Here is a 288,358-nt window from a genome sequence, read left to right on the forward strand (position 1 = left end):
CTTTGATTAAACACCTAACATTGTACATTCAAGGCACTATGGTAGATGTGTAAGGGAACACACAAGCTGGGCAGAGTCTTTGCCTTCAAAGACCTAATTGCCTGAGTATATCTCTTGTGGGAAAATGCATAATGTTTGAGCTAGGTCTTGGTTATAGGTCCAATAGCTCTTGTTTTTCTAAGTGAGAAAGATTTCATTTAAGCTTGCTTCAGCAAGCATTTATTCAGAGCTCTAGTAACTGTTTGGGACATACAGATAAAGTTGTAGTAATGGTGGTAGTGGAAAAGGGAGGGCCAGGGGTTTCTTAGGGACTCCAACCTGGAGTTGAAGGACACACTACAAGTTTGGCATTGGCAATAGGAGACAGTGATTGTTCTTGGTAAATATATGTCCAGGAAAGGAGGAGGCTGAATGTGGGGGCTGGTGACCAGCAGAGGACATGCAGAAATTAGTATTAGAAGGTGAGAGGTGAGTAAAGAAAATTAGGACTGATAAAGGCTTCGAATGTTTAGATTAGGTATTGGATTTTGAGGTAACCCGTGGAAAATTTTGTAGTTCGGACTGAAGCCAATCAAAATATTAGGTAATTAGCTTCATACTTAAAGAGTAACTCAAAGACCTGAGTTGTCTTCTATTACTTGACATATCATCTCCCATCCCACCACAACCCACACACACATTCGATTCTTAGCATAAAGTAGTTACAAAAAGTATTCAAATTACTTATTTTGTGATTACCTAAGCTGATTTCGTATTGGTTAAAATACACAATCCTAGGTGGAAGATGTTTTTAAATTCCAGATAAGAAGCAGGGTTAGAAAGGCAATGGAAATAAGAATGAGAAAAATGGATACGACAGCTGAGAGACACTATAAGGAAACTGCAATTTCCTGTAGTGAATCATAGACTTGTAATGAACCAGAATTTAGCAACCAATTGAGCACATAAGGTAAACTACTAGGAAGGAATTCAAAATAACACTGAGGTTTTTAAGCTTGCCGAGATAAGGAGAAAGAGCTCCGAGAGAAAAAATACTTTTCGGTCACATCAAGTTTGAGATAATAAATGCTTATTGAATGAATGATAAGCCATCCTACTACTCTGGGAATAAAATAAAAAACCCTAGTTATATAGATATAAAAAAATCAATTCATGCTCCTCCCTTCCCATCCGAATCTGTACAACCTTAGGCCGCCAAAGAGGTGATGAGACTCCTAGAGCCACTTCTAGCCTTTTCAAATTCCAGTGTCTTGCTGCAGGTCTCCTATATCAGCTCAAGGATGTCACCAAGGAATAAAGTCACTTGAAATATGAGAAAAATAAGAATAAGCCAGTGTAAGAGTCTCTCCATCAGGGAGTGTCCAAGATTTATCTAAGCAAGTCACATTTGTCATGGCAGCGGCAGCAAGAGGGGAGGAAGTCATGGACTTTCAGCACTAGAAGACTTTTAGCACTAGACTAATCTCAAAGGTTGGTCCTGTCATTAGAAGAATTGAATATTACACACTAAGGAATTTCAGACGTCATCTAAACTAGTATTTCCCAACATTTTCAAATGTGAGGATCTCTTTTATTTTGCTCTGGTGTCAAAATTTAAATCTTTATTTTTGTCAATTATAAAATACTGTATGTGCACTTTAAAAATTCAAACACTACCAAAGAGTATAAGTGAAAATACAACTTTCCCCCACCTCCAATGTCAGCCAAAAAAAGATCACTCTGCAGAGATAGCTTCAGTTAACATTTTGGTGAATATCATTACAAGATTTTAATGTTACATAGAAAATATTTACATAAACAAAATCATATTTCACACTGTGTTATATAAGCTGCTATTTTCACTTGAAAAAAAAAATCTTGACCTCATCCTTTTCAACAGCTGTCAATGTTCCAACATGTAAATGTACCACAATTTTGTTAACTAATCCTTCCTTTAGATGAATGATTATTATTATTTTTTGAGATGGAGTTTCCCTCATTTTCCAGTCTGGAGTGCAATGGTGCGATCTTGGCTCACTGCAACGTCCGTCCCCCAGGTTCAAGCGATTCTCCTGCCTCAGCCTCCCAAGTAGCTAGGATTATAGGCACTTGCCACCACACACGGCTAAGTTTTTGTATTTTTAGTAGAGATAGGGTTTCACCATGTTGGCCAGGCTGGTCTTAAACTCCAGACCTCAGGTGATCCACCCGCTTTGGCTTCCCAAAGTGCTGGGATTACAGGCCACCGCACCCAGCCAAGATGGACAAATTTTTTAATGGTATAAACTGTGTGGTTGTGATTGTCATATTCAAACATTCACTACTATAAACTTCCATATTATTTCGGCAAGAAAAAATTCTAAGTGGACCTACTGGATCAAAAGATATGTACCACTAACATTTTGTAGTATTTGCCAAGTTGCCGTCCATAAAGGGTGTAAAATTGTTTCTTTCCTCAGTTTATGATAGTATGACAATGCTCATCTCCCATATTCTCATCAACCCTGAGCATTACAGTTTTCATATTTGTCAATAAGATAGGTGAAACTGGTTTCGTTTAAACATTTTTTAGTTAAAAAATATGGGTTTTAAAAATGTTTATCATTGCAATTTCTCCTTGAATTGCCTGTTTCTGGCTTTTACTCACTCTTCAGCTGAAGTGTTCTTGAAGATCTTTTTTTTTTTTCTTTTTGAGGCAAGGTCTTGCTCTGTCACCCAGGCTAGAGTGCAGTGGCACAATCATAGCTCACTGCAACCTTGAATTCTTGGGCTCAAGGGAGCCTCCTGCCTCAGCCTCCCGAGAAGCTAGGACTACAGGCATGTACCACCACACCTGGCTTTTTTTTAAATTATTATTTTTAGTAGAGATGAGGTCTCACCATATTGCCCAAGCTGGCCTTGAACTTCTGGCCTCAAGTGATCCTCCCAACTCGGACTCCCAAAGTGCTGGGATTGCAGGCATGAACCACTGCGCCCAGCCTGAGGACACTTTTTAATATCAGAGAATTCCTAGACCCTTCTTAAAAAAATAGTAGAAATGCATATATCAAATGCATATAAATATATATCAATGCATATAATACAGATCAAGAAATACATAATGCAAATTCATTAATGGAGGGACTTCGACTTCTGATCAAAATGGAATAACAGTGACCAGATTTATGTTCCCTCCTGAAATAGCCAAAACAGAACAAATGCTACTCAAAATATTGGATATTAGGCAAAGAAGAATGGTCATCCCTTGGAGACAAATGAGGTGAACTCTATGCTTTCCCTAACTTAGCACCTGGAAAAAGTTTCCAGGCCATGCTAGAAAAAGTGGGAACCCAGGAAGAGCTTGGCAGTCTCCATGAGTTAAGAGATGGAGCTCAAAATATAGCCAAGATGGACTGGGTTTGCAAGGCAAGGTACCAGAACGGAGACAGTTGTACAGAGAGAAAATTCCAGAGATCTAGAGTTTTCCCCTCCAGTATTCAGTTGAGTATTAATCAGCCCATGCACATGAGGAAAGTCCTAGAGACCAGGGAAAGAACCATCAGAATCATCAGAAAGGATGATAAAGAACAGTGCCCCCAAGTGTCACACCAATCTGAGAGCAGTGCCTGTTTTCAACAGCCAAGGGGGAATTCCTCACATATCGGGGGCATCAGTCTGTTAAAATATAAATAATTCTATTGCCTCAGTAGTAGAGAAATATAACCCCTGACTAAACACAGCTCTGGTCTCACCTAAAAAAAGCTTGAAAGCAAAACCAAAAAGTTTCAATCTGTTTTCATGCAGAACAAGGCTCAAAAATATTTTAGAAATACAAAAGTATGTACTATGCAATAACATAAAATTTACCGTGTCTGGGATCCCAACAAAAATTATAGGAAATGGAAAGAAGCAGAAAGATACAAACATAATGAAAGTAAAATCAATCAATTGAAACTGACTCATAAATGATAAATTATAAAATAAGTAGACACAGATTTTAAAAGTTATCATGGGGAAGTGAGGAGCGCATCTGCCCGGCCTCCCTGTCTGGGAAGTGAGGAGCGTCTCTGCCCGGCTGCCCCGTCTGGGAAGTGAGGAGCGCCTCTGCCTGGCACCCCCCCCTCCGCATCTGGGATGTGGGGAGCGCCTCTGCCCGGCCGCCCCTTCTGGGAGGTCTACCACGGAGGCCAGACGCAATGTGGAGGCTGGACGTGGTGGCTCACGCCTGTAGTCCCAGCACTCTGGGAGGCCGAGGGGGGTTGATCACTTGAGGCTAGGAGTTTGAGACCAGCCTGGCCAACATGGCGAAACATATGAAAAATACAACAGACAAACCAACCAACCAACCCAGCAACAACAAAACAGGTCTACCCTGGAGTCATACTCTAATTTTTTCTATTTTCCTCCCTTTCTGATCCTTTATCCCACTTTCTTTTTCTTCCTCTTCCTTCTCCTTCTTCTTTGTCAAAGACATAGAGGATTGAGTTATTATCATTGATCCATACAAAGTCCCTCTCTCATTTATTTTCTTTAATTCCCACCCCCCATTTCTATTCCCCGTCTTCCCATGTGCAACCTTCCTAATATGTTTGATATGCATCTTTTTGTTTGTATGTATTTTTAGAAAATGTTTATTGTTTTGTGTGCAAAAAAATTAATAAAGGAAAGGAGGCATCAAAGGGAATGCTGCTATGTCCTTTCTAAAGGGAGCAATATGTTTTCTTGTAATGAAGTATATCGATAGATTTATTTCTATGGTCCACGAAGATAATTAGGACTCAATAAATATTAAATCAATCAAAAAGTTATTATGATTGCATTCATATGTTCAAGAAACTAGAGGAAAGACTGAACACAGTAAGTACAGACATGGAAAATATCTAAAAGACCCAAGTTGAACATCTACAGATAAAAACTACAACTGATGAGATAAAAAAAATCACTGGATAAAATTAATAGCAGAACGGACTTTGCTAAAGAAAGGGTCAGTAATACTGAAGACATAGCAATAAAAACTATGAAACATAAAAAAGACCAAAAAAAACCGGAACATCAGTGAATTACAGGACAACTTCGAACAGTTAAATATATGTGTAGCTGGTCTCCAAAGGAGAAGAGAGAAAAGGAGGAGCCAAACACATTTTCGGAAGGAGGAGCCAAAAACATTTTCGAAGACATAAAAACAGAAGAATTTTAGATAATAAAGTCTTTTTAGAACAGTTTTAGCTTTACAGACAAATTAAGCAAAAAATAGAGAGAATTCCCATACATCCTTAAACACACACTCATATTTTTGGCAATTATAAATACAACTGCTACAAACATTCCTGTACAGGTTTTTGTGTGGACAAAAATGAGTTGAAAACGTCAGCTCATTTGAGTATATACCAAAGAGTGCAATTGCTAGCTCATATGGCAAGAGCATGTTTAATTTTATAAGAAACTACAAGACTGTTTTCCAAAGTGGCTATACCACTTTGCATTCCCACCAGCAATGGAGAGTTCCTTCATCAGCATTTGGCATTGTTGGTGTTTTGGATGTGGGCCATTTTAATAGGTGTGTAGTGTTATTTCATTCTTTTAATTTGCAGTTCCCTAGTTATATATGATGCTGTGCATTTTATATATTTGTCATCTGTGTATCATCTTTGGTGAGGCATCTGTTCAGATCTGTTGCCACTTATTTTTGAGAAAGGATCTCACTCTGTCATCCAGGCTTGAGTGCAGTGGCGTGATCCCAGCTCACTATAGCCTTGACCTCTCCAGGCCCAAGAGATCTCCCATCTCAGCCTCCCAAGTAGCTGGAACTACAGGCATGCCACCACCACGCCTGTTTTTTTTTTTTTTTTTTTTTTGAGAGACAGGGTTTCACCATGTTGCCCATGCTGGTGTTGAACTCCTGGGCTCCAGTGATCCGCCCTCCTCAGCCTCCCAAAGTGCTAGGTTTACAAGCATGAGCCATGAGCCACCACGCCCAGCCCTTTTGTCTATTTTTAAAATTGGATTATGAATTTTCTAATTGTTGATTTTAAGAGTTCTTTGTCTATTTTGAATAATAGTCCTTTATCAGATATATTTTTGAAAATATTATCTCCTAGTATATTGCCTTTTCATTCTCTTGATGGTGCCTTTTGCAGAACAGAAGTTTTTAATTTTAATAAAGTCCAATTTATCCATTTTTTGTGTGTGAATTATGCCTTTGGTATTGTACCGAAGAAGTTATCACCAAACCCAAGGTCATCTAGATTTTCTTCTATATTTATCTTCTAGGGGTTTTATACTTTTGTGGTTTATACTTAGATCTATGATTTATTTTGAGTTAATTTTTCTGCAAAGTGTAGGAGATGTGTCTAGATTCATGTTTTTGTGTGTGGATGCCATTTGTTGAAAAGACTTTTTTTCCATTGACTTGCCTTTGTCCCTTTGTCCAAGATCGGGTGACTATATTTGTATCTATTTTTGAACTGTCTATTCTGTTCCATTGGTCTATTTGTCTATTATTTTGCTGGTACCACATTCTTGATTACTGCATATTTATAGCAAGTCTTAAAGTCAGGTAGTGTCAGTCCCTCATCTTTTGATATTGTGTTGGCTATTCTGGGTATGGATAGAGTTTTTCAAAGTTTAATTTTAACTATAAGCCCACAGCTCCAAGAAGCTCAACAAAGCCAAAAATGTAAGAATAAACAACACTAAGGACATCACAATCAAACTGCTTAAAACCAATGATGGGGAAAAAAATTCTTTAAAGCAACCATTGAAAAAAAAAAAGAGGGCCAAAAATAAGGATAATAGAAGATTTCTCATTGAAAACAATGCAAGCCAGGAAACAATGAAGCAAAATCTTTAAAAGTACTGAAAGAAAAAAAGTCAATATAGATTTCCTTACTAGTAAAAAAATTTTCAAAAACAAAAGCGAAATAGAATTTTTCAGATGTACAAAGCTAAGAGACTCATCAATAACATACCTTCATTTCAATAAATACATTAATGGTTTTAAATAAATTTTATTTTGTATTCCAAAAAGTGCTGTTTCTGTTTGTTAAGCAAGTGGTTCTGTTTGTGGGCATTACTTGTTAGGGATTTGAATCCCAGGATGCTTTGTGTCACCACCACAGACCCTCATGGTCCTGGGACCCCACAGATTGAGAATCATTGTTTCTTTTCTCTTTTTTTTTTTTTGAGATGGAGTCTCGCTCTGTTGCCCAGGCTGGAGTGCAGTGGTGCAATCTCGGCTCACTGAAAGCTCCGCCTCCCAGGTTCACGCCATTCTCCTGCCTCAGCCTCTCCGAGTAGCTGGGACTACAGGCGCCCGCCACCACGCCCGGCTAATTTTTTGTATTTTTTTTTTAGTAGAGATGGGGTTTCACCGTGGTCTTGATCTCCTGACCTTGTGATCCGCCCGCTTCAGCCTCCCAAAGTGCTGGGATTACAAGCGTGAGCCACCGCGCCCGGCTTTCAGAATACAAACCTCATGAGAAATGAAGGTCCAATCCAAAGTCATGGGGCAGAAAAATGGATTAATGAGGATAAAGGCTGAGCTGCACTAATATTTTTAAAATATAGTGACTTAAAAATATTGAACTTCCTTTCCTTCTCATAAAACAATCCAGGCAGAAGGGCCAAGGCAATATGGCAGCTCAGGGAGTCAGAGGCCCAGGTTCCCTACCATTCCCAAGGTATTGCCCTCACCTGCATGGCCAAAGGTGATTTAACCAGTGGGAAAGGGAGAAAGTAAAGATTAGGATGTGTTTCTTTCAAGGGGAGGACACAAAAGTTATATGCACGTTTTTCCATCACATCCTATTCACTACAACCTAGTCATATGACCACACCTTGCAACAAGGGAAGCTAAAATCAATGTAACTTAGCAATAATGTGCTCACCTGAAACATATTACTGTAGAAAAGGGGAAGAATAAATATTGGGGAAATGATTAACAGTATCTGCCAAACCAAGTTAGTGACTGAGTTAAAACTAGAAGAGGAAAAGCTCATCAGATTGACAGTTAAGAAACAGGGATTCTAGTTATAATTCAGCCTCTTATTCCATGATTAAACCAAATGTTTGCCCATGTTTCACCTGAACTACCTTAATTATCTGCACCTGAATTTTGAGTGATTCTTCCCAACTGTCCCTGTGTAGGGGGAGCGAGTAATACCAAGAAGCAAGAGAGTTTCATCCTAATTTTTTAGTTAAATCCTGTTCTTTATTGAACAGTGTGACCCTTTGAGGAGTCATTAGCTCTACATCTATGAAGACCAGGGAACAGCTGTGAACTCTGGGCTGATGCTAGCCCAAACTCCAGCACAGTTCCTAGTTGGAAGCAGGATTCTACTCTATGGCACATGACAAAATTCTCCACCTGCAGTGAATTTAAAAAAAAAAAAAAAAGGTCCCATTTTGATGCCATCACCAGAATTTTCTTGCAGAAGTTCCAATGGATGATACTAGGGGTGGTGAGATGGAAAGCAGCATTATTTATGCAGAAATCTAAGCTGATGTGGTAATGAAAATAATTACCTTTCTTTTAGTGTAAAGCAAGGCTCCTCTCTTCATTGTAGCCTTAATTTTGAAAGGAAAGGAAGTTAATTTTAATTAATAAAAGTTAATGCTACTAATTAAACATTTGTTCTATTTTCACATGCACACACAAATCTGCCTAAAGATATAACTAGCTCCGCTGAGGGTATAACAAAAGCTTTGTTTTGCTACATAGAGGGTACAAATGTCACAGGAATTAAACTCAGATTGGCCAAGATACCTAGTCCATATTCTTGAGTAAATCCAAATTTGTTTTTAAGGATTACACAATCCAGGAATAAAATTTATTTTTATTAATAAAATTTGATGTAATATTTCTTTAAATTTGTAACACCCTTTACATTTATAACACCTACAGAAATTGCGGAGTCTCGCTCTTCCGCCCAGGCCGGACTGGAGTGGCTGTATCTCGGCTCACTGCAAGCTCCGCCTCCCGGGTTCACGCCATTCTCCCACCTTAGCCTCCTCCCGAGTAGCTGGGACTACAGGCGCCCGCCACCGCACCTGGCTAATTTTTTGTATTTTTAGTAGAGACGGGTTTTCACCGTGTTAGCCAGGATGATCTCCATCTCCTGACCTCGTGATCGGCCCGCCTCAGCCTCCCAAAGTGCTGGGATTACTGGCGTGAGCCACCGCGCCCGGCCTATTTTAATAATTTTTAAACATCATTTTTTCTAAGTTTATTCTTCTAGATTATCTAATTTTAATCTCCCAGCAACTCTAAAGAGAAAGTGATTTTTTTTCTTATTAATGAGCTGAGTTCTGGAAAGATTTATATGCATGGCTCTTATTAAACACATTGATAATGATAATAGCTTAAGCTCTGTCTCTACATCCCCTACTATAGAACAGGTACAATGAGTACTTATGATGCTGCCAAACGTGAGTCAGGAAATAAAAAGATTGCAGAGCTGTAGGGGCTTATAAATATCTGTCTAGAAGGAATGGTAGAGCGTTCATTTGCCTTACAGTATCCACACACCAAGAGAAAGGGGCATTCTGCCTCACTTGCTCACGTTGGCTGAGATCTAAGACCATAAGGAACATTTAGAACATCAAAAATATGTATCAACAATCCAATAAAATAGATCAGATCATATGTAAATGAGTAGTTTGTATTTGTATGTCCACATATAATTTATATAAATACATATACATGCAAGAGAGATATCATTGAATTCAGTCTACATGATAATCAATGTCAAATCAGAGATGGCCTATGGATTAAGTTCCACGTGAAACAAATAAATATATATTCCTATGTATTAGGAATATGACACTGTTTCAGTCACATGAGGTGAAATACATTGCTAATTTAATTCATTTTAGATTACCTCAGAGGGAGAAGAGGGAAAGTAACTCGGCAAACACTAAGGAGCCTTGGAATTTTTCAGCTAAAAGGATCCCTTAAGACATAAGACCATTAAACAGCTCCTGAAAAACTTATTTCCTGTATGAATATTCCTATAATTTGCTCATTCAAAATAACTGGCATTAATTTGAAAATATCTCTGAAATGAGTGTTTTTTTTGGAGCATTAAGATAGAAGTTTGGGGCTTTAGTGTCATAATTCTTAGTTTGTTTTTTTGGGTGGGGGTTTTACTGCAAGTGCAGATTTGGGGCAGGTAGAGTGGGGACCTGGTTTTGTTTTACCTTCAGTGGCATCCTCCATTAATATTAACTTTTCAGGACAAAGTTATCACTTTACCCCCTTGTTATTATGAAGTTCATTTCCATAAAATTCACTATTATCTGTGTTTGCACTTATCCAAAAGGATTGTTTTAGTAGGTAGTCTGCTTCTTCCTTCATTTAAACAGGGATAGCTAAGAAGGCTGAGATGTTATAAAACTAGAGCACACTTGCAAAATATTTGTGCAGCAGGAACTTTTCTTTATATTATCACGAGGTATCCAATGGATGGACCTGAAATATTTCTTTCATTAACAGATTTTTCCGTCCTGTTTCCTCATAATTAGCTTCTTAGTGCCAATAGAATTTCAATACTATCCAGAAATCTGAAAATAAGTCACATATTTGGGGGTTTGTTCTATGGTTCTTACCTTGTAACTATTCCTGAGGAAGATACTGGATTTACTGTGTACATGTGTGCACACATGTATGTGTGCGTGCCAATAAAACTATGAACACCTTTTTTTCTTTTTAAACAGCTTTACTGAGACATAATTCCCATACCACTAATTCACAATGAATTGTAAAATGCACAACTCAATGTTTTTTAGCATATTGCAGATATTTGTAAACATCACCAGTCAATTTTAAAATATTTTCATCACATGAAAAAGAAACTCCTAATCCTACTACTTTGGGAGGCCAAGGCGAGTGGATCACTTGAGGTCAGGAGTTCAAGACCAGCCTGGCCAACATGGCAAAACCCTGTCTCTACTAAAAATACAAAAATTAGCTGGGCATGGTGGCACACGCCTGTAGTCCCAGCTACTCGGGAGACTGAGGCAGGAGAATCCCTTGAACCCAGGAGATGGGGGCTGCAGTGAGCTGAGATCCTGCCACTGCACTCCAGTCTATGCAACAGAGTGTGACTCCGTCTCAGAAAAAACAAAAACCGAACAAACAAAAAATACCAAAATTAGCTGGGCATGGTGGTGCATGCCTGTAATCCCAGTTACTCAGGAGGCTGAGGCAGGAGAATCACTTGAACCTGGGAGGTGAAGGTTGCAGTGAGCCGAGATCGTGTCACTGCACTCCACGCTGCAGGACAGAGCAAGACTCTGTCTCAAAAAAAAAAAAAAAGAAGAAAAAGAAACTCCATACTCTTTAGATCTCACTCCCTATCCACCCATACTCTCTCCAGCCCTAAATGATCACTAATGTACTTTCTGCCTGTACAGATTTCTCTATTCTGGACTTTCATATGAATGGAATAATATATTTGTGACTGGCTTCTTTCACGCAGCACAATGTTTCAAGTTTTGTCTAAGTTGTAGCATATATCAGTATTTCATTCATTTGCATGGCTGAATATTCCATTACAAGAATATACTACATTTTGTTTATTCATTTGTCTACAGCAGGACAGTTTTGACCTTTTGACTATTTTGAATAATGCTGCTACAGACATTTGTGTACAAGTTTTTGTGTAGACATAGGTTTTTATTTCTCTTGGATATAGACCTAGCAGTGGAATTGTTGGGTCATATGGTAGCTCTATGTTTAATCGTTTAAGGAACTTTCAGACTGTTTTCCAAAGTGGTTGCACCATTTTACATTCCCACCAGCAGTTTCCACCACCAATTTACATCCTCACCTGGGTTTACCTTTGGGCAATATTGCTTTGCCTAGGATGACAGAATAGAATGACAGAAGGGTAATAGCCCAGTGACACAGTGGAGATCACACCAGCCCTAGACTGCCTACCTTCCAATTTCAGTGAGAAAAAATAAAGCCCTATTTCATTTAATCCACCTTTATTCCAAGTCTCTGTTAGTAGCTTAACACAAATCCAACTCTTGTGGTCCTATTAGCATATCTTGAAAAAATTATTGAATTGAATATGTAAAGATTTTTTTCATAGAAAATTTTGTCATCCTGTTGTACACTGGAAAACGCACCTTATTTCTCTCCTAATTTCTGATCCCATCATTCAATAGCCATTCTCCTTAGAAACTGTTTCGGGTTCTCACTAGCACCTTACTGGTGTTCAGCAAGATGGAAACAACTGGTTATTCAGAAACAAATGCAAGTGTTATTGATGGAGCCATTTTATTTAAGGGGAAGGAAAAGTACTCATTGTGGTAACGGAGAACGAGCAGGAGTTGTCTATTATTTCCTTTCTCAAATATTATCCTAAGTGTTAGGACAATAATTAGAATGAAGAAAAATCATTTAAGGTTTTCTCCTAAACTCTCCAGGAGCCCAAAGAATTTCAGTGCCATGTTGACTACATAATGCTTTTATCATGTATTTGTTCTCTTTTAGATACTGCTTTTGAAGCCACTTTTAGCCTTTGTAACAGGTTAGACTCACAGTCACAGTTTTCACCTTGGAATTCAGAAAGCATAAAAGAAAACTGTGTAATCAGTTGCAGCTCAGCTGTCCCCGTTTTTTCCCTTCATGCTTTTGTTCCAATCATCTGCATTTTGAGGGGATACTTTGAACACACACAACCTCCCATTCTACTGGCTGTTTTGTAACAGATTTAAATATTTGCCCCAGAGCCAGCCTTTAACCAACGGGGCTTCTGATTAAGTTTTCATGTAACTGGTAAATCACTAGTGGTAGAAAGGAGAACATTATAGAGTCAGGAAAAACTTTTTTCAAGTGATTTAGTCCTTTCTCAATGCTTCAATTAACTGATGATACACTCAGTCAACATTTATTGAGCACCTACGATGTTCATTACGGCACTTCATTCTGTTAAAGAATAATAATCTCTTTATCCTTTTAACTCCCGATAATAGATTTTTACACATAAATTTACTGTTCTTGGAATCAATGTATCTTAAAATATCTTAATCTTTCTTTTGTAAGGAAGACTTTCTCATTTTAAAGGCTTTGGGTTTTTTTCTTACATAGAGCAAAATCACTTGGCTTGCGCTGTTAACAGGTTAGTTTGAATGTTTTTTATAAAAGCCAAATATATATAAGCAATGCTTTTCTCTCTGAAAACTTCTCCTGAATCTTAGCTTTTCAACAATTTACTATTTTGTAGACCATATTCATGATTTGTTTACTCATACACACTTACTAAAGAGCTGTTTACTCAGCTCCAAAATTTGTGTTAAGACTAGGACAGGCTCAAATCTATGACAAACAGAATCCCCAAAGAATAACTTTAAAGGTTACGTAAATTTCTGGAGCTATGCTATCTTATTATCTTTCTATTAAAATGTCAACATATTCTATAGTTTTTCTCCATCCATTCTGGCAAGACACCATGCTATCTTGAGATTAAGCTAAGTCTCCTGGTTCAGATTCAAATCCCTGCTCAATAATCTCTTTATGGCACTCTAGGCAGTGTCTTCATCTGTGAAATCGGGATAATGATTTTATCTACAGTATTGGGTTGCTGTAAGGATTAAATATAAAGCATACAGCATGTGCCGGACACAGAGCTAGCACTCCATCCATGTTAGCGCAGGATTTCAGATTTGTCTGCATCATTACTCAATAACTATCATTCAGCCCTTTTAAATTGTTTCAGCGACGACTGAATGAACTTATTTATAAATATATAACATAACCAGGGATGAAGTCATACTACATTGAGGTTTCATTTCCACATAGATAATATTAGGAAGCAGCTATGCCAACACTTTTTCTTCCTGTGATCTGTATACTGCAGGGTCTCTAGAAACAATGGTTTGGTTCTTTCCTGGTGACAAAGGATAAGAGAAGATGAAACTGCTATAAATGGCAATAACTTAAAAATAAAAGATACATTAATATATGGAAATGAAAAATATATACCTATACATACACAGCTGTTTTTAAAACATGGCCTTTATTCTTGAAGCTCATACTTGATTTCCAGGTACAGCAGGCCTCTGTAACTTTTCTTGGCATTGAAGTCATGAAGTCTCCTGTCCTCTAAAGCTACAGAAATTTAACCTGGAAGCAAGCAGCAGGCACTACGCACAGCAGAGAGGGAACCCTGGGGTGTACGCTGTGGCTCCCACCTGTCCGCCAGGTCATTGTGACGCAAACGCTATGGCCACGTGGAACACCTGCCGGAGAGCAGGGGCGGGGTCACTCTGGGCGGCGGATCCGAGCGGGGGATACCCCAGGAGATGGGGGTCGAGGAGAGACCCCGGGGAGTAGAGAGAGAGAAACTCACTCCCCGAGTCCCCGACCCGCCCCAAGCAAGGTGAGGTCAACGCCACCCACCTCCCCCTGGTCACTCTGGGAGGGGTCGCCCCGGCGGGCGTCTGCTGGAGGGTAGAAGCGGGGAAGGGAGGCAGCGGCGGCGCCCAGGCGGCGGTAGTAGCCGGGTGGCGAGGGCGCCCGCACCCCCCCCCCGCCGCTGCGCTGCGCTGCGCTGCGGTGCGCACGGGCTCCGCCGGTTGCTATTCCGGCTGGTGGCGGCCGCCGCAGGAAGGGCCGGTTCCTGCGCTCCCCCCGCCCCTTTCCCTCGCCTTCGGCTGACGCTGACGTCGGATGAGTGATCCGGAGGGACGCTCCGACCGCGGCCGGGAGGCTCCTGGGGGCCGGGGCTCCGAGGTACCTGCCCTCCGGGGTCGGGGCGGGGGCGCGCCGGGCGGGCTGCAGGAGGCAGCAGGAGACGCCCGGCAGCCGGGACGGTCGGAGACGCCTGGTAGGAGCTGCCTTCTCTGCTCTCCGCGGGCGGCGCGTGATAGGCGGGTCGCCTCCTCGGGTCCCGGATCCCGGTGCGGGAACTGCATCAGCCCCTTCTCCTCCCCTCCTCCCTCCGGCCTGGGAAGGTCTGGAGGATGCGCGCGCCATGAGAGCGTGCGTCAGCCCCGGGGGAGCGGTAGGGAAGCGTTCCGCGCTCCGGCCCCAGCGCTGGGAGCACCGGCACCCACGCCAGCCCACCCCACCCACTCCGCGCCTCGCCTTCCCGGCAGCTCCGGCCCCAGGACCCCGAGCTCCCTGGTGGGCAGGGACTTGCGTCCAGGGTTGACTTGTTGACAAGTTCACCTGCCGCGGCGCCTAGTGTGTGCTTTTTCTCTTCCCCCCGTGGCCCGTTTTTTGGCAGGGGCGGCAGAGAGCATATGGGTACCTCTTTATACCACTAGTGCCAGGAGGCCTGAGCTTGGTCCCCCGGGGGCGAGGTGCTCAGCAGTCTCGGACTAGACGGGGCGAGAACCCCTAAGCAACCCCGGTTCCAGCAAACCCTGGCGCGCCCGTTTCCTTTGGGTGCTGCTGACTCCGCCTTTCCTGCTCCGGGGCTATTGCAGCTCCTGCTTCCTCTAGAAACGAACATATCCTGTTGTTATGTCTGCCTTTCCCCCAGAGCGGCTCTCCATGAACCTTTCCCACTGTCTTTTTACTTGTAGTGCCCCCAAAGCACCTGAGCTTCTCTTTGGGGTCTTAAAAGTATCGCGCCCTTATTCTGGCGAAGGGCATTAACTGCCTGGTTGGGGAGAGTTAGTTTGGAAAGAATCGCGTTCTCTTCATTTAGATGGCATTTAAAAAATTAGCGCAAGAAAGGGTTTTGTTCATGAATCTTAGTAACTGAGATCTGGTAACTGTATAAAAATTATCAAGGCCTGGAAAATATGTCACCAGCTTGCTTGGGAGTGATACTGAATGTAGGAAGAAAGACACATAAGGCATTCATTGGCCATTAAGGTCCTATAAAATATGACTCATCGCAAACATGTTTTTGTCCATACATTTCAGTGAAGTCTCTTCAGAAAATCTCAAATTGGTTTCTGTGGCCCTCTGGTTTGCATCTGAGATCTGAACTGTTCTGGGGTTAGGGAGTGAAATAAGAAATGCTTAGTTTGAAATCTAGGCTCCCGATGCAATTTCATACCCCCTATTTAAAACACACTCTCTAAAAATGCTTTTAAGTAAGTTTTCAAACCAAAGATATCTTTTTAGATTTCAGTCTTTATTTTTGAAACACCTTTTGTAGAGAATACCACAGGGACAAAATCCATTTATAATCCCGAATAGCTCAAATATCACTCTTTGGTTTTATACTAATACTGTGCATACATCTTAATTGTAAGAGATGTTGCTTTCTAATTGTTTCTGTTTGTGTTACAAAGGGAAATAATTGTACTGTTTATAAAGATGAATCTTTAGAAAACGTAACAGTTAAGCTACAGAGAGCTGTTTGTGGAGAGACCTGATGTTAAAAAACGTTAACCCTGTATCCTCCACCCGTGGATCATTGAGTGCTAAAGACACTGGATGGTAATTGCCTGGGTGGTTTATTTTGTAACTATTTTCTCCCATTTGGAACACCTGAGTAACTATCTGATTGATTTCTCTACGCATCTTTACCGCAGTGCGTCTCTCCACATCAACCTCATGAAAAGTATAGAAAATTTTATTATTCAGAGCCTTCAAAATAACTACATTTTCAAGGTATTTGACTAAATAGTACATTTTTTTCAGGTGCAAGCAGCATTAGCGGTATGGAGGTCTGGCAACTATGCCATAACATAGAAGGATAAACCTGTGTTTGGTATGAACTTTTAAGATTACAGAAACCTCATACGAGAGAGGGAGAAAGTTAACAGGCCACAAGGGTCAGGATGAATTTTTCCTCTTGGTTGAGCCTGAGGGTAGGTGGCAGTGTTTATAATCAGCACGGTGGTCACTAGTGTCCTTTTTTCCCATCTGCATTACTAGATTTATGGGAACCATTAATAAGGATGCTATCTGCATGTTTTTGTCAATGAGGCAACATAGATCACTAATGAACCTTATCCCCCAACCCCACCACCATTCACAATCTGCCTCAGCAGAACTTTAAACTCAAAAAACAGTTTTCCACCGCTTTTTTCTTGATTCCCAAGCTGATGCATTTCGTATCACAATCATATCTAACACTCTGAAGGAGTACGGAGGACTCATGGGCTTTGGATCCTGATGGAGCAAATTCAGAATCCCTGCGGTAACACCTAACTAGCCGTGTGACCTTGACCAAGTTACTTAAGTCACCATTTCCTTATCTACAGAACAGGAATATCCACCTTTTTAGGGGCAGGGTGGAGATTAGAGATAATGTATATAAAATGCTTTGCATGCTTTTGAATAGGACTCAGTAGTAATAAATTATTCTTTCACATGCTAAACATATGCTATCCATATCTAAAAAGAATGCTGCTGCTTCACCTGTGATAGGAAGTGTATTTCAATTTGGTTTTGAGTAGTTCAAGTAATTTTGTACCAATACTAAGACCCTGGGCTTTATGGAAAACACTCTCTGAAGTTGGGGGGTGCAATGAGAAACAAAACAAATCTAATTTGTTCCAGTGGGGATAGAGCTTCCAAGCCCCTGTCACTCAAACGTGGTCCATGGACCGGTAGCATGTGGCCTCCCCTGGGAGCTTATTAGAAATGCAAAATCTTAGCCTGCCTGCTGCTCTCTTCCAGACCCACTGAATTCAAATCACCATTTTAAGAAGATCCCCCATGTGTATGTTAACATTTGAGAAGCACTGCTGTAACCTGTTATTTCTCAAACTTTAGTGTCCCAGAGAATCATTTGGGGGCTTGTTATAATAAGTGTGGATTCCCAGTCAAGCTTCCTTCATCTGCTGTTAAGCAACATTTCAGGTAGCTCTGATCCCTAGGGTCTCCCACAGACTGTCCGGCACACTGCTCTAAAATGAGCCTCTGTCCTCTTCCTTCACAAAGCACTTTGGCAAGTATGATCTTATGTGATATTCAACCCCCTTTGAGGTAAGTAGATATCATAATCTCCATCTGTCTGATAAGGACTGCAGGCATGATTTGCCCTGGTTAGATGCATATGGTAGAACTGCCTTGGAGCCTCTCAAAATCCTAGCTGACCACGCTTTCACTATTCTAGCAATTTACTATTTGGCATTCTAGCATCAAATTAACATAGTTTTTGTTTTTTGACCTGTAAGTAATTTTCACAAATAACTAACGAATCTCTCCAGGACAGGGAAGACTATGTGTGATAGGGCATTTTATACCTGTTTTTATAACAAAGCCTGCCTACTATGTGACTGTAGGCCAGTTGCTTAAGATAACTGATCTTAAGCTTCTTCGTGAAATGAATATAAATCCTTATGTCAACTTGGCAGTATTGTGAGGATACTCAGTGATATGGGTGAAGCATACACCCCAGTGTCTGAGAAGTGGCAGTTTCTCAATTAGTGGTAACTGCTTGTCCCAGTGTAAACCTAGTGAGCTAGAATGAGTTCATGAAAAGGTGGGGAAATGATGGCCTGCATCACTCATGATGGGAATCATCTGTCTCTCTTGCTAAGTCAGATGACATCATCAGGCCATTGACCAAATCAGAGAAGTGGGATGACTTAGTATTGAACCAGCATTGATTGTATATGTGCCATGAGCTACACACTGTGCTAAATGCTCAGAATCCCAAGACTCAGACCCCACCATGCTCTGGAGGAGCCTACAGCTGAGTAAAAGAGGGAAAGAGAGGAGCCAACTAACCAATTGCCTTTCAGGGAAAGCAGGGAGGAGATAGAGACACATGTGGTAATGCAGCCCAGGGTGGGGGCCATCCCACCCCAGCAGGAGAGAGGGCAGAGAAAACCTGAGATGCTTCATGGAGGAGATTGCCCTTGAGTTGAGCGTTAAACAACCAGTAGGAATTCGGCAGGTAAATAAGAGTTGGGAGTGGGGAGAAAGAGCGTTCCCTACTCCCAGCCATGTGTATGTGTGTACAAAAGTCAACAAGTAAGGGAGAGAATACTAATACAAATAGTCCTCATGTCTGGAGCCCAGTGTCTATGTGTGTCCCTTACTAGCTGAGTGGCCTTGGACAAGTTTGGTCATCTGTGATTCAGGAGGATTAGATGCACTAATTAGTGTAAGCACAGGACTGATTCCAAATATTTGTTGCATGGTTGTGGAGGTGGTGGAGGTATTAGTAGAAAATAGGGGACTAATATTAAAAAGTCATTAGAATCAGAGAACATTGCAGAGTTCAATTTTAGAATACATTTAGGAGAAAATACATGAATTAAGAGAGGGTAACTGAATGCAGTATAGTTCTGTGGAGTGGAAAATATGAGGTATATGTGTTCAGTGATGGACCACTGAATATATAGATAGTAGTCATTGTTAATTTTAAGAGTCTAGATTGGAGACTAGAAAGGTCCTCTGGTTCTAGGTAGTGAAAGTATTTGTACAAGAAGTGACTCTTAAGTATTGCAACAATGTTCCAAGAGTATACATATTGAAATCCATCTCTTACCATCATCATGATCACACTCACTCCCACATCTCTGTTCTCAGAACAGGGCATAGACATCAATGTCTGAAACCTAATAGTACCTAGGAAAAAATCCAGCCTTCTCTGTGATGTTTCCAGGGTAGAGCATTCTAAGCCAGAGACCAAGAAGCTGATTTTTATAAATAATGCCTCTCTCCTTAGTCATAGGAACCCTGACAACCATCAAGGAAGAAGTCAGTCAGCAATTGCAGGTTTTGTTGTGCACAGTAGCACTATATTGGCAGTGGATTTGGGACTAACCCAGCACCTAAGCCTGTGAATGGGGGAGATTGTTTTTATTGAAACATAGCCCATTAATCAACTTCCTTTCATCCAAGAGTAGAGCAGAGTAGTTAAAAACAAGAGCTCAGAAATCAAAAGTAAACTTGTGTTTACCAGTTGTTGACTTTGGGTAAATTACTTCATCCTTCTAAACTTTGTTTCTCACTTGCAAAATGGGTTGATATCCCCTTCATAATGTGTGGCGATGACATAATGATGTTAATTGCTTCACACATGTAAAGTGCTTGGTAAGTGGTAGCACATAATTATTGCCCCTTGCCCAGCACATATTTACTGAATGCCTACTGTGCTCCAGGGGCCATGCTTGGTGCTAAGGAGGCAAAGATGAACTTGAGGGTCCCTGTACTCATGGGACCTACAGTCTAGTGCAGGAGATACAGATGTAATTAGCTCCTTGAAGGAGAGTACAGGAGTGCAGTGGCACCACCAGTATGGAGCAGTTAATTCTTCAGCGGGGAGAACTGGAGTGCAAGACCCCTGGGGAGAGGGATAGAGAAGAGATGTTGAGTTGGGAAGACTTCACTGAAGAGGCAACATTTGAGGAGAGTCTTGATGTAAGTTCTAAGTTAGTCAATCAGACAAAGGAGGGGAGGGCATTCCAAGTGGAAAGAATCATCTCAAGGCCTTGAAGTGCATAGTATATTCAGGGAAGCTCAAGCGTTCTGACATGTGCAGAGGCAATAGTTCTTTTGGAGGGTGGGGAGGGGAGTAAGATTTGCGGGGAAGGGAGCCAGGATGTGAAGGGGCCTGTGTTTTTTCCAAAAATGTTTGGAATTTCTCTAGTGGCAAGAGAAAGCAATTAAAACATTTTCAGTAGGAGAGTGGAATAATTAGATTTGCATCATATAGTGATAGGTTGGGCAGTGTTACAAAGATTGGAATGGACAGGGACACGGATAGTGTTGCCTCTTAAGCCTAAACTGTCATAGCTATGAAGATAGAAAAGATAAGATGCATTCAATCGCTTTTTAAGAGGTAGAATGGAGAGAAAGTGGAGACTGGCTGCAAAAGATGAAAGAGGCTGGGTGTGGTGGCTCATGTCTGTAATCCTAGCACTTTGGGAGGCCAAGACAAGAAGATTGCTTGAACTCAAGTGTTTGAGACCAGCCTGGGCAATATAGTGAGATCTCATCTCTACCAAAAATTTAAAAAGTTAGTTGGGTATGGTGGTATGTACCTGCAGTCCCAGCTACTTGGTAGGGTAAGTAACAGGATCGCTTGAGCCCAGCAGGTCAAGGCTGCAGTGAGGCATGATTGTGCCACTGCCCTCCAGCCTGGGCAACAGAGCAAGACCCTGTCAAAAAAAAAAAAAAAAAAAAGAGAAAGAAGTGAGGTTTTCAACTTAGGCCATTCAGTAGATTTAGTGCTGATAATTAACATAGGGACCACAGGAAGAAGAATAATTTGGGAGTGCAGATGGAAAGAGGAGTTTAGTTTTAGATGTACTAAATTTGGAGTGCCTGTGGAACAATCCAGGTGAAGATTACCATCTGGAGGTGGAAATGTGGATCTGGTGCCCTGGAGAGGTGTGTGATTTTGGAAGTTGTTGGCATACAGCTGGCAGTGGAAGCCATGGAAGTGGCCTCACCTAATGAGAAATCACCTAATGAGAGCAAGTAAAGTTCCAAGCTTGGAACGTTACAGGTACTGATATTTGAGATGCAGGTACAGAGGAAAAGAAGCCAGCAAAGAAAATTGAAAAGATAGAAAAGTGTGGAGAATGTTTCCTGAAAAGTAGAGGAAGAGGAGCATTTCAAGAAAGGAAGATAACATGGTCAAAGGTCACGAGAAATGAGGACTTGAGTGGGGCCCATAGTGAAAGATATTCTCTGGGCTGGTGGAGAAGGGAACCAGAGAGCATGGGCTTAGAACTCTTGACTGTGAAGAGAAGGAAGAGGATGGGAACTGAGAAAGAGGTTGAAAAATGAGGCCTGAGGGTAGAAGCCAAGGGAGGTTGATTAACGTGAAAGAGAAGAGACAATAGATGGACTAAGGTGGGCAGGGGTAAGAGTGTAGGAGCTGTCCTTCCTAGGTAGAAGGAAGCGAACAGCAGGTTGTGGTCATGGTTCTGGATAGCTCCAAAGAAGTGAGCAGGGGTGCACAGAGAGTGGAAACTGTGACAGAAGGTGCCCAGCGCAGTGCCAAGGCCATGGTTCCCCGGGAGTGCATGAAGAGGGAGACTGCCTATCACCACCCTGCAGGGTTTTCTTCCACCCACTGCTCCCTGAAGGCCAGGAGCTAAGTGTCCTGGTGCCTAATGCTGTTGACTCAGTGTTGCCATATGCAGCTTTGGCATCATTGTGAAGTATGTAAACATTGTGTTGTGTTTGTGCTAAGCCACTCCCCACTTTCTGCTTCCTGTTTCTCTCTTCTCTGCACTCCTAACCTGGAGCTCAGTGCCTTCATGCAACTTTCTGGGTTTTCTACCTGGGTCTGCCCTAGAGGGTACATGCCCAATATCCCTGTCTTTCCTGACCCCCATCAAAATAACCAGTCTTGCGCTTTATAAGCTCTGGGCTTTGCTGCTGTTTATTTCCTGAGAAAGTAGAGAGAACCTGAAAAAGGGATCTTTATTAGTTCTCAAATAACACCAACTGGATGACCCAGCAGAGGCAAGCATGGTGCTGTTAGTTGGGTGTATATGAACATATAGTGCTTTCTTCTGCTGCCTGCTTCCCTTTGCTGCTGACCTCTGAGATCCTTTTTACCTCCTCCCTTCCACCGCCTGGACTGCCTGCATTCCCTGCTCCTAAGCCAGCCCAAACTCAAACATGATTTACCTGCCACAGCTTAACCAAGGAAAGTTCTGGAATATGTGCCATTTCCAGGGAAAGGAGCTGTGGTGGTTTGTTTACAGGACCCGTGCACAGCATACACATTTTATAAACCACATATTGATGTCTGCATATTTCAGTCATTTAAGACTAATGAGACAAGGTTTACTCTGTGACTTGGGAAATTTCCCCAAATTTCCCTCAGTTCCTTCAATGAAAAGAGGAGGGTGGACTAAATGATCTGTAAATTCTCTCCTCACTGTTAGCCAGGAGGTTCTGTGGAGTCATAACAAATTGCTTGATCACACCTTTTGGAGGCTTCAAATTATGTCTTAATCTTAAGAGAACCTTATAAACATTAGCATCTCCCTAATTATTCTGATGGCTGACATTATGCTTATGTGCAATTCCATGTAATTATAGTCCCCACATTCATACTCTTGTTCTTCCTTCATACTGTTATTAACCATTGATACCTTTCTATGTACATGGGAATTAAAGTCATCCCTCCATATACACAGGGGATTGGTTCTAGGACCACCCTCAGCTACCAAAATCCACACATACTCAAGTCCTGCAGAGCCCTGCAGAACCCATGTATGTATATGAAAAGTTGACTCTCCATATACACAGGTTTCTCATGCCAGGTTTCTCTCTTTATATTTAATTATAAGCAAAAAATATAATTAAATATAAAAATATGATTATAAAAAATATAGAAGATATATTTTCTATTTGCCTTTGGTTGAAAAAAATTGGTGTATAGGTGGACCCATGCAGTCCAAACCCATTTTCTTTAAGGGTCAGCTATATATATTTCTGATTTAGAAATATATGTATACATTTTACATTTGTGGATACATATTGTATGTATTACATCATATTGTCCTTATATTTTTACTTCTGATGGTCTTATAGTAGCCCACCACTTCACTTACTATTCACATAAATCCGATTTGAAACAAATAGTACGTTGTGCACACAGATTTGGACCTTTTTAAACTTGTAAAAATATGGAGTACAATCATTTTGTAGCTTATTTCAAAAGAAGATATATATGATTTTATTTTCGTAATGACATCTCTGACAGAATGTCCGAGATTCTGGGCAGAAGTAACTGTTTAAGGGTATTTGTAACTAGTACAGAATATTGGTGACCTAAGTTATGGAATTAATTTCTAGCTCTTTTTTGATTTGTTTGATGCCTTAGACTGAGGCTCTCCAACAAAAATATAACAGCAGCCTCATATATAATTTAAAACATTCTAGTAGTAAAATATTTTTAGCTTAAAAACTAAAAAGAAATAAGGTAGGGGCTGTGGTGTGTGCCATGCTTATAATTCCAGCTACTCAGGAGGCTGAGGTGGGAGGATTGTTTGAGCCTAGGAGTTCAAGACCAGCCTGGGCAACACGGTAAGACCCTGTCTCAAAACAAACGAAAACTAAAAAGAAACAGCTTAAATTAAATTGATAATTTATTTGATCTAACCCAAAATATTCAAAATATTGTTCCAACATAAAATATTAAAAAGTAATATATAAATAAGCAAAAAATATAATTAAATATAAAGCAGAATATATAATATACATATATAAATATGTAATATATAAATGTAGTTATATAAAATTTAGATATATACAATATATCAACATGAAATAATTGTTATAACTATATAGATTTATTAATGAGACATTTTAATTTTTTGTCACTAAGTCTTCAAAATCCAGTGTGAATTTTACATTTAGAGCACATCTGAATTCATACCAGCCATATCTCAAGTGCTCATATTACATGTGGCTAGTGTCTGCTATATTGGACTGCATAGTCTTAGATGATAAAGTTAATTTATCTGAGGTTATTCTTCCATAAAAAGAAAATTTAAGTTGGTGCAATTAAAGTAATATTTGTAAGAGCCTTCCAAGTTTTATAATTTGATCCCAGTAAAATATAAGGATAACATTTAGACCTATCATTTAATAATGTTCTTTGCTGACATCGAAGGGTGTAGTATTCCTTTACAGAACTTGATCGAGACTTTTGTCTGATTAGGGTGTTCCTTCATTCTTCACCTTTTGAAGTTAAGCTTTTAGAGAAAACGCCACTATAAATACAGAGTAAAATCTGTATGTGAAATTTGATTTGATATTTGAAAGTTATATAAACCAAACTAAATAAAATCAAAGGTGAATATAATTTATACTGCAAACTTTTAAAATTACGTTTTTCTTTAGCAGAGGCAACCCATTTGTTCTGTTTCTAGTGTTGTTTTACATTATATATTTTTATCTTTCTAGATTTCATTTAGATTCGTTGTTTGCAAATACCTACCTCTTTGTTATTACTGCCATGATTTTTGGTGTAGCACAAAATTCACCATTGATTATCCTTTGAAAGGAGGGCTTTAAGCAGAAGAAAGAGGAGCAAGACCTAGACCACACCTTTTGTGAGCAGTTTGAGTTTTCCGGTTTGTTTTTAATTTGTTTAACATGGATGTAATATTTAAAAATTTTACAATAATATTAATGCTGAAGATGATGACATTTTAGAAAGTAGCTTGGCAATTTTATTTTGGTTTCTGTTATATTTGATATTTTCCTTTCAGAAACATCTCTTGGAATAGATGAAGAGACAGAGGAGAGCACCAAATTGTTAATTGGCTGATGAATGTTTTATTCCCAGCATTCCTCTATGTGAACTTGACCTTTAACCAGATCTTGGACAAGTCATCTCTATTTTTAGAACCCCAATTTTTTAATCATTGAAAAGGATGTTGTGTTCATTATCTCTAAGCTTTATCTTAGATATAAATGTCTCTGAAAATAATTTAAATTAGTTTTATTATTTTTGTGACTGGGGGCATCCTAGATGGTCACTCGCCTAGTCTACTGTTTTACAGATGAGCAAAGTGAAGCCAGATCGCTGAAGTGATGACTAAGTGTGTGACATAGTCATGGATTTACCAGCTTTTATTTATATCAAGGAGCATATTGGCAAACCTTCAAAATACGTACTTTAGGAATGTGATTTTAATAGTTTTAGGGAGTCATTAAACTTAATCATTGTATATAACACCTGAGTTCTTTTGAAACGTAAATAAAACAATCATTTAAAAATATCTGGCTGGGCACAGTGGCTCATGCTTGTAATCCTGGCACTTTGGGAGTCCAAAGCTGGTGGATCGCTTGAGCTCAGGAGTTTGAGACTAGCCTTGGCTGGTATTTTACTAAAAATAAAAAAATTGGCTGGGCGTATTGGTGAGTGCCTGTAGTCCCAGCTACTGAAGAGGCTGAGGTGGGGGGGATCACTTGAGCCAAGGAGGTCAAGGCTACAGTGAGCTGTAATGTCACAATTGCACTCCAGCCTGGGCAACTGAGCAAGATCCTGTCTCAAAAAAAAAATTTCTTTAATAAAAGAAAATATCCTAAGACTTTAGTTCATTAACAGAAAATACAGATTTTAACAGTGGCTTGCATCTGTAGTGTTAAAATAAAAACTCACCTTTTAGCTACCTTGAATAAGATCACAATTCTGTTTTCCTCTTGGTAATATTTGCTGACTCACAAAATTAAAACATGATCCCATTTCACATTTACTTGTGAATTTATGAAATATCAAAAATCATTGCAGGAGGCACAAAACTGGAAACAGGATGCATTTAAAGTTGTGTAGTCACTCAGTCACCCAGGCTGGAGTGCAGTGAGGGGATCAGAGCTCACTGCAGCCTTGTGTGCAGTTGTGTGGAATGCTCAGGTAATCGTGTCCACATCAAAATCCGAAAGGACAAGCTGTATGGTAACTGAGAGGTAGGAAAAACGCCCATAAAAACTCATCAAAATCATGTTACTTTAATTAATACTTAGCTTTTGAAAAGATGGAAGGCTAATTCAACTTCCCATCCTCCATGGGAGTGCCCATTTCTCAACCACTTGAGGACGGGATTTGATGAATCAAGATTTTAAAAATAATAATTAATATGGTTAATTATGCCTGGAGGAATTGTTCCAGTTTTTTTACTGCTTCTACTGAAACTGTTTTAATATTTATACTCAAATACACTTCTCTCCATAAGAAATTGTAAAAATCATTATTGACATAAGAGGAAGTGACTAGAGACAAACATCTAGGGAAAATGATGAAAACATACTTTGCCCAAAAGAAATTCACAGACATCCAATTATTTTTTTACCTTAGTAGCTAAAACCTCTGACAAATCAGTATTTCCCCTGTTCATCAGGCAAGTGTAGGACCCCATGTGGGAGCCCTGGCTCTGAAGACGATCGGCTTTGTGCTCTCAGGCCCTGTTCCTCCCTGGATCACGAGTCCCATTTCAGAAGGAAGGGGTTTTATTCAGTTCTTCCTCATCTCTTTCTAGGCTCTAAATTGTATGACTTCTGTTTTTTCTGAAGTTACACACCAGAGAAATAAACCCAAATACCTGCATCACTTCAGATCATTTGAAAAGAAATAGTCTAATAAACTGAGTAGGAGACACACATTTCCACTTCTCTGAAGAAAAGTTCGCTACAATTGAGTTTTGTAAAATTATTGCATGATGTGTAAGTTTTAGTGTATGGAAGAACAAAATATTGAAACTGGTCATATTTCCAGATGAAACTGATCTCTGAAATAACAGGAAAATGGAATGAGGAAGAAGTTACGTAAATTAGTACCATGCAATTGGAAGCTAAATCTGAGAGACATGTCACCAGCTTCCAATATTTGGGATGGATAGTCCAAAAACTAACTCCCTAACAAAGGCAGGACAGAACATGGTGCCCACCGAGTGTGAAATAAACAGCATTGAATGTCCACCCTCCAGTGGCTAGAGTATATCTAAATGCTGAAGGTGGCACATGGTGCTTCAGAGGCTGGTCCCTCTGTTTCCCCTGTTGCATGTCTTTAACATATAACGCACAACTGCTTACGGTTAGTTACACACACCACTGGCAGTTCTGCTGTGGAAGAATTTGTTCACTGCATTTCCTCTGCCTAGAATAATACCGCTTCCCTCCCCACCACACTTCCAGCCTTTGCCTCTCCAGCAATGACTTAGAGACAGCCCAGAGGCTGTGTGGGAAGCCAGCATTGTGCCTCTATTCTGTGCCCCTCAAACCCTGGCCCTTTCCTCTGCCATGGCATTTGGGCCCCATCACAGGCAGCATGTAGCATCTTCTGATGGCAGATTCTTTTTTTCAGTTATATACAAATAGCCACAAAAGTCTGTGGCACATAGTGATTTATAATTTTACTGACGTTTGATTTTAAAGAATTACTCTGCATTTTACAAATGTAAAAAAATCTATTGGTCAGGAGGTCTTACCATTTATATTCCATGAAGAAAGAAAAATGACTGACAGTTGACAAGGTAGTGACTCTAACACAGTAATGATAGAATGTGAACAGATTTGTACCTTAGATTCTATCGCATGTGGTGCTATGAAGCTGGTGTTTAGGAATGAGTGATTTCACTATGGGATGTTTCTAATGTACCACTTTGCACCCACATCATTGCAAGACTCTGTTCTGTTCTGAAAAGTATGTGTATTTTCATTTCTTTTGAGAGGTTGAGGGAGTGGTGGGCATCTTACTCTGTCGCCCAGGCTGGAGTGCAGTGGCACGATCTCAGCTCAATGCAACTTCCACCTCCCTCGCTCAAGTGATCCTCCCACCTCAGCCTCCTGAATAGCTGGGACCACAAGTGTGCGCCACCACGCCCAGCTACTTTTTTGTATTTTTGGTAGAGATAGGGTTTCATCGTCTTGCCCAGGCTGGTCTTGAACTTCTGAGCTCAAGCAATCTACCCTGCTTGCCTCTCAAAGTGCTGGAATTCTAAGCGTGAGCCACTTCCTGGTCTGAAAAAAGCGTTATTTCTTATGGGGGAAAAAATGGCCCCCTACTTCCCAAAGAACTGAAGAGCTCTAAGGTAATGACAATTTTTATCTAGAAAATAGAAATGTTGAATAAACTAAAGAGGAAAATGACAAATTTGGCATTGGCTCAGATATGCAACTCAAGAGATCCCACCATCTGCTCAGTACAGACACAAGAAAAAGCGATTCTGGACTCAGTTTCAGCTGGTACTCCAACCAACAGAAAAGCTACCCACTGAATGGAAGAGAAAAATTCTACCACTAAAGTTGTAAAGTTAATTAATTGGAGACATGAATCTTTGTGTAGGTAAAATGACGTGCTTAGGAAACATGATTCAAGAGGAAGCCAGTTCCATATTAAAAAGAAATAGTTGACCTAATAAACTGATTAGGAGGCACACATTTCTGCTTCTCTGAAGAAAAGTTAACTACATTTGAGTTTTACCAAGTTACTGCCTGGTATGCTTTAGTGTATGAAAGAACAAGATATTGAAAACTGGTCAAATTTTGTGGGTAGAGAATACCAATACAGTGGAATGACTACTGATCTTAGCTTTACTCTCAACAAGGATTGGCTCAAGAATTTTAGATTCTTTGCATAATTCAAAAGTAATCAGAAGTGCCATCAGCTAACTTCACTGCCTTGAAGAAATGCATAGAAAAAAAGTTCTGGGTCAGAACAAGCGTTCATTGCAGCTGAAGGCAGCTTATATGGAATGAAAATGCCTTCCTAGATTATATTTCCAAGAAGAAGAATCTGGTATCTGGGTTCAAGGCAGCTAGGGAAAAACTGACTCCTGTCCACTTTGTGGCAATGGACAAACTCTGTACTTAAAACCTGGCTTGTTTTAGCATTCTGTGTACCTTTGGGTGTTAGGAAAAAACTACTATGCATATCTTATTCATGGCCAAGCTGTCCAGTTCAAAATGGCTTGTTTTGTTTTTTTCTTTTCTCTTTTTTGATACAGAATCTCACTCTGTCACCCAGGCTGGAGTGCAGTAGCTCCGTCATGGCTCTCTGCAGCCTTGACCTCCCGGGCTCGATTGATCCTCCCATGTCAGCCTCCTGAGTAGTTGGGACTACAGGCGTGTGCCACTGTGTCTAGCTAATTTCTTCTTCTTATTATTTTTTTGTAGAGACAGAGTTCACCGTGTTCACAAGGCTGGTCTCAAACTCCTGGGCTCAAGCAATGCACTTGCCTTGGCCTCCCACAGTGCTGGGATTACAGGCATGAGGCATCACATCCAGCCTAAAATGGTTTTTAAACGGCTCTAGCAAGTAATGACAAGTGGGACAATTGCTGTAATCTTTTACCCATCTACATGGGGGAATAAAATTGAGGACCCAGCACAGCAAGCATATATAAAAAGGAAAGGCCGGGCACGGTGGCTCACGCGTGTAATCCCAACACTTTGGGAGGCCAAAGCGGGTGGATCATGAGGTCAGGAGACTGAGACCATCCTGGCTAACACGGTGAAACCCCATCTCTACTAAAAATACAAAAACTTAGCCAGGCGTTGTGGCACACGCCTGTAGTTCCAGCTACTCGGGAGGCTGAGGCAGGAGAATCGCTTGAACCCAGGAGGCAGAGGTTGTGGTGAGCCAAGATCGTGCCACTGCACTCCAGCCTGGGTGACAGAGTGAGACTCTGTCTCAAAAAATAAAAAGAAAGGAAAAATGAGCATAGTTATTGCATAGGAGCACAGGATCCCAACATAAAACCTGAACAAAGTATCCTTCCCCCCTGTTCTCTCAATTCTTCCCACAGAGCAAGGTGGTTTCTCAGTCAAATGGATGTGGCTGAGAACAACTATGGTTTTAATGCCTGGCTTTGGACCACGAGGTGAGTATATTGTAACCCCATGAAGGTGCAGTCTAGGAAAGTCTAAAGGGATTAGATTGGTAGCCTTAGTGTCACCTAAGAAGAAGGTGCTGACCTCAGCAGCAGTTCCACCTCTGAGCAGAAAGATGCCTTTCCTTCCCCTTTATTTCTGCCTTAGACACAGAGCCTACTCCTCACCAACTCATTCCCACACTTCCCGGGTTGTTATATCAAAATCAGAAACTTGCTTTCCATTGATCTGTTAATCCTTGGGCCTCTGCTTCTTTGAGCAGATCTTAATTATTGGTGCAACTGCTTTGTCTTCTTTGAGGAAACAGTTTAACTGTGAAACACAAACATTCATGCGATCAAGTTGTGCTGACTATGACAATATCTTGGCACTCACCGTCCATAAGCATCTTCTTACTTGCCCTTCTTTGCTTATCTCCCAAGGTAAGATGACCACAAGCAGATCTTTAGGACATCTTTTCTGTGTCATTAAAAAGCTGGAGATGTGACACCATTCATTCTGGGCTTGTTTCATAAGTGCCTTGTGGCAGAAGTGGAGAAATAGCTTCCATTGCAGAATCATGAAGTATTAGCTAATCATAGACTTTATTCCATTTTACAGGGAAAATATTTTTACAGCAGAATTTACAAATTTGGAGATTCATTAAGGGGACATTGTTATATGTCCCTTGCAAATGTCAAGGCTCTCCTGATTCTGGAAATTATATATCTGTCTTTACTGCTAAACTTGTACTGTTCAATATGGTATCCACTAACCCCGTGTGGCTCTTGAGTACTTAATATGGCTAGTGTGAATTGAGATTTGCTGAAAGTATAAGATACTATATTTTAAACTTGGTATGAAAATATTAGTGCAAAATGTGTAACTCATTTTTATATTGGTTATATGTTGAAATAGCAATTTAGATATATTGGGTTAAAATATATAAACATTAATTTCACTTTTTAAATTTTTAACATGGCTATTAGAACATTTAAACTCATAGTATATTTCTTTTTAAATTATTTTTATACTTTAAGTTCTAGGGTACATGAGCACAACGTGCAGGCAGGCTCATTATATAAGTATACATGTGCCATGCTGGCCCGCTGTACCCATCAACCCATCATTTACATTAGGTATTTCTCCCAATGTTATCCCTGCCCCCGCCCCCCACCCCACAACAGGCCCCAGTGTGTGATGTTTCTACCCAGTGATCAAGTGTTCTCATTGTTCAATTCCCACCTGTGAGTGAGAACATGTGGTGTTTGGTTTTCTGTCCTTGTGATAGTTTGCTCAGAATGATGGTTTCCAGCTTCATCCATGTCCTTGCAAAGGACATGAACTCATCCTTTTTTATGGCTGCATAGTATTCCATGGTGTGTATGTGCCACATTTTCTTAATCCACTCTATCATTGATGGACATTTGTGTTGGTTCCAAGTTTTTGCTATTGTGAATAGTGCCTCTATAAACATATGTGTGCATGTGTCTTTATAGTAGCATGATTTATAATCCTTTGGGTATATACCTAGTAATGGAATCGCTGGGTCAAATGGTATTTCTAGTTGTAGATCCTTGAGGAATCGTCACACTGTCTTCCACAATGGTTGAACTAGTTTACACTTCCACCAACAGTGTAAAAGCATTCCTGTTTCTCCACATCCTCTTCACCATCTGTTGTTTCCTGACTTTTTAATGATCACCGTTCTAACAGGTGTGAGATGGTATCTCATTGAAGTTTTGATTTGCGTTTCTCTGATGACCAATGATGATGAGCATTTTTTCATGTGTCTGTTGGCTGCATAAATGTCTTCTTTTGAGAAGTGTCTGTTCATATCCTTTGCCCACTTTTTGATGGGGTTGTTTGCTTTTTTCTTGTAAATTTGTTTATGTTCTCGATTCTGGATATTAGCCCTTTGTCAGATGGGTAGATTGCAAAAGTTTTCTCCCATTGTGTAGATTGCCTGTTCACTCTGATGGTAGTTTCTTTTGCTGTGCAGAAGCTGTTTAGTTTAATTAGATCCCATTTGTCTATTTTGGCTTTTGTTGCCATTGCTTTTGGTGTTTTAGTCATGAAGTCCTTGCCCATGCCTATGTCCTGAATGGTATTGCCTAGGTTTTCTTCTAGGGTTTTTATGGTTTTAGGTCTAACATGTAAGTCTTTAATCCATCTTGAATTAATGTTTGTGTAAGGTGTAAGGAAGGGATCCAGTTTCAGCTTTCTATATATGGCTAGCCAGTTTTCCCAGCACCATTTATTAAGTAGGGAATCCTTTCCCCATTTCTTGTTTTTGTCAGATTTGTCAAAGATCAGATAGCTGTAGATGTGTGGTGTATTTCTGAGTTCTGTGTTCTGTTCCATTGGTCTATATATCTGTTTTGGTATCAGTACCATGCTGTTTTGGTTACTGTAGCCTTGTAGTATAGTTTGAAGTCAGGTAGCATGATGCCACCAGCTTTGTTCTTTTTGCTTAGGATTGACGTGGCGATGTGGGGTCTTTTTTGGTTCCATATGAACTTTAAAGTAGTTTTTTCTAATTCTGTGAAGAAAGTCATTGGTAGCTTGATGGGGATGGCATTGAATCTATAAATTGCCTTGGGCAGTATGGCCATTTTCACGATATTGATTCTTCCTGTCCATGAGCATGGAATCTTCTTACATTTGTTTGTGTCCTCTTTTATTTCGTTGAGCAGTGGTTTGTAGTTCTCCTTGAAGAGGTCCTTCACATCCCTTGTAAGTTGGATTCCTGGGTATTTTATTCTCTTTGTAGCAATTGTGAATGGGAGTTCACTCATGATTTGGCTCTCTGTTTGTCTGTTATTGGTGTATAGGAATGCTTGTGATTTTTGCACATTGATTTTGTATCCTGAGACTTTGCTGAAGTTGCTTGTCTGCTTAAGGAGATTTGGGGCTGAGACAATGGGGTTTTCTAAATATACAATCATGTCATCTGCAAACAGGGACAATTTGACTTCCTCTTTTCCTAACTGAATAAAAGCCAAAATTGAATACAGGATCTCAGAGAGATACATTAAGACCTCACTTAATGTCATTGATAAGTTCTTGGAAACTGCACCTTTAGGCAATGAGATGAACCAGGTACCTCAGCTGGAAATGCAGAAATCACCCATCTTCTGCGTCAGTCACGCTGGGAGCTGCAGACTGGAGCTATTCCTATTCGGTCATCTTGGAATGTGCTCATAGTATATTTCTATTGGACTGAGCTGATCTATATTTGAGGCGAGGAAGAGTGACTGGCACATACTCATTTGATGCTCAGTTTATGTCTGATAAACCAAACTGTTGAACTGAAATGAATGGATAACAATTATAATGATTTTTAAAGTAGCAATTTTAATGCTGTGGATTTGGAAAGTGATAGAGCAAAACAAGACAGATTATGTCAGGAAATCTTAAGATGTTTATTAATTGTCTCTGGTATATAGAGTTAGAACATATATAAAAAGAGATGTTAGCACTGGCTCCAGCTGCCTTCTCATGAGGCGTTCAGATGTACCCTGCAGAGCTGACCTTATTTTGACCACTTATGATTCCTTTGCTCCTGTACCTATAATCCAGTAGTTTGTTCAAGAAAGACCAATTTCTGAAAGTATTTTCCCTGTGTGCCATTTACCTGTGATTCTCATATTTTAATGTGCTTAAGAATCAATTGCAAAGCCTATTATAAAACTAGATTCCCAGAATCATTCTCAGAGATTCTATTTCACTAGGAAAGGAGTGGGGTCTAGGATTCTGTATATTAGTACCCCCGGAAGATTTCAATGCAAATGGCTGGTAAACAATACCTTGAGGAACACTGCCATATGGTATCATAATCTGGGAATAGCCTGGAAATCTAGGTAGAAGGGGCAATTTGCTCAGCAATTTTTGTTAACTGTAACTATAAATAACACATATTATACTATAAGAACTTACACTATGAAGGATTTAAATTAAAAGGCATTTTAATAAGCAAAAATTAATTAAAAAGTCATAGTAAAGGAAATAGTCAACAGAGTGAAAAGCTAACCTACAGAATATGAGAAAATATTTACAAACCATATATTGGATAAGGGATCAATATCTGGAATATATAGAGAACTCCTGCAACTCAATAACAAAATGACCCAATTTAAAAATGAGCAAAAGACCTGCATAGACATTTCTCCAAAGAAAATATACAAATGGCAAAAAAATTTGAAAAGATGCACAACATCACTAATCAGAGAACTGTAAACCAAAACCATGAGATAGCACCTCACAATGCTTAGGATGGCTATTATTTTTAAAAATGGAAACAAGCATTAACAAGGATGTGGAGAAAGTGGAACCCTTGCCTACTGTCAGTGGGCTTGAAATGGTGCAGCTGCTGTGGAAAACAATATGCAAGTTCCTCAAAAAATTAGGTAGAGAACTGTATAATCCAGTGGTCCAAATTCTGAGTATTTGTGCAAAAGAATTGAATACAGGATCTCAGAGAGATACATTAAGACCTCACTTAATGTCATTGATAAGTTCTTGGAAACTGCACCTTTAGGCAAAATGACATAAACCATTTTTTTCTTATCAACATTATTATGAAACAGTGTTATCCAGGACCTGGTGTATATCATTTTGCCTATAGTTGCAGCTTCCAAGAACCTGTCAATGACTTTGAGTGAGAACTTAACTGTACACTGTGTTTATTGCAGCATTATTCCCAATAGCCAAGATGTGAAAGCAACCTAAATATCCATTGACACATGAATGGTTAAAGAAAATGGTATGTATGTGTGTGTCTTCAACATTGCATATGTACAATGCAATATTATTCAGCCTTAAAAAGGAAGTCCTGTCATATACTACAACACAGATGAACCTTGAATGCATTATGCTAAGTGAAATAAGCCAATCACAAGAACACAAATACTGAGTGTTTGCATTTTTAGGAGGTATCTAAAGTAGTCAAATTCATGGAATCAGAAACTAGAATAGTGGTTGCTGGGGGCTGCGGGAGGGGAAAATGGGGAGTTGTTCAATGGGTGTAGAACTTCCATCATGCAAGATGAAAAAGTTCCAGAGATCTGTTTTACAACAATGTGTATGTTGTTGGCACTGCTATACTGTAAACTTTTAAATTGTTAAAAGAATAAACTTTTTTACCATAACAAAAATATTAATCAAAAAGTACCAACTATCCTGATAGTTCAAGGTGACGTTAAACTCAAGAGAAGAATATGATAATTCCATTTCCTGTGAACACTCTCTTTTTATGAAACATTTTTTTGGAAATTTCAAGCTAACTGAAGCAAATGTGTACTTACAGTGAAGCTGTGTGGGTGGTGAGAGGACTGGGTGTCGGTAGCCTCTCCCTGATGCACTGAGTGGAGGGCAGAGCTTACTTACTTACCCTGAATGTCATTCCCAATAGCAGCTTGTCCAGATACTTGGATGCTCTCCACAAGGAAGAGAGATGTTCACTACAGGATGCTGTCATTTCAGAGGCATCTGACACTCTGAAAATTCTCTTCTTCCTCTCCCTTGTCCGCATACCTGAAGAGTGGGATTTGTACACCTTGATTTTGTTCCCTTGAAATGTTTTTAAATAGCCTAGGAAATCTTTAATCATTTTAGGAGTACTGGTTGCCAGGATCCTTTCTGAGACCAAAGGAGAATGATTGGATTGATTTTGTGAAGCAGTCTGGGCATTCATATGCTGTGAGCACTCACTCTGGCAGCCAGAGGTTTTGTCTCTGGCCAGTGACCATTCCTTTGAGTAGTGAGCTTTCTGTTCTTTCCAGTAACTGCTAGGCAAGTGGGCTAATGTGGCTGGGCTGGTGGGCCCTGCCCCTGGGGTGGGCTAGCTTCCATGAGTGGAGCAAATGGAGTAAGGGCAGAGACATTGACTCCAGTATTTACTAACAAGATAAATATACAAGGCTAGGCTGGTAGATACATATTTTCCTCCTTTGTACCCTTCTTGCTATCTTATTCAAGCATATCAACTCTTTTTTGGTTTTTATTTGGGGTTTTAAAAGTTTTGTTCTATTTTTGTTTTTGTTTTTGCAATGTGCTGGTTTGTTTCTTTAAAAACGTTGATTATAAAATATTTCAAATCTATAAGGAGGCATACAGATGCAATATACTCACCATCTAGCTTAACAAAGAGAACATTATGTGTGCACTTGAAGCTGCTGTATATCTCTCTCAAATCACATCCCACACCATCTCCTGCCATGGTCTGCTGTCTGGAAGTTAGTGTTCATCATTCCTAAGCGATTCTTTATACCTTCACCATATAATATTATATACCTCAACAACATATAGTATTGTTTTACATATTTTTAAGCTTTATATAAATGGTATTATATTTTATGTAGTCTTCTGCAACCTGCTTTTTCATTCAACCTGCCTGTTCACTTTTTAAACTTTATTTGGGATATTTCTTCCAGTGTTACTTAGCTATATTGTTGTCATCACCAGTGTGCAGCATTACTGTGTAATAGTGTTAGACCATAAAATACAGCTAGAAATGGCTTAGATTGAAGCCTTTTATGTGTGTCACATTAATATGTGACTATAATATAGTGTGTAACTGTTAAACATATTTGTTTTATTTCAGGTTATAATATAACTTATCCTCTCATGCTTTTTTCCTGCCCCTTCTCCCCAAATCATCAACAATAGAAGAAGAAAACATGTCAGGACACAAATGGTAAGTAATTTGTCATCTTTTCTAAATTGGGAAAGTAGAAAGCATATAGCATATGCTCAATAAACATCTATTGAATGGAAAAACAGGAGATACATTGGCAGTAAGTATGTTAGCCCTCACCAATGCTGAGCCAAATTCAATATCTCTGTTAAATATGGTGTGAAAACCAAGTAACAAAAATATTATAAGTTCTTATCTAATGTGCATTCTCTAAGAAATTCATTTATGTGTAACTTTTCTCTTGGGAATCTAATGATAGTTTTTCTTACCACCATTTTGTCTAATGTAATGAGTTGATGCATTTTTATTACTATCTTATTTATAACTTCTAACATTAGAGTTACAAGGGAATTTTATGTTAGGGTAGCTATAAAATAAAGAATGATTCTACAACCACACACTACTCAATTAATTTATAGTCATGACTTCAACCTTCCTGAACATTCAGGAGCCAATCATTGTCAAAAGTAAATGATGCTGAATAAAGTAGATGTGGTAACCATTTGGCAATGTTAGCACTGATATTTATGTGCCTATAACATATCTAAGCAGCATGTTAAACCTCTTATAAGGTCCAGAGCTCTTCAAGCAGTGTTTCCAAATTCTTTTGAACCCATGACCCACCAAGCAAGCAGATCTTTGTGAACTTTTATTTTCTTTAATTTGTATCATGAAAAAAATGTGTTATATATTTTTCAAATGCACAATTATAATAAATACACTTTTTTTTTTTTTTTGAGATGGAGTTTCACTCTGTCACCCCAGCTGGAGTGCAGTGGTGCAATCATGGCTCACTTCAACCTCCGCCTCCCAGGTTCAAGCAATTCTCCCGCTTTAGCCTCCAGAGTAGCTGGGATTACAGGTGTATGCCACCATGCCTGGCTAATTTTTGTATTTTTAGTAGAAACAGGGTTTCACCATGTTGGCCAGGATGGTCTCGATCTCTTGACCTCGTGATCTGCCCACCTCAGCCTCCCAAAGTGCTGGGATTACAGGCATGAGCCACTGCGCCCGGCCAAAGAAGTACATTCTATGTCCCACTCTGAGAATCCCATTCCCCTGAAATAATCAATCTTTGGAGTGTATCCTTCCAACCTTTTAATGTGCGTATTCTGTAGAGTGATTATTTTTTACATAAGTGTTATACATATTTTATCTTATTTTCTCTGATATGAGCTCATAATATGACTTTTAAATAATGCAGAAAGATACAAAGTAGACCATAAAAGTCTCCCATAATCCTATTTCTCTCTCCAAAGATAACCATTGTTAAGGAAGTCATCAGAAATGCCTTCTGACTTTTTAAGAATAAATGTGTAAACTGAAAATTGTAAATTTAATGAAATCGTAAATGAAGGAAAGTAGGTTTTGAGATACTGGTATTTTGGTATAGTCATATAAACAAACTCACGTTTCAGCACAAGCCTGGCACATTTTGGGTGGTGATGGCATGGGGTAGAGGAAGGTACATCTCCACAGAGGAGAGTTGCCTGGGGGGTCAGGGGAGCCTTTGGGGCAGGGACTCTAGGTCAAAGAGGATGTGGACGAAGCAAGGGGAGGGATGGAACTCCCTCAGCAAACTTTCCAGCCATATCTGAGGTACTCCAATCACTTTTACACAATTCCATTTCATTTTCAATTACTTTTGTTTCTTTTCTCTTTTTTCTTTTTTGAGGGACAGGGTCTCACCCTGTATCCCAGGCTGAAATGCAGTGGTATGATCATGGCTCCCTGCAGCCTCAAACTCCTGGGCTTGAACAATCCACCCACTTCAGTCTGCTGAGTAGCTTTGTGTCATAGGCCTGTGCCACCACACCTGGCTAATTTTTTGTAGAGATGGGGTTTTACTATGTTGCCCAAGCTGGTCTCAAACTCCTGGCCTCAAGCAATCCTCCTGCCTGGGCCTCCCAAAGTGCTAAAATTAAAGGCATGAGCCACCACGCCCGGCCAGTTTCTAATTTTTTCTCCGCATACTTTTTGATGTGCTCTTCACTGTGATCCTCCTGAAAAATGGCTTTTCATCTATATTTTAAGCATTTATATTGAAGAGTTTAAAGTTTTGAACATCAGAAGCCTGCAACCAATTTTAAATTTATTTTATTTTTATTTTATTGTGGTAAGAACAGTTAACATGAAGTCAACCCTCTTAAATTTTAGGTGCACAATACAATATTGTTAACAATAGGCACCATGGGGCTGGGCGCGGTGGCTCATGTCTGTAATCCCAGCAGTTTGGCAGGCTGACGAGGGTAGATCATCTGAGGTCAGGAGTTAGAGACCAGCCTGGCCAACATAGTGAAACCCTATCTCTACTAAAAACATACAAAAAGTAGCTGGATGTGGTGGCATGTGCCTGTAATCCCAGCTACTCAGGAGGCTGAGGCAGGAGAATCTCTTGAACCTGGAAGGCAGAGGTTGCAGTGAGCCAAGATCACGCCACTGCACTCCAGCCTGGGCAACAAGAGTGAAACTCCGCCTCAAAAAAACAAACAAACAAACAAACAAACAAAAAAACCCAACAATAGGCACCATGTCGCACAGCAGATCTCTAGAACTTATTCATCTTGCATATCTGAAACCTTATGCCCCTTGAATAGTAATTTCTCATTTCTTCCTACCTTCTCGCCACTCGTAACTGCCATTCTACTCTCTGCTTCTGTGAGTTTGACTATTTTAGATTTCTGTGTAACAGATCTTAGGCATGCTGTTCTTCAGCCTCTTATCTCTGCTTTCCTGCCATCACCTCAGTGTTGGCTGTAGTGTTAGAGTGGAGAGAGTGTGTTGGTGTCTGGCTTTATCTCTGACTCACTAAGGTGACTTGGGCCAGTCACCCTGCCTGGCTTGACCTCACTGTCTCCACCTCTAAAAAGGGTGTGCCCAATGTGTTATATCTACATTCTTTTCAAGGGTTAGTTTCTTTATTTCCTGCACAAGATTCTAAATTTCTCCACTCTGACTTTTAAGGTTTTTGAGTCAGAAAGAGTTGATTAACTTTCTTGGTGTAACACCCATATAAGAAAGTGCTCATACGTTTATCAATGTTGTAAATGTAAATGCATATTGAAAAGTCATGTTTAAAGAAATCATTTCACACTAAAATATCTTAATCTTTATGAAAGTTGTGAATAAAATAGTTCCTTAAATGTTTTTAGCAGTTATCCCTGGGACTTACAGGATCGATATGCTCAAGATAAGTCAGTTGTAAACAAGATGCAACAGAAGTATTGGGAGACGAAGCAGGCCTTTATTAAAGCCACAGGGAAGAAGGAAGATGAACATGTTGTTGCCTCTGACGCAGACCTGGATGCCAAGCTAGAGGTGAGCTCTTTATTGCTGTCAGCCCCAACACAGCCGCCTTGCTAGGATCAAGGTCCTAGAGTATACTCACCGAGGCAAAGCTAATTGTGCTTTGTATTTGAAAATGAGAAAAATCTAGGATTAGGTAAACTCAATCCTAGCATATTTATTAAAACCTACAAATTCTCACATAACCACCATGCTTCAGTTGCTTTGTATTTCAAGAACATAGTTGCAATGCATTGCCTGTGGTAAATTCTCAATAACTGTTTGTTGGGAAAAGGAATGCAATCAAAGAGCTGCTGCTAGTCATAGTTGAGGAGTCAGATTTAGAACACTAGAATCTGGCAAATGTTAATTTTTTTTAAAAAAAGAACTCAGGTAAAATGTCGTGGAAAGTAGAGTCTAATAAGTTTTGTATTGGACCCTGGGAAATTCTGAAATGAATAAGGAGATATTTAGTTAGACTAGTTAACAGTATAGTAAGCTGGATTTAGATATGGTTGATCTAGCATATTAATATAAGAAAGCCCACTAACTAACTCCCTGTCTTGCTGGACATTTCTGCCAATAGTTTAGATTAAAATTTTGAAAGCATACCTATCATTCCTATAAATAACAGGGCACTGAAAGGAATAATATCTTAGATGGTCTGATAAGGATTCAAAATGAACTCAAATTTTAATATATACACAAAGGTTAATGAACTGAACATTTAATGGGACTAAAAAAGCCCAAGATTTCAAAAAGCTTTCCAAGAAGAGTGTCCAGGATGGTGGAAACCATAGTTATTCTACCTCAGAGAGGGTTAAGGGGAAATGTTAGTTGTCAATTACTTGGGAAGCTCTGTCATGTGAAAAGGGATGAGATTCATTCTAAGCATGTGAGGGTAGACTAGACCCAGGAAGAACTTTGTAATGTTAAGGCTGTCCCTTGAGAACTGGGCTGCCTTTGAGGTTAGGACTATCCTGTGAGATGGATCTGAGCTACTATTCTACCTACTATCTGCTGTAACTTTAGGAGAACTATATCCAATTTCTTATATCCTCGTTTCCTTAATGTATGAAATAGAGATATTAGTACCTACTTATTACAGCTATTATCAAGATTAAAGTAGGTAACAGAGTGATGGCTAAGGTTTATTAGTGTTTATGAATATTACACTAACATGTTTATAAACATAACTAATGTTTATTAGTAATTAATGTTTATGAGTGTGTTTTATGTCCCAGGAACCATTTAGACTGTGTTCCATATGGTATCTCTAGTACATAGCAAGGCTCCTGACCCACTGGCCCTGCCTCCCCATCCTGCATTTCCTCTCTCCCACATGCTTACTTTGCCCTCACCACGATCCAGCCATGATGGCATTGTCTCAGTTCTCAGTCCACAACCAGCCAAGTTCACACCCAACAGAGCATTTGCTGGCTTCCACCTGGACACTATCTCCCCACATCTTCCCTTCTCATAATTCAGGTTTCAGCCTAAAGGTCACGCTGTTTCAAGTCACTGGCTGTCCACCCCTGCTCCCCACCTACCTCACCCCTGCTCACTGTCTAACACGTGACCATGTTTTATTTTATTCATAGTACTCATCTCTCATTGAATTATCTTGGGTGTTCATCTGTTTGCCCACCTTCCCTCCACTATGAGATCAAATTCCATGTTAGCCTATTCACGACGTATCCCCAGCCACACACAGAATACACATTCAGTAAGTACTAACTGAATAAGGTTATGTGTTAGTGCAATTAATGTCAATTCTCAGCCCTTTCCTTTTGCAATTGGAAATTTTGAAATAGAAACTGGGTTTGACAAGGATGTTCTAATGGAGATTTCTGCAATGGAGGAAAGTAGAACCAGGAAGCATCTGTTTTGATTTTTATATTCTAAGTACAGTGTAAATTATTATAAGCATATATGCTTTTTATATCTCATAGTTTTCTTTTCTTAAGAACCTAGTAAATACATGCATTATTCAAAAGGCAATTTAATATGTTAATTAAAAATATATTAAACATTATATGTAGGCTCTTGCAGCAGTAGTTTGGCTGAACCAAATGTACCTTAATCAAAATAGCTGCTGTCCTAGGTATGTAGCATCCAGAGTACTTAGCTGTGACAAATAATTTAGCACATGATAGAGGTTTCTGTTGCAGAAATGTTAATACTGATGTTGATGTTTACAGAAAGGATGGAGTCCATCCATGAAATATACGAAAATGATGTGAAAACCTCTTTGATGTGTTCATACCTTGAGTTATCCATAGAAGGCTAACTTATAAACCAAGAAGTTTTATTCTTCTGGTACAGAAAACTTGTGTGCCAAGCTATAATAATGGTCAGATTCTATTGCAATCTGTTGGAAAGTTAATATAAAAATGTTGCGCTGAGTTTTAATATTTGTCCACATTGCTTGCTAATGAAATCCTTTTCTGAAAAACAGCTCTTTAGTACAGTAACAGACAAAAGTAATCTCTGCTGACAGAAGTCTTCTTGCCAGAGTCACTCTGCCACAGCAGAGTGGACGGATTAAATGATGGAAATGTTTCTTATCTTGCCTTGGGCATGATTATGTTAGTATATATAATTGTCATAACTCACAGAACTGAACACTCCAGAGCTGTGCACTTTAGTGCTTTTAATTTATACCTCAATTTTTAAAAAGTGAACAGTAACAACAGAACAACTCCTAAACATACTTTTCGAACGTCCTTGCTCCTATATTCAGGAAATATTATGTGTTAGTGGGTTTTGATGCAGAATACTGATATAAAACACTTGCTAAGGGACAGATTCAGATTGCTGATTTTCTGTTTTGTTTTATGGCGCTCTACTAAACAGGTGGAAGATGCAATTTACTGAAATGAGAATTAGCAAATTTATATTCCTTATAACCAAGTTTTATATTAAGCATTCCTAGAAATGTTTTAATCTTTTAAGTATATATGCATGCATCTGTTTTTATTAATTTAGTCATATTTATAATGAAACAGATCATCTGTGTTCACTCAAATGTAGAAGTGCTTTATGGTACTAGTATATAATTTCTGCACCACTGTGGCCAGTGAACTAGAAGAGAGAAAGAGGGAAGACCTTGCCCTGCCTTACTGAGTGGCTCTACAGACGCAGGATGTTTATCTGCCAGGTTTTCTCGTTGATACTATATCTGGTCCCTAAGTTAGTGGGCAAAGGGTGGAGAAAGTGTGAAGTCTGTTCTGTCTTTTCTTGAGCTCTCAGTTTCTGAAACAAAGGCTGGAACCACCATGCATTGAAATCAAGTTAGATTCTTCTCAGCACAGCCCCATCTGCCTTTCCCCCAGTTTCCTCTAGTATGGCCACAGCATGGCATTATATTTTCTCTCTGTATGTTTTATGAAATTGTTGGGAAAATAAGGAGTGATGGGGACTGCTTGCCCAACATCATTTTATCAGATGTTTTCTAAATAGACAGGACATCCAGCTGATTGATTTTGTTTGCTTTATCCAGTTGTTTAAGCATGCCATAAAATACATTAGGATCACAAAATAAGTTAACGTCATCTTTTAAATATGCTTAATTGACAGATCCCCCATTAAAAAAAAAACACAGCAAGTGGTGAAAGGAATAAATTTGATTATGAATGAATATTGGGTCTCTGGTTTACCAAGTCCTCTAACTGGGCCGTTCACTTAGGATTTCTGTTTTTTGTTTTTCAGCTATTATTTCAGTAGACTGGAAGAAATAACTGTTCTGCAGATCTTAATTTAGGCCACAGAGATGATGAATTCCAATAAATATAGAATAATAGGAGATATTTAAAGGCTTTGGTCACAGTTTCTGTATAGTGCACCACATAACACTAAGCATACTTAGACATGTGGTCTTGTTTTTGGCAAATTGAACACTCTGGTTGTGTTCAATGTAATTATTTTTTATCTCACCACTGTCTGTTTTATTTTGCATTTTGTTTGTATTTTTATTACAGCTGTTTCATTCAATTCAGAGAACCTGTCTGGACTTATCGAAAGCGATTGTACTCTATCAAAAGAGGATATGTTGTAAGTATGACATCAGTATGAATAGTGATCAAATAGTAAGAAATAGCAGGGTATTTTGTCTTGATACATCATTTCACATGCTTAGGAAACTAAGAGTATTTGTCTGTGTCTTTAGGCGCTGGGAGGAGAATCTCTAATAATTTTACCAATAATATACATAGCTTATTTATCTTTCAAAGCAAGTATCATATTAGGAGAATTCTGTTTGGATCTCCCATGGATATGGACATGCCATTTATTTTCCCAATTATAAAAGAGTTTCTCAGTTTGTATCTCGGGCTTTTTACCTTCAGGTTTTTTTATGTGATTATCTTCACTCTCTGATATCCAGTTTTGTTCCTTTTAAGATAACAGACAGAAGGCACATACAGTTAATTTGTTGATGACATTTTGTTGACAACATTTCTTCATGAATGTTTTTTGCATTGGATATTAGGTTCCTACAGAACGATATTTTCATATAGTCACACTGTCTTAAAAGCATTAACAACAAAGTTATCTCTGAAATACTAAATATCAATTATGTGTTAGTACATTTTTAAGGTTCCATTTGTAGGTCATTTTAATAATATAATTTCTATATTTTTGAGACTAGACTATGGGAAGTCTTTCTGTTGCTGACTGCTGCCAAACCCCTTTTCAGTAATCACAAATTAATAATTGGTCATTTTTCTACATCAGTAATATTTTATTAAGACAATCATTTTGGTAGGCTGGGTGCATTGTCTGACATCTGTAATCCCAGCATTTTAGGAGGCCAAGGCAGGAGGATCACTTGAAGCCAGGAGTTTGAGACCAGCCTGGGCAACAAAGTGAGACCCCCATCTCTATAAAAAAGAAATACCTAAAAATTATCTGGGTACCGTGCATGTGCAGTCCCAGCTGCTCAGGAGGCTGAGACAGGAGGATCACAGTGACATAACGAGCCATTGTGCTCCAGCCTGAGCGACAGAAGGTGACTATCTCTTAGAAAAAAAAAGACAACTACTTCAGGAAAGTCCAAAATCATTATATGTAGAGGCAGTATTTTATAAATTATCTATGTTAATATTTCCTAAGTGTTTGAGGTAAGACTTCTCCAGGGTTCCACCTCCAGGTCTTGATCTGTGAGGAAATTAAGACACATGACCGCCGCTCCCCCATTTATCATCCCCACATCCAGTCAGTCTCAAATGCTGGTGTTTTGCCTCCTAAATAGCTCGCAGATTCTCCTTCCTCTCTCCGTCTTCTCTGCCACTACCTTGGTTCAGGCCACCACCATTAGTCTCTCACTTGGTTTACTAACCATTTTTCCTCAGTGATCTTGCCTCCACCTCTGCTTTCTCTAGCCTATTGTCTGCACTGCTGTCAATCAAAGTACACTTTTAAACCTGATCAGATTCTTCCTTGGCTTAAACCTTGTATTCTGGAAACTATTGGTCAAACTCCTTCTTACTATACCCACCATCCCCCTAGTACTCACCATGAAATGAATCATTTTCATTTTTATGGTAGAAAACAAAATAATTTAGAAAATTGTAACTTTATTTTTTTAAGTAAGTCACATGAAGTTGGTGTGTCCACTTTTCATTAAACAATATATATTGTAACAAGGGAAGAAAAGAAGGATGCTTGCATATTTCCTGTAAACAGTGATTCTCTAAACAGAAATTATGCTTTCCACCTATATTAGTTTCTAAAAGAATATAGAGGAAAAACTTCCCCCAAACCGCCTCAGATTAGTTAATAGAATTATAACTGAACACCATCAAGGCTCATAATTATCTTGTAATATAAAGGGTTAGAATAATGTCCCCACCCTTGAAGTAGTCACCTGGTTGTGCCAGCAGAGCTGGCTGTGGATGGTGGGTAAGCCCTTTTATGTCTACCTGCTAAGCTCATATGAGCCATGCCATCTCAGTAGAGACAGGAAGGAGGAGTTCTGCCCTGCGTGGACTTGAAAGAGATCCCAACTTTGATAGAAGACTAAAAATAGTGTGGTTAATTTGAGGATGTTGCTATGTAGCTGTCAAAGAAACAAAAATGAGGAAAATCTGTGAACTAATATGGAGTGATTTTGAGGATATGCTTTTAAGTGAAAGAAGCAAAACATAAAAGCGTTATCTATAGTATGCTATCCTTCATGCAAGCAAGAAGGTGATATAAAATATAAATGTAAAAAAAGGTAATATACATAGAGTGTGTGTATTACCATTTTTCTATATTACATCACATTTTACCATCTATATCTATATCTATATCTAGAGAGCAGGCCTGCTCATTGTGCAAAGGAAATTTAGGAAGGATAAACCAGAAACGAAAGAGACTGGATACCAGTGGTGGATGAGGATGGGGGAAGGGTTGGAGAGGAGGAGCAAAGGTGAAGAGGGAGCTATGAGATACCTTCCCATAGCTCTGATTCATAAAACCATAGTAACATTTCATAGACTCAAAAAATACTTAAACCCAGGCAGATGTGGGAAAATCTAAAATGGAATACAAACAGTAACAAATGAACCTGATTGCATTATAAATGAATAACATTGTCACAGTGATCAGAATCGAGTAAAAAAAGAACTAACCTCAGTAGTTTTGGAATATAATTATTTTTAACTAGATACTGAGGCTAAACACAAAAAGAATTACACATGGAAGCCGTACTCTCATTGGTAAATTTGTTTCTTATAGGAATATGGGTTAGCAATGCTGAAACTACATTATGCAAATATTGAAGTTGAATAGATAAGATATTGTAGATGATGAGAGCCAGATTTCTCACTTTCTACGTTAGAAAGAAGTTACAGATAAAGAAAAGGAGAAGCTAGAAGGAACACTGTGGTGTTGCACTGGCATCAAAGGTGCCACTATGAAGCCATTTTTTTAATATCTATACAGATAGATACATACAGAAATAAATGCAGATGAGGGTGTATGCATGGGTTAGTGTACATTCATATATTTCCTGCTTCTGTGAGCTGACATGACCTAGAAGCACTAACACCCCATAGCAGTGAGTACATCTGGCACCCAGATCTTGCTTTCTAAATACCTTTCCCCAGTAAAAGAAATGCTCCTTGGAGAAGTGGTTGATTCTAGGATTGGGGCAGGGAAAATTCAAGATGCATCTGTATTATTTGTAGCACTAGAACATAAGGAAGTGCTTGAAAAAGGATATGTTGAAAGGACACAGGAGCAAACCTGTGATCAAAGCTGGCACAATTTGAGCAACAAACTAAATAATGACAGTATTGAATTATAACCAATAGAGTAAAATTAATTTCCCTTAAATCTTTATGAAGAGAGAGAGATAAATGGTGGAGAAAGGACAGCTTTTTCTCATAAAATAATTTCAGTTAATTAATAGAATGAGGGAACTACAAAATCACCATTAGGCAAACACCACAGTGAGAATTGTGACAGGTGAGATTCACTGAAGAATGTTAGAATTAGTGAGTGAAAGTTTGAGGAGAAAATGGACATTTGCATCATCTCATGTATTCCCCCCAAGATTTTTAATGATTACAAAAGGAAAAAAAAAACATTCTTAACTTTGCAGTGAAGAAACCCAGCAGATACCTCCTTAACCAAGTGGTTGAGCTTGACATCACGAGTGATGAGGAACACTGATGTCATGTAACCTCTGATGCTGTGCACTAAGAAAGACACTTCACCATTGTGTATCCTTCCCAAATATCTGTAACCACAGTCTAATTCTGAGAAATCAGACAAACCCAAACTGAGGCACATTCTACAAAATATCTGACCAGTACTCTTAAAATCTGTCAAAGTCATGAAAGATAAAGACTAAGGAATGGTCACAGACTTAAGGAGACTAAGGAAACTCAATATTTTGGTGCCAGGGGAGACCCTAGATTGGATCCTGTAACAGAAGAAGAATGTCAGTGGAAAAACTGGTAAAATTCAAATAAGGGCTGTAGGTTAGTTGATAGTATTATACCAGTGTTAATTTCCTAATGTTGATTATTGTACCATGATTATGTAAAACGTAAATATAAGGGGATGCTAGGAAAAAGTAAGTACTAGGGGATGTTAGGGAAAGGTATACAGGAACTCTGTATACTGTTTGTAATTTTTCTGTAAGTCTATCGTTATTTCAAAGTGAAAGTTTAATACATGTAAATTGGATCACATTGCTCCCCTACTTTTAAAAGCCTCCAATAATACATAAAATGGAATCCGACTCCCATTCTTATACATAGGACATGATCTGGCCCCAGTTCACCTCTTCAGCCACCTTTTCCCTTGTCCACCAAACTCCCGAGGCCTTTTGCACTGGATGTTCTGCTGCCTGGAAGGTCCCTGCTCTCATAGTCCCAAGACTATTGTCATTCAGAACTCAGCCTAATGATCAGCTGCTCAGAAACGCCTTCCCTGATTACCTTGTCTAAGGCAGCTGCGGACCACTCACTCTTACTCCCCATCTCTCATTGCGCTACCTGGTATTTTTCTTTTTTGTGTTTCGTGTTTGTGATTATGTTTTATTTTCTGTCTCCTGCTGCTTGAATATAAGCTCTGTAAGTGTGGGGAACTCCTTTATCCTCTTCATCACTGTATTCCTGTGGCAAGAACTGTGCCTCGTATGTGTTGGATCATCCATAAATCTGTGCTGAGTGAGTTAATGCTGTCAAGCTAATTAATTTCATAGTTCCATAGTTGCCTTGTTTTTAAGGGCACATCTGGAAACCTAATTAGCAAGTAAATATAAAAATGGTTTTGTCTCTGAATTCTCAAGTCCCAGATAATTGAAACCTTATTAATAGGACATTTTGAGTTATCTTTTTTTATTTTTGCTTTCTTCTTATAATAGAGACAGGGGTTCTTGCTATGTTGCACAGGCTGGTCTTGAACTCCTAGTATCAAGCAATCCTCCTGCCTCTACCTCCCAAAAGTGCTGGGACTGCAGGTGTGAACCACCACACTCAGCCCTTTTGCATTACCTGATACCTATGTTATACCTGAATTTTGAACTTCTGTAAGTTAATTTCAGTATTTGAATTTTTAAAATTAAAGAATGACCATCCCTTCTCAGATAATCTAACCTTGATCCTGATGGAGCTCACACTTCTTTCCACTGCCCTCTGAGTAAGTATTGCCAAGTAATCAGAGTCAGCACCTAAAATGAAACCTGTTTGCTGCCCCAAGTTAATCCCCAAGTGCCTAAAATGACCCAAAATTATTTTTAAATGTTTCAGCCTACTTAGGTTTATTTAGGGAAGCGTACATTTTGCCAACCATGTAATCATTCAGGTACCACGAATTGGTTTCTTCCTAGCCTTAAGCTAAATGCATTCATTTGTATGTGACTTGAGACTTCAAGGTAAAAAGGGTGACAGTAGCCTCATGCTATTAAGAACAAAAATGAGAAATTGCTCTCCATAGGGAAAGATTCATTGTGGAATTGAGTGAGGCACATATTAGTCAGTGGGGAGGAGAAGGAATGGAAGGTATTAAAAAACAAAAAAGCTTCTTATAATTATAGGAATTTTAAAAAGCTACATAGAACCATGGCATGAGTATTAAAAGGCAACAAGTATTTAAACTGAAATAAAGTGTATGAGGATAACAAGGCAAAATTGTAGTTAATTCAATTCACAAGCATTTAATTAGCACCATGAATTTAAGACGTTATGCTCAGCCTGGGGAATACAAAGTTTGGGTGAGATCCCTGTCTTGGAAAGCTTAGAGCCCCCTGGGAAAGAGAGACACATGCCCAGTCACACAAGGTGAGTGCTCAGTCAGGTGCCCAGAGAGCACTGCTGTCCGGAGAAATAGGGATCAATTGCTTCACAGAGAAAGGAACCTGCGAGCAGGCCTTTGATTGTGAACTTGATTTTTGAGAGACAGAAGAGAAGCAGGCTCATCATTTATCTCTCAGGAAACATGGATTCTAAAAGCCTCTCCTTGACTGGGCCTTCCCAAGGGAATGTTTAGAGTGAAACTATAGTCACAAATTAATAAGGTAGCAGTATCGAGTTTAGCCTTCACCTTTGGATTTGTGGTTCCTGCCTAATGTTCTACAATTATTGTTGGTGAGATTATGTCAGGAATGGGGGTGCATTCTTAAAGAAAAGTGACTGGATTGTGAAAACTGACAAGAATCCTAGTAGCATTTAGAAAGCAGTTTTAGAGACACATGGTGTGTAAATACATCAATACAGGAATAGGAAATAAAAGTAGTGTTCAAAGTATGTTGATAGTAAATGCTGTGTTTAGGGGGAAAGCACATCCTAGGAAGCTAAGTGTCACTGTGGTGCCTGTGGCTTGGCTGCTGGTGTGTGTTCAGGACCCCCACTGTACCATTGTGTGGGTATGCTGTATTTTATTAAACTAGTTCCTAGAATAAGGAGAGTGTTTTATTGTTATAAATAATGATGCTATGATTGTTTTTGCATTTACATCTTTGTGCCCATTTTGCTACTTCCTTAGGAAGTACTCCTAACAGTAGACGTGCAGAGTCCAAAGATGCATGCAATTCTATGATTTTTTAAATGTTTACTGCCAAATCAACCTGCAGAAAGCTTGCACCGAATCACTTACCCACCAATAATACCATCTGAGGTTGTCTTTAAAAATAAGGCCAAGATTAGGCATCACCAATTCAGATTTGGTTCCAGCTCTGTATTTTTAAAACCCACTGTCATCAACCTGATGACCTCCCCACCCTCAGTCCCTACCCCCACTTCCAACCAAAAACCTGTGTCACGGCTGAGGTATTTGAATTGCTTTACAATGGAATAGAATGTAACTCAAAAAGCAGAGATCAAAAGTCAGCAGGAGAGAATAATGGGAGGCAGCTAGCACTGCATCCTAGGCAGCCACAAAAGATTCCCACAGTCATACTTGACAAACCCAACTCCTTTATTTCAGCTCGAAGCCGCACATTATGGGCTTGCTTTTCAGTACAGAGGTCATTTTCTGGTTCTGATTACAGGGCACCAAACTCACTGACAGATGTATTCAAGTGAATTTGATCTCTCGTATTGTGAATGGAAGAACAGCATGAAAGTTAAATGGGGGGTAGGGGGAGCTTACCTTGTAGCCTGCCACTTGGATTTAATTTCATCTCGTCTTCGCCTCTGGAAGAGAGAGGACGTTGTGATTTGTCTTTCTTGTTCCCTTTGTAATCAAAATGCTCATTGTTCATGGCTCCTTTTGGTCTTTTCTTCATCAGTCTTGTCTCAAGAAGAAAACGAACTGGGAAAATTTCTTCGATCCCAAGGCTTCCAAGATAAAACCAGAGCAGGAAAGATGATGCAAGCGACAGGAAAGGCCCTCTGCTTTTCTTCCCAGCAAAGGTGTGTGGCCTTCAGTGGGGCTCTATTTGGGGGGATCTGAGGAGACTGGGACCCACCTACTCACGAAAGGGAATCTCACAGTGCTCTTTAGAAGGATTTTGCCGGAGGCTGAGGAGCTGCTCTGTACTCACTAGTTAGGCAGTTTGTACTTAACTCTCTAATTAAGATTAACACATAGGATTTTTTTTCCTCCCTGTTAATTAAAAAAAATTTTTTTTTCATTTTTCTTTTGGTCTATAGGGGCATTATATATGTCAATCACTATGAGTGCTGTCCTAGGCTTATGTTTGACCTTCAGTGTTGCTTGTAGCAATCAGTCTGGTCCCCTTCCCGCAGCTGATTAAAGCAGGAGCCTAATGAGACCAGGTTGAAGGGTTCCCTCTCTGCTCTCTGTGGACCAATTGACTTCAGAGAGGTGCTGTTCTCATGCCCAGGTCCACACTGCTCAGACCCATAACCTGGGAGTGTATTAGAAATGCAGAATCTGGCCGGGCGCGGTGGCTCACGCTTGTAATCCCAGCACTTTGGGAGGCCGAGGCGGGCGGATCACGAGGTCAGGAGATCGAGACCACGGTGAAACCCCGTCTCTACTAAAAATACAAAAAAATTAGCCGGGGGTGGTGGCGGGCGCCTGTAGTCCCAGCTACTCGGAGAGGCTGAGGCAGGAGAATGGCGTGAACCCAGGAGGCGGAGCTTGCAGTGAGCCGAGATTGTGCCACTGCACTCCAGCCTGGGCGACAGAGCGAGACTCCGTCTCAAAAAAAAAAAAAAAAAAATGCAGAATCTAGGCCCTACCCCAGACATGTAGGATCCACATCCACATTTTAACTAGACCCCCTGTTATTTTGATGTAAATTCAAGTTTGAGAAGCTCTGGTACAGGGAAAATTGTGGTAGATGAGTGGCATTTTTTTTTTTTTAACACAACCGCGACTCATTTTTATGGTGAATGTTAAATAAGCAGGAGCCCCTGCACACAGTCACTCTCTGCGCCTGAGAAAAGTGACACTCCTCCTCACTCCCTTCTCTCCCAGTAACTAACAGACCCCCAAAATGTCACCCACTAATAGTAGGCAGAATGTAGGTAGTTCCCACAAATATTCAAGCTATAGAAATTTCACTTACTCAAATTGTCCAACATTTTCTTCTGTTAATGTCTCTTTGATGCTTTCCCTCCGTGTGGGCCAAGAGCAGGCCAACAGCATGGTACATGGTTGTTCCTATGAAAACCAAGAAAGATGGAGTAGAAAAAAAGAGACCTACTGTGTTTTTCAGTGGTGTCTTCTCCTGGGCATTTTGGTTCTTCCTGATGGCATTTGGACCCTGACTTTGTGGGCAATGCCAACTTTTATGCTTGAATGAAACCATTTCTAGTAGTTCTCCACACATTTCCCAAGAAAGGTATTTGTTTATCATCTTAAATCTTACCATTTAGTATTATTTATAATTTTTCTATGTAAAAATACATACTCATTCTAGAAAAATTTTAAAACAGAGACAAACCAAAAAGTGAAAATTAAAAAGCAACTAAAATTTTTACTAATAGAGGTGATCTACTTTTAACCTCTTACTAGATACTTTCTGTGCATATAGGACCTTTTCCAACCTTGCAAGAATAATTGATTCCTAAAAAAAATTTCATAGAGTAAGTTGTCGTATGTTAAACATATAATTATTACTAAATTCTTGGGCAAAGGAAGAGAAAAAAAGAATCTAGAAATGAATAGAATAGTTAGGGAGATAGCTGAGGACTCTTGATCTCTTTAAATAGAAGTCATCAGTTACACAAACCTTCACACCAGTGTTTGTTTTACAGACTTATTTGGTAGTCATTGCTACAACCATATATTCTATTTGATGAAAGGTGAATATTAAACCAACAGGAATAACAAGCTTACTTTATGGCACAACAATGTCTTCGCGGATAATCTGCAACATCTAGGTAGGACAATGTGAGCAGGCTATTCTTATACAAGTACTCAATATTTAAAAACAATACTTTACAGACAAGAAGAAAACTAGGGGAAATAGTAAAAGGAAATTTTTTCTTAAATAGTTCGTTGCACCATTTGCAATCTTACCATGCTACACACATGTAAGGCATTGCAGCCGTTGATGGAATTTCCAAAAGCTGACTTCAGTTCACTGACACCATTGTTCCCTTTAGCTAAATAAGTTTGCATTTAAATTGAAATTTAAATATTCATTTTTTGGCACCTGTGCCCTGAAACTTCATGAAGAAGAGTATATTTTAAGAGTATAATTCATCTGATATTGCTCATTTTTGGGTAGGGAGATGGAGGAAGCAGTGTTTTTCCCCAAGATAAGTATTTTATCCAAAGTTTAATATGCCTTAAACGTTTTTTGGCTGGGTAAATGGCATATGTTATAGTCAACATTATAATAATTTTACACCTACTTCATCACATTCATTTCTGGTGTAGTATCCTCAAGTTTTTTTTTAACAAGGATTAAATCATGTAACCTATCTGAAAATGCTAACACACGACAGCCTCTCAGTAAGTGTGCTGGTCCCCCTTCCTATACCATTTCAAAATGCTTCTGCTCTTATTTCATTCCTCTGTGACTATTGGAGTGAGCAGCAGATGCCTGGGCCTTTGGAGAGTGATCTAAAATGGCCTAGTCAGAGAGATGCTAATCACATACACCCCATCCCTCCTCAAAGGGCCAAATGTAGAAACGGACAGTGGTCATGCCTTGGCCGTCCTCCATGAACACGGGATTGGCCCCAGCTTCTAATGAGCACTCAGCCCAGGCTCAGGACCACCCCCAACAACGCAGATGGAGGTGCTTGCCAGTGGTCCAGGTAGTAGCAGTAAACTAAGGGATGGGTACGTGGACAATCTTCTCTGGCTGACTAATCAGTTGGAACTACATGCATTTCGATTATTATTCAGCAAATATTGATGGAGCATCTTCTACATTCCAGGCACTGTTCTAGACTCATGAGTCTAAGATTGGCAGAATGTCAAGGATTTAAATTGCTCACTGGCTTAGTTTTGAGAGTGTGGCCTTGTCCTCTTGTCTAGGTTGGCCTTACGAAATCCTTTGTGTCGATTTCACCAAGAAGTGGAGACTTTTCGGCATCGTGCCATCTCAGATACTTGGCTGACGGTGAACCGCATGGAACAGTGCAGGACGGAATATAGAGGAGCACTATTATGGATGAAGGACGTGTCTCAGGAGCTTGATCCAGACCTCTACAAGCAAATGGAGAAGTTCAGGAAGGTAGGAGGTTTTATGAGGGTTAGCAGAAGGGATACCTGCTGGAAGGTAATGAGGTGTGATTTGAATCCCTCTGGTGAAGAAGACTTAACTCAAAAGCACCAAGGATGCAATTAATCATCGCTGGTGTCTTTTTATGTGACAGAATACCAATTAATGTGATACATAATTCTCTAAAGGATAAGATAGAAGAGACAGCTGGAAATTGCTGGGATTTCATAACTGCTTTTAATTGAAGTCAGATTTTCTTATAATGTGCACTTTTTGTAAGGTTGTCACTTTTAAATGCCTTTTCATGCATAACTAAAAATCAAGATTAGATCAGATGAATCTGGGAGGTTAGAACAGACTACTGGGGAAATCTTTTAAAATCGCTAATGCATATTAAAATTAATAGAATAATAATGCTCCTTTGTTTTGTGATGTGTTCAGAAGCAGTGGGGTTTAGTTGCAGGGTTAACTCATGCAACATTCCTCAGAAATTTTTCTGAGGAAAATATGTGGCTGAAGAGATGGCTGTGCTCTTAAAGTTCACTGAAATATTTGGTGAGCAGTAAAGAACAATCTTGTTGGTTTTTTAATTATCTTGTGTCAATTTAGCAGTTTGATTTTGTCATACAAGAATACATCCCACCACTAGGTGGCAGTCTTACACTGAATATTTATGAAAATGCAGCGAGATTTTTGTTGTGTACAATCTTGGTAGTTCTTTGTTTGGTCGCCTGGATATATTTCAGGGTGTGAACGAAAAAAGAATCAGCCAAATGTTAGGCTTGACATAATATTGTGTCAACTGTCTTACTCATTTCAAATGATCCATTTGTAATTGTGATATTGCTTAAAATCCCTAGATTTCTTGTTATGTACATTATTGCAGAGCCACAAATAGAACCATCACTTGCGTTGGAGGTTAGCTGTGTAGGGGTGGAGGGAAGGAGGGACCTTCTGGTGCTTAAGAATACGGTCACCAATTCTTGACCTAGATATAGATTGATTTCTTTAAAGTCAAGTTTTATCTTGGTTTGTGATTTAGAACCCTTCCCTCTGAAGAGAAATCAGGGTCCATTTTATTTCTGATCACAGATGTTCTTCATGTGTCAGCAACATCTGACTTCTTCATAAGGTAGGCTTCTGAATCATAGAAAATCGGGACTGAAAAGGCTGCTCATGATCCTCTAGTGAAACTCGCTCATCTTATAGAAGAGAAAAATCAAAGCCCCAAAATCGTAAATAACATTTTTAAAGGATTGCTAGCTAGATGCTGGTGAGCTCAGGCTACTGTTGAAGTTTTCTAACTTTCTAATCAGGCCAGTAATTTGGTTTGTCTTTAGCGCTTTATTTGAGGGTCGAGGAGAATGAAGTGAAGAGGGTGAAAAAAGTTGTCTGCAGGGCAGAGTGCTTATCATTTATATCTATTGCCTCCTTTAATCCTCACAATAACCAAGACACCAATTTTATTTTATAAGCAAGGAAAATGATACCCATGTTAGGAAATTAGCCCAAGATCAGAGAGATAAATGAGAGTCAGAATCCTTCAAAGTACACATAATTTTCTTCTCTAAGAGACAATACCTAAAATTGAAAAAGGCCTTTCATAGTAATTCCTCTCTTGTGATTTATTCACTCAATTAATATTTATTGAACACCTCCTGTGTGCCAGGTAATAAAAATAAATATATGATTATTCTGGAAGGCAGAAGAATTTTATGTGGAATTGTGTGTTTTGTTTTTTTTGGTTTTGTTTTGTGGGGGTGGTTACTAACTGTAAGGACGAAATAAAAACCAAGTCCTTCGTCATTTGGTTTGAGTGTTGAAACATTACCCATTCCTTAGTGTCATCAGTCTGTTGATTTTGGAAAACATGTTTTTTTAAAAAAAATCTTTGCCATGCAGAAGTTGCTGAAGCCTTACTCCCCAATCCCATGTGTGCTGGATTCAATTTAACAGCTAAACATGGTGTACTTAGAATATTTTTAAATAAGCCTATCTTCAAGTGTATATTTGATTAGGCCAGACTGTCCACAAGGACAAGAACCATGTTGGGGATCTTCACAGCCATCACCCCAGGGCCAGTCCAGCACTTGGCCCCAAATTAGCACATACATAACAGATGACAAGATTCCAGGCACTGAGCTGGAAGTGCCACACCCATGTTTTCTCAAACCTGTAGGGCATTCCCACCATTTGCAGCTGACCTCATGATGTTTTGGAAATTGACATATGTGGTTTTGCAGGTAAGAAGTTGCATTATTAATGTGAGGCTTGCTGCCCTCTTTAGAATGAATTTAAATTGTGGAGTTTTCTCTTCACTTGGAGTTTATAACATGACATTTAACTTTGAGCAAGCTTTACTGTTTTGTCCCAGTAGGATTCCATTTTAAACAGTCTCCATTTCTCTCCCAGGAATGTGTTACCTAAATGTGTTTCTGAGTCATCTAGGAGAGCTATCCAGCTGCAAGTGGCTCCTCAGGAGTCACCGTGGGAGGGGGAGTTTCAGTCTCCTCAGGGTCAGCTGCCGTCTTCATGTCTCAAAGGATGAATCCTGAGCTAAAGTAGTATTTTGCTATAAATTCTCTTTTTTGAGTTCACACTTTCTGGTGGAGACAAAATTCTAATTCATACCTCATGGATGTGGTCTCCCTATTTGGATTCCTTAGTATCCACTCATTCATTTATTTGTCCATTCAACAAATGATATTGAAGCTGGGCCCTGTTCAGGCAGCATCCAGAGGAATACAGTAGTAAGGAGGCAGATTGATCATTGCCATCTTGTGCAGTCATCTGGGGATACAGCAAGTAAACACAATACAGCATGGTGAACAGTAGTGTCTATGGTGGCACATGGTGAACAGTAGTGTCTATGGTGGCACATGGTGCTGCAGGAGCTCCTGGAAGGGGCTTCCTGGAGGAGGTGGCACTAAACAAAATGTGAAGGACGGGTAGGAAGGAGCTGGGTAGAAGGAGTAGAAGCAACAGAGCAGCATTCCCGGCTGAGAAAGCAATTTACTGAAAGGCCTTTTAGGGGAGAGGAGCAGCGCACTTAGAACCAGAGCACAGAAGGTGAGGTGAGTGTGGAGATGGGGGTGCCCTGACCATGGGGCTAGAAAGGGAGACAGGACTGGAATAGAAAAGACACTGCTCCAAGGGGTGGAAGTAGTGGGAGGGTGTAGGGAAGGCAGGAGGCATGATCAAGTTTGTGTTCTTAGATTGTTAGGTGGAGAAGGGATTGCAAGGGCCTAAGCTTAGAGGCTGGGAGAACTACTGGGAGGCTTTTATACAAACTCGGATGAGACATAAGGTAACCATGAAATGAAGGGGGAGGTAGACCAGAGAGAAATGGGCTGTTCTGACCTCTACCAGATTCCGTGGTAGAGCACCACTTTAATTGCTGAGCTCTTCATTGTCTTTAGAAATAAGTAGAATAAGCATAAATAAATCGCAAGTTCAAGTGTATTTTCACCTCCAACCAAGGCTTTTTTCATAGTGTCTTCAGATTGCCAAGAAACCTTTTAAATAGCACACAGTGAGCATGACTGAAATGATGAATGAAAAACTTGAAGTTAAACAAAGCAATCTGTTTTCCTTCTGGCACCCTTTGAAGCACAGAGGCCTGACGACAGAGCTCTCAACATCAACATTAAGAGCATTTATTAAGTGTCTGTGTCAGGGGGTGGAAATACAAAGAGGTGGGAAAGCATGATTCCAGCCTTCAAGAATGACCCTGCCAGGCATCTGATCCTTGTCAATATGACCATGAGGGACGAGATACCTGGAGAGTGTGGCTGCACATAGCTGTTCTCAAGACCAAATACATAATAGGAAAACGTGGATGAATTTAAAGGGGCAGGGCTGGGCTGTGTGCAGTTGGAAGTTCCTCCTGACAGCGTGATTCACCCCAAGACCACGAGGTATTTTATGAGCAAAGTTACAACGTGTGATATATGTGCTCTTTGAAGGCAGAGTAAAAGGGTATGATTTAAAAATAGAAGTCAGCTTCTTGTAGCAGATTACGTCAGCTAAAGTTGTGAGCTTGCAGCAGAGCTTTTGCAGCCTGAATGCCCTTGAGAGAGTCCTCCTGCGGTCAATTAAGTGTCTTGTTTTTCTTGAAAGTCAGAAATGGGATGGAGGGTAATTATTCTAAATGAGATAAAAGCTGTGTTAGGTGTAAGAAAATAGTCCTGAATCCTCTAAAGAGATAGTAGAGAAATGTATATGTGGGCATTTATAGGAGTCTGAGTCCTCATAGACAAGGACAAGCGAACCAGTGTTTTAATGAGGGCCATTTATTAAACGGCTAATGAAATCCTACAGCATTTGTCTAGTGTTTCATCACCATAATTCAAAAGGATAGCTAAAAGGTATTATAGGAAATGAGTGATACTCACTGGTATTTGCAGGTGTGTATCTATTTAAAATAGTGTGAGGTTTTGGAGACCTGTTCATGCACTAATCATATTATCAAAGGATATGTGGTGAGAAGGTTTATTAACAAATGTTGGTGGCTTACTAGGTGGGACCTTATTAGGGCCATCAGTCAGTGGTGTTCCGGTGTGCTGATTGTGAAGGTTTGGGTCTATAGCACTTGGTCAAGGACTGGTAAACAGCAGTACTGATATGGGGGATGGGTTTCCTGTGAACAAAGACTTGGGTTAATTAATTTGACAGTATCATTAATTACTGCTGAAATCATTGGTTTTTGTCAGAGGTCAGGCTCTTTTAGCAATTGAGGGCAGGTCCCATGAGAGTTGGAGACACTAAGTAATGCAAGAGTGTCACTGCTCAACCATCTCAGGCTGTAGGATGAAGGCCTTTCCTTTCTGCCTGGGCCATTCAGCTCTCTGGATTAAATCAGCTTCTGTTTTACTTCAGTGTCTAAGGTAGGGCTGGGACACCTCCCCCTACCCCGTGAGTTGAGTTGAGTGAATGGGGAACATTTCCAGTTTGGATCCATACAATGAACCAGTGTTAAATGTTTAAGCGCTAATATCTCTCAGGACTTTGCTTAATTCATATATAAAGGAGGTAGGGTAGAGGGCTTACTCCATTATCTTCTCTTCCTCTGCTAGTTCTAGAATTCTATACACAGGATTGAGTTCTTTTATGAGGACAATTTCTTTTGTAAAACTAATGCTCTCTTAAATGTATTTGTTTCATAACTCACCATTTTCATTTGTAGGTTTTGGTGTGTGCCTGTTGTTTGTTTGGGTTTGGTTGTTTAACTGGGGTGCCTGTTTTTTGTGGATTGAAGTAGATTGACTCGAGCTGCCAAACCCCACCCGTGAGTTGCTGCTTTTTTAGAGTATGTGAATGCCGAAGGAAAAGCCTGCCATTTTCACGTGGCACAACTTGGAAGGGAACAAACAATTACACCCTTGCTTCCAATTCTGAATTGGATGAGATGAGGCTTTCAGGGTTTTATGTTATCTTTATTGATTTTCCCCATGGAACTTGGGAAATAGCAAAAATTAGCTTTAGGGTGAAGCCAAGACCATTTAAAACAACACGCATGAAACAGATAACTCGCAGAGCTGGTGGCTGGCTGGCTGCTGCTCCTGACTGGAAATGGAGAGGAGGAAGGAGCGTGACCTCAGAGTCAGGATGGTGCTACACACTGTCCCAGCCCTTGCTGACACCAGCTGTGACTGCTTGGATAGGTCTAATAGGCCTATTGCAATTTTCTCATCCACTAAAGGTGATCGCCGAGCCCTCTTCCAGCTGCAACATTTTTAGTTTTTTGTTTTGTTTTGTTTGTTTGTTTTGAGAGCAGGGTCTTGCTCTGTCTCCCAGGCTGGAGTGCAGTGGTGTAATCTCAGCTTACTGCAACCTCCGCTTCCCAGGTTCAAGCATTTCTTGTGCCTCAGCTTCCTGCGTAGCTGGAATTACAGGCACGGGCCACCACACCCAGCTAATTTTTGTATTTTTAGTAGAGGTGGGGTTTTACCATGTTGGCCAGGCTGGTCTCAAGCTCCTGGCCTCAAGTGATCTGCTCACCTCGGTCTCCCAAAGTGCTGGGATTATAGGTGTGAGCCACAGTGCCTGGCCTTAGTATTTTTTTTTTTTTTTTTCTAAATCACTGAGCTCATCTGTAGAGAAGTGTAGATACTGAAGAAGGACTGACGTGTACTTTTTTCAACGTGGTGTTTTCCTGGGACTTCAAGTAAGTTCTGGTCTTTCTGAGTCTGCTTACTCTTGTTGCTGTTGCTCTAATCTTTGCCTCTGGAAAAATAAGAATGTTTCATGCATAATTATTGGGTGAATTTATTGGACACTTTCAAAGAGGAGCCTTTGGTATTTACAAATGGGTAATATTTTTCTCTTATTTATGTATGAATACTTTTGCAGGGGTCAGCAACCTATGGCCCACAGGTCAGCCACCTGTTTTTGTAAATAAAGGTTTTATTGGAACATGACCATGCCTATTCATTCACTTAGGACCATAAGTGGTCTGGCTGCTTTCACAATACCATGGCAGAGTTGAGCAGTTACAACAGAGGCTAATGGTTCACAAAGCTAAAAATACTTACTCGCCACCCCTTTATAGAAAACAGTCTGCTGGCTGCTGTTTTATAGGTACCTGTAGTGCATGTTGAGATTAAGAAAGTGTGAGGTTTTAAAATTTTTTAGTTGTGGTAAAAAGAAACACATACCATAAAATTTACCATCTTAACCATTTTTAAGTGTCCGGTTGAGTAGTGATCAATGTATTTATATTGTTGTGCAATGGATCTGTAGAACATTTTCATGTTGGTCCCAGACGGTCTAATTCCAGAGCTCAATATGCAAACCACTGCATTGCTCCCACTCCTACAGAGCACTATGAACAAATGAAATCCAGAGTAGAATGAGTCCTGACCCACAAACCAGAAGATCCATTTCTTCAGGGCATAATGCTGGACAAGCTACCAAACGTATTAACCACGCTAAGCCTCCCTTGCAGGTTGGAGCTGAGGAAGGTGCCCCTCACCGGGGGGCAGTGAGTTTTAGAGGGCATGAGTCACGGGAGGTACTTAGCAGGGCACATGGCACAAGGCAAGCTCTCAGATAATGGTAACTCTTTTTTATAGTTACCATATTTACTCCTGAATCTCCAAGGGAAAAAAAAATTAACATCCAGCAAAACACATATGCTAAGTAAATCAGCTGTGGGGTCCCTGGGAGGTTGGCCTCAGCCTTGGATTTCCCCTGCAATGTGGGCTGGAGTAAATGGTGTTTATCGTTCTGGATTGTCTGACAGTTTGTCACACAGGAGTCTGCAGGTATGACAGGCCACTCCTGACTTCCTCTTCGACGATTCAGCCACCTTCCTCCAACCCAAAGTGCAGGTGACTTCCAAAGTGCCTGATTGTCTCGGGAGTCCCACCAACCCAGGATTAGCTGCCTATCCTGTCTCTCGCTGGAGCTCCTGGGATCCATTGAACATTTTGCTTTAAAATTTCCCTTGGCGCATGGTGGTGCACGCCTGTAATCCCAGCTACCCAGGAAACTGAGGTGAGGATCCCTTGAGCCTGGGTGGCAGAGATTGCAGTGAGCCATGATCACGCCACTGTACTCCAGCCTGGGAGACAGAGTGAGCCCGTTTCAGAAAATAAAACATTAAAAAATTTTTTTTTCCTTTGGCTATAAGGGTTAGGCAACCCACCTTTGTGTTCAGGATTTTTTTTTCCCTTCTGTGATCTACTTTTAGTCGGATGGAGTCTTTGAAAAAAAAATTGTCTTTTGAGCATAATTTTGCGTTTATAAATGGATAGGCTAGGAAATTATATAGTAGTCTCTTAATTTGTACCTTTCCTACTGGATGTACCTTCACAGCTTTTATATTATTTCTGTTTTTAGTTCGACTTTGTGGTGAGAAATATTTAAGTTTAAATAAATACATATTCATGATGTGTTTATGTCCTGAAAAGTTTTCAGTTACGTTTGTACAAAATAAGTAAATATATTTACACACATCCCCAAAATGACAGACATTTAAGCACATTTCTCTCACATCCTTTTCTGTTTCCCAAGCTAGAGGTTGATCCTCAGCTGCTACCATTATTCAGTTTCCACATCCAGGAGGCCTCTTGTTTCTAATAATTCTGCTTTCAAAGTGTCTGTTGAATTGGTTCCCTCCTCTCATCCCCAGTGCTCTTATCTGAGCTAGGATCTTCCTCAATTTAAAGGATTATAATTGGCACCCCTTTCCACACTAATGCTAGTCCAATTCTGTAACATAAAGTGATCATGTATTTCTCCTGGCTAATAACTTTCTGTGGCCCTTCCTTGGACAATCGACAAGTCCAAACTTAGTGTGGCCTTCTAGGCCCTCCACAGGCTGGCTCTGACCTACCTCCCCCCAACCCCAGCTTCCCGAGAATAATTTCCCTCCCACCTCTCTTCCCTGCTGCTGCCACACACACATGCATACCCTGTGTTTCCAGCCTCATTAAAATCTGTGCCATTCACCCCATTCTTAACACACTCTGACCTTTGCAGGCTCTGTTTCTCCCACCAGAAATTCCCTTCTCCCTCTTTTGTGCCTGTAAAACTTTGAGGCATCATTTAAGGCCACATGACCCCCAGGGAGCCTTTGCTGACTTCCCAAAGCAAGGCTGTTACCCTTTTGCACTGTTCCTGTTGCACTTTATACATGCTTCTTAGCCTGCCACTTGGTAGATACTCAATAAATATTTATCAAATGAGCAAATAGGTAAATAAATAGGCCTAATTATTAGCAATTGGGGTTCAAGAATGTGTAAAATCCGGGTCTTACACATCTTCGAACCCAATTGCATAATAAATAAACATAATATGCATCTTATAAATGTATTACTGAAATTTAATCCTGCTGTTGAACAAAAATGAGACTCAGGTATGCAAGCGAGGAGTCATTTGATATTAACATCCTAGAAGATACCATCTATACTTACTAATTCATAATTTCTGTTACTTGAATTCTATAAGTAGAGGAACTATCCGTACAGTTTTTTTCAATTAAGCATGTTTTGTAATACTATAAATGCTAATATGTTGGCTTAAAACAGATTTTTTTCAAGTGTGGAGTGGGAAGGACCACATCTCTCTTAAGAGGCATTAAATCTTTGCATGTGACATTTCTCTAATTGTTTAAGGGAAAAGCTTGCTTAACTCTCGAGTTTCAGAGTGGACTCTGGACAAAAGTGAATTATCTGTGAACTCATGTGTGTGAACTGATCTGGTCCAAGATAGTTTTCCTTTCACCAGATTGTCTGGCTTTTCTTCCTAAGGTTTATGTGTATTGAGTGGCACATGCAAGCTTGGCTTCTAGAATTTCATGGATGACAACATTCAAAACATAACAGGTTTTACTGAGTGGAACCATCAAGTTCCAGGTCAAAATACTGCCGTAAATTGAGCCCATCTCTTAACAAGGGCTCCTCAGTGCCTCAGCAGCTTGAATCTCTTGGATGAGTGTTCCCATGTTTCATCACTTAATGCTTTTGGCTGCAGGGTCGGAGGGATGCACAGTGCCTATGACAACTCCCCCTACCCCACTCAGCACTGACTGTTCCATTGGCCTCTGTCTCTTTTTGGTAGCTCCTGAAGAAGGTATCATCTTAAATTATGGGTCACTGGAAAATTACCATGTCCAAGTAGTATGATTTACTAGTTACTGTCTCTCACCTCTGTAGTTTATCCCTAAGTCTGTCATAGCAACACATCCTTCTAGATTACTTTCTTCTTTTTAGTTAACAGCTCAAATATCATCTTTCCCAGCTAGTCCTCTTATTCACCAAGATGAAATAGTTGTAATTTTTACCATCTTCTAGATTTCAGTATAAAAGAAGACAGTTGTACCCTGGTGGGTTAGCCCAGCACACTCATTTAAAGTATTTATGCTTCAGGGATCCGTTACTTTTTATTTTATTTTATTTTTTTTTTTAGACAGAGTCTCGCTCTGTCACCCAGGCTGGAGTGCAGTGGCGCGATCTCAGCTCACTGCAAGCTCCGCCTCCCGGGTTCACGCCATTCTCCTGCCTCAGCCTCTCCAAGTAGCTGGGACTACAGGCGCCCGCCACCACGCCCGGCTAATTTTTTGTATTTTTAGTAGAGACAGGGTTTCACCGTGGTCTTGATCTCCTGACCTCGTGATCCGCCCGCCTCGGCCTCCCAAAGTGCTGGGATTACAAGCGTGAGCCACCGCGCCCGGCCTTTATTTTTGTTTTTATTTTAAAATATGGTGATTTACTTACATATACAAAATAGAGCATGGGTTTTATTTAAATTTCAAACAGGAGCAGTGTAGCTACTGTTTCCCGAATGCCAATAGCATTATAGTACTGTAAGTTGCTTCTGTTAGAATCAAAAAGAATTTTCTTCAAATCCTTCTTTACAAACAGACTTTTCAGTGACTGCAAAAATAGTGGTTTGATGGTTGCCTAGATTACCACTTCTACGTAAAACTGGATTTATAAGTTGGCTAGGGAAAATTAGCATTTTAGAAAGAAAGGTCTAAATCACAATTGCTTTAGGAAAAACTTGTGTTCTGTGTTAGTTTGTCATCAAGGAATATTAAAGAATTTTGAATAGCATTTTTTAATGATTGAATTATTTTTGTTAACCCTCAACAAGGCATTCCTAACAAGATTTATGCAAGCACTATTGGCCTTATAATGGAGTCATAGGTTGTCATGATTTCATAGGTTCCCTGTCTCTCAGTGAAACTCAGAATCCCTTTTGTCCCAAGTCCTAAGTCTATCTATATTTTAGTGTTTGAACTATCAGAAGAATGATTGAATAGAAAACTGCTAGTTTCCATTCATAGTTCTGAGATTTAAAATAACAGAAAAAGATGTTGGATGATTCCCTGTTCTCCAGAGAACTGCTGTAATTCTAATCTAACCGGGAAATGAGGAAATGGAGGCTGGCATGTTACCTGTTTATATCCTGGTCAGCAGGAGCTCTGTTCACTAAAATGTGCACAATTCTCAGCCACTTTCTCAAAAAGTGTCTTCACTTTGTCTCCTTTAGTGAGTTACTGATAAAAAGAAAACCTTAAACAGAAAACAGCTTTAAAAATATGTGTACTACCTTTCAAAAATAAAATTTTCAGGACAGTTACAGGTATAATAAAATTATCCCAAGTGAAGAAATCCTGCTTCATCTTCAGCAGTTATCCCACTCCTAATCATTAAACAAGATCAGGGAAACTCAGAGAGGGGAGCCTTAAAACCTTAAATGGGCCGATTTTACATGGATTCAGGGAGCCCTAAAAAGAAGCAGACCCTAAGAGCCTATTGGTATAACTCTGAAATGAAATTCCCACATGCATTAATCAGGCTTCTGTTGTTACCATCAAATGAAATATGATTTTCGGGCTTGGTAACACTTCACAGTTGATTGGCTCCTTCTATCCAACCACCCATCTATCTGTGCATCCATCTTTTAAAATTCTGTCTCCAGCTGTGACTCTGAGACAACCATTGTCATTTAGATGCTGCTTCTTCACTGTGGTTCTGCTGGTGACTGCTGACATTGAAATGAGGGATGTTTCTCAAGATAGATTAATTATATAAACAAATTGAGGGATGAGGTTTTCTTCTGCTTTGTTCTTTTTAATAAATTTCTGTCCTGGACCACTAGAAGTGGGACTCAGCCATGCTTACAAGCAAAAATAGTTCATGGGTATTAGTTTATGGTTTGAGAGATGTTCGGGCAAACGGACTTGGAAAATATCCACATCGGAAGAGGAGGAACCATAGGGGAAAATAGTCTACAGATTAATGCATGTGAAATAAATGAAGAAATTTCTCAAATAGGGAAGCTGAGAAAATAGTTGGGTAAAATATATTAAATTTAGGATCTTGTTCTCTTTCATTTTTTTTTTTTCATATTAAATCTGTGGGGGACAGATCCAGGAGAAGCTGGCAACCGCAAGTGCTTCCAGGGCCTGGAACCAGGATGGGGGATGAGATGAGCTGAGGAAGCTAAGAATGAGGTTGAGGTTTCACCATACGCCTTTTCCTGCCTTTTAAATGTTATGCCATGTGCATGTGTTACCCATTAAAATAATTTGTATTAAAAATATTGAGAATCAATGAGATCGAAGAACAGAAGAAAAGGGAGAATGACAGAAAAGTTTCTTAAATTGGCAAAAATGGGGAGGATTTTTAAATGGTTTGTTTTTGATGATAATAAAGGGAAGAGAGAAATCAGGCTTTAGGGACAAAGATGGGAAGCTAAGTTCCAAGGTAATGTCCTGTCGGCAGCTGGATGGAGGAGGTTGGAGGATGAAGTCATTTTCGAAAGCCATCAGCAGGGAGAGCCATGTGAGGAGGTGAAGTCACTTAGGGATGGAAGGATCAAAACTAGCGCCTGAGGGAAATCCACCAAATCACAGGAAGAAAGATGAGAGTGTTTCTTTTAAAAGCCTCCACTGTTCTAGGAGAACTTCAAGAAGAGTTATGCTTATCCGGAAAGGGAAAAAAGGTGAGAAAGTAAAAAGACAACTTTTCCCACATATCCTCAATTCTGTCCTAGAAGGAACATGTTCTATGTTTAGCATCAATGAGAATGTGGAGAAAATCCTTTCCCAAAAAAGAACGAAGCGGGAGGGGGAGAGAGGCTGTGGAGGGGGGCAGCTATTTCAGAGGGAGCCATCTCCACACTTTCAACCCCACTCCAGGCCTTCGAGTTGGATTGCAGCACCCTACAGGCTGAGGTTTCGTCTCCTGATGTGGAGGTTTTCTGCCAGCCTTAATGACTTGCTCTGTGTTCAGCGTCCACTTCTAATTCTTATTCATGCTGTTTAATGTGCTGAGGCACAGTCTTTCCCTACAGTCTCTCTCTCAACTCTGTTCTCTCAATCTAGGGATTTCATCAGTTCCTTTTCACTGGGAATCTTCCAGGTCTTACAAACTAAACCCAAGAGCATTTATGTTCCTGCTAGCCCCAGTTTTGTCGTTAAATTTTTTTGAGTAGTATCAATTGCCATAAATCAAACTAATATCCCTCTGGCTTCATAATATTTGTTTATTACTAGTTTATTTTTTAATACTCTCATAAGGGTCTCCTAATGTTCAAGTTTAAGAAGAAATGGAAACACATGCAGACTCTAAACCACACATCTTTTTTGTGCGCACGTTATGGATTAGGCTCCTTTTAACAAGTGTATATGTTAAAGTCAGGTATGACTGGGAACACAGAGGATGTAGCTCCTCTGAGGGTTACTAGAGACTGTGTGGCATACTCAGGTTTTACTGGAATTTTATCAGAGGCACCACAAATCACGTATTTTAGAATAAGACATTGAAAACATCTTTAATTTTAAAGATCTGCATATCTTCCTCATCCAGGCTGTGTATGCCATGCTTCCTCACCTTCCCTCCCCAAGCCCTGCCAGGAAAAGCCAGGGATTTGTAAACTGAAGCTATGTCAGCTAAAGCTTTTATTGGTACTTATTATCCAGGCCTCCGTCTGCTTTTCATTAATTCTCTGCTGAAAGAATTAGCTTTGCCCCCCCGCCTTTTTTTTTTTTTTTTTTTTTTGCATGTCTTCCATTTTAAAATAAAAAGCAACAGCTAAAAGTCATGATGTGAAACCAGACAATGGTTAGATTTCGTAAGTTAGACTCCCTCTTCCTTATCCTTAGCGTATTTTAGGTTTTAGGCAAAACCTATTAGATTCATTGTGGACTTAATTGTCCCTCCTTTCTCCCTGGCATGTCCCCATTTTCCCCACTGTTCTGCAATTTCAGCTAATAAATGGTGTGAGTAAAGTTGACATTAAGAAGATGACAATAGGAAAGAGTATTTTGAAAATAAAATGAAGATTTGATTAACTTTCTTACCATTTAATCCAGAAAATAAGAAAAACGTACTTTAAAAGAATGTTAAACATGAGTTGTGCAAAAGTCAAAAGACTGCTCATTTTTTGTTTAAAAATATCTTTTTCTTAGTACAAAAGCACAGCAGATATTTAAACTCCACAATGAACAATATGATAGGTTTATTTATATAAGAAAATTAGCATATTTGAATTTTTTCCCAGCCTAGAGTTTTCCATAGCATTCTGCCTTGTAGATAGATGTGGCAGCTCTTTAAATATGTACATAATGCAGAATATTTTTGATTAAATATTGGTAAAATGCTCTACAGTTTACAAAGCTGTTTCATATTCATTACCTCGTTAAAACTGCACAACAGTTTAGCGAGGGTATGAATTCTTTTTCCCATTTCACAGATAAGACCACAGGGCAGCCATGACTGACTTGCCCGTAGCCATACATATGAACTAGAATTTGAACCCAAGCTTCTGACTCTACAGTCAGTGCTCTTCTCAGCTTTCCAGCCCCACATTACTACAATCCAACAAACAGATCCTTGTGTAATATTAGGTTACTATTGGCAAAAAAAGGTTTCTGGGGTAGAGGAGACCCGGCTTCATATTCAAGTAGCAGTCACATCTTCCAGCACATGCCACATCCTCTGAACTCATTTTTCTGACCCCAGTCGTTCATGTTCCAAGCACTCTTAAGGAGTATTTGGACTTTTTTTTTCCCTCTCACCAGTCTCTCTGTCTCTTGAACATCCAGTCACATTTCTGGGTTTGGCATTTCACATTTCTGTTCTACCTTATTCTGGGAGTGGTTTTCTGAGGTGAAATGGCAGGTCTAGAGCCTGAGTCCCTTGGGGTTTGGCACCTGAATCCTGCAACAGTAGGCTCAACTCAGGGACCCAAAGCTGAGGCTCCTGGATGGAAAGTGGACATCACAAAGGCCAGCATCCAGCAAAGGATCCTCTGCAAATTGCCCCACTGGTTTAAAAAGCCCGTCACTGTTGAAAGTTTGCTGTCATAAGAGGAAAGTAGCAGAAGCCCTACAGCAAATAGGCACAGAAAATTAACAGGCCCCCTGCAGACATTTCCAGTGAAGAACATCTCAACTCACTCTGAATTAGGGCCTCTCTGGCCTGAGTTGAGTGTAACAATCCTCTGAAAAGCAAGTTGGATGTGGAGAATCCTGGCTTCTACCTAAAGATTTTGATTCTGGAGGCCTGGGGGTGGGGCGCAGAGATCTGACTTTTAACAGGCTCCCAGATAATTCCTTTGCTGGGATCCATAGATCACACTTTGAGAAATACTTTCTCAGAGCACCATCATGAAATAGCTGATGTTCATGATGATGACTGATCCATCAAAAAAGGCAATTTTGCTCTATTTGAGAAGATAGACAGTTAATAAGAGGTATCTGACTTATATGAAGATTTCTTATTTCTTAACTTTTTTTTTAATAGAATATGCTTTACCTACGTGGAAAAGTCACTTAAACCACTTGATTTCCCAGTAACTCTACTATATTAAGGCTTAATGTGCTTTTTAGTACTTACATACATGTTTACCTAAGGCTTAGAGCCTAGAAATTTGTATATCACAAACACTCAAAGATTACTTATTTTGTTTATCTAGAATCAGTATTAACCTTTCTAACGAAATCTCTTCTCCTGTTTCAACTAAAGCCCCCTTGGTGTTCTCTAGGTCGATACAGAAAACTGAAAGAGCTAGAATGGAGCCCCAGGTTAGTTAATATCTATTATTGAATACTCAGCAGCAAACAATTCTGACAGTTAATGTACCCATGTTAATCACAAGGAATTTTCCAGGAGCACTCTGGCACTGTCCTGTCCTGATATATGCATGTTAAAATTGCCCACAGGTTCACAAAGGAATCCTCCCCTCTGCATTTTCCCCCATTTGTGTGGTGTGTCTATTGCCTATAGCTGGTTCTTCCTCTTAGGAGTAATCAGCCTAAGACAGAGCAGGCTCACCACCAGGTCCTACAGATGCCTCCATCATTTTACTCTGCAGTTTGTTACAGCTAACATTATTCTTAAGAAATATCTTCCTGGCTTGGAGGTAATTTCTGTGGTGAGTACCAAGATGTTTACTAAGCTGAGAAAAAGTCAAGGGTGATATAAAAACAGTAATTCTCATTCATCCCCAGAATGGCATTTCTGTGCTTGTGGGAATGCACTAGAAGTTGTGAAATCATAAATGAAGAATGTCAGAAATACAGTACTTTGACATTTTTTGACAAATATGTAGTTAGCCATTCTTGAACAGAATAAAAGAAACTTTGACATTGAATGTAAAGTAGAAATGATAACAGAATTAGCACATTTAAAAAGTTTATCATGTATCAGCTACAGTTCTAAGCATTTTACATGAATGGGCTCATTAAAACTCCCCAAGAGGAAGACACTATGATCTTCTTTTCACAGATGAGGATTTTGACACTTTGAGAGGTTACATAACTGTCTCAATGTGACACGGTCAGAACATGTCAGGGCCAGGTGGAAGGGATTACAATTTGACTCAGACCGCATTGACACATGCATCCCCTTATTTTCTGGAACTAAAGCAGTTTCTTCATGAGCAGTGAAGGGGGGTCTTCTACACTTGTCAGTTGAATAAGGTTAAGAAGCCTCTGTTGTTTCAGTTTAAATGTTGAGTCAATTCAAAATTTGGCTTCCTCTGTACTGTTTTAAATCATCTCTTTTTGGATGCTCTTTCAGAAGCGTTCTCTGCCCCAGGAGGGAGGGCATCGGGGTTGACTGTGTCCTGGGGGTAGGCAGGGGACATGGTGTCCTTGAGGCCACTCCCTGTACCCTGGTTTCTTGCTTATCTTGCTGCAGCATCTGGGCTTGCATGGTGAGTTCCTGAAGCCTGTGGCCAGGGGAATGCCTGGTCTCCTTCCTCAGCCCTAGGAGTAGTCTAGGATCCTCAGCCTCCTTCCTTTGATGAATATCCCTAATGGCAACTCTGATTACCTTGGACTTCCATTTGGCCTCTAACCCAGTGCCATTTCCTGGCAAGTTTACTGGCCAGTACCCTCAGACACCTCCTCTTCTTTCCATAAAACATGGAAGATCCTCTGAATTTCTTCTTCTCCATACCACAAAAGCTAATGGAGAAACCTGGGAGCTAAACTCGGCCCTTTTTCATCAACTGCACTGCTTTATTTTAATGCAGCTGACCCTACTTGGAGCCGAGGCAGGCCTGAGAGGCAACCCCGTTGCAAACTTCCAAGCAGACAGTGGGGCAGCTCATCTTCTGCCTTTGATTTTTCCCTCAGGACTTTTCCTCCCTGTGACAAAGTTGGGCTCCATGTGTCTTTGCCCAGTTCCCTGATTGAAGGCCCCAGCCCAGAAAGGGGTGGGCAGGATTTGTCCCTTCCTTTCTTTTGTCATTAACCCCATCACTACCACCACCATAATATGAAGTGTAGGATCAAGTCCACCTGCTAAAGTGGGAGATGAACATTTTCTAATCCTTTAAAAAGCCCGAGTTTCAAGTTTATTGTCTTGCTGCAGACTTGAGAACCCAATTTTGGGCTGTCAGAAGCTGGAGAGTACAACTTTCTTTTTGTATTTCTCCTGCAACAATCCGGAGGCACAGCGGGGGAGAAGTATGCCTCAGGCTGGCAATGGAGAAGGTCAGGCACATAGACATGCAAATAGAAAACCACGTTGATATATTACAAAAATATTGCCCCAATTTTCCATGACTAAAACACAAGAATTCTCACTCTAGAAAGTATGTTTTTATCTGCCATACTCATTGACCACTAAAGTAAATGAAATTTGTGGGGTTTTTTTGGCATCAAGGGAATAGAGCAGTGGTAAAAGTAGATCAGACATGAAACACTTCAGTCCAGAACATGTCTACAGTTACAAAAGGAGCCAAAGCTAGACATGGCTTTTCTGAGAAATAGACAGTGAGAAATTAGAAAAGAATGATAAATTATGAAACTGTCCTGTTTGGCTGGACATTTAATAGATGGATCCAGGATTACCAGCTCAAAATTCAACTAATATTCATAACTCTGGCTTAAATCTTCATGAAACTCTTTCATTATATTCAAGAATCTAAAATGATTTTCAGTAGTCAACTACAGTCTAGTAAATCCAGTTTCCTATATTTAAGTGTTCTTTTTGCTCCTTTTCCATGAGACCTCATCGGTCTCATCTCTTTGATTCCCAGCAAGGCCCCTTCCATACTTGTCAACCTTCACATGGCATGTGCAGGCTCTTATGTCTGTGCCTTTCATGGTTGCGTCCCCCAAACAGGAAGTCAGTCTGTTTCTTTATTTCCTCCGTGTCAGCTTATGGTCACTCCTTTAATCTGGCATAAAACCCCAAACTTCCACGAGTTCACTTTTTGGTTAATATAGTACTTTGTAATCGTTCTAATACATTGTTTTGTAATTGGTTTTTGTTTTGTTTTGTTTTGTTTTGTTGCTCAACTGTGCTAAAGGTTCTCAAAGACTTTAAGAAGCCCCAATTACTTCTGTCATCTCGGAAACAAATGGCACTGTGCTTTAACTCAATAAATATTCAGTTGATGTATTTTTAAATTTTTTAAATTTGATTTTTTGTGGGTACCTAGTAAGTATATGTATTTATGAGGTACCCGAGATGTTTTGATACAGACATGCAGTGCATAATAATCACATCATGTAAAATGGGGTATTCATTTCCTCAAGCATTTATCTTTTGTGTTATAAACAATTCAATTATACTCGTTTAGTTACTTTAAAATGTACAATTAAATTATTATTGACTGTAGTCCCCCTGTTGTGCTATCAAATACTAGGCCTTACTCATTTTTTCTTTTTTTGTACCCATTAGCCATCCCTACTTTCCTTCCCACTTCCCATTACGCTTCCCAGCCTCTGGTAACCATCCTACTCTCTGTCTCCATGAGTTCAATTGTTTTGATTTTTAGATTCCACAAATAAGTGAGAACATGCAATGTTTGTCTTTCTGTGCCTGGCTTATTTCACTTAACATAATGACCTCCAGTTCCATCCATGTTGTTGCAAATGACAGGATCTCATTCTTTTGTTTTTTGTTTTGTTTTGAGACAGAGTCTCACTCTGTCATCAGTTTGGAGCACAGTGGCATGATCTTGGCTCACTGCAACCTCTGCCTCCCGGGTTCAAACAGTTCTCCTGCCTCAGCCTCCTGAGTAGCTGGGGTTACAGGCACCTGTCACCACACCCAGCTAATTTTTTTATTTTTTAGTAGAGACAGGGTTTCACCATGTTGGCCAAGCTGGTCTCAAACTCCTGACCTCAAGTGATCTGCCCACCTCGGCCTCCCAAAGTACTGGGATTACAGGTGTGAGCCACCATGACCGGCCAGGAACTCATTCTTTTTATGGCTGAATAGTACTCCATTGTGTATAAGTACCACATTTTCTTTATCCATTCATCTATTGATGGACACTTAGGTTGCTTCCAAATCCTAGCTGTAGTGAACAGCCAAGAGCCTGTATTTGCTGCAACAAATACAGGAGTGCAGATATGTCTTTGATATACTGATTTCCTTTCTTTTGGGTATATACCCTGCAATGGGATTGCTGGCTCATGTGGTAGCTCTACTTTTAGTTTTCTGAGGAACCTCCAGACAGTTCTCCACAATGGTTGTACTGATTTATCAGGGCTCCCCTTTTCTCCACATCCTTGCCAGAATTTGTTGCCTGTCTTTTGGATAAAGGCCATTTTAACTGGGGTGAGATGATCTTTCATTGTCATTCTGATTTGCATTTCTCTGATGATGAGTGATGTTGAGCACTTTTTCGTATGCCTGTTTGCCGTTTTTGTGTCTTGAGAAATGTCTATTCAAATCTTTTGCCCACTTTTATATCAGATTATTACATTTTTTCCTATTGAGTTGTTTGAGCTTCTTATATATTCTAGTTATTAATCCATTGTCAGGTAGTTTGCACATTATTTTCTCCCATTCTGTGGGTCACCTCTTCACGTTGTTGTTTCCTTTGCTGTGCAGAACTGCTCCCTTTATTCTCACTGAGGCTGGAAACCTAAAGAACATCTTGATGCCTTACTCTCTCACACCTCCTACATCCAACAAATCATCAGATTAGCATATTTCGACCTTCTGAATACTTTCCGGATCTATGTCTTCTTGAGCCTGTCATCTCGGCTCTTGTTCAGGCCTTGTGACGCTCGCCTGGACCATCAGTCTCTGGCTTGACTTCCTGCTTCAAGTCTGCCTTCCACATACCCCAGTGTGACTGAAATGAAACCCAAATCCAGCCACATCAACGTCTCTGCAAAGTAGCTGCCAAGGCCACAGGATTGAGTTCAAGCTCCTCAACATCCCACAAAGCCCTCTGTGGTTTCACTCTGGTCCAAATCTAGGGTTTTAATTCACACTGTTTTCAGCCTCGTATTTTCTGTTGCAATAACATCAAGCTACTTGATTTTCTCCAAACAATGCTTTGCTCATATTGTCTCCTCTGCCAGGAGATAGGTTGAGGTTGATACCACCTCAGCAGGTTGATTTCCCTTCAACCTGGAGAAAGAGAATAGAAGTCCACAAGAGAAGGAGCATGAAGTAGCACAGTGAGCAGAGCAGGATGGGTGGATGTTTGTGACAATGGGTAACATTTAAGCAAACCACATTTTCTGCCATAGTCCATTAGCTTGTATTCTGCTTCCATATTTTGGCTTGTGGTATACCACAATCTGTATTGTTTGTTACATACACAACTTTTGGAAATTTTAATTTTCAAAAGAAAGTTGATAGAAATATATCATTCCAAAATATATGGAATACTCTTCTGATAAAATGATTATCTATAACGTATATTTTTGGTTGATTCCCTAACATCCATTCTCTCCCAAACAGTCTAAAACAATAGTTCTCAGAGTGTGGTCCCCCGACCAGCTGCATTAGCCTCATTCAAGAACTTGTTAAACATGCAAATTCTTGAGCCCCATCTCAGACCTACTGACTCAGAAATTCTGGAGGTGGGGTTTAGCAACCTGTGCTTTAATAAGATCCTCCAGGGATCTGATGCATGTATAAGTTTGAGAATCACTAGTCTAAGACAATCTTGATAATTCTACTCTTTACCATAGACTTGTTTAAGAATATGTAGGGGTAATGCAATTCTGGCCAGTAAGAGGTGAGAAGTTGGTTTGGGCAGTAGGGAACCTCTGGGAAAAGTGTCCTTGTCCTAAGAAGGATACTCAGTGAAAGATCATGCCTGCGTTTACCTGAATATTTTCATATCTGGATGTGACATCTTGAAATTGCTTTGCCCTCTTGGGACCATAAAAGGTGCCAGGTGAGGGCAAAGGCAGCAGCTGAGAAGGGCCAAGCAGAGAGATCAAAGAACCTGGGCCCCTTAGGACCTCACAGAGCCATTGATTAGCCGACTTTGAAAGCTGTGCTACCTTTGGAATATGAATTAATGTTTCCTGATTATTGAATTCCATTTGAATCAGCTCTCTAATGATCATCAAAAAAGTAAAAATTGATGCATATACATACTCTTTTTATATACATGCATTTATTCACACCTAAAAACTCTTCCTCTGTTTTTAAAGGTGACACTGGATGGTGATTATTATTACTTACCATGTTAGTGAGGTTCTTTAAAACCAAGTGAAACCCAGATGTCCATTCTCTTCTAGAATATAGCAGCCATACTTCACTTTAATGGTCAAATACTGATGCTTCAAGCCTTTTTGCTATTTTTCCTGGAGGTGCAAGTCTTTTCAGGAGTCCCTGCCCAGGCATTCTCAGGAATCCCACAGGAATGCTGTGCTCCTCAGTTCTACTGTGGCTGTCACTTGTGGCACTCTTCTGCAGGTCATCCCTTGTCATCCTGTAATGGGAGAGAATTATAACACAGACATGTGACTCCTCAAAGAATTTATTGGTCAAGTACTCCCAGAGTCCACTTGAGGATGCTTCTCTCCTCCATACTCAGCCTGGCCCCATGTCACAAGAAACAGCTTCCCTCTGCCATATGGGAGTGCTATTGGCTGTGGCTTGCCTCTTCCTGAGGTCCTCAGAGAGGATTAATGTCTTACTAGTCTAAAGGGAAGCAGTTTGAGAGATACAACCTACCCACTAGGATGATTAACATTCACTTCATAATGCAGAGCCCTTTAGCTCTTCCTTGTCTCTAACGTCTGCCTCCTTTCCAGAATATGTTATCAGCCTTCCCTTTGTGTAATTAAAGACCTATTAAAGTTTTTCTCCCAAAAATAAAGGAGCAATTTCTCTTCGTAAGTGATTTCAGACTTCACTTTGAAGGTAGTTACCCTGCTTTTTGCCATCAGGGTTTTCAAATGCACGGAGTAGAGTTTTTGCTGATATCACATGATACACAAGGATCGAGTGCTCTTTGAGAATTGGTGGTTAGTGTGGGGATAGGGAGTATAGGAGAAGCTTAGAAATCAAGCAGCAATTGGAGCCGCCATGCCTGGCTTTTTAGGAAGAACAACAACACAACTATAACTCAAGGACTTAGAACTAGAGGGTCCCTCAGGGCCTTAAAACTGACCTACCTCATCTCTCCTCAGCAGGCAAAACTCATGAGTGTGCAGCCACCCTCTGAGTCTCTATCTTATTTAGTTCCCCACTACGAATTGTCTATTTCTTTCCATAGTCCCCAGTTCAAATTTCTAAGACAGAGGATTTGATTGGGCTGGCTTGTCATTGGTTTTTGTGTTTAAGCAAAGCTCTTTATACCAGATGACCTCACAGGTCATTGACCCAGATGGAATGACTCCCTTGGGTCGGGTGACAACCTTTAGTCTAATCAGCTGTGTTGATGGAATGGAGATGGGGTTGAGGGACAGGGTCACAGGGTCACTACAAAGCCACTCCTCTTCAGGGACTAGGTTAGGGCTGCTCCTTCAGCAGAGGCTGAGTTGGGCAGGGGGAAGAGGCAGGCAGCCTCCCTTAGAGGGAGCCTGTGGGCCTAGCCAGGGCAGTTACTGCAGTGTGACCAAGAGGTATAATGCAGTCCTTTCCAACGAAACATAAGGGGAAGCAGACTTTTAATTAAATGATTGACATCCACAGTTTGACTTCAACAAGTTGTCCTTTCCAGGACTCAGTTTTTTCATCTGCAAAATCAGACAGTTCATCTTAGTGATTTCTAGGGACCTTTCATTCAGGGAAGACCTGGGATTGTATCATATTTGGAGCCCTCTTTAAGAAAAAAAAAAAAAAAAATTAGTGCAAAGTCTAGAAAGGGGCCCTGAGACTCAAGCATCCTTAATTTCATGTAATTCCACTTCTGCTTCCATCCTTAAACCCTGCAGCTTCTTTCTGGTCATTGCTTTGGATTCTGCCTACCTCTTGTGCTTATAGCCTGAGGCTTTTTGATGAGCTACGTGCACGCTGGTCTGTAGTTTCACTTCCAAAGAACAGGGTTTCCCTAGCCGTTTGTCCCTTAAATAAACTCCAGACAATTTGTTGGTTTGAGAGAGCCAAAAATTTGGTCCACAAACATGTTACAAATCTGAAATATAGTATTATTATTATATTGAAATTACCATGATTTGTACAGAAATCCTTTTGCTTTCTAACTCCACACTCTTCAAAGTGCACCCAGTCCTCAAAAGATGTTCCTGGTCAGTGCTCAGTAGTCTTTATGTGTTGGCAAACATTCGCCTATCGGAGGGCAGTTTCTCATGGCTAATGTATCTTCAGACTGGTGATGTGTTGCTGCTTATATTTCTTGAATTTTCATTTTCATTGTTACCACTGTTTGTATTATATTTGCCTGTTCACACACATGGATCAATAGTTTCAAAGAAATTCATGGTAGTGTAAAATTTGAGATGAAGATATTGATGTATTAGAATAACTAACTTTATAAATGTAAACAGTAAACAGTGCTCCATTCAGAAAAAGTTCTAAAAAGAAATATGGTGCTGTTGAAAAGCTAGATTTAACTGATTAATTAATGTATTGTCTAAGAGGAGACTCTGTCCAGTGAGGGCGAGAACTTCTGATGTTTTCTTTCATGACGTTTCCACAAAACGTTCAACAACGTATTTAGTAAACTAAGTTTAAATATGTTACTAAACCAAGGCTTGCTTTCATTTCTGATGACTTACAATTGTAAAGCAGAATCATAAAATGTAGAAACCAAATGGATGTGGAACTTTCTTACAACTCAAATGTCCATCTCATTGAAAATTTCAGACAATAGCATTCTGACCACTGATATAAAAGTACAACCGTTATTGTTACTATGTATTGTCTTTTCCTATCCTGTTTTTTAATCTAATTGCTCTACTTTTTGAGAAGTCTGTTAAGCTTTATCATCTAATCCATCTATTTTTTAGAGATTTTCATTTATTTTTTAATGTTCCTTTTTTATAACATCCTGTTCTTGCTTTATGAGTAAGGTATTCCCTCATCTCTCTGAGGATGTGAATTGTTTTTCTTCTGCCTGAAATACTTCTACCAGCCTCCCAGTTGCATCTTTCATCTCTCTCTGTTGTCTGTAGACTAATTAGAAAGGTTGGCCTCAAAGGGCTAAAAGTCTTTGGTTATGGGTTCATATTAAAGAAACAGACCCTGAAAAGCTGCTTAGATGCTCTGTGTATATAGGTGAAATTTGTCAACTGTGGTTCATTAAAGAGTGATCTGGTTGTCAGTATCATTAGTGTATTCTAAAGAATATATTATGTATTAGGCATATATTTTCTTGCACTTGGCAGATTCCGTAGGGGAGACTGTTTCACTTTTTGCTTGAAGAGAATATATATTGTTGCCAAAATTGTGGGAGCCACGGTAGGGGAAGGAGCCAGAATATCAACATTTAGTATGTAAACTCCTGCTCATCTCCCTGGGTTCATAACAGTGTCCATGCCTTCAGCTGTCCCTGGGTTTTCCAGAGCATATTCCTCTGTTTTACATTCTCCAGAAAAGCAGCCTTTCCTGCTTGGGGTGAAGGGAGGGATCTGAGCATTTAACAAATTAAACAGACATTCAGCCAAGCTTGCTCTTATTAACCCCACTATCACTTCCACTTCCAAAGGTATCCAAACCATCAGTTCATAAAACTTTGAGAGTTCTGAATTAACCAGGTAGTTTCTAGGTTTTTTCCATTGCCAGATTTGGATTTAGCTTTCTTAGGTCTGTTCATTTAGTTATAACTCATCTATCTACTTTCCAGCTTCCAACGTTTAGTAGTGATAGTCTCTTTTCCCATCTTCTTTGTTCTTGTTTGTGCGTCCTTAGAGTTTTTGGTGGGCTTTCAGGGTTGAATAGAGCTAAATGGATGGCTTCCACCCTTCATCTTTCATAGAAAGACTCCATTATTATTATTATTATTATTTCTTCTTTCTTCTTTTTTTTTTTTTCTGAGATGAAGTCTCACTCTGTTGCCTAAGCGGGAGTGCAGTGGTGCGATCATGGCTCACTGCAACCTCCACCTCCCAGGTTCAAGCAATTCTCCCGCCCCAGTCTCCCAAGTAGCTGGGACTACAGGCACGCACCGCCATGCCCAGCTAATTTTTGTATTTTTAGTAGAGATGGGGTTTCACTATGTTGGCCAGGCTTGTCTTGAAGTCCTGACCTTGTGATCCGCCCACCTCAGCCTCCCAAAATGCTGGGATTACAGGCGCAAGCCACCACACCCAGCCTCTTCTTTTTTTTCGTGTGGTTGGCAAACGGTAGACATTTTTTAAGGGTCTGAAGCATAATTTTTATTATCTCTTCTCATCTTTACCATCTGTCTTTTTTTTTTCAGCATCTACGTTAAGGATACACATCTGTCTTTTTTACCCCTTCCCAAAGGTACATACATTTTTAAAATGCTCATGTGTAGAAAAATTATATATATTAATGTATCTATTAGTCTGCTAATAAAGATATACCCGAGGCTGGGTAATTTGTAAAGGGAAGAAGTTTAATTGACTCACAGTTCCACATGGCTGGGGAGGCCTCACAATCGTGGTGGAAGGTGAATGAGGAGCAAAGTCACATGTCACATGGTGGGAGGAAAGAAAGCTTGTCCAGGGGATCTCCCATTTATAAAACCATCAGATCTTGTGAGACATATTCACTACCACAAGAACAGTATGGGGGAACTGACATGATTCATTTATCTCCACCTGGCCCCTGTGATAATTGAATTACTACAGTTCAAGGTAAGATTTGTGTGGGAATGCAGCCAAACCACATCAGTATATTATACATTATATGTAAAGTTAATAGACTATTTTAAGAGCAATTTTTAGCTTCACAACAAAATTGAGAGAAAGATACAGAGTTTCTGCATACTCACTCCCCACTTCCCCACCACCCCACAACACACATACCCAGTGCATACACGCAGCCTCCCTCACCATCAGCATACCCCATCAGTGCAGTACATTTTTTACAATTAATGAGCCAAGGTTGACACATTATTATCAACCAAAGTCTAGAGTTTACATGAGGGTTCACTCTTTGTGTTGTAGATTCAATGTTTTGACAAATGTATGGTGACATGTACCCACCATTCTAGTAGCATATGGGTAGTTTCATTGCCCTAGCAATCATCTGTACTTCACCTATTCATCCTTCTATCTCACTGAGCCCCTGGCAACCACTGATCTTTTTACTGCCTTCATAGTTTTGCCTTTTTCAGAATGTCATGTAATTGGAATCATATAGTACATAGCCTTTTCAGATTGGTGTCTTTCACTTAGTAATATGTACTTAAATTTCTCCATATCTTTTCATGGCTTAATAGCTCATTTCCTTTTAGTACTAAATAATATTTCATTGTCTGGATGTATCACAGTTTTTCATCCATTCATCTACTGAAGGGCATCTTGGTTGCTTCCAGTTTTTGGCAACTATGAATAAAGATGCTGTAAACATTCTTGTATAGGTTTTTATGTGGATTTTTTTTGTTATTGTTTTTGGTTTTGTGGTTGTTGTTGTTGTGAGATGGAGCCTCACTGTGTTGCCCAGGTTGGAGTGCAGTGGCGCGATCTTGGCTCACCACAACCTCCACCTCCCGGGTTCAAGTGATTCTCCTGCCTCAGCCTCCTGAGTAGCTGGGACTACAGGCACATACCACCATTCCTGGCTAATTTGTGTATTTTTAGTAGAGACGGGGTTTCACTATGTTGGCCAGGCTTGTCTCGAACTCCTGACCTCGTGATCCTCCCGCCTTGGCCTCCCAAAGTGCTGGGATTACAGGCATGAGCCACTGTGCCCGGCCGGATGTTTTTAACTCCAGGTGGACACCAAGGAGCACTGTTGCTAGATCATATGGTAAGAACTTTAGTTTTATAAGAAACTGTCAAACTGTCTTTCAAAGTGGTGATACCATTTTGTTTTTGTTTTTATTTTTTTTGAGATAGAGTTTCATTCTTGTTGCCCAGACTGGAATGCAATGGTATGATCTTGGCTCACTACAACCTCTGCCTCCCGGGTTCAAGGATTCTCCTGCCTCAGCCTCTCAAAGTAGCTGGGATTACCAGCATGCGCCACCACACCTGGCTAATTTTTTCTATTTTTAGTAGAGACAGGGTTTCACCATGATGGCCAGGCTGGTCTTGAACTCCTGACCTCAAGAGATGCAGGGATCTGCCCTCCTCATCCTCTCAAAGTGCTGGGATTGCAGGCATGAGCCACGTGGCACGCAGCCCCATTTTGTATTCTCACATCCTCACCAGCATTTGATGTCAGTATTTTGGATTTTAGCCATTCTAGTATCTATGTATTATCTCATTGTTGTTTTAATTTGCAGTTCCCTAATGGCATGTGATATTGGGCATCTTTTCATATGCTTATTAGCCATCTGTATGTCATCTTTGGTGAAGTATCTATTCATATATTTTGCCACTTTTTAAATCAGGTTATTTTCTTATTGTTGAGTTTTAAAGTTTCTTTGTATATTTTGAATAGCATGTCCTTTATCATACATGTCTTTTGTAAATATTTTCTTCCACACATATAATTTTTAATGCTTTATTATTTCAACTCAACATAAAAAAATATTTTTTGGAGCACCTATTAAGTGCTTAGCATTGCATGGACATTGGAGATTTAACACAGAAAAAGACCCAATACCTACATTTAAAGGGCTTCCATTTATCATTAGCATTTCCCTGTGTGTCAAAAAATTCTTTATAAAAAAGCAAGTGATGACAATAGCCCAATATTCTATTATATAAAATGCCCTAACATTAGACTTTTAGGTTGCTTACATTTGTGAGCAAATAAATGCTGTCTGAAACTTTTTGTACATAAACCTTTGCCCATATTTTAGAAAATTTCCCTGAATTTGTAGGAATCTGCTCCAAGAAAATAACTTGGTCAAGAAGAAGTAACATTTTTATAGCTTTTGATGGCTCAAGGGACTTTTAAGTCAGACTCTTGCCAGTTTGGTAAAATTAAGTAAGCTAGAAATGGTAAGAATTTTAAAAGGAGAGATAGCCTTTTCTCACAAATAAGTAAGTTATATTTAATAAACTGTTGGCTTCATAAAAAGAAAATTGAAAATAAGATGTTAACATTTTTATTTTATAAACAAACATGAACTTTTATAAAAAGTAATTTATTTTTGGCTGATTCTGTAATTCATTTTCACTGATATTAACATTTATTACATTTGGTCTCCCCAACCCCACCGCCCCAGAGATTCTGATTCAGGGATCTAGGGTATAATGTAATGAGGAGGAGAGTTCACACATGTGCGTATATGTATGTTTGTGTATAACAGACAGGATTCCAGAGCAAGCCGGCTTTGGAGGAACACTGGTTCTGTTCCAGGCATGAAATATCATCAAACCCGTTACCAGTTTAAGGGGCAAAGATTTTTAAAAAATCATTTTATCTATGACGATAACTATATAATTTTAATTGGCCATATATGGACAAAGACTGAAAGTGAACTTGAAAATGAAAAGAATGCTGTTAGGATAGAGGCAGTTGAGGTAATTTGTTTGCAGCCACCACAGGCAAACACAGAAACTCCACCTATCACAGGCTCCTTTCCTGTGACCTTCTTAGAATATCTCTGTTCCACATAAAATCATCTCCTCTTTTCTTTATATTGGTTTTGGTCTCTCTCTGTTAGCTGTTCTGCTTAGATATGTTATTACTCAAAGGTTTGTTATGGAAGCAGGCAAAGTATAGTGTAATAAATGAATAAATAAGCAAATGGAACAAAAGACAGTTTTTTTCTTGTCATATCTGGCCAAACTCTAACTTTGGTACGATATCACACAATGGCAGAATCTACAGAGGGAAGGATTTGAAGGATAGAATGCTTTTGCCACCACCGTTTTCTTACTTACTTTGACAACAGGACTGACTTAGGAAATGAATATATTGACCTCTTTGATTTAATGTCATGCCTGTTCCCTTGGAATTTTCAACCCTAGTTAGTAGACGTCTCTTTTTGCAGAAGCATAGGTTAGAATTCTGAAACTATTCTTCGTGCATTCCAGGATTGAGCAGATAAGTTGTGGACAGTGGGAGCCAGGTTTTGCACTTTAGGAGAACGGAGCTACAGTTGTGGTAAAAGGATGAGATAGAACTCTGCAGTATTGGATTCAAATTGGAGATATGGATGTAAGCTCCTGGTTTCTAATACATATACACATACACGTATGCATATGTACATGCGTGTATGTGTTTAGATATATGTAAATTAATGTAGATGTGCATGGATTATAATATGTATACGTGTATGTGTATTGTGTCTGAGAGTACTTGTGGATATGCACAGATTTGTTTACATATACATATAAACATTTCCCAGCTCAGTCCTCTGAGATGACCTTGAAGCAGTTTCACTCTAGTAGCAATGAGCATATCTAGAAACCAGATCTCTGTTTCTACATACCCTCCACTAAAAGGAACCAGGGCTTTTTGGAGAAATGGTTAAGTTCAAATTTGAGGCAGGTAAAGTAGAACAGAGCCTGGAACATCATGTTATGCCAAAAATGAAGAAAGTACCTACAGAATAAGGGGGACTTGTCAAAATGACATAGGAGCCAGCCCAAAGAGGCTCCCATTGGACAAATATGGGATCATTTAAGCATTAAAATAAATTACTAATTTAAATAAATAATTTTAGTAAATTTAATACTATTAAATAAAGTAAGAATCCATGAGCTACTCTGATATAAACAAACAAATAAAGGAGAAGGGAAAGCTTCAGTAGAAAGCCAACCAATAAATGTAGAATGTTGAAAATCACAAATCATATTTTGCAAGCCATCATAAAAATAACTGATTCAGTCAAGAATCATCTGTGAATATGAAAACTAATGGATGGAAGTTTAATGAGATATAGGATCTTTACATTGTCTTTACATTGTTTCAAACTATATTGCATTATTTACAGTGGGTGGAATAGTAACTCAAATGGAGAAACCTGGCAAACACCATCTTAACCAAAAGATTAAAGTTAACATTGCTAGTGGTGGGACTAACCAACAGCATGTGCCCATGAAATCATGCACTGAGGAAAAGCCAGAATAACTTTTGTTATTCTGTTAGAGGTGTATAACCTTAATTTAAGTGTGAGGACACATCAGACAACCCAAAATGTGGAACACTCTCTAAAATACCTGCCCTGAAAAAAGACAGACCCAGGAACTTCCCAGATTAAAGGAGACTGAAAAAACATGACAACTGAATGCAGTGTACGATTTTAGATTTTCTTTTGTTATAGAAGATATTATTGGGACAATTGATAAAATCACAAGAAGGTCTGTAATATTAGATAACATTATTTCAATATTAATTTCCTGATTTCAGTAATTGTACTGTGGTTATGTAAGAGAGTTCCTTATTTTTAGGAAATATATATTGAATTATTTAACAATAAAGGAACTTTCTGTCTGCAATTTACTCTTAAACAGTTTAGAAAAAGACCTATCTGTGTTTGTATTTAGAAAATGAAACAAATGTAGTAATGTTTGGGTGAATTAACATTTTGGGAATCCGGGTGAAGGGTATCCAGGCATACAAAGAATTCTTGCAACTTTTCTAGAAGTCTGGAATTATGTTTAGTGTCTTTGTGATTTGAATTTTAATACATTTCTTTATAATGTTCAAATTAAGAAATTAAACATCCAGTATATGAAAGAATAGAAGGAATGGCACTAAAAAAAAGTGACATTAATAGACGTTTATATTGTATTATAATATTATACAATATTATAATAATATGTAATATTACTATATGCAATATGTATCATATAACACATATATACAGATGCTTCTTGACTTACAATGGAGTTATGCCCCAGTAAACCCATCAAGTTGAAAATATCCTAATCGGAAATGCATTTAACACACCAAACCTACCAAACAGCATAGCTTACCACAGGCTACCTTAAATGCTTTCAGAATGCCTACATTAGCCTACAGTGGGGCAAAATCATCTAACACAAAACCTATATTATACAACAGTGTTTAATATCTCATAGTAATTTATTGAATACTGACAATGAAAAACAGAGTGGTTGTTTGCGTACTTGAAGTACAGTTTCTGCTGAATACATGTTGCTTTTGCATCTTGGCAAAGTCAAAAACTCTAAGTCAAACAATCATAAATCAAACCATGGCAAATCCGGGACTGTCTGTACAATATTATAATATCGTATTTATGTTGTAGCTATTGTGGTATAATTACAATTATATGCCAGCATGATTCTTTGCAAACTTAGTGAGACCTGGTCAATGTCTTTCAGATAAATTACCCAAGACTAGATGATAGCAGGGACATTATACATCAAAATAGTGATTTTAGTTACTCTCGTATAAAGTGGAGGGCAGGAACGATGGACAGCTATCATCTTAAAAGCTTATTGGAGTCAGACGATGGTTCCTCACATCTGCTGACCTGTAACTATGGAATAAACAACTCTGATGACCATTTGTTCATCATCATACTGGAGTCATGTCCCTGAGGAATTCCAGGGCAGTAAAAATTTAGAAGCTAAATGTTTAACTTTCCAGAATGTTTAATTTTTCTGCACTAAGTCAAAGCAAGGCTCATGGAAGCAAACTTCCTTGTTCACTAAACACTCAGCCCAGAAATATTGAGAGATCACACATGTAACTGTGAACTTTGCACTGTTAGATTTATAAACTTCACAAACCAAAAATAGTTTCTGTTGTTGATCCAAAAACCTCCATTCTAATGACAAACTTATGGTGGCTAAAAACCTTTTAGATGTTAGATTGAGTTCCTGCTTTGTCCCTCTGCATGCGATTGAGCCAGGTTAAGTTGATTTGAACCTGAGAAAAGAAACACGTTGCCTCTATAGGGTTTTCTAAGCCATCTGAAGAAAGGTACTAAACCATTTCTGTGAGGTTTTAGAATCCTCCAGGGGGCACCAGAACATTCCAGTGCAGTTGAAAACATTTCATTAAGTCCAGAAGGGCTAACTCTATTACCTTATTATAATTGATTCCTCTACTGTAATGTTTTCAGTTCCATTAACTTTATTTTTTTGTACATTTACTTGTACAACATTTGTGAGTTTATGGAATGTTTCTGCCTCTCTGAGGAGGCAGAGGAAGGAAAGAGATCATCTCTTGGATGAGTCCTTAGAAACTAGAGCCATGTCTTCTCTGAGTAAATATGAAAGATTTCAGCCCACTCGGAGAGTAAGGACTTTCCAAATGTTCCTAATCTGACTGGGGAAAAAAAAAAACTGGAAGAAACTGAGAATTCGATTTACTTTCTTAGCCTTACGGCTGTGTATAAGCTACCCTGTTATTATCATTATTAATAATAAACACAGTGAATGTCAGACAGGCACTTCATGGTAGATTTTTATATGAATTTTGTGCAAAAGTAAAGGTTGCCAGGCTACTGCATAATATTACTCAGTTCTGGTCCAGGAGTACAAAATTCCACCAGGCCTCCTGAGCCCGTCCCTCCAATTAGTGGCTACTTCATTACGAATAAAGAACCCTCATTACTGTGGGCCTTCAAGTGAAATAGGATCCCCTACCTCTTGAAATCCGCCTTTCTAAGTACAGACAGTTCCCAACTTACAAACAATCCACTTAAGAACCACCAAGGCATTCAGAGGCTGCTGTAGGCTCCTGCAGCTGCTGCCTGGGCCCCCTGCCCAACCCCCCTGCCCAGCCCCCGCCCCACACTCCTGGTCTGCTCAAGGGAGCGCTGCCCACCCCCCTTGCAGAGCCAGCTGCCCACCTGCCCCTCGGACTGCAGGCTCGGAGCTGGGGGTTCAGTGAGGCCTCAGAGCTACCGCTGGTTTTATAGTTGAGCTCAGCTATGGGGTAAATAGGCTTTTGTGGCCTGGCCTGGGAACCGAACCACCATTTAAAAAAAAGAAGAAGAAAAAACCTGCCTCCATGGGAAAATGTATTCTGCATTCCCAATAGCCAGCCAACAAATGTTAGAATGACTGTGAGGGCTGTCTTCTGTCTTCATGCCCCTAACAGGGCGAGGAGGCGAAAGAATCCGCCTGTGTGTTCTGGGTTCTGGGTCCAGCTCTAGCACTAAACTCAACACGGGACCTTAGTAAGCCCTTTAACCTCTGTGTATCACATCATCTGTAAGACAATAGGATTGTACTAAATGAGTTATAAGCCTCCTTCTAGTTAATGACCCCAATTGATCAAAGCTCTACCCTCATTTTATTCATTCAGAGGCATTTTACTCAGGGCACATGCTTTGTGCAGGCTCTGGGCTTGGTGGGAATACAGTCAAATAATACAGATCCCAGCACTCACAGGGTGCAGTGTTTAGTTGGGGAGACAGATCTTTAAGCGAATGCTCATAAGTGCTATGATTGCGATGGGCACTGGGTTCTGTAAAAGCTCAGGAGGGTCTGAATCAGATGAAGTCTTTGCAGAGGAGTTGGCTCGCGGGCTCACTCCCCTGATTTCTATTTTAATTGACTCCTCTCCCAGGGTATCAAATCTGGTTCACTGGGAAGCATAGCTTCTGCATCTACCGTCCTAACAGTTTGGCTTGGTCCCCTGGCCTCATCAAGGAAAGTCTTGCCTTCCTCTTTGCGTCACTGAAAGATAGAATACAGGGATGCTCCCACCAAACCATAGTCTTGATTCCTATGAGTACTGCCCTGAATGCTTGCTTCTTCTCTGCCCTAGGGAGCCATGGCCAAAAAAGGCTCTCTCTTGCTCTCCTTGGGGCCTTCCCTGCCCTGAAGAGAGGCAGGATTGGCAGCAACTCTGGTACTCCCAAGTTTAAAATACTCCTTACCTCCCAAAATATTTCTAAAGGCCCAGCTACCTCTTGCTGTCCTATATTTATAATGCCCTACTTATAATTCTACCAAAAATCCCTGCTAGGCTCCCACCCTTACTCCATACTCACTTTTAAAATAGTAACAATTGAAGTGATTCAAAGAAGTCACCTATCATTTGGAAGGCGGCATAACAGAGTGGTTCAGGTTGGAATCTTGACTCTGTGCCTTGATAGCGGACATTATGAAATTGTGTCAGTATGAAGGTTCCTGAGCAAGGAAGCGACCGTGGAAGAGCAGTTTTGAGGAAAGTTAATTTTGGTAGCTCTGTGTAGGATGCTACAAGAATGGAGAGGAGGGAAAAGATGAGAGATTTTCAGCGTAGAAATGATGAAACTTAGAAACCAAATAAGTGTGTCATTATGCAATACGAACTTATATAACTTTCCTATACTCTCAAAGTATATTATTTATTTTGGTTCTATGAAAACAGTTTGATAATGGTAACTGGAAAATCTTTTCTTTCATATAAATAACAAAACACCCCAAGAAAACATTATCTAACAGTTTTTCCAATCCCCATTCCATTATGTTCCCTTAGGATGCCTTTAGCGTAAGAAACAGCCTGGTGCCTTGGTGAGGAACTCAATCTCTGCAGCGAGCATCTCCTGGGTTCAAACTGTGGCTTCCCCACTTCATAGCAGTATAATCTCAGGCAGGTTTCTTAACTTCTGAATATTTCAGTGTCTTCATCTGAAAAATGGAGATACAGTCAAGTACCATATAATGACATTTTATGACGGTGGTCCCATAAGATAACAATGGGGCTGACAATTCCTATTGCCTAGACATCTCGATGATACTAAATCTATGCAAATCTGGGCTAACGTGTGTCTTAGTTTTTAACAAAGAAGTTTAAAAAGTGAAAAAAGTTAAAAATAGAAAAAGCTTAAAAGCTTATAGAATAAGGATATAAAGAAAAACATCTTTTGTACAGTTGTACAATGTGTTTGTGCTTTATGACAAGAATTATTACAGAAGAGTCAAAAAATTTAAAAATGTTTAAAGATGTTTATAAAGTAAAAAAGTTACAGTAAGCTAAGGTTAATTTACTATTGAAGAAAGAAAAACATTTGTTATAAATTTAGTGTAGTGTAAGTGTAGTGCTTATGCAATCTACTGTAGTGTACAGTAATGTCCTGGGCCCTCACATTCACTCACCACTCACTCACCCAGAGCAACTTCCAGGCCTGCAAGCTCCATTTGTGGGAAGTGCCCTACACAGGTTTATCATTTTTATCTTTTATGCCATATTTTTACTGTGCCTTTTCTATGTTTAGATATGTTCAGATACACAAACACTTATCATTGTGTTACAATTGCCTACAGTATTCAGTACAATAACATGTTGTACAGGTTTGCAGCCTAAGAGAAATAGGCCATCTCATGTGTAATATAATGCTTTGTAATATAATATATACTTTGTAAAGAAGTATAGGTGTGTAATAGGTGCTTTGTAATATAAAATATATATTATATACAAAAATATATATTATATTACAATATACAATACAATATATCTAGTATATGTAATATACTAGATATATATAAAACATATATTGAAAAGTGCTTTGTAATATAATATATACTTTGTAAAAAAGTATAGATGTGTAATAGGTGCTATATCATCTAGGTTTATTTAAGTACACTGTATGATGTGTGCACAAGGACGAAATCACCTAACAACATGTTTCTGAGAACATATCCCCGTCATTAAGTGACACATAAGTGTAATCATGTCAAGCTCATAAGATTCTAATGAGGATTAAATCTGTAATATTTGTAAAGTTCTTAGCACTGAGTGTGGTCCATATTAAGCACAACATAAACATTCTTGTTGCCCAATTTTAAGTGTTTGATATATAAAATAAATGCAAAACAAGATAATAGCCTGTGTGCTATACTGAGATATTGAATGGCTTATCTTTTGAGAAATGGAGACAACATTACTGGAATAAGAATACAACTCTAACTAGTTTTCATATTTCCCCATCTCAGCGGCACGTTGAGGCCCTGTCTCTTACATGTAATGGAACCCATCAAATTGAATACATTATGCATGAAAGTACACTTGTGATATCTTACCCTGATCTGCCCCTTTTCCTGCCCTCCTTTCCTGTTTTTGTTGACCTCCGCTTGAAATCTTAACTTTAGATTCAACTTCACTTTCTTCTTTTCTGACCCATTTATTTGGTTTCAAAGTCTCATCATTTCTACCCTGGAAATCCCTCTGTCATCCATCCCCTGTCTCCATTTGTATAGCAGCCTACACAGAGCTGCCAACCTCATCTTCCTGAAAAACCACTCTACTGTGGCCACTTCCCTGCTCAGGACCTTCAGCAGCTCCCCATTGCTTAACAAGCAAAGCCCTCAGCCTGTCATTCAGAACCACACAAATCCAGCCCACTCTCCTTCCCTAGGTCCAATACTGTATTCCCAACAGCCTATTCTCCACGGTGACCATATGATTGCTGTGCCTGGCGTGGTCCACATTTATGTTTGCTGTCTGGGCTTCACTATTAATGATGCCCCTCCTCACTCACAGAGTGTCCCTGTTTGGACAATAAATTGTATGGTCACCCTGCTGTTATCCCATTAGCCAAACCATGGATCCCAGGATTCCCTGTCTCCTCCCCCTGTTCCTTTCATCTGAATTGCCGTCTCTTGATCTGTGCCTATCCAAAAGCTTCCCCTTTTTCAAAGGCCCATTCAAATGTTACTTCCTCTACTCTTTCAAAACTCTCCCAGGGTTCTTTATACACCACTCTTTTGCCACCTAACACTTTCTAATGTGTATCATGATTATTTATATGCTGTATAGCTACTCTTTCAGAATACGACCCTTGAAGAAAGAAACTGTGTTTAACAAAGTGTTCCCTGTAGCATCTAACCCAGGCTCTTACATGCCTGGAAAAATAACAGACATCAGTTCCTGAGTGCTTACTATGCACCAAGCACTGTATGTATAATCAATATACACTTTAGATACCATCTGTATATATTATCTCATTTAATCCTAACAATAGCTTTGAAATACTGTGTCTGTTTACTAATTTGGAAATTAAGGCTTGGATCAAATGACCTTGTTCTAGATCACAGAAGCAGTAAGCCTAAATGTAAACATTCGAGCCCAAATTTCTCTGACTTCAAAGAGCATGTTCTTAACCTTTTCGCTCCAGGCAGATGGTTCTTAACTTAAGTATGCAGCAGAGTCTTCTGGAGGGCTTGGTAAAACGTATTGATGTGCCCCATCCCAGTTTCTGATTCCGTAGGCCCAAGTTAGGGCCCAAGAATTACATTTCTATCAAGCTCCCAGGTGATGCTGATGTTGCTGTTCCAGACAGTACACTGAGCATAAGTAAGCATAATCATTCGTTGATGAATAAATGGATTGGTGGGTGGGTGGATGGATGGATAGATGGATAGATGTGGATGACCAGATGCATGGATGGGTGAATGGATGGTTGGATGAATATATTTAAATTTATCACTTGTTTTAAAGTTTCATAAGTCTGCTCTAATTTTATACATTAGGTACATTGATATATTCACTTATAATTCTTACAAGATCAGGATTAAAATTTAGTTTTATTTTTCACAGCCATCTTTACTGTTTCATAATATTGTTTAAGTTTGAATTTGAGCTGACTTTTTCAGTTTTTTTAAACCAAAGACAGAATTTTAAAAATTTATCTCTCATTTCCTTTTTTCTTTTTTCTTTTTTGAGACATAGTCTCACTCTGTTGCTCAGGCTGGAGTGCAGTGGCACAATCTCAGCTCACTGCAGCCTCAGCCTCCCAGGTTCAAACAATTCTCCCACCTCAGCCTCCCAAGTAACTAGGACTACAGGAGCATGTCACCATGCCTGACTAATTTTTGTATTTTAGTGAAGATGGGGTTTCACCATGTTGGCCAGGCTGGTCTCAAACTCCTGACCTCTAGTGATCTGCCCGCCCTGGCCTCCCAAAGTGCTGGGATTACAGGTGCGAGCCATGGCACCCCACCTTTTCTTTTCTATCTGAAAAATATTTAGTCCAAAATAATGTTAAAGATGGTTTACGCCTCTCTCTCATCTCCTTCCAATATCTTTTCTGTACTCTTGCATGTATATTTAATACACAATAGGCTTTTAATCCACAATAGTTCATTAGGTTTTATTTCAAGTATGAATTATTCTCTCAAACCTAAATGTATTCTAAAGGGATTATTTTTAAGTGGCCTAGGAAGAGAGAAAGCTATCTTGTGATTTATATATTGTGATATATTCCCTGAGGAGCATGGTTAGAGCAAATTTCCTCCCCTTTCCAACCCCTGCACTGTTTCACGAAACTCTTAACAAAATGACCCATGATATGAATTCATCTGTTATTTCAAAGTAAAGAGAGTAGCCCTTTCACTGTTGAGCACATTGCATCTTATTGATAAAAGATATAGCTGGAGCAAAGGCAGTGTGCATGCCCTTCCTGTAATCCTCTTGGAGCATGGAAATGGCACCAGACCATTATGTACATCTATAATGTAAGGCTCCGTGTTACTCTACAGAACAAAATGAGAGGGGTATTTTCCATAGGAAATGCAAAGCACTTCAAAATGCACCTGAGCACTTTTCTGTTTGACTAGGCACCACATTTGCCAATTTAGAAGGCACAGTGATTATGACCTTGCTTTTGGAAGTTAAAAGCCCGTTGATTTCTGTATGCAGACGATGCTAGCAAATAACTAGCTCTTTTTATTTTATCAGTGAGATAAGCATCTTAATAGAGACTAATAAGTAACTTTCTATGTTAGTGATAATATACCATGCAATGAACAATAAATTTATGTAAATGCTAGTCTATATTTTTTATTCTTAGGGTGTTTTTCAAATACTACATTGTTTTATATATTGTTTGTGCCCAAGTCTCGTCTTTCCGACAATTTGGAATTTCCTTAAGAGTAGAGATCATGCCTTATCTGTAGCTTTTGAGTGTTTTTATCTCATTTACCCTCACAACCACCCTTCCAGAGAGGCATAATTGACCTCCATAGGGCTAAACACAGGGCCTTGCATGCAACTCCTAATAATAATAGCCTTAAGCATTACAGTTTTAAAGAAAGCTTCTCATATACATTTTCTCTCTTATTTACCTCATGCTTATTTTCCAGATCTAATGGCAGAAATTCAGAAAGGTTAAATAACTTGCTCAGGGTTACAAAGGCAGGAAGGAAGCTTCTGATTCAGGCATAGCCCAAGCCTTCTAGCCCCAGATTGGATACCCTTTCCACTCCACCACGTTACCAGGGGTTTTAATAATTGTTTGTTGACTGAATGCATATAATTGTCCCCAAAGTATTCCCCTCTGCAAAAACCTTCTATATCTACCTCTAACATATACACATCAGTATGTGTGTATCTCTTATTGGATTATATTCCAATGCGGCTGCATTGCTCAAGCTTTGCGATAGGACCACATCTGTAGACGGGGGTTAGAATAGCCTTTAATGGGACAAATATCTGGGGAAAAAGTCCTCAGAATGGTCTTTAGCTGTTAAGATAGAACCTTCACTTTCTTAAGTAAAGACTTTTAGGCATGTAGGTAAGTTTCAGTGTCAGGTAGGTTTAGGTGTCAGATGGTTGCTAAACTAATCTTCCCCCCCATTCCCATAGGAGACCAAGAGGTGGAAAAGCAAACTAAATCTTGTAAATCGGTCTATTTAGTTGTAACTTTCTTCTCTTATGTCTATTTCTTGTCTGTTATTCTGGAGTCTTTAGGAAAGTTGTGGTTAGAGATTCTAGCCTAATCACCATTGTGTTGTGGAAAACTATAGAAATAGTCATTGCATGTCCCCTGTACATGCTAATGTTATTACTGGGAAGCTGTGCCCTGCAGACACTAGTGATAGAGGCAGCAACTTCAGGGATATACCATCCAAGGATATAATCTCCCCATGTGGAGATTCTCATTTACATTGCCAACCTTACAGTGACAGTGGGTTTTCTTTAAAAAAGCAAAAACAAATATATTGAACACTAAAGTCAATAGATAGAAAGCTGTAACATACAATACAAAAATAAAGTTTTTAAAAGACAAAATGTTTTTTAAAATAGAATAAATCCTGAGTGTTAGATCTACTGATCATTCTGAAAGGATGGCCTTCTTTAATAACCCTTTAATTTTTTTATTTTATGTTTTATCAACAAAAAAAAATTTAGAGGAAATATATCACCCATAAGATAACTACTAGGATTCCAGGGATAATGGGTGTCCCTTTAATTCATTCCACTTTGGAACATCCCAATGGTTGGTTTAATGACTTTAATGACTTCTGTTTCCAAGGAAGAAGAATCCTATTCTTCTCCTCTGCCCAACTTTCATAGTCATTCCTTCAAGTATTAATTGAGCAATTAAAATGTGTTAGGCACTGTGCAGAGCTCTGAGAATAAAACTGTGAACAAGGTGCTCACTGCTTCTGCCTTCCTAGAATTCAAAGTGTAGAAGGGAAGACAGACATTAATCAAGCAATTGAAATGCAGGGAGTCTAGTTCTAGAAAAGAGAACATAAAGGATCTTGTTAGGGAATGTAGCAGGGATGACTAACTTTATCCAGTGGGTCCAGATAGGCTTCTCAGAGATTCTACGATTTGAGTCTGAAGACTGTATAGTTAGTAGCCAAGTGAAAAAAGGGAAAAAAAGGGTAAGAATGTTTCTGGCAGAGTTGTAGGGTATGTGAAAGCCCAGAAGTGGGAGAGGGAAGAAATGGCATAGTCAAAGAAATGAAAGGAATTGACTGGAGCATTGAATTTTTCTTCCATAAGCTTTGCAAGTAACTACCATTAGCTTTAATTAGATCATAAAGGAGCAGGTTCAAAGAACATTGCTCCAGTAATAATGTACTTTCAGATACATTCAGCTCATAGGAAGTAAGAAGACTGGAACATTCAGATAATCTCCTGGATAGTTTTAACTATATTTATATATTTATTTTGCATTTGGATTATGTTCCTTTTACCTCTTAAGCAAGGTGATGTGAATACTATTCATGCCTCACATTTCTTAATTAAGCACTGGCTTATTTTCTGAGCCACACTTAAAAACTGAAAATGGCAAATACCTAAAAATACATCTTATCACAGACATGTGAGACTTCTATACTAAAACTGCAAAACATTGCTTAGGAAAATTAAAGCAGGTTTAAGAAAAGAGAGGAATGTACCATATTTATGAATTAGAAGACTTCATTTTGTTAAGAGGTCAGTACCCTTCAAATTGACCTACAGATTAAATGCAAAACCATTCAAAATCCTGCTAGTAAGTAGTAAAGATGACTATAAACTTATGTAGAAATGCAAAGGACATAGGATAGCCAGGATAATCTTTAAAAATAAGAACAAAGATAGAGGACTTACATTTACAGATATTAAGGCTTATTATAAAGCTAAACTAATTAAGGCAGTGTGGCATTGGCTAAAGAATGATCCAGTAGACCGATGGAACAGATGACATAGTTCATAAATAATTCCACATATATAAGTCACTTGATTTATGTTAACTGCATTACTGTAATTCATTGGAGAAAATAATGGTCTTTTTAAAAAATTATGCTGGATCAGTTGGATATCTATACAGAATACCAGGAACCCAACCCCTATTTCATATCATACACAAAAATTAACTAGGGCTGGATCATAGACTTAAAAGTCCAAAGGCAGAACAATAACTCTTTCAAAACAAAACATAGGTAAATATCTCAATGACGTTAAAACAGATAAAGAGTTCTTAAACAGGATGCAAATTGCACCACCATAAAAGAAAATAATAAATTATGTTTTATGAAAATTAAATCTTTTCATTAAAAGACACCATTTAGAAAAAATAAAGACAAACTGCAGAGAGGGAGAAGATATTTGTTACATGTGTATCCAACAAGGGACTTGTATCCAGAACATCTAAAGAAGTTCTACAACTCAAAAAAAAAAAAAAAAAAAAAAAGACTGGCCACCACCTAGTTAAAAAATGGACAAAGCATTTGAGCAGACACCTGACAAAAGGAAATATCAAAATTGCCAACATAAAACTGTAGAGGTACTTACACTATCAATCATCAGGGAAATAGTAATTAAAACCCACTAAATGGCTAAAATTGAAAGGACTGACAGTATCAAATGAATGAGAATGTGAAGGAACAGGAACTATCATGCACTGATAGTCGGAGTGTAAACTGGTAGAACCACTTTGGAAAACTGACATTGTCTACTAAAACTCGTATACTTTAAGGCATATACCCAAGGAGAATGAATGTTCATGTAAAACATTTACAAGAATGTTCACGGCAGTATGTTCACGCAACATGAAAGTAAACCAAATGTCCATAAATAGTAGAAAGGATAAATTAATTGTTGTACCATTCCTTCAGTAGGATACTATACAGTAATGAAAAAGAATGAACTATTACTACATTGCAATACTATGGATGACTGTCATGGGTGTGATGTTGAATGAAAGAAATTAGATATCACAATATATATATATGACTTCATTTATATAATGTTTAACATTAGACAAAACTAATTCATGGTGATAGAGATCAGAATATTGGTTATCTTTTTGAGGAGGTATTGACTGGGGATGGAATACAAGGGAGTCTTCTGTAGTGCTGAAAATGTTTGGTATGTTTTTCTGGGTGGTGGTTAATGTGGGTATATACAGATTTAAAAGTTTATGGAGCAAAAAAAACTGTATATTTTGCACTTCAGTGTAAGCTAGACGTTAACAACAACAACAACAACAAAATCTAAGCAGCTGATAGTAAGGAGTTTGAGAAGAGGAACGGGGGAATAGAGTCTTAGAGCTTACATGAAAAAAAGCATTGAATAAAGTGAGTTTTAGTAGCATGGTTACTTAGAAGCCCTTTAAAAAGAAAAGGACCATATAATCAGGAGTATCTCAGTTGTTTACATATCCAACTTTTTAAGTTCTTTACCGTTTCAAACATATATCTCCCAGCCCTAAATATTCGGAGAATTCTTTCTGTAAAAATGTGAAAAAAAAAAAAGTTCTCCCTTCCTAAGGAAAGTATATTTAGCATTTGGAAACTCGTTTGGGGAACTAGAACAAAAGGCTAAGAGCACCAGAAGTTCACCAGAGGGTCATCTGGGACTTCTTAGTTCTAATAATTATGCTAAAAGAAAACATTGAAGAATTTTCTAGCAGTTTTCAGATTCATCCCACCACATTTAGCAACCCCGCAAAACCGTTCAATCGTTGTTATACAACATTTCTTTACAAATGCAGTGGTATGAAAATGAATTTTGAGAATTTGTGAACACTTTAGTAATCATCTGATGCTGTTGATGACATTCTTGTTGATGGTCAGACTAGTAATGGAAATAATAAATCTTTGGATCACTGTCAGTTGTCTATGGGATTGTTAGACTTTAACCCACTTCCAGCATTATAGCTAGAATCTTAAGTCATTTAGCCTCTTCTTAAAGCCTTCCCCACCTGGGTAGGATAGGCTAGACTAGGTTATGGGACAAAGAGACACCCACAAGTCTATGACTTAAATCAACAGAAGTTTTTCTTTTGTGTTCCCAGCCAGGCGTCCAGGTTGGTGGGGTGGCTCTCCTCTAAGAAGTCATTTAGAGACTCGGGTGACAACAGCTTTGCAGTCCTTAAAACTTGCCCTTCAGTGTTCCCTGGATGTGGACATCTCAGTCATCCCAAAAAGAGAAAGCACATACAGGAGCCTGTATGGAAGAGTTTTATGGGCAAGCCTGGAAGTGATGCAGGTTACTTCTGCTCAGATTCCATTGTAGAGAACTTTGTCCATAGCGACAACCGTTTTCAGAGGAGTCTGAAAAATATAGAAGGGCAAATGGATTTGGGTGGAAAGCTAGCAGATTCCACCACAAGAGCACCTGGTCATCATGCTGAAACGCTGAAATGCTGTCAGGCCTATGATGACGAAAGGAGCCATCACTGACACCAAGCATTACTGGATCAGGTGTGTACAAAGAACCCGGGATCCACATTTTCCAGAACAGAGCAAATTAGAATGAGGTAATTTCCGGCAGGAAGGAGCAAATAAATGGTACAGCAATATGTAAAATCTTAACACAGAAAATGTTTTAAAGATTTAGACTAATGGGAAATTGAAGCAGCTGGACAAGCTTCCTTCTTGGCACACAATTACTGCAGCAATGTCTTCTTTAAAAAAAAAAAAAAAAAGACCACACCAAGCGACAGAATGTTAGTCATCAGACTATAAAAATAGAAGCTACAGACCCAAAGCACAAGATGGTGTATATTTCTGTGCACCAGGTTAAAAGTTATTTGACTAGCATTTTTAGCACCTACTATCAGTACTGGGGCAACAAAATCAAGATATGGTTTCTGCCATACCCTCCCTGAGGAATGTAGAAAACAGTCAATTAAAATACAGTGACCATTCAATGTGATAAGTGTCTTGTGAGGTAATAGAGGTATATAACGAACTGCTTTCAGAGCCTGAAAGTGGAGCATCTAAGATCAGACTTTGGGAATCAAGATATGTGCTTCCTAGAAGGTATGGCACAAGCTGAATTTTGAAGGGCCAGTGAAGGAGAAACAACGTGACACCAATGGGAACAACATGGAAGGGGATGAACACTGGGAACTTACAAAGGAAGGAACTTACAAAGATGAAACTGCTTGATGAGCTGGAAGATTGTGCATAGTTTAGTTTTGCTAGAGAAAAGAATGTGAAAGAAGCCAAAGATGGAGGTAGAGAAGTGGGCCAGGGCCAGATCATGAAGGTCCTGTGCTCACATTACAGAGTTTGCATTTACCCTGGATGTCTGGGAACTGCTGAAAGTGCTGTTAATGTATCAGTCTTTCCAGATGCTTCTGAACACCGATATCAACCACACTTTGGAAATTCAGTGACAGCATAATGGATCCATAAAGGGAAGGACCTGATCTTTTTCCCCATTCACTCTATTCAGGACCCACTATAGAGTGAATAAATACTGTCTCCCTAACAGAATCACTTTCTGCAGATCAGTTCACCTGTTAATTTATTGGTTGATTTGTGGATGTGAGTTGTGTTTACTTACAGTGACTGGCCATCAATAAGCATAATAAAACTATACTATACTATAAAATACAAGTAGGTTTAGCTTAGGCAGCCAAGAGACAGACAGAAGCAAATTCTCTCAGCTTTTCACATAGCAAATAGATCAAAAGAAAGATTAATAAAAATAAAAGTTATAAAAAAGGAAATACCAGTGGGATAAAAATATTGTAGACCTTTACTGAAGAATTTCTGCTGAAATGTGTGCTTCTCTGATTAGAGAGAAATTGATAAAAGGGTGCGCTGGGCTCAGTCTTGTGACCTAATGCTTCCACTAATGACCTGAAAGAGGAAGTGAACCCAGTTAGCTGTTTTCTGATGACAGAATTGCTTCCTTAAGTTAAAAACAGAAAACAGAAAAAAAAAATTCACCAGCTGAGCAAACATTAAGAATGTTGGGACAATGTAAAAACTGATCAAATTAACCTGAAATGTATCTACATATTATAAACTACACCATTGTGAATAATTTTGACTGTATTTATTTTGACTTGCTATGGGCTTCAAAATAGAAGACCTTTTTCTCTGTGATCATACATCAATGGATGTAATTGCATAGTGGGTAATAGTTTGTATTTTAAAATAAGAAGTCAAAAACCAAATTTTTTATACATTAGAATATTTTCATGTAATAAATTAACAAAGTGGTAAGGAAAGAGAGTAGTAGACGAAGTGCTGACACTCCATTTTGGGTAATATAAAGTTAATCTCGCTGTTCTGAGATTTGGTATAATTGAAGAGGTAAAGTGGTTTAGTGAAATGAGCAGGGGCTTTCACATCCTGGCTCCACCCCTGCCAGTTGAGTGCTTAATGTTTCCGAAACCTGCTTTCCTTCTTTGTGAAATAGAAATACAGTACCACAATTATGCTGTAGATACATTGTGAAAGTCAAATGAGAATATGTGCATGTATGTTTGACACCTAATCAGTAAGTGGTGGTGGTGGTGATAAGGATGAGGGATGGTGTCTCAGAAAGCCTGAACAGTAATTCAGCAAACAGAGCATGTTGTGCCCTTTTGAAGAGCAGTACTATGTAGTGGGAAAAGCCAGGCCTGAGGAGTGATTTGTTCACTCATTCTGCTATCGTCTCTTCATTTACTCATTGTTGTGCATACCTGCTGCCCACAAGGCACAAAGCCCTAGCCTTAGAAAATTGAGTCGTGTGGTTTCCCCCTTCGTGCAGCTTAGAGTCTGGAGGGTAGCTGAGCACACACAGGATCAGGTGGCACTTACCATGGTTTTGTCTCATAAGGGTGTCTGCAAAGTGAACTGACTGCAGAGAGGAAGAAGCTGCTAACTCTGCTGAGGGGCATTACAGGAAAAGGTTCTCAGAGGAGCAAACCCTTAAGCGGAAGCTTAAAAGATGAGTGAGAATTAACCATGTGGACAAAAAGGAAGAGGGCTTTTCAGGCAGAGGAAGTACAGAAGCATGTGGATGGGATTGACCTGCTGTAGCTCAGCATGCACGGAGGATAAGGTGCCTGGAAGGTAACGTGGGAAAGGAGACCTCTGGGCTGAGGCAGAGAGGCAGGGCCTGGGTGCAAAGTTTGTGTTTCATACAAGAGGAGACAACATCCAACCCAAGTCCTGGCATTTCTACTCACTGGCTGTTTGCTTTTGGGAACAGTATTTTGTACCTAAGCTTTCTCCTCTGTAAAATGAGGGGAGTTGCAGAATGAAACAGTTGTAAAACAGGAGGCCCTCCGTAAGTGTTCACTTCCTTTTTCTCCCCTTTGCCATCTATGGAACCAAAGACTGACGAGGCAGGAGAGGGGGAATAAACAGAGGAGAATCACAGCTCTCTTCCTTGGAAACTCCAAAAAGTGGATTGTGCTAGGAGTGCCCAGTTCTCCTGAATCATCGTTGAGATAATTATTTTGAGATTTTGATCCAGTACAATATTTGATATATTCCTAGAAAATGACCATGAGGCATTGGTGTGCTCTGTTTTTCTAGGTGGCTTTTGAACCCATAATCCCTGTTTGATTTTTGTTTTGTTATCAGAACATGTATAAACCTGAACTTCTGAAGAGCAAGTAGGGAAGAAATTTGGTGGCTTTTTCACTATTATCTGAAAATGAGTATCTGAATGAAGGTTGCATGCCGTGTTTTTATAAATCAGTTGAAATTGTGTCAGCTGTATTTGTGGTTTATTCAGGTGGATATAAAAAAATCCTTATCTTAAACAGTTTTCATGCATGCAAAGGGAGTATTATCTGGATGATTCAATTTAAACTCCTATAAATTCAGCAGAGATGTAGCTGGAAAACCTAATGTTGTCACTGCTTATTTCTTATCACTGAATTGTTAGAGTTTAAAATGAATGTGTAGGAGGAAATGAAGTAAAATGACAACCACATCTTCCTTGTTTTTGGCAAAATACTGATGATTAACCATCTTAGCCACAGCATTAACCATACAGATTCTTCCCTCTTTTTCCTCTCCTTTTGCTTCTTTATTGACTTCAACTTCCCTGTCCCTGAAATCTCTCTACCCTGCTCCCTCCTTGAGCAAGGTTAAGCATCACCTTGGCCAGCCCACTCTGTGCCCCTCCCCACTTTATCCCCCACATTCTTTTCAACCTCTCACTCCGCCCCATCTCATTTTCCTTACCTCAAGCGCTGAACCTGACAAGCACATGAGATGATCCTTTCTCTCTTTTGCCCTCCAGATGGTGGAATTTTTGTCTCCAAGGCCATGTTTAACCACCTCATTCCTCTCTTTCTCTTAGCAGTGGAACATGCATTTCTCTCTGGCCTTGTTTTAAAGTCTTACTCATTCTTCAGTTTCTTTCCCCCACTATTCAGGTGTAATTCTCTTCAGCGCAGTGGTAGAATGATGCTGCTAAGAGTGGATGTGTTTGTGTTACCTGCATTAAAGAGTATGAATTGTCTCATTTGTTTCTCTCTCTCTCTCTCTCTTTTTTTTTTTTTTTTTTTTTTGAGGTAGAGTCTGGCTGTGTCACCCAGGCTGGAGCACAGTGCAAGTGATCCTCCCACCTCAGCCTCCTGAGTAGCACTATAAGTGCTCACCACCACACCCAGCTGATTTTTTTATTTTTTTGTAGAAACCGGGTTTTGCCATGTTGCCCAAGCTGGTCTCAAACTCCTGAGCTCAAGTGATCCACCTGCCTCAGACTTCCAAAGTGCTGGGATTACAGGCGTGAACCACCACGCCCAGCTTTCATTTTTTTTCTTGCCATCTTGGGGGAAATTCTCACACTATAATGTGGGGGACAACTTTATATGCACATTTAAAGCTCATTCATTTCTAGTGCACTAGGTTCATTATAAAAACATAAAGAAAAAAATGTATATATAAATGAGTTTTCTGTGGATGCTTATTACTACAACTATTTATATTGTCATAGGTACCTTTTCAAAAGTCAGAGTTTTTCAGTCACCCATTAAGTTAGATTAAGAGGAAAGATCATGTTCTCTACTTGTTGATGAACTTACAAAGCATGTAAAACAGATGGGAAAAGAAATACATAATTAAAGAGACTGACCACATTTCCTAGAACAAGCCACACATACTCTATTCCCAGGGCCTTTGTGCTCGCTATTCTTTCTGCTGAGTCCTCTTCCCCCTGAGATCAGTATGGTTTGCGTCCTCATTTCCTCCAGGTCTCTGCTCCAATATCACCTTCTCAGAAAGTCTTTCCAAGACTATTCCATATGAAACAGAATCCTCTACTACCCCTCCAAACCCTGCACTCGTATCTTTCTTACAATGCTTTATTTTCACCATCTAACAGACAATATGTTTACTTTTGTTATTTACTGTCCAGTTTCACCCACTACAACATAACCATCATGAAAGCAAAGACTTTGCTTTATTCTCTGCTTATCTCCAGCACTGAGAGCTATAGGTGTTCAATTATATTGCTTGGGAGGAGGGAGAGAGGGAAGAAGGGAATTAAGAAGTAAGTAATGGTGTCAGGAAAACTAAACCCTGGAATGGCCCGAGGTTTATGAAACATCTTAATAACAACAAGGCTGTTGTGAGTGTGAAATAGTACCTGGGAAAGACAGGCCTGCTACTGGAAACAGATTATTTTCCTTCTTCATGTATTAGTTTGAATGCTTCAGCAATGGGTAACTTTCTCTCGTCAATTATCAGGTCATCCTGAAGCACAGACAATTTGATAGGATATACAGGATAAATGTTTGTTTCTTTTTCTTTATCAAAATGTTGAATTGGTTCGTTAGCATTCTCTACAGGTGCCCAGTGAGGGTTTTGTTTGTTTGTTTTTCTATTTGTTCATTTGCTTGTTTTTAAGTATTATTATGAACTCATAGATTTAGATATATTTGATGTGTTTTAATCATTGCCAATATTAACTTCATTGAGGCTCACAATGTCTCGTTTTTGGCTAGTGGGAGTCTCTTAGGTTGACTCCTTAGTCCTTTTGCCATGACCCCAGTAATAGCCTTCTTTGCTTTCTGGTACAACTGAATATTTCAGAATCATCTTATGTATTTCCTTCCCTAGTCCTGGAATCAGCAGTTTTGTCAAGGAGCCCTGGTTACTTAGAGAGGGACATGATAGTCAGAGGCCATGATCTCATTGCTTCTAAGCTAGCCGTTATTTGTAGACCTTTACAGTGAATAGAGCCAGAAAGTGCATTTTATATGATTTAATCTTAATAAGGAAAGCAAAGAAAGCAAAGCGACTAAGCCCCTGTTTTACTTTCACCTCCATTGTCAGTGATATTTAAACTGGAAATGATAGAAAGATTTTAGGGAAAAATTGAAGCTCAATTTATGAAAGGAGCAAATATGTACTAGTTATATTTAAATACATTTAGTCACCAGACTTAGATGAATTATGTCTCAGAAAGAACTCATGTATGCAAGCACAGTAATACTGCCAGTGACATTTGAGAAATCAGAGGTGCCAGAAATTGCATAACAAGAAAATATTGTCCTATTTTTAAAAGAGAATTTTAAAACTTGAAAATTGAATATACTGAACTGTGTTCTTAACCAAATCTAGAACTGATCACTTCTAGATGGTTTATAAGCAACTTAGAAAAAAAATGTGATTATTTCAAAGCTGAATGAGTTTATTTTAAATCTAACACCAGACTAACCCTATTTATTCTTGTTATATTTTGTAAGTCTCATAGTAGTCTCTATAGATATAAATGGAGTAAAGTGAGTTATAGATTGGATTTTTTCAGAAGCAATATCTAGCTCTATGCTGTCCATAGCACACACCTTAAACGTAAAGAAACAGATTTATTCAAAACAAAAGGATAGATTAATATATAGCCTGCAAATTCTAATCAAAAGAAATCTGAAGTGGCTTTATTAATATCAGGTAAAAACATACTTCAGCACAAGGACTATTACCAGAAATAAGGATATTTATTAATGATAATAGGGCCAATTTATAAAAAGGGTGTAACAATCCCAATGTTGTATACAACTGATAATAGAATAAATAGAATAAGAACTTAAAGGAAAAATAGACAAATCTACAATAATAGTTGAAGATTTCAACACTCATTTTCAGTAATTAATGGAAGAAATAGACAGAAATCAATAAGGATATAGAAGACTGTCAGCTACCTTGACGTCATTGACATTTACAGAATGTTCCATTCAACATCACAGCATATGTTCTTTCCAAGTGCATATGAAACATTCACCAAGATAGACTGTGTTTAGGTTTATAAAACAGGTCTGAATAAATTTTTAAAAATCAAAATTATGCAAAGTAATCTAGTTATGACAGAATTAAACTAGAAATCAGTAACAAATATATATCTGGAATATCCCCTGAATAATTGGAAATTTAACAATATTTATCCAAATAACTTGTGGATTAAGGAAGACATCACAAGGGAAATCAGAATATATTTTGAAATAATTGAAATGAGAACACAACGTATCAAAATGTGTGGGATACAGCTAAAGCAATGTTTAGAGGGAAATTGAAACCATTAAATATTAGAAAATAAGGAAGTTCTCAAATCAATAATATAAATTTTTATCTTAAGAAACTAGGAAAAAAGAACAAATTAAACCTAAGCACACAGAAGACAGTAATTAAGAGCAGGGGCAAATGAAACCATAAACAGAAAACAATAGAGAAATCAAAAGCTGGCCTTTTGAAAAGATCAATAACATTGATAACCTATAGTCAGATTGGTCAGAAACAAAAGAAAGAAGACATAAATTATTAATACTTAGAATTAAGGAGGACATTACTATAGACAGTACAGGCATTAAAAGAATAATAAGTATTATGAACAACTTTAAGCCAACAAATTTGATAACTCAGTGAAATGGACAAATCCCTTTAAAGACAAGTTACCAAAATTCACTCAAATAGAAATAAATAACATGGAAGCCCTATATCTATGAATAAATCGTATTTGTAGTTAAAAATCTTTCTACGAAGGAAACTTGAGTTCTGTATGGCTTCACTCATAAGACGTGCCGAACATATATGGAAGAAATAATATCAAGTTTACATAAACTCTTCCAAAAAAATAAAAGAGGAGTGAACACTTCCCAGTTCATTTTATGAGGGCAGAGTTACCCTAATAGCAAAACTGGAAAAAGATATTATAAGAAAAGCAAACTACAAGCTAATATCCTTCATGAACATAGACAAGAAAAATTATTATCAAAATATTAGCAAAAGGAAATGAAGATGGGGTTTATTTCTGGATTGATAAAAATGTGCTAAAATTGATTTGGTGATGATTACACAACTCTGAGAATATACTGAAAATGATTTAATTGTACACTTAAATATGTGAATTGATGTTTCCTCCTAAGATCAGGAACAAAATAAATATACTTTCTCACATAAACTTCTGTTCAACATTAACATAGCCAATATAATACAGCAAAAAAAATAAAAGACATATAAATTAAAACAGAAGTAAAGCTGTCTTTATTCTTAGACAACATGTGTACATAGATCTATCCACATGAATTTTTATGGAAAATTCTAAGGAATCTCCAAAAGAACTTTTAAAGCTAATCGTTGAATTTTGCAAGGTCACGGTATACAAGCTTAAGTTATAAAAATTAATTATATTTCCAGTAATGAACAATTAGCAATTGAATTTTTTAGAAATTATAACAGCATCAAAATATGAAATGTTTAACAATAAATTTAACAAAATATATGCAAGACCTGTGCACCAAAAGCTACCCAAAAAAAATGCCAAGACAATTTAAAAACCCAATAAATGGAGAGAGAGACTGCATTCCTGGGTCAGAAGATATTAAGATGTCAATTGTTTCCAATAAATCTGGTCATTCAATGCAATCCTAATAACCCCCCAAAGGCTTTTTTGTAGAAATTGACAAGCTGACCCTAAGATTTGTATAGAAATGTGATGTACCTGGAATGGGCAAAACAATTTCAAACAAGAACAAAAGAGTGAGATTTATACTACATGATTTCAAGACTTACTGTAAAGTGACAGCAATCCAGACAGTGTGGTATTGGTATAAGGACAGACATATAGATTAAAATAATAGAAAGTCCAGAAATAGATCTACACAAAAGAGCCAAGTTAAGGCAGTTTTTCAAGAAGTGGTGCTTGGACTATTGGGTATCCGTATTGAGGAAAAACAAAATGAGTCTACATCTTTGTCCCACACCATGTGTAAATGTGAACTTGAATCAGATCTCAAGTCTAAATGTAATAGCTAAAAATGCTACATTTCTAGAAGAAAAAGTGCAGGAAAACAATCTTTTAGACCTTAGATTAGGGAAAGGTTTGTTCAGGCATTAAACCACACACACACACACACACACACACGATAAAAGAAAACTTGGTAAATCAGACTTCATCAAAATTTAAAACTTTTTTATTTCAAAAGGCACTATTAAGAAAATGAAAGGCAAGTTCAGACTTAAAGAAAATGTTTTCAGATTTAGTCTGACAATGAATTTGTATTTAGAACATATAAGGAACTCTTAAAATTCAGTAATAAAAAGATAAACCCATTTTTAAAATAGGTGAAAGAGTTGAATAGACACATTACTAAAAATATATGTGGCAAATAAGACATGAAAAGAAGTTCAATATCATTAGTCATTAGAGAAATGCAAATTAAAATCACAATAATTATGACTATAATGGCTCGAATTTAAAAGACTGAAAATGCCAAATGTTAATGAGGATGTGGAGCAAATAGAACTTGTATTCATTGCTGGTAGGAATACAAAATGATGTAGTTACTTTGGAAAATGGTTTGGCAATGTCTTATAAAGTTAAGCACACACTTACTATATGATTTAGCAATCCTGCCCTTAGACATTTACCAAAGAGAAATGAAAAATGTGTTTACACAAAGACTTTTGCTCAAATATTTATAACAGCTTTACTCAAAATCGCCAAAAACTGGAAACAAAATAGCCAAAAAATGATGTACAAATAATGGTATATTCATACAATTAAATACTACTTGAGAAATAAAAAAGAACACACTACTAATATATGCAACAACACTTACCTCAGAAAGGATTGTGCTGAGTGAAAGAACTCAGCCACAAAAAAGACTAGACTACTTGGCATAATTCTATTTATATGAAACTGTAGAAAGACAAATATAATCTATAGTGACAGAAGTCAGATTAGTAGTTGGCAGGAGTTGGGACTTGAGGGAAGGAATTGACTACAACGGGAACTTTTAGGAATATAGAATGTCTTATATCATGATTGTGGTCGTAGTTGCATAGCTATATACATATGTTCAAAAATTCATAGAATTGCGCATCTGAAATTAAATTGTAGCTCAACAAAGCTGCTTAAAAATAATGACGATGAAGATGATGGTATGATAATGAAGGAAATAGAGGCATCAAAAAATGAGGAGTTCATGTCCTTTGTAGGGACATGGATGAAACTGGAAATCATCATTCTCAGTAAACTATCGCAAGGACAAAAAACCAAACACCACATGTTCTCACTCATAGGTGGGAATTGAACAATGAGAACACATGGACACAGGAAGGGGAACATCACACTCCGGGGACTGCTGTGGGGTGGGGGGAGGGGGGAGGGACAGCATTAGGAGATATACCTAATGCTAAATGACGAGTTAATGGGTGCAGCACACCAGCATGGCACATGGATACATATGTAACAAACCTGCACGTTGTGCACATGTACCCTAAAACTTAAAGTATAATAATAATAAAATAAAATAGAGGCATCATCTCCAAGGTGCACAATAAACAGATAACCCTCTCTGCATATTTTTCCCCTAAAAACAGGGAATCCACTGACCACAGTGCACTTGAGGCAATTTGATGGGCTAATTTCTTTCTATTGTGTTGAGAAGCCTGAGCTAAAGAAACTTAGCAAGATTTCTGATAATAGAAGCTCTGTTCAGGCTATGTGGCTTGAAGTTTCCCTATGCCTACTTTGAAACTGATAAGATCAGCAATGTTGACCAGAGGTTCTTGAGATGGTATCTAAACATTTTGTGCACATCCCAGAATACTGTTAGTCACGTGGTCGATGGTGGTAGATTTGTGACCCTGTGTCCCATGGTTTAAAGAGCATGGATTACACAACCAAATACACCTGAGTCTGGATCTAATATTTATTTGTCAGATGAGTATCTGGGTCGTGATTTCCTCTTCTGTAAAATAGAGATTTCCCAAACAAATGTTATGGCGTGTAATAGGTGGTATCTGATAAATGGAAAGGGTTCTGTGTTTCTAAAATAAATTTTAGGAACACTGGAGTAATCAAAGTTAAAAAGAAATCTTTATCATGAAACTACTTAGAGCCTTTCATATGAATTGCTAAGAAGGCAAAAGTAAGCAGCCTGTGTCCGTGCTATCCGGATTCCACAAAACAGAAAGCCCTCTTGATTCATTGAGGCAAGCAGAGGAGTTAATTAGAAATCCCATGTGACCATAAGAAAAGCAACTGGATCCAGAAACTTTAGTGCTACTAGGTCTCTCAGTCTCTCGGTATCTCTCTCTCTCTCTCTCTGTCTCTCTCTGCTCTCTCCCCCATTTTTCTTTGTAGGTCACCTTTGTTCTCTCAGATCAATGTTCCTTACACCACAAGAAATTCAAATGGTAAGATTGTCTGCCCCTAATGCTTTAGCCAATAGAGAAGGAAGGAGACTTTTTCACTCTAGCTCCAGGTTCAGAAATCCTAAGGAAGGGCTCTGATTCACCCAGCTTTGATCAGGTGCTGTTCACTGAATTAGCCAACCACAGTGCATTATGATTAATTCAACTTGGGTAAAGATGTCCATCCCTGGTCTAGTCAGTGGAATTTGGCCTATAAAAAGGCTTACCACCCCCCATTTAAACCACATTATTAAAGTAAAGAGAAGAAAATTGTTTTGTTTGATTAATAATGCTTTTTTTAACATTTATTTTAGGTTCAGGGGTACAGGTGCAGGTTTGTTATTTAGGTAAATTACATGCCAGGGGGTTTGGTGTACAGATTATTTTGTCACTAAGGAAATAAGCATAGTAGCTGATAGGCAGTTTTTTTATCCTCACCCTCTTCCCACCCTCCACCTACCCTCAAGTGGGCCTTTTGGTATCTGTTGTTCCCTTCTTTGTGTCTATATGTACTCAATATTTAGCTTCCACTCTAAGTGAGAACATGCAGTATTTGTTTTTCTGTTCCTGTGTTAGATCACTTAGGATAATGACCTCCATCTCCATCCATGTTGCTGCAGAGGACATGATCTCATTTCTTTTTATGGCTGTGTAGTATGCTGTGGTACATATGTACCACATTTTCTTTATCCACTCTACCACTGGTGGGTGTTTAGGTTGATTCCATGTCTTTGCTATCATGAATAGTGCTGTGATGAACACATGTGTGCGTGTATCTTTATGGTAGAATGATTTACATTCCTTGGGATATATTCCCAATAATGGGATTGTTGGGTCAAATGGTAATTCCGTTTTAAGTTCTTTGAGAACTCACCAAACTGCTGTTCACAAAGGCTGACTAATTTATATTCCCACCAGCAGTATATACACGTTCCTTTTTTCTGCAGCCTCACCAGCATCTGTCATTTTTTGACTTTTTAATAGCCCTTCTGACTAGTGTGAGATGTATCTCATTGTAGTTTTGATTTCATTTCTCTAATGATTAGTGATGTTGAGCATTTTTTTCATATGCTTCTTGGCCATGTCTTCTTTTGAATAGTGTCTGTTTACGGTTTTGGCCTGTTTTTTAATCAAGTGGTTTGTTTTTTGCTTGTAAATTTAAGTTACTTATAGATTCTGGATATTAGACCTTTGCCAGATGCATAGTTTGCAAATATTTTCTCCCATTCTGTAAGTTGTCTGTTTACTCTGTTGATAGTTTCTTTTGCTGTCCAGAAGCTCTTTAGTTTACTTTGATCCCATTTGCCAATTTTTGTTTTTGTTACAATTGCTTTTGGCATTTTCGTCATGAAATCTTTGCCAGGTCCTACGTCCAGAATGGTTTGTCCCAGGTTATCTCTCAATATTTTCATAGTTTGAGTTTTTTCATTTAAGTATTTAATTCATCTTGAGTTGATATTTTTGTATGGTGTAAGGAAGGAGTCCAGTTTCAGTCTTCTGCATATGGCTAGCCAGTTATCCCAGCACCATTTATTGAATAGGGAGTCCTTTCTCCATTACTTGTTTTTGTCGACTTTGTTGAAGATCACATGGTTGTAGGTGTGTGGCATTATTTCTGGGCTCTCTATTCTGCTCCAGTGGTCTACGTGTCTGTTTTTGTACCCGTACCATGCTTTTGCCTTATATGCGTATAGGCCCACAGAGAAATCTAGCCCTAAGAAGTAAATTGAAGCTTCTTTTCATGATAGGCCATTATTAATAATTACCTTTTATTGGTAATTAATAACACCAATATGCTGTTTTGGTTACTGCAGCCTTGTAGTATAGTTTGAAGTCAGGTAATGTGATACCTACTGCTTTGTTCGTTTTGCTTAAGACTTCGTTGGCTATTTAGGCTCTTTTTTTGGTTCTATATGAAATTTTAAAATAGATCTTTCTACTTCTGTAACGAATGTCATTGGTAGTTTCATAGGAATAGCATTGAACCTGTGATTGCTTTGGGCAGTATGGACATTTTAACAATATTGATTCTTCCTATCCATGAGCATGGAATATTTTTCCATCTGTTTGTGTCATCTCTGATTTCACTGAGCAGTGTTTTGTAATTCTCACTGTAGAAATTTTTCACCTTCCTGGATAGCTGTATTCCTCAGTGTTTTATTCCTTTTGTGGCTATTGTGAATGGGATTGCATTGTTGATTTGGCTTTCAGCTTGGTTGTTGTTGGTGTATATAAATGCTGATTTTTTTTACAATTGATTTTATATTTTAAAACTTTGCTGAAGTTGTTTATCAGATCAAGAAGCTTTGGGCAGAGATGATGGGGCTTTCTGGGTATAGAGTATTATTATCTGCAAACAGGGATAGTTTGACTTCCTCTCTTCCTATTTGGGTGCCTTTTCTTTCTTTTCTTGCCTGATGGCTCAAAGCTAGGACTTCCAATGTTATGTTGAATAGGAGTACTGAGAGAGGGTATCCTTGTCTTGTTCTGGTTTTCAAGGGGAATGCTGAGAAGAAACATTTTTTCAATGAGGTAAGGATATCGTTGAGGGGAGACCAAAAATAGATCCTGAAGTCTACTGTTGGCTGCCCACACACATGTGTGGTGCACACACATTCACTTACACAGACTTGTTTGCATAATAAAATATGAAAATTTCTTCTGCCATGCGTGGATGCGTATATGATAAATGAAGTAACATAAATTGTTAATTAAAGGAAGTGTTAATTAAAGGAATTCAGCACAATTCTTGGTTATTTGGCCCTCGAGAGGTCTTGGTTCATCAGCCTCGGATGAAAAGATCCTCTTTTAATGAAGCCAAATAAATATCTGACCTTCTGTTTTGGGGTGTTTGTTTGTTTGTTTGTTTGTTTTTGAGACAGGGTCTTACTGTCACCCAGGCTGCTTCTGGAGTGCAGTGGTGTGATCACAGCTCACTGCTGCCTCGACCTCCTGGGCTCAGGCAATCCTCCCACCTCAACTCCCTGAGTAGCTAGGACTACAGGCAGGTGCCACGAGCCTGGCTAATTTTTGTATCTTTTGTAGAGATAGGGTTTTGCCATGTTGCCCAGGCTGGTCTTGAACACCTGGGCTCATGCAGTCTGCCCACCTCAGCCTCCCAAAGTGCTGGGATTACCAGTGTGTGGCACTGTACCCAGCCTGACCTTCTGTTTTTGAAGTGGCTTCAGATAGGCTGGCTTAGACTTTCTCTTGTGGCACCTGATTAAAGGCCAAAAGAAGTAATTGATATATTCAGTGATCTTAAAATTTTCCCTGAATGCAGGATGTTGCCTCAGGGGAAAATAGGGGTAAACAGATCAAGTTAATGACGGAGGAGTATTAGAGCTGATTGGGGAAAAAGGCCAAGGTTTCTGATGTGGTCTGAGGTGTCCATGAGAAGTTGATGTGAGTAGAACTGGCTGGTGGAAAGGCAAGCTAGACAATAACATCAAGTCTGGGGTAGTCAGATACAGAAGAGTCATCCTCCACACCCCAGCATTCAACCCCTCACCAGGGTCTGCTTTGCCTCTTAAGTGTCTTTTGGATCACAGCAGTATTTTCCATAACCAGCATCACTATCCAAATCTAAACTACTAACATCTTTCCTCTTGACTCCAGATCTATTCTTTTTTTTTGAGACGGAGTCTCGCTCGGTCACCCAGGCTGGAGTGCAGTGCAGCGATCTCGGTTCACTGCTACCTCTGCCTTCCAAGTTCTAGCGATTCTCCTGCCTCAGCCTCCTGAGTAGCTGGGATTAAAGGCACATACCACCACACCTAGCAAATTTTTGTATTTTTAGTAGAGATGGGGTTTCACCATGTTGGCCAGGCTGGTCTCAAACTCCTGACCTCAGGTGATCCGCCCACCTCTGCCTCCCAAAGTGCGGATTACAGGCATGAGCCACTGAGCCCGGCCCAAATCTATTCTTATCTACCTTCAACTCTCTCCTTCAGTCCATCTCCCACTGCAGTGAGTAATCTTTCAAACTGAAAATAGGATCCTCTCTCTTCCTTGCTTAAAAGCCTCCAGTGTTTTTCTGCTATTCCAGGATAAAAATTAAAATCCTGAGCACACCAACAAGGCGCTGCTCCAGGATGTGCCCCAACTCACCTCTCTGCCTCATCTCATCCCACCCTCCTGCTCGTTCTGAGCAACCCAGCTACACTGACCTACTCTCAGCTCTAGGACCTGCCTTATTGTCCTCCACCCCACGACCCTTGCACACACTTTTCCCTCCAGTAGACTTCTCTCCTTCCTTGCATAGTTAATCATGCTAGTCCATCAGAGTAGAGGTTGAGCACCATGTCCTCGGAGGACATCCTCTGGGTCAGATTCCTTGGTCAATCATTCTTGAGGGACTATGTGGTTTTCCTTCTGAGCACCTCACTCAGTTCATAGTTACACCTTCGCTGATCTGAAATATACACAATGGACTATCGATTCCATTTGTGCCGACTGCTACCAGCATATAGAAGATACTCAGTAAGTATTTGCTGAATGAATGGATTTAAGGGCAGAGCTAGCTCCTATAAGAAGATATAAAAATGAGAGTAGAATTGTTGTTTTATTTTGTAAGGTTAATGAAACTCTTAGAAAAATGCAAAACTACTCTCATATTATTGGTTGTAGAATAATAAAGACCTTTCCACTGGATAGAAAAGCCAGACTGAACTGAAAGTACGAATAGCTTTGGCTTCACCATGCGTTGTTCAATTTGGGGCTAAGAGTTAGAATTTCAGGTTAGAAGGACTAAGTACAGCGAAGTGCCCTGATGTTTTGCCAGTCAAATCATTGCTCCTTTCTCTGGTAAACTGAATTGCTGTGGCCTGAGGAAGACAGAACCCAGACTAAGGAGGCTCTAAAATACATGGCCATTAGACCAGGCGCAGTGGCTCATAGCTGTAATCCCACCACTTTGGGAGGCCGAGGTGGGCGCATTTTCTGGGGTCACGAGTTCAAGACCAGCCTGGCCAACATAGTGAAACCCTATCTCTACTAAAAATACAAAAATTAGACAAGCGTGGTGGCACAAGCCTGTAATCCCAGCTACTAGGGAGGCCGAGGCAGGAGAATTGCTTGAACCCAGGAGGCAGCGGTTGCAGTGAGTCAAGATCGCACCACTGCATTCCAGCCTGGGTGACAGAGCGAGACTCCATCTCTAAATAAATAAATGACCATTTCCTACAACTTGGAGAATAAGAGAAGATAGGTGGGGTAACAGAAATAAAACTAAGAAATAAAGGGTACATTTATTTGAGTGAAGAAAATTTTAAAAGGGCCTTGAAAACCTCAGGAGCTCCTCAAGATATTTATGTAATAGAATATAACTTATCTAGGGTTGAGAGGAATAATAATCAAGACATTTGTCACTTAAGTGCATCTGGAGGCATATAAAATTAGACTCTTGATAGTGGCCTATGCTTGGCTATGTCCTTGGTGTTTTAACCTCAGGCTTCAGGCTGGAAATGTGTTTTCTAGAGCAGACATGGAGCACAAAATATTAAATGAACTTTGCTGTATTCAAAACGCCCAACAGTGTAGCATCCTCCTTGTTTGGCAGGGAAAGGGCTCAGCATTTGGAAACTCAGCAGTGCATTAAGTATTTTAATAATCATTGTTGACATACAAAGCATATGGCCTTTCAGAATCATTGGGTCAAGTGTTGAAGTTGTCTTCTAGGTTTCTAAAATTACCTTACAAAATTCAAACAAAATGAAATTAGGGTACATTTCAAACTACACTAATTCATGAGCTTTGTGTTATAAGCAAGTGAAATAAGTTTTCTCCTAAGATATAAGAGAATCTATGAGTAACTGATTATATTAATGTAAAGGAAAAAGCAAAATTCACACCCCTGCAGAAAAAGTTAATTTGCATTTCATTAGAAAATCTAGAGGTTCCATATAAGTAGGCCAGCCTTACAAATACCTTATATTTACTTTGTACCTCCTAGTCATGCCTAAGACCCACCTCATATATGCCATCATTTCAGAAGCCTTCATTGTCTGTTTCCTTACAGTTTATATCAGTTGTTTATAACCACAATAATGCTGTGAAATAAGCAACCATAACACTTAATGGCTTAAAACAATAAGCATTTCTCATTGCACACAAGGCTATGGTAAGCAGAGCCATTCTCGTCTTTGTGGGCTCACTTGTGTCTGTGGTCAGCTGTGGGCAGGGAGGGCCTCTGCTGATAATGGCTGGGCTCCCTCACGTATCTCAGAGTCAGCTGGTCAAAGACTGATCTGCTGGGACAACTGGTCTCTCCTCCTCATGTCTGTTGCATGCATATGTTTCTCACCCCACTCCAGCTGGTCAGCCCAGGCATATTCTGATGGCCATCTCAAAGAAGCAAGAGAGAAAGTAGAAACAGGCTAGCACTGTTTTGTCAAGCTTACAGTTTCAGTACATTTGTTAACATCCCATTGACCAACGCAAGTCACATGGCCGAGCTCAGAGTCAGAGTAGGAGGACACTACAGAGTTACAGGGCAAAGAGTGGGAATACAGGGAGGCCATTAGTTAAGGCTTTAATGCCATCATTCTACAACCCCACCCCCACTCTGTTCCACCACCAGCGTTAATCATTTCCTTGTCTGTGCTGCTCTCTGTTCCTCTTAGTTCTATGTTTATAATTTCCCCATTCTATTATAATATAGTGGCTAACTTGTCTGTCCTCCTTAAGAGATGAGAGGGTCTTTATGCTATGTGCATTCATTTATAAATATTTATTGACTCCCTGTTATGTGCCTCATTCTTTTACAGCTTTATAGACACCCTAATTCCTAGCATTGGTCCTGACACACACCAGGCACTCAGTAAATACGTGTTGAATGAATACATACTTGAAAGCTCCCACTCCCGTGTGTATTTTCTTCCCCTTCGAAGGAAAAGGCTGAAGACAGATACCTTTCAGGACCCCAGTTGAGGCAGCCTTCCTGGCCAGAGCAACTGATGACCAACACAGGGATCTACAGTGAACATCTTCCCCTCCAGACTCCCCCACTTCTGCACTCCAGAAATCAGGTTTTCTTTTTCCTGCCTTCCTATTCCTCTCAAAGGGAGGCAGGAAATCTCTAACACTTACTCATCCCAGACTCTTTTTATAGTCAGAGCTCCCAAGGAATTTAAACTACTGGCTCTTTGCTCCATAGTGGAGAACTGTCCAGCTCATGGTATGGTCAATTTGAAAGGAACTGGGTGGCTACTGTTCTTTGATCTTCCCAGATCTGTAGACCAAGAATACAGAAGAATTCTTAGGACAGTTTTGACATAGCTATAGACACAAGATTCTATTCATACAGAGTATTAATTCTTTCTATCAGTGTAGTGTTCAATGTATTGCCTCATTATTTTCCAATTCCATAGAATCCTTCAGGGAAATCTTGTATTTCTGGGTAGAATCATAATTCTGAGCTTCTTGATTTTCCAGTGAGTAGTCTAAGTTGCTTAGGAGGCAGAATAGCATGGCTTTGGAGTCAGGCCGGCTAATTTAGAATGCCAGCCCTGCCCATGAGTAACTTGCCTTGATGAAGCCTCGCAATCCTCATCAGTGAGAGACAGTAATAACAGCAGCCAACAAAGAATGATGCTGACATGTGATAAGTAAATTGTATTCACTCTTAGATTTAGTATTATTATACAACATCCTATAATTTTATACATTGTGAATATGTTCATATTAGTGGTAAAAATGAATGTATTTTATATAAAATGATCTATATATTTATTTTTATTAGAAAATAATATCATCACTTCTTAAACTACTTTAAAGGTTATACTTTAAAATGCATGCAAATACCTCACCTTTTGCAATGGCCTGAAAAATGTCTTTATTCAGCCAACAAATATGTGTTCAGTACCTGCTTTGCACCAGGTTGCTAGCCAATATAATGATGAACAACGTAGACATTGTCCATGCCCTCCTGTGATGAAAGAATTATTGTTAATACATCAGTGTTACTTCCAACTCTCAGTAACCTATCTAGTATCTATAACTTTACGATGATCTGAGATAAATTAATATTTGAACTCATCACACTGAATGCACTGAATATGTACAGCTTTTTATATGTCAATCATACCTCAATAAGGTGGTTTTTGAAAAATTGGCTGGTTTTCTCTAGCCAAAATATGATGTGTTGACACTATAGATTGAATTAAGCTGTAATTTTAACTTCATATTTTTTTTTGTTTTTTGGTTTTGTTGTTGTACGTTTGTTTGTTTGTTTGCTTTTGAGACAGGCTCTCACTGTCACCCAGGCTGGAGTGCAGTGGCACAGTCTTGGCTCACTGCAACCTCCACCTCCCACACTCAAGTGATCATCCCACCTCAGCCTCCCCAGTAGCTGGGACTATAGGCGTGCACCCCCACACCTTTGTTGTTGTAAAGATGGGGTTTCACCATTTTGCCCAGGCTGGTCTCAAACTCCTGAGATCAAGTGATCCACCCGCCTCAGCCTCCCAAATTGTTGAAATTACAGGTTTGAGCCACCATGCCCAGCCTTGACCTCACAATTTTCAATGCAGCTGGATCAAGTTGTAAAACTTTCTATTTTGTTATGAAATAATGTGTAAAATAGATGTTTCTGAATCTTTCCCTGACCTTCACTCCATCCCCGAATTCCTGTACGGTTCAAGGATCGGTAGAGGATTACTAGTACACATTACTCAATAGTAAAAAGTTTCATCCATGGGAATAGTTTTTTTAGGCTGTGTCAAAATTCCCTCCTACGGGATCTTAGATTGGATCCTGGAACAGAAAAAGGACATTAGTGGGAAAACTGGTGAAATCCAAATAAAGTCTGCAGGTTAGTAAATAGGATTGTATCAATGTAAATTTCTTTGTTTAAACAAATGTAGCATGTTCTATAAGATGTTAACATTAGGGGAGGCTGAGTGAAGGGTATGCAGGAACTCAGCTTCCATAGACTGTAGGAAAACGATGGAGCAAAGCTGATTTCCTCACCACCCTGCTTGTCTCCAGTCTTCTCCCAACCATGATCAGTTTGTGAATGCCTTGAGAAGAAAGGAATTTTAACATTGACTAAGAAAAATAGACTTAGGATGACAAGTGTGCTATAAAATCATAATGTGCAGTACCCTCATTTGGCTCCTTTGGAGGTAAAGAATGGATGTTGTAACATCTTCCCATTTGTCTGGAATTTTCAAAAGTGTTTTCATATATGAAAGAGAAAAGGCCTGCTGTTGATCTCATCTCACCTGCAAATTTTACCTACTTAAGGGTTAGGGTGATTCAGAAATTCCTCTTTATTTTCATAGGTACAAACACAAGTGCGCCTTGCAAAAAAAAACTTTGACAAATTGAAGATGGATGTGTGTCAAAAAGTGGATCTTCTTGGAGCAAGCAGATGCAATCTGTTGTCTCACATGCTAGCAACATACCAGGTAACAAAGTAATGTTTATTGCAGTAAACCAAGGATGGCACAAGGTTTAAATAACATTAAAATGGTGTTTGAGCTAAAAGTAAGCTTTGACCATTGTGAAGTTCTGAATGCCTTTCCATAATTTCACTTCCCACATCTCTGCCTTCTAGGGTCCTACAGTTTAATCAAACCAAATAGTAGCTATTCCCTGATATACCATAATTTCCCACTTCTCTACATTTCCTTATGGGGTCCCTTCTACCTGGAGTGCCTTTCTCCTCCATCCGTGCCTTTCCAAATTCCATTCTTTTTAATGTACCAGACAGAATATCACACCTCTTTCAGTAAGCCTCCTCTGAACTCACTTAGCATTGTGTCTGTCCATCTCGTGGCATATCTTTCTCATCAGGTTGTCAGTATTCAATGCATTGTTTTTGTTTCCCCTGATAGCCTCTGAGTTCCTTCTGGATAACACTGTACATCAACAATGCTACTGAGCACCAACTAAGGGCAGGATGCAGAATGCTGGATGTTGTAGGAAATATAACAATTAAGACCAGGGCCGGGCACAGTGGCTCTCGCCTGTAATCCTAGCACTTTGGGAGGCCGAGGCAGGCGGATACTTGAGGTCAGGAGTTCGAGACCAGCCTGGCCAACATGGTGAAACCTTGTCTCTACTAAAAAAATACAAAAATTAGTCGGGCGTGGTGGTGGGCGCCTGTAGTTTCAGCTACTTCGGAGGCTGAGGCAGGAGAATTGCTTGAACCTGGGAGGCGAAGTGAGGCAAGATCGCACCACTGTACTCCAGCCTGGGCGACAGAGCAAGACTCCATCTCAAAAAAAAAAAAAAAAAAAAAAAAAAAATTAAGACCAGATTCCTTGTCTTCAAAGAGCTCAAAGTTTAGGAAGAATCTGGAGATAGTGAAGTCTATTTTTCTATACCTCTAGGACAGAGCAGAGTGTGCTAAGTGAAATAAGTTCTAAGAAAGCCAGTGACAGCTTAAAGAGGGTGAAATAGAATCAGCTAAGGGATCGCAACAATAGATCGTTAATTATTTACCCTGGGTTTTGGAGGATGGATCAGATGAGAAAAAGAGAATGGAGAGGAGAAAGTCCCAGGTGGTAGGAGCAGCGTGAGTTCTGGGAGGCAGCATTTGGGGAAAGAGGGAGGCATTTAGTTTGGCTGAAATACAGAGTGTAAATGGGGGCATAATGGGAAACATGGAAATGAGTTAGAATCATGCTTTAAAGAATCTTCAAAGCTACAGAGAGTCATACTTCCCTGGGGCCCAGGACTAGAACTGGGCATTCAAAACATTAATAGCTTTACTGTCTTTCTTTGCAGACCACTCTGCTTCATTTTTGGGAGAAAACTTCTCACACTATGGCAGCCATCCATGAGAGTTTCAGAGGCTATCAACCATATGAATTTACTACTTTAAAGGTATGGAAGCTAGAGAGGCCACTAGAAAATCTTGAGAAAAGTAAAGTTTTGTTTGTATCACAAGCAAAGTCCATTGCAGAAAGCATCATTATTCCAGGACTCAGAATGCTGAAAAGAGAACTATGCCCCCAGCAGAGTCTTTTTCTTTTCTTTTTCTTTTTTTTTTTAACTGTATCAGGATTCAATACAATGAGAATCTACTGCAATCCAAAAGCACAAATTGAACCTTGAGATACATGTTCCTGGGAGATGAATTGTGGTGAACTTGAGTCTAATAATTGGTCCTGCTCCTTTAAAATACTTGTTTGACATTGCTAAAGGGGAGATTGTACAAGTCCCATAAACTCAGTTACTTTTAATTATTATATTCAAATATCCTCACTTGAGAAGGTATCCTCCTTTCCTCCCTTCTGAAATGTATCATTTTATTCTGAGAGTATTATCCAACATAAAATTGAATTTTTCTGCAAGACTACAGCAATATTTTCTAATTGAAAAAGCGGTATTAAACTCAATGATTTTTCATCTCAGAAGGGATACATGCACAGTGTCTGATTCTCAGTATTGGATCTGCACATGGAGTGTTTTTCTGTCTAGTGGTTACAACGGATGAATGCATATTGAGATAAAGAAGTGATTTTGGTTCCAAAAGGATTTTAAGAATCATGAGAGACCAGTGGGTACTTCATTGCCAGGTCATGTCTTTGAAAGAAAAAAACGAGGCATGAACTAGCTAAAGTTCACCTTGAACTTGCCTTGCTCTTTATTGTTCAAGCAATTTGTATGTGTTTCATCACATTGCTTGACAAGACATTAAAACATTAAAATGCATTTTTTTTGCCTTAAATCACTTTTTTGATTTTGAGATGTGTATAATGTCACTGCATATATACAGGTACCGAAAAATGCTTTAAGACCCTGGCCCTTAAAATGAAGGTTCCAAGAGGAACCCAAGAAAGTCCACTCACCTTGTGCTGCACCTGACCTGGCTCCAGACAGGACACCTGGCCAAATAATTTGTTCCTCATTATCCTCTCCCAGCTGGCCACCGCCCATTGATTGGCACTAGCTGGCATGTTGCATGGTGAATGCATTCAGAGTGAGCACTGTTTTTCTCTGTCAACTATAAGCACTTGAGGGGAAGGACCTTTTATTTCTTACGTATCCTCTTTTGTCCAGCCAAATGTTTTGTACACAGTGTGCCCTCAGCCTTCCCCTTCACACTGGCAATGTTACCATTGTTGGTAGGGGCTTCATCATCTCTGATTTACTGCACCTTCAGAAGCAGGCATTCTGACCAAGGCAGGTTGGTTAAAAGTATAATGCACATTATTCACAATTCTTATACTGGCCTGAGCAAAATCCCATGGATTTTACTCTTTGATAAAGCAGAGGCTTTTAGGGTTTAGGGCATGAATGTGCATCGGGTTTTCTTTTATATATCATTTCAAAGGTTATCTGTCTTTTACAAGACAACTGTACATTACATACACCAACCAGTTGGAAGATGAAATGATGCCTACCCCAAGTATAATTCAGAAGAACTTCAAGCATGAGTTAGTTGCATATAAAGTACAATGTGAATTCATGAAATTGAAGTTGTGCCACAAGCATGGAAGAACCCATATGCGTATCCCTGGCCTCCTGTGCTGAGGAAAATATGGCTCCTTAATTTTTGCTACGACATTTATCCTGCAGAGAGGATCAAGCTGATTATGTTAGAGCATTTCTGGGCAGAGAATTTAGTGAAAGTTTGACAGCAGTGATTCAGGACATACTTACAAATATTTTGGGCAGATGACTATCTGTTAGCTTTTACATCCCCAGAGCCTTCCTTAAATTATGGTTTAAGTAATAGTTCATGGTTTAATTGTAATATAATCTTAGTAGGAGTAATAATATATCTGTTAAGGTATAATGATGGTATGGTAATACTAAGAATAAATGTTCAGAAACCAACCAAATAAACTGTACTTTTGTTCTTTTGTTACCTCTCTAGAATGGTATTCATCTAGGCTTTCAATAGTGACATATTACATTAGAATCTCAAGCTGATAGGTAATTATTAGGTTGGTTCAAAAGTAATTACGGGTTTTTCCATTACTTTTAGTGGCAAAAACCACAATTACTTTTGCACCAACCTAATATTTTTCTTTATGTGGACTCAAATATGATATAATGGAATCCTGTTATGACACAACTCACTATTACATCAATATAAGTATGTTGCATATTGTTTTGTATGCCACAAAACATGACGATGAAAGCCATTAATACTTTATGTATCATAGTAAAATACAAGGATATTGTGTGACTTCCCAACCCTCTTGCACCAGTATTTTTCATACATGTCCTGTGTTTATAAGATTTGTATTTTATCAAGTCATCTTTTAATATATATAATTTTATTCTGAATGGCACTCTGTGTTGATAATGGCCATTTTGACATTTAAGTAAATATTTCCACGATTAATTTATTCTGTTGATTTACCTAAGCAAATAGCCCCTGAAATGCCTTTTGGGACTCTGACTGGAAAGAAAACATTGTCTTTAGAGAGGGTTGCCAAGCTCTGTTAATGAAAAGCAAGCCATTTGTTTTCTTTGCTTCAGGGTGTATTCTGAGTGTGTTGGTAATTGTGCCATTGCAGCTGTATTTCCTGACTGTTAGTTTTATGCTTGATGAAGGATGATAATTAATGTGTTAAACACTCGGTGCATCCTGTTTGGAGGGACAAGTTTTTTGCTACAGAATTACAGAGATATAACTCATGCCCCAAGAAGTACAAAGTTTTACTTCTACTGAACCTTTCTGTAAGAAATATAATTCTTTTACAAAATAATTTTATTATAAAGATGAATTGAGTATTCACCTCATACTTGAAAAATATCCAAGTGACTGTTGTGATATTTTGTTGTAATGTTTTATGTGACAACAAATATTGCTTTTTTACCCAAGCCTGATATAATTATATTGATTCTACTTTTACTGACATATTCCTTCATCATTTTAATTTTTTTATAATAAATAGATTTTTGTAGCATTTTAACTTTATAGTTTAGCTTTGAAATTTAATATTTAAAAAATTTTAATCTGATAATTATAACAGCTCAAGTTTAAGGCAGAGAAACTATCTTCTAAGTGGTTTCCAATGACAAAAGCAATTTCCTGATCTTGTATTTTCACACAACAAACATTTATCAATTCATTGAAATGTTACTACATATATATATATATATATATATATATATATATTCTGCATGAGTTGTAATTAATATATTTATTTTATATTGATGCTAAATCATCTGGGACTATCTTTCACATGGTAGAAATTATTGAGTCATGGGGCTAGGAATGGAATGTTACTAGCCAGGACTTGAAAACATGTTCACTTTTCTAGAGAAAGTAACTTAGACTAAGAGTTTATGGCATTTTAAAATACTGAATGAAATTCTGTCTTGTTAGGAGAGCAGTACCCTATCTTAAATTACCAACAGTTATTGGATGTGGTGGTCTTTGCTTCATCTTTCGAGGATGTCATTTACTTTCACATTTCTCCACAGATCCAGAGCAGACATTATCAAGGGGGAAAAAAAAGACCTCATAAGTAGAGTGACTTTTCCCTGGAAAATCTGACATATATCAGTGACCATTTTCCCTCCATCTGGCATGCTGGCAGCAGGTTGAGTTGGGTGTCGCAGTGAGTGTTGGGCCCCTCGCAGCAGTGGACATACTCATCCAGGGGCATGTCCTCCTGCATTTGTATTTTTAAGGAGATCAGAGTGCCTGTATTTAATGAAAATGGCCAGTAGTAAAGTGGATTCCTGTGAGATGTCTCGTTCCAGTGTTTTTGGAGGAAAGCCAGTTTTTTGACTTTGCTCTTCATTTTCTCTGGTTTTGTGATAAAACAAAGTATGTAAAAGCACAAGCTCTGGAGCCAGCCCGTCCTAGCTTTAAGTCTGGCTCTGCATGGTGGTGGTAGTGAGAGAGGCGTGAGTGGTTGTGAAAGTGGTGGCAGTGTTTGTGTTGGTGATGCTGGTGATGGCAGTGGTGGTGACAAAGGAGGTGAAAGCAATGGCAGCAGCAGTGCTGGAGGAGGTGGTGGTGGTAGTGGTGGAAGGGGTGATGGTGGTAGTGGTGGGGGTAGTGGTGATGAAGGACATAATGGTAGTGGTAGTGGTGAAAGAGGTGATGGTGGTAGTGGTGATGAAGGAGATAATGGTAGTGGTGGTGGTGGTGGAGGAGATGGTGGTAGTGGTGGAAGAGGTGATGGTGGTAATGGTGGGGATAGTGGTGATGAAGGAGATGGTGGTGGTGGTGGTGGTGGTGGTGGTGGAGGTGATGGTGATGGTGGTGGAGGAGGTGATGGTGGTAGTGGTGGGGGTAGTGGTGATGAAGGAGATGGTGGTGGTGGTGATGGTGGTGGAGGAAATGATGGTGGTGGTGGTGGGGGTAGTGGTGATGAAGGAGATGGTGGTGGTGGTGATGGTGATGGTGGTGGAGGAGGTGATGGTGGTAGTGGTGGGGTAGTGGTGATGAAGGAGATGATGGTGGTGGTGGTGGTGATGGTGGTGGAGGAAATGATGGTGGTAGTGGTGGGGGTAGTGGTGATGAAGGAGATAATGGTGGTGGTGGTGGTAGTGGTGGTGGAGGAGATGGTGGTAGTGGTGGAGGAGGTGATGGTGGTAGTGGTGGGGGTAGTGGTGGTGAAGGAGATAATGGTGGTGGTGGTGGTGGTGGAGGTGGTGATGGTAATAGCAGTAGTGAAAGAGATGAGTGGTAGTGGTGGTGGTAAGGGTAACGGTAATGCTTGTGGTGGTTGTTGAGATGGTGGTGGCAGTGGTGAGGATAACAGCCATGGTAAAGGCTCCAGTAATGACATAGTGCTGGTAATGGGGATGTGCTTACTATGAATTCTGTAGTAGATCCAGAAGACAGCCATCTGAAGCATCAATACAGGAGAGTTTGTTGGGGTTTCTAGGTTACGTTACTTTCTCACTCTCCATTTCACCCTAGATGGTCAGTTTTATGTGAGTTTCACAGGTGAGGCTATGAATGGCAGTGGGACAGGAGGTCTGGCCAGATCTCACCCCAGGGTAACCCAACCCACCCCCTCCCTGGCTTTCACAGGCACTCTGGCAGCTCGATTCCCAAACCTGTCCTTCAGCTTTGCAGACCTTGGTCTGGGCTCACAGAATTCCCACCAGGGATAGAAGAGGGCTGGGAAGCCCTGCAGGTAGGAAAGGCAGTAGGGCCTCCCATCTCTGCAACAGGGCTAATTCTAAAAAATGCAATTTGGCTTTGGAACTCGATGTTGATCTGTGCCAAGATTTTAACGCTAAGGAAACCTGAATTTGAAAACATAACTCTGAACATGTTCAAAAATAACCATTGAAACAGATGTGCCCATGTTTCCTCCTTTCTCTCTTGGGGTGTAGGTCTTAGCATTGTTAGATGGAACATCATTCTAGAGACCAGAATGCTTTTAGCTTTGAAAATTCAAAAAACATCCTTTTCTAAATTTTGTTTTTCTCAAATTCGTATGCCTCGCAGCCTTCTTCCACCCACCTCCACATTTCTCAGTTAATCACTGGAACATTTACCAACCGGCCACATGGCTCTGTAGTTACTTGCTTTGAAAATAAAGCCATAATAGTTTTTATGAAAATTGGGTAAATATCCCTGCAATGCTATTTTAGTTACCAGTCCCAACAAGACAATTACATATGGCAAGCATCCAGGATATCCTTTTAGGCTTTCAAGTTTTCTCTCAGTGTCATTACTTTACACAGCCTTTAGCAAGGCTGTTTTTTTCCCAAGCTGCTCCAGGCCAGACCATTGGAAACAAAATTGGGATGCATCCAGGTCACCAAGAAAGGAGAGAGTGGAGGGTCTGACCAAGGCCACCACTGAAATCTGAGGGGGACGAGCCAGAGTGTGGCTTGTCATTTGTTCATCCATGCCTGATGGCGACTGGCATTGGTTCTCCCAGGCAGCTGGTAGCTCAGGCCTTCACAATGGCATGTTGCTTCTCCATCCCCCACCTCTCTCATTCCCTAACTCCTCCCTGAGGGGAAAGGGAAAAATATTACTATTGTGTGGGTAGGTTGTCTGGGCCAAACGCTCTGCAAAGGGTGAGGTGAAATAATGTCTAGGAGAATTTGTCACACAGTGTGCCCAGGTTGGGATTGTAATTAATAATACTGCTAGGTTCAGCACTGACATATAGAAAGTGAATATATTTCCTTTAACCCTCAAAATAACCTTGGAACATTGGATATACTTGTTCTTGTTTCCCTGTTTCAAATGAGGACACAGAAACTCGGAAAGGTCTAGTCGTTTGCCTGGGCCTGCATGCCCATTGTGCAGAAGATTGGGAATTGGGATGCTCCTGCCTTCCCCAGCAGGGCCATGCACTGCTTCCCAGGGGCACTTCTGGCCGTGGGTCAGGAAGGGAGGAGGAGAAAGCAGAAGTGCCATCTTTAAAAAATACAGCTGCAAACTGTCAGTTAAAAATAGCACTTTGAAGTGTTTGCTTATAGGCAAAAAGCATGATTTGTATGTCAGTCCTTCAGATACCTGGGAATGTGTGGCTCTTCTTTTAGAGTTTGGGATGAAGTCCTCTCGATCTCCCAAACACCTCATATCGAAGGGGAAGGTCACTACATGCTGGCTTGGGTATTTAATACCATTTCTTAACCAGTTGTAGAATTTTTAAGACCCAGATTCAAATATTGCTTCTACCTGTTAATAGCCGAATGGCCTGAAGCAAGTCAGTTCACCTCTCCAAGTCTCCATTTTCCTGTCAGGAAAGCAGGAATACAAGGTTTATCTGGGTTTTCTGAGGATTAAGTGAGATATAGAAGACATAGAGCACAGTACCTACCACAGGAGGAGCACTTCAGACATCTAATTCCCTTTAGAACTTTAAAAGTCATTGATAAAGCAAGTTTTGAGTGCCTGGTATGAGCTTGGTACTGTGTAGAAGCACCCTCTCAGTTCATCCTCACAACATCACAAGACGAATACTCGTCATTACCTCCGTTGTTCTCATGGGTAAACCAAGACCTCCAAGGAGTGGAGACCATGTCCATACCACAGCACTATGTGATCCATCTCCAAAGTCCATTTGTTTCCAGGACAGTATGGTGCCTTCTCTTTATCAATTTTCCATCCTATTTTTAAGGAAGAATATTATCTATCTTGTTCATGATTGTGATTATTTTTCTCTAATTTTACTTTTTCGTACAGTACATTTCAAGGTTACCTCTAGTTACAGAGTAATAGTGTTTCTTATATAGTGTCTTTATAAATCTGTAAGTGCATGGTGAGGGCAAGAGAGTACGTATGTGCTAAATGTCCATGAATTTTGTGGCCAATACACAGCACTGTGGCCTCTGTTTTTATTTTCATGTACTTCTAACTGTATAAACATACATATACACATACCCAACTGAATTCAGCACTTTTTAACCATGCCCCACTATTTTGAACACTTTTATTTTTTTTATAGACAATTACTTGGCACCTTCATATGTATACAATATAATTAATGGAAAGTAGCATAAGAAAATTAGATGTCATAATTAAAGGCTAGAGAAGATACTACTCAGTTGTCAAAGGTAAACATTAAATTTAGGTTATTAGAACTGGCTGCTGGCCTTGTGTCTGTGAAATTTGTTTTGCTAAGTAGTTTTGCATTCATTCAGATGAATGTTGCTGTTGCTTTTATTTTCCTAATACAGGAAGTAGTAACTCCCATTATTATATTAAGCTGTTTCCTTTCTAAGACACTTTTGCAAGCTCGATCTGCGAGTTTCCTCTGTCACACTGATCTTGTATACTACTGTGTGTGTGCTTCCTGAAACCATTTAAGCATCAATGGAAATTATTAGCATGTTAGTGTAGCCTTAACAGAGAAAAGTTACTTAGTCTGAAAACATTCTTTCCTCCACAAAGAAACTTTCAGTCTTGTATGACTCTGTGTGCTGCTAATACACAGCAATTTTCATGAGCAATTTTAATGAGAGACTGAGTGGGTTTGGAGTTTAGAAACAGTGTTTTTGGAGTTTTCATTTCTGGACATGGATTCAAATGTGGCTCCCATCAGCTAGTAACTGGAAATAATAGTTCATCTGATGGCTGCCTCATCTATACATAGTCAGACAGGCCTCTTAGATTCATTTTGCCTGAGCGGGTGTTCATGTCACACAGAAAATATTGTCGCCCCTGACTTCTGTGCATTCTATAGGGTAAAGCATTTCAATGGAGTTGTGGACTTCAAAATAATTTGAAGAATTCACTTCCACCTTCTACCCCTAGTTGAGCCTTTGTGATCAAACCTCGGGAGAGCAGTCTATAGAATATCCTGTATCTGACAGTCACACCCAGGAACTAATTTGGGGGGATGAATGGGGTTATGATTTTTTTCCTCCATGATCTTTTAATGTTCCCCTTAGCCCCTTTATATCTTCAATGTATACCATCTTTTGTAAGAAACAAGTTCCATATGTGTTATTGTTTTTTTCCTTGCTGTATCAAAGAGTATTTAGCTTTGTTTGGTCTAAAAATTCTGTCTTGGTGATGTCCCTTGAAAATGTCCTGAAATTGATTATGGTGATGGTCGTACAACTCTGTGAATACAGTAAGTCCTCACTTACTGTCATCAGTTTGTTCTTGGGAAACTGTGACTTTAAGCAAAACAATGTATAATGAAATCAATTTTACCATAGGCTAATTACACAATCAAGAGTTAAGTTCTTATGATGTAACAATTTATGGTCACAAAAACATACCAAACTTCTAAATAAAGACCCAAAACACTTCTAATATTTAACATTGAAATAAATCTAAGTTATATGTACATTTAAGAAAGTTTAAAAAAAAAAGTAAGATAATTCTTTACCCAATTCTTGGTGGATCAGTGAGTGATGGGGAGTCAGAGTGGTAGTGGGTTAAATTAAGGAATAAGTGTTGGTGAAGCGAAAATTCTAAGGCACCGCCTACCACCAGGCAGTTCAATCACAATCACAAATACGGTGAGCTCACCGGGTGCTGTTCTGTCACAGTGTTTATTGTCATGCTTCTGTATGGTTATATACTTGAAGGATTTTTTATGATAAATTTTATTCATTTGTTCATTTTCAAAACTGCTTATTCCATCCAGTTCAGAGTGGTGGATGGCGGGAGCCTATCCCAGCAGCTCAGGGCACAGGATGGGAACCAGTCCTAGACAGGATGCCACCCCGTAGCAGGTCACACCGACACACACCCCCACAGTCATTCACACTGGGACCATGTAGAATCGCACATTCACCTGACTTGTGTAGCTTTGGGATGTGGGAGGAAGCTGGAGTGGAGCCAGGAGAAAACCCACTCAGACGTGGGCAGAATGTACAAACTCCACCCTGACAGTGGCCCCGGGCCAGGAAATCCATTTTTTTTTCTCATCAACATTATAACAAAATGACATTATTCAAGGACCTACTTGCTGTGTACTGCAAACCATTGAACAGTATGGTGAATTCTAAAAATGGTGTGAATTCTATGGTATTTGAATTATAGCTCAGTTAAGCTTGTGTGTGTGTGTGTGTGTGTGTGTGTGTGTGTGTGTGTGTGTGTTCCCCTTGGCTCAAAATTCTAATATTTAATAAACAAGTCCATGTGCTCAGTATTAATTTTGCTTGTGGATTTGTAAACCTTTTCAAATTACTCCCCTGAGCCTTTGAATTTCCTAGCTAAAGAGCTCTAGTTTTTTTAGTGTAACCTTATGTACATGCATTTATCAATCAACAAGTACCTACTTAGCACCTCTCTTGAACTGCAACAGCCAAATTGTTATAGGAATAATAGTAATAGTAGGAAGAGAGGAGCAATTGCCACGGGAATTATTAATAATAATTTTAAATAGTTGGAACTACAGCCATTCTGTTGGGAGAAGCACAATAGTGACTTAACTGTGATTGTGGTGACAGGGAGCCAACAATTGAGTCCCTGCTAATGGGCCAACAGGGGAAGGGGTTGAAAGGAGGAGTGAGTGGTTTACATTACAAAAGGATTGTCTGAGAGCTGCTCAAGTGTGGTTATGAGGGGAGGTCAGGCTGGAGACAGAAAGGATGATAACCGTGGAGCTGTCAAGGGCATCTCAGGGGTTTAGGCAAGAGCTGTGGCAGCTAGACAGGGCCGGCTGAGAGCAGACATGTCCTGTCCCTGCCTAGCGTTGATTGATAAAAAGGAAACACAATGAGAAGATAATTGAGCAAACCAGGAGGCCTGGACAAGTGTTACAAAATTTAAAAGTGAGTCTTGGGAGCCATCAGAACCTTGGCTGAAAATATTCCTGGCTTCACTTTGACCAGAGTTGGACCATTTTGTGGGGGAATAAAACTACTGAAAGTGTGTGTGTGTGTGTGTGTGTGTGTGTGTGTGTGTGTGTGTGTGTACATGAATAAAATGCTGTAATTGGCAGATCGATTGAAAAGAGTACATCCTTGACATCTATTGAACTCCTTCCTCCTGGCTGCACATATACTAAACACACACACACACACACACACACACGCACACACGCACACACGTGCCTGACTTTCACTGGAAGCTTTGGGGTATATAAAAAAAATCATGAACATCCAGACTGCAGTCCATATTCCAGTTGTCTCATTTGTCCTGACACTGCCCTTTGTATCATTTTCCCCTCCAGTGCAGGCTGCAGCAGCCAAGGATCATGTATTGCATTTAGTTGTCATGCATTAGGGAGACAGAAAGAGCAAAAGATGATGATGGAATAAAATGGGGCAAAATGTTAAATATTGATGAATCTGGGTACAGGAATGTTCTCCCCATGTGACCCCTGCTGACCTCTTTATCCCAGTCTCATAAGACTTGTACTCTTGCCAACTATACAGCAGCTCCAGTGGCATTCTTTTTGTTCCTCAGACAAACCAAGCTCTTCCTACCTTTGAGCTGTTGACTCGGAGCTCTCTTCTCCCTGAGCTTCACGTGGCTGGCTCCTTCTTGTCATTTAGCTCTTAGTTGAAATGTCACTTCCAAAAGAGGACATCCTGCTAACTGGGGTAATGACCCAATCACTTTCTATCCCTCTGTTTTAATTATCTGCCTAAACCCATTGCTAGCTAATAATTTTGTCGTGTTCACCGGTGTATCCAAAGCACCCAACAGCACCTGTCATTGGGTGGTGCTCAAAAACTATTTGTTAACTGAATGAACTAATCTAAATGTCCAGAAATAGGAGTCATTAAAAATGATGTCAGTGCCTTACGGATGTGCTTTATGCAAGAAAATGCTTCAGAACTCCAATCAGGGGACATATAAACAGAGAAGACCTGGGTTCTACTTTAGAATATTGGTGAAGGAATGCACACTTTTATATTTCAGTTTTAATATTAACTGCTTAAGGTATATAAAGTCTTTTTTATATTCTCTAGTCTAATAAGCCTTTTTAAATTATGAAATATCTACACAAATTATATTGGTTAAAAGGACTACTGTCTCTCTATATGTTTATTTTATATATATATATATATATATATATATATATATATATATATACACACACAATGATTCCAATCATACAAGTAGTGTGAGTATGAAAAAAAAAACAGAAAATATATGAAAATAATCATCATTTTAAGGATATGGAATTACGAGTAATTTTTACTTTTTTATCAAACTTGCTGCATGTGGTTCTATTATGTTTCTAATTTAGAAAATATTTTACAGAGACCAAACATAATACAGGATAAATACGATCAAATATTAATAAAACTGAAGTGCAGTTTGGATATGGAAAGACTTTCCTGAATTTGGCATGCTTAGTGAAGCTTTGCAGAAAATACTGGTAATTGATCTGGACTTTGAAAACACTCATAGGATTAATGAGGATAAACCAATAGAGCATTTTAGGTTAAAGAAGCAGAATGAACAAAGACAGGAAGGAAGAAACTAGCACATGGGAGACCATGAGGAGACCATCCTAATTGAAAGAAAGCTCATGTTTGGGGGATGGTAGGAAGCAAGTTGGGAAAGTTAGGCTAGGATCCCATTTTAGAAGATCTTCAAAATTGGACAGAGAGGTCGATATTAGAAGTGGAAAGAAATAAGAAGTTCTTATAATAAAGAAATACGCTCGCTGGTCCCTCTCAAGAAATAAATTCTTGAAGGATAACATGATGACGTGGGTGTTTTAGGAAAATTACTTTGTGCAGAGAGAAACAGAGCAGGCAGTTTGGAAGTGTGACACCAGTATCCATCTGGTGTCCATGGCAGACACCAAAATCAATCACAGGTCTGCTCTGCCGAGACACAGCCTGAGAACCATCTTCACTGGCCCTCCAGTCAGCCAGTACTAATCAATCAGAATTGGCCATGAAACCTGACTGCCTCCTATGTGTGTCAGACAAGTGAACAATAGGCAGGAGAAGGACAGGAGAAACAAGGTGAAGGCCCCAGGCTCATGACTTGGATTTTAGTAGTTCTGAGAACATAAGAAGGATAAGTATCCTGAGATGTTTATTTTGTATTTGTAGGTTTATATTTTAGTTAGGGCCAAAAATAGAGATCTTTTTGTATAACTCGTTATTCAGTTCTAGAAATGCTTTGCTTTTTCTTTCAGGGTCATTGTCACTGGTATACAGTTTCTAAGCACTTGCTGTTTAAAAAAAAAAATTAAATATTTAGTTAACCTTGAAAACAGTAACTCCAACAAATGATGTGCCAGAAAAAGACTCTCACCCATTTTAATCTACAAAGATTTGGATGCACCTGCTCTGTCCACTCGTGGGAGTTAGGTTGTCAGAATATGTTAAGCCACTATTTTTGGTTTTTTAAGAAAAGGTTTTGTTTCCTGTTATTTTTTAAAACTGGGTTTTAGATTGCAAAATAACAAAATTTAAAATAAATAAAATTGTCTCATCTCTGGTGGAGGTGGGAGGAACTTCTACTTTGTCAGTGTGTGGGCTGCAACAGAACAGAATGTTTATCTTAACTGCATGTTGAAGTTGAAAAATAAAGTTAGCAATAGCCAAAAGGCCACGTTTGAATAACTTATCACAAAATGGAAAACAAATCTAGTGGCAAATCAGCTCTGCTATATATGCTAGTATTTCTTGGATGTGTCTGAGAACATTGTTGCTTCACCATATAAAATTTTATTTCTTCCAGCTGATTGGTTCAAGGTCATCTCCCAATACCTGTAATTCAAAGTTTGGTTGCTGGGACCAATGGCAGTTGAATTTTTTAATTTGATAACCTTTCTTTTCTTTTTTTGTCTCTATTTCTTCTTTTTTTTTTTTTTTTTTTTTTTTTCATTTTTCTATGGCTCGTGATCAAGAGCTTACAAGACCCTATGAAAAAATTCGTTGAGAAAGAAGAGAAGAAGAAAATCACCCAGCAGCAAAGTACAGATGCAGCCGTGCAGGAGCCGAGTCAGTAAGTCACAGGTTCCTTCCCTCTGCATCTTTCTTCCCACAGGTGAGAGTTACGTGGTTCTCGCTGACCGAACCTGGCTGGGCCTCAGACGCAGACTCATTGTCTTACTTCCTCACTTCTCAGAGTAGATGTATTAGCACCCCAGCCAAACCCCTGTAACACATGTTCCTGCTAGGTCGTGATTCACGTATCCCAGTAAGAGATCGGTTTCCAGGGGACTTACAAGGGCACACTTGTGAGTAGCTGACTGGACGAGACAGGGCAAATGTCCCCAGCACTCCCTGGCTCTCTGCCTGTGGCCTGAGCCCCAGCTTTGCACTTTCTTTGGTTTCTGGACCCTATCTGGTCTTTTGTCAACACTAGATGCTCTTCTAGATAGGAAATCCCCTGGCTTTTCTCTCACTGAGGGAGCTTACCTATGAAATTGCCCTGGGACACAAGCATACTAAGGCATCATCATATGAAAGTGCTGGATTTTGGCACTGTGTTTTCTACGATGCAGAATGTCTGTTTTCTTCTCTGCGAAACAGAACAGCTTCAAGTACAGGAAATGACTGCTCCATCTCCATTTCATGCCCCTTTACAAAGAAGGTGCCTCTTGTCATTTTAAATACTGAGATGAACTTTTCAACATATGTGGTGCATGGTTCGCATTCTCATACAGTGAGAAGGAGGTTTAAATGTGAATCTATATCGTTTTCTATGGAGATATAATAGCTTGCAGGAATGCAGTTAATCTTTGAACTGGCCGACCTAGGAAAACAAAATGGATGGCCTTGCTTCTATTCTCTACTCCTTTTCCACACACAAAAATATTTAGATGACAGTTTTATGGTAAGACAGGCTTATACTTTCAGATGTATTTTTTGTCCCACAGGAAAAGTTGCTGCCAATATTAGCCTTTTTAAATTTTAAAGAATATATGTACTAGATAAATTTTTTGATGCAGAATGAAGACAAGTTCTTACTGAAGGACAGACTGTAGAATGTGATCTGAATCTAGTAAAACTGGCTATTTTATGGTGAACCAGTTTAACCCATTCCTGGTGATGGTAATATTGCTAGCTATCATTTTAGTGAGCACCTACTATGAACCAGGTACAATGCTAGGTGTTTTGTTTATGTTAATTCCGTCTCATGACAACCTTCAGTGACGTCAAGGCTGGGATTTTCCTCGTCGTGTAAAAGATGGAAGGAAGGTTCCGGAAGGTTAAGGGGCTGCCCATATACTCTCTTGTAGTAAGAGGTGAGGCCTGGAGTGGGTCCCTGCACCTTCTCTTCACCATATAAGTTCATACAATCAAAATAAAGCATTCACCGATTCATTTGATTGGAAGGGGATTACCTGGGATTTTCTTGATTTGTTTTAATTAATTCAGATTTCTCAAATACTTCAGTACTTCCTTTTTAAAAGCTCACAAAGTATAACCCAGTAACTATTTAAAATGACAGTGAACATTGAACGTGAATTTTGTTTAGAAATAGCAGGTGAAGATGCATCACGGTGCTAGGAGGAAGGTTCGGAGGCACCAAGTGAATCTCAAGGGCAGTGATGTGTCTTTGTGTTTAAAGAAGTGGTGAGAGTTGAGTAGGAGATGGTCAGCCTGGATTTGTGAGTAGTCCTGCCAGCAGCCTCTGTAGCCGAGCTAACCTCTGGAGGTGTCCTCTCCTATAACGCTAGGAATCAGAAGAAATCGATTCTGATTGATTTTTTACAGTTTTTTTACTATCAATTTTTACTATTTTTTAAGGTGGTAACTGTATGCGTCTATCTTATTTATATCTAACTGCCCATCTAGATATTTACAGAATATTTGTCTTGCGAGGAAAGCAAATTCAGATATTAAGATGCTACAGAAAGGGACAGAAGGCCAGCAAATTGGCATGTAAATGACTATATGCTGACCCTTCTTTGTGTGTGTGTGTGTGTGTGTGTGTGGTGTATGTGTTTGTGTTAAAAGTAAAGTAATATTGTACTGAAAGTCTGGCTGTATCATAAATATAACATTGGTAGAACTTGATGACTAAACCTCTTTTTTATTTTAAGATTAATTTCATTAGAGGAAGAAAACCAGCGCAAGGAATCCTCTAGTTTTAAGAGTAAGTTCTGATTTTTATTTAGAATTGCTTCTGAAATATTACTTAATGCTCAACAGCTAAGGCATTTTCCTTTTTGACAAACTCCTCCTAGGCCTTTCTTCTTTTTCAACTGAGAAAAGGCTAATTTGCTCCTGTAGACTCAGTTATAAATGTTCAGATATCCACGATGTCAACCCTACAACATTACTGAGAGAGGCTGTGTATTGTGAACCAGAAAATCACATCACAGTCACGTCAGCAGCAGCTCTTCAGAGGGGCAGCCACGATGGGAACTGGCAAATCGCTGTTTCTTCTCACAGATTATAAGATTTCTGCTGTGACCCTGACCAGTTCTAGTTTTAATAAGATGAGGCTATGACCTCAGGAGAGGTAGATTTGCAGTATGTGTGGGGTGGGTGGATGTTTGCCGATGCTGGAAACAGATAGGAGCTGCTCCCTCTGCCCTGCCAGCTGATGCCTCAGCCTGCCAGTGCCAGGCAACCCCCGATCCCTCAGGTGAACTGAACCTGATGTGTTAGGAGAAGGGGTCAGAGCGTTGGGAGATGGCACAGTGTGCTGTGCAGGCTCATCAGCTATTTCTGTCTCCTGCCGTTACTGCCAGTGTTTTCATTGGTCCTTCACCTCACAAAGGGACACAGGGTTTGATAGATTGTGGTAGAGTTAATGTGATGCAGTACCAAGCACTTCACTGGCACTCAAGCTCCTCAGAGATGTGGGGGAATGTTTTACAGGTGTTATGAAGAGAACTAAAATTACCCAAACACTGTGTTTACCTTGTCCCCCCTGGGGACATACGCACCTCTTCCTGCTTCACCCTCTGGTGTGGTACCTTTCTGGAAGATAGGAGGAGGCAAAGGAGATTCTAGAACTTCCCCTCTGCTCCATTCTTCTCCTTCACCCTCTATCTTCCTTTTTAACTTTCTACCGACTTGCTTCTCCTCCTATTTGCTTTTCTCCTATCTGCCTTTCAACAACAACAACAACAACAAAAGACTCACTTTTTTGCCTCTAATGCTTGCTTCATGTCATCCATTCACACATGTACACCTTCACATACAAGTACTCATGCACTTGTTCATTTGTTCAACAGATGTTTATTGAGCCGCCTCTGTGCCAGGCATGGCGCTGGGCTCTGGGCATACAGTGGTGCACCAGACATAGTCAGTCCCTTCCAGGGTCAGGCTGACAGTCAAAAGGGCAAGCAGTTGGTAATCTAATCATTACACAAGTAATCCAGCAGCTCCAGCTTTGGTGGGAGCTCCAATGGAGAGGTGCAGGGCTTTGGGCACATGTGATGGAGAGGACACAACTTTTTGAGGAGATCGGGGAACTGGCTAAGCCAAGTGCTATGGCAAGACTTGTCAAAGCAGAAGAAACAGCCTGGGCAAAGGTTATGGGCACGGGAGGAACTGGAGAAAGTCAGAAAAACCATGCTCCGGAGCATGAGGGGGAGCAAGTGGCATGAGGAGAAAGGGAACAGCTGGGCCTGCTCTTCTTGGCCACAGAAGAGCTGTCTATATGGATCCAAGCCCTCCAGCCTCAGTGTACCCACAGCACGAAGCACTAATGTTGTCACAGTCAAGGTAATTGGATAGGAAAACATGGGTTCTGTGGGAAAGTATAAACTGCAGTTTATTATATTTGTATGCAAGTTATAAATCTATATAAATTATATATTCATACAATATGTGACAATGCAGGGGAATCAAATTTTCTCTCGTTCCTTGTGCAGTATAATTGCTTGTGGTATTTGCATATTTTGAGATTGTAAATGTCGATCATCTTGTTTTATATATGCACAGAATAAAATCCATTATAATGAAGTATCATATTTCTTTTATTCTGTGACTTGCAAAAAGGCTAATGAACATATGAGCAAATCAAGTTTTAAGGCTGTTCTATTACAAACACACACACAGACACACTTTATTGTTTAGAATAGTTTTTGGTTCACAGCAAAATTAGGCTCAAAGTACAGAGATTTCCTATATATTCCTTTCCCCAACATATACATAGCCTTTCCCACTGTTAACATCCTACACCAGGTGGTATGTTTGTTATAGTCAATAAACCTACATTGACATCATTATCACCCAAAGTCCATAGTTTACATTAGCATTCACTCTTGGTGTTATACATTTTGTGGGTATTACAAATGTATAATGATATGTGTCTACCATTACAGGACCATACAAAATAGTTTCACTGCCCTGAAACCCCTGTCCTCCACTATTCAGCCCTCCCTCCCCTCAAACCCTTGGCAAATGCTGTTCTTCTTACTGTCCTCATAGTTTTATCTTTTCCAAAATGTCATGTAATTGGAATCATACAATGTGTAGCCTTTTCAGATTGACTTCTTTCACTTAGTAATCTACCTTTTCATTTTAGCCAGGCCCATATGGCTAAAGTTCATTAGCATCATCAAGTAATAGTCAATTACTTAAGCCACACACTTGTCTATGGAAGGAGAACTGTTAGATTAATATCATATGATTTTCAGGTTATCTGCCAAACAAAGCAAAGATTCAGGGCTGTTAATTCAGCATTCTCTGAGAGCTAATAGGAGTCCAGTGTAATCCGAGGACCCTTGCTTCTGCCTGAGTTTGTGGATCCCATTTCTTCCTGAAGCCGTGCATTTTTTACCTTACACTGCAATAGCGTGTGAACATGCACACCCTTTCGAGTTGTTGGTAACCAGTTGCACATGTTATATTACAGCTGAAGATGGAAGAAGTATTTTATCTGCCTTAGACAAAAGCTCTACACATACTGCATGCTCAGGTAATCTAGATTAAGGAAAACTACTCGATTTTAATTATTTGACTCAAACTCCTCACAAAATGAAACTGACTCATAATTTTGTTTTCTTTCCTCTTCTCTAAAGGACCCATAGATGAACTATTAGACATGAAACCTGAGGAAGGTGGTAAGATTTATGTGTTTCTTTGGGATTATGATTTGTTTGATTTTTTAAGTTACTCTTTTACATGTAAGAGTGTAATCTTAATCTTTTTAATAGCTTTGCATTCTAAAGGAAAGTTTTTTGGGTGACAGTCTTTATAAATGACCTTAAATATGCCCAAGCACAAAATAGTATGTGTAGACCTATCATCATTAGTATAATGAATTTCATAATGTTCAGACTACTACAGCTAAAAGTTATGTCATGGGTCACATGCTATAGTAGAAAAAACATGGCTTTCAGAATCAGACACGTGGATTTAAAGACTGGTTTTACCATAAATGGCCTGTATTTTAAGTGATTTGCTTCATACTTAAACTTTCTAAGCCTCAGTTATTCTCATTTGTAAAATGGAAACAATAGCAACAGCCTTGGTGGGTTATTGTCAGAATTGGAGATCATGTGTAAGGGGTACTTGATGGCCTCTAACACAGGGTTATGTCAAATGATCATGAGTTGAGATAGTAGGACTGGTAATGTTTTGTGGGTGATTTACTGTACTAAGTCTCTACTGACCCTTAGGTAGATGCAGAGGGAGAGTTTGCTTAGTTAAGTCCCACACCTGAATTTACCAAACCTAAAATCACTTACAAAATAACCTCCCAAAAGAGAATCCAGAACCATGGATTTGAGTGAGAATGTAGAATGTTAAGTAATCCTAAGACATTGAGCGGGTTCAGCCTAATTATAGCCTTAGCTCTCCATCTGACCAAGGGTTTCCTTTTAATGACGTACCAAGGGTCCAAAATACCCCTGAAATTTAGAGCCAAACTCCAGAGCATCCCATGCCCTGGTGGTTGGCATGCAGCCTGCCCTGGCTTTACAGATTTCTCACAGGACTACAGATTGGCCGAGGTTATCCTGCAGGCCCCAGTCAACCAGGACAGACAACTCAGTTCAGTCTGGGCTTGATGTTGATTTAATTTACAGAGTGTGCAAGGAAGAGAGTCTCTGGAATACAGAGGACATTGGTTAAAGTTTTTTCAAAAGTAGAAAGGCACCGCACCTCTAGCATTAAGTTTTCAGGGTTTAGGGATATAACCTTGAGGACAGATATTTGCTTTCCCTGTTGATAGGTAGCATGACAGGTAGCATACTATGCTTATGACAGGTAGCATACTATGCAGTACTGTGTGAATGCCCATGAATATTTTATCAAAATGACTAATCATTTATAAATATTGAAATCATACCAGGTAGTGGAAGTAATAAGCAGTTAATGTAGATTGCCATACTTGGTGTCCATTTTTGTAAAACATTTTCCTCTTTGGCTTAAGAACAGATTATTTTGATAGAATAAAGGTGTCTTTTACAAATTATTTTTTGGAGGAGATATTTTATTCTTACCAAAATCAGGTAAAGACAATAATAGAACAAGCCTAGGTACCCACCACCCAGTTTCAACAAGTCTTACCAGTAAATAAATGTATTTATAATCCTTCACGTGCTTTAGCTTACTTTGATAAGAAGGCTGTTATTCCTTTCATTCCCAGCATCTTGTTTATATAATTTGCTCTTTGCTTTTATTATCACCTTCTTTAATTTTATTGTTTTAGTGTTTGAATTTGACTAGATAGTACATTCACATTGGGACAAAAGCCGACTTATAATAAAAAAATAAACGGTAAAAGAATCCTCACTCTTATTCCTCTTCCTTAACCCCCTCCCTATTCTAATACTTCCATCCCCCAGTGTATCTTAGTGTTTTTTTACCCAGACACAGCAAATATGAGTCTGTATTTTGTTTCCCTCTTTCTTAAAAAAAAAAAAAAAGGTTCTTGGCTTTAGAATTTAATTTTTTTTAACTTGGCAGTAAAGGTACAACTCTAAGCCAGTAGTCATGCATTTTTTCACAGAATTAAATCAGAAATGCCACTGCCTGCAATAGATGCTTACTTTTATAAACTTCCTCAAAAGCATGTGCCAAGATACGTTGGAATGAGATTGACACTTGTCTACTTATTTAAAACAACTTTCGTATCTCATTGGTTTATAGTTAATGATCTTTGTTAGTTTTGTAGACTAGCAGTCCATACCGCTTTTTTTGAGCACTCTATGTAATTCTAAAGATAGAGATATTAATGTGCTGGTCCCTTAAAACGTGTAGTTGTTTTCAGGCAGAAATATATTGGTTTGCACATTGTCTCAGTTAAAGGCAATGTCACATAATTTCTCTTTTCTCTTTCTCACTGCCAACCTACACAGCCCTTCTTCAGGCATGAGCAGTGCTGCCCCACCGTCTGCCTCCACTTCTATGTTGTCAACCCATAGGGTAGCGTTGGCTTAAATATTAACGTGGTCAGTAGAATAAAAATATTCCCTCAGTGCACAGAGAACTTGTGGTGACTGAAGAAAAGAACACTCATTAATTTGTTGACTTCAAAATGTGTGCCCTTTGGAAAACTGCCGGAAGGCCCAAATCCTGAATTAAAATGCTGATTACAATATGCACGACATTAAACAGTCAAGAAATAAAAAGAGCTTAATCCAGGGATGGCTGACTTTATAGGACTTGGGGGCGATAAGCTCTAGCACCATGCTGCTTGGGGGCCGGTTCACTCCCAGTGGTAATTCCACTAGACAAGTAATGGCTAAGCCGTGGTACAATGCTATCAAAAAGCAGACCGCTCGTGACAACAGCAGCGATTCTCAAAGAGCCATTGCCCAGAAAATCACCCCCATTCAGTGTCATAATGACACTGGCTTTCTCCTACTAAATAGCTAATGTAATGGAAAACCAATATTTGACCACAGTTTATAAAACTGTTTTAAGTAAAAAAGTTAGTAACATTTTGAGACACGTGAAAAGTGGCTGTCAAATTGCCTTATGACCACATGTGGCAATCTGACCTCAATTCATTAATTATAACATGGAGAAATCTTTGTGTTTCCCAAAATTGGGCCAAGAAAAATGAATAGCAGATACCTGAACAAAAAAGTGGTGTTACAAAGCAGAAGACAGTTCAATGAATTCAACTCACCTAAGTCTCATAAGTTGGCCTTACCCAAAAGATCCCTCTCTAGGACAAGACTGAGCCAATTGAAATAATTTTAATTGTCTATATTCTAAATAAAATGTTTATCTCCTGCTACTTTCTTGGTTACTACTTCTAGACTTGTGATTCTAAATTGTGGTCACATGTCAGAATAATAACTCATTCAATAGCTACCATAGGTGTGGGTGAAAACTTTTAGCCCACAGCAATCATACATGTTTACCTCTGAGTTCCTCCTGAGTCACTCAGAACTGTCTCCTGCAGTTGTCCATAGATTACTGACTAGGGATCTGACTGCTTCCTCACATATGAAGTGGCAAGTACTAAAAAGCACCTTCTCTTTTCTCATAAACTTTCCCTCCTCTCTGTCTTCCTCAGCATCCTGGGATGTACTGCTGGCTTTGGTACATTTTTTTTTAACCAAATACTGTTCTTAGCCGATCACCCTGTAGCCTGTAGTACTCTCTATAGATTTACCCTTATAAAGATTTCTATAAAGATTCTGGCCAGGCGCGGTGGCTCACACCTGTAATCCCAGCAATTTGGGAGGCCAAGATGGGCGGATCACTTGAGGTTAAGAGTTTCAGACCAGCCTTGTCAACATAATGAAATGCTGTCTCTACTAAAAATCCAAAAATTAGCTGGGCGTGGTGATGGGCATCTGTAATCCCAGCTACTCTGGAGGCTGAGACAGGAGAATCGCTTGAACCCGGGAGGCAGAGGTTGCAGTGAACCAAGATTGCACCACTGCACTCCAGCCTGGGCAACAGAGTGACATTGTCTCCAAAAAAAAAAAAAATTTCTATAAAGAGTCTATAAATGTTTATCCCTGACCTAGGTTTTATGTTTTTGAGTAAGATTACTTGTCTGCTAACATCTGCTGCTGAAATGGAGTAGCAAGCTTGGGGATCATGAACAAGAATTTTTTTTTAGTGCCTACTCAGGGTCCAATACTGTTGGTTTGTTGTTTGTTGTTTTGTTTTGTTTTTCAGAGAATAGGAGTAGTTTTTCCCTATCTGTTCTTACTATAATCTATCTCATTTTTCATCAGAGCAAAGTTCTTAGAAGCAGTGTTCTTGAGTTCCAAACAAGTACAGTTTGTTATAGAATATGTTTTTCTTGTTAGCCATTTTTGTAAGGTGTTTTCCTCCCTATCTTCCCCCTACTCTCTTTGGGCGATGTGAGGATAGTGTTGGTGTTTGGGGTTTTTCATCTGTACTGCAAGCGTGTGGCCTTTACGATTAGTCATAATGTCCAGAGTGGGGACGAGGGAGAAAACCAAAGAGATGGAGTCTTCCTGTTTCACACGCAGATGAAGGTAAATTAAGTGACATTTATCTGCCAGCTTTCCTGTGCTCTCGTTTTCGGTCTATGTAGTTACGTTTCCTTCCATCTTCTGTGTTCTAATTTATGCTGAGGTCATGAAACTCAGCATGAGTTCAAAAATACCACCTGAGCGAGCTGTCACCAATTTCCCACACTGTGTCTGAACTTAAAAGAGCTTCCTCTCTATGTGAGTTTTCACACAGATATTGCTCATTGGTTCAGGATCAGTTCTCCTAGGGAATGTTCTCCCAGGGGCATAGGGTTTTTATTTTTGAAAACTTGGGCAGTACAGGGCAAACATGCTGAGTGGATCTGTCATCTCAGCCTTTCTGCCACGGTGCCTGCATGATGCCTGGCTGCCAGTGGAGCCATCTGACCTTAGAAACCCTCAACACTTTACAGAAGCTTAAATATTAATTTATACATGAGATCCTTAATAGGTTCTGAAGTAAAAGCAGAGTGCTGCAGTAAGAAAACACCTTGACTTGTGAGTCGGGGTCCCTAGCAAGATTGTCTGTAACTAATAAATTTTGTGTCATTGGGTAGGTTATTTAACCTGGGTGTCTTTTTCCTTATCTGTAAAGTGAGTTAGAGGAGATGATCTCTAAGATTCCTATTGGTTGCAAAAAAAAAAAAAAGAAAAGAAAAGAAAAAGTATGATTTTTCTCACTGGGATGAATCATCAGGTGCCCAGAATATGTTTGAGCAATGGCAAGTAGAGAAGTTTTGCCAAATTGAATGAAGGCTTTCCAATTGGCTGTGTTGATGGGTAACTGAAAGGGCTGCATTCGTGCTTGACTGTAGAGGTCCTGAATACCACTAGACAGAGTGCTGGTTTACCCAGTAGTCAGGGAGCCATTGAAGGCCTTTGAGTAAGTGAGTGATCTCACAGCCGGCCTAACTTTGCTTTCTGTTGCTTATAACAGAATACCAGCAACTGGATAATTTATAAAGAAAAGGGCTCATGCCTGTAATCCTAGCACTTTGGGAGATCAAGGCAGGAGGATCACTTGAGACCAAGAGGACAACAAAGTAAAACCTTATCTCTACAAAAGTTTTAAAAGTTAGCCAGGCATGGTGTCATGTGCCTGTAGTCCCAGCTACTCGGGAGGCACTCCAGCCTGGAGTGCTATGGTTGCACCACTGCACTCCAGCCTGAATGACAGAGTGAGACTCTGTAAAGAAAAGAAAGAAATGGAATTTATTTCTGAGTTATAGGGGCTAAAAAGTCCAATTCCGAGGGGACACATCTGGTGAGGGCCTTTTTGCTGGTGGTTACTCTGCTGAGTCCCAAGGCGGCTTAGGGCATCACATCGTGATGGGGCCGAGTGTGCTCCCTCAGGTCTCTCTTCCTCTTCTTATAAAAGCCACCAGTCCCACTCCCATGATAATCCATTAATTCATTAATCCATTAATGGGTTAACCCATTTGTGAGGGCAGAGCCCTCATGACCCAATCACCTCTTAAAGGCCCCACCTCTCAATGCTGCCACACTAGGGATTAAATATCAGCATGAATTTTGGAGGGGACAGATATGCAAACCATAACACAGACTAAGCAAAGATACACAGTAAGAGGGTTCCTCTATTGAGCACCAGCAGCTTCTCCAATGGGCAAACCCAGAAGGGCTCCCAGACAGGAATTTGTCATTGGAGTTCCAGAAAGAACTTGGAATTGGAGGTAGAGATTGGAGAACCTTCTGAGGTGACATTGGAACCCTAAGAATAGAAAAGATCTTCTATAGAGAATGTAGGGAAGGTATGATGGTTTGGGATGAAACCTTAAGGGCAGCCAGAGTAGGAGGAGGCAGTGGAGAAGGTACTGTCAGGGAGATGGGAGGTCATCCAAGAGAGCCGCCTCATGGGGACTCCCAGGAGATGGCAGCATTTCCAGGCTGGGCAGTGGTACAAATGATGCTGTAAGGTAAAGGCCTGGGAAAAGAGCATCAGAATGGGCCATGAGGATCTCACTGCTGACCTTCAAGAGAGCTACTTCAGTATAGGGTGGGAGCAGGAACTTAATTACAGGCAGCTTAGAAAAGAGTAGAGACAGAGTATGTGGTTGTGGAAGGAGGAAGAAACCAGAACAGTAACTTGAAAGTGTGTGGGGGGGGCAGAGAGCAACATCAAGTGAAGGCTCATTATTGTTGAGATAGGCACACATCTCCTGTGGCTAGGGGAAGGAAACATTGGAATATGAAAGACTAAAGATGCTGGATCTGAATAATGGTGGGAACAGAGCAGACTTCAGGAAGGAGGGGAGGGCACAGAGAGAGCTTATCTTAGAAAGGAGAGGCAATGCCTGCAAGGTCACACGGATTTGGAGACAGATGAGGATGTGAGTATGTCATGTCTGTTGGCTCTTATTTTTGCAGCAGTGTCTGTAGTTGGCTTATCTGATAAGACAGTAAACATGGAGACTTGGGAGCCTGCAAGAGAGTGAAGGGAACTTGGAGTAGCATCTGTGGGTTTGGCACCTGAGAGATCCTCAACCCTTGTTCATCCTTTAAGACAAAAGCAGGATTGGGGCACCATAACCCAGAAGCAATCCACGTCTGCATGGGTGGAAGCCCTGACTCCAGTTGGGAGTTTCTTTTTTTTTTTTTTTTTTTTTTTTCTTTTTTTATTTTTTTTTTATTTTTTTTTTTTTTTTTATTATACTTTAGGGTTTTAGGGTACATGTGCACAATGTGCAGGTTTGTTACATATGTTTCTTACTAGAGTTTCTCCCAAAGAGTTTATCACATCTCTGCATGTGTCTCCATTTTCTCTCAGTTGAGTTGAATTTTTTTCAAAGAAAATGATAGCATGATTCTCAAGAGCCAACTGACTATAGAGTTATTTCTCAAGTCTCAACTTGTCTGGTTACAGACCTGAACCTGTCCTTTTCTACTTGTAATTAGATTTTTCTTACGTGTTATGTGTAATAATTTTAAGCATCTTAATTATCAGTGCAATAATTGGGAGGTTTTTGAGTTTTATGGTTCAAGTCAGTGCCAGTTTCATTGCTTTTAACTAAGTAGTAAGTTCTCTTAAAAGAGAAAATGTGCACTGTGCAGCCTGTTAACTGTTGAATAACCAGGAAGCCAAATAAAAGGCTAAATTCAATGGTAGGCCGCAGTGTAGGCAAAATCTGTATTTAGAACTGGCTGTAGGCAATATCCTCACCAAGGGTCCTTTTCTCTTTTCTGTCACTAAAAAGTTTGAGTTGAATAGGATATGGTATTAGTAAAAAGTTTTCTGGTTGCAAGTGATAGAAAAACCCTATTTGAAGTAGTTTAGGTTTAAATTTTTAAAAGCAAAAAAGAATGTATTGATCCATGTAATGGGGACACTCAATTGTGGATTGGCTTCAAGCAAGGCTGGATCCAGGGGCTTATAGACAGTGTTGTCAGGATTCTCTCTCCACTTCTTGAGGCTGTTTCCCTCTATGTGTTGACTTCATTATCACTGGAAGCCTGAAATTCGCATCTTTAGAGCTTGGAATCCCAAGAAAGAGAGGCCCTCTTCCATTAAGTTTCTATATACCAAATTCTGGGAGGTGTCTGGCATGTGTCCACCCCTGAGCCAATCACCATGGCCTGGGGGATGGAGGACTCTGGTCAGCCTCGTCAGTCATTCACTGGGGTGGAGGGTAAGGAGTCATTTTTAGAGGCATCTCACCAGGATCACATGGAGAAGGCATTTTCCCAAAGGGAAAACTGAAGAAGCAGAGGGAAGGGATGCTGAGTTAGCAAAAGCCACCAAAGTCCATTATAAACACCATAGCACAAAACCTAAACAATAAAAACAAAGATGGAGCTATTACAGTCTGTGGTTATTTTTAGAAGGCTGACAGTTTATTATTTGTTGTTGCTAATGTTAATGATGATCTTCCCTGGACAGACATCTATACTAAAGTAGTGAAGCCTCCCTGAGGGTTTGACTTAGTGGAGGGCTGTATAAAGCGACTGTAGAAGGAACATACGTCATTTCCAAGGTGGATTTGAAATTATCTGCTCCTCCAGGGTCTACACATTGACTTGACTTGGTTTCAATAAAATAGGTTTGGTTCAGTAATTATCTGGTTTCAGTCAGGGCAAAAAGTAAACTATAAGAAAGGGTTTGGGCATTCCAGTCCTACCTGAAAGTAGGAAGTATAGAGTTTTGTAATGTTAATAATCCTTAAAAGGGTAATGCTGAGGAGGGGAGCATGCATAGATACAGGTGTTGACAGACACATCCTGAGCTGCGAAGGTTGCTCTCCTTTCCTTCAGCTCCTGCCTTCATCCACAGAGGTGGGCCACCTGCCTGACCTTACAGTCCTGCCTCGCCCACCATGTGCAGGCTCAAGTGGTTCCTGAACTACCCTGTTAATATCACACTGTCTCAGAAGCCTGTTTAAAATGCCATTTTCCCCTTCTTCTCACCCACAACACCTACAGGCTATGTCTTAGTGAGAATTTCTGTGATAACACAGACAATAAGAATGCTTACATTAGACAGTTGTCCGACAAAAATGATGTTTTGCCACTATTTTTAAACCACAGGGACATGAGAGTGACTAGATTCTTCCCCTCCCTGATTTATAGCCTGTCTGCTCAGCACATCAGAAATCCCCTTCATCTTTAGATCTTTATGTAAAGTGTGATTGAAAATAGATCCAGTAAAGCCAACAAAGAGAACTTTAAAAAAAAAAAAAGCCTTTACTTACTAATTATCTTATATATTTGAAGAAAACCTGGTCATCTCATTTAATATGACCGTATCAGAATTGCAGCATGTCTCAGAAAAAAAACATAAATCCTAATTTTTTTCTCCTCTTTGTGAATTAGCAGCAAAAATGTTTATAGTTTCCAAGTGGCAATTAGATACCACCACAAAGCCACAGTTGATAACACCATCAGTCTTTGGTTCTCAAAATATGTAATAAACCTAGTGAAAGGACTTGGTGTAAGATTTCTGATAGTAATGCTACTTGTATTCAATATTCAGTATTCTGCCAATGTTCGTAATGTAAGGATGGCTGCCTTCTTTAAAGCCTTCCTTCTGGAAAGGCAGTTAGGTTTAAGGTGTATTTATTTTGGTCTTCCTGACAACACCGAGGTGGCCGTTATTAACATGATAACCTTGTGGATGAGCAAAGAGAGGCTCAAGGGGGTCTAAGGGTTTTACTGAAGTCACATAGCAGGGAAGGGGTGGACCTGAGGCTTCCCCTCTGATCCGGTGCTCACTTCAACGCCCCTAGAACTGTGTCTCTAGCCTGTGAAACTCCCTGACCCACAGCCTCTTTCCCTTTTATTTTATTGCTGCAAAAGGTACTTAGGCAAACCAGACCCACTTTTCCTTTGCTTCATGCAATGGAGTTTCAGCAAAGTGGGAAGGAAGTAAGGATGCCTCTCTTGGGCATTGTTGAGCTTCTGGACATCCTGCCCTTCCCTGTCGTGCCCTGGGCCAGGCGTGGTGAAAGTTCTCTCCCTATCCTGGGTGGCAGGACAGGCTGCCACATGGCGTGTTGCTGTTCCAGCCCAGGCAATGTGTATTGAGGGCTTGCGTGGGAAGATTTGGGAAGCTATGCAAACAAGGAACTAAGATCTCCAACATGTTTTCAATCTTGGCTTTGTTTCATATCTGAGAAATGTTTTGGTAAATTTGTTTTTATATTAAAGAAAAACCAAGACCCTGGAGTCTGATGCCCAGAAACTGAACTTGCTTTGGAGGACAGGGGACAAGGGAACATGGGATTAGAAATTTAATTCTATAAACTCTTAAGAGAGGCTATAATAATAGGATGAACTTATATTTTGATGACTTTTTTCTTAAATCTAGCCATCACCCAGTCTCCCCATTCGCAGCCCCCACAGCATTGATTCCTGAGGGCTTGAGCCCTCCGTGGTGATGTTTTGTTCTCTGTTACTTCAATCAGCCTGCCTGGGACCAGTGGCAGGGACCCCGGAACCTGAAGGTGCTGACAAAGATGACCTGCTGCTGTTGAGTGAGATCTTCAATGCTTCCTCCCTGGAAGAGGGCGAGTTCAGCAAAGAGTGGGCCGCTGTGTTTGGGGACGGCCAAGTGAAGGAGCCAGTGCCCACTATGGCCCTGGGAGAGCCAGACCCCAAGCCCCAGACAGGCTCAGGTTTCCTTCCTTCGCAGCTTTTAGACCAAAATATGAAAGACTTACAGGCCTCGCTACAAGGTAGGTATGGTAGGGATTAAAATGGGGCTTTTGTTTGTTCATTCTTTTTATTTTCAATCCAAAGGCATATTTCTTCCTTCTTTGTCTTTTTTAATGTTTTCTCTATTTTTATTGACTTTTTAACTGGAGACTCAGAATCACATTCCAACTTGATGTTTCAGGGTTTAAAATACATCCCTTTTCATAATTCTCCCCTGTGTTAACATGAAAGGTTAGATGAGTGGTTCTAAATCATATTGTCATCCTTTGATTTTAGACTTCTTGTGGCATACTTGAGAGGATCAAACTGCTTTCATGGTCAAGGCCCCGTTGACTTGGCCACTCCGCCCTGAGTTCACCACGTTCCCATAAGCATGCCCTCTTCCTGGGTGCTGACTGACATTGCACGGGGGCTTCTTCACTCTTTTTGCACACTAAGTTTTATCTTGCATTTCTGCTCCCTTTCTGTCCTGATCCACTTCTCCCCTGAGGACCCCGCACTAGCTCCACTCTTCTGGTTCTGCCTGAAACACGGGGCCAAACATTACCTCCTCAGCCACAGAAAAAATAGAGTTTCCCCACTGATCAGAAGTGGTTTCTCAGGACAGGCACAGTGGCTCACGCCTGTAATCCCAGCACTTTGGGAGGCTGAGGTGAGAGGATCACTTGAGATCAGGAGTTTGAGACCAGCCTGGCCAACAATGGTGGAAACCTGTCTCTACTAAAAATACAAAAAAAAAAAAAAAAAAAAAGAAAGAAACTTAGGTAGGCATGATGGCACATGCCTGTAATCCCAAATCCCAGGAGGCTAAGGCAGGAGAATCGCTTGAACCTAGGAGGCAAAGTTGCAGTGAGCCAAGATCGTGCTACTGCACTCCAGCCTGGGCAACAGAGTGAGACTCTGTCTGAAAAAAAAAAAAAAAATGCTGGAGGGGTTGTCAACATCAGTAAGGGTTCAAGGTACACCAACCAAGTGCTGGCTGAGAATTGCTAGCACTGGAACACATTGGTTGACAGTGCAAAGCCTGAAACTCATGTTGAAATTTAAATTTTTGAGTTTCTAAACACACAGGCTTCTGAAAGGAAACCATTTTTTAGTATTTCAACACTTTTTCCTTCTTTCATGTGACTTTAATTGTAAAACAGGAATCACTTAAGAAATTATCAAACTGTTTTGGTTTTTCTATGAATTTAGGCTGTCTCCCTAATAAACAACATGTTTATCTGGCACTTAAAGCTGAGAACAAAACGGTAAAGCTGGAACGATTAAGTAATTATGGGCTATTAAAACCTCAGGTCTTTGGAGATGAGATCATGGACACAAGAGTTGGTGGGCAAGACCAAAAAAAGTCTTTTGTTTTTTTTAATGAAATACATGACTCCTTTTATCTTCCTTTGGGAGTCTTGTTTCATAGCCACTTCATTTATTTGCAGTAATGGAGGTAGAGATAGCAGGGATAAATGAAATCCAAAAATGTTTCTCCACCCTGAGTTTCACCCCAGGTTTCACCACCTCATTCACGGGAGCTGCAAATGAGTAAGGCTGCCAACTGACTAGAGTTTCATCCCCACCCACCTGTGGTGGAGGTGCTAATAAGCCCTGAGAGAGTCGAGGCAGAGCCCAGATCCTCAAGTGATATCTTAGGGCTGCTGAGGACTCCCCAGCTGTGTTGCAGAATGAACCCCACTCAGATCCTCAGCTTTGGAAACACAAGAGCCCCTACTACCCACAGGGAATGGTTGAAACTGTGTTGCTGCTTAGCCAGGGTGGCTGAGTGTCAGTCATTGTAAGAGCCCATGCACACACATCAGCAGACAGCCAAGAAGTCAGAGCTCCACGCCCACTTCCTGAGCAGGCAAAGTGAGAGAAGTTCATCTCAGTGCCCATGGTGGGGCTGCCACACTATGCCTGAGAGCTATGACAAGGGCAGCGGCCATGGGGAATTGCACTTCAGCCTTGCCCCATATACATGGGAAAGGCACCAAACCACACTGAGGTCTAAGCAGGGAGGTGTTCTGAGAGGGAGAGAGAAACACAAGCTCATGCTACGGAAAGAGAAACAGGAACTGCAAACGGAGGCCATTTGTTACTCAGGCCAACAAAATCTCATTTGAGGTTGCCATCCTACTAGCACTTTAGCAAGTCTCTCATTCATTCAACAAATATTTACTGGGTCCCACTGTGTGCCAGGCGCTGGGAATTCAGCTGAGGACAAAACAGACAAGGCTGTCTGCTGTCCTGGAACTCACATTGTGACAGGATGCAGACAGGCAGTGAATAATAAGCATAATAATAAGCAAATCGCATAGTAGGCTAGAAAGTGATCAATGTTAGGGAGAAAAGGAAAAAGTGGAGCCTGGGGATAATGGAGTGTTGGGGCTGCCAGGGTAGTAGGTCAGCCTGCAGAGCTCAGTAGGTTCTTACTGGGAAGATGAGATCTGAGCAGAGACTTGCAGGAGGTGAGAATGAACCATGTGGAGCTCTGGGCAAAGGCAACAACCTGTGCCAATGCCCTAAGGTGAGGACGTGCCTGGCACAGTGAAGGGTCTTCAGGAAGGACACTTGGCTGGAGCCGACTAAGCAAGGGGGAGGGATGCTCAGAGGATGCAAAGGCAGAGGCCAGGCCACACAGGGACTCATAGCTGTTGGAAGAACTTAGACCTTTTTTCAGCCCAAGTAAAATCGGGAGCCATCACAGGATCTTGAGCCAAAGAGAAACATGATCTGATTTCCTATTTAAAAGGGTCATTCTGTCTGCTAGAAGTTTTATTTCCTCTGCTGGGATTCTATCAAGGTCAGTGTTAAAGGAGTTACCATCCGGTCATGATGGCTCACGCCTGTAATCCCAGCACTTTAGGAGGCCGAGGTGGGCAGGTGGCTTGAGGTCAGGAGTTTGAGACCAGCCTGGTCAACATGGTGAAACCCTGTCTCTACTAAAAATACAAAAATTAGCTGGGTGTGGTGGTGTGCACCTGTGGGTCCAGCTACTCGGGAGGCTGAGGCAGGAGAATCATTTGAACCCAGGAGGCAGAGGTTTCAGTGAGCTGAGATCACGCCACTACACTCCAGTCCGGGTGACAGAGTGAGTGAGACTCTGTCTCTAAAAAAAAAAAAAAAAAAATGTTGAGTTAACTTGTAACTACTGTACTATTTCTTTTGCATGCAAACAGCTGCCAGTTGAATACCTACAGAATTGAAATGATAGGAGGAAAAAAAGCCAAACCTAAGTGGTTGAAACAAGCAGCCCATTCAGTTTCTGCCACACTTACAGATTCCCAGCAGGTGCTCCCAGTTCAGGGATCCTTCAACATGTGTATGTTACAAATGAAGGATGAACATTATGCTTCCATGACTGATCATGTCAAATTCTGCCTTCTGTGCTTCTATTAGGACCCTCAATCCCCTCAAAAAAGAGGAAAGGATGAATGTTAACTTGAGATTTTTTTTCACTGCATCCATGGCCTAGAAAATCTACCTATACTCGGCCGGGCGCAGTGGCTCATGCCTGTAATCCCAGCACTTTGGGAGGCTGAGGTGGGCAGATCATGAGGTCAAGAGATCGAGACCATGCTGGCCAAAATGGTGAAACCCTGTCTCTACTAAAAATACAAAAATTAGCTGGGCATGGTGGTGCATGCCTGTAGTCCCAGCTACTCGGGAGGCTGAGGCAGGAGAATCACTTGAACCCGAGAACCAGAGTGAGCAAAGATTGTGCCACTGCACTCCAGCCTGGGCAATAGAAGGAGACTCTGTCTATTAAAAAAAAAAATCTACCTATACACACGAATAGTTATATATAATAGTTTAACGATTACTATTAAACATTGGCCACCCTATATTGAAACTGCCTCCCCTGATCAACCAGATGATCTCAAAGACCAATTTCAATAAACCACTTAAGTGACTAAGCAGTCAAACTAAACACAGAGTAGAAAATCTCACTGGGTTGGCCAGGTACTGTGGCTCACACCGGTAATCCTAGCACTTTGGAAGGCTGAGGCAGGAGGATTGCTTGAGGCCAGAAGTTTGAGACCAGCCTGGGCAATATAGTGAGTCGCCATCTCTACAAAAAAAAAAAAAAAAATTTCTTTTTAAGTAGCTGAGCATGCTGGCGCATGCCTGTAGTCCTAGCTACTTGGGGGACTGAGGTGAGAGGATTGCTTGAGCCTGGAAGGTGGAGGTTGCAGTGAGCTGTGATCATGCCACTGCACTCTGGCCTGGGCAACACAGTGAGACCCTGTATCAAAAAAGTAAAACGAGTGTTTGGCACACTGGCTCAGTGACGCACTGGGGAGGAGTTCAGAGCCTGGGTTTTATATTGCAATTCCCCCGCCCCTCCTCACTCTGAAGCTGGTGGTCAGGCCCCTTCAGTTCTCTGGGCCTTTACCTCTTACCTGTAAAATAAGGTCATGGACTTAGCTTCTTTTCCCTGTGTTATCTTCTTATCCCTCGGTTAGTTCCCACTGCAGAGATGCTGAGGTCTAAAATTGTATGATTCAGTGAATCTACAATTTGTAGATGGTAAAATAACAGCCAGCACTCAGTGTGGCACGTGCTATGTGCCAAGAACTGTCCTGTGTGCTTTTCACATGGATGAACTTTAATCCTCCCCATACCCTTCCCAGCCAGCTACTATTATCCGTTTTATTGCCTGGGAAACTGAAGAACAGTGGTTAAGTGATGTGCCCAAGATCACGCTCCTGTTAACGGGCAGGCTGGATTTTGAGCCCGGGCAGCCTGACTCCAGAATCCGTGCCTTTCACCATTCCCTTCTCTGGCCTCTCAGTACAGTCTCTGATAGCAAAAGGGATTTCCCAGTGGGGCTCTTCAGACCTCTCTTTGGAAGTCGTCAGAGGGGCAGGACTTGTAATGACACCCTGGCCTGGGCATCCTGGTCGCACACAAGGATAGAGATATTTGGGGAGCTATAAAGGAGGAATGGGTGTGGGAGACAGAGGCTAAGTCCACACAAAATTGAATGATGTTCCAGAATAGAATATTTGAAATTGAGATTGTCCTAGGAAATCTTGTTCCTGTGTGCCAGCAGCTACATTCACTCTGGCACACTCCTGCTGCGTCTCAGGTTTTCCTGGCTCTCCCTGAGAGACTGGGGCAGCGAGTCCTCAGGGACAGGCACCAGGACTGAAGTGCAAGCTCTGGGCCGCCTCCCCAGCTCCCTCACCCCCTCTCACAATCCACATGTCCCCCTCCTCTTCCACCTTCATCTCTTCAGTTTCCTCCTCTGTCGTCTCCCTGGATTCTCCCCTGCTTTTCTACCTCTCTTCTTCGACTTCTCTCCTCGTTCTGTCCCCAGTACCCTGGGGAAATGGAGAGGAAGGGGGATTTGGAGAAGAGTGACGTCCTCTTTTCCTCCTACTTTAAGCTCTAAGAGTCCGAAACAAAGGAATGCATGTAGACTCAAGTTGTGCTGAAAATGAGAAGATGAAGTTAATTTTAGCTGGGATTTCTAAGAGTGTCTGAAGTTATCAGTATGATAGGGGGTGGGGGTTCCTGTGTCATGCAGTGATGAGAAAATTGTGCCTTCCCGAGGCCTCTTTGTGTGAGTAGGAGGAGAGCCAGCCAGAGAGGCCACCTGAGCTGGAGACAGGTGATGCTGAGAGGCCTCAGAGTCAATGTTCTCAATTCTCTACCCATTTCCAAAATTTAGAGGTAGACACTGATACTAGAAAGATTACCAGCTGCTCAAAATAAATGCATCAGGACATCTCTTAATTTAGGACTCTGCAAACCAAAGTTAGGAATCTTGTTCAAAATTCCCAAAAACATACAGCCTTTTGTTCCTTCACGGTATTCTTTTGTTTTACCGAATTCTGAGATGCCGTTGCCATTTGGGTGGATTTCCATTTAAGGCTAATATAATGTCAGGCTTCAGGTTATCTCCATTTCACCTTTCCTCAAACAGTGCTCACCTCCTGCCACTCCTGGCTTAGCCTGGCTCCAGGTAATTGACATTCCCAGTACTCAGAATCATGTGAGGGAAAAGACCATGGGGCGTATTTATAGTTTGAATGCAGAGCAGGCACTTTCAGCACAAGGCAATGGAACGGAGTTCCACCAAAGTGCAGCACTTCCTATGCCTGCTGAGGAGCATTTGCAGGTCTTGGAGCTCTGCAGAATTTAGTCCACAGAAGGAACTTTGATCTACTCCACACCCATTTTATAGAACAGGGAATCAAGGAGCCCCAGAAAGGCCTTGTGACCTGCTTAGTTGTTGCAGTTGTTCCACCATTTGAATAAGGTCTAAACTCCTCAGCATGGCTTACAAGGTCCTTTAGGACGCGACTGTCTCCTCACTGTGCACACCTCCCACATCTTTGCTTAGCTGTCTTTGTGGCATTGTTTCCCTGGAGAACCACATGTGCTATCAGCACGCCCGACTCCAGCCATATCAAGCTTCAGTGCACCCGTCTGTCCCCACCATGGGGTCTTGGCACATGCTCTCCCTTCTCCTTAGAGCATGCCACTCACCTACGCAGCATGCTGCTTGTCTTACCTGGCTAACTTCTCATCCTTCAGTGTCTCAGCATCAATGTCATCTCACTGAGGAGCCTTCCTTGAGTCCCCCCTCCCCAGCAGTCAGGGTGTTTCTGCTGCCCACGTCCATGACAACCTGTACTTAATCATTCCTCTCCCCTTACCTTGTTGTAAAATGGATTCACTTTATTTTAACTTTTAGTTTCTATGGGAATAGTAGATGTATGTATTTATGGGGTATGTGAGATATTTTGATACAGGCGTGCAATGTGTAATAATGACATCAGGGTAAATGGGGTGTTCATCACCTCAAGCATTTCTCATTTCTTTGTGTTACACACATTCCAATTATACTCTTTGGGTTATTTTTAAATGTACTATAAATTATTGTTGACTGCAGCCACCCTGTCATGCTATCAAATGCTGGATCATATTTATTCTATCTAACTATATTTTTGTACCCGCAAACCATCCCTACTGCTCCCACCCCTACCACCCTTTCCGGCCTCTGGTAACCATCATTCTACTTTCTATTTCCATGAATTGAATTGTTTTCATTTTTAGCTCCCGCAAATGAGTAAGAACATGCAAAGTTTGTCTTTCTGCGCCTGGCTTAGTTCACTTAACATAATGTCTTCCAGTTCCATCCAGGTTGTTGCAAATGACAGGATCTCATTCTGATTCCATTTTCTGTCTCTTGCTCTAGGTTGTCATGGGAACAGGGCCCATATTTATGTTGCTCACCATCATATTTCCAGAACACAGCTCAGTGCCTGGAATACACTAAATGTTCAAAAGTACTTGCTGGATGGATGGATGGATGGATGGATGGATGGCAAGAAATGGGGGAGAGGACAACTGACAAATGACACTAGATGAAAAGAAACCAGTCCTAAAATGTGAACCCTTGAAGATGATGTCCTCGGGGGTTAGTCCTGCCATCTGCTTAGCTTACAAACTCCCAGATTCAGCTTAGGTTTACTGAGGGCCTGCTCTCTAGTCGCTCTCCTACCTGGTTTCATCTACAAGATCCCATTTTATCCAGACAACGCCCAAATGAAGCAGGACGTTTTATCTACCCCTTGCAGGCATGGAAACTAGGCCTGAGGGGGAACTGTGGGTGTCAGGATGGTGCTTGGCCACGTGGTTGTGGTGTTCCCACTCTCCCCTTCACAGGCAGCCCCACCGCAGAGCTCTCCAGGCTGTGATCCCCGCCCAGCCCCGGGCTTCGGCTCTCCTCGCTTGTAATCGACACCCATGGCAAAGCGCAGCTCTGGGCGGTGTCCTTTGGCTTCACTTGCTGCTGTAGCTGGCCAGCCTTATGCCTGGCTGATTTAGATTTTCCTTTACGTAAGTAAGGGGGGCAGCTTTTTGCTCTAATAAAATTTTATTTGTTTCCTGCAAATGGGTAGCACATTTGACTTATCAAAGGATCCTGAAAGCTAGGGTAGTCATTTTGTTCACAGAACTCAGTGCCCTGGTTGCTCGCTCTTCACCACCCCTCTCCTGACATAACTACTCTGAGATGGGCTGACATCTTCCTAGCCACATCTTCATGTTAAAAATGCCTCAGCCAACTCGCACCAGCTAGAGAACAGTTGATGGCAATTATGGGAATATTAGCAACACTAAGTTCTCTTTAAATAGCATTTTTTCCTGACAGAAGCCAAGACATTTGAAATCTGGCTTGGCATTCAATCCATAATTACCCTCATTGCACCCTTCCCCTAAATAATTTCCAAAGTGATATGAATGAGGTTGAAACTGTAGCTGAGCTTAGTATTTGCTTTTTGTTTTCCATAAATAGTTGGTGTCATAGACATACTATTTTATCTCTTCATGCGCATGTAGTCGAATTGTTAGACTGATGCTTAATAATTGTTCTGAGAAAAGAATGTGACTTGGCAAACTGGCTGTTGTTTCTGCTTCACACCACGGGGAAAGGGAATAATGATACCCTATGTGTGTTTGTGAACATTCTGAGGTGTACTGTTCCCGTCATCTTAGCTCCCAAAGAAGGAATGTCTTCAGGCTTTATGATCATCATGTCCTCTGCTGCAGAGAAGCCCCCAAATCCATGGATTCTAGGTGTTCATTGTATGGTTCATGAGTGTTTTAGGTGAACAATATTTAAAAATCCATACTCACAAAGGAATTCAAATAGAAGATACCTGTTTTGTCTATTTAGGAATCTGCCATTATCATCTTTTAAATCACATGTTTGAAAATATCATTGGTATTCCTGGGTCCTCTTATTTATTTTTTGTCTTTGAGATGCATTCTCACTCTGTCACTCAGGCTGGAGTACAGTGGCACAATCTTGGCTCACTGCAACCTCTGCCTCCTGGGTTCAAGTGATTCTCCTGCCTCAGCCTCCTGAGTAGCTGGGATTACAGGTGCCTACCACCACACCTGGCTAATTTTTGTCTTTTTAGTAGAGACAGGGTTTCACCATGTTGGTGGGGCTGGTCTAGAACTCCTGACCTCAAGTGATCCGCCTGCTTTGGCTTCCCAAAGTGCTGGGATTACAGACGTGAGCCACCACACCCGGCCTCTGGGTTCTTTTAAAGTATGACTTGATACACAGATGTTTCACTTATTTATAGCTTTCAAGAACACGCACATTACATGATGGGAAGTGAGTTTCCTTTTGACATATAAATTGATTTCTGCCTCCTTTTAGGAATGTGTTCATGTCATACTTTGAAAAATATAATGCTTCAACTCTGCCTCTTTTTTCCAGTGTTCTCTGCAGCTGAGTGTCATGCATATTTTTGAAATGGGAAAAATTATCTTGTTTGAGTTCCCACTGTGTCACATAGCATGCAGAGATCAGGGAGGGGTTGACTTCTCTACTCCTCACCTGGCTTTACTGAGTCAGTTCAAGTTCTCTCTGGAAGTTCCTGGCCCTCCAGGAACTCTGTCAGAGGACAATAGGATCGAAGAGCATAAAGCTGCAAGATTGGGAGTCAGCTGCCTGGGAGTGTGGGGTCCTGAAGTGGGCCCCTCTGATTCTTAGGAGAACCTAAGTGGTGACCTAGGCAGCCTCAGACCAGCTGAGGAAGTGCTTCCCGAACTTTTACTTACATAACAATCACTGAGTGTTTGCTAAAATCTTTTCCTGGGCTTTACCTGCAGGGATTCTGATTCAGTAGGTCAGCATTGGCTCATGAACTTGAATTTCTAACCAGCACATAGGTGATGCCCATGCCTCTGTTGAGGGCACACATTGTGAGAACCATTGCTCTGAGAGACTGAGGGCAAGCTGCAGGGGTTAGGGGAAAGGTGGCATGGGCTCTGGAGGACAGGTGGGTCTTGGGCACACTTAGTGTTGGAGAAGGATTGCAGGAAAGGGTGACAGTTACCAGTTAGATTCAATACTTCGCAGCTTTTCTATGATCAGCATTATTTGGCACACACAGAAACCACAACTTTAACTTTCCACATTTACCACTGTTTTATGTGATTTGGGTCTAGAAGGAAAATGGTCAGGGGCCAATTTTCTAGGAACCAGGGAAGTTATGTTATTCCTGGATTACACCAAATACTGGTCATTTAAAAAAATTGTTTTATTGCAGTATAATTTATATGCCAAAAATTCACCTATTGTAAGAGAACAGCTCAAGGATTTCTGGTAACTTTATATTGTGCAGCCTTCACCACAGTCCAGTGTTAGAACATTTCCACGGTCCCAGATAGCTCCCTCCAAGTCTAGTACTTTTGATTGTTTGTGAATTCTGTTATGTGTATGTTCAAATGCCTTTCCAATGAATAACAATGCCTTTTAGAACTCTTTGTATTTTTTCATTGTTCTAGATTCAATAAATAGGTCACAGGCCACCTGTTTCATTAAGTTAGTGTTAATAAATAAGTTTGTGAGGTTTGTGCCATTTGCCTAAAATGAAATACTTCAACCAGTGAGTATTATTATAATACTGAATATGTGCCAGGTACTGCTTTGCCATCTCTTAAAATAATGCTTTAGAAGTATACTTCTCATGGTTTAAAAGAGTATTCTGTTTATATTAATGCAATAGTCATATATTTGAACACCCATTGTGTAGCATTCAGTGCACTAAAGGATATAAAGATGAATAATACATTGTCCCTGGCTTCCAGGGGCTCAGGACTCTAGGAAATGAGATGAAAGTGTAAGCCAAGAAATACAGTATAATTCTATAATGAAGTCCACTGGAAAGTGTAAAGCTTAGGATGGCAGAGTGAACAAGTGGCATTAAATCCTATACTTTTTGTGCCATATACTGAGTGGCATTCTTGCTCTGGACATTGGTTTCACTGCCCCATCTGAACTCTGCCTTCCAAACATAATCTCTCTTGAGGGCCTTATCAGATACAAATCTTTTCCTTAAAAAACACTGTGACCAGAGTATCCCAATAAAAGGATACAGTTTTAAGCATAATGATCCCAACAGTGATGCATCCTCTGATGGTCTACATTTTAATAGTGAGAATCAACAATCCATTTAATCAGCAAACATCTACCTGTGCTGTGTTAAGTATTTTGGAGCAAATTGAAAAACAAAAAATTCCTTGTCTTATTGAGAAGGTAAGACTTGCATATATAGAATGGAAGCAGAGGTACAAAGAAGCTTATGGTAAAGTTCTACTTTAAATATGAGTCATGCCAAAACCTCCAGGACAGACAGTAAATGCTGTGTGGAACTAGGTTTGCTGTCCCTAAAACAGGAGTGCTGAATGCCTCTTAACCATTCTGGGGCAGGCAGGGCACAAGGGGCATTATAGAACATGTGGTTGGGTTATACAAGGTGTATTAGTCCATTTTCACACTGCTATTAATATAAGGAACTGCCCAAGACTGGATAATTTATAAAGGAAAGGGGTTTAATTGACTCACAGTTCAGCATGACTGGGGAGGCCTCAGGAAACTTACAATCATGGCAAAGATGAAGGGGAAGCAAAGCATGTTCTTCACAAGGAGGCAGGAAGGAGAAGTGTGGAGCAAATGGGGAAGAGCTCCTTACAAAACCATCAGATCTCACGAGAACTCACTATCAGGAGAACAGCATGGGGGAAACCATCCCCATGATTCAGTTACCTCACCTAGTCTCTCCCTTGACATGTGGGGATTATGGGGATTACAGTTCAAGGTGAGATTTGGGTGGGGACACAAAGCCTAACCATATCACAAGCCAAATACCATTGTAAGGGGGAGGCATATGTTAACGAGGGATTTCTTTCCCCCTCATATATTTGGACTGGACTGTCATTTACTTATCTGTATTAATTAATTCTCCCCATTTAGATTAGCTGTGTAGAAAATAAAAGGACTGGATCATATTGGAAGTTGAGAAGACGTGCAGTTACTAGTCCTATTGCTTCATTTAATGGTGTTCTCTTTTTTAAGCTTTTCCCCATTTGTGACAGAAAAACAAGGCACCTGAATCCTTAGAGCACCATTGATAATCTTTGGTATGATCATGAAACGATTGTGCTTGAGAAGAAAAATGGGCATAAATAAAGCTAAAAATCAAAGATGCCTTATCCATAGCAATAGTTTATTTGCTTTTCAGAATCTAACCTTTTCCTTCATTTTTCATATTTTTGGATTGGGTTCGATGATGCATATCTTCTCTCTCCTCAAATGTATTCCAGTATGAGGAAAATGGGAGAAATGTCTTATTTTTATTCGGAGGCAACCATGGTCAAGAACCATGGATGTGGCCATCAACTGGTGGGTCCATGTGACTTCTTCACTAGATCTGACATGCTCTGGTTTTGAATATTAGACTGGTCAGAGAGCAATGTCAGTCCTCCTCCTACTCCATGGCCAGTACCAAAGACAAGCAGTCCAAATGACAACAGCCCTGCAGTGAAAGGTAATAACAGCATTTTATCTCTCTGAAATGACAGCTGCCTTCCTTTCCAGTGGCCTAACCTGTTTTCTGTACTACTTTGCTAATTTCCATTTGAACATCTAGGGCTCAAGGCAGGGCTATGAGATGGAGAATTTTGCATAATCCCGGAAATTATATTCTGACTTCTTTTTCTGGCTTAATGCCCTCATTCATAATTCTCTTTATCAAATTGTACCTAATGTGGATGAGTCAAATATCTACATGTGGTTGGGTGGTCTCCAAGTTTGGTTGGAAATACCAAGGTATGAAAGGCCTCTGAGGTTTGCTATTTTTAGCCAAAAATACCATTGCCACCACCAAATAGGGCATTTAATTTGTGCCCCTCAGAAAGGGCCAGGTTTTGTAGTTGTCAAAAGAGGTCGTTTCAAGTTCATGAGATCTGTTCTCTTTTGGGACAGGTTCCCCAAGGGAGCCTCTGCTCGACTGAAGATATCATCTGTGTTTGCAGCTCTAGCTCTGTTTCTTTGGTATCACTGACTTTCTCTTCTTGGCCACAGGAAGTTAAAGGAAGTGTCTACTCCATTATCATCAAAAAGTGTTCCCATGATGCTCTTCTAAGTGTTATGCAAATAAGTTGCACCTGCTTTGTCTCCAACAGTGGCTGCCTGGGGAATGTGAGGATTGTCCCAAAGCACAATCACTGACTCCTCACGGCAAGGCCATGATAACGCTCAGAAGACCTCCTAAGACCCTTGAGGAGGTTAGAAGGAAGGGGAAACAAGCGTGTAGCATATTTTCACTGGGGTCATCTTTAAGATATTTTGATATCCTCTAGCAAGAATAGAGATAGGCTAATCCAGCGAAATCAGTCATGCCCCATACAGTTTCCTTGGGCCACCTCCTTCATGACTAAAGAAAGATGAGTGACTCCCTTTTTTTAGGCAGTACCCTGCCCACTCCCCCTCCAACTAAGCTATAGTGAGCTCTCTTGTCTCTGGTAATCATATCAAGATAAACCAGATGATTCCAGGGATAATTGCACATGGAATTCAATGTTACATAGTAATAACTTGCATATTACCAACTAGTCTTGATATAGTTTTCTCACCATCATAGATACACTGATTTTTACATATAGATACACTGATATCTACAAAAGACTTTTTTTACAAAAAGAGAAAGGGAGGGGAATCAGAAGTATAAAGTGATCAGTACACTATCTTAGCATTTCAGTGCCATTTTGATGAAAGGATCAAAGGCCCTGTTTATATTGATATAATCCCATTGCCTCTATCCCCTCACTAACCACTTTTAGCAACTTGTCCTACCAATACTTTCTGAGACTCTTTTCAGCCAGATGGCAAGCACATTCCTAGCTGCTCTCAGCTAGAAAGATCACCCATCAGAGACATTTTCTTCATGTTTCTGACACTCCCACCTGTTGGAGAAGGAAAAAAAAACAAAGGTCATCCAAGCCAATGAACTTAGATTCTCATGTGGAATGATTTATGTATTTTAAACAAAGACTTCATCTTATTTAGAAATCACTTGCATGAGGCACTCTTTTGAAAATGTTCTCCTCATCTGGAAAATAATTTGGCTGTATAATCGTGGTATTCAGGAAGTTAGGGCAGGTGTTTAGGCGCAAGAGCAGAAGGGAGTATTCCAATGCGGCTGAAGACTGAGGGGAATTGACCCCCTGGGAGAAGGGAAGGCATGTCAGGGCCCTCCTTTTAACAGGAAAGGATTGAAGAAGGCAGTGACCCTGAGAGAAGAGGAGAAGCCAGGCCTGGGCGCCAAACACTTTTGGGCCTGTTGCTTTGAAGGGTAAAAAGAGTGGCCATAATATTTCTCCTGACCCAGCAGATTTGAAAAGATTCCTCCAGCAGACGGTGGAAAGCCCCTTGCTTCCTCAGCCATTCAGTCTGATTTCTGAAATAACTATGCTATTTCCTGGTTGTGGTGAAGTGGCAGGGCCTGAGGGTTTGATCAGCTTTTCATGGGCTATGGCCATTAGTGGGGCTGGGGTGCAGGTGGGAGTTTGTTAACACAAGAGCTTGTTATTCACGGAGTTTCAGGCCCTGGTTTGGAAATGTTAACCAGCCAACTAGCCACGGGAGTTGGAATTCCCTAACTATTGTCAGAGACAGAGTGCAAAGGGATTTGTCTGATTGAACATCCTGCATTTGAAAATGACCTGGACCTGCCTGCAACCCGCATGGCAGAGGTGGACATTTGGAAGGGGGGTTTGCTCATGTTTCCTCTTCTCTCCCCAGAACCTGCTAAGGCTGCCTCAGACCTGACTGCCTGGTTCAGCCTCTTCGCTGACCTCGACCCACTCTCAAATCCTGATGCTGTTGGGAAAACTGATAAAGAACACGAATTGCTCAATGCATGAATCTGTACCCTTCAGGAGGGCACTCACATGCCACCCCCAGCAGCTCCCCCGGGGGCTAGCAGAAGTATAAAGTGATCAGTATGCTGTTTTAATAATTATGTGTCATTTTAATAAAATGAAAGGGTCAACGGCCCTGTTTATATTGGTATAATTATTTACTCTTATTTGGTATAAAGGGTTTTCGTGTATCTCTATGTGGACCTAAATAATACAGGATTGTCTACAAGCGGTTTCCAGTCCACCGCTCTCCTGCCTACATCCCATCATGGCTGCTTCGGTGTCACTGGGCTACCGTGAGATCCAAGTTGAAATCAGAAGCCTACTTTGATGGTAGGTTTGAATGACGTGTCCTACAGCCTCAGAGGCAGCAGGGGGCTAGCAAAGCTTAAATGCCTCCTTCTCTGCCCCCAGCCTCTGTCCCCCTTGGAGGAGGGCTGTAGGAAGATTCCCTCTTCCTGCCAAGCCACCTTCCAGTGAGCTCTGGATGAAGCTCTGGCCAACCAAAGACACTGTCCTCACAGCAGGTGCCTGGTGGGCCACGTGTTCTCACACTGGTGGAGAAGCTGGGCTTCTCTCCGAGGCACAAACCTTTCTATGGAAAGCAGCCATATTTGCAGATACCACTGTCTCCTTTTGTCCTCTTCGTGGCTGGAATTCAAAAGCATGTATTTCTGAAGCCCCTTGTGACATTGTTTTTTTTTTTTTTTTAATTAAACAGAAAAGATATTTGACATGCAAAGTCAAGTTTATGGAGTCTGTTGTGGGGACTCAGTGATGTGCTGAGGAAAGTGCTCTGGGTGTGGGTGTGGGGGCTGGAGTGGGACAGAGGAGAAGGATGGGTCCCAACTGCAGCCTTGAAGCTGTTGATTTGACCCCATGTACCACCCAGGTAAGGCAGCAGCAGGAAAGACAACATGGGGCTTGAAGGATCAGGCAGGGGTGGGAGCCACAGTTTTACATTTGGGCAGCTCAGATACTCTGCCACCATTAGAGACCCCAGAGCTGGCACCTCTCCCTGCCACACATGTCACAGATGACCTGCTGAGGGCCCACACACATCTGTGGAAGCCCATGTATACCCCTTTCAATGAGCTAGAGGCCCAGAGTAGGGGTGGAATCCAATACTGCCCCAGGAGATGGTTCCACATGCTTGGTTGGGCCAGGAGGTCTCTCCTGGACTCCTGCAGCTTCAGTGCCCAGCTCTGAAAGGGCTTCCTGGGGCCACTTCCTGAAACACACATACACACAGGAACGGCTCATGGAAGGACCTGGCAACAGCAATCACCTCCGTCCCTACAAGATACCTTGAAGGACTGAAGATGGGGGACTGTTGAAGGTGTTCTTTGTCTGCACAGGAAAGTGCACTGCAGGTGAAATGGGGCATGTTAGGGAGCTCACGGAACCCCGCTAACATCTGGGCCTACCATCAGCTATCCAGGGGATCTCCTTTGTTAGAATCTCATATAGCAGATTCCTCAACCCGGCATTGGTGGGCTTTGAGGATATGAAGAGTTCAGCACCAGGGCCTCACCTTGTGAGCCTTCCCGCACTCACACAGGAGGCCTTGCTGTACCCTCAGCCTCTGCTCCCTACCCTGGGCCTGTGCGTTTGCTGTGCACGTCTCCTGGGATGTCATCACAACCCCACCTACCCTTCCAGAGCCTCTGCAGAGCCGACGTGCTCCACAAGGACCTCTCCAAGTGCACCCCCCAGGTCTCCTGTGAGGAACCGGCCCTCACCTCTCCGTGACACTTCATCAGTTCCTGACCTCCCTTCCTGCCTCTCTCCCATCTCATCCAGCGACACTAGGATGGTGCTTGCCCTGGCCTCACAAGGACTGTGCTTTATGTATCTGCCTCTACCACTAGGTGCTACGACCCCAAAGAACAGTCTCCCTGTTTCTCCAAATCTCTGTCTCCCTGGCAGTCAGCACCCTGCAGTCACCTCGTCAGCAATGGATTAATGATTGCGGGAGTCAAGCTGCCCTTCATGGAATGTGGACTCAGTCCTGGTTTCATCCTGGGTCACATTTGCAGCTGTGAGAACCCTGCAACCACAGTAAGAAGATGAGGGAGGAGGCGCTGACTCGCTCCGTCCAGGCTAGAGGCCCAGAGAGCTTGGTGGGGGAAAGGGTGGGACAGCAAAGGGGGTGGGGTTCATCTATTTCGAATGGATTACTTTAAATACTAACAGGTGGCATTTAAAAGTTGATCTTTGGGTGGAGAGGATTGTGGTAGCTGGACGAGCTTCGCTATAAGGAAAAGGAAAGAATTGCACATGGAGGCATTTTCTCTCCAAATTTTCTTGACCTTAAAAAAAACAAAAGATTCAATTCCCTTTTCTATCTGCAATCCGCTTGGCCAGCCTCTTGATTCCTTTTGATATGCGTGTTTTGATCCGGGCTCACGCAAAGCCCGTGGACCACCTTTTCAGTTTAAGCAGCAGCAGCTGCTGCCTGATTCTCTTTTAAGTGGCCTGCGTGCCTGCCGGGCCAAAGCGTTTCCTCCAGGACCCACCTCCCGGACCCTCGTCAGCCACCCAAGGACTGGCCCGGCACAAAGAAGACAAAGGTACCCTACTCTCTTCCTGTACACTCCCACTTGTCCCTCATTTTCATTTCATGATGAGAGCCTGGTCTGAATCACAGTTGCACTGAACCCTTTGGGGAGATTCAGAGAGCACCTGTTCCTGGAACGCTTTCCTGCCAATCCAGGTGGGGTGGTCCGCCAGGCTCCCTTCCCTGTCCCCCAGCCAAGATTTAAAGAATATACAAATTTAAGGGAGGGAGCCAGAGACAATTCTTTTTCCTTCTTTCTTCTCTCCCCAGCTGGCATGTGCTTTTGGTGTACCTTATAGATTCATTTCCTTCAAAATGTAATTTTAGAAATATCAAGTTGATTTTTGAGCTCTGGGAAAGTGAGAAAAGCACCCGTCAGCTTCAGAATTAGAAATGCACCAACTTAGGACGAACCAGCACTTTTTGTCAGTGGTTTTTCCCAAAAAGACGTGATCTACTCAGAGTTGGCAGCCCTGGGCGGCCCGAGGCGTCGGTGGGCCTGTAGGCAGGACTTATGCATGGTGCTATTATTACCAGACAGGGGTCCTGATCTAGACCCCAGGAGAGGGCTCTTACACCTCATGCACAAGAAAGAATTTGGGGCGAGTCCATAGAGTAAAGTGAGAACAAGTTTATTAATAAAGTAAAGGAGGCCGGGCGCAGTGGCTCACGCCTGTAATCCCAGCACTTTGGGAAGCTGAGGTGGGCAGATCACCTGAGGTCAGGAGTTTGAGACCAGCCTGGCCAACATGGTGAAATCCCGTCTCTACTAAAAAAAATTAACTGGGTGTGATGGCGGGCACCTGTAATCCCAGCTACTTAGGAGGCTAAGGCAGGAAAATTGCTTGAATCTGAGAGGCGGAGGTTGCAGTGAGCCATGATTGCTCCACTGCACTCCAGTCTGTGTGAAAGAGCAAAACTGCATCTCAAAAAAAAAAAAAGTAAAGGAATAAGGAATGGCTACTCCATAGGCAGAGTAGCGGCATGGGCCGCTTGACTGAGTATACTTAGTTATTTCTTGATTATATGCTAAACAAGTGGTGGATTATTCATGAGTTTTCTGGGAAAGGGGTGGAGATTCCCCTTTTTGGACTAATCACCTCTTTAAAGCCTCACCTCTTAATACTGTTGCAATGGCAATTAAGTTTCCAACACATGAACTTTGGGGGATATATTCAAACCATAGTAGTCATGGTGGGAAATGGGCTGTGTGCCCAGCTTTTCATGCACTGGAGTCTTACCCTCAAGGACCAAGAATAGAGAAAGTTTCTTAAGGCAGAATTGGGATGCTGTTACTAGAGAAAGAAAAAAAAATGGATGTTAGGCAGGAAAATACAAGACGGCCACTCTAGTTTCCAGTGGAAGACTTTCAGGAAATGCTTTTCCAGTCTTTCCAGAGGGCTATGAAACAGGATTGTTAAAGAACTGCAGTGGTTTCAAAAAAACCCCCTATTAGGGGGGTTTCCAAAAACCCACCTGTGCCACGAGGCCACTCCCCAGCAGGCTTGGAGCTCTTAGTGGCCCATTGAGAATACTGACCTTCCCGCTGACTTCATGGAATCACAAAAAGAGTCCTAGAGCTTTTTGCTTCCAACCTGCTCATATCCATGTGAAGAAACTGAGGACACCAAAGGGACATCGAGAACTAAGTTTAAAGTTAAGGAAACCCAAGACTAGTAATCACATTCCTGTGGTTACTAGTCTTGGTTTTCCAGGACTGACTCCCAGGCCAATGCTTCTTAAGTGTTTGCTAGAAATTAAAAGTTGTAGAAAACAATTCAAATGCAAAAACAGGCAAAACTCCTGTCCTTCATGACCGCTTTTATTTTTATTTTTTCAGAAGTTAGTTATTAAGTACACCCTTTGGGGATAGCATCCAGGAGAGGCATTTAGGACAGTTGTTAAGTTTGCTCTGAAGCCAGACAAATCTGTGGTCAACCCTGGGCTCCACATGCTCTAAGTCATATACCCTCTCAAGCTTGTTTTCTCATCCATAAAATAGGAATAGTAACATTTCCTGCCACTTGGAGTCATTACAAGGATTGAGTTAATGTCCCCAAAGACTTTAGCATTGTACTTGCACACAGCAACACTCAAGTGTGGAGAAATGTGCCACCAAAGTTCACTCTCTTGGTAAAATGTTGGAAGGGGGAAGGGAGAGATTTGTTAAAGGGCACAAAATTATAGCTAGATAGAATAAGTTCTGGTATTCTATAGCACTGTAGGCTGACTGTAGTTAACAATATCATATACTTTAAAATAGCTAGAGGGAGGATATTGAATATTCCCAACACAAAGAAATACATGTTTGAGATGATGGATATGCTAATTACCCTGATGTGGTCACTATACATTATATGGATAGAAACATCACTATGTACCCCATGAATATATACAACTATTTGTCAATTTTTAAAATTTTAACTAAATTTTAAAAATGTGGCTGGGCATGGTGGCTCACTCCTGTAATCCCAGCACTTTGGGAGGCTGAGAAGAGTGGATCACCTGAGGTCAGGAGTTCAAGACCAGCTGTCCAACATGGTGAAACCCCGTCTCTACTAAAAATACAAAAAAATTATTTAAGTGTGGTGGCATGTACCTGTAATCCCAGCTACTTGGGAGGCTGAGGCAGGAGAATCACTCGAGCCCAGGAGGCAGAGGTTGCAGTGAGCTGAGACTGCACCATTGCACTCCAGCCTGGGAAACAAGAGTGAGACTCCATCCAAAAAAAAAAAAAAAAAAAAAATCCTACCCTCTCCCAATGAATTACCTTGCATAAGACATGCCAGGCTCTCTTTTCTCTTCCCATCATTTATTACCTCATTCATAAATATTATGGGAATGGAGGGAGGAGGACAGGACTAGAAAGTCTATTGAATAAGTTGCCTCTGATTTTTCCATAAAGCTGGACAAAATTCTGTGGTAAGACTAGGAGATATGAAGTAGATTCTTGTGTGCACAGACAAAAGGGACACATTACAAAACTCACCAATCTTAAAGGTATCTTGAGAACAAATCACTAATTGGAACACTGATGAACAGAAATTAGGATGCAGAGCAATTAAAACTCTCATGCATTGTTGACGGGAATGTAACATGGAAGCCACTTGGGGAACCAGTTTGGCAGTGTCACAGAAAGTGAAACACATGCTTACCATACAACCCAGCAATCCCACATGTAGGAATTTACCCCGAAGGGAAAGAAAAAAAAAAGAGATATCCACACAAAAACCTGTATGTGAATGTGTGTATCGGCTTTATTCATAATCTCCCAAACTGAAAGCACCCAAATGTCCTTCAATTGATGTGGTATGTGCACACAATGGAATATCATTTAGTGGCAAATATGAATATTGATCAACACCATGATAATCCACAGCAATATCATGTGCCCCCCTGCCATGATGCATTGGGACAGGCACTTAGCCTCTGTGCTATTCTCTCCCCAAATTCATAACCCCAAGCTTGGTGTCAGAACATATCAAACAAACCCAAATTGAGAGGCATTCCACAAAATACCTAATAAGTATCTTTCAAAAGTGTACAGGTCATGAAAAACAAGAAAATACTGAGAAACCACAGATGGGAGGAAACTAAAAAGGCACAGCAACTTAATGCTAAGTTGGGGTACCCTGGATTAGATCCCAAAACAGAAAAAGGACATCATTGGAAAAACTGGTGAAATCCAAATAAAGTCTATGCTTTATTTAGTATAGTATAGTATAGTATAGTATAGTAAATAGTAGATATAGTATAATAGTATTGTAGAAATTTTAATTTCTTAATTTTGACGAGCTATGTAACGTGAACGATATGGGAAGCAGGGTAAAGGGCATATGGGAACTTTGTGCTATCTTTGCAACCTCTCGGTAAGTCTCAAAGTATTCTAAAATAAAAGGCTGGTTTAAAAAATAAAAATGGCGGCCAGGCGCCGTGGCTCAGGCCTGTAATCCCAGCACTTTAGGAGGCCGAGGCGGGTGGATCACGAGGTCAGGAGATGGAAACCATCCTGGCTAACACGGTGAAACCCCTTCTCTACTAAAAATACAAAAAATTGGCCGGGCACGGTGGCGGGTGCCTGTAGTCCCAGCTACTTGGGAGGCTGAGGCAGGAGAATGGCGTGAACCCGGGAGGCGGAGCTTGCAGTGAGCCGAGATCGCGCCGCTGCAACTCCAGCCTGGGCGACAGAGTGAGACTCCGTCTCAAAAAAAAAAAAAAAAAAAAAAACCTTCATATTGTGTGATTCCATTTGCATGACATTTTGGAAAAAACCTTATAAGGACAGATATCAGATCAGTGGTTGCCCAAGGCTGAGGTTAGAGGAAGAGTTCATTCCAAAGGGACACAAGAGAATTTGGCGGGGGGATAATGGAACTCTTTATAGACTGATTGTGCTGGTGGTTCCATGACTGTATGCATTTGTCAAAACCCATACAGGTGTACACTAAAAAGAGGGAATTGTACTGTGTGTAAATTATGCCTCAATAAGTATGATGCTAAAAAAAGAAAGAAGAAATTGGATTCTGGATCCTCCACAGAGGGATGCCAGCAGTACGGGGAAAACAAACCTCTGAGACATTACCTGAAGCTGAGAGACTCAGCCTGAGTTGTAGATTAGGGAGTCTCATTGGCCTCCACCTCCAAGAAAGAGAGTGCTCCTCACACTGGTGTCCTCCTGCAGGGATCTGCCAACATCCTTCTGTGTCAAGTCAGGACAGGCCAGGTTATGTTTTGCAAAATCACAATATCCCAGTGATTTAAAACAAGGAAGTTTGCTTCCTTTCCCTTTTGTGCTCTATTTCCAACGTAGCTCAGTGGGCTTTGCCCCACAAATCCTCAGGTGCTCAAGCTGACGAAGGCATCACTGACCTACAGCTGATCACATAAAACACAGGAATCTCTCCATCACAGCCACAAGGAAAAGCTAAGCTGAGAGTCATGCATTGGCTGTTTTATGCTTCATCCTAGAAGGGGCACACTTCTCTTCCCTCCAGTACCCAGAACCGGTCACGTGGCCCTGCCTAATTGCAAGGGCCTGGGAAGTGGGATCAGATAGATGGACTATTTCTTGAGCACTATTATCTCTTACAAAGTTTGCTGGTCTTTAAAATGGGTTGCAAACTTTGCAACAATAAAGTAGTTTGTTCAAAGGAAATAAGAAAACATGCTTTACAGTAGGGTTTTCTTCGTGTGCAGTTTTGCTTTTAGTAGACAAAGGTCTTGTAATACTGGCAGTTGTCTTCTTATAGGAGGTTGGAAACATTCCAAGTGAATGTATCAAAAAGACCAAAATTCAAGATGACTGTCATTTCCATATCCCCCACTTCTAAGCAGTCCTGGCTCCCATTTTGCCAGGAGAAACAGTCTTGGGCTAGGAAGTCATGCTCTGAGCCACAGGACCTCCTGCGTTCAGCTGAATAGCTCAGGAAGCCAATGTGGTAGGCCTTGCAGAATAACTTTTCACCCAGAGAAGACTCAGAGTTTATCATATTCCCTCTCATTTGATTCTTAGCTGGTGATAATGTCAAACAGTTTGTCAATTATAAAAGCAAGAGATACCAATACAAGCAAAAGCAATGCACAGTTACTGTAGAGCAATAGGAGTCTTGAGTAATAGGAAACTCTGAGCAAGCAGGGCAGAGGGGCACAGAAAAGACATGCAGCAGAGGGGTGCGCAGCTAGAGTGGGTGGACCATGCAACCAGCCCAGGGTGCTGAATCCTTGTAAGGACTGCCCCATGAGGACTGAGCATGGCTCCACTTCTGCTGTTTTCCTAAGTTTCTTTGATCAGTTGCACCTCTTTGTATTCTCCTCTGAAAATAGAATCTTTGGCCTTAATACAAAATAAACACCTATGTCCTATCCTCAGATAATTGGTAAGAAACTGATCTGAGGGCCCCACTGTTCTCAACATGTCCCAGTGCTTCCTCTAGAGTTCTCAAGCATTTAGCCACAGTCATTGAACCAGCGGGCATTCTCCTTGACAGCATGATTAAACTCAATCAAATTCTGGAGCCCCTCAAGCTCTCTCTATCAATGTCTTCCTCCACATCCCCCACCCTGCTCCTATTGCCTGTCACTCTTGGAGCATTTCAGTAGAACATCCAGACCACTGGATGTCCCTTCTTCTATTGTTGGGATGCAGCTGCTGACAGCATCTCAGTGTTGGGTAAGTACTGGCCTCATTATTAGCAGGGGCAACTTCTTTATGATTTGCCCTAGTAGAGAGCTGATTGGAACTGTTCAGGAAACCTCTGAAACCAGATAGGGTCTGATATGGTTTGGCTGTGTCCCCACCTAAATCTCATCTTGAGTTCTAATCCCCATAATCCCCACAAGTGGTGGGAGGAAACTAGTAAGAGGTAATTGAATTATGGGGCAGTTCCCCCCATGCTGTTCTCGTGATAGTGAGTGCTCACAAGATCTGAGGGTTTTATAAGCATCTGGCATTTCCCCTGCTGGCACTCATTCTCTCTCCTGCTGCCTTGTGAGAAGGGGTGACTTCTGCCATGATTGTAAGTTTCCTGAGGGCTCCCCAGCCATGAGGAAATGTGAGTCAATTAAACCTCATTTCTTTATAAATTACCCAGTCTTGGGTATTTCCTTATAGCAATGTGAGAACAGACTAAGACAGGGTCTTACACCCAGGCCCCCCTCTGCCAGCCAGTGAGGAGGCAACTAATTTTAGGAATGCCTCATCAGCCCAGGCTGGGTTATGTATCAGCCCTCTGGGGCTTCCTTCCCCAGCTACTTCACAGGGAACTCTTTATTCATTTTGGTATGAGGTGTCTTCTTGCTGATGTATCTTCCCTGAACTGTGGCACCCCAAGGATCTGTTCTGCACTGAGAGTTTCCTCCTGTCTTCTGTCCATGGCACAAACAGAAGGCATTCCTAGGACATACACAGCACTTGACAGGTCAACACCCTTGCTTCTATTCTCTTCCAGAAATTCACTGCTATTTCTGATGGCTGGGTTATAAACTCTTTCTGACCTGTTACAATAAAATCTATTCTGGTCCAGAGATTTATGGACCCCTTAGCCTCAATGGTTCTGTACATCCTCTGAGATATGTAAGTTTTTGTGAAAATGCACCTGTGTGGATATTTAACTTGATGAAATGGCCTAGAGCTTCCATATATTCTCAAAGGGGTGGATGAACAAAACAAGTCAGAAAAGTTGTGCTCATCAGAGGATTCATGCTGATGCAGAGGGCACCAAAGAGCTTGAAATTTCCCGTGAGCACTAACAGCCCACAGCAAACATGTGTAGGCAAGCTGGAGGTTCCTCTGGCCCCCTTTCCCACCACAGGGAAGTAACAGCCATTTTGTTCTTGGTCCTTTCTCTTTGCCCTTAATGGTTGAGTTGGCCATGCGTGGGCCTCAGCAGTCAAACTGAGGTGTATTTTTATCTTGCCAATAGGAGCTGCCATCCTGGGTGAGCTGTGACTTTGGCTCCAGCTGGAAAGGAAGAAACTAGCAGGGAGAGAACAAATCCCGACAACACACTAGCCTGAGCTCTGGCTACCTGTAGTTTGCCACCCATCTGTTACCTGCCCTCAGAAGCAGCCCTGAAGGGAGCCCTTGCTTCTTGATCTTGGGCTTATATGGTGAATCTGTTGTGAGAAGCCCAGAGCCAAGCAGCCTAGTTGTCCTGCCCTATAAACCAGGTCTGTGGTTAAAGAGAAAGTACCTTGAAAAGACAGGAATGGGCCAAGGCTGAAGCCTGAAGTGCCCTGGTGTCCTGGCCTTGCTTTTCAGGTCTCGGCAGGGTGAGGAGAGCTAGGCACACAGGATCACGATGAGCAGGGAAGACGGTGGAGAACCAGTGCGCGCACTCTGGCCTCTTCCACAGGCTATCAGTGTGGTCAGGCGCCTGACTGCTTCACGTATTGAAACCCAGGAAAACAGCAGACAACAGAGAAGGAAGTAGGCCACCCCCCCGTTGGATGAATGGCCTTGAGCTATGAACCACCTTTGTGTGTTTATCCTCTTCACTCTGACCCTACATGGACTATGAAAAATAAAAATAGCTATCATCCATGGAGTAGTCACTCTATGCCAGGCACTGTGCTATGTGCACATAAGCCCATTTCATCCTCTTAACTATACTATGGCATAGGTTTTTTTGCATACATGAAATTTTAAATTAAAATACATGTCACATACCATACAATTTACCATTTTAAATATATGATTCAGTAGCTTTTAGTACATTTACAAGGTCACGCAATGATTACCATTATCTAATTCCAGAACATTTTTTATTACTCCCAAAAGAAAGCTTGTACTTAGTAGTAGTGACTCCCTATTTCTGCCTACCCCAGATCCTGGAAACCACTACTACTATCTGTCTCTGCAAATTTTCCTATAATGGACATTTCATATCAATGGGATTATAGAGTATGCAGTCTTTTGTGACTGGCCTCTTTCACTTAGCATAATGTTTTAAAGGCTTGTTAGTGTGGAGCAGGTATCAGTACTTCATTCCTTTTTATTTCTGAATAACAATTGTGTGGATAGGACATGTTTGATTTATGCAGTCATCAACTGATGAACGTTTGGATTGTTTCCAGTTTTGGACTCTTATGAACAATGCTGCTATGAACATTTGTGTACTTGGTTTTCATGTGGACATGTTTTTCTTTTCTTTTTTTTTTTTTTTTTTTGAGGGCTTCCACTATTCTCAGAACTGATAAGAATGATGTTTAAACTGTTTGTAAAAAACAATGTAGATTGGCCAGGCACAGTGGCTCACGCCTGTAATCCCAGCACTTTGGGAGGCTGAGGCGGGCGGATCATGAAGTCAGGAGATCGAGACCATCCTGGCCAACATGGTGAAACCCTGTCTCTAATAAAAATACAAAAAAAATTAGCTGGGCGTGGTGGCGGGTGCCTGTAGTCCCAGCTACTTAGGAGGCTGAGGCAGGAGAATGGCGTGAACCCAGGAGGCTGAGATTGCAGTGAGCCGAGATTGCACCACTGCACTCCAGCCATCTCAAAAAAAAGTGCATTTTTTTCTTCCTTAAATTTTGTTTATTATACTTTAAGTTCTGGGTTACATGTACAGAACGGGCAGTTTTGTTACATAGTTACACACGTGCCATGGTAGTTTGCTGCACCCATCAACCCATCACCTACATTAGGTATTTCTCCTAATGTTATCCCTCTCCTAGCCCCCCACCCCCCCGACAGGCCCCGGTGTGTGATGTTCCCCTCCCTGTGTACATGTGTTCTCATTGTTCAACTCCCACTTATGAGTGATAACGTGCAGTGTTTGGTTTTCTGATCTTGTGATAGTTTGATAGTTTCCAGCTTCATCCATGTCCCTTCAAAGGACATGAACTCATCCTTTTTTATGACTGCATAGTATTCCATGGTGTATATGTGCCACATTTTCTTAATCCAGTCTATCATTGATGGGCATTTAGGTTGGTTCCAAGTCTTTGCTATTGTGAATAGTGATGCAATAAACATGTGTGCATGTGTCTTTATCATAGAATGATTTATAATCCTTTGGGTATATGCCCAGTAATGGGAGTGCTGGGTCAAATGGTATTTCTAGTTCCAGATCCTTGAGGAACCACCACACTGTCTTCTGCAATGGTTGAACTCATTGACATTCCCACCAGCAGTGTAAAAGTGTTCCTATTTTTCCACAACCTCTCCAGCATCTGTTGTTTCCTGACTTTTTAATGATTGCCATTCCAACTGGCATGAGATAGTATCTCATTGTGGTTTTGATTTGCATTTCTCTGATGACCAGTGATGATGAGCATTTTTTCATATGTCTGTTGGCTGCATAAATGTCTTCTTTTGAGAAGTGTCTGTTCATATCCTTTGCCCATTTTTTGATGGGGTGGGTTGTTTTTTTCTTGTAAATTTGTTTAAGTTATTTGTAGATTCTAGATATTAGCCATTTGTCAGATGGATAGATTGCAAAAATTTTCTCCCACTCTGTAGGTTACCTGTTCACTCTGATGATAGTTTCTTTTGCTGTGCAGAAGCTCTTTAGTTTAATTAGATCCCATTTGTCAATTTTGGCTTTTGTTGCCATTGCTTTTGGTGTTTTTGACATGAAGTCTTTGCCCATGCTTATGTCCTGAATGGTATTGCCCAGGTTTTCTTCTAGGATTTTTATGGTCCTAGGTCTTATGTTTGAGTCTTTGATCCATCTTGAGTTGATTTTTGTATAAGGTGTAAGGAAGTTTCAGTTTTCTGCATATGGCTATCCAGTTTTTTCCAACACCTTTTATTAAATAGGGAATCTTTTCCCCATTGCTTGTATGTATCAGGTTTGTCAAAGATCAGATGGTTGTAGATGTGTGGTGTTATTTCTGAGGCCTCTGTTCTGTTCAATTGGTCTATATATCCATTTTGGCAGTAGTACCATGCTGTTTTGGTTGCTCTAGCCTTGTAGTATAGTTTGAAGTCAGGTAGCGTGATGCCTCCAGCTTTGTTCTTCTTGCCCAGGATTATCTTGGCTATGTGGGCTCTTTTTTGGTTCCATATGAAGTTTAAAGTAGTTTTTTTCCAATTCTGTGAAGAAAGTCAGTGGTCGTTTGATGGGGATAGCATTGAATCTATAAATTACTTTGGGCAGTATGGCCATTTTCATGATACTGATTCTTCTGATCCATGAGCATGGAACAATTTTCCATTTGTTTGTGTCCTCTTTTATTTTATTGAGCAGTGGTTTGTAGTTCTCCTTGAAGAGGTCCTTCACATCCCTTGTAAGTTGTATTCCTAGGTATTTTATTCTCTTAGTAGCAATTGTGAATGGGAGTTCACTCATGATTTGGCTCTCTGTTTGTCTGTTATTGGTGCGTAGGAATGCTTGTAATTTTTGCACATTGATTTTGTATCCTGAGACTTTGCTGAAGTTGCTTATCAGCTTAAGGAGATTTTGGGCTAAGACGATGGAGTTTTCTAAACATACAATCATGTCATCTGCAAACAGAGAAAATTTGACTTCCTCTTTTCCTATTTGAATACGCTTTATTGCTTTCTCTTGCCTGATTGCCCTGGCCAGAACTTCCAATGCTATGTTGAATAGGAGTGGTGAGAGAGGGTATCCTTGTCTTGTGCCAGTTTTCAAAGGGAATGCTTCCAGTTTTTGCCCATTCAGTATGATATTGGCTGTGGGTTTGTCATAAATAGCTCTTATTATTTTGAGATACATCCCATCAATACCTAGTTTATTGAGAGTTTTTAGCATGAAGGGCTGTTAAATTTTATCAAATACCTTTTCTGTATCTTTTGAGATAATCATGTGGTTTTTGTCATTGGTTCTGTTTATGTGATGAATTACATTAATTGATTTGCATATGTTGAACCAGACTTGCATCCCAGGGATGAAGCCAACTTGATTGTGATGGATAAGCTTTTTGATGTGCTGCTGGATTTGGTTTGCCAGTATTTTATTGAGGATTTTCACATTGATGTTCATCAGGGATATTGGCCTGAAATTTTCTTTTTTTGTTGTGTCTCTGCCAGGTTTTGGTATCAGGATGATGCTGGCCTCATAAAATGAGTTAGGGAGGAGTCCCTCTTTTTCTATTGATTGGAATAGTTTCAGAAGGAATGGTACCAGCTCTTCTTTGTACCTCTGGTAGAATTCGGCTGTGAATCCATCTGGCCCTGGACTTTTTTTGATTGTTAGGCTATTAATAACTGCCTCAATTTCAGAACTTGTTATTGGTTTATTCAGGGACTCGACTTCTTCCTGGCTTAGATGTGGGAGGGTGTATGTGTCCAGGAATTTATCCATTTCTTCTAGATTTTCTAGTTTATTTGCATAGGGTGCTTACAGATGGTAGTTTGTATTTCTGTGGGATCAGGGATGATATTCCCTATATCACTTTTTATTGTGTGTATTTGATTCTATTCTATTTGGGTCTTCTATTTTTTCTTCTTTATTGGTCTGGCTAGCAGACTGTCTATTTTGTTGATGTTTTTCAAAAACCAGCTCCTGGATTCATTGATTTTTTTTTTTTGAAGGGTTTTTCGTGTCTCTATCTCCTTCAGTTCTGCTCTGATCTAAGTTATTTCATGTCTTCTGCTAGCTTTTGAATTTGTTTGCTGTTGCTTCTCTAGTTCTTTTAATTTTGATGTTAGGGTGTCAATTTTAGATCTTTCCTCCTTTCTTTTATGGGCATTTAGTGCTATAAATGTCCCTCTAAACACTGCTTTAAATGCATCCCACAGATTCTGGTACGTTGTGTCTTCATTTTCATTGGTTTCAAAGAACATCTTTATTTCTGCCTTCATTTCGTTATTTACTCAGTAGTCATTCAGGAGCAGGTTGTTCAGTTTCCATGTGGCTGTGCGGTTTTGAATGAGTTTCTTAATCCTGAGTTCTAATTTGATTACACTTGTGGTCTGAGAGAGTGTTTGTTATGATTTCTGTTCTTTTGCATTTGCTGAGGAGTGTTTTACTTCCAATTATGTGGTCAATTTTAGAATAAGTGTGATGAGGTGCTGAGAAGAATGTATTATTCTGTTTATTTGGGGTGGAGAGTTCTGTAGATGTCTGTTAGGTCTGCTTGGTCCAGAGCTGAGTTCAAGTCCTGAATATCCTTGTTAATTTTCTGGCTTGTTGATCTGTCTAATATTGACAGTTGGGTGTCAAAGTCTCCCACTATTATTGTGTGGGAGTCTATGTCTCTTTGTAGGTCTCTAAGAACTTGCTTTATGAATCTGGGTGCTCCTGTATAGGGTGCATATATATTTAAAATAGTTAACTTTACTTGTTGCATTGATCCCTTTACTATTATGTAATGCCCTTCTTTGTCTCTTTTGATCTTTGTTGGTTTAAAGTCTGTTTTTTATTGCAACTCCTGTTTTTTTTTTTTTTCTTTCCATTTGCTTGGTAAATATTCCTCCATCCCTTTATTTTGAGCCTATGTGTGTCTTTGCATGTGAGATGGGTCTGCTGAATACAGCACACTGATCGGTCTTGACTCTATCCAATTTGCCAGTCTGTGTCTTTTAATTGGGGCATTTAGCCTGTTTACATTTAAGGTTAATATTGTTATGTGTGAATTTGATCCTGTCATTTTGATGCTAGCTGGTCTTTTTGCCCATTAGTTAATGCAGTTTCTTCATAGTGTTGATGTTCTTTACAATTTGGTATGTTTTTGCAGTGGCTGGTACTGGTTGTTCCTTTCCATGTTTAGTGCTTCCTACAGGAGCTCTTGTAAGGCATGTCTGGTGGTGACAAAATCTCTCAGCATTTGTTTGTCTGTAAAGGACTTTATTTCTCCTTCACTTATGAAGCTTCGTTTGGCTGGATATGAAATTCTGGGTTGAAAATTCTTTTCTTTGAGAACTTTGAATATTGGCCCCCACTCTCTTCTGGCTTGTAGGGTTTCTGCAGAGAGATCCGCTGTTAGTCTGATGGGCTTCCCTTTGTGGGTAGCCTGACCTTTCTCTCTGGCTGCCCTTAACATTTTTTCCTTCATTTCAACCTTGGTGAATCTAATGATTATGTGTCTTGGGGTTGCTCTTCTCAAGGAGTATCTTTGTGGTGTTCTCTGTATTTCCTGAATTTGAATGTTGGCTTGCCTTGCTAGGTTGGGGAAGTTCTCCTGGATAATATCCTGAAGAATGTTTTCCAACTTAGTTCCATTCTCCCTGTCACTTTCAGATACACCAGTCAAATATACATTTGGTCTTTTCACATCGTCCCATATTTCTTGGAGGCTTTGTTCGTTCCTTTTTATTCTTTTTTCTCTAATCTTTTCTTCTCTCTTTATTTCATTAAGTTGATCTTCAATCACTTTTATCCTTTCTTCTGCTTGATCGATTTGGCTATTGATACTTGTGTATTCTTCACGAAGTTCTTGTGCTATTTTTCAGCTCCATCAGGTCATTTATGTTCTTCTCTACATTGGTTATTCTAGTTAGCAATTAAACTAACCTTTTTTCAAGGTTCTTAGCTTCCTTGCCTTGGGTTAGAACATGCTCCTTTAGCTTGGAGGAGTTTGTTATTACCCACCTTCTGAAGCCTACTTCTATCAGTTCATCACACTCATTCTCCGTCCAGTTTTGTTCCTTTGCTGGCAGGGATTTGTGAGCCTTTGGAGGAGGAGAGGCGTTCTGGTTTTTGGAATTTTTAGCCTTTTTGCACTGATTTTTCCCCATCTTTGTGGATTTATCTACCTTTGGTCTTTGAGGTTGGTGACCTTTGAATGGGGTCTTTGAATGGATGTGCTAGTCCTTTCTGTTTGTTTGTTTCTTTTCCTTCTAACAGTCAGGCCCCTCTGCTGCCAGTCTGCTGGAGTTTGCTGGAGGTCCACTCCCCATCCTGTTTGCCTGGGTATCATCAGCACAGGCTGCAGAGCAGCAAAGATTGCTGACTGTTCTTTCCTCTGGAAGCTTCAACCTGGAGGGGCACCTGCCCGATGCCAGCCAGAGCTCTCCTGTATGAGGTGTCTCCCAGTTAGTATACACGGGGGTCAGGGACCCACTTGAGGAGGCAGTCTGACCCTTAGCAGAGCTCAAATGCTGTGCTGGGAGGTCTGCTGCCCTCTTCAGAGACTTCAGGCAGGGATGTTTAAGTCTGCTATAAGCCCCTGACTGGGGCTGCTGCCTTGTTCACAGAGATGTCCTGTCCAGAGAGGAGAAATCTGGCAGACTGGCCATAGCAGCCTTGCTGAGCTGCAGTGGGCTCCACCCAGTTTGAACTTCCCAGCAGCTTTGTTTACACTGTAACCTTAAAAACTACCTACTCAAGCCTCAGCAATGGTGGACACCCCTCCTCGCACCAAGCTCAAAAGTCCCAGGTGGATCTCAGATTGCTGCTGTGCTGGCAGCGAGAATTTCAAGCCAGTAGATCTTAGTTTCCTGGGTTCCATGGGGGTGGGACCCGCTGAGGCAGACCACTTGGCTCCCTGGCTTCAGCACCCCTTTCCAGGGGAGTGAATAGTTCTGTCTCACTGGCATTCCAGGCACCACTGGGGTATAGAAAAAAAAAAAATGCTGGGCATGGTGGCTCACACCTGTGATCCCAGCACTTTGGGATGCTGATGCAGGTGGATCACCTGAGGTCAGGAGTTCAAAACGAGCCTGGCCAACATGGCAAAACCCCATCTCTACTAAAAATACAAAAATTAGCCAGGCGTGGTGGTGGGCACCTGTATTCCCAGCTACTTGGGAGGCTGAGGCAGGAGAATTGCTTGAACCCGGGAGGCAGAGGTTGCAGTGAGGTGAGATCGTGCCATTGCACTCCAGCCTGGGCGACAAGAATAAGACTCCATCTCAAAAAAAAAAAAAAAAAGAGCTCCTGCAGCTAGTTCAGTGTCTGCCCAGTTGGCCACCCAGTTTTGTGCTTGAAACCCTGGGCCCTGGTGGTGTAAACACTGGAGGGGATCTCCTGGTTTGTGGGTTGTGAAGACCGTGGGACAAGTGCGGTATCTGTGCCCGAGTTCCTCAGGCTCAGACCCTCATGGCTTCCCTTGGGTAGAAGAGAAAATTCCCCAACCCCTTCTGCTTCCAAGGTGAGGTGATGCCCCACCCTGCTTTGGCTCACCTTCCGTGGGCTGCACCTACTGTCCAACCAGTCCCAATGAGATGGACTTGGTACCTCAGTTGGAAATGCAGAAATCACCTGCCTTCTGCATCGATCTGTCTGGGAGCTGCAAACTGGAGCTGTTCATATTCAGCCATCTTGAATCTGCCCTCAACCATCTTTAAGTCTTTTTACTTTCTTGAGTATACACCTAGGAATTGAATTGTTTGGTCATGTGGTTACTCTATATTTAACCTTTTGCAGAATTGCCAGACTGTTTTCCAAAGCAAGTACACCATTTTACACTTCCACCAGAAATGCACGAGGGCTCCAATTTCTCCACATCCTCACCAACACTTGTAATTATCTGTCTTTTTGATTATGGCCTTCCTAGTTGGTGTGAAGTGATATCTCATTGTGGTTTTAATTTGCATCTACCTAATGGACGTACCTATTTGCTGTGGACTAAATTGTTTACCCCACCCACCCCCCTACCAAATTCATATGTTGAAGCCATAACCCACCCCCCACCCCTCCACCCCTCCAACCCCCCACTGCCATGTGATTGTATTTGCAAATAGGGCCTTTGGGAGGTAATTAAGGTACAAGGAAGTCCTAAAGATGGAGTCCTGATACAAAAGAATTAGTGTCTGTGTGGGAGACACCAGAGAGCTTGCCGACTCCATTTTATTATTCTAATTAAGGAATGGAATAATTATCTCCATTTTATAAATAAAGACTCCCACGCTCACAGAGCCATCCCTCACCCTTGTCTGATGCCAACGTCTGGACCATTTCTTCTTATGCCACACTGCCTCTGGGTTCCAGAATGTGGGAGGGACATATGTGTGGCCTGCCAGCTGACCAAAATCACAGATGGCACTGTGCTGAGACCTAGTTCAGTGAATAAGGGGGAAGAAACTTGCCAAGAAGGAGAAATACGCAAATGTCTGAATCCCCAAGTTGCTTTCTGTGCCCCTGGCTTATGCCAGCTACAGATGCAAAGATTAATAAGAGGGGCCCAAGGTCTTGTACACTGGTAATTCTCAACCAAAGTATCCAGTGCAGCCTGTTCAGTGCTGGTATTCCCAATCTTCCTAATACAAATTCTAAGGTAACAACCTCTATGACCAAAGGATCAATGTCCATCTCACATGTACCTACTTTAGGCAATCTCTGTAAGACCAGACCAAACAACCTGCAATAAAAAGTGTACTTAGAAATATGAATCACAATCAAGAACAATCTCTTGGCCATTTTGAGGCTTCTACAGTTTGCTTGGGGCAAGGAGTCCCTTTTAATTTTCTAGATGAGGCAGTTCAAGAAGCATAAATGAGAGGACAGATTTCTGGACTCCCTGGTGCCCACTTCACAAACCCATCTCAACTGAGTGGAAGGCTGTCAGTATGGGCCACACTCCAGAAAATGCTCTGTCCTCTGAACTAAAACTGCAGCCTTTCCCAAAGACACTTTCAACCCCATTCCAGGCTTACATAATTTAATCCTGCTTACTTTACAGTATGAGGATGTTGGGACCATTTTTTTTTTTTCTGGGAAGGGAGATATGCCATGTTAGGATTCTCCCACCAAGCCAAAGTTCACTCTACCAAGCCTTCTCTTAAGCCACCTTGATTTTAAGAGATGTCACTCATTTTCATTAAAACAAAATAGTTTTGCTGCCATTTCCTTTCTTTCCCTCCCTACTTTTTCTGTCCTTTGATATTTAGAGATTAACATGCATTTTCTCTCAAATTACAAGGTTAACAGGTACTACTAGAGAATACTTAGAAAACCAGAAAAGCAAATGTTAAAAAATTATCTACCCAGGAGAAGCACTTTTTTTTTTTTTTTTTTGAGACACGGTCTCACTCTGTTACCCAAGCTGGAGTGTAGCCTTAAATGCAGCTCAAGCGGTCCTCCTGCCTCAGCCTCCCAAGTAGCTAGAACTCCTGGAGTGAGCTACTGCACCTGGCCCATAACCACTACTAACACTATTATTTTCGTTTACATTCATCCTTTTTTTGTTTCCCCACACACATATATATTTTTATAAAACAAACGGATCACACTGGTTTGTGACCTGTTGCTTTGCCACTTGGCATAAATGCTGCCCCACTTGTTTGGAAAGGATGTGCCAGCGTATCCTTCTAATAACAGATTCAAGAGTGTATCTCCAGCCTCCTTTAGCACTATTATCCTTCCTTTTTTGTTCTTTGCCAATTTACAAGCAATAAATTGTTGATTTTGTTTGTTTTTTTTGAGATGGAGCCTCACTCTGTGGCTCAGGCTGGAGTGCAATGGCATAATCTCGGCTCACTGCAACTTCCGCCTCCCGGGTTCAAGCAGTTCTCCTGCCTCGGCCTCCTGAGTAGCTGGGACTACAGGCATGAGCCACCACACCCAGCTAATTTTTGTATTTTTAGTAGAGACGGAGTTTCACCATGTTAGTCAGACCGATCTCGAACTCCTGACCTCAAGTGATTTGCCCACCTTGGCCTCCCACAGGCATGAGCCACCGTGCCCTGCCAAATTGTTGTTTTAATTTGCATTGCTTTGATTACCAGTGAGGTTAAACATTTATTTTCATGTTAATCACTTCCTTTGAATTTCACCTTTCTTTTATATTAGTCATATATAAGACAGTCAGCTAAGTTATATCCACTTTCTGCTGCAAATTGGATGACAAATGGATGGGTAGAAGTTGGAACCAGCAGAGGGAACAGGGCCGTTCACAGTTCTACAGAATGGTCATGTTGTTTCCTTGTCTTTTGCATTGTAACGTTACCAAACATTACAAAAAGAATACATGCTCATTTTAAGAAAAAAAAATCAAATATTTCAAAAGGTGTATGAATATTATGAAAGCTCACCTCAACACTCTCCTTCCCTCACTCACCAGTTTCTATTCCTCGACGTCACCATTTTTAGCCACCTCCTGCTACCTCCTTATTTTCTTCACAGGACTTGCTGCACTGGCCACAGATTTGGAGGAGCAATCAGGAGAAAGGGTTAGGGATTTGAAAAGGAATAGCTTCTTCATACAAAGCTCCCAGGGCTTGCTGCAGAGTGGTCATTGGGAAGGGAAGCAGAAGAGAGAAACCACACCAGGTGTTTGTCTGGAATCAAATGGGCAGGTGAACAGAGGGTCAGCTAAGATTACCCTGTCTGCCTCAATTCCAGTCCATATGAAAAATGGCAGGCTGTTTATTGCAGCACATGAGCAGTGTCCTTTGTTAAGTCCTGTCCCTTGAGTGTAACCTGTTTCGTTTACAAAGTGGAAAAGAAAACCTAAGAAAAGGTTTGCTTTTCCAGCATGAACCCTTCTCCTCACTTGGCAGGTCCTTGTAGAGCCCTATACCCACCTTTATCCATCTTGCTTCCAGACAGTGGTTTGAAATAACATCCATTGCCTGCAGTCATGCCCAATTCTGACTAAAGGAATGTCATCAATGTCATACTTAAAGCAGATGCCAAACTTGAGTAGAATTTGTGGTGTGTGAAAGGGGATCTACTCCTTGTTATCAGGAAATCTTTTGGAGGAAAAATGATCTAATTGTTCAAATTCTTAGTGTTAAGAAAATGGCTGTTACGAAGGAGAGAGCCCATCACCAAACTGATCTAAAGCCTTTGGGAAAAAAAAATTATTTTTACTCTCCTCTTTGAGAGATGCATATGGAATGAGATAGGTCATTTTAGAACCAGTGGGTTACCAGCCTCCTATTAACTAAAAGACATATGAGGTGGAGATATTCCTCCTTTTCTTGAGAAATTCTGCCTTTTATTCTTTTCAGCTCTAAAAACTGGTCACCTATCTTGCTCCTTCTTGCATCATTTTCCATAGGAAATCCTTTTCTAACATGCAAACTGTTCAAAAAACAAAATTTTATGTTGAGAAAGCTTTGTCTTTGACCTAGTCCAAATGGGCTTCGTCAAGCAGTGTCCATTCCAAAAGAGCAAGCTTCATTTTCTGGACTCAGAGGACAGACTTATATGGCAAGGCTCTAGGTGATGGTGGAAATAATGGGATATGTATGGGGGAAAGAGAGGGCTGTTGTATTAGTTCTCTAACCCTATGTAACGAATTACCCCAAAACTTGTCACCTTAAAATAACAAAAATTTATTATTTGACACAGTTTCTGAGGGTCAGATATCCAGCGGCGTTGGATCAGGTATCCAGTTGATCTGGGTGGTTTCTGGCTCAAGGTGCCTCATGGCTTGGCTGGAGCTGAAGGATCTGCTTCCTTGTGGTTTTTGGCAGGAGGTCAGGGGCCTCCATAATCTCACCATAGGGTCCCGCCATAAACTTTCTCGGTATCCTCCCAATATAGCTTCTCCCAAAGTAAGTGATCCAACAGAACAAGTACCAAGACAAAGCTAGTCTTTTTATAACCTGTTCTTAGAAGTGACTTCCCATTACTTCTGCCATATTCTGTTGATAAGAAGCAAATCAACCCACACTTGAGAGGAAAATTAAGCTCTACCTTTTGAAGGGAGAAGTATAAAATAATTTGTGGGCAAATTTTTAAAACATCTACATAGGATAGGTGCGGTGGCTTATGCCTGTAATCCCAGCACTTTGGGGGGCTGAGGCGGGCAGATCACGAGGTCAGGAGTTTGAGACCAGCCTGGCCTACACGGTGAAACCTCGTCTCTGCTAAAAATACAAAAAATTAGCCCGGCATGGTGGCAGGTGCCTGTAATCCCAGCTACTTGGGAGGCTGAGGCAGGAGAATCGTTTGAACCTGGGAGGCGGAGGTTGTAGTGAGCCGAGACTGCGCCACTGCACTCCAGCCTGGGCAACAGAGTGAGACTCTGACTAAAACAAAATACAAAACAAACCCAACTACATATATGATCCAAGTTACCTACACCTAGTCCAGTGTGCTCTTTGGTGTACAGCAGAGGTCAGCAAAGAACCAGAGAGTAAATATTTTAGGCATTGTGGGCCAGACTCTCTGTTGCAACTATTTAACAGTGTCATTGCGCTGCGAAATAGCTATAGGCAATCCATCAATAAATGAGTGTGGCTTTGTTCAGGAACACTTTATTTACACTAACAGGCAGCAGGCTGGATTTGGCCCAGGAACAGTAGTTTGGCCCTGGTCTTATAGCTACAGAGGTTAGTGGAAGTCTAACATACGCAGTGACTTTGGTTCCTTGCTATTACGATCTTCACAGAAATTCATCTAAGATGTCATGGCTCTCTCATCTGCCACCATCATATGTTGCTGCACCTCAGAATTGAGTGGTGAGATAACAGGAAGGCAGAAAAGCAAATCTGAGAGATTTAGGAGACAGACAGTCCTTATCTTTGGAAATAAGAATGTAAAGGAGAGCTGGCTTGGTCCAACAAGGGGTAAGACAGTGTATTTATTCCACTGAATCACTAAGGTTGAGATAAGGCAAGAAGTCTGAGAGGAGATGTTCTCTAAACAATTGGAACTATTGGTCTAGACTACAGCAGTGGGATTTTGAATCAACACGTGAATCAGGGGATCCATCTTCATACGGTTCCTACAGCTCCAAAGAACCATGAGTTCACCAAGAGTGAGTGTACAGGGGGAAATCGAGACTTGTGCATATCAGAGAGCAGGGTAGATGTTAGAAGCTTCCCAGAGACAGGTAGGGAATATATAGGAGACAATGAAACTTCAGAGCTAGATGCGACCTTACACTGTGGGATGGGATATGAGGGAAACCCCTCAGTTTGCAATATTCATAAATAAACTTCAAGTGATTATTTTTGGTTTGGTTACAACACACAAGTTCTTAGGCCTAATATTCCCCTCCTTGTCCCTGAGGTCTGATTTTGCAAATACTGTATTAACTTCTCAGGGCTGTTTATATTACTTATTATACGATCGAGTCAAGAAGAGACGGGGCTAGGAATTCCACTTTCCTTCACATGAATTCACTTGCAATGGAAATTTAAAGTTGTATAAGGTAGATAATTTCCTGCCTAAATAACATATACATAGCTGATACATCCCACCATTTGAAGAGTTATGTTTTATTTTTCTCAGCCAAAACCACAGCTACTGGTCACTTTTAAGTTCAATTTAAAGATCAAATCTTATCTCTTTGAGATGCGCTTTGGAAGTGAACAACACTCTGCTGATAAATTATTTCTCAGAGTGCTTTGTTTTTGCTTTCACGGTATCATATGGCCTACCAGACCATATCCATGTCTGGATAACTGGGCATAATGTCAACCCTCCTTTGTTTTGTAAAGCTTTTCTCCATCTTATTCTGAATCTAAAAAAAGTAAAAAATTAAATTTTATTGCTGCAGCTTTGCTTGCAAGAAATATGCAACTTCCTTTGAAATGATTTCATTGAATTTAAACTCATTTCTATAAATTCTGAGGTATAAAGTGATGTGAGAACAATGTTTTCTCTATTTAATGTGATCTTACCTGGGAACAGTACAAAGACTTGGAACTTAAGACCTCTAGCTTCTCACCTTGTGATGGAGAGTGAGTGTGTAAGTTAAATGCCAAGAGGAAGCCAGGTTGTAGAAATCTGATCCAGTTAGACACCCCACACCTCCAGAGATGCAGGTCAGGAACTCAATGAGAACAGAAAACTACCATTACCCTGAGCTGAATTTATCTCTGTCGGGTAACGAGCCAACAATCCCAGTCTTTCCAAAAACATGTGTGAACTATTCCAGTTTTACTAATAACTTTATTTAAATAAGACACAGGAACTTCTATACTGAAAAAATACAAAACAAAAGCCACACATTTCCTTGTGTAAAGCCATATTATATGGTAACTCAAATACTGTTCAGCGCAATGGCTAGAATTAAACAGTACAATTATATACAAAATTTAAACAATTTCTGACAAATTTCTACAGCTGGATGTAGGATACATTTGAGCTCAACAACTTCTGGGAAATTTACATGGCAAAGCGTAAGCTTTAACACATTTGGTTCAAAACTTTAATATATGCTAAGAACAAATGTACAACACAATTAATATTTAGTATCTCATGAGAAAATAAAAGCACGTCACTATAAATATCGTACATCAGATTTAATCACCAAAAAAGCATATTCAGTCCATTTTTCTGAAATTGATATTGATACTATTGCATTTTATTTGGACAAAAGCAGAGTGTAAGATCAACATATTATGTAATGCTAAACCAGATATCAGAAGTCAAATGGAGCTCATATTTATCTTACGGAACTAGTAATTTTCTCCCTTTAACCATAATCTACAAAATATAGTATTTTCATCAAGGCCTGAGATTATTAGGGTTAAAGGTATGTGCTGCTGAAAAGATTGTTTTAAAAGGTTCCCCTGTGAAATGACAAAAGTAAACTGAGTCCTTTTTTTCCATGACAGTCTCCTACAATATAACACTGACTAATTTAAAGGAGCCAGGATGCACCTTCAGGAGAAAATATTACGGCAAACTTTGGTGGAAAGAAGAGAATTGAGATCATGACAAAATAATGCACAGAATACACACACAAACATATACATATATATATCATTTCTTAAAAAAAAAATCAATGGTGTTGCTTTCTTCTCTATCACTCATCCTTCTTCAACCTTTTTAGAAAATAAAAGAAAAACTCAGGAATGAATGAAAGGAACTGAAACGTTCCTTTAAATGTAGGCACCTGGTTCCCCTAATTCTTAAGAAAATTGTGCCATACACTTTAGATGCAGATGAAACAACTCTAGATTTTATTGAACTGAAAGTAGTGGAATACAAATACAAAAACTTCGCTTTTGGATACTCTTTGTACTGAAGAAAATAATGAAAGTTAGGCTCTCCTATTGACCAATCAGGAATGCCTAGGGCTCTCTTCACACTTTGTGGAGAACTTGCGTCAAAAGTCTGCAAGTTCAAGGCTATTTTCTTGAGTTTATGCCCTACTTCACATGTCGCAAATTTCAAAACTACTCATGATTATGTATTATGAGAGGCTTAAATGAGATAGCTTCACACTATTGCTCTTGTAAGTCACCAAAAAACCTGCTTATGTTGCATCAATTCTGAGACCCAAGTATTCTATGTAAATGAAGATCATGCACCTAAACTGCTTGAGGAAAACAATAACCGAAAGTATGTCACTTTTTCACCTGCAAAATAATTTCCAAGGGAGAAACTAAACATAAATATGTCTTTAGATAAAATGGTTACAGTTATGACCCTGATGGCTAACATAAACAAAAAAATCTCAACCATTCCGTCAAACACTTCACTTATTTTGAAATTAACTCTAGACATTCTTGTCTTTAAATTTCATCACACACAATGTGGAATGTTTATGTACAGTCCAGTACTGAACACTTTATTTGCAACATTGTAACAGTCCTTTACTGAGCAACACCTGAACTTTTAAAAAAGCCACATGTACACATGTTGAAACAGTGAATGCAACAGTTGTTTTACTTGTAACCACATGACAAAGTGATGTCAAACACCACAGATTTTGCTGGTTCTCCTCACGTTCACCCATGTCCAGGATTATCATTCTCCTAGGATTGAATGCACTTCTTATTCTAAGAATGTGGAATGTAATGAGGAAAGAGAAATGCATAAAATAAGGAAAGGCAAAAGAGTGATGTTCCCTCTTTAGCTTTTTAGCTGTGAAATATTTAATATCCCAATATGATATACATTCCAAGTTACCTGAGTTTAGACTTCAACTGAAGTACCTGAAGCTAGGCCATAGGGTGGGCACTGTGCAACTGTTGTGGCCATTTTTTTTTTTTTTTTTTTTGCATTGTATGTATTACAGAAGTTAGAAACAAACACCTGGATCAATTGTAAACATAATCCTGAATTACAGTATTTTCCATAGGACAAAACACAGCAAGACATTTTCTATTTAGACAGGCAACTTTTTGATATAGAGCTTATTTATACTGAAGAATCTGGAAGAAAACACAGGACACGGTACTAATCTGTCAAACATACTATGAAATGCATAGTCTCCACTTAAAATGCTGAATGACACACACGTTTTGCAAGCATTACTGCTTTCCACAAAAACTGCTGGAATAGGAGTTCCGTCCCTGCCAAGATCAGTGTTTAAGAGATACTTTATGATGCTGATAAGTATTATTGGTGGTGGTGGTGTTCAGAAAGTTTGTCACTCATGCAGATAGATGTCTGAAATCTTGTTCCTAATCCACGGAACATAGGGTGGAGGCCAGCTCCCCCTTTTTTAGATGATCACATAGTTCTGAGCAGAGATGTGGTCCTCACCCTGCAGTTCCTGCAGGAGCTGCTGCTGCTGGGATGGCTGCTGGACAGAGGCCTCCATGGAGCCTGCTGTGCTGGTGTCATCGGAAAGAGACGTAAAGGAAACCCGGGATGAGAGCTGCTCGACGGTCAGAGTTGCCAAAGCTGAGCTCTGGCCAGAGTTAGGAGAGTTCTTGAGCATAAGGTCGGAAGCGGGTAAGAGGGGGCCTAGAAGTTTTACAGGACAGAAAGCTGATCCGGTTGGGATGAAATTAACCTTGTTTTTGTCAGGACATGAAAAGAGAGGGGCCGAGATAGGCTGACGAGACCTAAAACCATAAAACAAAATTAGATTTATAATCATGAACACAGAAAAAGTTAAGCATTTTCTGAATTAACTGGAGTTCTCTAAAACAGCTAAAATGTAAATGGCAGGAGATGGGTTAAGTGTATACAGAGGGGTAAACATCTTCCATAGCACAAGTCAGCTGGCAGACTATTCATGCACACAGCACTGAAGTGGTATTTGAGACAAAACGATTTTCAAAAGAACCAGGAAGACAAATATTTAGAGATGATTAGTTTGCTTTTAATCATTTAGGAAGGTGGAAAAGTCTTCTACATTATAATTGAAGATTATGCAAAGTTAGAATGACCTTTTCTGTTAAGAAAAAGTATACCGGAGGCAGGGGGCATTCGTCCATCACGTATTTAGTTTTAAACACTTTCTCCTTTTTTCTTTCTAGAAAGACTTACACTAGCACAGATGGGGGGTGGAGTGGGGAGGGGAGAGTTTCAATGGTCTCTCAAAAAGCCAGTCAATTCAGCAGAGGTTGGGTCCACAAGCCCTTCCTCTCCTCCCGTTCCCAGGAGCTACGCCATCAGCTCCTGCAAGATGGGTCCTTCTAGGTTGCAAGAGCACTGCACCCTCCACTAGGCACCTGCACTGGAACAAAGGCATGAGGGCATCCAAGAACCACATAGTCTTCTGGGCTACTCTGCCCAGTGTTTACAGCATGAACCTCTTTTTCTAATTTCATTTCTAACTTACATATATGAAAATTTCATTAAGAAAACAAACCCCTTGTGAACAGAAAACCTGAATAAGCAAGCTAGATGAGGCTACAGGGAAAGAGACTAATCTGGCTTGTGGAGTACACTGTCTTTAAGCTAGTCACACATGGATATTAACTTTGTTCCTAAAGTCTCTTTGTTACCATCTAAACTAAGAGTTCTTGAAATGACAATTCTGAATGATTAAAAATAGATTTTTCAGGTAGTAAGAATAAGTTTCCAAGTTTCCTTGTACTGGCTCATACATTTCCAACATACAGACTCCAATTCTCCTTCAGTAAGATCTCTCTTGCCTATTCAATTCTCTTTACATAATTTGCTCTTGAAACACATTATCAGCTGGATAGAGTAGTTGATTCATATGTAATCAACTGGTCTCAGTAAAAAGCTTTACAGCTTTGCAGATCCCAGCTGACAGAAAAGACATTACTTACGCCATTTCCTCAAAGACCTTCACTCGCTCACATCCCTCGGGGGGCTCCCGTTTGAACATGTAGCTGTTGTTTGGTTTGGGAGATGAAGCATACTTGGGTAACGGTGAGCTACTCCCACTGTCTGTAAATTTAAAGCAGTTATATTAACTAGTGATTGAAAGCTCTTTTAAATTTGATTTCCAAACAAACAGCCTTTTGCACAATTTATCCACTACTGCCCCTATGCTTTGACCAGTCTCCTTTATTGCAAAGCTATTTCTTATACCCTGTGTAGTACATTTCTTCTAAATAAAAACTTCAATGCAACAGTAATCTGCCACACCATAGAACATAAAAAGGACATTTTGGTCCAGAAAACTGCATTTTGAATACAACAGAGCTGTAATCCTGAAAACAAATACGTTATTTATTATGTATTTCAAGAATGCAAATGATGGGGCAATGTGCTTAAGTCATACAGAAGAATAAAACAGATTATACTGGTACAGGGTTCTCTACATGCCTTCTCACTGCCCAACCAATTTAACAAAAATGAATAATATTCTTTACAAAAGTTCTTAGCAGAAATGTTATTTTTGCTAAATATCATGAATAACACGTACACAGGGAAAAAAAACAAGTTTATAAAATGTCTCTTTCTACCTACCTAATATAAAAAACAAAATTTGCTCAGAATTTTACCTTTAAAATGTTTATAATAAAAGGGCTTTTTCAGCAGAATTGGTATTTTTGCTACTAGAAGACATGCAAAATCTCCAAACATCTCTACCTAACACGTTTTCCTCATATTTTTGGCCAAGAAGAAAATGGTCTATTCATGAAAAGCCATAAAACCCATATGCAATTTCTCCCTTTCCTACCTGGCAAGAGATTTTGGAAATTCAAATCCACTAAAATGTGTCATTATTTTTGTAAGATGCCAAGTTGTAAAGTCAGTAACATGTTTGTATACAATAGTCCTATTTAAACAAATTCTGACTTAATGCAAACCTATCCCCACTGCTAAAATACTAAGCACATGATCTACTGAAATGTATTATTTTCATCTATTTGAAAGATAGCAACAGTATCATAATTATGTTCATCACAATTTTGATAAGTTGCTTTAGTTTAGAATATAGAACACAGTCCAGTATTCAAAATATGAGTAATAAGAATGTTTTATCATCATTAATGAAGTTATAATACATGCTTAGGAAGAAGACCCTTGATGCACACTAATACTTGTTAGTCTTGTGAATGCAGATTTATGCTTATATTTGAACGTGGCTATATCTTCGGCTGGGAAACCACTGTCTGCAAAATAATAAGATTACACTATTGGGAAAGCTAGAAAACCACACAGTTTCTCTATCATTATTATGTATGATCCTACAGAGTAGGTACCAAACAGCCTCTTGGAAAAAATTAAGTCTTAGAATGAAATTTGGTTTCTTCATATACCATTCAGATTTGAGAATTTTCTTAAGTTTAATATTTAACCTATATCTTACATGAACAAATGGGAGGAAGGGGGAGGAACAGGATTGTCTCAGGTTGATACAAAGCATAATTAGCCTGATTGGAGGTCTGAATTTGCTGCCCTATTTAAGCTAGGCTAGACAAGACTGGTCCACGATCAAAACAAAAAACAAGCAAACAAACCAAACATCTGATGAGAATAAGGCCTCAAATTTGGTGTAATATAAAAAAATATGGCTTGACCTTACCTTACTATGCAAACAGCAACAAACCAGGCAAAGGAAATATATGAGATCAAAAATACAAGTAAGTAGAGAGGATGGACATCCCATTCTTCATGATGTCCATATTTCACACTACATATGTGTATCAAAACATCTCATGTACCCTATAAATATATACACCTATGTATCCACAGAAATTTTTTAAAAAATACAAGTAGATATGGCATGAGATGCCTCCATGGAGATTACTGCTGGACACAACTTAGCCTACACTGCACAAGCAGCATCAGCCTCAAACCCCACAGGCTTGATGCCATTAGCAGTCATGTCAGTAGTTAAGGATCCACCCTATTATCACGTAAGAAAAGTCATCTTGGCCACAGTTAGTCTTCTGTGTTCTTTTTCTTACTACATCATCAGGCCTACCACATTCTTTCTCCCACTATTTTACTGATGGTTTCAAAGGGCTTTCTCATAACTGAAGGCTAGATGTGAGTCGGCTAATCTATCTGCAAAACTGATTATCTTCCTGTTAACAATCTAGAATGAAGTAATTTTTCTTCTTAAAATATTTCTAATTTCAGAGGCTGTAAGTGCATTTTTTAACGGAGTTTTACCCTCTTAAACATTATTCTGCCTTTTTTGGGGGTATTAATATTAAGTAAACAAATATACTGCTATCCTAGACAGACAGTATTCAGTGTTATTATATCTGTCTTTTCAATAAAAATTGCTTTTTTAGTTGAATATGTATTTAATGTTAAGTGGTCTGGAAAGGCAAAGCTTGAAAGAAAAAAATTTTGAGACTATAAACAAGTATTTGCTAAATCTGGAGTTTTTTCTTCAGGTTAAGTATGCAATCAGAGGGTCTGTAAATAGGGGTCAGGGAATGGAGACATCTAGTCTGTGGCTTTAGCTCTTGTTGTATAGTTCTATGTTACCTGGAATACAATCATCTCTCTGGATTTCTATATAATTAAAGGAATTGCCATTCATAAACTCTAAAATTCTGTGATTTTTCTTTAATAGTTCTAACATACAAAGAAGACATATTTTACATATATATTTTTTCTTGCCTTACAAAGTGGCATGCTTTAAAAACAATCCATATGACCAACCTATGCTACTCATTCCAGACCTGAATGTATAAACTATTACTATTCATTTAAAACTCTGTGTTGAATTTAATAGCCACATTTCAATAACAGAACATTATAAATATAAATATGCCTGCTCGGGAGATTCAAGATGAGAAGTCTCATGGTAATCTTAATTCAGTCTCTCTTGTTTACCAGTAATGGTAAGTTTTCTCATTCTGGTATCCCGGAGAATAATATAGAATCATAACTAGAAATACAGTTGAGATTAGGTTAAATGTTACTTTATGACTTTTAACATCATAGCTAATGTCAATAAAATTAAATGCGGTGAATATAATTATTTACATCTTTCTGCATTCACAAGTCTCATTTTTAAATATTTATAACACTCAACTCTGAAAATCAATATGGAAAAATGTGATTGCTGTTTTATAATAGATCATACATATGCATTTGTATCATATTTACCATTAAAATATGAGTAGCTTATCAAATACTTTTAAACATATGATAATAAATTAAAGCTTGGAAAAATTAGAGAAGTTATTAAAGTTTGGAATTTCATATAGAAACAATATTCATTAAACTACATGTACTTGTATAGCTTCAGTTTTCTGAATTTCTTCTGACTTTTATTATATCTGGTATATTGTGGGGCCCACAATTCTTGTATAAAAAATTATACATTTGATCATACCACTGCACTTCAGCCTGGGTGACAGTGAGACCCTGTCTCAAAAATATATATATCACATATATAAAGGTTGATTCATTTATGCAGGTAGTATGTAAAATCTCTGCCATGGTTCTATTCTAGCCCTAAGTCTATAAATGTGTTTTATCTCTATCACATTACTTTATTAAATTAAGTAAAATTGATTCTAAAACAAGCAATAATAGAATAGTGGTTCTTCACCAGAGTTTTCTTTCACATTAGACTTATCAGATGTTTTAAAAAGATCAATGTCTAGACCTCATTCCTGAAAGACTCTGATTTAATTAGTCTGGGGAGGAGCCAAGTATAGCCTTGGGGTGGGGAGGTGGGGGTAAATCTCCCAAGTGCACCTGAAGCACAGCCATATCTGAGAACCAATCATGAAATGGTTAAGAACATTGGTTTGGAGTGAGGCCACTTGACTTCTTCCTAGGCCTAGATGCATGGCATAGGGTAAGTCTGAGCCCTCTGTTTTTTGATCTATAAAATAGAAAATACCACTGACATGACAGCTGTGAAAAATGTATGTAAAAGGATTAGGACAAGGGCTGGGTGAGGTGGCTCACCCCTGTAATTGCAACATTTTAGGGAGGCTGAGGCAGGAGGATCACTTGAGGCCAGGAGTTCGAGACCACCTGGCCAACATGGTGAAACCCTCTCTACAAAAAAAAAAAAAAAAAAAAAAACCCAAAACCAAAAAACAAAAAAAGGATTAGGATAGTGCCTGAAACACAGTAAGCTCTGAATATTATTATTATAGTAAAAAGTAACACATCATTTCTAATTTGAAAATTAAAAATGATGAACCATTCAAAAATTAAGTGCCTATTCTGCTCCCTCTTGAAGAAGAGAGTAAAGGAAATGTTTTTAATAGATTTGTGTACTCAGGTACATACAGATACAATTTTATTTCTGAGACAGAGGCAGAATAATATCTGGAGTACCAGGTTGTCCAGGTTTATAACTGCCTGACAGGAACTCTGCCAGTTCATGATGGCATCCTTTAGTGTAAACAGATCTATCATCCTGAAATTAAAATCAATGCCTAAAGCATGCAGATTCTATAGACTACTATGCAAAGAAAATACTTTTATAGTATATGCAGCAATAACCAGTAGAATGTAATTCTTATTCTATCTATCTTTCCCAGGTAGTTAACTGACTAGGAAAGTGAGTACACTGCTCAACCAACACTTTACTCAATGACATACTAAAGCATAAAATTGGCCGAGAGAATTAAATTAGAAATATGATTGACTAAATAGTACTTAAAATTACTACTCTAGTGTTAAAATATACTTATTTTACTTCAGGAAATGAAATTATCAACTATAATGGGGTTCGAAGGCCTAATGAAATCAGGAGAAACACACAATTGTGTATCATTTCTTGGCAATAAACTTTAAGAATCAGGTTGTATTACCAATTGTATTAAAAAGCCTGTATTTTCAGTTAACTCCAAGACCAACTTGGAAACTTACAAGTAAGGAGAATATTTAGCTTTTACAAAGAGCTTTTAAGGTTTTTCTAAAATTCAAAGTCAACACGTTGTGAGAATACCAAAGAATTGTAATGAACCAAGACATCAGCTATATGTAAGATCTCCTTTAGATCAGCATTCAGCAAAGAGTACAGGGGAAAAATGACATCAGAACCTTTTATTACTTATATTTATGAACTTTGTTTCAAATCAGATTGATTTTTTAATAACCGGGACTCAACTTACATTCCAAGGCCCATTAATTAAATATTTATTATATGTAGGAGGTATTTTATAGTTTGTAATCACTTCTCATTCCATAAGTATGAATTAAATTGATACCAACTTACAAATTAAGCCAAAAAGTTACTCTTTTGTTTTTGTGTACTCAAAATAAGTACAGTGCTTCTTCCACAACATAATCTTGATATGCAGAACAACAGTGCTAATCATTATTGTTGATATGCTAACTACTCACTCTAAATCTGATATGACAATTAAAAATGAAAACAAGTCACTTTTAATCTGATATGACAGTTAAAACTGAAAACGGTCCTCAAACCAATTTATAGACTAAAATAATGATTATAAATCTTAATGGTAAAACTAAAAACAAATTGGATTACACAAAATATTTTGTATCTTGTGCAAAAGTGGTATCTGAAGAAAATCACTATAATACAATCTTAATTTTTATATTGTCAAGTTTATTAAATGGCAAAATTTCCAGGAACATCAGTTTAAAAAAAAAAAAACTGAAACACATTGTTCATGTTAAACTGCTCCTAAGGTATCCTACAACTGTGGTCTCCCAATAAGAGAGGCATGAAACAATCTGCTGACATGTGGGGAAAAAAAAAAAAATCAGTGCATTATACATATTTACCTTTTATCTTTAAAAACAAGTAAACTTTACTAACATTTAGGGAAAAAACATTGGAACTTCTAATAAAAATTTCACTACAATTTTAAATATTCACTTAAATGTTTACTAAGCATTTACTATGTTCAAAAGAGAAGGCAAAGAAAAATGCAATCAATGTTGTCAGCACAACATTAGAGAAAATTTAGCATTTCCTCTTTTTAAAAAAATTCTTGCTAAAGGGAAATGGTATTATAATGTCTTTAGGCAGAAACCAACATGGAATCTTAAACATCATTATAGTCACCTTAAAGTCTATTCCATCTCCAATATTTAGTACCTTATTAATGATGGTAATCATTTCCACATCTCCCATGCTGGAACTTCATAAGAACTTTGCTGTTATCCTGATCTCCTCCTCCTCCCCCACTTCATACATCTAACTGGCCACCAAATGCTGTTGACTCTTCTTCAGCCCCTTTCCTCCAGTTCCTCTGACCTTGCTATGTCTCCTCATCTTTGCCCTATACCTGTGGTCTCCCAACTAAGAGGCATGAAACAATCTGCTGACATGTAGGAAAAAATAGAGCAAGTAAATATATTTATTTCTACATTTATACATACTTTTAATCTTTTAAAACAAGTAAACTTTAACAGTTTGTAGAATGAATTATATACATATATCACCTAGAAATATATAAACTTTTATTAGGGGTACAGATTCAAAATTGCTGACAAGGGTGTGGAATAAATAAAGTTTGAAAATCACAAGACTAGACTATTAACATGGCTACTTATCTTGTCCTCCTACTGCCTCTACTTCTGTGTCAACGTGAGTTATAGTTCTTAAATGTGAAGCTGGTCCTATACTTTAGCTGACAAAAGATCTTTCCTTGGCTTTTCTTTCTCTTAGCAAAGCTTACAAGGACCCTTATGAAATAGTGGCCTTTTTTTTTTTTAAGACAGAGTCTCGCACTGTCGCCCAGGCTGGAGTGCAGTGGTGTGATCTCAGTTCATGCCATTCTCCTGCCTCAGCCTCCCAAGTAGCTGGGACTACAGGCGCCCGCCACCACGCCCGGCTCATTTTTTGTATTTTTAGTAGAGACGGGGTTTCACTGTGTTAGCCAGGATGGTCTCGATTTCCTGACCTCGTGATCCGCCTGCCTTGGCCTCCCAAAGTGCTGGGATTACACGCGTGAGCCACAGAGCCCGGCCTAAATAGTGGACTTTCTAACTCTCCAGTCTCACTGTTTTCTACTCCCCACCATTCAATTTCTTACTGTTCTCTACACACTGGGCCCTTTCACAGCTGAATGCCCATATAAAGACCATTCCTTCTGCAAAGGCAGCAAGATGTAATCAGGTTCCTACAGAATATCTTTGTTGGCATGTAGATGCCATGGAAGTTAGCTAGGTTACTTAATTTCTCTAAGCCTCAGATTCTGGGACCTTTAAATAATGACAATGTCACCTACCTATAGTATAGGACTGTGGTAATATTGGAAATAATAAAAAATAAAATCACCTGAGCATATTTAATAATCATAGCAATTCTATGAGGCAGCTGTCCCCCATTTATAGGTGAGGAGATACAGATAGATTGAGTAGCTTGTCCAAGGGCACAAAATTAAGTGGCAGAGCAGGGCTTCAACCTGGCTGCCCCAGAGTCAATGTTCATTATTGTTATGCTATCTGTTTCACTAAGTTTGGATCTATCTCAACTCCAGTGTCTTTATTAGAGATGTGAGGAGGTGACTAGATGATCAAGTTCCTTCCAATCTAACATTGTTTCTAATTAAAGGCTTATGGCTCAGGCAAGAGCTTCATTGGGTCTGCCTTCTGTCAGTGTCACAAGCAGCTAGTGTAAGGAGTGGTCCCCTATAAGTTGATACTTCTTCTCAGAGGAACACAAAAGATAATGGGGGAGGAAAAATCCAACAGATTCCCTTTTCCTTGAACCTAGTTGACATCCTATTATTTTCCACCCAGTTACTATCAGAGTTTACTGGATACCAGCATGACCAACAGCAAGAAGGGGAAGTTTTGGCAGTTACTTCCTTTCCCCTTATTTCAACAGCAAATTTGAACTTCATGGCCTTTTTCCCACCAAAAGCCTATCACTAAATTTAGCATAATCTTACTTTAATTATTCTTGGTTTTTATTTTTATGAAGAGTATCACACATTCTTCATGAACATTAAAAGCCTAACATAAAATTTAACAATTCAAAGAAAACACGTTTTTAACATAGCTATAAAAATATATCCATTAAAAAATGGACATATCATGAACAAAGGTCTTAATATTAAAAAAAAATCTCCATTAAGCACTACACTATGCTAGGCACTAGTTTATTTACTGACAGTAAAGCACTGACCAAAATATGGTCATTTACTCTTGTTGGAGCTAACATCATGGTAAATAGACAAACGATTAAGTGAAATATATATGCAGGTATGTTAAAAATTTTTGATTTGCTTATATTCTAAACTGAGCAATAATGGCTAAAACTGAGTTGTATACTTAAGTAGTTTTGAATTATGAATAACTCATAGACAGCTATCACAGTATCTGCCATTGGTACAATTGTTAACATTTTCAGAAAGAAGGGACAAGAGCATTTACTGGGATACTTATTTTGTGCTGTTAGACACTGGAATGTATGTATCTTAAGATGCTTTCTTGAAAGACAGGTAAGATGACCTTAGGGACATAATTCTAGAATAGATCAATTTTAACCCATAGACTAACTCCTTTGTTGGAATAATATCTTTATATGCTGTAATTTTTACCACCAAAAGGTTCTTCTAGGATAATAAGCATCCTAGAACCATATAAAGAGAATATTTTGATAAACACATCCAGGTTCAAAAGCAGTGATTTTTCAAGATGTGGTAGCTCTAAGTAGTATACCCATCATATCTGCTTTTACAATATAAACCCCCAAAAGTGCCATAAAATCTTGGCTGATTATCTAAAAAATAGAGGGTTAAAGCATAGTAAGGGCGTAGGTCAAAAAAAGGTCAAGAAATAGAGCCCTAGAGATAAATACAAGTATGTTAAAATATATGTATAAAGGAATAGGAAGATGCCAAAAGCAGTCTGTTTCAAAAGTCTGCCTAGGGTCAACCCTAGACCCTGAAAAGACAAAATAATACTTTTGATTTTTTTCTCCTAAGACCAAGGGAGGCTCAGTCCTAACACTAAAAGTTTAGCAATACGAATATTTATGAGTTAAATCACAGAATGAGTTAAATAGGCTTATATGCATTGGCTTGGGAAACTCTATCCACATAGTGTACACTGTTCCTTCGGGAAAATATAGCTTAAATTACAAGTAATCAATTTGGGGACTCTTGGAATACAACTCTACTCAGTAGTTGGCCTGAATAAAATGATTCCATTTATTTTATGATTACAAAAATCAATGTTTCCACAATATCCTGCAAAATTGCAGAATTTTATAACAACTGCATAAGTGAACCGTGCCAAAGATCAATGATAAGTAGCTGACTGAAGTCTACATTTTGTGGCTTGCCCAGTACCAGTTTGGCTACCATCAAGCAATGCTGGCAGAGCTGCTTAAGAAACTAATATTCTGACACTGCCATCTGTATTATATAAATGGCTATTTTTGTTCCTTGCATTTTATTTTGGGTATGATAATGTGGAAGAATGTAAGCTACCTCTTAGGGTACATTCTGATGATGTCAAGATGAGTGCTCTTATTCTGGATCTCTGAATTCTCCACACAGAGAAGAGCAGCAGTAGTTCCTATGGCTATTAGTTAGCCTGGAAACTTTACACATGTGACCAGTGTGACCAAGTTGCCTTCAGTCTAGGTCACTGGAAAAATCTAGTAAAAAATCAAAACAAAACACCAAAAACCTATTCACTTGAAACAAGTCTCTCAATAGTTGAAACTTTCTTGACAGAGTGTTTTTGTCCTGGCATTACAATCCATACAAGCAAAGAAAAACACCAATGTGTGATGCACACTGATAATACAAAATTATTTTACAGGTCTCAAATTATACGTAATTCATAGCGAATAGATGTTAGGAACACACAAAAATAATGTTAGCAAAGTCAGAAAAAGAATACGTATATAAAATGAATACTAGAAAAATAATCAGCTCACCAGCACATCCCTCATTAGGGCAGCTATTCACTGCAGCATCCCTCTCCCCTCCATGTCTATCCAGGCTCCTACAGATGTCTGAACTATTTACCACAGAACAAATCTCTCTACAGCAACTGCAGAATATGTAGGTACTCCAAATCCACCCTAGCTGACTTCAAAATTATAGAATTCATTCTGTTTTCATAATGATGAAAAGCTCTAGGAAAGCTATACAGCTTCCTTTTATGTCTTTAATAAAGCACCAATTTATGATTTATTGTAGAAAACATACATTATAGGAAAGAATTAGTATCTTTTTTTGAGATGGAGTCTTGCTCTGTTGCCCAGGCTGGAATGCAGTGACATGATCTCGGCTTGCTGCAACCTCCACCTCCCAAGTTCAAGTGATCCTCTTGTTTCAGCCTCCTAATTTAGCTGAGACTGCAGCTGCATGCCACGACACCTGGCTAACTTTTTGTATTTTTTGTAGAGATGGGGTTTCACTATGTTGGCCAGGCTGGTCTTTAACTCCTGACCTCAAGTGAGCTGCCTGCCTTGACCTCCCAAAATGCTGGGATCACAGAAATAATTAGTATATTTAAAAATAGCAAAACTCAGAGTTTGGGCTTTACATAAAGAAGAAATGAGTCAGAAACTAGTTTGAATGACATAACATACATTAGTTGCAGAAACTGTAAAATTTCTGGACAATTCCCTCCTTTATACTTTAGTACTCTAAACATCACTGTATAATAGTGTATTATTTGTTTACATTCCTAATTACTCCCTACTACACTTTAAATTCCTTAAAGACAGATAGATATCACATCTTATTCATCTCTATTTCTCCACTCTCTAGTACAATATCTGACATACAATAAATGCTCAACAAGTGTTCCTTAAATAAACTAGAAGTATAACCTCAGTTGAAATACATAAACCTCAACTCCCAATTCTAACATACCTATGTGTGCACAGTTACATATATAAAAGGGATAGGTGCTATTTGAATTTTCTCTTTATAAAGATGGTATTTGATTTGTTTGAGAACTAGAAACCTTGTATTGCATAACAGAGGGCTACACAGTTTTCCAGGGAGTAGTAACAGCAACTTGATCTTAATCACAAAGTAATGCCTCTCAGCTAAATATGGTAGATATTATGAGACTGATGCCATGGGGCTTTAATTCTCAAACTGAGGTGATCTTGTAGAAAACAGAGAAATGTCTTAAATAATTCTGAAACCCATTCTATAAGTTCTAAAGAGATTTTTAAAAATCACTATTAAGCAACATTCATCACCACTAATTGTTTGCCATGTGCCAATAAGTTGTGCTAAGCATTTTGCTGTATCTCATGCAATCGCAATGATATGAGGAAGGTATTATTACCCTATTTTACCAAGAAATATTTTTTAACTATTAGGAAAAAACCTTAGCCTTAGAGATGATCTGAACCAATGTTCTCATTTTAAAAACATATTAAAAAAACAAGAGGATGAGTATAAAGAACTTAGTGTTATGCAGGCAGATATCTGCTATGTAAGAACAAAAGGGCACAGAGGAAAATATACCAACAAAGGCAAACTTAGGAAAAGGTCTAATCTGTCTAAGAAATGGTCAGAATTCATCTTATTAGATAATTGACACAAACTAGGCTAGGGAAGGAGGTTTTGACTAAGCTGTGTATTAAATAACTGATATTTTTTCCTGAAAGGATTAGGGAAACGAACAGGTGATAATAAAGGTGACTATTTTTATAGCAGCAGCTACCATTCATTAAATCCTTGAGAATTAATGCAGGTTTTATGTCCAAAACTACACAGGATTCAAAAGCATTCCTATGGTCCCAAAGCCAGTGCTATTCTTAACTTCTATGTTATAATGTCTCCTGCAAAAGACCCTGGCAGGAGAGTGACATGATTATACCTTCTCATAATAAAACTGATTATACATCTTTAGGAAAAAGAGCTATTATATATTAAAGAACATGCAATGTTTGAAACTTATGATGTAAGTGAAGACCTGTGAACTACAGAAACCACTATTCACTGGGAGGCCCTGAAGGCAATCCCACAACCAGTTAACCAAAATGGAACTCATCTACACATCTTCTCAATACATTTACTTTTTGGTTCAGATCTCTCAATTATCCACAGTATTAAAGAAAACAGAACTCCAGAATTAATTGTCTAGCTGTACTGCCACCATTATTTCTACTTTTCATTTTTACCCCAGTTACAAGTGTTAAGTAGCAAAAGTGGCCAACCTGAACTGTACTTAATAACAAAGAATATGAGTTTGGAATCAAGACAGACTGGTTTCTCCATTTACCACCTACACAACCTAAAACAAGTTACTATTATTTATCATTTCCATTTACCTTCAAAACAAACACTCCTACTGGAAGCAAGATGTTTTATTGTGAAACATCCACATTAAAAGGTTGTGAGGAAGTGATTAAAGGTGTTTATTCTCGCAGGATGCTTCAGTGAAATGAAAATTTCCTAGTCTGACATTTTAAGAAATGGAGACTTCCCACGTGAAGCCAAGAGACACCTGGTACTATATTCAATATATCCTTAACGAAGGAAGGGGGTCCACAAGGCCTTCAATAATGAAAGAGTCAACAAGAAAGGGGAGAACTGTTAAGATCTACCCACATATAAAAGCAAAGTCCAAAGTAGCTTCCATTTAACATCTTAGAAGAGTTAGGTATAATGATAAGTAAAAGAAGTCAGACACAAAGAATATATACCACATTATTCAATTTCTATGAAGTCGAGTAACAGGGGAAACTAAATTATAGTGATGGAAGTCAGCAAAGTGGTTACTTTCAAGTGGAGAGAGGAAGGATACTATTTGGGAAGAGGTGCAAGGGAGCCTTGTGGGATAATAAAAATCTTCTGTATCTACACTTGATCTAGGTAGTGGTTTCAGGAGCACACACATATGTAAAAATTCATTTGGCTGAGCACTTATGATCTGGGCATTTTACATACAACAATACATCAATCATAGGGGATGGGGTCAATTCAGAACAAGGACCATAAAACTCCTGCAAGATTTTATAAACCGTCTAACTTTGTATAGTTTCACAATTTTGTTGCCATTGACCTATTTCTCTGTGGTGACAAGCAGTAAATTTGTTATAAACATAAGTTCAGTGTTTCTTTGTAAGCAGCTAGGAAGGAAGAAGCTGGGCAGTCTACATGGCCTTCTATAGCTCGGTCTTAGGGGGCTAGAAACAGAGAGAACCCAGGGAGTGTTGGTAGACAAGTGGTGGTAGACAGAAGGATAGAAGAACATGGAGAGATAGTTGGGCTTGATAGGAAATAAGAATCCCAGAGGTTCTCAACAGTTAATTATTTATCTACATACTATATAATATAATCCCTGATGTCCTGTAGGTACTCACTGAGCTTTATAAACTTGGTTAAAAATACACTCACTTTTTCCAACAGAATTTTTATAAATTGTTTCCTCGCAAATCAATCTGATTATAAAATCTAACTTTAAGCTTGATTTTACCATGGTAAAGCTAACTTTACCATAACCATCATCCGCTCTGGACAATACCAAGGAAAAGACCTATGCATTATATGAAGTTGTACACACTCCATTTTATGGCGTTTATTAGCTGTTAGAACCATGCGCTGTGCTTCTCTGACACATTTATGGAAGATGTTTGTTAGAGTTACAAAAAAGGGGGTATGTGAAACCAATGAACAAAGAAACCTAGATTAACCAATCTTTGACAATGTCACCATTCAACAAAAGAAAAAAAAAAAGATGTAATGGTCTAAGACAAGGTATAATGAGCAAGGCCCCATAACAAACCCTCTAAGTGGACAATTCCATTCTTACCTTTATCACGATCATAGAGCAAATCGTCTGTTGAGCAAGGGCTACCATCCTGGGATTCCGGGGGACAAAAAGGGGAGACACAGGGTGAATGACTGCTGCAGCTACTGCTGCGCTCCTGGACAGACGGAGTCTGAGTGTCAATGCTGCGAGTACTACTGCTCCGGTAATGAGCAGGGAGTGGAGCTCTTCGACCATCTGGTATGTCCAACGGCTGTAAGAGGAATATCATCAAACATCCAAATGCTGGTTCATATATTCATCTACACAGAAAGCACATAGTATTTCCTTTGATTTCATATTCCACCACTACTGCCCAATTTATTCTTCAAAGGCTAAAGACCAAACTTGTGTCTTAAGCTAATTTCTGCGTATGTTACCTTTATTGAACTAAACATTTCTTTTAAATCAAATTGTTTGCCTTAAAAATTCCATAGCTCACTGTATGTACCTGTAGGTCAGCACATCCCACAAAACTCTTCAAGGACAGCAGGAGTCCTGTGTCTGGCACTACTCCTGGCACATGGCAGATATTCAGTAAACACTTGCTGAACGAATTAACAAAGCTAAAAAAAAATCACTTTGACTTGCTTGTAAGAAAAAGTGAAATCTCATATTCCTCATATTCACAGGTACAGATTTTTCTGTTTGTTCATTCCTTCCTATTTTAATTTTTAGAGGCTATGAACAGAACCATAGTTTCTATTTCCTTTGCAAATTATCCAAAATTTCTAATAAAGAGGTTTATTCTATTAGTACTCAATTTATTAATGTAACTCAGAAGAATTCTAATATTAGAAGAATTTGGATATCAAATTCTACTAACTCAGTATCCAACTAAGTAGGACTACTCATAATCTTCCTTAGTTTGAATACTTTGTTCTCAGTAGCAGAAAGAAAGGAAACCATCATCATAGAGCCACACATTTTGGTCTTGAGGGTACCTCAGAGCTCACTGGTCCATTGTTTTGTTTTCACAAATGAGGAACCTATAGTTCAGTGATACAGCTAATCAAGTGGCATCAGATTCTGCTGCAGTGGACTCTTTCTACTTTATTACTCTGCTTCTGTAAAAATAGATCTTACTCCATATTCTTCATTTGTGTGCTAACAAAGTGAGGTTAACAAGTTATAAAATTCTCTAAAAATCAGTTATATAATTGAAAATATCTGCTGTTATTAAACACACAGGACTGCATGCTAGGGAAAAGAACCAATATGCTGTTAATTTATTTATAATTTATTTTCACTATTTATTGTGTCTACTGCTCTTACTCTGATCATTGTCATTTCAGAGATTTTAGAAACACTGTCAAGAGGGGAAATGAAGGAAGGTAAAATCAGGTGAGATTCAAAATGTATCAATATTTTCTATACCAAACAAGTGAAGGCTGAAATCTGAAACTATGCAAATGAAAACTTCATTTAGAGTTCTGCCCCTGCTGCCCTTGGACTGGAGAAGAAACAGAGAGGCTGAGGGCTTTACTTGCACTGCTAGCATGACATACCCACCATACAGAGAGGAGCCCACGTCCTCCCTGTGAGCCCTCAGCACCCCAACTTTCACCCGGTAGGGCTCCCGGCTCAGGCCAGCAGCACAGCTGCCCCACCCCTTGGCTGAACATCCCAGTAGCAGCAGATCTGTGTTTCTGAAGTGGAGCTCCCAGAGGCAACCGAAAGCCCCTCTGCCACTGCCACTGCAGTGGTACTGCCCTTGCTACCCTTGTACTAGGAAAGGAGTAAAGACCCTGAGTGCTTTAACCACACTTCCAGCAAGCTGCCACTGCCCTAAGAAGAGGTCAGTCTGTCTCCCCCAGGATCCCCCAGCTTGAGCCCACAACGCAGCTGTCCTACTCAAAGCCAATCACACCGACTGGCAGCAGTTCTGCTATTTCTCTGGGGTGGACCCCAGAGACAAGGGAAAGGCCCTCTGCCATAGCCACTGCCAAGGTCCCTTCCCCTGCTGCCTCCAAGCTGGGAGAGAACACAAAGCCTTAGCTCACCCCAGGGCTGCAGCCTGGGAGTACCAAGCCGAGATCTGCAGCCAGCACTTGAGTGGGAGAGGAGCCCACACTTTCAGAGCACTGAGAGGGAGCACAGCTGCAATTGTGAGGAAATACAGAAGAGCCACGTGGCTGAGCAAGAGCTTACCTACTGGCCATTACGCTTAAGAGCCATCTAACTTCAATCAGAGTGCAAACCTCAATACTGAAAATACTTAATCAACCCTCCTGTGAAACTAAGGACAATAACTCAGCTACAAATAAAAACTTTGTACAATGCCTCAGACTCTAAAAACATCCAGAACAGTCAACCGACTGTACAAATTATACCATGGTTGAAGGAACATCAGCCCACACAGGTGAGAAAGAACCAGTGCAAGAACTCTGGCAACTCAGAAAGCCACAGTGTCTTCTTTCCTCCCACTGACCACATTAGTTCCCCAACAAAGGTTCTTAAACAGGTTGGAATGGCTGAAATGACAGAAAGACAGAATTCAGAATATAGAAATGAAGGTCATCAAGATTCAGAAGAAAGCCAAAACCCAATCCAAGGAATCTAATGATTACCATAAAATAATACAGGAGCTGATTGATGAAATGGCCATTGTAAGAAGGAACCAAACTGATCAGAGAGTTGAAAAACACACTACAGCGGTTTCATAATGCAATCCCAAACATTAATGCAGAACAGACCAAGCTGAGGAAAGAATCTCAGCTTGAAGACTGGTTCTCCGAACTAAGATGAAAATTTTTTTTCTTTTTTTTTTTTTTTTTTTTTTGAGACGGAATTTTGCTCTTGTTGCCAGGCTGGAGTGCAATGGCACAATCTCGGCTCACTGCAACCCCCGCCTCCTGGGTTCAAGAGATTCTCCTGCCTCGGCCTCCTGAGTAGCTGGGATTACAGGTGCCCACCACCATGTCTGGCTAATGTTTTGTATTTTTAGTAGAGATGGGGTTTCACCACGTTGGACAGATTGGTCTTCAACTTCTGACCTCAGGTGATCCATCTGCCTTGGCCTCCCAAAATTGCTAGGATTACAGGCATGAGCCACCATGCCTAGCCAAAATTTTTTTTAAAAAGAATAAAAAAGAATGAACAAAGCCTCTGAGAAATATTATACTATGTAAAGAGACTAAATCCACGATGCACTGGCATCCCTAAAAATGATGAGGAGAAAGCAAGCAACTTAGAAACCATATTTCAGGATACTGTCCACAAAAACTTCCCCACCATTACTAAAGAGGCCAACATTCGAATTCAGGAAATGCAGAGAACCCCTGCAAAATACTACACAAGAGGATCATTCCCAAGATACATAATCATCAGATTCTCCAAGGTTGGAATGAAAGAAAAAATGTTAAAGGCAGCTAGAGAGAATAGGCAGGTCACCTACAAAGGGAACCCCATGAGGCCAACAGCAGACCTTTCAGCAGAAATCTTGCAGGCCAAAAGACATTGGGAGCCTATTTCAAGTGAGAAGTGCCTATCTAGTCAAACTAAGCTACATAAGCACAGGACAAATAAGATCCTTTTCAGAAAAGAAAATGGTAAGATAATTCATTACTACCAGACCTGCCTTACAAGAGGTCCTGAAAGGAGTGCTAAATCTGGAAAGGAAAGAACATTATCAGCCACTACGAAAACACAATTAAGTACACAGAACAGTGACACTATAAAGCAACTACACAATTAAGTCTGCACAGGAACCAGCTAACAATACAATGAAGGATCAAGTACACATCAATGTTAACCTTGAATGTAAATGGATTGAATGTACTAATTAAAAGGCACAAACTCGCAAGCTGCATAAAGAAGCAAGACTAAACGGTAGGCGTCTTTAAGAGACCAGGCTCATATGCAAAGACACCCAAGCGGTCAAAATAAAGGGACGGAGAAAAATCTACCAACCAAATGGAAAACTGAAAAAAAGCAAGATTGCTATTCTAATTTCAGACAAAACAGACTTTATACCAACAAATATCAAAAAAGACAAAGAAGGGCAGTATATAATGGTAAAGGATTCAATTCAACAGGAAGACCTAACTATCCTAAATATATACGCACCCAACACAGGAGCACCCAGATTCATAAAGCAAGTTCTTAGAGACCTACAAAGAGACTTAGATGTCCACAAAATAATAGTGGGAGACTTCAACACCCCACTGCCAGTATTAGCCAGATCACTGAGATAGAAAATTAATGGAGATGTTCAGGACCTGAACTCAACACTTGACCAAATGAACCGAATAGACATCTACAGAACTCTTCAACCCAAAACAATAGAATATACATTCTTCTCATTACCACATGGCACATACTATAAAAACAACCACACGAATGGACATAAAACAATCCTCTACAAATTCAAAAAAACTGAAATCATGCCAACCACACCCTTGGACCACAATACAATAAAAATTGAAATCAATACTAAGAAAATTGCTGAAAACCATACAATTACATGGAAATTAAACAACCTGCTCCTGAATGGCATTTGGGTAAACCATGAAATTAAGGCAGAAATCAAGAAATTCTTTGAAACTATGGGAATAAAGATACAACATACTAGATTCTATGGGACACAGCTAAAGCAGTGTTAAGAGGGAAATTTACAAGCTGTAAAGGTCCACATAAAAATCAGATCTCAGATAACAAACTAACATCACATCTAGAGGAACTAGAGAAACAAGAGCAAACTAACTCCAAAGCTAGCAGAAGACAAGAAATAACAAAAATAAAATCAGAGCTGACCTGAAAGAAACTGAGATGCAAAAAACCATAAAAAAGATTAACGAATCCCTGCGTTAATTCTTTGAAAGAATAAGTGAGAGACTGCTAGCTAGACTAATAAAGAAAAAAAGATCCAAATAAACAAAATCAGAAATGACAAAGGGGACAGTACCATTGACTCAACAGAAATATTAAAAAAACCCTCAGAGACTACTATGAACACCTCTACGCATACAAGCTAGAAAATATAGAAAAAAACAGGTAAATTCCTGGAAACATAAAAACTCCCAAGACTGAACCAGGAAGAAAGAATCCCTGAACAGAACAATAATGGTTCTGAAATTGAGTCAGTAATAAAAAGCCTACCAACCAGAAAGAGCCCTGAACCACATGGATCCACAGCCAAATTCTACCAGATGTATAAAGAAGAGCTACTACCATTCCTACTGAAACTAATCAAAAAAATTGAAGGGGAGGGACTTCTCCTTAACTAACTCTATAAGGACAACATCATCCTGATACTAAAACTTGGCAGAGACATGATGATGACAACAAAAACTTCAGGTGAATATCCTTGATAAAAATAGATGCAAAAATCCTCAACAAAATACTAGCAAACCAAATCCAGCAGCAGATCAAGAAGTGAATCCACCATGACCAAGCAGACTTTATCCCTGGGATGCAATGTTGGTTCAACATATGCATATCAATAAATGCGATTCATCAAATAGAACTAAAAATGGAAACCACATAATTGTCTTAATAGATGCAGAAATGGCTTTCAATAAAATCCAACATCCCTTCATGTTAAAAACCTCCAACAAACTAGGCACTGAAGGAACATACTTCAAGATAATAAGAGCCATCCAAGAAAAACCCACAGCCAACGTCATACTGAATGGGCAAAAGCTGGAAGCATTCCCTTGAAAACTGTAATGAAACAAGAATGCCCTCTCTCACCACTCCTGTTCAACATAGTACTGGAAGTCCTGGCTACAGCAATGAGGCAAGAGAAAGAAATAAAAGCCACAAACAGGAAGAGTAAAGGCACACGATCCCTGGTTTTAGACAATATGATTCTATACCTAGAAAATCCCATAGTCTCTGCCCAAAAGCTCCTTGATCTGATAAAAAACTTCAGCAAAGTTTTAAGAAACAAAACGTAAAAAAATCAGTAGTATTTCTATATACTAACAATATCGAAGCTGAGAGCCAAATAAAGAACACAATCTCATTCACAATAGCCATAAAAAGAATCAAATACCTAGGAATACAGCTATCCAGGGAAGGGAAAGAGCTCTAGAATGAGAATTACAAACCACTGCTCAATGAAATTAGAAATGACAGTATCAGATAGAAAAACATTCCATGCTCATGAATAGGAAGCATAAATATTGTTAAAATGGCCATACTGGCCAGGCGCGGTGGCTCACGCTCGTAATCCCAGCACTTTGGGGGGGCCGAGGTGGGCAGATCACGCGGTCAGGAGATCGAGACCATCCTGGCCAACACAGTGAAACCCCGTCTCTACTAAAATACAAAAAAAAAAATTAGCTGGGCATGGTGGCATACGCTTGTAGTGGCAGCTGCTCAGGAGGCTGTGGCAGGGGAATCATTGGAACCTGGGAGGTGGAGGTTGCAGTGAGCCGAGATCATGCCACCGCAATTCAGCCTGGCGAGAGAGCAGCAAGACTCTGTCTCCAAAAAATTACAAATAAAATAAAAAGCCATACTGTCCAATGCAATTTCCAGATTCAATGCTGTTCTCATCAAACTTCCAATGATGTTCCTCACAGAATTAGAAAAATCTATTTTAAAATTCATATAGAACCAAAAAGGAGCTTGAATAGCCAAGGTAGTCCTAGGCAAGAAGAACACAGCCAGAGGCATCACATGACCTGACTTCATACTATACAAGGACACAGTAAGCAAAACATGGTACTGGTACAAAAGCAGACATACAGACCAATGGAACAGAAGAGAGCCCAGAAATAATACTGCACACCTATAACCATCTGTTCTTTGACAAAGTTGAGAAAAATAAGCAATGGGGAAAGGACTCTCTATTCAATAAATGGTGCTGGGATAATTGGCTAGCCATATGCAGAAGACTGAAACTGGATACCTTCCTCACACCATATACAAAATCAATTCAAGATGGATCAAAGACTTAAATATAAAACCTGAAACTATAAAAACACCGGAAGATAACCTAGGAATTACCATTCTGGACACAGGACCTGGCAAAGATTTCATAATAAAGATGCCAAAGGCAACTGCAACAAAAACAAAAATTGACAAATGGGTCCTAATTAAACTAAAGAGCTTCTGCACAACAATAGGTTTCAACAACAGAGTACACAGACAACCTACATAACGGAAGAAAATGTTTGCAAACTATGCATCTGACAAAGGTCTAATATCCAGAATCTAAGAAATGAAAACAAACGAACAAGCAAAAACCAAAGAATCCCATTAAAAAGTGGACAAATGGCCAGGTATGATGGCTCATGCCTGTAATTATAATCCCAGCACTTCGGGAGGCCAAGGCAAGAGGATTCTTGAGCTCTGGAGTTTGAGGCAAGCCTGGGCAAATTAGCAAGACCTTGCCTGTACTAAAATTGAAAAAAAATCAGCTGGCTGTGGTGGGACGTGGCTGTAGTCCCAGCTACTCAGGAGGCTGAGGTGGAAGGATCATTTGGGCCTGAAGGATTGAGGCCACAGTAAGCCATGACTGTGCTGCTACACTGCAGCCTGGGCAATGGAGCAAGACCCTGTCTCAAAAAAAATTAAAAAAAAGAAAAAAAATGGTAGGCAAATTACATGCACAGACACTTTTCAAAAGAAAGATATACACATGGCCAACAAGCATATGAAAAAATGCTCCACATTACAAAAATGCAAGTCAAAACCACAATGAGATACCATCTCACATCAGTTAGAATGGCTATTAAAAAGTCAAAAAACAGGCTGGGCGCAGTGGCTCACACCTGTAATCCTAGCACTTTGGGAGGCTGAGGCGGGTGGATTGCCTGAGCTCGGGAGTTCAGGAGACCAGTCTGGGAAACACGGTGAAATCCTGTCTCTACTAGAAAAAAAAATACAAAAAATTAGTCAGACATGGCAGCGTGCACCTGCAGTCCCAGCCATTTGGGAGGCTAAGACAGGAGAATCGCTTGGACCCCGGAGGCAGAAGTTGTAGTAAGCCAAGATCGCGCCATTGCACTCCAACCTGGGCAACAGAGCGAGAACTCCGTTACCAAAAAAAAAAAAAAACAAAACAAAACAAAAAAGTCAAAAAAACAGATGTTGGCAAGTTTGTGGAGAAAAGGGAATGCTTATACACTGCTGGTGGGAATGTAAGTAAGTTTAGCCACTGTGGAAAGCACTGTGGTGATTTCTCAAAGAACTCAAAGCAGAATTACCATTCAACTCAGCAATCCCATTATTGAGTATACACCCAAAGAAATATAAATTGCTCTACCATAAAGACACATGCATGCATATGTTCATGACAGCACTGTTTACAATAACAAACATACGGAATCAACCTAAATGCCCATCAGTGGTAGACTGGATAAAGAAAATGTGGTACATATATACCATGGAATACTATGCAGCCATAAAAAGAGTAAGACCATGTCCTTTGCAGCAACATGGATGGTGCTAAAGGCCATTATCCTAAGTAAACTAACACAGGAACAGAAAAACCAAATACTATACATATTCTCACTTACAAATGGGAACTAAACATTGGGTACATATAGATACAAAGAAGGGAACAACAGATATCAGGGCCTACTTGAGGGCAGAAGATGGGAGTAGGGTGAGGATTGAAAAACTACCTTATCAGGTAGTATGCTTATTACCTGGGTGGTGAAATCTGTACACCAAATTCCAGTGACATACAATTTACCTATATAAGAAACCTACACATGTACCCTTGAACCTAAAAGTTAAAAACTTCATTTGTCTACAGTATGCTGCTAAACAAAAACTACACCAACTTCACAACAATAACTATTCTACTCTAAAGATAATTTTTAATTATCTATCAGTTTGTTTTATAAACAAAAAAAGTGAACAAATTGTCTGGTTAACTATGTTGGAATATCAACATAGTTAACCAGACAATTTTCCTTTTTTGGCTACTGGCCAGTTCATGGTGATATTTTAATTAAAACTTTGAGGTACATTTAATCATAAATCTAAAACTTCTAAAAATTATCTTCTAAGTTTGTAGGTTATCCTGGAATAATTCTGATATGGCTACAATTGAAGTATGGCTTATTAAAAGCAGAAGTACTTTACCAAGTTTTTTATTTTAGTATAGTTTTGCTTTTTAAGGATGTTTTTAAGGAATCAGCAAATATGTCAATTATCTCATCCTCTAAAAATTAGACCAAAAGTTTACATCTTTACATGACTGTTCTTAAACTTTACTTAATGTATAAAGAAAACAGTTTAATGGGCTGGGCGCAGTGGCTCATGCCTGTAATCCAAGCATGTTGGGAGGCCGAGGTGGGCAGATCACTTGAGGTGAGGAGTTCCAGACCAGCCTGGTTGACAGGGTAAAACCCTGTCTCCACTAAAAATACAAAAATTAGCTGGGCATGGTGGTGTGTGCCTGTAATCCCAGCTACTCGGGAGGCTGAGGCGGGAGAATCACTTGAACCTGGGAGGAGGAGGTTACAGTGAGTCGAGATGGTGCCACTGCACTCCAGCCTGGGCAACAGAACGAGACCCTGTCTCAAAAAAAAAAAAAAAAAAAAAAAAGAGTTCAATGGTAAACAGAGATGCCATGATGTCCAAAGAGTTCCCTGATGTTGTAATATATATAAAATTATAAACTTAACATGAAATGTCGACGGAGAGTAAAATAGTACAACCTTTTGGGAGGGTAATTCTGGCAATATTCATCAAGATTTTAAATGTACAAATGCTATGACCTAGCAATTTCACCGCCAATTTTAAAATGGGGCAAAAGATCTAAATAAACATTTCTCCAATGAGGATATACAAATGACCACTAAAAGCTCGGTGCAGTGGCTCACGCCTGTAATCCCAGCACTTTGGGAGGCCGAGGTGGGAGGATCACGAGGTCAGGAGATCCAGACCATCCTGGCTAACATGGTGAAACCCCGTCTCTACTAAAAATACAAAAAAATTAGCCAGGCGTGGTGGCGAGCACCTGTAGTCCCAGCTACTCGGGAGGCTGAGGCAGGAGAATGGTGTGAACCTGGGAGGCGGAGCTTGCAGTGAGCTGAGATCACGCCACTGCACTCCAGCCTGGGTGAAAGAGTGAGGAGACTCCATCACAAAAAAAAAAAAAAAAAAAAAAAAGACCACTAGCACATGAAAAGATGCTTAACATCTTCAGCCATTAGGAAATGTAAATTAACACCACAACGATTGCTATATCCACTAAGATTCTACTAAGTGGATATCACATCCACTAAGATTGCTATAATTAAAAAAGGACAGATAATTACAAGTGTTGGTGAGGATGCAGAGAAACTGGAATTCTTATACATTGGTAGGAATATACAATAATGCAGACACTTTGGAAAAGAGTCTGGCAGTTCCTCAAAAAGTTAAACATAGAGTTACCATATTAGCAATTCCAACCCTACGTATATACCCAAGAGAAATGCAAACAGTATGTTCACACAAAAACTTGTATACAAATGTTTATAGAAGCATTATTCACAATAGCCAAAAAGTAAAACAATCCAAATTTCCATTAATTGATGACTGAATAAATAAAATCCATATAACTGATTAATATTTGGCCATAAAAAGGAAGTCACTGATAATAGGCTAAACATGGGTGAACCTTAAAAACACTATGCTAAGTTAAAAAAAATCCAGGTAAAAACGCCACGTTGCATGATTCCATTGATATGAAACATCTACAACAACCACCAAAAAATCCATAAACAGATTAGTGGCTGCCTAGGGCCAAGAGTATTACAGGGAAATGAGAGACTACTGTGAAAGGATAAAATGTTTCTTTTTGGGGTGATGAAAATGCTGTAAAATTGATTGTGGTGATGGTTGTATTACTCTGAATCTGTTAAAAACCACTGAATTGTAAACTAAATGAGTAAACTGGATGGTATGTGAATTATATCTTAACAAAGCTGTTACCAAGAGAGTACTTTTCAGACAGTTCGTTATATCAAAGAAAAAAAGGATTCAAATATCCCATGTAACCTTACCTTGGATACTTCTTCCTTCCCATTATTTTCTTTAATGAATACCTTTTCTAATTCAGGACTTATTCCTTCTACATTGCAGGGCACACGTGAAACAGATGATTTTGGCACTGATATACTTGACAGTGGCATAGGAACTGACCTTGATCCAGTAGCCTATGAGATAAGATAAAGGTGGTATCAAATTATTTGTGGTCAAAGCAATCAAGAACTAAAGAGTATGGTAAATATTAAAATTGAAACTCAATGAATGGAGTTATTTCTGACCTTCCAAATACAATAAAAATTCAGGTGCACATACAGAAATTTAGGTTCTGAAGTAAGAAAGTAAAATGAAAATTACAGAGTCAAAATAATCCTTTCAAATCCCTTTAAGTAAGTATAAAGGTATACCTGTATAATGTATATACTTGTTCAGTAGAATGGCAGAATCTTCTGCATTATTTACTTTGTTTTCCTTTTTCTATTTCATGGGAACAGCATAGTTGAAGTCATGTAACTTAAATATATCATGTAAGTCCACTGTATAGCTCTGTATGTTTACAAGATGTTTTTTTTCTGTATAGTAACAATTACCTTCTAGTATTTGCCATTTCCGTCTTGTCAACTATTTAAGAAAATCTGTTGGATTATTAAGTAACGTGGCAACAGTATTATGCTAAGTTCAACAACTCACTTAACAATTTAAAGCCTGTTTTCAAAAGTCCTTGGCAGGAGTTCTCAAAAATTAACTACCACTAACAGTTGTTAAGTAAAAAGTGTAAGACAAGCCTTTTGATGCTTAATGATTTATACAACAGGAAAGAAATAAGAAAAATAAAGATTAATAAGGTAAAAATTAAAACGACCTCTATCTTACACTGAATCAAGTTGACATACATGATCTGTGATAAGGCAGACTGCTAATCATTGGTTAGCACACTAATAATATTTCCCATACAATGGTGTATTCTTGCCAACTGTGAGTTGCTGCTCATCAGTGTCTTTTGTCTCTTATTGATGCATGAGCTTTTTTCATGTTGAGGTTTTAACTCTTTTTCATATATTACTATCAGTATTTTCTCAAATACTGTTGACCCTTGAACAACATGGGTTTGACTTCTGTGGGTCGACTTACATACAGATTTTCTTCCACCTCTGCCACCCTGAGACAGCAAAACCAACCTCTCCTCTTTTATCTCCTCCTCAGCCTACTCAAAGTGAACAATGGGGAGGAAGACCTTTATGATGATTCACTTCCACTTAATGAACACTCAACATATTTTTTCTTCCTCATGCTTTTATTAATGACCATTTTTTTCTCTAGCTTACTTTATTAAAGAATATAGTATATAATACATGAAACATACAAAATATGTAAAGCGACTATTTTATGTTACCGACAAGGCTTCTGTGCAACAGCAGGCTCTTAGTAGGTTAAGTTTTTGGGAACCCAAAAGTTATAAACAAATTTTCAACTGCATGAGGGTCAATGCCCCAACCCCCATTGTTGTTGAAGAGTTAACTGCATTTTATCAAATAGGTAAACAACTTTTATCAAATATTTTTCTTTCTGGATTTTTACGGTTTTTCATATTTAAATACTTAACCTATCATGATTCATTTTTGTGTATGGTGTAAAGTCTTAGTATTACTTCCCCCACACAGTAATCCAATTGCCCCAACATTTCTTTATGGATTCTGTATTTGATTTCCTGGAGCTACTATCTGATAATCCCTAGGCAGAGTGCCACTTAATTGCTATAATTTTATATTACATTTTCATATCTTGTAGGAAAAGTCTTTTCAAATTTTCTATTAATGGGCACTGCTTTTTCATTGACCTTTGAAGACAATTTTTCAAGTAATAAAAACAATTCCTTTTAAATTTGTACTGGAATGCAAAACAATTTGTACATTAATTTCAGGTAAATTGCTATTTGAAAAATACTGAATCTTCCCATCTATTAATGTGTTAAGACTTCCCATTTATGTGTCTTATATTTCATGTTCTCAAAGGTGTATAGTTTACATATTTCTTTTAAGTTTGATTCCAGGCATTTTACATTTTTCATCATATTTTGAAACATGTTATTACTAGTATAAGAGGAAATTGAATTTGGGTATGTTTATACTTTATCTAGTCATCTAGTTTCAGTTTTCCCCTTTTCATTATGGAAAATTCCAATCATAAACATAATTCAACAGAGTAACACAATAAACCCCCAGGTACACATAATCCAGCTTCAAAAATTATCAACATTTACCAACTTGTCTCATGTGAACACCCTTTTTCGGTTTTTGGAATATTTTAAAGTACATTCTACACTTCATATTCCACCTACAAATATTCCAGTGTGTATAGCAAAGGATAATAATTTTTAAGAACAACCACATGGTAAAAATTCAATGTAAATTTGAACAATTGTGTAAGTATTCTTTGTTAAGTCAATGAGTCAACTGATCTAGTGTAAGTGCACTGGACTCCTAGAGAAAAACTGCTCGAAACAAACAATATGTTCATTCTATCAGATTAAGAAGAAAAAGGAAGGCATATAAGAATTTTCACTTCAAATGTCTCAGACTTGCCAGTTTGTTTTACAGCTTTAATGAGGTATAATCGGCATACAATAAAATTCTCCCATTTTAAGTATGCAGTTTGTTGACCTTTGTTAGTATAGTCATGTTTAGAACCTTCTACCATCCAAAAAATTTCCCTAGGGCCTCTCTGTGGTCAATCCGCATCCCTAAAACTTTGTTTCGATAATGTTGCCTTTTTGATAATTTAATATAACAAATTATACAGTATGTAGCCTTTTGCTCCTGATTTCTTTCACCTAGCATGATGTTTTTCAGATTCAACCATGTTATTCCGTGTATCAGTAGTTCCTTCCATTTTACTGCCTAACAGTATTGCATGGATGCATGGATATATGAAGTGTTTATCCACTCACAACTTGATGGATGTTTGTCTATTTCCATTTTTTTTTAGTATTATGAATAATGCCTCTGAGAAGATTCATGTACAAGTGTTTGTGTGGACATATGCTTTTATTTCTCATGGATTGATACCAAAGGGTGAAAATTCTAGGTTGAACGGTCAGCATATGCTTAACTTCTTAAGAAAATGACAAAATGTTTGCCAAAGTAGTTGTACCTTTTTGTGTTCCCACCAGCAATGTGTGGCTGTTCTGGTTGTTCCACATCCTCATCAACACTTGGTATTGTCAGTATTTTTCATTTTAGCTATCCGATCATTAGTTTTAATAGTCTAGTTAATTCACTTTGATTTTCTAAATATATAATATCATATGTAAGTAGTGATAATTCTTTTTCTTACTGCCCTGTTCTAGAACCTCTAAATCACTAGCAAATAATATCAATAATTATAGACATCCTTGACTTGATTTTTTAACAATTATGCTACTAATATTTTATTGTTAGGATCTTACTGTATTTGCAGTTAGTCACATTAGGAAATATCCTATTTTTAGTTTAGTAAGAGGTCATTTTTTTAATCACAAGATACTGAGTTTTTATAAAGTGTAACTCAGCATCTAAAAAATCAACTGTTTTTTCTACTTTGGTTTTCTGATGCAATTAACTAAATTAACATATTTCCCAATGTTGAATCATCCTTATCTTTGTGAAACAAACCCTAATTGGGTTTGTTTTGATATACTGCTTGGGTTTCTTCTGTTACACTACTATTTTGTTCCATGGGATATGTTAGTATTTACTTCTAGGGGAAAATAAAAATGTTAATCCTCAATTTCTTCATATGTAAAATAGGGATAAGATACATAGAGATACAGAGAAAGATGGGTAAAGGAACCCTTAGGAAGATTGAGATAATGCACATAGTTGCTCAATAAGTGAAGGAAGTAAAGATTTCAATCCAGGTCAGTATCATCCTTGACACCACCATCCTCTGTTTTATCTGTTATTAAGAGAAGGCTAACCATTGAGATGGATTCTCGCTCTGTCACCCAGGCTGGAGTGCAGTGGTATGATCTCAGCTCACTGCAACCTCTGCCTCCCGGGTTCAAGTGAGTCTCCTGCCTCAGCCTCCGAGTAGTCGGGATTACAGGAACCCACCACCAGTCTGGCTAATTTTTTTGTATTTTTAGTAGAGATGGGGTTTCACTATGTTGGCCAGGCTGCTTTCGAACTCCTGACCTCAAGTGATCCACCTGCCTTGGCCTCCCAAAGTGGTAGGGTTACAGGAGTGAGCCACTTCCCCTGGCTGTTTTGTTTTTTTTTTTTGAGATGGAGTCTCGCTCTGTCGCCCAGTCTGAAGTGCAATGGCGCGATCTTGGCTCACTGCAAGCTCTGCCTCCTGGGTTCATGCCATTCTCCTGCCTCAGCCTCCCCAGTAGCTGGGACTACAGGCGCCCGCCACCATGCCCGGCTAATTTTTTTTGTATTTTTTTAGTAGAGACAGGGTTTCACCGTGTTAGCCAGCATGGTCTGGATCTCCTGACCTCGTGATCCGCCCGCCTCGGCCTCCCAAAGTGCTGGGATTACAGGCGTGAGCCACCGAGCCCAGCCGCCCGGCTGCTTTCTAACAATCTTTTTATAACAATTTAACAAACTAGTAATTTAGTAGAGATAAAGATTTATGGTTTTTTTTTAATGCTGAAATGATGAATTCCCTTCCTTAATGAACTAAAAGTAATTATTCAAATCTGGACAAGAAGTTAGCCTACCTGAGTGTGACTGATTGTTATATGGTTGCCATGAAGAGGTGACTGGCGATCTTTCTCCTTACTGTGACGACTACTCTGTTTACTGCGTTGTAGTTGCTGCCTCAGTTTGGCGATCTGCTTTGGAGACAGGGAAAGAGAAGCAAGAAGAGAATAAAAGTGAATACCAAATTTTTATATTTATTTCTTCAGTTTTGGGGTATTGATTAAAACATTTTCAAGTTTCTAAGAAGAGACAATATTTCACTACAATGATTTGCTCTTGCAAGTTTTTAGGATTAAGATTATTAAAAATGAGAAGTAAATATATGCTACAAATGCTTCACTTTTAAAAATTTGAATAGTGTTATTGGTAAATATGCTGACTACATTTCCCCAGATTATTTCAGATTTTACCTTTCTAACACCAGAAATATCTTCCCTTCTGAAAACCTTTTATAAGATGAAAAATATTTCAAATGCCTACTGATTAAAGTTAAACCTGATCTCTAAACATATGCACCACCTTAGTTTCTAAGTTCCTGTCTTACATAAACAAAATGGATCTGGTTTACCAATTACTAAACACTTTAAAATTGTAAATCCCATGGTGTTGTCGAGAATCAAAGCGATTTAGTATTAGTAACTTATTAATATTTAATATATTACTATATATATTACTCTGTAATCATAAAACCTTTAAAAACAAATATAATTTAGGGTATATTCTCCTAAAAGGAAGGGTCACACTTCCCTGGTTTCACAGAAAACTCATTACTATATGACCTGGAATTCATTAAACTACTTACATATTTTAGGTGATGTAAAAAAATTCCTGAGTATTTTAAAGGAAACCATTAACAAATTGGGGAAGTCATTTAATATTGGTATTATTTTCCTTGTAGAAAAGATGATATTAATCAATTAATAATTATTCCCTGAACATCTACAATGAGCCCAGAGAGATACAACAAAGATATAATATATTACAAAATTATCTAAATATTTACCTTGAATAACCATGGCAATATAAAGCACAATAGAAAATTACTACTAAAGCCTATTAATGCTCAAGGGTAGAAGTATATAGATCGCTGAGAAAACTAATGTCTACCTGTGGTTAATAGAAGAGAAAACAATATGGAAGAAAATAAAGCACCCAAACAAGGAAGAATTTATATCCTTTCTTTTATGCTGAGATATTTAGATCCTTTTAACTTTTTTAAAGCTCTAGGTAGCTTATGGATCTCTCATAAAATGTGCTTGCAAAAGATGTACAAATAAGATTATGTTAATATTTGTGTTCCTTCCTCTCTGTTGAACTGACATAATTTTCTTGCAGAGGACATTAATTTTTACAAGAAAATGAATCAAAATTTGTAGGTAATCAATATAAATCAAGACAGATACTTCTCTATGATAAAAAAGAAATAGGATTTCAAATTGTACAATTCATTTAATCACGACAGAGGTATAAAAGCAAAACTGGAAAGAGCTTACATGAAAGAGCTCAGAATGCCTAGAGATTAATAATATAATCTGTACTTACTCATTTAAAAAAATATTTAAACATAAAATCTTAAAATTGATAAATATTAGTCAACCCATTTTTTCAAGGCCTCTGAGACATCAAAATAAGCCAGAAAAGTTTTGTTCTAAGCCGACTTAAATGGAACAGAACAGAGCCCTCAGAAATAATGCCACATATCTACAACTATCTGATCTTTGACAAACCTGACAAAAACAAGCAATGGGGAAAGGATTCCCTATTTAATAAATGGTGCTGGGAAAACTGGCTAGCCACATGTAGAAAGCTGAAACTGGATCCCTTTCTTACACCTTATACAAAAATTAATTCAAGATGGATTAAAGACTTACATGTCAGACCTAAAACCATAAAAACCCTAGAAGAAAACCTAGGCAATACCATTCAGGACATAGGCATGGGCAAGGACTTCATGTCTAAAACACCAAAAGCAATGGCAACAAAAGCCAAAATTGACAAATGGGATCTAATTAAACTAAACAGCTTCTGCACAGCAAAAGAAACTATCATCAGAGTGAACAGGCAACCTACAAAATGGGAGAAAATTTTCGCAACATACTCATATGACAAAAGGCTAATATCCAGAATCTACAATGAACTCAAACAAATTTACAAGGAAAAAACAACCCCATCAAAAAGTGGGTAAAGGACATGAACAGACACTTCTCAAAAGAAGACATTTTTGCAGCCAAAAAACACATGAAAAAATGCTCATCATCACTGGCCATCAGAGAAATGCAAATCAAAACCACAATGAGATACCATCTCACACCACTTAGAATGGCCATCATTAAAAAGTCAGGAAACAACAGGTGCTGGAGAAGATGTGGAGAAATAGGAACACTTTTACACTGTTGGTGGGACTGTAAACTAGTTCAACCACTGTGGAAGTCAGTGTGGTGATTCCTCAGGGATCTAGAACTAGAAATACCATTTGACCCAGCCATCCCATTACTGGGTATATACCCAAAGGACTATAAATCATGCTGCTATAAAGACACATGCACACGTACGTTTATTGCGGCACTATTCACAATAGCAAAGACTTGGAACCAACCCAAATGTGCAACAACAATAGACTGGATTAAGAAAATGTGGCACATATACACCATGGAATACTATGCAGCCATAAAAAATGATGAGTTCATGTCCTTTGTAGGGACATGGATGAAACTGGAAACCATCATTCTCAGTAAACTATCACAAGGACAAAAAACCAAACACTGCATGTTCTCACTCATAGGTAGGAATTGAACAATGAGAACATATGGACACAGGAAGGGGAACAACACACTCTGGGGACTGTTGTGGGGTGGGGGGAGGGACAGCATTAGGAGATATACCTAATGTTAAATGACGAGTTAATGGGTGCAGCACACCAACATGGCACATGTATACATATGTAACAAACCTGCACATTGTGCACATGTACCCTAAAACTTAAAGTATAATTAAAAAAAAAAAAAACCTGAAGACAAAAAGCCTACATCATGCTACAAACCTTACTTCACTTAGATTACCAACCTAAATAATACAATCCTATAGCTTTTCACATGTACTGTGAATTCCAAAGACAGACCTTCTTTGGAATATAACATAGTTATGCTCTTGTTTACAATTCCGTGGGAATTTGGGTAGACCATTTCCCTAAATATATATTATATACTTGGCATATTTCAAATTCTAGTCAAGAAGTATGTGAGATGCCTTCTTTAAACTTGAAACGGGTCCCAACTACACTAGCTCCAAGGTTTTAAAAAGTTAGGGAATAAGTCAGCTGGGTGCAGTGGCTCACACCTGTAATCCCAGCACTCTGGGAGGATGAGGCGGGCGGATCAGGAGTTCAAGATCAGCCTGGCCAACATGGCAAAACCCCATCTCTGCTAAAAAAAAAAATACAAAAATTAGCCAGACGTGGTGGTGCGGACCTGTAATCCCAGCTACTCGGGAGGCTGAGGCAAAAGAATTGCTTGAACCTGGGAGGGGGAGGTTGCAGTGAGCCAAGATCCCACCACTGCACTCCAACCTGGGCGACAGTGTGAGACTCTGTCTCAAAAATACAAAAACAAAAACAAAACCAAAACCAAAACCATGAAAACGTAGGAAATAAGTGACCCTGGGTCATGAGGTATAATAACTATAGAGAGAGAGTAATTAGCATAGTCACGAAGAAAAGATTAAAGCATTTATGAAATTAAATGAAGAAAAAACAGAAACTGGCCTTACTTAATATCTGAGAACCAGAAACACATTTTTTGAAAACTTAGTAACATCATCTCTGTTTGCTTGCTATTTTTGTCCTGTTTATTTCCCCCACTACTGTTAACATTTAAATAAATAAATAAATAATACAAAACCAAAACCCTTATCCTCAAAAGACTGGTTGAGCACTTTTGCCTCGAGGACTGAAGAAGACAGAAATCTTTCTCAGAATTAATTATATTCCACCATAGAGCAGGGAAATGGGAAATCTTAACTTAAAAGGACTAAGGGATGGCAGTGAGAAAGGAAGCAGGACTTGGGGGCTTTGGGAAGAGAGGGGAGCAAGCCTAAAACCAGGAAAAATGTTACAGGTTATCACTAGCAAGAGACCTGGTGTCCTTAGTTCATCCTTCTTATCCACAGGTAACACTGCACCACGATACAAGCACAACCATCAGAGGTAGCTGGAAAGTGAAGTAATTCTTATTTTTAATGTTAGGACAATGTGGGAAGTATGCCACTCCTACCCTAAGACAGACTGCTAAACAATATTTGCTATAGAAAGACCACCCATTACACACAGTGGTTAAGGTCTCTCTATCCCACTACTATAGGTTGGTTTATAACCAAGATTCCACAGAACAGTGTTGCAGTGGGAAAAATATATCCTGGGTATGAGACATCTAACTGATAACTAAACTTTTAAGCCATAACCAACTCAAAACTAGGAAATTAATTTTGGAAGTTAGCTCCCCACAACTTAAGAACAACCTTTTGAAAAGAGAAAATTCAATGCATAAACTGTAATAATTTGTATCCAATAGTTAGAAACTCTGAATATTTACTATTTATTTATTTATTTATTTATTTTTTGTTTTTGAGACGGAGTCTTGCTGTCGCTCAGGTTGGAGTGCAGTGGCGCTATCTTGGCTCACTGCAGGCTCCGCCTCCCAGGTTCACGCCATTCTCCTGCCTCAGCCTCCCGAGTAGCTGGGACTACAGGCGCCCGCTACTTCGCCTGGCTAATTTTTGTATTTTTAGTAGAGACGGGGTTTCACCGTGTTAGCCAGGATGATCTGGATGACCTCGTGATCCGCCCGCCTCGGCCCCCCAAAGTGCTGGGATTACAGACGTGAGCCACCGCTCCCGGCCAGAAACTCTGAATATTTAAAGATAACCTGCCCTAGGGTGCCATTTTTGGTTTGCGGTTTGAGTGCTGAGCAACCATTAAGGCACCAGACTGAGGGGTAAATCCAGGCTAGACTAAGCTCTACTCAGCAAGCTGTAGCCTTAGCAGAATACTCGGGCTACCTGAAAGAAGCCTTTTCCTTCACTAAAAGACACTACCCTTTAAAAAAAAAGTCTTATGCTAATGGGGCTACATCTACTTAGAGGGGGTGCTTTTATCTAATTCACACAAAGGTGACCTATAAGGTAGTACCTGTCCAGAACAAGGTGACTAAAGCTAAAATCCTATTTAACAGGAACCAAAAGTAATAGCTATAATTCTTTTCATCTTTGAAAAAGAAGGCAGAGATACCATTAGAATAAAAAGGCAGATCATACACTGGGAAAACATATTTACAACACATGTATCCAACAAAGAATTCATATCCACAATATGTAAAGAATACCTACAAAGCAATAAGAAAAAGTCTAAGAGTAGGCAAAAGACTTGAACAGGTACTTAGCCAAAGAGAATATCCAAATGGTCAATATGCATAAAAAAGGTGCTCAACATCATTCTAATGAGGGAAATGTAAATTAACACCGTCATAAGGTCTAAACTTAAAAGATGACCAAACCAAACGATGACAAAGACATGAAACAACTGGAACTCTCCTTCCATTGCTGGGGGTGAAGGGTGTTCTTTTATTTTAACATAGTAGCCTTGACCACAGAAGATTTTCTGGGGGAAGTGCTTATATCCTCAATACTAAGTCACTCAAGGTAACAGCTGAAGAGCAGAAAGCAGTAACCTGACTCAAATGAGGCAAAAATTCTTAATTCAGTTACCTGGATGGAGAAATGAATGACATGCCCAAGGCTGTAATTAGGTTCTAAGGTTCTTAGTAGGAAATAGTACTAACAGAAGAGGAAATCATGCTGATTATTCAAGAGGGCTGGGGAGCTATGCTTCCTGCCTTGCATGGCAAAGAGGAATGAGCTACCGGAAAATAGAAGACCTCTGCAAATATGCAACTATGATGTCTATTTCTGTTAATGACATTTCTAACAACGGACATTAGAACACACCCTCTTTATGTAAAGGGATATTCCTATAATAGAAATTTATCCTTTGCCAAATGCCGGTAATACAATTTAAAACAAATTATAATTCAACATGCTGAAAATGCTCTGATGATGCACATTCTGCCTAATAACATATTCTTTCTAGCAATTATTAAGAGTAATTATAGGCCAGTTTGATGACTGTGTCAATTAACAATAAAAAAGCATCATTAAAATTGGCCTAATTATTTACCAAGTACTAGCATTGTAGAAGGCACTCTGCTACTTGCTTTTATATGAATTATCCCATTTATTTTTCAACAAAAGCACATGAGATAGGTACTATTATTATTATTTTAAAGGTGAAGAAATACAAGTAGAAAGGTTAAAAAAATATATTGCTAAAAGTCACATTGTTAAGTGGTAAACAAGTGTTTGGACTCAGTAAGTGAAATTCCACATTCTGCTCTCTTCATCACCATTCTATACTGACTGAAGAATGAAGTTAACAACTCACAAGGAGATAAATCTTACAAAAATTACAGACAAATGGGAATGGAAAAGGTGACAAAGGCTGAACTGAGGTAACTCCTTCCCCAAAACAATCACTGAAGATATTAACTCAAGTAATTTTTCTGAAAATATAGTTTGAAAAATCATGAATCTCAAGCTGTTATTCTCTTCTTTATAAAATGGGAAATATATGACAAACTTTAATGTTTATAAAGATCATATATCCCTAAAGAAAGGTCTATAGTCTAGTTAAAAGCAAATTTTATATATTATATTCCTCTACATATAAATTTTATATATTATATCCCTCAACAAAAATCTCAAACTTCTAAAAATAAAAATTTTAAACTTCTGCCTTCCTATAAATATGAATAATCAGTGTTGTTTTCCTGTTTTTCTTTAAAGTGTCAGTAAGCAAACCCTGATGAACAAACTGCTCTTCATTCAACACATGCACACAAACATGCACAAAGAAAACACATACGTGCAAGCACAATACATATACACAGGGAGGGGTCATCCGTAAGCACATCTACCCCTATACCTCCATCCACAAATAGACATGCTTGCCTACATGCAGACTTCACATAAACCCACTGATCCAGGAATAGACAGAGATTCCACATACCACACACCCCCGAACCCCCAGATTCACCTCTACAGATATAGCTAGCTTTGGGAGAATATTTATATATATAAGTTTTAATATAGAAATGTATTTACAACTATTAATAAGCCACATTTGTCAACAGAGACATTTTAATACCAGACTAAAATTTAAAAACACTGTTTACAAACCCATCTGATGCCTCAAATTTATATTGCAGATGAGAAAAACTCAAAAACAAAGTACCTTCCCAAAGTGAAACAGCTAATAAATGGCAAATCCAGTTCTATAGCCTTCATTTGTAACCTCTATTACGTAGTGATGCTACTGAATACTGTGTGAACGTTCAACTGTAAATAACTACCAATAAATAACTATTGGCTCATAATTTCAACCACTGCATAACTTCCTTTCTTAATGCTGGAGATATTACAAGCCGTGAAACTGAAATAATAATGAACAAAAATTTAATGAAGCGATTAAATGACTGTATATTAACTTACTGGTAAGTTTCTATATTTTTTGATAAACAATTTGTGTGACCTTCAAAACTGTTCCTATTGGGTCTGTTTTTTAAAAGATAATGAAAGGATTATAAAACATATTTACAATTCAATTTAATTTAGACAGAGACTTTACTGGATAAATAATACATGTATTTTTAAAAGGTTTATAACATAATTCCTTTGATTTCAAAGAGATAATATAAAATATTCAGACTATTATCTTGTAGGTCCAGAGAAACCATTACTGCAACTGTTCTTCCCTAATACCATTACAAATATGTACTGAAAATACCAAGAATGAACAGAATGTTAGGGCAGACTGTACCCTCTCAGTAAAACTATAGTTTTATTAAAGTATAAGGGAAGTCTTACTTTAAAAAGGAGACCCTATCAATAATATTCATTAATCACTTTTGACTGGAAGCAAGAAACATCCCTAATCATTTATTTTACTCCTTCAGATGGTTCCATCTAAAAAAAATATAACCTACTAATGAGAGGGCTTGCTGGTGAAATAACGAAGCAACATGTGATTTTATTCTTCTTTCCACTGAGTGCCTTAAAGAATAGTAAATCTATCTTTTTCAATTTTTGTTTATAAAAATCAGAATAGTAAAAACAAAAACAAAAAAAAGAAAACAATATAACAGTTTTACTTATGTTCCCTCTGGGACAAAGGGTAAATGTGCTTACTGCTTATTGTAAAAGCAGTGGATTACCCAAGCCCACTGTTCCTCTTCTATAATATGATCTACTGTATGTACAGGATCCATCTGAGTCTTCCTCATTTCCCCATGGGACTTGGGGTCCAGGAGAATTGACATAAATTTGATGTTCTTGATACTTGCTGTGCTGTAAATAATAAAGTCACCCGTCCTAAATCAGGAGTCTTATACCTTCTGCTAGCATCTATGAAAGAGTAACAGGTCACCTTATTAGGTTCCAAGTAGGATAAAATCAAATCTAATACCTAAGACAGTATACTTCCTCCTTTACCTCAAATGAAAAGAGAGGAGTTTTAATGGAACAACTTGGAAAGACTCATGTATGTTCCCCACAATTAAGGGGACTGGTATTTGACTCACACTCCACACTCTGAAAAGAGTGAGGGAGGATGATACAGATTTACTGCTGCATTAGAATAAATCTAAGCTCCCTGTATTAAACAGACCCCCCACCTCCCAAAAAAAATTGGTGAGAGTTTCTCAAGAGCCATTTGGGAAATCTGAGTGTGTGAACAATCATGAAGGGTTGTTTTAGGTCCTTCTTAAGAGGGCCACCAAGAAGAGGAAATAGAGCTCAGCAGCTGAGAAGCTGAAGGTTATTTCTAGAATTCTAGAGGCTAAGGAGAGAGTAAGAGACACACTAACCCAGAAAGAACTGTAGGTAAGAGATGTGCAGAACAGGGGATCTCCAAAGACCCATGAAAATATAAGAGAAAGTCAACTTTAAAAATTTTTTAAGCCCAGAAAAAGTAAAAGCCTCTTATGACAGTAGCAGTCAAGTAGGAACATTTCTATCCCATTTCCTTTTCCCTCATTTTTCCAAGCTCCAATTCCACAGAGGTCAGAAATAGAGACTGTTGAGTTAGGGAAAAAATGAGCAAGAAAGAGAAAAGAAGCCCTTGGGATCCCTTCACCCATGATAAGTCACCCAGCAGCAGTACACTCTGGGAGAAGGGAAGTAGCTGTAAACATAAAAAGAGATGTAAGCTTTGATTATCATAAGAGATAAGAAAGCATTTACTCACCTAAAGGGAACACAGGAGTTTAGGAGTCATCAGATTCTAATTTTCTATCATGGGCAGAAGAACTTCTGTCACTGAATAAGGATAGTGAGAGCTAATAATAAAGTCCTTTTGTGATTATCACTTAAAAGTCTTAGTTGTGTTGTCTAATATGTAATTAAGCTCTTAAGCTCTTTAAGAAATAGACTGTATCTAAAGTTTCTTTTGAAATTGTAGATGCTTTACACAATACTGAGCATACAATCTTACTCATTTGATGTTAACGCATATGTTGACACTATATAAACTAATGCAGTGTCACCAAAGGCTGATAATGAATGCTAACAAGTTATCTTAAGCATCTACTTTTCTTCGTTTTTACCTCAACTAAATGTGTGCAAATTAACTGTTGTAAAAAGTGGTAAGTATTCATTAAATCCTTATTTCCTAGCAGACATCTTAAACCCTACTTATCCTTAAACATTAATTTAAAATTATTGTGTAGTTTCAGCAGGGAAACACAAATCTAACCAATGGAAAAGTATATGCATACAATTGTTTAAAACTTAAACAAGTGTATAATCTAAATAAAGGCTGGGTTGGCAAATCTCTAGTAAATACAATGCACTGGAGGAAAATCAATCTTTTCATAAAGGGAAGTGATGTTTCACTTGGATTCATTTCCTTAACATGGTCACAACTTCATTGTATACGAGCATTAACTGTGATTTCTAATAAATGCGTTGATAACCTGGTTGTCATTTCTTTGTAATATGCTTTTCCCTAATTGCTAGAATGTGTGTGTACGTGTGTATTATTGATCTACAGTTCCTTTATGCTATACTTAGAGGTGGTTTTTTTTTTCCCTGTTTCTCCTCATTGAAACTGGTAACTTTTTCAATCTGAAGACACACATCCTTCTCCAAATCTAACAAATTTTCAACCTTGGAAAATTTCTCTTCCCTGGCACTATTCTTACATTCTGGAATTCCTAACTCAGTTATCTCTGTCAACAAAAAAAGTCAAACTCTGTATTTGAAGGTATTTATTCTGAGCCAAATATGCGTGACCACGGCCCATGTCACAGCCCTGAGGAGAACATGTGGCCAAGGTGGTTGGGGCACAGTTTGGTTTTATACATTTTATGGAGACATGAGGCATCAATCAAATACATTTAAGATATACATTGGTTCAGTCCAGAAAGGCAGGACAACTCAAGGCAGGGGCTTCTGGGTTATAGGTAGATTTAAAAATTTTCCAATTGGCAAATGGCTGAATTATCATCAATAGAAAGGAATGTCTGGATTCTGATAAGAAGTTATGGAAACCAAAGTTTTATCATGCAGAAGAGACCTCCAGGTAGCAGGCTTCAGAGAGAATATACTGTAAATGTTTCTTATCAAACTTAAGGTCTGTGTTGATGTTAATGCTGGTCAGCTTTTCCCAAATTCCAAAAGGGAGGAGGGCATAAAGAGGCATGTCCACCCCTGCTTCCCATAATGGCCTGAACCAGTCTTTCAGGTTAACTTTCAGTTCCTGGCCGAGAAGAGGGAGTCCACTCAGATGGTTGAGGGAGGCTCTGAATTTTATTTTTGGTTTATATCTTCCATGTCTCTTCTCTTTCATGTTTTAAACCTCTTTACCTCTTTGTTCTATGTTCTAGGTGACTTGACTCATCCTAACTTTAAATTTCAATTCCCAGTTGATAGTTCTGATTCATGAATTCTCTCTTCTGTTATGCCAACTTGACTTTAATCCATCCAACAGTTTATTTTTAATTTTATCAAATTTTGTTACAAGATTTGCAAGTGGCCCCTTTTCATTCCACCTGTTCTTATTTACTTCCATTCTCATAGTGAATTATGACTTCATTTGAAAATCTTAAACATTTATAAGGGTTTTTTTTGGAATTGTGGTTCTTACTCTCATTTCCTCAGATGTAAATGAGCCTACTTAATATGTCTGATATTTCTTATGGCAATATGTTTCCTAAGATATTTGTTTGCAAGTTCATCTTATGTGGAAGTTTTATCCTCTGTGAACTCCTGCCTGCTGTGTGGTTGTATGGTTACTCACACCTCTGGAGTTACACAGCTCCAGAGCAGGTCTAACATTAAGAAGACTGGAATTTTGGTCCCTCATAAGTAGAGCTCTAATTCAGGTGCCACATCTATATATGTTATAGGGTTACATTCCTATTTTTGCATAACTGCCTCATTGGGTCACAGGAAAATACCAACAGTGTCAGGTGGAATTATTTCAGGTATAGTATTTCAGGTATAGTTGCACTGCCTGAATCACGGTCCCAGTTCCCTACTTTTATACAGACAGCCCAGTTCCAGTCTCCTGCCATTTGCGGAATACTTCTGGTTCTCTTTCCCATGAAGATTACCTAGGTTTCTGTACAATAGGTCCTTTCATTGTATTGTTGATTGAAAACAACCAATTCCAGCTGGGGCTACTGTGTGGAGTTTGCAGTCTCTCCCCATGTCTGCATGGCTTTTTTCTGGGTACTCTGGTTTCCTCCCACATCCCAAATATGTTGCTGTGTCTAAATGGTCCCAGTCTGAGTGAGTGTGGGTGCATCTGTAAGTGTGCCTTGTGATGGAATGGCATCCTGTCCAGGGTTGGTTCTCATCTTGTGCACTAACCTTCCAGGATACACTGCAGCCACTCATGACCCTGCACTGGAACAGCTGGGTAAATAATATCTTATTTTTATTACTCTTTCTTAAATTTATGTCCAGCTCACAGTTATTTCAGTATTTAATATTACAAGTTTTTTGGTCTTTATCTAGAAGTCTGGTGATGTTTTTATAACCAGAAATATGCCATAAGGACTTAATTCTTGTTTCTGTCCATTAACCTACGGTAAAAGTGGTTTCATTATACATCATTTCCTTTAAAGTCATAGTTTCCAAGAATCTACTGACAACATTGAGTGAGGACTTACTGTAAGCATCAACATCCACTCATCACCAAGACTTTTTTTTCTATTTCTATGGTCTGTTGAGATTTTTCTTGTCTTAAATGTAGATAAAATGTATTTACTCATGATTAATTTTTTTCACATTGAATTCTTATAGGCTTGGAGCAAAGTAGAGGCATATTATATGCAAGTGCTTTCACTGACATTTTAATCAGAAATCCTGAAACAAATTATCTGATAGGGAGAGTATACATGTGAATTATGAAGAATAGATGTGCCGGGCACAGTGGCCCACACCTATAATTTTAGCACTTTGGGAGGCATAGGCTGGACGATTGCTTGAGCCCAGAAGATTGAGACCAGCCTGGGCAACATGCCGAAACCTTGTCTCTACAAAAAATACAAAAATTAGCCAGGTGTGGTAGCATATGCCTATAGTCCCAGATACTCAGGAGGCTGAGAGGTAGAAGGATCACTTGAACCCAGGAGGTCGAGGCCGCAGTGAGCTGACATCACATCACTTCACTCCAGCCTGGTGACAGGGCAAGACCCTGTCTCAAAAAAAAAAAAAAAAAGTAGAAGAAGGAATGAATTTAATACTGTTTAATTCGATCCTGTGTCAAGGAAGATGATGATACATTATTTCAAAAAGCACTGAACTTTAGTGATGTGTAACTTTTAAAAACATTTAGTGCTTTGGCCAGGCGCAGTGGCTCACACCTGTAATCCCAGCACTTTGGGAGGCTGAGATGGGTGGATCACAAGGTCAGGAGATCAAGACCAACCTGGCTAACACGGTGAAACCCTGTCTCTACTAAAAATGTAAAAAAATTAGCCAGGCGTGGTGGCAGGCGCCTGTAGTCCCAGCTACTTGGGAGGCTGAGGCAGGAGAATGGTGTGAACCTGAGAGGCAGAGCTTGCAGTGAGCCAAGATCGCGCCACTGCACTCCAGCCTGGGCGACAGAGTGAGACTCCATCTCAAAAAAAAAAAAAAAATTTAGTGCTTCAACAATAGTTTTGATTTTTCATGATTTTCTCAAATTATAATTCTTGCCATCTATTACAACTATTCTTCCTATTTTCATGTTCAGTCTTCACCCATGTACTCTCATCATTTTTATAGCCTGTTATACAGAATTTAATATCTTCGTGAAATATCATGAAAATCGCATTAGTCTTTTATATCTATTCCCTTTTTTCAGTTTTACTGAAGTATAATTTACATTCCATTAACTTCATCCATTGTAATAATAAAATTCATAAGGTTTTAATCAATTTACAGAGTTATACAACAAGAATCACAATCCAATTTTAGGAATTTTTCATCACCCCCCAAATTTCCCTTCATTCTATTTATTGCCAATCACCAGTTTTCTGGTCACAGGCAACCATAATAGGCATTTTTTCCTTTCTATAGCTTTGCCTTTTCTGGAATTTTGACAAAACTAGAATCATATAACATGTAGTCTTACTCATCTGACTTCACTTAGCAAGGATTGGCAAACTATGTTCTGCTGGCCATATCTAGCCTGTCATATGTTTTTGCAAATAAAGTTTTACTGGAACATAGTCAAACCTACTCTATACTGCCTATGGCTGCTTTCACACTACCATAGCATTGTTGAATGAAGGCATACTTTTGAGATATTGAAGGTTTGATTCCAGACCACCACAAGAAATAAAAAATATAGCAATGAAGTGAGTCACATGAACTTTTTGGTTTCCCAGTGCAAATAAAAGTTATGTTTATATTATACTGCAGTCTATTAAGTGTGCAATAGTAGTATCTAAAAACAATATACATACCTTAATTTTAAAATACTTTATTGCTAAAAAATGCTAACGATCATCTGAGTCTTCAGCAAGTCACAATCTTTTTTATGGTGAAGCTCTTGTCTCGTAGATGTTAGCTGACTGATCAGGATGGCGGTTGCTGAAGGCAGAGGCAGTTGTGGTAATTTCTTAAAATAACAGTGAAGTTTGCCAAATTGACTGACTTTTCCTTTCATACCAGATTTCTTTGTAGCATGTGATGCTGTTTGATAGCATTTTACTCACAGGACTTCTTTTAAAATTGGAGTCAATCCTCTCAAACCGTGCCACTCTTTGTCAACTAGGTTTATGTAATATTCTAAATCTTTTGTTATCATTTCAACAATGTTCACAGCCTCTTCATCAGAAGTACATTCCATCTTAAGAAACCACTTACTTTGTTCATCCATAAGAAGCAATTCCTCATTCATGCAAATTTGATCACGAGATTGCAGCAAATCAGTCACATCTTCAGGTTCCACTTCTATTTTTCAAAGAGACAGGGTCTTGCTATGTTGCCCTGGTCTCAAACTCCCGGGCTTAAGTGATCTCAGCCTCAAAGTGTTGGGATTACAGGCATCAACCACTGCACCCAGCCCATGTTCCACTTCTAATTCTAGTTCTCTTGCTATTTCCACCATATCTGCAGTGACTTTTTCCACTCTAGTCTTGAACCCCTCAAAGTCATCCATTACGGTTGGAATCAAGTTCTTCCAAGCTCCTGTTAATGATATTTTGAAATCCTCCAATGAATCACAAATGTTCTTAATGGCATCTAGAATGGTGAATCCTTTCCAGAAGGTTTTCAATTTACTCTGCCCAGATTCATCAGAGGAATCATTATCTATGGTACCTGTAAGCCTTACAGAATGTACTTCTTAAATAATAAGAATTGAAGATTGAAATTATTCCTTGATTCACGGACTGCAGAACGGATGTTGTGTTAGCAGGCATGAAAACATTAATTTTTTTTATATCCCCATCGGAGCTTTTGGATGACCAGGCAAATTGTCAATAAGCAGTAATATTTTGAAAATAATCTCTTCCTTTTTTTGAGCAGTATGTCTCCATAGTGGGCTTAAATATTCAGTAAACCATGTTGTAAATAACGTGCTATCATCCAGGCTTTGTTGTTCCACTTTATAAAGTACAAGCACAATAGATGTAGCATAATTTTTAAGGTCCCCAGGATTTTCAGAATGGTAAATGAGCACTGGCTTAAGTCATCAGCTGCAGCTGGGTGTGGTGGCTCATACTTGTGATCCCAGCACTTTGGGAGGCTGAGGCGGGAGGACTGCTTGAGCCCAGGAGTTCGAGACCAGTCTGGGCAACATAATGAGACCTTGTCTCTATAAAAATAAAAAACAATTAGCTGGGTGTGGTGGTGTATGCCTGTAGTCCCAGCTACTTGGGATACTCAGGTAGGAAGATTGCTTGAGCCCAGCTGCAGCTGCAGTGAGCTATGATCATGCCACTGTACTCCAGCCTGGGTGACAGAACAAGATCTTGTCTCAAAAGAAAAAGGAAAAAAAAAGCAAGCTCCTAACAAGAGAGTCAGCCTGTCCTTTAAAGCTTTGAAGCCAGTTATCATCAACTTCTCTCTAGCTATGAAAGTCCTAGACAACATCTTATTCCACAACACAGCTGTTTTGTTTATAACGAAAACCTGTTAGTGTAGCCACCTTCATCAATGATCTCAGCTAGGTATTCCAGTTCACTTGCTGCAGTTTCTACGTCACCACTTAGTAATTCTTCACCTTGCACTTTACATTATAGATATGGCTTCTTTTCTTAAACCTCAGAACCAATGTCTGCTGGCTTCAAACTTTACTTCTGCAGCTTCCTCTTCTCTCTCAGCTGTCACAGAATTGAAGAGAATTAGGGCCTTTCTCTGATTAAGCTTTGGCTTAAGGGAATGTTGTGGCTGGTTTGATCTTTTATCTAGTCCACTCAAATTTTCTCCATATCAGCAATAATGCTGTTTTGCTTTGTTATCATTCTTGTGTTTCAGTAGAATTTTTATTTCCTTCAAGACCTTTCCCTTTGCATCCACAGCTTGGTGATTTGGGTGCAAGAGACCTAGTTTTTGGTCTGTATTGGCTTTTTACCTGCCTTCCTCACTAAGCTTAATCATTCCTAGCTTTTGACTGAATGTGAGAGAGGTATGACTCTCCCATTCATTTGAACACTTAAGAGGTCACTGTAGGGTAGGAGTATTAGTTGGCCTATTTCACTATTATTGTGTCTCAGGAAATAAGGAAGCCCAAGGAGAGGAGAATGATAGTCGATGAAGCAAAGCACATGCATACATTTACGGATTAAGTTTGAATGATGCTGTGACAAACATTTGTGTATAAGTCTCGATGTAGACATGTGTTTTCATGTTTCTTGTACGGACTTTTAAGAATGAAATTGTTGGGTTGTATGCTAAATTTCTGTTTACCTTTTTGAGAAACTAGCAAAGTGTTTTCCAAAGTGGTTGTACCACTTTATATTCCTAACAATGTCTGAGAGTTCCAGGTCCTCCAAATCCTAACCAATGCTTGGAATTAATCCGTCTTTTAAATAATAGTCATTGGTGTGTGTGTGTGTGTGTGCGTTAATTATATCTCACTATGGTTTTTAAGTTTTTTTTTTTTTTGAGTCAGGGTCTTGCTCTGCCACCCAGGCTGGAGTGCAGTGGCATGATCATAGATAGTCCACTGCAGTCTCAAACTCCTGGACTCAAGCAATCCACCTGTCTCAACATCCTGAGTAACTGGGACCACAGGCACACACCACCATGCCCAGCTAACTTCTGTATTTTTTGTAGAGATGAAGTCTTACCATGTTGCTCAGGCTGGTCTTGAACTCATGAGCTCAAGAGGTCCTTCCATCTCAGCCTCCCTAAGTGCTGGGATTATAGGTGTGGGCCATCACACCTCCCTCACTGTGGTTTTAATTTTCATTTTCCTAATGACTAATGAATGATGTTGAGCACCTTTTCATGTGGTCATCTGCCATTCATACATTCTCTTTGATGAAATACTTTTTTTATTAATTATTTTTATAGATTTAGGGGGTAAAGTGCAGTTTTGTTACATGGATATATTGTGTAGGGAAGCCTGGGCTTTTTTTTTTTTTTTTTTTTTTTTTTTTTGAGACAGAGTCTTGCTCTGTCACCCGGGCTGGAGTGCAGTGGCACGATCTCGGCTCACTGCAACCTCCGCCTCCTGGGTGCAAGTGGTTCTCCTGCCTCAACCGCCCAAGTAACTGGGATTACAGAAGCCCGCTACCATGCCCAGCTAATTTTTGTATTTTTAGTAGAGACGGGGCTTCACCATGTTGGCCAGGCTGGTCTCAATCTTCTGACCTCATGTGATCCACCCCGCGTGGCCTCCCAAAGTGCTGGAATTACAGGCGTGGGCCACTGCACCGGCTGAAGTCTGGGCTTTTAGTGGAACCATCACATAAATATTGTAACCATTAGGTAATTTTTCATCCCTCGCCCCACTCCAACCCTTCCAAGTCTCCAACGTCTATTATTCTACTCTCTATGTCCATGTATACGTATTTTTAAGCTCCCACTTATGAGTAAGAACACGTAATATTTGACTGCTTCTGAGTTATTTCATTTACGATAATACCCTCCAGTTCCATCCATGTTGCTACAAAAGACATGATTTCATTCTTCTTTATGAATTAATAGTATTCCATGGTGTGTATATATACATATACACATACACAGACACACCACATTTTCTTTATCTGATCAGCCATTGACACTTAATTCCTTATCTTTGCTACCATGAATAGTGTTGTAATAAACATGTGAGTGGAGGTGTCTCTGATATAATTTCCTTTCTTTTGGGTAGATACCCAGTAGTGGGACTACTGGATCAAATGACAGTTCTATTTTTAGTTCTGTGAGAAATCTCCATATTTTTGCATAGAGGTTGTAGTAACTTACATTCTCACTAAGCATTCCCTTTTCCTCACCAACAACTATTTTTTTTTTTGACTTTTTAATAGTCATTGTGACTGGTATAAGGTGCTATCTCATTTTGATTTTATTTTGCATTTCTCTGATAATTAGTGATACTGAGCATTTTTCATCTCCTTGTTGGCTATATGCATGTTTTCTATTGAAAAATGTCTGTTCATGTCCTTTGTCCACTTTTTAACAGGGTTATGTATTTTTTCTTGTTGCATTGTTTGACTTTCTTGTAGATTCTGCACATTAGTCGTTTGTGAGATAGATAGTTTGCAAGTATTTTCTTGCATTCTGTAGGTAGTCTATTTTCTCTGTTATCTATTTTGCTCCATAGAGGCTTTTTAGTTTAATTAACTCCCATGTGCCTGTTTTTGTTGCATTTGCTTTTGAGATCTTACTCACAAATTTTTTGCTTAGGCCAATGTTCAAGTTTGTCCCAGGTTTTCTAGGTTTGTCCTAGGTTTCCTCCAAAATGTTTATAGGTTCAGGTCTTACATTTAAGTCTCTAATCCATCTTGAGTTAATTTTTGTATATGATAAGAGATATAGGTTCAGTTTCATTCTTCTGCATATGGCTACACAATTTTCCCAAGACCATTTATTCAAAAGAGTGTACTTTCCCCAGCATATGTTTTGTCAACTTTGTCAAAAATCAGTTGGCTTTATTTCTGGGTTCTCTATTTTGTTCCATTGATTTATGTTTTTGCTATCCTACCAGCAGCATTCTGCTTTGGTTACAATAGCCTTGTAGTATAATTTGAAGGCAGGTAATGTGATGCATTTTCTTCTTTTTTTGCTTAAGACTGCTTTCACCATTTGGGCTTTTTTCAATATGAATTTTCAGATTATTTTTTCTAATTCCTTGAAAAATGACCTTGGTATTTTGATAGGAATTATACTGAATATGTAGGTGGCAATTTTAACCATATTAATTTAAACTCTTACAATCCAAGAGCTTAGAATGTTTTTCCATTTGTTTTTGTCATCAGTGACTTCATTGGTGTTCTGTTCCATGCACTAATGAGAAGAATGTATATTCTATGGCTGCTGTGAATGTTCTGTAAATGTCTGCCAGGTCCATTTGATCTAGAGTCCAATTTAAGTCCAGTGTTTCTTTGTTGATTTTCTGTCTTGATGACCTGTTCAGTGTTGTCAGTGGAGGGCTGAAGTCCCTTACCCACTATTATTGTATTACTATCTGTTTTCTTAAGTATAGCGGTATCTGTTTTATGAATCTGGGTGGCCTAGTATTGGGTGCATATATATTTAGAATTGCTATACCTTCTTGTTGAATTGATCCCTTTATCATTATATAATGACCTTATCTTTTTTTCCTGTTGATTTAAAATGTTTTATCTGATGTAAGTATGACTACTCCTGCTCACGTTTTCTTTCCATTCGCATGGAATGTCTTTTTCCACCCCTTTACCTTGAGTTTTTAAGTGTCTTTAGCAGTTAGGTGGATTTCTTGTAAGCAGGATATGGTTATATCCTGCTTTTTAATCAATTCTGCCAAGCTATATCTTTTAAGTGGAGCATTTAACCCATTTATGTTCAAAATTAATATTGGTATTTGAGGTTTTGTTCCTATCATAATGTTAACTTACCTAGTTGCTTTGCAGTCTCAGTTGTGGAACTGTTTTATAAGACCTGTGAGTTTTATCCTTTCATGTGTTTTTATGATGGTGAGTGTCAACCTTTCATTTCCATGTTTAGAAATCCCTTGAGCATTTCTTGTAGGACCAGTCTAGTGGTGATGGATTCCTTTAGCATTCCCATGTCTGGGAAATACTATTTCCCCTTCACTTACCAAGCTTAGTTTACCAGCATACAAAATTCATGGCTGACAGTTTTCTCTTTCTTTTAAGAAGTCTGAAATTAGGCACCCAACCTCTTCTGGCTTATAGGGTTTCTGCTGAGCATTCTGCTGTTAGTCTGTTGGGGTTTCCTTTACAGGAGATTAGATGCTTTTCTCCTGCTGATTTTAGGATTTCTTTCCTTCACATTGACTTTAGATAGTCTGAAGACTATATATCTTGGTCAAGTCATCTTGCAATATATCTTTTGGATTTCCTTGAGTCTCTTCTATTTCAACATCTAAATCTCTAGTGAGATGAGAGAATTATTTCTCAGTTATCTCCTCACATAGGTTTTCTAAACTTTTTTCTTTTTCTTCTCCCTCAGGAAGAAATCTTCTCCCTATGGCTAGGTTTGGAGGTTTTACATAATCTTATACTTCTCAAAGGCTTTGTTCATTTTTCAAAATTCTGTTTTCTTTTTCTAGCTGGATTAACTTGCAGGAGCTGTCTTCATGCTCTGATGTTCTTTCTTCTCATTGGTCTAGTCTACTTGTTAAAACTTTCAACTCCATTTTGTAATTCATTCAATGAATTTTTCATTTCTAAAAGTTCTGGTGGATTTAAAAAAGTATTTCCTAATAAACTTTTCATTTATATCTTAAATTGTTTTTCTGATTTCATTGTATTGTTTTTCAACTTTCTCTTGGATATCATTGAACTTTAGTATCAATATTTTGAATTCTTTATCTGGTATTTAAAAGATTTCATTTTCATTAGGATCTATTGCTGGAGAGTTAGTATGATCCTTTGGAGGTATTGTAATACTCGGTTTTTTCATACTTCCAGAATTGTTTCTCTAGTTCCTTCTCATCTGGATAAACCACCTCTTCTTATTTTTGAATTTACTTTTGTTTGGACATGATTTTTTTTTCCATCTTAAGGATGAGACTATAATATATGTTGTGTATGGCCTTTTGGCTTTTATTCTGGGTGCTTTCCACTGAAAGCAAAGTTTCTATGAGTTACTTGGTTACAGACATGCTTTGTGTGATGGCTTCTCAAATACTAGTTGTAGAAGTGATGTACTGGGCATGTGAACAAACTCACTGCCTCTTGGGCCAGGATGGTGGAGGTCTCAGGAAGTTTATCTCATTCCCCAGAACTGTGCACTTGTGTTAGCAGATTTTGTATTGCGTTTTGCAATTTAACCTACAGACCAATAGGTGGTGCTTATGTGTAAAGGCCAGCTGCAGCAGAAGCAGATGGGTAGATGCTTGATCTTTGTTTACTGGAAGGATCTCTCTGTTGCCTCAAATTGGCCAGACTGTGTAATGCACAGTAGCCTGAGATCCCTGTTCAGCCCCTGATGAGGACAAAGCTGGGTACAGCTAAAGCACCAAGCCTGCTCTTCAATACTCCAATGGTGGACACAAGCACTAGCCCTGAAGCGGGTGGTGAGAGGAGCTCCTGGTAGAATGTGACAAGCTCTCTATGTCGGGGAGGGAACTGCCCCAGCTCCATACCTAGGCAGGCGGGAACATGATTTGCTTCCCTGCCACACCCCTGTTAGGCACTTGGGACACTCTGACGGGACAGACAACACTGTCTATATCCACACTGCAATGTAGCCAAGAGCTGTTAAATCTGCCTGTCCCATACCTTGTTGCCAAAATGTCTTTGGTGTAGAACCTGTCTTCAGCCTAAAACATACATCTTTGTCACTCTCCTGATTTCTGCTGCAGGAACACAACAACTCCACATATAAGGGGGAGATGCCCCACCTTTCACACAAGCCTGGGCCCGGCCTGAATAAATTCTTATTTTTTAGAGTATCAGCGTGGACAAAGCCATACCTTATTGCCCTAGAATGGCTGTCTTCTGATACGCCTGTACCAGCCTCCCATAAAAGCAGCCATGGCTGTGTCCGCAGCAGTGGACAAGCTGCAGAGGAGATATCCCTTCTCCACATCTGTGCTTCAGCACTGAGGCCACCTGGCTGCTGGGATGGAACCCTGTTCCTCTCTTGAAGAGCCAAGCACAGTGCCCACATCTGCACTGGAAGTAGCAGTCACTCTCAGCCAAGTGGGGAGTTCTTGGGCAAAGGACAGCACACACTTTTGTGCACTGCACTTCCCATTCCCTTAGGAGCAGCACTCCCTGAGGGATAGACCACTGAGAATCCTGCAGCTCCCCTGGGTCCAGTCAGCACTGTGTGGCTGCTACAATCGGAGTGAGTGCCAGGGAATGTCTCTATGGGATCCAGTGATGTGGAGACACAAGGGCTGAGGTTCCTTGGGCAGGACTCAGTCCCTCAACAGGTATGTCCCAAATATATTGGGCCTGCCATCACAGCTTAGGTCTGCGGGGAGGGTAAGCAACCCAGCACGAGCTGGTAGTCTGGTGTAATGCCCTCAGTAAGTCCCCAAATCACCACCCACACCACTGTTTGGGTTCATAAGGGCAGAGGAACTCACGAATACCAGCAGTTTGCTGCGAGGGGAAGGGGAGCCCAAAACACTTCCACCTGTCCTTTCAACAAAATAGCAAGTCCCTTGGGCTTCCTAGCTAGTCTCTGCCAGCCTCTTTTTCCTTCTTTTTCTGTGTCCTAGCTTCTTCCTGTGAGTTCTCCACTGGACTCCAGCACTCTCCCCTTGATATTCTATTCAAGTTATGATTATTCACCTGTAACTATGGTTCTTCTTTCTGAGAAGTGGTGTCTGATGTCTCCTGTCAGCCATCCTCTTCTCTGATGAAATACTTCTATATTCAAGTGTCTTACCCATTTTTAAAGTAGATTATTTATCCTCTTATTGATTTGTAAGAATTCGTTATATATTCTACATAGAAGCCCTTTATCAAATACATGATTTGCTAATATTTCTTCCAGTCTGTGGCTTGTCTTTTTATTCTCTTAGTGGTGTATTTTGAAGTATAAGTGTTAATTTTATTGAAGATCCAATTACCTTCTTTTCTTTTAGGGCTTTTACTTTTGAGACTGTATCTAAGAATGTCTAATTAAGATATTCTAGAAGTTTTAGAATTTTAGAGGTTACATTTAGGATTATGATTCACTGAAAGCTGATTTTTCTCTGTGGTGAGAGCTAGGACTTAACGGGTATTTTGTACATACAAATATTCAATTATTCTAGCGCCAACTGTTGAAAAGACTGTCTTTTTCAATTAAATTGTGTTGGCTTCTGTGGCTAAAATAAACTGACCACAAATATAAGGGTTTATTTCTAGATTCACAAATTTTGTTCCATTTACCTATAAATCTTTATGTGTGCCAATACTACACTAACTATATTAATGTAGGTTCACAGGAAATATTGAAATAGTATAATATAATTCTACCAAATTTTTTGTTTTCAAGATTATTCGGGCTTTTCTAGATCCTTTGTATTTCCATACATACTTTAGGATTGGCTTGTCAGTTCCTAGTAAAAACCAAACCAAAAAACAAAAGCCTGGTATTTTCATAGAAATTGCATTGAATCTATATGTCAATTTGAGAATTACCATCTTAATATTGATTCTTCCAATCCATGAACAAGTTAAGTCTTTCCATTTATTTAATTTCCATTATTTAAATCCTTATTAATTTCATCCAGTAATGTTGTCAGTGTATAAATTCTGGAGTGCTTTGTTAAATTATTTCTAAACACTTTAATCTTTTTCGATGCAACTGTGAATAAACTGTTTTCTTATTTTTTAATTATTCATAGCTACTACCCAGAAATATCATTGATCTCTGTATGTTGATCTCATATCATGTAACCTTGGTAAACTTGTTTATTAGTTATAATAATATATTTGTACATTCCATAGGAGTTTTTACATATAGGATTATGTCTTCTGTGAATAAAGGAAGTTGCACTGCTTCCTTTACAATCCGAATGTCTTTTTGTTTTCTTGCCTGACTGCACTGGCTAGAATCTCCTGTACAGTAATGAATAAAAGTGGTGACAAGATGACAGTGGACATTCTTGCCTTGTTCCTTAGGAGAAAAGCATTCTGTTTTATCATTTAATATGAGTAATCTGTAGGTTTTTCATAAATGCATTTTATCAGATGAAGAAAGTTTTCTTCTGTTCCCAGTTTGTTGATTTTTTTTTTAAAATCATGAATGACTGTTGAATATTGTCAAATGTTTCCTCTGACTCTACTTAGGTGATTATGTAATTTATGTCCTTTAGTCTATTAATATAATTCATGCCATTAACTGATTTTCTGATATTAAACCATCACTGCATTCCTTGGACAAATCCCACTTACTCAGGGTATATAATCCCTCTTATTTATTGCTGGATTTGGTTTGCTCATATTTTATTAATAATTTTATATTTATATTCAAGATGGATATTCATCTTGTTTTATTTTCTTGAGATGTCTTTGCCTGACTTTGAAAGGAGAGTACTTATGACCTGAAAAAATAAATTGGAGAGGGTTCCCTCCTTTTCTATTTTTTAGAAAAAGAGTTTGTAAATAATTAACATTACTTTTTCCTTAAATACTTGATCGAATTCATCAAATGTGACCCTGGGATAGTCTCTGTGGGAAGAATTTAAATTATTTATTCAGCTTCTTTACTTTTTATAAGTTTCTTCACATTTTCTATTTGTTCCTAAGTCAGCTTTGGCACTTTATACCTTTCTACTAATTTGTGTCTTTTAGGAATTTGTCCATTTCATCTCAGTTTTCTAAGTTGACGGCATAAAGTTGTTCATAACATCATTTCATAACATTTTTTAAGTTTGTACAGTTGGTAGTAATGTCACCTCTTTCACTTCTGAAGTTGGTAATTTGGGTCTGCTTTTTTTCTAGTCAGTGTAGCTAAATGTTTGTCAACTTTAGTGATCTTTGCAAACTTTTAGTTACACTGATTTTTCTCTAATACTTTTCTGTTTCATTAGTTTTGCTTATTCTTTATTTTCTCATTCCTTTGCTTGTTTTTGCTCTGATTTGCTTTTCTTTTTCCAGTTTCTTAAGATGGAAACTTACGTAATTAATGAGAAGCTTTTCTCTTTTTCTGATATGTGGATTTAAAAGTATAAATTTTCCTTGAAGCACTGCTTTAGCTGCATACATAAATTCTAAGTTGTGTTTTCATTTTCACTCAATTGAAAATATTAAAAAATATCCTTGGGTTATTAGAAAAGTGTTCCTTAATTGTCAAATATTTGGGGTTTTCTAAGATTTCTTTCTGTTACTCTGCAGTGACTGGGTGTTTTCCATCTATGCATGTCAGTTAGGTCAAGTTGATTGATAATATTGTTAAAGTCTTCTATCACCTTGCTGATTCTCTAACTGGCTTCTCAATAATGGGATGCTGAAATCTCTAATTACTGTCATATAATTATAATTTCTCATTTTACATTTTTTGCTTAATGTATTGTTGAAATGCAGATGTTAGATGCATATATCCTTATGATTGTTGTAAGTTCCTTTTGCACTAACCTTTTTATTATTATGAAACGTTCCTATTTGTCTTCAGTAATCCTTATTGTATTAAAGTCTACATTGTCTGATAATAACATATCTATTCCAGCTCTCTTATTGTTACTGTTTTATCTTTTCCCATCTTTTTGCTTTCAGTCTGTTTGGTTTTTTAAAAAATATTTATTTTTAAAAATTTTTAATTATTGTGGGTACATAGTAGGTATATGTATTTATGGGACACATGAGATATTTTGGCACAGGCATGCAATGCATAACAATCACATGAGAGTAAACTGGGTATCTATCCCCTTGAGCATTTATTCTTTATGTTACTAACAACCCAATTATACTCTTTTAGGTATTTTTAAATGAACAATGAATTATTACTGACTATAGTCCCACTGTTGTACTATCAAATACTAGTTCTTGCTCATTCTTTCCAACTTTTTTCCCCACTAACCATTCCCACCTCCCCATGGCTCCCCACCCAACACTTTCCAGTGTGTAAGTAACCATCCTTCTATCCTCTAGTTCCACGAGTTCTATTGTTTTGATTTTTATATCCCACAAATGACTGAGAACATGCAATGTTTGTCTTTCTGTGCCTGGCTTATTTCACTTAACATAATGACATCCATGTTGTTGGATGGAACTGGACGTCATTATGATAGGATCTCATTCTTTCTGTGGCTGAATAGTACTGCTTTGTCTATAAGTACCACATTTTCCTTGTCCATTCATCTGTTGATGGACACTTAGGCTGCTTCCAAATCTTGGCTATTGTGAACACTGCTCCAACAAACATAGGAGTGCAGATACCTCTTCAATATACTGATTTTCTTTCCTTTGGGTATATACCCAGCAGTAGGATTGCTGGATCATATGGTAGCTCTATTTTTAAGTTTGTTAAGAAACCTCCAAACTGTTCTCCATAGTGGTTGTACTAATTTACATTCCCATCAACAGTGTACAGAGGGTTCCCATTTCTCCACATTCTCAACAGCATCTGTTATTGCCTGACTTTTGGATAAAAGTCATCTTAACTGGGGTGAGATGATATCCCATTGCAGTTTTGATCTGAATTTCTCTAATAATCAGTGATGCTGAGCACCTTTTCGTATGCCTGTTTGCCATACCTATGTCTTCTTTTGAGAAATGTCTAATCAAATCTTTTGCCCATTTAAAAAATCATACTATTAGGTTTATTAATATAGAGTTCTTTGAGCTCCTTATATATTCTGTTTATTAATCCCTTGTTAGGTGGGTAGTTTGCAAATATTTTCTCCCATTCTGTGGGATGCCTCTTCACATTGTTGATTGCTGTGCAGAAGCTTTCTAACTTGATGTCATCCCATTTTTCCATTTTTGCTTTGGTGGCCTGTGCTTGTATGGTATTAGTCAAGAAATGTTTGCCCTGACCAATGTCCTGGAGAATTTCCCCAATGTTTTCTTGTAGTAGTTTCATAGTTTGAGGTCACAGATTTAAGTCTTTAATCCATCTTGATTTTATTTTTGTATAAGGTGAGAAAAACGAGTCAGGCTTCTTTCTCTGCATAGGGATATCCAGTTTTCCCAGCACCATGGATTGAAGTCTTTTTCCCAATGTGTGTTCTTGGCACCTTTGTCAAAAATGAGCTCATTTTAGGTGTGTGAATTTGTTTCTGGATTCTCTGTTCTGTTCCATTGGTCTATGGGTCTGTTTTTATGCCAGTGCCATGCTGTTTTGGTTACTATAGCTCTTCAGTAGAATTTAAAGTCAGGTCATGTCATTCCTCCGGTTTTGTTCTTTTAACTTAGGACAGCTTTGGCTATTCTGGGTCTTTTGTCATTCCATACAAATTTTACTTTTTTCATTTCTGTGAATAATTTCATTGGTATTTTGATAGGAATTGCATTGAATCTAAGATTGCTTTGGGTAGAATAGACATTTTAACAATATTGATTCTTCCAATTAATGAACATGAAGTATCCTTCCATTTTTTGGTGTCCTCTTCAATTTCTTTCATCAGTATTTCATACTTCTCATTGTAGAGATCTTTCACTTCTTTGAATAATTCCAAGGTATTTAATTTTATTTGTGTCTATTGTAAATGGGATTACTTTTTATTTCTTTTTATATTGTTCACTTTTAGAATATAGAAACACTACTGTTTTTTGTATGTTGATTTTGTATTCTGCAACTTAACTGAATTTATCAGTTTTAATAGCTTTTTGATGGAGTCTGGGTTTTTCCAGATATAAGATTATATCATCTACAAACAAGGATAATTTGACTTCTTCCTTTCCAATTCAAATACCCTTTATTTCTTTCTCTTTTCTGATTACTCTAGCTAAGACTTCCAGTACTATGTTGAGTAACACTGGTGAAAGTGAACATCCTTCTTTTTTTTTTTCCCTATTCAGCACAATAATAGCTGTGGGATATATAGCTTTTATTATGTTGAGGTATGTTCTTTCTACAGCCAGTTTTTTGAGGGTTTTTAACATGAAGAGATGCTGAACTTTATCAAATGTTTTTTCAGCATCAATTGAAATGATCATATGGCTTTTGTTCATTTTGTTGATATGATGTATCACATTGATTTGAGTTTGTTGAACCATCTTTGCATCCCTGAGATAAATCCAACTTAGACAGGATGAATGATCTTTTTAATGTATTGCTGAATTTGGTTTGCTAGTTATTTTGTTGAGGATTTTTGCATCAATATTCATCAGATAAATTGCCCTATTGTTTTTACTTTTCTGATGTGTCTTTGTCTGGTTTTGGTATCAGGGTAATACTAGTCTTGTAGAATGAGTTTGAAAGTATTCCATCTCCCTCCATTTTTTGGAAAAGCTTTAGTAGGATTGGTACTAGGTGTTCTTTAAATGTTTGGTAGAATTCAGCAGTGAAGCCATTGGGTCCCAGGCTTTTCTTTACTGGGAGACTTTTTAGTATGGGTTCAATCTCTACTTGTTACTGGCCCATTTGGGCTTTAGATTTCTTCATGATTCTGTCTTGGTAGGTTATACGTGTCTGAGAATTTATTCATTTCTTATAGATATTCCAATTTATTGGCATATAGTTGCTCAAAGTAGCAACTAATGATCTTTTTAATTTCTGTGGTATCGGCTGTAAAGTCTTTTTTTTCACCTCTGATTTATTTGGGTATTCTTTTGTTTTTCTTGGTTTACCTTGGCTAAAGGTTTGTCAATTTTATCTTTTCAAAAAACTAACTTTTAATTTCAGTCATCTTTTGTAGTGTTTTCTTCATTTCAAATCCATTTTATTTCAGCTCTGATCTTTATTATTTCTTTTCTTATACTAATTTTCAGTTTGGTTTGCTCTTGCTTTTGCTGCTTTTTAAGATGCATTGTTAGGTTATTTATTTGAAGTTTTTCTTCTTTTTTGATGTAGGCACTTACAGCTATAAATTTCCCTCTTAGTGCTGCTTTTGCTATATCCCATAGATTCTGGTATGTTGTGCTTCCATTATCATTTGTTTCAAGAAGTTTTTCAATTTCCTTCTTCATTTCTTCATTGACTCACTGGTCATTTAGGAGCATATTGTTTAATTTCCAGGTGCTTGTATAGTTTCCAAAATTCCCCTTGTTATTGATTTGTAGTTTTATTCCACTGTGGTCAGAGAGGATTCCTGATATTATTTCAATTTTTTTGAATGTTTTAAGACATGTTTTGTGACCTAATATGTGGTCTGTCTTTGAGAATGATCCATGTGCTGAGGAGGAAAATTTGCATTCTGAGGCTGTTGGATGAAATGTTCTGTAAATATCTATTAGGTCCATTTGTTCTACAGTGCAGGTTAAGCCCAATGTTTCCTTGCTGATTTTCTGTCTAGAAGATCTGTCTAATACTGAAAGTAGGGTGTTGAAGTCTCCAGCTATTATTGTATTGGGGTCTATCTTCCTCTTTAGCTCTAATAATATTTGCTTTATATACCTGGGTGCTCCAGTGTTGGGTACATATATACTTACAATCATTACATCCTCTTGTTGAATTGACCCCTTCATCATTATATAATGACCCTGTCTTTTCTTATAGTTTTTGTCTCCAAATCTATTTTGCCTGATATAAGCATAGCATCTCCTGCTCTTTTTTGGTTTCCAATGGCATGGAATATCTTTCCATCCTTTTAGTTTCAGTCTATGTTTATCTTTACAGGTGAAGTGTGTTTCTTGTAGGCAATAGATCATTGGGTCTCTCTTTTTTTTTTTTCATCCATTCAGCCACTCGTTGTCTTTTGTTTGGAGAGTTTAGTCCATTTACATTCCATTTTATTACGGATAAGTAGGAACTTACTCCTGCCATTTATTTTATTATTTGTTTTCTGGTTTTCTCTTCCTTCCTTCTTTCTACCCTTCTTGTCTTCCTTTTGGTGATTTTTTTCTGGTGGTATGCTTTCTTCCTTTTATTTTTGAGATAGGGTTTCACTCTGTTACCCAGGCAGGAGTACCGTGGTGCAATCTTGGCTCACTGCAACCTCCACCTCCCAGGCTCAAGCAATTCTTGTGCCTCAGCCTCCCCAGTCTCCAGTAGCTGGGACTACAGGTGTGTGCCACCACGCCCAGCTAATTTTTGTATTTTTAGTAGAGACAGAGTTTCACCATGTTGGCCAGGCTGGTCTCAAACTCCTGACCTCAAGGGATCTGCCTGCCTTGGCCTCCCAAGGTGCTGGGATTACAGGCATGAGTTTCCTCAACATAGCTACTTTGAATTCTTTGTCTGAAAGGTTATGTATCTCTGTTTCTCTAGCATTAGTCCCTGGTGCCTGGTTCATTTGGTGAGGTCATGTTTTCCTGGATGGTGCTAATTATTGCAGATGTTCCTCAGTGTCTGGGCACTGAAGAGTTAGGTATTTATTGTAGTCTTCACAGTCTGGGCTTGTTTGTGCCTGTCCTTCTTGGGAAGGCTTTCCAGGTATTCAAAGAGACTTGGGCCCCAAGCCCAGTAACACTTTTTTTTTTTTTTTTTTTTTTTTTCAGATTTGTAGAGTTATACCTACCACCTTGGAGGTCTTGAAAAAGATCTGGGAGAATTATCTTGATTACCAGACAAAGACTGTTGTTCTTTTCCCTTACTTTCTCCTCAGCAAACAGGGTGTCTGTCTGTCTGTCTCTCTCTCTCTAAGCTTGACAATAAGAAGTTCTGACTGCTGGAATGGTGGATTCTCCTCTGGCTAAGGTTGGTCCAAACGCTCCCTCCATGCACAGGCACTGGCTGAGGCCAGCATGGCTTTATTCTTCACTGTGATATGGCAGTACTGAGTTCAGTGTAAAGTTCCCCAGTTGCTGTGCTCTTCTTCCCCAAAGTGCACAGACTCTGTGCTCCACACAATTGCTGCCAGGGGATGGAGGGGTAACATCAGCAATTCAAGACTCTCTCTCCTGGCCTACTCAATGCCTCTTTTGGTGCTATGAACTTAAAACTCAGTACTGTGATTGCTCACTTGATTTTGGGTTCTTGTGAATGTTGTTTTTCCCTGTGCAGATAGTTGTTAAAATTTGGTACTCCAGTGGGGGGTGGGAGGGATGAATGGTGTAGGCTTCTATTTTTGTGTCACAACTTTTTTTGTTTACCTATTCTTCCTTTCCTGCTTTGTGATATTTTTTAGTATGCCATTTTAATTCCTCTGGTGGTTTTTTTTTTTTTTTTTTTTTACATTTTTGGAGTTATCTTCTTAGTAACTTAGCAATTGCTCTAGGGATTATAATGTGTCTTAATTTATCACAATCTATATCACAATAATACTTAATATCAGTCAAATAGAAACTATACTTTATGTCCTTTTCCTAACTCCTCCTTTGTGCTATTATCATATATATATTTCATGTACCTGCTATAAATCCAACAAAACAATGTTGAAAACTCCTTTATATTTACCACATATTTATAATTCCCAGCATTCTTCCATTCTTCCTATGGATACAAACTAATATACAGTGTTACTTCCTTTCAGCCTAAAGATTTGCTTTAATATTTCTTATAAGACAATCTGACAGGGAGAAATTCTCTCAAGTTTTAGCTGGGAATGCCATTTTTTCACCTTCACTTTAGAAGACTAGTTTTGCTGGATATAGAATACCTGGTTGACAGTTTTTTGGTCTATTTTTTTTCTTTCAGCACTTTGAATGCATCAGGCCTTATGGTCTCCATCACTTCTGATTTTAAAGTCAGCTGTTAAAGCTATTAGTGGTCCCCTATGTGTGATGACCCATTTTCTTCTTTTTATGGCTCTTTGTGTTTTCCTAGTTGTGGTTAGTTAAGCTTCATGAATCTGTAGATTGTTTTTCATCAAATTTGGAAAGTTCTCTGTCAGTATTTCTTTGATTCTTTTTCTCTGCTCTGTCTCTTTTCTCCTATGAGGCTTTTTCAGCTTTAATCTTTTTTTTCCTCTCCATTCTTCAGAGTATATAAATTCTATTGACTTATCTTCTAATTCACTGATTCTTCTGCCATCACAAATCTGTTGTCAAACCCATCTAACATTTTTATATTTAGTTATTGCCCTTTTTAACTCTAGAATTTTGTTTCCTTCTTTTTTAGAATGACTATCTCTTTGTGAAAATTCTTTTATTATTTTTTATTTTTGGGGGGATGGAGTCTCGCTCTGTCACCCAGGCTGCAGTGCAGTGGTGCGATCTTGGCTCACTGCAATCTCTAACTCCCAGGTTCAAGTGATTCTCCTGCCTCAGCCTCCCGAGTAGCTGGGACTACAGGCGCGTGCCACATCCGGCTAATTTTCTGTATTTTTAGTAGAGACAGGGTTTCACCGTGTTAGCCAGGATGGCCTCAATCTCCTGACTTTGTGATCCGCCCACCTTGGCCTCCCAAAGTACTGGGATTACAGGTGTAAGCCACCGTGCCTGGCCTGTGAAAATTCTTTATTCACTGAGTCCTTGTAGTCCTACTTTCCCTTTAATCATTTAATCATAGTTTCCTTTATTTCTTTAAACATAATAGCTGCTTTGATATCTTTGTCTGCTAAATACATTATAAAAACACTTACAGTTTCTACTGACTGCTTTATTTCCTGAGTATGTGCCCTACTTTTTTGTTTCTTTGTGTATCTCAAAACTTTTTGCTGAATGCTGGGTATTTCATATAACATATTATAGCAACTCCAGATTCTGATTTTCTCCCCTGAGAGTTGCTGTCTACTTGTTGTTTCTTAATGGTCTACAAGTCTGTTTCTCCTGCAATGTGTGACTGCTTATGTCTCTATTATTTTTTGCCTGACTTAAGACCTTCTAAAGCAGGTCTCCAGTGTTCACCATAGTGTTTGGCCAAAGACTGATTGTACATTTTGTTCAAACATCTCAAGCCAATAAGGGTTCTATTTCCTACTGATAGGATTTGTTTGTGGACAGAGGACAGCATTTGAAGTTCAGGTTTTTTACAAGTCTTCCCTGGTTTTATTTCCAGTAGCCCACTTGAATTTCCTCTGTACCTATTCCTAGGCTCTCCTGGCCAAGAACACATCGGTGGCCTGGGACCACTCTGTTCTCTGATGTGCATGTCCACAGCCTCCAGTTAACCTGGGATATGTGGGGAATTTATCAAGCTCCCACTGCTGGCTTACCTCTCAAAACTTTCTCTTAAACTCAACTAGTTCATGAGCCTACTGCTGGCCCCAAATTGGACTACAGTCTTAGACTAATAAAGTTGTTGGCCCTCTCTGTTTACTTGCCACAAAGATCACTATTTTAACCTACAATGCTCCATAGCAAGTGATGTCGCTGCAAAAGTGGAAGCAAAGCTGCTGATTTTCATCCTGATTGAAACGCTACGCAACAGAGCTAGGGACAAGGAAAAGGAGAAAAGGAGTAGCACCAGATCACGAATTTGTGCTATTCTTACCCTATGTTCATTAGTTTTCAAGAATAAAGCTTCTCTGTTTGTTTGGTAAAGTACTCAAACAGTTGTTTTGACAGTTTTGCCCAGCTTTATGGTTGCCTTCTGTGGAAACAATCAAATGTTCTCACTGAATCAGTCATTCCTTTTTAAGAGTATATGTCATATATTACTGAAATCCAGTTATAGTTAAATTATAAATCCAACAAAACAGTGTTAAAAACTCTTTCATATTTATCCACATATTTACTATTCCCAGCACTCTTCAATTCTTCCTATGGATTCAAATTAATATCTGGCATTACTTCCTTTCAGCCTAAATCTTGGTGATAACTCTTAAGATTGTATTCGGGGGTGGAGTCAAGATGGCCGAAAAGGAACAGCTCCGGTCTACGGCTCCCAGCGTGAGCGACACAGAAGACGGGTGATTTCTGCATTTCCATTTCAGGTACTGGGTTCATCTCACTAGGGAGTGCCAAACAGCGGGTACAGGACAGTCGGTGCAGCGCACTGTGCGCAAGCCGAAGCAGGGCGAGGCATTGCCTCACTCGGGAAGCGCAAGGGGTCAGGGAGTTCCCTTTCATAGTCAAAGAAAGGGGTAACAGACAGCACCTGGAAAATTGGGTCAGTCCCACCCTAATACTGCGCTTTTCCAAAGGGCTTGGAAAACGGCACACCAGAAGATTGTGTCCCGCACCTGGCTCTGAGGGTCCTATGCCCACGGAGTCTCACTGATTGCTAGCACAGCAGTCTGAGATCAAACTGCAAGGTGGCAGCGAAGCTGGGGGAGGGGCGCCTGCCATTGCCCAGGCTTGCTTAGGTAAACAAAGCAGCCAGGAAGCTCGAACTGGGTGGAGCCCACCACAGCTCAAGGAGGCCTGCCTGCCTCTGTAGGCTCCACCTCTGGGGGCAGGGCACAGACAAACCAAAATTCAGCAGGAACCTCTGCAGACTTAAATGTCCCTGTCTGACAGCTCTGAAGAGAGTAGTGGTTCTCCCAGCACGCAGCTGGAGATCTGAGAACGGGCAGACTGCCTCCTAAAGTGGGCCCCTGACCCCTGAGCAGCCTAAATGGGAGGCACCCCCCAGTAGGGACAGACTGACACCTCACTCGGCCAGGTACTCCTCTGAGACAAAACTTCCAGAGGAACTATCAGACAGCTGAATTTGCGGTCTCACAAAAATCTGCTGTTCTGCAGCCACCACTGCTGACACCCAGCCAAACAGGGTCTGGAGTGGACCTCTAGTAAACTCCAACAGACCTGCAGCTGAGGGTCCTGTCTGGTAGAAGGAAAACTAACAAACAGAAAGGACATCCACACCAAAAACCCATCTGTACATCACCATCATCAAAGACCAAAAGTAGATAAAACCACAAAGATGGGGAAAAAACAGAGCAGAAAAACTGGAAACTCTAAAAAGCAGAGCACCTCTCCTCCTCCAAAGGAACGCAGTTCCTCACCAGCAACGGAACAAAGCTGGACGGAGGATAACTTTGATGAGTTGAGAGAAGAAGGCTTCAGACGATCAAACTACTCCGAGCTACGAGAGGAAATTCAAAACAATAGCAAAGAAGTTAAAAACTTTGAAAAAAAATTAGACGAATGGATAACTAGAATAACCAATGGAGAGAAGGGCTTAAAGGAGCTGATGGAGCTGAAAGCCAAGTATCGAGAACTACGCGAAGATTGCAGAAGTCTCGGAAGTAGATGCTATCAACTGGAAGAAAGGGTATCGCTGATGGAAGATGAAATGAATGAAATGAAGCGAGAAGGGAAGTTTAGAGAAAAAAGAATAAAAAGAAATGAACAAAGCCTCCAAGAAATTTGGGACTATGTGAAATGACCAAACCTACGTCTGATTGGTGTACCTGAAAATGACGGGGAGAATGGAACCAAGTTGGAAAACACTCTGCAAGATATTATCCAGGAGAACTTCCCCAATCTAGCAAGGCAGGCCAACATTCAGATTCAGGAAATACAGAGAATGCCACAAAGATACTCCTCGAGAAGGGCAACTCCAAGACACATAATTGTCAGATTCACCAAAGTTGAAATGAAGGAAAAAATGTTAAGGGCAGCCAGAGAGAAAGGTTGGGTTACCCACAAAGGGAAGCCCATCAGACTAACAGCTGATCTCTTGGCAGAAACTCTACAAGCCAGAAGAGAGTGGGGGCCGATATTCAACATTTTTAAAGAAAAGAATTTTCAACCCAGAATTTCATATCCAGCCAAACTAAGCTTCATAAGTGAAGGAGAAATAAAATACAGACAAGCAAATGCTGAGTGATTTTGTCACCACCAGGCCTGCCCTAAAAGAGCTCCTGAAGGAAGCACTGAACATGGAAAGTAACAACTGGTACCAGCCCCTGCAAAAACATGCCAAATTGTAAAGACCATCAAAGCTAGGAAGAAACTGCATCAACTAACGAGCAAAATAACCAACTAACATCATAATGACAGGATCAGATTCACACATAACAATATTAACTTTAAATGTAAATGGGCTAAATGCTCCAATTAAAAGACACAGACTGGCAAACTGGATAAGGGGTCAGGACCCATCAGTGTGCTGTATTCAGGAAACCCATCTCACGTGCAGAGACACACATAGACTCAAAATAAAGGGATGGAGGAAGATCTATCAAGCAACTGGAAAACATAAAAAGGCAGGGGTTGCAATCCTAGTCTCTGACAAAATAGACTTTAAACCAACAAAGATCAAAAGAGACAAAGAAGGCCATTACATAATGGTAAAGGGATCAATTCAACAAGAAGAGCTAACTATCCTAAATATATATGCACCCAACACAGGAGCACCCAGATTCATAAAGCAAGTCCTCAGTGACCTACAAAGGGACTTAAACTCCCACACAATAATAACGAGAGATTTTAACACCCCACTGGCAACATTAGACAGATCAACGAGACAGAAAGTTAACAAGGATATCCAGGAATTGAACTCAGCTCTGCACAAAGTGGACCTAATAGACATCTACAGAACTCTCCACCCCAAATCAACAGAATATACATTTTTTTCAGCACCACACCCCACCTATTCCAAAATTGACCACATAGTTGGAAGTAAAGCTCTCCTCAGCAAATGTAAAAGAACAGAAATTATAACAAACTGTCTCTCAGACCACAGTGCAATCAAACTAGAACTCAGGATTAAGAAACTCACTCAAAACCACTCAACTACATGGAAACTGAACAACCTGCTCCTGAATGACTATTGGGTACATAATGAAATGAAGGCAGAAATAAAGATGTTCTTTGAAACCAACGAGAACAAAGACACAACATACCAGAATCTCTGGGACACATTCAAAGCAGTGTGTAGAGGGAAATTTATAGCACTAAATGCCCACAAGAGAAAGCAGGAAAGATCCAAAATTGACACCCTAACATCACAATTAAAAGAACTAGAAAAGCAAGAGCAAACACATCCAAAAGCTAGCAGAAGGCTAGAAATAACTAAAATCACAGCAGAACCAAAGGAAATAGAGTTACAAAAAACCCTTCAAAAAATCAATGAATCCAGGAGCTGGTTTTTTGAAGAGATCAACAAAATTGATAGACTGCTAGCAAGACTAATAAAGAAGAAAAGAGAGAAGAATCAAATAGATGCAATAAAAAATGAAAAAGGGGATATCACCACTGATCCCACAGAAATACAATCTACCATCAGAGAATACTACAAACACCTCTACGCAAATAAACTAGAAAATCTAGAAGAAATGGATAAATTCCTCGACAAATACACCCTCCCAAGACTAAACCAGGAAGAAGTTGAATCTCTGAATAGACCAATAACAGGCTCTGAAATTGTGGCAATAATCAATAGCTTACCAACCAAAAAGAGTCCAGGACCTGATGGATTCACAGCCGAATTCTACCAGAGGTACAAGGAGGAACTGGTACAATTCCTTCTGAAACTATTCCAATCGATAGAAAAAGAGGGAATCCTCCCTAACACAATTTATGAAGCCAGCATCGTCCTGATACCAAAGCCTGGCAGAGACACAACCAAAAAAGAGAATTTCAGACCAATATCCTTGATGAACATTGATTCAAAAATCCTCAATAAAATACTGGCAAACCGAATCCAGCAGCACATCAAAAAGCTTATCCACCATGATCAAGTGGGCTTCATCCCTGGGATGCAAGGCTGGTTCAACATATGCAAATCAATAAATGTAATCCAGCATATAAACAGAACCAAAGACAAAAACCACATGATTATCTCAATAGATGCAGAAAAGGCCTTTGACAAAATTCAACCTTTCATGCTAAAAACTCTCAATAAATTAGGTATTGATGGAACATATCTCAAAATAGTAAGAGCTATCTATGACAAACCCACAGCCAATATCATACTGAATGGGCAAAAACTGGAAGCATTCCCTTTGAAAACTGGCACAAGACAGGGATGCCCTCTCTCACCACTCCTATTCAACATAGTATTGGAAGTTCTGGCCAGGGCAATCAGGCAGGAGAAGGAAATAAAGGGTATTCAATTAGGAAAAGAGGAAGTCAAATTGTCCCTGTTTGCAGATGACATGATTGTATATCTAGAAAACCCCATTGTCTCAGCCCAAAACCTCCTTAAGTTGATTAGCAACTTCAGCAAAGTCTCAGGATACAAAATCAATGTACAAAAATCACAAGCATTCTTGTACACCAATCACAGACAAACAGAGAGCCAAATCATGAGTGAACTCCCATTCACAGTTGTTTCAAAGAGAATAAAATACCTAGGAATCCAACTTACAAGGGATGTGAAGGACCTCTTCAAGGAGAACTACAAACCACTGCTCAATGAAATAAAAGAGGATACAAACAAATGGAAGAACATTCCATGCTCATGGGTTGGAAGAATCAATATCGTGAAAATGGCCATACTGCCCAAGGTAATTTATAGATTCAATGCCATCCCCATCAAGCTACCAATGACTTTCTTCACAGAATTGGAAAAAACTACTTTAAAGTTCATATGGAACCAAAAAAGAGCCCGCATTGCCAAGTCAATCCTAAGCCAAAAGAACAAAGCTGGAGGCATCACGCTACCTGACTTCAAACTATACTACAAGGCTACAGTAACCAAAACAGCATGGTACTGGTACCACAACAGAGACATAGATCAATGGAACACAACAGAGCCCTCAGAAATAATGCCACATATCTACAACTATCTGATCTTTGACAAACCTGACAAAAACAAGAAATGGGGAAAGGATTCCCTATTTAATAAATGGTGCTGGGAAAACTGGCTAGCCACATGTAGAAAGCTGAAACTGGATCCCTTCCTTACACCTTATACAAAAATTAATTCAAGATGGATTAAAGACTGAAATGTTAGACCTAAAACCATAAAAACCCTAGAAGAAAACCTAGGCAATACCATTCAGGACATAGGCATGGGCAAGGACTTCAAGTCTAAAACACCAAAAGCAATGGCAACAAAAGCCAAAATTGACAAATGGGATCTAATTAAACTAAACAGCTTCTGCACAGCAAAAGAAACTACTACCAGAGTGAACAGGCAACCTACAGAATGGGAGAAAATTTTCGCAACCTACTAATCTGACCAAAGGGCTAATATCCAGAATCTACAACGAACTCAAACAAATTTACAAGAAAAAAACAAACAACCCCATCAAAAAGTGGGCGAAGGACATGAACAGACACTTCTCAAAAGAAGACATTTATGCAGCCAAAAAACACATGAAAAAATGCTCATCATCACTGGCCATCAGAGAAATGCAAATCAAAACCACAATGAGATACCATCTCACACCAGTTAGAATGGCCATCATTAAAAAGTCAGGAAACAACAGGTGTTGGAGAGGATGTGGAGAAATAGGAACACTTTTACACTGTTGGTGGGACTGTAAACTAGTTCAACCATTGTGGAAGTCAGTGTGGTGATTCCTCAGGGATCTAGATCTAGAAATACCATTTGACCCAGCCATCCCATTACTGGGTATATACCCAAAGGACTATAAATCATGCTGCTATAAAGACACATGCACACGTATGTTTATTGCGGCACTATTCACAATAGCAAAGACTTGGAACCAACCCAAACGTCCAACAACGATAGACTGGATTAAGAAAATGTGGCACGTATACACCATGGAATACTATGCAGCCATAAAAAATGATGAGTTCATGTCCTTTGTAGGGACGTAGATGAAACTGGAAACCATCATTCTCAGTAAACTATCGCAAGGACAAAAAACCAAACACCGCATGTTCTCACTCATAGATGGGAATTGAACAATGAGAACTCATGGACACAAGAAGGGAAACATCACACTCCTGGGACTGTTGTGGGGTGGGGGGAGGGGGGAGGGACAGGATTAGGAGATATACCTAATACTAAATGACGAGTTAATGGGTGCAGCAAACCAACGTGGCACATGGATACATATGTAACAAACCTGCACATTGTGCACATGGACCCTAAAACCTAAAGTATAATAATAAAAAAAAAAGATTGTATTCAACTCTGAGATAAAAATACAAGTTGACTTTTTTGTTATTCATATGCTATACATAGACATGTAGTTATAGTAAGCTAGAGATATTAGACTTAGCTTCATTTATTTGTTGTTGCTGCTGGAGAAAACTGATTTTTTTGCATACATGTATGGTAGGCAGAAGGAGCTGAGCAGGTCTCTACATCTATACTATAAAGAAGCTGCTAAAATGTAATACAATCATAAGTAAAATCATGCTAATAAACTATATCTATGCAGTCCAGACACCACAGTATATGAGGGACACTGATAATCTATAGTACATAAAAATTATACAAAGAGGCCTGGAAACTGGTATATGAAAAAATTTTGAGAGAAATGTAGATGTTTACTCTGGAGAAAAAAAATGACTTACTGCTAGCCTTTAAAAGACTTAGACTTACTCAATATTGATCCAGAGGGCAAAGTCAAAACTAAGTTATCTAATTCTAAGTTCAATACATAAGAGAACATATTTAACAACTTGAAACAATTAAACTGGCTCTTTTTATAAAGTAATGAGTTTCCGTCACTAAGAATGATCATGGCCTGGTGTGGTGGCTCATGCCTGTAATCCCAGCACTTTGGGAGGCCAAGGTGGGCAGATTGCTTGAGGTCAGGAGTTCGAGACTAGCCTGGCCAATATGGCAAAACCCCGTCTCTACTAAAAATACAAAAATTAGCTGGGCATGGTGGCACATATCTGTAATCCCAGCTACTCAGGTGGCTGAGGCAGGAGAATCGCTTGAACCCGGGAGGTGGAAGCTGCAGTGAGCCAAGACTATGCCACCGTCCTCCAGCCTGGGTGACAGAGTGAGATTCCACCTCAAAAAAAAAAAAAAAAAAAAAAAAAAAAGAATAACAGAGATTAGATGACTATCTTTTTAAGGAGTATTTATTTAGAAGATTGGCTGGATGACCTTTCAATTCTAAGTTTCTGTAATTTATAAAAACAAATAGAAAAGAATTTAGATGGATAGAAGTATCAGGAAAAATAATCCAAAATACACATAAAGATATGACACCTCAGGTTATTCATAATAAATAAGGAAATCAGTCATAGAAACTAAATTTCTAAGAAGCATGGATTACTGTTGGGTTCCAAAGGGCAACAATATGCTGGATATCATTAAAAAGCTATTAGATCACGCCTGTAATCCCAGCACTTTGGGAGGCCAAGGAGGGTGGATCATGAGGTCAGGAGATCGAGCCCATCCTGGCTAACGTGGTGAAACCGTGTATCTACTAAAAATACAAAAAATTAGCCAGGCGTGGTGGTGGGTGCCTGTAGTCCCACCTACTCGGGAGGCTGAGGCAGGAGAATGGCGTGAACCTGGGAGGTGGAGCTTGCAGTGAGCCAAGATCGCGCCACTGCATTCCAGCCTGGGTGACAGAGCGAGACTCCGTCTCAAATAAAAAAGCTATTAGAAACAGAAAACACTGTCCTACCATTGAACAAAGCTATAACCTATAGCTCTGGTTGTACAACTTAAAAACAAGCAAGCTGAAGAGAGAACAAAACTAACTAAAATGAACAAGATAGAGAGTATTACATAAAATTAGACTTCACTCTGGAAAGGCTAAAGCTGACTGAGTGCATAACAAATATTTATAAAAGACACAAAATACACAAATAAGGTAAATTTAGACTTGTTCACCAAAATGTAGAATGCAGCCTACCAAACTAGAATTTGTCCTAACCTTACAAAAACCTGCTAGAATTTATTCTAACCTTACCCTAGAATTTGTCCTAACCTTACTGAAAGAGGTAAGGTTAGGATAAATTTTAAAAGTGTCATTACGTTCAGGAAATACTAAGGTAATCTACTAGGACCAAAACAGGTTACAGACAGAAAGCAGAAATAACTTACCTCTTTTAGTTGATCAGCACTCCCCCATGACGCAGAACGCTGATGTGACCTCTTTTCTGCACCCTCTTCTGCCCAACAGCTAGGTGTCTTTAAAAAAAATATATATATATATAAAATAAGAAATTTTATCTCTACTTCCTAATCTCAAGCAACTGAAACATATTTCAAATTCTTAGCACATACCGGTCAGAGAGCTATAGTAAAATCCTTTAAACGCTAAGAGTTTCGTGACCCCGTGAAATGTTTAAAATATTCTGCCATATTCTGAATTATATATGCTCAAAGATGTCTCTAAGTCATCTTACTTAAAACATTTGATATCTTCACGTCAGTAACATAAATAAATTATAAAATTCAAAGGGAATAGTAAAGATACATGTATTGGTGTTTTTAAAGAGAATAGCCAAACTAAATATGAAATGGTATTTCCACTAAATTCGATAGAGGTAAAATGAACAAAAGTATCTTAAAAGCAGTAGTATTAAGAATGACCTACATTTCAAATATTTAGCTAGAGGGCTGACTGTACTACTTTTTCTGTGCTTGGGGAAGAGTATTAGTATCTTTTTTGAAAAATATCAGGCCTCTTTATATAAAACACATAAAGTTATTATAAAAGTGTAAAAGATTAAAAATAGTAAAATATAAGCTAAATAAACAGAATATAAACTAAAGTAATACATCTTCGAAAAACCTGAACCGTATGTCAGAAAACAGAATCATTTTTATCTAAAATATTATTTTCAGTTATTTAGCCATTAGTAGATACTATCCTCAAATGTAACACAAATCACTAAATCTGAAATAATGCCATACAGTGGTAAGACCATTTAATAGTTGTATTAAAAAATTGAACAATAGGCCGGGCATGGTGGCTCACGCCTGTAATCCCAGCACTTTGGGAGGCCAAGGTGGGTGGATCACCTGAGGTCAGGAGTCCGAGACCAGCCTGACCAACATGGTGAAACCCCGTCTCTAAAAAAATTAGCTGGGCCTGGTGGCGGGCGCCTGTAATCTCAGCTACTTGGGAGGCTGAGACAGGAGAATCACTTGAACCCGGGAGGCAGAGGCTGCAGTGAGCCAAGATCGTGTCATTGCACTCCAGCCCGGGTGACTAGAGTGAAACTCTGTCTCAAAAAAAAAAAATAATAATTAAACAAGATTAAAATATCATCTTTAATACATGAGAAGACTCTTGTGTAATGTAAATCAGAAAGGGTAAAAACCACTACTTAAAGGGCAATGATTGTCATAGTAACTATACACAGCTTTAAAAATTATTTTTCATTACATGCTCAAAAAGGTATCATTTATATTAAGGCCATACTTGTGACTACATAATATATAAGTTCTTAAGAAGAAGTCATCAGTTCTACTTTACAGTTCAAAATGCTTGTGGAAAACTTTAAAAATAATCACCACGTCTTAAAAGCAATGATATTCAAAAAAACCACTAACAACTGAATGCTAGCTGAATAAACACAAAAATAAACTGCTTGAGCAGTTCACTAGTAAAAAGAAGTTGTTAAGTCAATTGACAGAGTAAAATATTTTATTCAATCAGCAAGACCACGGATAAGAGGTATCAATATATTAAATAAGTTGCTTATAAAAACTATTACTTATTAGAATTTCCTATGTTCCGTCCTAGGTAAGATGACCTACTCTGAAAATAATTCAGCCCTCCAAATAATTGTATCCTTAATAATAAATTTATTCCAAAATTATTCAATTGTTTAGTCACTTTTATTTTGATAATTTATATAACTTAATGGTTTTACCTGTCTACCAACTGAGCATTACTCTTATCAAAATGAAAAGATTAAGGATCATAATCTTTATAACTCAAAGTATATTCACAGAAAATTAGTCAAATTTTTAGCATTTTCCACAATTATTCAAAATCAACATTTATAATGTGAATTGCATTTATTTTGTACAGCTCTTTTTCAAAGGACATTTACATATACTGCATCTCCAACTTACAGATAAATTAATAGCCACAAAAATTCTGCAACTGCTTCAATACTGGCAAGCATGCCAACGGCAAAAGGAACTAAGTCTGAGTTCTCTTATCTCACAGGTATCTTCTTTCTTCCTATTATCCTTTTCTTAAAAATGAATGTGAAAACCTATTCAATTATTTCAGAGTGTATTATTATTTGCACAAAAGAATTACCTACAAAAGAAATCAAGTTAGTAGTATATGTATAGCTATGTGCTGCATAACAATGTTTTGGTCAATGATGTATGGCATACATAACAGTGGTCCCATAAAATTATAATGAAGCTGAAAAATTCCTATTACTTAGTGATGTCTTGATGATCCTGATCTTGTGTGGGCCTAGGCTAATGTGTATGTTTGTCTTAGCTTTAAAAAAAAGTCTGAAAAGCAAAAAAAAAAAAAAAATAACAATAATAATAGCTTATAGAATAAGAATAGTTTGGTATGGTTGTACAATATGTTTGTGTTTTAAGCTAAGTGTTATTATGAAAGGATCAAAAAGCTAAACAAAACTAAGTTTATGAAGTAAAAATGTTATGGTAAGCTAAGGTTAACATTATTGAAGAAAGAAAAATATTTGTTACAAACTTAGTGTAACCTAAATGTGCAGTGCTTAGAAAGTCTACAGTAGTTTATGGTAATACCCTAAGCCTTCACATTCACTCACCACTCACTGATCCAATCGGAGCAGGTTCCAGTCCTGCAAACTCCATTCCATGGTACATGCCCTATATAGGTGTATCATTTTCTACCTTTATATATCATATTTTTACTGTGCCTTTTCTATGTTTAGATATACAAATACCACTATGTTACAATTGCCTATAGTCTGCAGTACGGTAACATGCTGTACAGTTTTCTAGCCTAGGAGCAATGGGCTATGCCACATAGCCTCAGTGTCTAGTAGGCTACCCCATCTAGGTTTGTGTAAGTACATCTTATGATGTTCGCACAGCAATGAATGCCTAATGATGCATTTCTCAAAACATATCCCCCTCATTAAGTGACAATGACTGTACTTTTTAAAAGAGAAAAACGACTGAAAGAGTTCTCTCAATCATGTGACTATAGAATGCATATAATTTAAGGTCATCGTAGTATTAACTTTCCAAAAATATCCCCCAAAGAGTAGTTTTAATTCCATCAATTTAAAATAAACAGTATGAAAAATATTCTCATCTACAAATATATTCTACAGATTGAATTGTCCAATACAATAGCTACTAGCCACATGTGCCTATTTAGATTTAAATTAATGAGGACATAATAAAACTAAAGTTCCTTAGTCACACTTAGCACATTTTAAAAGCTCAACCACATGTGGCTACTGGCTGTCATATAGGACAACATAAATATGGATCATTTCCAATATTAAAGAAAGTTCTACTGGAGGGCAGTGTTCTATACACTGATCACTGAAAAAGGCAGAATTCAGCTCAAACAAAACACTGTGAAAGTTAAGACTGCATTTTTATTTTATGTAAAGTTGGAAGGTTTTTTTTTAAGCTTTGGGAATTCAGTAATAGCAGCAGTTATATATTCAAATTTTTTATCAAGCTCCAACTCTATGCTAAGTTTTGTGCTCATTACGTTAGACCAGTTTCAAAGTGCAGTCCACAGATGAGCAGCAGCATCATCACATGTTAGAAAAGCAAATTCTCAGACTCAATCTCAGACTACTAGATCTGGAACTCATAGATAAGGCCCAGAAATATACTTCTTATTTTTTAAGCAACCTTTTCAGATGATTCTGATGGATTCTAAAGTTTGAAAACCAGTGTTAGACTAAAAAGTTGAAATCAATAAGATACGGATTCTGCACTCAAGGTGTCATGTTGACCATATTCCCACTCACTTTTCTTGCTAGCTTTGAACATGTTATTGTTTTAAAATCTCTTACATCTGACAGAAAATCATCAACACAGATGATTACTACATACCGCCAAAAATATTTTTCACACCATTCTAAAAAACACCCACTGAAGTCATAAAAACTAATAGTGTGAAGACGATGGCATGAATATCACCAATAGGATAACTAAGTAATGGAGGAGGGAGTAGTTTTCCTAAGAATATGAATACACTCTCCTGCACCTGAACCTATAGATTTGAAGTACCATTTCTTATTTGTAAGACAGCAAACACACAATAACGACCTCTGACTGAATGAATACTGACCTACCAGAAATTGTTTATTGAATTTCAGAGCCCTCACATGCTCTGGGGTCATTTGTATCATTTCTATGCCATTTCCTACCAGTCCAGACCTAATGTTCATAATTGTATAATCAATAGTTGATACTAGTAATAATGACTTTTCCTGTCCACTTAATTCCATATTATTATATTTAAACCTGGTAACAGTAAAATACTATCGATTCTAATCAAAGGCAACTAATATGTATCAGTGTCTGTTATGTCATAGATACTGTGCTAGAAGCTTAACATGGATTATTTCATATAATCCTCATTGCAATAGGCTATGTTGACAATAATAGTTGTCCCCCAAAAACTGTTAGAATTCCAATAGCATGGAAAAGTTTTTCCTTGGTTTATACTGGTTCCTAACAATATGGTATCTCCCATATCAATCATTCACTTATTCATTCATTTATACAAAACAGTATACCTTGAGAGGCATACTGCTTTCTCATACCATACTGTAAACTATGACCTAATTTTAAACTATAACTCTATGATCTTAATTGTTTTTTGTTGTTGTTTTTGAGATGGAGTCTCGCTCTGTCGCCCAGGCTGGAGTGCAGTGGCGCGATCTCGGCTCACTGCAAGCTCCACCTCCCGGGTTCACGCCATTCTCCTGCCTCAGCCTCCCGAGTAGTTGGGACTACAGGTGCCCGCCACCACACCTGGCTAATTTTTTGTATTTTTAGTAGAGATGGGGTTTCACCATGTTAGCCAGGATGGTCTCAATCTCCTGACCTCGTGATCTGCCCACCTCGGTCTCCCAAAGTGCTAGGATTACAGGCGTAAGCCACCACACCCGGCCGATCTTAATTGTTAAGGCATAATGTCTCTAATGTAAAAATGTCTTTCTTAGTAAATTCTGTATAATATTATCACAGGAAATTTTCATAGAAAATTGATAAAGATATAACAGATTGAGAACCAATGTACAAAACCAACACAGGTTGGGACCAGAGTAAGAGTGTTATTCCAAATAAATACAACCTATTTCACAATTTTACCTACAGTGTGCTTAGGGGCAAAGGCATGAGAAAGCAATGAAGAAAAACAGGTTAATTTTGTTTCCAGCTAAATGTTTCTCATAAAGGGAAGAAAACTGAGTATCAGGGTAACAGGGGTATGGGAAAGGCCTTTCGCTGTATACTTTCTACTTTTGAAACAAATGAACACATAACCTACTAAAATTAATAAGCAGAATTTTGACTTTGGTAATTTTAGAGATGGTATTTGAAACTAATGAATAAAATGTTAAATATTTTAGTTATGAGTTAAAATCTTTCATCAATATAGCTGAGTATATTCCTTTAGCAACCAAAGAAATTACTCCCTAAACCAGGAACATGACTAATTTGGTGTGAACTATTCAACTCTAGGATTCTATAATCCTCTGTCTCATAATTAGATGATGGCTGAGAGAAAAAGTAAAGGTGATCTCAACAGCCAGTCAGGGGCCAGCTCCACAAAAAATAATTTAGACCTCTAGAATGCAATCTAAGAGGCAAAAACAGCCAAATCTTCAGTCTTGCTTCCATTTCATGAAGAAGTCCCCCAGCCCCTAAAATGTTTCAGCAACTGCTGTTTCTTAAATATATTTCAACAGCAAGCCCTTTGACAAGGGCACAGGAAACTCAGACAGCTGTATAAAGTGTGACTTTTGGTCAGGAAATGAATTTCTGATCAGAGTGATAAAACTGAAAGTTATTTTTTATATCAGTAAGTATTTGAGGTGCATCATCTACTCCTTTGACTAAAGTCCTCCCCAACCAAGCTCCTTTCAGGAATGGAGGAAAAGGCTAGGTACTTTAAATATGACGTCAACAGAAAAGAATATTTATGTTTTAGTTCAGACTTAGTTAACTTTATTGAATGTTGCCTAAAGCCAAATGCTAAGTACTTAGTCTGGATCTATTTCTTAAAAACAAATAAAAACAAATAGATTTCTAGGGAAAGATGCTGGCATAGAGGCAGGATCATAAAACTCCATACACTGAAGTCTAATGAGATTAAGAGAAACTGCTTTATGTGCTTTTGGCATGTCACATGTTTCATAGTTTAACTTTTAAAAATTAATTTAAAACAATAAAATACCAAATATAATAATAACATCACCTGGAGAAAGGGAAGTATCGGTATATGTAATTTTATTTAAGATCTAACCATCCCATCTCTCACCCCTCAGAGAATACAAGTTTTGAAATCTCTCCCTGATATCAACCAAGAGACCAAGCACTATGGAAGAAATTAAGAAAATTTTCTCAAGTGCTACAGTCCAAAAACATACTAGGCTAGTAAGTTACTTAGGTAAAATCCTTTCAGACCCAAGTGACAGAGAATTCAGATGATATTTATGCTGCGTTATGCTAGAGCACAGAGGAAGGAAATCTTGCAAAACCTTTTTATGAAGCAAGTGTAAAAATACTCTAAGGCTCATGAAAAAAATTTAAGAACTCATTGCTGAATAATAAACAAATATAAAATTAACAAACATATTCACTGATGAAATGGCATTTTCCAAATAAATTATTATTCCTGATTAAAACAAGAAAAACCATTAGTAAAATAAGCATGTGTGCTCTATGTATAACAAGCACACATGCCTCACAACAAATGTCAGTATACCTTGTCCAGTGAGTAAACTAGATACATTACCATTAGAGTCAAGAAAGAGGCAAGGGCAGCCGGGTGCAGTGGCTCACATCTGTCATCTCAGCACTTTGGGAGGCCGAGACAGGTGGATCACCTGAGGTCCACCTGAGGAATTTGAGACCAGCCTGACCAACATGGTGAAACCCCGTCTCTACTAAAAAATTAAAACATTAGCTGGGCATGGTGGCGGATGCCTGTAATTCCAGCTACTCAGGAGGCTAAGGCAGGAGAATCGCTTGAACCTAGAAGGTGGAGGCTGCAGTGAGCCAAGATAGTGCCATTACACTCCAGCCTGGGCGACAGAGCAAGACTCCGTCTCAAAAAAAAAAGTCAAGGCATTCAGTACCATAACTGTTAGTTTACATGGTTCTGGGAGTGGCAACAAATGCAATTCCAAAAAAGGACACATACCAAGAAATAACGAAAAGGATATAGGATTACTATTTGGATAATCGTACAGCTGAAAAACCAAAGAAAATTACCTAAAAATTACTAGAAACAAGAAAAGTCAAGTTGAAGATGTCCTGTACATAAATTGGATATTAAATATCCTAATTACAACAGCAACCAAAAAAGACAAAATATTTAGATATAAGTTTAACAAGAAATGTGTTGTTCCAATAAGAAGTTGTAAAATATTCTGAAGGGCAAACATAACACTTGAATGAATAAAAAGATATACCCCTTTCTTAGATAAGATTCAATATGGTAATCAATTCCCCTGAATTCATATTTAATTGTAATATAAAATATTTTGAGGAATTGGACAAATTATAAAATTAACTGACAAAAATAAATACGTGACTAGCCATACAAATTATTAAAATGAATTACTAAGCAATATAGATTAAAATCATTCAGTATTAAAAAAGATATTAATGGTATATAGTATAGCATAGAGAAGCCAGAAAGAGATCCAAGTAAGAATGGAAATTTATGATATAACAATGATATCTCAAAACAGCAGGGAAAAGATAAACTCTTTATCAACTGTTTGTCACTTTGAAAAATAAATAAAGCTGGATATCACCTCATGCCTTCCATCAAAATAAACTTCAGAAATATCAAAGACACAAATATTTTAAAAGAAACATAAAACTATTAAAAGAACATATAGTTTAAATGAAATTTTTTAACTTGGGAGTGGAAAAAATCTTTCCCAATTATGGCATAACACAAAAAGCCACAAGGCACAGACCACTGTAATAAATACAGCAGCCAGAAATAAACCCTAGCATATATGGTAAACTGATTTTTGATAAGAGTGTCAAGGCCATTCAATGGGAAAAGGACAGCCTTTTCAACAAGTGGTGCTGGGAGAACTGGATATTCACATCCAAAAGAACGAAGTTGGACTCTTCCTTTATACAAAAATGGACTCAAATGGATCAAAGAACTAAACTTAAAGGCTAAAACTCTTAGAAGAAAATAAGAAGAAAGCTTCCTGACATTGGATTTGGCAAGGATTTCTTGAATATGCCAACAAAAGTACAGGCAACAAATGGAAAAATAGATAAACTGGACTTTATAAGAATTAAAAACTAGTGCACTACCAAAAGAATAAAAGGGCAACCTGGCCAGGCGTGGTGGCTCACGCCTGTAATCCCAGCACTTTGGGAGGCTGAGGCGGGCAGATCACAAGGTCAGGAGATCAAGACCATCTTGGCTAACACAGGGAAACCCCGTCTCTACTAAAAAATACAAAAAATTAGCCGGGCATGGTGGCAGGCGCCTGTAGTCCCAGCTACTTGGGAGGCTGAGGCAGGAGAATGGCATGAACCCAGGAGGTGGAGGTTGCAGTGAGCCAAGATCACACCACTGCACTCCAGCCTGGGTGACAGAGCGAGACTCCACCTCAAGAAAAAAAAAAAAAAAGAATAAAAAGGCAACCCACAGAATGGGAGAAAATATTTGCAAACTATGTCTCTGATAAGAGATTGATATCCAGTATATATAAAGAACTCCTAAAACTCAACAACAAAAAACCCAATTCAAAAATAGACAAAGGACTTGAATAGACATTTCTCCAGAAAGAAATATAGATGGCCAAAAAGCAGATGAAGTGATGCTCAGCATCATTAATCATTTAGGAAATACAAATCAAAAATCACAGTAAGATACCAGAGTGACTATTATTTTTTAAAAAAGGAAAAAAGAAAATATTGGCAAAGATGTAGAAAAACGACCCTGGCCGGGCGCAGTGGCTCATGCCTGTAATCCTAGCACTTTGGGAGGCCGAGGCGAGCGGATCACAAGGTCGAGAGATCGAGATCATGCTGGCTAACACAGTGAAACCCTGTCTCTACTAAAAACACAAAAAATTAGCCGGGCGTAGCAGCGTGTGGCTGAGGCAGGAGAATGGCGTGAACCCGGGAGGCGGAGCTTGCAGTGAGCCAAGATAGCGCCACTGCATTCCTGCCTGGGCGACAGAGCGGGACTCCATCTCAAAACAACAACAACAACAACAACAAAACACAACTGGACCCTTGTGCATTGCTGATGTGAGTATAAAATAGTACAGCCACAGTGGAAAACAGTATGTCAGTTCATCAAAAATTTGAACACAGAATTACTCTATGATCTAGCAGTTCTACTTCTGGATATATACACAAAAGAACTGAAAGCAGAGACTCGAAAAGATACCCATACACTAATGTTGCTAGCAGCATTATTCGCAACTGTCAAAAAGCAGAAACAACCTAAATGTCCATCCATAGACGAATGGATAAAGTAAATGTGGTATGTATATCTAATGGAATATTATTCTGCCTTAAAAAGCAAGGAAATTTTAACACACGGCTACAATGTCAAATCCTGAAATCATTATACTAAGTAAAATAAACCAGACAAAAAAGGAAAATGCTGTATGATTTTTCTTATATGAGGTTCCTAGAGTATATTCACAGAGACAGAAAGTAGAATGATGGCTACCAGAGGCTGGGGTGTGGTGGGGAGGATGGACAGCTAGTATTTAATAAATACAGAGTTTCAGCTGGAAAAAGTAAAAAAGTATTAGACATGGATGGTGGTAATGGTTGTACAATAATATGAACGTACTTAATGCTATGGAACTGTACATTTAAAAAATGGTTAATTCATTTTCACTCATGGTAAATTTCATTATTTTTATTTTGTGGGAAGAGACAGAGTCTCGCTCTGTTGCCCAGGCTGGAGTGTAGTCACGTGATCTCGGCTCACCGCAACCTCCACCTCCCGGGTTCAAGGGATTCTCTTGCCTCAGCCTCCTGAGTAGCTGGGATTACAAGCACAGGCCACCATGCCTCGCTAGCATGTTATATATATTTTACCACAACTTAAAAAATAGAAAAAAAATGAGGTAGGGATTTACATGTTATAAGGAGAGATGCCCATGATCCATCAAATGGAAAAAGCAAGTCAGTAATATGATATAAAGTATGATTCCATCTCTGTGTGTATATGTTTAAACAATGTATTTCTATAGGTACAGAAAATTTCTCTAAATATGTGCCCCCCAAAAACCTGTTAATAATACTTTTTTTAAGTAGTAGGTCTAGGAAGTTAGTGGCTACTATTCATGTCCTTCTATATTATGGATTATTTTGCCATCAAATATATGACAGATTATTTTACCACCAAAAAGCATTATTTTTAAAACAAAATCAGATAAAACCCAAAAATACATAACCTGAAATATTTACTTTTAATTTAGCTGAATTAAAAACATTCTGGGATAATTATAGAATGTCTATAAATGTATCACTAAGCATCCCTGCAAGAACTGAGAAGCACAGAGATTTTATAAGATATATGACAGGATGCTGACCTTGGCAGGGAGCAGATTCCTAAAGTAGAAATTCTATGTTTAGGCAAGTGACTTTTTTCTTTTACAAGTTATATATAAAAAGCATTAAATCCATCATTTTATTAGAATATAAATCTAATCAAAAGCATTTTAAATCTTCATTTAAAAAGAGGAAAGAAGCAAGAAGGCAGTGGTGGTTTCTCTTGTTAAGACTGAATACATTCACTTGCAGAAAGCTTGTTAATGAAAATTAGCTCTGTAGATTAACACCATCATGTCTTCTAGTTTAATGGACATTTCAAAAGAGGTGACATTTTGGGCTGAGGTAGCCTGTTCCAGGGGCTGTTTTGGATGGACTACTCATACAAAGAAAATCGCATCTAACCATATCAGAAAAAGTTTAAGACCTATAGAACTCAAAGAAAGGTATAACAGGAAAATAAACTATTAAGATACAATTTTTTAAATGTTTAAATAAGATTAAGAAAACAAGTTAATTAAGCAAATGGCAAAACTCTAAGAAAAAAAAAAACACTTTCAGTGCTCAGTTTTTTTTTTTTTCATTCTATTTTGATACTGATTTTATGTCCACACCGAATCTTTTGAAAAGCTTTTAATTAAGAAAAATAACATACTATGCTCTGAAAGGCCTACAAAAATTTGTTTAAAAGGGTTATACTTTGCATATTAGTCAGTAAAGACTAGATTGTAGGATGGTAACTACACAATCTCCAAATCTAAATGACTTAAAACTGCAAAAGTTAATTTCTTGCTCATACTACATGTATGGGTCATTAAGAAGGCTATGCTTGTCACTGTCAGTGACCCAGATGGACAGAGTAGAAGTGAACAGTTACTTCCCTGTCAGAGAGAATGCACCAGTTCTTTAAAGCTTCTTCCCAAATCAAGTCTCATGGCCACACTTAACTTCAAGTGGGCAGAGAAGTAGAATCCTATCATGTGCCCAGGAGAGAGAATGCCAATATTTATGAATAGCTCTAATCATTACTATACCTGGGAAGTTGTAGGGAATACCTCTGATTATTGCTGTATATATTATTTTTATTACTTGACCACTTTACAAAGAGTATATATTACTTTCACATTTAAAAACACACTCAAACACAGAATTTAAAATTTGTCCAGAGACTATACCTCAGACTATGGGGTGAAGACTGAGGAAACATTACTGTTTTATTACAGTAACTTTAATTGCAAGTTCAATTTTAAGAGTTGGTAATACATTTTTTGTTTTAAAAAGGTTGTATCTGTAAGGCTACAGTAATAAAATATTAAATTTCACAAATGGATTTTAGTTTTTCTTTCTACAAGGCTAAACAGATGACTCTAAATAATCAGCAGTGATCCATTTCTTCAGAGGCCTTAACAATGTAAAGCGGTATCTTATAATCCTCAGAATAAATGTGTGAATGTGCAAATCGGGTATTATTAACTTCAATTTACAGAAAAGAAAGCTTAAGACTGGGTCACAAAGCAGTTAAGTCAGTGGGTCATGAAATTTTTTTTAACATTTTACTAATAAAAATTTCAAACAGAACAGTTAAAAAAAAAAAAAAAAAAAACTGTTCAGTGAAGGCCCATAAAGCCAATACTCAGCTTCTCTAAATAACATTTTGCTCTATTTGCTCCACCAGATATCTATCTAGGTATCCACCCATCAATTGATCTTATTTTTGATTCATTTCAAAGTTGTAGACAGCAGTATACTTCATCTCTAAACATCTGAGCTCAGTATTTGTTTTCTGTTCATATTCTGTATTTTTAAAGTTAAAGTTATACAGCAAAATGCACAAGTGTACACTTGGGTAAGTTCCGATAAATGAATTCACCAACATAACCCAAACTTCTATTAAGACATATAACACTGGCCAGGCATGGTGGCTCATGCCTGTAATCCCAACACTCTGGGAGGTCAAGTCTAATGGATCACTTGAGGCCAGGAGTTCAAGACTAGCCTGTACTAGTGAAACCCCACCTCTACTAAAAATACAAAAATTAGCTGGGCGTGGTGGCAGGGGCCTGTAGTCCCAGCTAATTCTCAGCTACTTGGGAGGCTGAGGCATGAGAATTGCTTGAATCTGAGGGGCAGAGGTTGAAGTGAGCCCAGATCACATCACTGCACTCCAGCCTGGGCAATAGAACAAGACCCTGTCTCAAAAAAAAAAAAAAGATATACAACATTTAACTTACAGAAATAGAGAGTAGAATAGTGGTTATCAGAGGCTAGGAGTCCTTGGGAGATGCTGGTCAAAGGACACAAAATTTCAGTTACAAGAAACAACTTCAAGTGATCTACTATACATCATAATGACTACAGTAAAATATATGGTACATTTGAAAATTGCTAAAAGAGTAGATTTTAAGTGTTCTCACCACACATAAAAAAATGAGGTAATGCATGTTAAATAGATTGATGTAATCATTTCAAATGTGTGTGTGTCTATCAAAGCATCATGCTATACACCATTAATATATAAATTTTACTTAATTAAAATTAACTAATTTTTTAATTAACATTTCCATTATCCCAGAAAGTTCCCTCAGTGGGCCTTGATTTGAATACATGATCTGGTTCCAAAGTCTACAATCTTTTCACAACACTATGCTACTTCTTTTTAATACATAAACATACTAAACAATATGAATTTTTTTATGTCAAGCTCTCAATAATTAAGGTAGTTGAAACAGAAATATAAAAGAAAGAACACCCTCAAGACACCCTCCACCAAGGCCAAACGACCCAGGTGTTTAATGTCTGTAGCAAGCTGAGTATACCACCTTCCTTCCACCAATGTCAACTACATAATTCCACTACATAAATAAAACGACTTCTTCCCACCCTAAGAGTTCAACAGTTAATCCAGGAGGAATGGATGTCGCCATAAAAAGTATCTCATATGTTCATCTCTTGTATCTTCAATTAAACTAATAAATGGTTAGGGCAAGACCATTTCTTATGCTTGTGAGGCAAGAAGTAGGTTAGTGGTTAGTGGTTGCCGTAAAAGGCAATAGAGAGCTGAAGAAAAAAAAGGAAACGCTTTAGAATCAGCCAGATCTGGGTTCACTGTCCTCACGCTTAATACGTACTACGTACATATTACGTAACGATGCAATATGTACGTAGTACATATTAATGTACAGCTATGTAATGATGTACAAATTACTTAACTTCTCTAAGCCTCAGGTTCCTCATCTGTAAAATGAGCCCTGTATTTTACCTTCTTTTCAATGTCAAACTTCTCAAATAAATGACCTACATCCAGATAGATGCAAGCCAGACAAGCCCTTATCCTGGGCCTCAAAATTTAGGAGAAATTCCTCTGGCCTTCTAGCAGCCATGCCCCTCCCCATGGGATAAGAGACCTTGGGAGCAAACAGCATGGACGTTATGAGCCTATGCTTGGCTGTAGAATATACTCTATGTAATCTAAAACCAGGAATTTCCTGAACAAACAGCAGTAGGCTTGGCTTCTAAGGTCTGCAGACCCATTCCCTGGTTCTTGCTTGTTGAGGATGGCACTTGAATGTGAGGACTGGTGGGTCCAAGTGTATGTGTAAAGCCAGCTTAAAGTACAGAATAGATTGTAGGGTAGGAAGAGAATGGGACTTAGGCTCAGATGAGGTGGGCCTAGTGGGCCTGGTGGGCCTGCTGCATGTGGACATATACCGGCATGTAACTCTGAAGAATCTGAGAATTCTTAGTTTAAACCTCATCTTCCAGGTCCATATGAAGATTATTTGTCATTGGATAGTGGGGGGAGGACAAAATGTATTTTACTCAATAATTTGTTCATTTAACTTACATACATATGGTATATTGGCCTTTATATTTGCTGCAGACCCTGCGAACGTTACAAGCGGGCATGTCTACATATACTACTAATAACTTAAATGTGTATATCGTATTTGCCAAATTTACCTTCAATATTATCATACTTAATCACACAGTAATATTATGGGTTAGGTTTTATTAACCCCACTGCACAGATAAAAAATCAGACATGTGTAAGAAACATACCCAGTGTTCTTTTCTTCTATCTCCACATCACTCCCTTAACTCTCAAATAGTAGGGTCTCCTACTCTAGCATTATCTCTAATACTGCACTCTCCAAGACAATGTGCCTCTGATCCCTAAATCTGGTCCTTAATCACCATGACCTCTCTTTAGCATCTGATACTGTCAACAATTTTTTCCTTTCTTAGAATAGCTTTCTCCTCTGACTTCTAAGGCTTCACTATTTCAGTTTTTCACCTAGCGTTTCGCTCTTTCTCTGGCTTCTCTTCTTTTTCAGAATTTTTGTGAAGAACGAATAAGATAATGTTTCTGGGCCAGGCGTGGTGGTGCATGCCTGTAATCTCAGCACTTTGGGAGGCTAAGGCAGGTGGGTCCCCTTTGGTCAGGAGTTCGAGACCAGCTTGACTAACATGGTGAAACCCCGTCTCTACTAAATACAAAAACTTAGCCGGGCATGGTGGCAGGCACCTGTAATCCCAGCTACTCGGGAAGCTGACGCAGGAGAATCGCTTGAACCTGGGAGGCGGAGGGTGCAGTGAGCTGAGATCGCGCCATTGCACTCCAGCCTGGGCAACAAGAGAGAAACTCTTGTCTCAAAAAAAACAAAAACAAAAACAAACAAACAAACAAAAAACGATAATGTTTCCCTCTGGATAGTGTCATGTCAGCACATAGGGTTCATTTCATATGTTGGTTTGGTAATCTAAAAAGAATAGCTACCATTTTTTAGTGCAGTGTCACAGCACTAGCTACATACATACATATGTATGTTTGTATTATCCTATAATCCCAGTTTAATAATAATAAAAATGGAGCTCATATTGGTTAATAGATTAGCCTGTGTTAGAAATCTGGCTCCAACACTTTCTAGCTCTATGCTCCTAGATAAATCATTTAAGTTCCCTGAGTGACTGCTTTTCCATCTGTGTAATGTTGCAATGGTCTTGTGAGAATTAAATGAAACAGGTTATAAAACAAACAGTACATGGTACATAGTTAATAAATATTAACTCCCTCCTCCTCTTGCTGCTTTCAGATGAATATATTAGTTTTTTTCTTGTGCGTGTGTACCCTTCCAAAAACTAAGTCCTCCATCATTTGACCTTCTTCTTTCATACTCTATAACTACATTTTAAAAAATTTTCTCTTTTTTAAATTATTTTTAAATTTTATTTTCTTTACCTATATTTTATCATATTTGTGAATCTAACTCCTCTAGAAGGATGGTTCTGAATTAATTATCTGTGTCCAGATCTCTAACTTTCCAGGCCCACACCTCTAAGTTTTGCTAGTTATTTCTATTTGGAAATTCCACTGCCTGCCATATTAAACTTACCCTCTTCCTCACTAAATGAAGAATGGAAATCAAAAGAGTAGAGCAGCATAAAATATTACAAGGACAGAATTGATGAGACAGATGATAAAGAAGAAGCCAATTTCACAGTTTCAAGCTTGCCTGAGAAAATGACAAAAACTGAGAAGCAGAGTTTTACAGATCATGTCCAAAACTTTCTCTCTTTTTCCTCAGTCTTCAGACATGAAACTCTAATTATTCTACTTCCCTAATCTACAAAGCCCAAAATGTTCTCTTTCCTTTGAATGCCCTCACATTTACATACTCCATTCATCTAACGTCGAATTACACTGTCTTCTTTTACCAATTTTTATAAATGTGTATCTTATCTACCTAACTGTCCTGCAGGTTTTTTAAAACCAATGACTATCTCTTATATTTTTAGTATTCTTCTTTATGCCAATAAATGCTGATTGACTACTGTTATGAAGGTATGGTCAAGAACTCAGATAATCATGAATAAAGATGTTTTCAGATTTTTTTTCTGATGTGGAGGAAAAGCTTTTCAAATCAAAAGCTTGGAGATCCTTCCAAAAACAGGGAAAATGTGACAGTTAATTTCTATTTCCCTCTGAAGGCTTTTAGTCTTGGTTTTAAACAGAAAAAAATAAATTCTCCAACACAGATTTCATTAAGTATTTGTTACTACTTCACAAATTATTTTCAAGAACTGTGCAAACTCTTCTTAAAAAATTATATTTTCTAAAATGGTTACTAGTCATTTTAATTTCTATTAGAAAGCAATTCTTAAAATTACAATGTGTCTACAACCATGTAATATAGACTGATGTGCTATTTAAGTATTAAAGAATTTCAAAACTTCTAAAACCCAGATGACAAAAAACAATTATTGCAAAGTTTATTTAAAACAATGGATTTTTCCTTTCTTCCTTGGTTGGATGTATTTCAAATTTGGGAAAATCTGATTATATTACATTTTCTTTACTGTGATCAAAACAGAAGAAGTGCAGGGTAATAAGCTGATTTTGATTTCCTTATTTTACCTGAGTAGCTTTGTCTTTCATGCATGAAGGGTAGTGAACATGAGGATCCCGTGGCCACTGTCCCGTGAGGTAAGGTCCTGTTATTGTATCCAAAGAGGAGGTTCGCCTTATTGTACTAGAGGTCCGAACTTGCTGAGATTTTGCCCTGTCCGCTACAGAAAGTGAAAAAAAAAGATTAATCATTAGTGAATAAAATAAAATTTGGTTATTTAACTTCATAGTTTGTAGAATGTCATCCTGTCAATTTTCCCCATGATATATATATTTACACTAATAGCCCTGTTGTATGATCAGATGAAATGTATGAACCATGTCCCAAGGAAAATACATTCATGTTAAATCTCACATACATTTCCACGGCTTCCACAGACCCTATGAAGCCTATCCATTTTATATAAATCTGCGTATCATCTCATCGCCATTATTTTAATTAAGACTCCCATTCATGTCTCACCTGAACTGCCCGTTTTCTAACTGCTATCCCTGTATCCATTTCAACTAAATTTTACAGTGTCATACCCAAATAGAAAACATTTCCATGGTTAGTCATTGTCTTTAATTTAAACACCATATTATTTAGTATGACATAATAAGCTTTCATGATTTGGGTGCCATATACCTCAACGTTTAATATCTTGCTACTCCATAATCCCATGCTAAGCGTCATATGAATGGCCTGTGTTTTTCCAAAGGTAAAATACATTCTTTCTGCCTCTATACATTCTACTTCCTAAGCCTAGAACTCTCTTTCTTGTTTATTTGACAAACTCATTTATCTTCAAGACCGGTTCAGATGTCACACTGCCTCTGTGAAAGTTTCCCTAATGCCCTTTCCTCTCCCCTTCCTTCTAAGATATACTTGCCTGTCTCTGCTTTCACGGCACCCTAAGCCTGTTTCTCTCCCCCACCAGAGCATAAGTTTAAACCCTACAGACTAAATAGGAATCAACATTCAATACTCACTTAATGAATTTATTCACAGCTATACAAAAATAACATGTATAAATAACTTTATATTTTAATTCAACTTCCTCATTCACAGATGAAGAATTTGAGGCCTAGAGGAATACTGAGCAAGAGATGCAAACAACGGACAGAGGTAAAAAGAACCCAAAATCTATAGACATTATACACAGTTCAATTAATCTGCCATAACAAACTATTATATTTCTCCTTCCCATAGGGGTATCACAAGTATCTCTGTTAAAAATTAATCACACTGAACACCAAATCTATACAGAAACTATAGAGGATTCTCCATCTATCCATCCTAAATAATTTACTACTAATGTGCATTCTATGATAGAATCCAACAGATTTATAGGTTCCCAAGGCTAAGAGTCTTTTCAGAGTCATATCTCACATCAAACAAAATGCCTTCCTCTTTACAGAGGGTGAAGAAACATTATTAAACGCTGTCCTTTACCTTCCTGAAATCAGAATACATAGTTTACCAGAAAAACAGAAGAAAATGCATGTTATCATATTATGCAGATAATAGCTTAGAACTGCAGTTTTAATTTTTTCCTTTGACCCAAGAATTGATAGAAAAGATCTGAAAATTACCAGATTTCCTCTTTATCTGCATTACTTTAGCTCTAATTGTATTGTACTGAAGGCAGAGAATCTAATGGAACCCATTTCTATTCTTTGGAATTACCTGAAACTTTCCCTGTGACCAAAAACATGGTCATTTTTTATAAACGTTTCATGAATTACAGAGAAGATATTTTGTTTTCAGAATATATAGTTCCTTGTCTTGTATATCAATTGAATTAAATTATAGAATATAGGAATAATTATCAGTTTTATCTGTTACAGACTTAGAAGAATACTCTAAAAGCTTTAAACTACTATTGAGTTCTAAAAATTCTCTTTATTTTTTGCACATTTTTGACCTTTATATTTTAGTTCTATATTATTTAGCACATATAGATTCTTTTTTTCTTCTTTTTTTTTAATTATACTTCAAGTTCTAGGGTACATGTGCACAACATGCAGATTTGTTACATAGGTATACATGTGCCATGTTGGTTTGCTGCACCTATTAACTTGTCATTTACATTAGGGATTTCTCCTAATGCTATCTCTCTCCCAGCTCCCCACCCTATGACAGGCCCTGGTGTGTGATGTTCCCCTTCCTGTGTCCAAGTGTTCTCATTGTTCAATTCCCACCTATGAGTGAGGACATGCAGTGTTTGGTTTTCTGTCCTTGTGATAGTTTGCTAAGAATGATGGTTTCCAGCTTCATCCATGTCCTTGCGAACGTCATGAACTCACCCTTTTTATGGCTGCACAGTATTCCATGGTGTATATGTGCCACATTTTCTTAATCCAGCCTATCACTGATGGACATTTGGGTTGGTTCCAAGTCTTTGCTATTGTGAATAGTGCTACAATAAACATACATGTGCATGTGTCTTTATAGTAGCATGATTTATAATCCTTTGGGTATACACCCAGTAATGGGACCGCTGGGTCAAATGGTATTTTTAGTTCTACATCCTTGAGGAATCACCACACTGTCTTCCACAATAGTTGAACTAGTTTACACTCCCACCAACAGTGTAAAAGCATTCTTGTTTCTCCACATCCTCTCCAGCATCTGTTGTTTCCTGACTTTTTAATGATTGCCATTCTAACTGGTGTGAGACAGTATCTCATTGTGGTTTTAATTTGCAGCCAGAAGAGAGTAGGGGCCGATATTCAACATTCTTACAGAAAAGAACTTTCAACCCAGAATTTCATATCCAGCCAAACTAAGCTTCATAAGTGAAGGAGAAATAAAATTCTTTACAGATAAGCAAATGCTGAGAGATGCTGTCACCACCAGGCCTGCCTTACAAGAGCTCCTGCAGGAAGCACTAAACATGGAAAGGACAACCAGTACCAGCCACTGCAAAAACATGCCAAATTGTAAAGACCACCGATGCTAGGAAGAAACTGCATCAAATAACGGGCAGAATAACCAGCTATCATCATAATGTTAGGATCAAATTTACACATAACAATATTAACCTTAAATGTAAATGGACTAAATGCCTCAATTAAAAGACACAGACTGGCAAACTGGATTAAGATTCAAGACTCATTAGTGTGCTATATTCAGGAGACCCATCTCACATGCAGAGACACACATAGACACAAAATAAAGGGATGGAGGAAGATATACCAAGCAAATGCAAAGCAAAAAAAAGCAGGGGTTGCAATCCTAGTCTCTGATAAAACAGACTTTAAACCAACAAAGATCAAAAGAGACAAAGAAGGCCATAATGGTAAAGGGTACATATAGATTCTTGACATCAACATTACAGCTTATATGCATCACTATTATAATTTGTCCCATTAATTATTTTTGAAGTTTTATGATACTGAATATTATGACCCCCTTCTGCTTTCTTTCTGTTAATTTGCATGGTATGCCCATCCTTTCATTTTTAAGTTCTTAAAAGATTTTTTTATGTGTATCATAAAACAAAATATGATTTTGTACTTTTTGAAAAAAACATTGTAGCAAGCCTTCTGGTTGTAAAAGGTGAGCTTATCCCAATTATATTTATTGTTATAACAAATTTGGTTTAATTTGTCACGTAATTTTTTCCTATTTTGGAATGTTTCCTTGCTAATTGCTTTCTGTTTTATTGTTTGTTTCTTCTCCCTTTATCTTTACCTCCTCCCCACATCATAGGTAACTTTGAAGATACATAAACTGTTTCTAGTTCTATTAATACTACTAGAAGTTATTTATATTAACTTTTTGAATATTTTTCCTGGTTATAAAGGCAATACCTACTAATTTTAGCAACACTGGGAAACAGAAAATTAACATCTCCCATTATCTGATTTATAATAATTTGTTTAAAATTTTAAAGTTTACTTTAAATTCTTTCCACCATGAAGAAACAAAAGACAACAAACTGTTGAGAGGCAAAGCCGACATTTATCAGTTGACATCTAAATTTAAAAGGCCTATGTAAAGGTCAGCTATAACCAGATAAGGAAACGCCATTCTAACTGAATAACTTGAGCCTCTATTTAAATTGCTCCAAACAATTTGAAAAGTTGTATGTAGTCCATTTAATTATTAAAACTCCTTTTAGTGTAGTAAATAAACAATAGGAACAATTTTAATGGTTTTTTTGAAGGGGTGGTGTTAAATTTATTTTGTGTTTTCTACAGATGGTCTAGTTCTGTCACCCAGGGCTAGGGGACAGTGGCATGATCACAGCTCACTGCAGCCTCAAACTCCCAGACTTAAGTGATCCTCCTGCCTCAGTCTCTTGAGTAGCTGGGACCACAGGTGTGCATCACCACACCCAGTTAATTTTTTAAATTTATAGAGATGAGGCCTCACTATGTTGACCAGGCTTCTCAAACTCCTGGGCTCAAGTGATCCTCCCATCTTGGCCTCCCAAAATACTGTGAATACAGGTATAAGCCACCATTCCCAGCCTTGTTCTTTTCAGACACAGGGTATTGCTCTGTCGCCAGCCCAGGCTGTAGTGTACCGGCATGATCATAGCTCACTACAGCCTGGACCTCCTGGGCTCAAGTTATCCTCCTGCCTCAGCTCTACAGTAGTTAGGACTATAGGTGTGCACCACCACATCTGGCTAATTTTTAAATTTTTTGTGGGGATGGGGTCTCGCTGTGTTGCTCAAGATGGTTTCAAACTCCTGGCCTCAAGCAATCCTTTCCCCTTAGGCTCCCAAAGTGCTGAGATTACAGGCGTGAGTCACAATACTCAGCCCATTTTAATGTTTTATAATGAGTTAAATATATAAATAACCTATAAATGAGTCCCTTGGTCTGTATAATAATATTCTAATCTATACTTTTACTTATTTACTTAATTTTTCTTTTATTATATTTTTAATCATTGAATCTTTACCTATCTCTTAAAAAGATTACATGCTCTACCCTTAGTGTTCACTTTCTATAACTACTCTGTCAGAACTATGGTCTTCAAATTATTTTTACTAAGTGTCCCTATTGGTAAATATATAGGCATGCAGTAATGTGTAGCTGTTTATTTATGTACTGGATATCTATGATATTGCTAATATGTTATATATTATAAAACAGAAAAATAGAAATGTATATGTAGGAAATAAAAAATAAAAATACGGAAATTATATTTTCTTTCTGTATCTCAAAAAATAAATTTTGGGGGGCAACAACCTATTTAGAGACATTAAAAGCTTGACTATACACTCTAGAAAATATCCTGCTGCAAAAAAGTCAACCAATTCTTTGAAATCTGTGACTAGCAGCTAAACTTTTAGATCTAATAAATTTAAACATGTAGTCAGCTCCTTCAAAAGGTCAGTAGCTATTAATAAAGTTCTGGCCATGGCAATAAGAACCTTAAAACCTAAATATAAAACACTTTAAGGTAGAATGCTTAGGAACACTAGAAAGTAAGAAAGACAAAGTACACTATAGCTTCTTTGGAAAAGACCCAACCACGCAAACAAGGCATTTTGCATGCAAATAAAAGTTAAAAGTAGTTACAATAAAAGCTACCTCCTGAGCCTGCACAGTGGCTCACACCTGTCATCCCAGCACTTTGGGAGGCCGAGGTGGGCAGATGACCTGAGGTCAGGAGTTTGAGACCAGCCTGGCCAAAATGGCAAAACCCTGTCTCTACTAAAAGTACAAAAATTAGCTGGGCGTGGTGGTGGGTGCCTGTAATCTCAGCTACTCAGAAGGCTGAGGCAGGTGAATCGCTTGAACCCGAGAGGCAGAGGTTGCAGTTAGCCAAGATCACGCCACTGCACTCCAGCCTGGGTGACAAGAGCAAGACTCCGTCTCAAAAACAACAACAACAACAAAACAAAACAAAAAAAACTACCTCCTCAAAAATGTAAGTCTGAAAAAAACAAAGTAGGTTCTCTTATAAAATGAAAATGCCACAGTAAAATTAAATCAGACTGCTCTAATATATGTTAAGTTTAGATTTTAATAATTTAATTTCATTAAATAATTTAACCCTGAGTCTGAAAATTTTATAAACTAGCTATAATATTCTATAGCTACTTTATTTATTTATTTATTTATTTATTTATTTATTTGAGACAGTCTCACTCTGTCACCCAGGCTGGAGTGCAGTGGTGTGATCTTGGCTCACTGTAATCTCTGCCTCCCAGATTCAAGTAATGCTCATGTCTCAGGCTCCCGAATAGCTGGATTACAAGTATGAACCAACATGTCTGGCTAATTTTTGTATTTTTTGTAGAGACAGGGTTTCACTATGTTGGCCAGGCTGGTCTTGAATTCCTGACCTCAAGTGATCTGCCTGCCTCAGCCTCCCAAACTGCTGGGATTACAGGTGTGAGCCACCATGCCCAGCCTCTATAGCTACTTTATAAAACCTTTATTTTAACAGGTAGTCAGTGAGTTTTTCATGATGTTTAACTTCACCTATTCGTATTAATTCAATCTTCATTGAAATCAAAATACCAAATTCATCAAGATCAGACTGAATACAAGACATTAAGGTGCTTTTCTTCAACTTCAAAATATCTGGAAATGATATAGTTTTTAAACTACCTGAGATCAAAAATAGCCATAAATAAATACAGGTGGGGGATTTTCCTGCTATTGGTTCACTAAGGCTAAGCATAAATTTGCTACAGCTCAATTTTATTAATAGAAATTTACTTCATTAATTCTGTAATGAGAATACCTTGAAAGCTATAGTTTTTAATGTATTATCACTACTAACATTAAGTAATTTTCTCCTTGCCTCGCAGTTATAGACAATGATTTTAAAAATAAATTTAAAAAAAGGTAACAAAATAACTGAGAATACAAGATATGGAAAGGTGACTGGTATGTTTTTCTACCCAATCTAATCTACATTAATATTTATCATCCAATAGAATTATTACTAGATTTAGTTTTCCTAAGTTAGCATAATCTAAGCACTTCAACAGCCATTAATAGTCTTCCTCCTTGGCATACAAAATGATGAAACATTAGCCAAATACATGGGCCACATAAAATAAAATCACCAAATTCAAATGAACTTCAGATAAGTGACAGGAAGGAT

At 39.1% G+C, this 288,358-nt stretch overlaps 2 protein-coding genes and 1 long non-coding RNA gene across 25 annotated transcripts in view; 1 reads left to right on the plus strand and 2 right to left on the minus strand.

The window, feature by feature from the left end:
* Positions 1 to 10,542: 10,542 nt before the first annotated feature.
* On the minus strand, positions 10,543 to 14,580 carry LOC134736319 (uncharacterized). Its single transcript, XR_010120279.1, has 3 exons — positions 14,366 to 14,580; positions 13,949 to 14,205; positions 10,543 to 13,853 (listed from the first exon to the last, which is right to left on the minus strand). It is a non-coding gene; the product is annotated as an uncharacterized lncRNA (long non-coding RNA).
* ICA1 (islet cell autoantigen 1) lies at positions 14,199 to 164,662 on the plus strand. Of its 21 annotated transcripts, none has more exons than XM_063637077.1 (15): positions 14,622 to 14,698; positions 34,867 to 34,937; positions 36,842 to 36,869; positions 40,022 to 40,187; positions 44,135 to 44,207; positions 51,379 to 51,502; positions 54,552 to 54,750; positions 119,251 to 119,376; positions 120,701 to 120,799; positions 134,146 to 134,243; positions 136,291 to 136,343; positions 139,062 to 139,124; positions 139,228 to 139,269; positions 149,532 to 149,801; positions 164,390 to 164,662. In XM_063637077.1, exons 2-15 carry the CDS (start codon positions 34,922 to 34,924, stop codon positions 164,509 to 164,511), a joined length of 1,479 nt encoding a protein of 492 aa, XP_063493147.1. In that variant the 5' UTR covers positions 14,622 to 14,698; positions 34,867 to 34,921; the 3' UTR covers positions 164,512 to 164,662. The 21 variants fall into 21 exon arrangements, 19 of the variants coding, with proteins under 19 accessions (XP_063493150.1, XP_063493152.1, XP_063493146.1 ...); XM_063637074.1 differs by lacking the exon at positions 34,867 to 34,937 and adding an exon at positions 30,109 to 30,183 and having other exon boundaries at positions 14,645 to 14,698; positions 40,025 to 40,187; XR_008656686.2 differs by lacking the exon at positions 34,867 to 34,937 and adding an exon at positions 161,911 to 162,134 and having other exon boundaries at positions 14,688 to 14,792; positions 164,390 to 164,532.
* A 24,582-nt stretch (positions 164,663 to 189,244) lies between these two features.
* GLCCI1 (glucocorticoid induced 1) overlaps positions 189,245 to 288,358 on the minus strand; it is a 127,129-nt gene continuing 28,015 nt past the window's right edge. The window contains exons 2-8 of one of the 3 annotated variants that reach the window (XM_055272599.1): positions 281,305 to 281,456; positions 264,270 to 264,356; positions 222,764 to 222,880; positions 218,079 to 218,231; positions 207,127 to 207,337; positions 193,296 to 193,416; positions 189,245 to 192,116 (exon numbers count right to left, since the gene is read on the minus strand). In XM_055272599.1, coding sequence (XP_055128574.1) covers positions 191,771 to 192,116; positions 193,296 to 193,416; positions 207,127 to 207,337; positions 218,079 to 218,231; positions 222,764 to 222,880; positions 264,270 to 264,356; positions 281,305 to 281,456 — 1,187 coding nt within the window. In that variant the 3' untranslated portion in view covers positions 189,245 to 191,770. The remainder of the gene's footprint in view (positions 192,117 to 193,295; positions 193,417 to 207,126; positions 207,338 to 218,078; positions 218,232 to 222,763; positions 222,881 to 264,269; positions 264,357 to 281,304; positions 281,457 to 288,358) is intronic. The other 2 variants (XM_055272600.2, XM_055272601.2) reach the window with 2 other exon arrangements.

This window comes from Symphalangus syndactylus, chromosome 3 (genome assembly GCF_028878055.3).
Source record: "Symphalangus syndactylus isolate Jambi chromosome 3, NHGRI_mSymSyn1-v2.1_pri, whole genome shotgun sequence".
Lineage (NCBI taxonomy): Eukaryota > Metazoa > Chordata > Mammalia > Primates > Hylobatidae > Symphalangus > Symphalangus syndactylus.

Coding starts and splice junctions, on each gene's coding strand:
- ICA1 (XM_063637073.1), top strand. CDS start 14,636: ATGAGTGATCCGGAGGGACGCTCCGACCGCGGCCGGGAGGCTCCTGGG. Junction 54,751..119,250: donor AAATGGAGAAGTTCAGGAAG/GTAGGAGGTTTT, acceptor TTATTTTCATAG/GTACAAACACAAGTGCGCCT. Junction 139,270..149,531: donor CATGAAACCTGAGGAAGGTG/GTAAGATTTATG, acceptor TACTTCAATCAG/CCTGCCTGGGACCAGTGGCA.